General features: G+C 41.8%; 2 protein-coding genes across 9 annotated transcripts; one reads left to right on the forward strand and one right to left on the reverse strand.

Annotated features, from left to right (window-relative positions):
• Positions 1–47,963: 47,963 nt before the first annotated feature.
• DROSHA (drosha ribonuclease III) lies at positions 47,964–187,154 on the reverse strand. Of its 7 annotated transcripts, none has more exons than XM_066244140.1 (36): positions 187,058–187,150; positions 186,714–186,851; positions 185,873–185,997; positions 184,106–184,173; positions 179,954–180,787; positions 175,668–175,760; positions 169,802–169,912; positions 169,338–169,569; positions 165,675–165,816; positions 163,801–163,955; positions 161,063–161,143; positions 153,764–153,850; positions 151,099–151,185; positions 143,833–143,904; positions 141,777–141,858; positions 140,390–140,464; positions 130,407–130,576; positions 125,274–125,398; positions 123,550–123,649; positions 121,658–121,765; positions 114,891–114,998; positions 113,982–114,120; positions 113,567–113,627; positions 95,209–95,268; positions 93,781–93,880; positions 90,278–90,380; positions 87,854–87,924; positions 82,183–82,227; positions 80,557–80,714; positions 76,365–76,470; positions 58,132–58,273; positions 56,760–56,842; positions 56,565–56,668; positions 54,034–54,126; positions 53,164–53,210; positions 47,964–48,980 (listed from the first exon to the last, which is right to left on the reverse strand). In XM_066244140.1, exons 4-36 carry the CDS (start codon positions 184,123–184,125, stop codon positions 48,850–48,852), a joined length of 4,125 nt encoding a protein of 1,374 aa, XP_066100237.1. In that variant the 5' UTR covers positions 184,126–184,173; positions 185,873–185,997; positions 186,714–186,851; positions 187,058–187,150; the 3' UTR covers positions 47,964–48,849. The 7 variants fall into 7 exon arrangements, with proteins under 7 accessions (XP_066100237.1, XP_066100240.1, XP_066100243.1 ...); XM_066244143.1 differs by having other exon boundaries at positions 187,062–187,144; XM_066244146.1 differs by lacking the exon at positions 186,714–186,851 and having other exon boundaries at positions 179,969–180,787; positions 187,058–187,154.
• A 211-nt stretch (positions 187,155–187,365) lies between these two features.
• On the forward strand, positions 187,366–206,234 carry C1H5orf22 (chromosome 1 C5orf22 homolog). Of its 2 annotated transcripts, XM_066244160.1 has the most exons (10): positions 187,366–187,539; positions 189,018–189,163; positions 191,766–191,915; positions 194,282–194,433; positions 194,503–194,711; positions 195,748–195,810; positions 196,052–196,173; positions 198,424–198,490; positions 201,398–201,537; positions 204,186–206,234. In XM_066244160.1, the coding sequence occupies exons 1-10, from the start codon at positions 187,459–187,461 to the stop codon at positions 204,316–204,318; spliced, it is 1,263 nt and encodes a 420-aa protein (XP_066100257.1). In that variant the 5' UTR covers positions 187,366–187,458; the 3' UTR covers positions 204,319–206,234. The 2 variants fall into 2 exon arrangements, with proteins under 2 accessions (XP_066100257.1, XP_066100254.1); XM_066244157.1 differs by having other exon boundaries at positions 194,282–194,711.
• The last annotated feature ends 883 nt before the right edge of the window (positions 206,235–207,117 follow it).

Genomic DNA, 207,117 nt, shown 5'->3' on the forward strand with positions numbered 1-207,117 from the left:
ATTTGGAAATAAGCCACTTATTCATTCTTTTCATAAATTTAATTTTTTATTAAATTAATATATATATTATCTAAAATGCCAAATAATTCTACAAAACTTAGCAAAATCTTCCCATCCCCCCCCCCCATTCACACACCCAGAGTTAATGCCCTTCAACTATTCCAGATAGTTCTTCTTGTATTTATTTCCATATTTCTAAGTAATGCTGATCTTAGGTTGGATCATAAGAAAGTTTCATTGTTGTGGGTAAAAAGTGGTCAGTATCAATAATTTCAGATGGTTCAACTTAATACTACTGTTTCTTAGGTTTACAGTTTTGAACATTACTATTGACTTTCCACTATAGAGAGTAAGGATTTAGATTTACTACACCACCAACACACACACACACACACACACACACACACACTCATTTCACCCTCATCCTTCTAATATAGTTATAGCACAATTGGTAATTGAGAGTTTACATTATTATCCTATGCATATATTGCTCATAGTTGAGCAATATTTTGCTTCCTTTCTTATTCAGCTGTTTTTTCCTGAAATTAATAATTGCTTAGTGTTTTTTTAACTTGCTTATTTTCCTATATATCTATCATAATTCAGCCACGGATTTCCCAACAAGCTTCTTAAATTCTTCTCTACCGTATAGGTAATCTCTATCAGTTTTCTTTTGCTTGCAAAGCACTTTAGAAACGCTCCATCTCTCTGATGTCATGAATAATTTTTTAAAACATTTTCTTCTCTCCACAGTGCTTATCATTATTTTTTTTCTTAATTTCTTTTCTCTGTTTGCTTTGGTCTTTGTCACATTAGAAGTCTTCCTTGCCTGACCAGGAGGTGGCGCAGTGGATAGAGCGTCGGACTGGGATGTGGAGGACCCAGGTTCAAGACTCCGAGGTTGCCAGCATGAGTGCGGGCTCATCTGGTTTGAGCAAAGCTCACCAGCTTGGACCCAAGGTCGCTGGGCTCCAGCAAGGGGTTACTCGTCTGCTGAAGGCCCACAGCCAAGGCACATATGAGAAAGCAATCACTGAACAACTAAGGTGTCGTAACGAAAAACTGATGATTGATGCTTCTCATCTCTCTCCGTTCCTGTCTGGTCTGTCTCTATCCCTCTCTCTGACTCTCTCTCTCTGTCTCTGTAAAAAAAAAACAAAAAATAAAAATAAAAAAGGAAGAAGAAGAAGAAATCTTCCTCAAATGTCTGGCGACCATTAGCTGTCTATTCATAGTTCACAGTGAGGTCCTGAAAAGCCAAGAAGCTCTATGTGTCAGCTAATGGGCCTCACCATAGGGTGGTTGAAGAAAACTGATGTTTTCACTGGAGCACCCAAATGTCGGAATTTATAAATCTTTTGTCCTGCATCAATCAGTTTCCACCAGGAGGACTCCTCCAGTCTCCTCCAGGTAGCATTAAGGTCCAAGTTTGTGTTCAAGACCATGAATTTGTAGTAGCTCCAATCACTAGCCAGATGGATTAAGGTTTGAATTATCTCCTTTTATTTCCAAATGCTAAAGGATGTAACGTAATATGAAGCCATGCACCTTTCCATCAATCTTGTAAACTACATAGAAAATTTAGGGAAAAGAGTAATACTGTACTTTATAGAACAATTCAGTGACATAATTCAGCAGTGTTAAAATTTCATTCTCTTGACAACTTAGCTCACAATTTGAAAGGTCATGTTTCTTTGTTAAAAAAAGAAAGAAAGAAAGAAAAGAAAACTTTTAAATGATTCTCTTAAGCAACCCACTGGATTATTGTTGCTCCCTTTGTTTTGAAGGCTATTCATTAGGGGCTTAGAGAATGAGTAGCTCCAACATACAAAATCTCCCCTCCTAATCATGGGGTCTCAATGACACATTGCATTAACACCTTTTGCTTTAAATCTGTATAATTAGCTCAGAAAATATGACCCTTATAATTAAATCAGGCTGATTTCATTTTACTTAGAAATTTTTTAAGCCATTGATGTTCAGGTTATCTGTCCTCTATCAAATATAGTCTAAATCCACTTCTTTCATACAAGAGTCTTTTTAAAATTCTCCTTGATTATTGGTAATATATAATGTATCTTTGACGGGACAAAGTTGTTAAGCTTTGCCTGGTCATGCTGCTACTATACACAAAGAATAACTTCCAACATCATTTACAGTAATCAGTCCTCTTTATTTCTGCTTTGTTGGTAAAACCCTCTAGGAAATGATACACACACGGACCATATAATACGTTTCACATGTTTGCTATCCATTAGTGTACCTGCTGCGTTATGTACACAACAGGTTCTCAATGAATATTTACTGAATACCTAAATGAGTGAATTTTCATATCTTTGAAGAAGACTTACTCTTTAATATTTATTCTTCAGGAATGTCAAGCTGTGTCTAACATAATCAAATGTGACAATTGTAATATTTTCCTAAGCTTTTGTACCTTCAATTTTACATGCTTCCACATTCACTTTCAGACAGCAAGTACAGAAAAGCATCTTTTTCATGCTTGCAATGATCCCACATAGTCAAGATTCTCAGTGTGGAGCTATCACACACATTGTCCTTAAAATCCCCAGGTACAATATTGGATGGTGACTCAGGAAAAGACATTAATTTTTTTTTTTTTTTTTTTAGTGTTGCACATTGCAGCTGAGCTTCTTAATCAGGAGAAAAGAGGCTAATACCTGGGGGAAAGCATTGAACACACATTGAAAGGCAATGCTCGTCTGTTCTGAATACATGATAACGGAGAGGGGGCGCGCTGCTGAGCGAGCAGCGTGTTCAGGATAATAGTGTGGACCAGAGGCAAAGCCTCCACAATCAAAACCGAGGAGAAAATGTTTCACCCAGCAGCTTTGGAAATGTGTTTGCTTGTTTGTTTGTTTTTTAATTTTAAAAGTTAGGTAATTTTTAAGAGTCTGGATTAAGACTGCATTCTAAAAATTTGGCTCTTTTTAGGAAGAAAACATTGTTTTCTGAATTTGGCTACTTATATCGATTGGTCTATTGTTGGAGTGAGGCTATTACAAGGTGAGATAACTGAGGCATAGCACCAGAAACTTCAGGCCAGGAAAAAAATGTCAAATCACTGGTTTAAACAAAAATAATGATTTCCCAAATGAGGGCCAATGAAATAGATGACTTTTCTTTCGCATATAAAAGCTATTTTTTAAAGTTTACTCACAATGTCCCAACCATTCAAGACATTTTTTGTGGGTTTTGCTTTCAGCACAGTCTTGTCCAACTTTGTTCCTGCAACCATTTATTCAACTGTTACTAACCATCGTGCACCTACACCACGCAAAGTTCTCTGCAAAGCCATGTTAGAGATAAAAAGAAAGACGGCCTCTTATTTATCCTGGAAGAGTTGTTAAATATTTTCATGCTGAGCATGGCTCAGCGTTGTTCATTAAAAATGGTTGCATATACTCTCACCAGTTAGAAGAAAAAAATTACTTGATTTCTCTAGCTATTTTACCTCTAATGGATGTTTTTCTAACTGTGATGTGGCTTGAAATTAATAGGCTTCCTTTCCATTTGCAGAATTAGATCCATTGAATGATGCTTCCAAAGTATTTCAAAGTCTTCTACTTTGCATTATTTTACATAGAATGAGGAAAGAAAAACGGTTTACAAAAAGTATTTTTTCTAAATGAGGGTGATAAATAGTGACAGAAGGAGACCTGACTTGGGGTGGTGAACACACAATACAATATACTGATCATGTGTTATAGAACAGTACACCTGAAACCTATATAATTTTATTCAGTGTCACCTCAATAAATTCAGTAAATAAATTTTAATAAAATAAATAAATGTTCTATACATTATGATTAAGAAGATAACAACAATTTCTAATACTATTACCGTTGTTGTTTTGCCCCCACTGGAGCTCATAGCCCTTCTGGCATTCGCTTTTAGGGCTTACTAACAGGTGAGTGGGCTAGCTATGTAGTGACTTAGTTATTTGTTCTTTTTCTACCCACTTGAGAAATCTGAGGGGGAAAGTATTTCCCCATTTGTAGGAAAACTTTAAAACTAGAATAATAGTTCAAATGACCAGTATCGTTCCTTTATCATATGTCATAAAGTTAGAAGGAAAATTATTATAAAAATGAAATAGTCAAGCACTTTATTGATGTAAAATAGTGTTTGATATAGCTAATATGTATAATATAATCATTTGATGTGTATTTCTGATTATTAGCTTATTTCTATATTTCCTATGGAGAAAGACCTTATGTGGTATTTTTAGATAATTTTCAAATTTGGAACAAAACAATATACCTTAAATGTGTCAACAGAGCAGGTTTTTATTATAACTTTCATAGTATTCATTTGATTAGACAAAATTATGTTACCAACAGATCTGCCTCAAATATTTTTCTCAAGTATCAAAATAACTTGTAATTAAGGAGCATACTTAATTATTACAGTTCATCAATCTTTGAGAATGCAGGTTATATCTGTAAAACCAAGTATGATAAAACATATGAACAAAAATACAGTATACAAAACCCTGAATTTTTAAAAATTAGTTTGCTATTTTTGAATTGCCTATTTTGAGTCAGATACTCCCTGGAAATAGATAAAGTGAATGACTTAATGAGGTGGTGAACACACAATACAGTGTACAGATGAGTGTTGTAGAACTGTGCACCTGAAACCTGTATGATTTTGTTAAACAGTGTCACCACAACAAATTCAGTAAAAAGGAAAAAAAAAAGAAAAAACTGAATGACTATAAGATGTGTACTAGCTGGTTGGAGAAACAAACAGGTAAACCAGTGAATACAGTACAGCCATCTTGTCATCACCTTCGAGACATCTGCTTAGCCCTGATTACCTGAGAACTGACAGTCCCACCCCAGCACCACTGGAGTCTCCTGGCCATAGCTGGTTAGACAAATGCTTTTGGTAGTTCAAGTTTTGTTTCTGTTACTTACCCAAATAAAATGGTACTAAGAAAACTACGAAAGTAGTAGTTTGTGGTTTAACGGTCAGGTCCCAGAGTTCCTTATTCAAACATCAACATGCTGGTGGCAGAGGGAAGTCCACCCTACTGTGGCACCTCCAACCTAGAGGAGATGCTGTGATGGAGAAGTAGAGCTGGCTCTGGAGGATCATGTCCAAAGCACCACAGGTGGACAAAGACCCTAAGCTACAAGCCACCAGAGCAATAATAGTCCCACAAGGGGGCCTGCCCACTGCAGCACGTTCTCTGAGAAGGACACCTCTTTCCACTTCCTCCCTTAGCCACTTGCACCGGTGAAAGGCTGCTACTTCAGGCGCAGGTGAAATGAGTTCTGGTGTCTGTCACCTCATAGTCTACAGAGGGCAGATAACTTTAGGCAGCAGTGAAAAATAATTGCTTTAACAACCTAAATGCCCGTCAGTAGAGGAGTGGATAAAAAAGAAATAGAACATATATACAATGGAATATTACTCAACCATAAAAAAGAATGAGATCTTACCATTTGTGACAACATGGATGGACCTAGAAAGCATTATGCTCAGTGAAATGAGTCAGACAGAGAAAGAATAGTACCATATGATTTCACTTATGTGCAGAATGTAAAGAAGAAAATAAATGAACAAACAAAACAGAAACAGACTCACAGATACAGAGAACAGACTGATGGTTGCCAGAGGGGAGGGTTGGGGGACTGGGTGAAACAGATAAAGGGATTAAGAAGCACAAATCGGCAGATACAAAATAGCCACAGGGATGTAAAATGCAGGAAAGGGAATACAGTCAATAATATTGTAATAATATGGATGGTGTCAGTTGGGTACTAGACTTATGGGGGGATCACATCATAGATTATATGATTGTCTAACCACTATGCTGTACACATGAAACTAATATAAAATACTATTGAATGTCAAATGTAATTGAAAAAGAAAAAGCATTGCTTCAGGATGAAGAACGCTTCTTGGAGTAAAAAATACCAGGGATGGTTGCAGCAGCTGACTGTCGTGCCTTATGCTAAGTGCCCTGCTCCTCGGCGCTTGTGAGGGTGTTCTTCAGGGGAAGGTGGTCCATTTCACATACCAAGGCAGGCCATGCTGTTCCAGGCCTGAGACACCAGCCCTTTCCATTCCCAAATAACCGCATCTCAGGGCAAGAGCAGACTCCAGATTAACCAGATCAAGGCCATTTCAGTAGCGGCTAATAGTCTAGAACCATCATCCTGTTGCCTTAACCTTCTACATCTCTCTCTGGACTGAAACTAGTGTTTTATGAAAAGCCTGTTGTCCTTCCCTATCATTAGACATTCATTGGGTCAAGCCTGTAAACCCCAAGTTCATCCAAAACCCAGGTTTCAGAAGAGATAGAAGAATGATTAACCATCTTTCTCAGACAACTCTATGCAAATTGCCCAATCTCTGCACCAAAGCTGGTCATACACTAAAATAACAATAAAGATTGAGTTATACATTTGAACCTGAACTAGGCCCTGTCTAATGCACATCTGCATGACCTTGGTCTAAGTCTAGGGTTTCTGCCTGCTGGGAAAGTGGTTATCAGGGTCTGTTAATGATGAAGGGAAGAAAGCCTCTATTAAGGCACCCAGCTATCTAAGTATGAAGAGGGCTGTGTGCAAGAAGTGTCCGTATCTAACTTATAAAACACTTTCTGGAAGGCATGATGTTTGGATTGAGTTTTAAGGATGGATAGCAATTTTCCAGATGGAATTGGAAGTAGCCTTTCAAGCACAAAGTGATAAAAAAAAATGCTTTATTATAGCAAAGGCAAGGAATTTAATATGAATAGAGCCAATAATGTGAGAGAATTTCAAGCTGGAAATACTATGCCAGCGAGTTTGAATTTTCTGCTGAAGTCTAGCGGATGTCCTTGAAGGCGCTGAAATAAAAGAGTGACATAATCAAATTAGGGATTCAGAAACTTCAGAGCAAGAGCAATGTAAAGAATTGAGTAAAGCCCTGAGTTAGGAGGCTATTACACTAATTTAATCAAGAAAGTAACGAAGTTTTCTAAATCAGACGATTCAGTGAGAATAAGAAATAGGAGAGACATTTTGGATGGCCATGTAACAGAATGCGTTGACTAACTGAAGGTAAGGAACAGAGAAAAGTGGAGGCAAGGGTGGACACCAGCTCTTTCTATGACTGCAAGGACAACTGGCAGGTATGGAGGAAAAGTCAACACACTATTTTGGTTTATCTGCTCTTTGCAAAAGTGTAGTAATATTCTCTAGCCTCTTCCATCCACAATTGATCATCAGCTATTTCTCTGGACACTAAGCTAGTGAACAATGTTTGTGTATTAGTTTTTTAGTGCTGTGTAAAAATTACTGCAGCCTTGGTGACTTAACACCCACTTATTAGCTCAGAGTTCTATAGGTCAGAAGCCTGCCATGGCACGTCTACTTGCTCTCTGCCCAGGACTTTACAAGACTGAAATCAGCTGTCAACTGGGTTGGGCTCCTTTATGGAGGCTCTGGGGGATAACCTGCTTCCATTTTCATTTGTTGGCAGAATCCAGTTCCTTGCGGCTGTAGGACTGAAGCCCCGATTATGTGCTGGCTGTCCGCCAAAGGCTTCTAGAAACCACCTGCCTTCCTGACATATGGCCCCTTCCATCTTCAGTCCTCATGCTTTGAATCTCTCTGACTTCCCACTTCTGCCACCAACCAGAGAAAAGTCTACTTTCAAAGTGCTCATGTGATTAGGCATATCGAGATAATGTCCCATTTGGCATATAACATAACACAAACATGACTGTAATACAAGGGGACAAAGGTCATGGGAGCCATTTTAAAAATCTGCTTACACATCTTATAAGAATGGAACTAAAAGAAGTGATTCTCCTCTAAGATCACGGTAGTACAAAGAGGAGTTTTAAGATTGGAGTAGAGAGTTGAATAAAAAGCCAAAATCAGAGAGTCAAATGGAGAAGTCAAAGGGTCCCCAAGGAGAATGTCTAAAACCAGAACGTGATACAAGGATATGAACCCAGAAAAATAAGTGCCAAGAATATAAGAATCCAATGAGTCGAGAGAAAATGAAAAATGGAACTCTAGATAAAATACAAAGATGTCTAACCTTCCTCCTGGAAACTTGTTACAATGACACAATGCTTTTAAAAATCATGAAAAATTTATCCCAACACTTGATCTAGGGACACTTCCTCCACATGGCTTAACTTTAAAGAGACACAGTAGAGATGAAACCAAATGAACATAAGTAAAGGAAGTTTGAAGCCTGGGTGCTGAAGAAAAGAATGAACCATAGAGCAAGCAGGAAATACGTTACAAGGAACCAGAATCATTTGGAAGCAAATGTTCTGGGAGCCGAAGAGCATGGGCCAACCAGCCCCACAGAGAGTTGGACAGCAGGTGGGCTGGAGAACAAGATGAGTAGAAGGAACAGGAAAGGCACAACTCCTTGGCTTGTGCCAAAAGTACAGGTCTGATTACACCAAAAACTAGGTATATGTATTTGGCTCCTGAAAGACAGCAGAGATATAGATAAATGGAATTTATATAGACATAGAATTTCTGAAAGAAAGACTAGAACAAATGGAATACAAACAAGGCTCAAAACAATAGCACAATAGCTAGTATGTACTGAGAAGTTAGGTACTGTGTTCCAGGTACTATGCTGAGCACTGAACATATGCCATCACTACTTGTTCATGTTTCATTGTGCTTGGGGACTATCACAACCTTGTTGATGACTCAGCCAAAATTCTGCCTTCTCAGTTCTTCAGTAGTTCACTTCTCTGGGCTGTCATTACTAGTAATCTTGGGTGGTAACATTTTTTTTGCATTTGCCTTGGTTTGTTGTGGGGTTAGCGTGGGAGTGGAAGGTTTCACCCCTTTAATTTTCAACCTTGCTGGGGCACTTTGTTTGAGATATGTCTCTTCTATACTTCATCTTGTGAAATTATGTTTCTAAACAATAGGAAATATGGGGAGTTTTTTTCTTTTTCTCTCAACAGATTGCTTACTTCACTTACATTTATTAATCTTATCATTACTTTAGTCTAAGTTTTATATTTTATGTTTTTAATACTTCCATTGTTCTCTATTTTTCTATGTAATCTGGGTTTCCCTATTTTGTTTTTGTGTGATTTTATGTTTGTAATAAATTTTTAGTGCTTAGGTTTTATGCCTTTGAAAAATACATTTAAACAACTTTTAAAATTTATTCATCAATCTTAAGCAGTATCTACAAACTTCCTCTGAGGAAGATGAGGAAATTGTCATACATCTCTCTCCTCCCAAATTTACATACTCCTCCCCACACTGATTTGGTTGGTTATGTTGCTTTTTCAAAATATTCTGGTGTTATCTTTATGCATTGATACACTCAAACCTTCAAAATTTTAATTATCGGCATTGGTTAGAATTTCTTGGCCCTGGCAACTCAATGGTACAGCAGTTGGCTCAGCAGTAGAGTGTCAGCCAGAAGTGTGGAAGCCCTGGGTCCAATTCCTGGTCAGGGCACACAGGAGAAGAGACCATCTGTGTCTCCACCCCTCTCCTATTTCTCTCTCTCTCTTCTCCTCCCACAGCCATAGCTCAAATGATTCAAGCAAAGTTGGCCCAGGCACTGAGGATGGCTCCATGGCCTCACCTCAGGTGCTAAAATAGCTTGGTTGCTGAGCAACAGAGCAGTGGCCCAGCCAGGCAGAGCATCACCTGGTAGGGGGCTTGCCTGGTGGATCTCGGTCAGTAGGGAGAGCATATGTGGAAATATGTCTCTGCCTCCCTGCCTCTCTTTTAACAATAAAAAAAAAAGAATTTCTTAAGCTCCATAATGAAATAAGAGGAAATGATATGAACATGTTCTCCCATCTCTACTTCCTTCTGACTTTCTGATTATTGTCCTGAGACCATCATTTCTGTGCTGTTACAATGTATAACCTTTACATTCTCTTCTAACACTTTCCTTCCCAGGTGTTTAGTCTTGGTGCTATATTTAAATAGTGTCAGTCTTCACATCAATATTCTTAATCTTCTATAAGTGAACTCTTTATTTTTATTCATCTCATCTCTCCACTAGATTTTATAATCAAGTACTTTATTTTTTGCCAACAAAAGCCAAAGAGAATTATATTTCCTGTGTTCTTCTGTGTGTCAAAATAATGTTTGTTTTTTGTATACTTGAATGATATAACTGAATATAAAAATCTTGGAACAGACTTTCTTTCCCTGAAGACTCTGTAGTAATTGCCTCACCATTTCTCAGTACTTTTACTGTGAAATTTAATGCCAACTTGGTTTTCCCTTGATATAGGTAAATTACTTTATTTTCTGGCTTGGTTTTATTCATTAGTTCCACAAGTATTTGTTGAATATCTACTGTGTAATAGGCACTATTTTAACTACTAGGTTTATATCAACTTTACCTACTATAACTGTCCTAAGACATAGGACATAGGTGCACCTTCAATCCACAGAATCGAGTCTTCTTTCAGGCTGTGAGTTGTTGTTGTTTTTTTTTCTTTTTAACCTTGAAATCTGTTCTTATCTATGTGGAAAAGTATTTGAAATTTTATTCAATTCATGATTTAATTTATCTTCTGACATGTATTATCCATCTGCTTGTTTAATGCTTATTTCTCCACTCACCCAACTTTTTTTCTCTTTCCAATATTTATACAGTAGTCTATGCTTGTTTCTTTCTAATTATGGCTGATTTTTAAATGAGGGCAGACCCACCTTGTTGAGCTTTTTGCTCAAGTGTCACATGAAAAAGGAAAGGGGAACAGAGCCAAAGTCAGCAGCCAAGGTCAGAGCCAAGGAGCCCAGTTTCAGCAGCGTTGTCTCAGATGACCTTCTCATCAGCTCCGTTATGCCTTTGCTCCAAGCACAGGTCTCCTCCCACTGACCCACATCCCTTCCGGAAGTAAGCAGAAGTCTCTGTGGCTCACAGTGAAGCCCCACAGGCTCATGTTCTCTGTGGGAGGACTTGCCATTTATTGTCACTCTCCTCAACTTGACAATGAGTCACTGATCAAAGCCGACTGCACGCACACCACAGAAGTGCAGGAGGGCATGGAGGTTAAGCGTACAGGGTCTACAACTGACTAGTAAAATTGGGATAAGGATAGTAGTCTCATCATAGGAATACTGTGAGGGTTACCTGGGTTGCTACACGTAAACCATTTAAAGCAGTGCTTAGCACATAGCAAGCCTTCAATAAATATTGGCCATTGTGATTGTCAATACTGTTATTAATAGCATTATTGTCACCATTATATGCCTCCAGGATGTTTCCTGCAAAGTTTCTGGATTTTTCACCGTCCAATACCATCTGCTCTGCAGTTCTTCAGCGTGGAATGTGGAATGAATGGTTTCCAGTAAGGGATAAACTGGTGCAGCCCTTCCAAGTGTCCCACCTACTACCGGAAAACTGAGTGTGTGTGTAGACAGTCGAGTATGAATCTCCTTTTGCATCCTTCTGGAATTTGGGCCAAATGTCTCTATATTTAGAAGCAATTCTTCATAGTTTGGGGTTGTGTCTGCCTCCTGGTTTCATTAAAGATGGTCTCTTTTGTTAGAATTTGTGTTGCTTTCAGTCGATATTAGAGAGTGGAGCTTAATACAATTATCTTTATGCTGCCATCTTCAAGCAGAGCTCTTAATATTTTTAAATCCAGAAATATTTTTAAATAAATGAGAGAATGGTGAGCTTCTCTCTCCACTGAAGCTTAAATACGAAGATATTATAAGAAGGATTTAAGAGTTAATACAGTGTTCATAAAAGGACAGTTTAAACCTTAAAATAAGTTTCTAAGGGAGATTATTAAATCTTATTCCAAGTCTGTACTTGTGACTAAATATTTTTTATTTAGAAAATAGTTTTGCTTTAGAAATGAAAGTATAGTTATAAAATCTTGGTAAATACATTTCAAGCTGTTATTTAAAACTTCTGTGACATTACAACTGAGTATAAATGGATATATTTTTATATTTCTATATAAGTATCTATGTATGTGTCTGTATATATATATGTTCATATGTATGGATATATATGAATATAAATATTCAAAAGATATTTTCAAAATTATATGAATCTGATTTCAATCCATTTTTCCCAGGACACAGTTTGAATTTTCTGGATTTCACTTTCCCTTTGAGTCTAAGACTTAGTTAATATATTAAAAGAAGTAAAATAACTACACTAGTTAATGGTTATTTGTTATTTTCTATCATGATGATGACCATCATCAATGATCTCACATTTATGGTATGCTAGGCACTTGCTTGCAAATTATTTCATTTTTTTTTTCAAACAACTCCATGAAAAAAGAGCAATTATTATGCCTACTTCACAGATAAGGAAACTGAGGCTCAGGGGGTTAAGTCACATACCCAGCATCATCCAACCAGCAAGTAACAGATTTACCAAGCAACTGGCTCAAAACCATGCTCCTAAATAAATAATATGCTAAACTACCTCCCATCTTTCTCTAACACCGCCTACTTAGTAACATGAACATCACAATACTCACTTTACGAGGGAAAAGAGTACATTTCAATTCAATAATTTGCTCAAGGTCAATCAATTCAAAACAGAGAAAAGATGCTTTTTTTCACTATAGCTCTTAAAAATTACATAATTGAGGTATGTGTTCCAGAACACAGAGCAAGTGAGAAACTATTAATCAATATTTTTAAATTTATTTAAAATTCTTAAGACCTTTTATGCATGAACTAAGGTGTGGTGAGAAAAGTACTCTCAAGAGTGTTCTTTTTCATTGGTGGCCAAATCTTTCAGAGCATGAACGCATCTCCAAAACAAATGACCACCTGGCTACTAAATGTATGGAGAAAGAAATTGCTCTGAACAGTGGTGCATATAAACTGAATTTCTGAGGTATAATAAATATGACTCCCCTTGAAGTGATTTTTTAAAAATTCAGATAGCCGAAGTAAGTCGAAAGAGACAAATATAGCTCTTTGCTTCTATATGCCGAGGTTAATCAGAGAATGCATCTTTGTTTTAAAATTCGTGAATGGCAGAAGAGGAAACCATGCAGTGTCAGTTCATAAATGGACCATTCTGTTAGAAACCTTGACAAATGACTCCCTGGCTTTGCTTCTCTTGGCTGAAGAGGGAGGCAGTGGCCTTCTGGGGCAGCTCCTTAAAGATATTTCTCTGAGATTTATGTGGCACAAAGCGCTCTCAAAGACAAATCAATATATCCAAGTTGAGCATCCTAATATAATCACACTGATCAAGAAAAGTGCTTCATTGCCTCAGATCTGTCATTTCTTCCTTTTGCTGTGTGGAAACACCTAAAGGTTTGATGTCCCAGAAACAAAGGTCTGAATGACTACCTACAGTCACGTTGGATTTTAACAGAATTTCATAAAATCAAGCTACTACCCCAGATGCCTAATTTCCCTTCAGAAAACCATTTGAGCTCAAACTTGGTGGGCGAAATCTCAAACAACAAAACTAGTGAAGAAGCACAGGCCTGCATTGCAGCCTTATAATTAGTTGTGAACCTAAAAACATGCACAATGTTGACCTCAGAAATTTTGGCAAATTGCTCCTTTCATAGGGTTGGAGAAATGATGCTCGCATTGGTCCCCACTGCTTCTGAGGGAAGGCTTGAGACATGATGACTGTCAGGGGGCCAGGTTCTCACCAGGCCCTGTCTTGAGAACTCTCCAGGCTCGGATGATGCATAGGCTGGCAAGCCTGCCCCTCCTGGGCTCCAGCCTCCGAGTGTCACTGCCCTGCTTTTTCTTTAATGAAACTAAACTGTGCCCTCATTAAAATCTTTCTGGTTCTTGGCATTGAAATAAACAGAGGGAAGAAAAAATCTGTCTCAAATTTGTATAGGAAATTGAATTTTAGAAAGAAGACAGGACAGGGGCTGTTGCTAGTTTTAGAGGATCAGTATGTACCATTCTCTCTGTTACAAGCTGAATATGACCCTCCCAAATTCATATGTTGAAGCCCTAACCCACAGTAACTCAAAATGTATTTATTTAATCACCCTTTAATCATCCTTTAAAGGGGCGATTAAAATAAAATTAGTCAGTGGGCCCTAATCCAATATGACTGGTGCTCTTATAAGAAGAGGAAATTTGGTCACAGGCAGCTATAGAAGGAAGACCCTTGGAAGACACAAGGAGAAGGTGGCCATCTATAAACCAAGGAGAAAGGCCTCAGAAGAAACCAATCCTGCCAATGCCTTGATCTTGGATTCTAGTCTAGACCGTGAGAAAATAAATCTGTGTTGTTTAAGCCATCCAGTCTTTGATACTTTGCTTTAACAGCCCTAGTAAACTAATACACTCTGATAAATACAAGAAAGAAACCGAGAAATAGGAGCAAAGTGTCAGCCATACTTGTGATCAAACCAATTTGAAGATGTGGTGTTAGATCAGAAATCAAGAGGACTCTCAGGGACATCAGAGAGCAGCCCGTCCCTGGAAGCACAGCAGAGTGGGGAGCTAAGGACGCACTCTGGGCGGGCAGATGTACCTGAACCAAAGAACGCCCAGGCCAGCGGGGAGTGCAGGAGTGAGAGGGTGGAGAGAGGCTGGGAGAGTTCTTCCCGCCCTTTGTCCTCATGGGGTGGAGGAGCCCCTCCCCTCCATGAAAATGTGAGAATCGAGAATCAAGTGTCTCCATGCTCCCATCCCCCTGATCTCAAGCTTTATTTTGTCCTGTGCTTCGCAGACAGGTCATCTGTGGTCATCTTTACTTGGAAATGCCATACGCAACTAAAGCGCCAGAAAATGAAATCCCGCGTTGCCCCTCCATGTGCTCACCTTTCTCCGGTTCTTTTCTCGGAGGAAAGATATCCTTGTCCAACCATGGACCCAAGGCTAGTTTTCCCTTTCTGTCCACTTGTAGTCTTGTATGTTTTTCTCTTAAATGGCTTGACAACCTGTCACCCCACTCCAGCCCCCTGCCAATGGTTTACAACCCCTCACTGGCCCCCCCTCATGCCAGCTCCATCTTCCTAAGTGGCCTCACCTTCTGACGTTAGCCACATTGTCACGGAAGTGAACTTCCTCAAACCCCAAGCTGACCAGTGTGTTCAAGCCCCTTGTGTGCACAACCAGGAACCTGCCTGACCTGGATTCCTCTACTGCTCTGTCTTGCCAGAGCCATGGACAGACAGGGTTCAGAGGTCAGCCTAAGTCCAGGACACCAGGCTTTGAGGGAACAGAAGACAAGTTCAGCACAAGGCCAGGGGTGAGTCCCCGTTCTTAGTGAGGAACCAAACCTCAGCCCATCTCTGCCTTCCTGGGAGAAGAGGAAGGATCTTACTGGTAAATGAAAGAAAGGGGCCACTATGTTCCTATTCTCTCTGGTACCAGCCTGGCCATAGAGGACTGTCATCCTTTTGGGATGCAGTGTAAGCTGTCATTTGAAGGCTCTGTCCCTGCCGGAGAAAATCTGCATCCCGAGCACTGACCGTAAATCAGTAAATTGTTTTAATTCTCAGGGGCAATCTAAGTCCATCTGATGCTCACAGTAAGCCTCATTCTCCTACGGTTGTATCAGCACTAAAGGTAATATTTTGATCTCCATCTACCTGTCTCTAGAGTTTCAATTATGAGCCTACTTAAGGGGAAATGGATGTCTTTCTAACCCACTCAGACCCCAACACTTTGGAAGGCTCATGATTCTGCCCCTGGGTTATGACTCTGAGATATTAAGAGCTAATGAACTGACACAGTAAAAAAAGGTCACAGCTAACTACTTTTGCTCATACAAGAGGTGAATTATAGATGAGGGGCCCCTTTGCTTTTCCAGCAACTAAAGAGCAGCTGCCACGGAGGCAGGCAGTCGCTACTGCTCCCTGCCTGTGGAGTTTGTCGTTCTGCAAAACACCTGTGTCTCTGAGTTCTCCATGTTCACGAATGATACACCTTCTTACTAACAGTGGTAACATCAGAGCTCTATGTCACCCTGATCTGCCTGCTTTAACCCTTTATAACTAATTTATTAGCAATCCATGAAGAGTCCACCATCTTAAGCCCCTCACACCCATCATCCCCCTTGTTTGCTGCTACCCTAATTCATTGCTTTTTTGTCCGAACACTACAATAGCTCCCTAACTGGTCTCCCTGAATTGTGTCCCTCTCTGCTGCAATGCATCCAATTCATTGCTGGCAGATTAACATTTCCAACGGCCCTATTTGGTGACATCTTTCCCCTATTCAAACCATGTCAATGGCTTCCCACTGGTTTCTAAATTAAATATGACTTCTGCTGGAATTCCAGGTAAGCCCTTCAACAGTAAGGTTCCAACTTCCCTTTTCAGCTCTGTCCTCCAACATTTTGTATTGCAGTCATGCTACATGAATTAGTGTCACCACGCCACCACACTAGTTTTATGCCTCCTTGATTTTTCTCTAGCCTATGTTGAAGGATGTCTTTTGCCTTCTCCAAGATGAACCTTTGGAGGATAAGAAGGAAATAGGCAAACCAGAAGTAGTTAACACAATCTTTTCTTGTCTCTGCAACCCTGATGAAAGGTTGAGCCTTTCTTTTCTGACACTACAGCACCATAGTACTTGATGCTTATCTTTCTGCATTCATTTTACTCTAGTATTGTAGACATGTATTGATTCCCTTGTCTCCACAACAGCACCCAAATCTTCCATTAGACGGACAATTTCGCCTTTCCTTTTCTCAGCCATGTGATTTGGGTGCGATTTAGTCCCCTTCTGTTTTCATGTAGAACACAAACCAATCCACTACCTTACCTTCTCCCCACCCCTATCCCTGAGTCTTGATATTTTGTTTAGGGAAGAAGATATGATTTATTTAAGACCCATGAAGCATGAAAGATACATACTAGGGCTTGAAGAATAGGCGTCTTCCTTATCTTCCCAAGGAATTCCAGGAAGGCAAGTTCTCACGTCTCAGAGGGGGGAGGGTGTCAGGGCTGGATTCGTGGAAGTCATTGCTAACTGAGAGGACCAGCCGGAAGATAAATCCAGCCCGAAGAGGAGGGGACAGCTAGAACAATCGTGGGAAAATGTAGTCTCTTGAACTTCTGGGTAAGACAGCACTTGGAGCCAGGCCTGATTTTGTACTTTTCAGCTGTCAATTAATGCCCATAGTTATGATGCTGTATCGTGCTTTCGAAAGCTGCTGAACCAGTGGGTCTAAGTTCTCATCACAAGGAAAAGTACTTTTTGGAGGTTAACTAAATTTGTGGCAATCATTGCACAATACATGGCTATGTCACATCATTAGGTTGCATATCTAAAACTAATACAAGGTTATAGGTCAATTATATCACAATTAAAAATAAAACATTCAGTGAATCACAAAACCAAGTGATAAATGCTGATGTCAGCCAAAGATAAGAAACTGTACAGAAAAAAAGGGTCCGCACAGACTCACATCTCACTAACGGACTGTCAAATCAACTAGTTTGCCATTCTGGCTCTTAAAAAATAAACTTTTCAATGACTCTTTACAAAACGAATGACTTGTATTAGTTTCCTTTTGCTCCTGTAACAAATGATCACAGACGTACGGCTTTAAACAACACAAATGTATTACCTAACAATTTTCGAGATGAGAAGTCTAAAATGGAACAGCAGGACTATGCTCCTTAAGGGGCTCCAGGGGAGAATCCATTTCCCGGCCTGTTCGGCTCGAGAGCCCGTCTGTGCGCATGCTTGCCCCGTGGTTTCCTCCCAGCATCCCGCTGACCTCGGCTACCACCCTCACGGGGCTCTCTCCTGCCCTCCTGCCTCTGGATTACCCTGGGCCCACCCCAGAAACCAGAACAACCCTCTCCTCTGAAGGTCCTTCACTCAATCACATCTGCAAAGTCTCTTTTGCCATATAAAGTGACACAGCCCCTGGTTTGGGGGATTAGGACACGGGCATCTTTGTGGGGGGAGGGGGGACGTTGTTCTGCCTACCACTCCTTTTCGTCAGTATGATGACTTTTGTATGCCAACACATATTAAGTAAATGAGCTATGAGAAGTGATATTCTGAAATTATACTTTCAGGCAAAGACACACTCACCAATTTTCAGGCCGACAGCTTCTAGTTAGCGAACATCAGCTGGAACAAATTGAACCGTGCGCACATTGGGATGTTTTGCTTTGCGCACCTACACTGAGCAAGAACAAGGAAAGGCGGCCTCTTCTCCTAACCCTCGCTCCGTTGTACCTTGCCCCGTCGCCGTGTCCTTCAAAGTGCTCTCACGTTAGCCCTCATTTTTCCTGAAAAACATTTGCCTGTACTTCAATTTATTTTTAAATACAATTTGCATGCAAGATAGCTATGAGGCCTAAGATAGTTGAAAAACTGATAAAGAAAATGGTGCAGAGACCAAAAAAAGGATAATATACCTTCATTATACTTTATATACAAATTCTATGTGTTTTACAATTATTGTTTATTAACTATTTAATCTCGTTTTCATTATCCAATTGATATAGTTCTCTCTGAGATATTTGAGAGAGCCTTCATATTTGAGAACGAAATTCATTACAACTAATGGGACTGTTTTTCATGGAACAGCTTTTCACTAAATGGCAGGGGTTTCAGGGAAGAATTCAAATGATAGAAGAGGGTTAGGTGTATCTGCCTTTAGTTGACTAAGCGGCCCATCCAGGTATTTCACCCAGAACAAAAGGATCATCTTGTTCAGAAAATAGTCCAGAGCCCCCACTGAACTAGACAACTGCGGGTAGCTTTTAAATGACAGGTTTCCAACTCCTACCTATCAAGACGTCAAAAATCCGAGTGTTGAATTTCACCCCAATCACCCTGTTGTGGGTATAAAATATGTGTATGGAGCTTGATTTTTATTAAACCTCTTTCTGTATTGTCAGCTGAGCTGTGAGCAAGCCCACTCCCAGCTGGCCAGACAGATGGACAGGAAGCAAAGGCCAGTTTTCAGCACCGCGTTCCAGCAAAAGCAATCTACCTACTCACAGTGCCTCCCGGTCGCTGCTGTTGGGAAAGCCAAAGGGCACGGTAAGAGGTCAGAAGCTCCCCTCACCTCTCTGTGGCCACGAGAACGGACTTTGTCTTTGGTGGAACCAGAATGGAGTAGTGAACAGCATGATTATACCCTGGGTGTCATGGGTTGGAATCAATGTTGACAAATAAATCTCAATTTGTTTTCTGATTTTTTTCAAGAGTTTCTGAAATAATTTCAGGAAATTTGTCAGACGGAAAATTTTAACTAAACCCACTGATTGTTGTTACCAGTCATAAACCAACTTGAATTGATTTGGGATCAAGAATATATACAACACTTTATTGACTCTGCAGACTCTGTGAGAATGAACCTGGTAACGTACAGAAATGTTATTTTGCTCGGGTTGCCTGAAGAAGCAATTAGAGAATGCAAATCCATATCACTAATTCACCTGGCCAGAATGTCTCTCTCCTGCTACAGTCCATCAGCCCAAGAAGATAATGAAAACTGTGCCAGAGTTAGTGCAAGAATGCTTCAGACTAAAAACAAAACAAGTGGTCTCAGTGTTACTACTGCACGGGGGTCATGGGCCTGACAACTTTACAAACATTCGCTGAGCTGTTTCCTGGACCCACGTGAAATCAGAGTCAAATGACCACCCATTTCAGTCATAAGTCCTCTACCTCCTGTCTGTCAGCCTCTGCCTATGAGAGAGGACATGAGCAAGGTAGGGAGATCACAGTGTCACCGACTGTTACTGCTGGGGCCTCTAATTAGACTCTGGAGACTCGAGAGCTAAATAGGAAAAAATGATGATTAGTGGGGTAGGGTGCAAGCTAAACCCAACGTGTGTGTATGTGTGTGTGTGTGTGTGTGTGTGTGTGTTTAAACTCCTGGTACATTTCACAAAAGATGATATAAATGTTACATTATTCATCCCACAGCCCCAACTGCTGTGCCACAGCCTTTCACACAATCTCTCCCACAATAACTACTTTGAAAAGTCTCCCTATATAAGCTTCCTGGGTTATTTGCCCTCTGGTCTGCCTCTTCCCCCATAGTTTCCGTTTCCTGTGGGTCTGGCAGTTGCCACAGTTGCCCGTAAAGTCCAGGAATTCTTGCAGAGCTCTGCAAAGCCACTCTCTAGGGTATGGTATTCCATATTCTTAGAACACTTAGTTGTGCTTTTATCTTTAGTGTGTATATTCTCTTAGCATATACAGCTGCAGCACTCAGCACACACATACACACAGAGGCTGCTGATGACTCTCTTTCTAGTGTAATTTATATCAAAGTAACACCAGTATGTTGTGAGAAGAAAATTAAATAGTGAAGAAGAATTTATGATGAAAAGAAACGATCTCCTGACTGACCAGGCAGTGGCGCAGTGGATAGAGCATCAACCTGGGAGGCTGAGGACCCCGGTTTGTAACCCAGAGGTCACCAGCTTGAGCACAGGCTCACCAGCTTACGCATGGGATCATAGACATGATCCTGTGGTGCCTGCCTGGCTTGAGCCCAAGGTCACTGGGTTGACCAAGGGGTCACTGGTTCAGCTGGAGCCCCAAGTCAAGGCATGTATGAGAAAGCAATCAATGAACAACTAAGGTGCCGCAACTATGAGTTGATGCTTCTCATGTCTCTTTTTCTCTCTCGTTAAAACATAAAATTAAAGTGTCCTATCTACATCTAGTTCCTTTCCCAAACAACAAACTCTTATCTGTTTTTTAATTCTTATACTTATTACCTTCACAATACTAAATAACATGAGAATGAGATTTCTGAATTATCAAATTTTATATTTAGCTTATTGTCTTCTAGAAATGAAAAATGAAGATTTAATTAACTTTTATAACCATCCTCTCCTCTCCTACCTCTTCCTCCTTATGGTATATATTTAATGTATCATCATCTTTATTTCTTTGCTTATTTATATTCAATTACTTTAAATAATATACTTATGCCTCAGTTTCTTATGTAGCATGTTGTTGGGCATAGAAAGGATTAACTTATTTATTTTCTGTACCTAAATGACCCATTTAGAAGCAGGCAGCAACTTTATCATTGTCAATAGGAAAAACTTGGCCACTTTACATTTAAACTATAGTCAGATGTAATCCCTCCATTCTCACCCACTTTTCATGGGAGGGCAGGTCGTTTCCAGGAGTTATGTGGTGCTAGAGAATTGGGGATACGTAGGCTTCAATCTATGGTTAACCTCTGTCCTCCTCAGCATCTCCCCATCTCTGGTCATCAGCCTCTCTGTTGACATCCAATAAGCTGATCAAGATGCAGCATAATCTGGTTACTGCTTGTAAGGCCAGTAGCCAGGGCCACCATCACAACCGCCTAGCCCATGTAAGTTCACATTGGATTTGGACAGTCGGTAAAGAAACAACGGAGCCAAAAACTGATGGGCCATCATTTTTAATCCTAGCTTGCACCCAGCGGGCAAGTAAAAACACACACTGGGCTCCAAAACCCACTCACATTCAGTGCTCACAAAGCTACTGACTTATCCGAGTTTCCTAGAATCAAAGGTTTCTAGCTCACCAGACTTATTCACCTCTGTTCCCCATCTCCTTCCTTCTCACAAACTCTGCACAAACTGGCTTCTCACTCAACACTCCGCCATCTTGGCTGCTTCGCCTGGCCTCTTTCACGTGGCCTTTCTCTGCTCTTTGCTCTCTAACACTAATCTCAGGAACCAAGAGAGCAAGCTCCCGTTCTGCCCCCATTTTATAGTATAGATTCAATACCTTTAATCCAATATACAAAATAGGAAAGTCTCTAATACAAAGTCACCTATCTGGGGCATGATGGGATTGCACCACCCCACATCAAAAAGGGTGGGAAAGGCTTAATCCCAAAACCAAGCCCCAGGCTACAAGGATCCTGCCTGCCCACAGCCCGCCCCCAACACACATTAATATCACTTGGACGACGGGTTCCATGTGGGCAGCGCCATCTTTAACAAAGTGAGCATAATATATTTTATCTGCCCAACAATCCACCCCTATGCTCACTTTACTACCCACAATCTATACCACCAGCATCCCTGTGCAAGGAAATTAGGCACATTACACAAATTACAACAGCACAAATCATACAGTTTCAACAATTACAAAGGTACATTTCACGAGTCTATGAGCACTTTGCCAAAAGCGCAAAATGTCCTCGGCCTTCTTTCTAGCCTCCCTGGAAAAGTTTCCCAGGGCAGGGGAGTGCTTCCAGCAAAGCCGCCCCCACCCCCATCAGGGTATTTCACATTGTCCAAAATTCGTAGGTCCATCCAACAAAGGAGCCAATGCCCACTCCAGTCGTAGTCCAGGAAATCAATCCATGCACATGAGACCTCAGCCACCCCCCTCATCTCTGCCGTCCTGGCAGGTCTTACACTGTCTCAAAGAGGAGCACGTGGCAATGGCAGTCAGCATTTCCATCTCTGCTCTGAAGAGCATGATGATGTCCAGCCCTGTGTCCCAAAATTGCAGACCTACCAGGGCCATAGTAGGTTCTCCTTACAGCTGGGCTCTCATCTTCTGGAGACTGCGGATTGCAACTCCAGCCCGATTCTCCTCATCCTCCAAAGAGGAACTGAAAACACCAGCTCCTGCTGCCGGTCTCGAGCCCCAGGCTGCTACAGACTTCTGCTCCACAGACCTTGCAGCTCCAGACCCGATCTCAGCTTCAGCCTCAGCCTCAGCCTCAGCCTCAGCCCCGGCATCCCCCCGCTGCTGGGTCTCCACAATGTCAGGGCAATCTGCAACTCACGAACCTGTGAATCCTCCTCCAGCAGCTGCTCCATTTCCAGGTGAATCTCGCAAACCTGGTCAGCCTCCTCCTCCAGCGCTTCCTCCAGCTCCAGGGTCAGCATCTGTTTCTCCCACGTTTGCTCCAGCTCCTTCCACTGCTCGGTTTGCAGGTCCCGGGCAGCCTCTTCCACAGAGCTCTCAGTTTCCTCACACATGGCTGTAAAAGTCAGCCAGCCTACGATCCCCAAAAGGACAGCCATGGGAAACCATAACAGCTGCCAGTCCTCAACTCCACCACTCAAAGGTGGTGGTGGCTCCATACTGATCTGTATCGAATCCTGCCACAGACTACGCCAAATGTAAGGCCAGTAGCCATGGCCACCATCACAGCCGCCTGGCCCATGCAGGTTTGCTTTGGATTCAGATAGTCGGCAAAGAAACAACGGAGCCAAAAACTGATGGGCCATCATTTTTAATCCTAGCTTGCACCCGGCGGGCAAGTAAAAACACACACTGGGCTCCAAAACCCACTCACATTCAGTGCTCACAAAGCTACCGACTTATCCAAGTTTCCTAGAATCAAAGGTTTCTAGCTCACCAGACTTATTCACCTCTGTTCCCCATCTCCTTCCTTCTCACAAACTCTGCACAAACTGGCTTCTCACTCAACACTCCGCCATCTTGGCTGCTTCTCCTGGCCTCTTTCACGTGGCCTTTCTCTGCTCTCTGCTCTCTAACGCTAATCTCAGGAACCAAGAGAGCAAGCTCCCGTTCTGCCCCCATTTTATAGTATAGATTCAAAACCTTTAATCCAATATACAAAATAGGAAAGTCTCTAATACAAAGTCACCTATCTGGGGCATGATGGGATTACACCACCCCACATCAAAAAGGGTGGGAAAGGCTTAATCCCAAAACCAAGCCCCAGGCTACAAGGATCCTGCCTGCCCACAGCCCGCCCCCAACACACATTAATATCACCTTGGCAACAGCTTCCATGTGGGCAGCGCCATCTTTAACAAAGTGAGCATAATATATTTTATCTGCCAACACTGCTCCACATGGTTTGTACCTCCATATTCTGTAAGCACTCTCTTCAGATCCACCAGGCATCTCAACCATTCTGAGGCTCTCTCAGCAGCACAGGAACTGTTTCCTGACTCTCCTCTATGACTGTGGGGATACAGGAAACTCAGCAGGGCTGTCTTGGGCCCTCTTTGCCTCGGCCTGCTCTGCTACAATTCCCGATTCATGGCGATGGCACCATTCCGCCAAGCACTGAGGGGGTATGTGAGGCCCGCTGCTCAGCTTGCTGCCATCCAGGGGCAGGGCGCGGGGAGGAGGGCACTGCGCCTTTCTCCGCCCTCACTTTGCACCCCACCCCCACCCCTGCCATCCCAGGGCTGGTGGGCAGAGCACAGGCCCATGCCCCAGTACTGGGTTTCTCTATGAACCACCAATGTCTTTCCTTACTTCAGAGAACCTACTGTTATGCGCTGATTCCTTCAGAAATTTTAGTTTTGAATGCTCAGATCAAGTGTTTGAAATTCAATGATATAGCCTTTCTCAGAAGGCTGGTTCTTGCAAATTAAGTCTTTGAATTTCAAGACAATGAATTTCAAAAGCATGCTTAGAATCTCAAAAGCCTAGACCTTGATTGTGTGTGTGGGTAGGCCAGACCTCCTCTATGCAATCAGTCCACAGGTCCCGGCCTAATAGAGCATATTTGGTAGAGGAAAGATCAGGGGACTAAAACCAAACAAAACAAGAGTGAGGGCAGGTGGGGATTGTCAGACATTACTGGAGACCAGGCGGCTAGGGCAAAGGTCACAATCTCAGTTGTACTCATTGTACTATTGGCATCCCTAACCTTCATTCCACCTTTCTCCCTTCAAGCTACCTTCTTTATGTTATTGATCAGTTGCTGTTCAGTTTCAAATGAAAGAATACCTGACTTATAATGACTCAAATACTTGATGTTGGGCAGATAAAATATATTATGCTCACTTTGTTAAAGATGGCGCTGCCCACATGGAAGCTGTCACCAAGGTGATATTAATGTGTGTTGGGGGCGGGCTGTGGGCAGGCAGAATCCTTGTAGCCTGGGGCTTGGTTTTGGGATTAAGCCTTTCCCACCCTTTCTTATGTGGGTGGTGCAATCCCATCATGCCTCTGATAAGTGACTTTGTATTAGAGACTTCCCAACTTTGTATATTGGATTAAAGTTTTGATTTCTACACTATAAAATGGGAGCAGAATGGGAGCTTGCTCTCTTGGTTCCTGAGATTAATATTAGAGGAGAGAGCAGAGAGGAGAGCAGAGTAAGACCATGTGGAGGAGGCCAGGAGAAGCAGCCAAGATGGCAGAGTATTGAGTGAGAAGCCAGTTAGTGCAGAGTTTGTGCAGGGAGAAGGAGATGGGGGACAGAGGTGAATAAGTCTGGTGAGCTAGAAACCTTTGATTCTAGGAAACTCGGATAAGTTGGTAGCTTTGTGAGCACTGAATGTGAGTGGGTTTTGGAGCCCAGTATGTGTTTTTACTTGCCCGCCGGGTGCAAGCTATGATTAAAGATAATGGCCTATCAGTTTTTGGCTCTGTTGTTTCTTTGTCAACTGTCTGAATCCAATGTGAACCTGCATGGGCCAGGCGGCTGTGATGGTAGCCCTGGCTACTGGCCATACACTTGACTTATAAATTACTCAATTATTGGTAACTGCAGAGACAGACACAAGAACTGATGCAGTGAATCACGAGGTTCTAGAAGACCCAGAATCTGTTTTCCCACTGTGTCACCCTTAGTATGTCGGCCAGGTCCCAGAAGACGTGTGCTTCCTTCTCCCTGCAAGAAAGGCCAGAAAGTGGCAGCTGCCCCGGTGGCAGCAGCAGCCAGCTGTTCTAGTCATAGCACCGCTGGCTTCAGCCACCGCAGTGGGAAGCCCTGAGCTCTGCGGCTGTCTTCCCTGCAGAAACCTAGCATCTCTGGCCACTTCTGCGCTTCATACCCTGCAGGAAACATGCCCAGTGGGAAAACCATTTCATGTTCACTTTCTTGCATCTATAAACACCCACATATATTCATTGTAAGTCGAGTTTTAACCAAACTCCTTTGAGAACTGTGTAGATGCAATAGTACTAAATAGGTTGGGTTTTTTTTTTTCTTTTTAACCAACCTTTTAAAATGGTTCCAGCGTGGACATATTTTAAAGCTCTCCAGGTGAGAGAGCAACTACTTATTTGCTGGGTTGTGCTGGGCACTTACTCCCCTGTAGTCTCTTGATGGCATCTAGTTATCTCATTACTCTAAAAGAGAAGAGATCACGTGGGGGGAAATTCTGCATGAGATTGTCACAAAGCAACCTAGGCGGAAAATAACAGACTATTAGTGAAATGCTAAACTGGAAAAGAAGTACCTGAATACCATATTTGCAACGTAGCATGGATAGAGAACAACACTGAACTGTTTAAGCTCTAATCAGTCTAAAAGGAGCACCAAAAATATCCAAAAACAAGCCTGGAGACCCATTAGAGTCTTTAAAAAGTTGTTTGCTTTCAATTAAGTGGGGAATTTTCCACTCAGGCTTAGTTTTCTTGGGTTCTTTTTTTGTTGTTGTTCTTTTTTTTTTTTTTTTTTCAGATTCTCATCGTAAGGCAGTTTTCAGTGACCTGAAATTCTTAAACAAATTTTCTGCCCGCGCATGTGTGTATGCATGCACGCATGAGTGTGTGGTTTCTGCAAAGTGAAGAGCTTGTTGTAGTTCATGACCCTGCTAACACATGGTCAGGATGACAACGGTACATTCCTGGAAGGTCTGTGCTAACTATTGCTTCAGTTGCCTTTTCACACCCATGATTCAAACTGTTCAGTCAGCTAAAATGTATAACAAGTGACCTGGTGCAAATTACAGGAATTTGCAGGACAAGCTCCAGAAAGCAATGGGCCAAATGCCTGGGCAGTTCTATTAGACAACCCACAAATTCTTCTGGGAACAGTCCAGGGGCCCCTTTGACAAGAGCATCTGTGATTCAGGGCACCGTTAAGCCGATCTGCAAGTGAAGGGAGAGCATTACTTTGAGAAGTGAGTCACTTCCGGGGCTGAAGACTGTGTTTTTAATTTATCTATTGAACTGCAGTCACAATGAGTGATAATCCTATCAGTTCTTCACAGGAATGTCAATACCTGGAGTAGAGTGTTTTGTGGGCTTCCTCATAGGACTCAGAAACACCGGATCGTAAATGGCAAATGCAAAATGCCCAGAGACCCTTTCCAGTTATGATAATACAACAGAACATTGAGGTTTGGTACCTGGGTTTTGTGCTTGTTCTTTTTATTTTCACTGGTAAGCCCGCTAAAGCATAACTCATAAAATATATTCTTGATTTATAAAAGCAAGGAAAATTGAGTGCTCCTTGACTGCATTTCTTCACCCATAATTGAATTTCTGTTTGTGATGCTTCTCACAGGACAGGGAGGGAGGGATCTGAATTCCCCTGAACACTTAACTCTGTCCTATCATACGTTCAGGATTCACATATTTTATCTCATTTAACTTGTATGCCACCCTAGGATGTACCTGGTGTTGGTCAAATAAGTTTGTAAATATGATATATATGTTTGCTCGCTTGTGACTTATATTGGGTGTGGGGGACAGGCTATAAGCAGGCCAGGTCGTTGTTGCCTAAAGGTTTGGTTTTGGGACTAAGCTTTTCCCCACACCCTTGACTGATTGTATGATCTGGGTGGTGCACTCTCATGAGGAATCCAATTATGCCTTGGATAAGTGACTTTGTATCGGAGACTTCCTTGTTTGTATATTGGATTAAGGGATTTTGGTTTTCTACACTATAAAGTGGGACAGACCAGGAGCTTGGACACACAGTTCCTGCTATCACAATTGCAGGGGCTTCCCCGATCCCTTGCCCTTCATGGGAAGAGCTGGCTTTCTGCTTTTCCCTTGTCTTCTTTTGTGGTTTGCCTGTCTTGGTGAGACACCAATAAATAGGATGGCCCCCCATCCTCTGACTCCGCCATTTCTTTATCGTCTGCCCGAATCCAATGGGAACCTGCATGTGAATGGCCACGATGGTGGCTCCTGGCCTTACACCTGGCATTGCCTTCAATTGTATAGACAAAGGGGCTGAGATTAGCTTTCCAAGGTCACAAAATTAGGACATTTTATATAATCTGACTTAAAAGACCACACTCCTTCAATGACCTTATTTCCTTGAACTAAAAATGGTGAGATGGTGATTTTTCTTCTTGCTCTACCTTAGAGATGAAACCAACATTGATTGTGCTCTTGTAGATGACACTATTACATTGAGCCACAAAAAAAGCAAAGAAACTCATTGTCCCTATTCTTTTATTTTATTTTTAGTAGGTGCAGTGTGCCTCTTTGTTTCATAGATTGAATTCAAGATTAATTCTCAGTGTACTTCTAAAATAACCCAAAGTAACTTATAAGCTGAAACACGATATAAAATATGACATTTATATCAGAAATAGAACTGAGTTGGTCCAAAGGAACCAACCATTCTTTCCGTAATACAGCAAGCGCATATTAAAACCAGGTAGATCTCTAAAAGTCATCTTACCAGGACAGACGTGAATACATTATTATAATTAAGTACTGAGTAAAGCTCTGGTAATAAGGGGGAATGGGAAATGCATGATATAGTACAAAGTTTGCATTTTCTAATAAGTTAAAACTCTAAATTTCACACTAAAAATAAAATATCCTCAAAACAAAAATCAAGTAGATGAGTCATGTGAAGTCCTTATAGAAAGGGCCCTGAGAAACCTAGTGGTAAAAATCAAAACTGCCGTTTTCCAACCGACACGACACGCTGTTCTAATGGACAACTCTTGAATCAATCTCCCTTTTAGTGACGCTTTATAGGAAGTAAAGGTTTCCTCATCAAACAGCATAGATCAATAACTGGCACCTAGAAGGAAATCTTTTCCTGTACAACAGCATGAGTGGACCTGGCGAGCATTACGCTAAGTGAAATAAGCCAGTCACATGATCTCACTCATATCTGGGATCTAATCAACAAAGCAAACCAACATTTTATTTTTTAAAAAATGGTACCAATAAGCATTTCTGAACTATCAGACAACAGTACAAGTTTCTAGTGCCCCCACTAGGCAAAAACATATCTATATCTTTACCCTAGAAAATTTGTTTCAAAAGTGAATTCAATAAAGATTAATACCAATCATCTACTTTTTTTAAAAAAAGCTGCTATGATATGCTTTCAAAAGCAGATATGCATTAGGCCTAAAATATTTAACATAACATGTATTAGGTATTGTTAATTTTTTGTGTTGTGGGGTTAGGATGACAACTTGTCAAGCTACAGAAAGGGGGAAAATGTCCACACATACAAAGAGCACTGCTCATTTCTTTGTGATGGACCCTGATTCTTCCAGCCTCCTTCCTGGTTCCGTCCACTTTCTCCTGCCTTAGAGGTGGGGAGCTGAATGTAGTACGCTGCTCTTCCTGGAAGTGTAGGGAGGAGCCAAACCCAGAGGAAACGGACTGGTAAGGTGGAGTCTGTCAAACGATTTCTTTCGTCTTGAAGTACAGCTATCTTCCTCAGACCTCTCCCAGGATACTCTGCAAGCGCTGTGCATTTTTGACAAAGCCACTATTTCTTAAGCCCTATACTCATTGCCTTTAGGATGTAAGCGCCTCAGTGATGACCTCCTTTTTGCCGCTCATACCCCTCAACAGTGTGCCCGCCCTGTCACTCCCAGCGCCTCCGCCTCCTGAGGGAAATGTCTTCCTTCCTATTGCCACTGTTTCCCCCTCACCCTCTCCGTGAAAAAGCTCTCTCACAGAGGGGCAGCCCCCCCGCCCCGGGGTCCCCGAGCTCTTGGCTTGCTCAGGAGCTGTTCAACGGCTCTCTCACCAGCATCTAAAACACATCTGGCAGGGACAGGCATATTCTTTTTTTTTTAATGTTTATTATTGATTTTAGAGAGAGGAAGGGAGAGAGAAAGAGGAAAGAGGAGAGAGACAGGAACATTGATCTGTTCCTGTATGTGCCCTGACCAGGGATCGAACTGTCAACCTCTGTGCTTCTGGATGATGATCTAACCAACTAAGGTATCTAGCCAGGGGGAGGCACATTCTCTTTGCTGTGTCTCCTCCTGCACATTCTGTATTGGATGATGGCCCGATTTGGGGAAATGCATTACAGTCCAAAGTTTGCATTTTATAATAAGTTAAAACTCTAAATTTCACACTAGATATAAATATCCCCAAAACAAAAATCAAGTAGATGAATCATGTGGGTTCTCATACAAAGGGCTCACCATTTTCCCAGATATGCAGAAAATTGTTTGCATATGTTGTTAGTTTTACCTTAAAAATCTCTATGAAGGTAATGCTTTAACCCTGTTTTGGTCATGAGCCTATATGGAATACGATAAAGACCAGGTGCCCTGGAGGGGTCTTGGGAGTAAGCCTCTCTGATCTCCAGCTGCAGGGGAGGGGTGTCACTGACCGAGGGCCCCAGCTGTTGTGCTCACAGATAGTGCTGCACGTGTGCCACAGCCACAGCACAGACAGGCTGTTCCCACAGAAGGCTACACCCAGCAGGGGTACCAAGGCTCTATGACAGTAGGCACTCCTTTAGTCATAATGTGGCTGGAGAATTCCCCTCGTCTTCACTGCACCTTCCTTAGGTGGCAGGGCATTCCAAAAGGCTTCCACCAAAATGTCCTTCACTCTCTCCCGGCCTCTCCCAACTCCCTCCCCTTCCCCTCCCACAGCATTTCCTCCAAGAAGTTCTTCAATGTTTGATACCATCTTGGCATCTGCTTGCTGGGGGCGGTGGGCTAACAGAGTCCTCTCTCCAGTGAAGTCACACTTGCACATCCATGAGTACATCCCCGGGAGCCCCTCGGCCACGATGTGAAGCACTCTGCCGGCCACCTGCTCCTTTCTCTCTACTCCTAACACCTTCCCTCCAACCTCCAGTTCAGACTTTTCCTCGCCTTTCACACAATATGTAACACAGTTTATACTTTATATCGCTACTCCTCTTCAATGTCTTCTTCATTCATTTTAATGATTCTCTAACTTTTTTTATTAATAGAAATAAAATCTATTGGCATCACTTGCTTATTCACAAACCACCATTACTTACAGCAGGCGTTCCCAAACTATGGCCCGCGGGCCACAATGTGGCCCTCTGAGGCCATTTATCCAGCCCCCACTGCATTTCTGGAAGGGGCACCTCTTTCATTGGTGGTCAGTGAGAGGACCACTGTATTTGGCAGCCCTCCAATGGTCTGAAGGACAGTGAACTGGCCCCCTGTGTAAAAAGTTTGGAGACCCCTGACAGGATAGCCCAATGACCAAGGCCGTCTCTGCATCTCTGCTCCACCCAACCTTTCCCCTTCCCATACTCATCGCCCCTCTTCAGGCACAGAGGATTTTTTGTTTTGTTTTTGTTTATTTGTTTGTTTGTTTGTTTGTTTTGCCATCCCTTATGTTGCACCCCTATCCTGAAATGGCCTTTCCCCTAGTTCAGCCAGGTAAAAATTGTCGCACTCCTTTTAGGCCCAGCTTAAAGGCCACATCCTCCCTGAAGTCTACATTCTCCACAGAGAGTGCTTATTAGCACTTTCCTCCCCAGCAGAGCCCTTCCCACGCATGTGCTCAGTGCATATCAGGTGGCCAGGACCACATGCAAATACCTACATGCAGAATAAACTCAGTACTCATCACACTGGCATTTAAGACCCTCCGGAATCATGCTCCACACAGCACTTTCTCAGCAAGTGTGTTCTCAAGAAGCCTTACACAATGATGACTTCGTGCCAGCGAGCTGGCTGCCCTCCGGGGTCTGGTGGTCAGCCGCAGACACCAAACGTGGTCTTTCCTCTTAGCCAAACTCGTGAGTATGGCTAAGAAGAAAACCAGAAGACCAGTTTATTATTTTACATGATAAAATTCTTGTTGTAGAGGCTAGCATACTTAAGATAGTCATGACCGGTAATTGTTTCTCTCTGCAGGCAAATCTAAAAGAAATGCTAAGTTACAATCAAAAGAATACTTGGTGAGTATAGAAAGAGAAGAAGCAGATTGAGTATTTAGCAAGATCAGTTATCTCTTCATCTAAGCAAATATCAACCGAAGCCCCTGATCTGGGCATCTCCCCACACCATGCTCTTACCAATGAGAGCAGAATTTATCCCTTTTTGACAGGGTGGGACAGGGTTGGTCAAATTTCATTGGCTAGGCTTCTAAGACTGGCCTAGCCCTACTTTTTCTGATTGCTTTCTTCACACGTGTTAGTTTTATAAATTCTATCTTGTTACAATGAAACCCTTTACACAGTCTGATGTTTAAGCGGACCTGACCTACCTGAGCTCTGGCCCACTGTTACCGACAGCCTTCTTCCCTCCATGCTCTCGGGTTACATCACTGTGGCCTCCTCGCGATCCTCCAAGCATTCTTCACTTGTCCCCTTCATAGAGTTTCCCTCGTGGCCAGCCCCACATTATATGCCTCACCCAACTCCGCCATGATGCGTTCTCCCTACCTACCCCCCACCCGCCTCTCCACAGCCTGCCCCACACTTCGAGATTCAGCTCAGATTCCAGCTTCTATAATGTTGTCTGCTCCAATCACTCTGCCTCATTTGTTACTTCTCCTGCATTAGAACACCCACTCATTCTGGATATCACTTATTAGGGTTTTTTTGTTTTGTTTTGTTCTGGTTTTTAGTGAGAAGCAGGGAGGCGGTCAGACAGACTCTTGCATGTGCCCGACCAGGATCCATCTGACATGCCCACTAGGGGGCCATGCTCTGCCCATCTCATCTGGGGCTGTTGCTCTATTGCAACCAGAGCCATTTTTTAGTGCCTGAGGCAGAGGTCATTCTCAGCACTCGGGGCCAGCTTCGCTCTAATTGAGCCCTGGCTGCAGGAAGGAAGGGGAAGAGAGAGATAAAGAAAGAACAAGAAAGAGAGAAGTGATAGAGGGAGGGGTGGAGAAGCAGATGGTTGCTTCTCCTGTGTGTGCCCTGGCTGAGAATTGAACCCAGGACATCCACACACCAGACTGATGCTCTACCACTGAGCCCATCAGCCAAGACCATATTAGATCCTTTAGTGAGTGAATTTGTCATCAGCTAAATTGTAATATCTCTGGAAACAAGAATTTTACCTTAGAAAGCAACAGTTCAGATGGCTATCATGCACTCACAGAGAGAGGGGAGGCATCCCCAACAGCCCCTCCTGGGACCTCCTGCCATCACGACATTGCCACCTCCAGACGACTTTCCAGGCCAAGTCCCCCCTCTGGCCCTGACGTTCCTCCCTCTCACACTGGGCCTTTCTGCCATTGTCCAGGCCCCCTTCCTGCCTCCTGCCCCCACTTCTGCCTTCCCCCCATCCTCTAGAGCCTCTCTAGCCACCGTGGAAGTCCCCATAGCTCCTCCTGTCTGTCTCCTGCCCCCAGCTGGCTCCTTGGAGCACCTGGGCCCCCCACCTGGGAACCGCAGTCCCAGGCACCTCATCCTCTTCCCCATCTGTGCTTCTATCCAAAACGAGACTCTGTGCTGTGGCTGAATGTGCTGCCCTCACAGGCCCTACCCCCCACTCTCCCTCCCTGACCTCAGCTAAGGTAGGGTCACCTCTGCAGACCCCAGAAGCACAGTGAAAACTGTGCCTACCAAGCAGCTGGCGCTCATGGGACATCCAGTCAGGACAAGGTGCCCAGCTCCATTCCCTTGCAGGAACTTTTTTGTGGGAAGACCTCTGGGTTCTCACTCCCAAGTGATCAGCACCTCGGCCAGCACCAAAAGAGCCACTGGCTAAGTCCTGGGACAACAGGGATTTTCCCAGGCCAGGGCCACGGTTCGGACCAGGAGTGACTGGGTCATAAGATGTGGGTCCAGGACCTGAACAGAGTCACAGTGAACTAGCCAGTGCTCTCCAGGAACAAGTGGCCTGCCGTGCAGAGGAAGAAGAGGCTCTAGGCAGCCCTGATTCTCACCTGTGCATCCTCTTGCAGGAGCTAATGACTGCGCACAACCAGGTCTGCTGCTGGTTCGGGCAGCAGCAGTCAAGGTTATGGGCAAGCAACAGACAGAGGAACTTAAAGAAGACAGAGGCAGGTGGGAAAGAGAAAGCTCTCCAGAACCCATCCGGGAGGAAGAGAGGCAAAGGAAGAGGCTGCCCACCTCAGCCTTACTTTCCCCAAGACACACCCTCAGCCAGGTCTATTCTCTATACAGCTCTACTCTGCAAACCCAGATATGCTGAATCAATAGGAAACCTACAGGAAGTGGCCCTATTTCTCATGCAACCCTGGGCCAGTCCTTCTGAGCATAACTCTTAAACTTCCTTACCTTTTCCTTAGAGAAAGTCAGACTGAGAGAGGGTGAGACTTCTATCACAACCAGAAAATAATAATAAAATTGCTAGCCCTGGCCGGTTGGCTCAGTGGTAGAGCGTCGGCCTGGCATGCAGGAGTCCTGGGTTCGATTCCCTGCCAGGGCACACAGGAGAAGCGCCCATCTGTTTCTCCACCCCTCCCCCTCTCCTTCCTCTCTGTCTCTCTCTTCCCCTCCTGCAGCCAAGGCTCCACTGGAGCAAAGTTGGCCCAGGCACTGAGGATGGCTCTATGGCCTCTGCCTCAGGCACTAGAATGGCTCCGGTTGCAACAGAGCAACGCCCCAGATGGGCACAGCATCGTCCCCTAGTGGGCATGCCAGGTGGATCCCAGTCAGGCACATATGGGAATCTGTGTCTCTGCGTCCCCACTTCTCACTTTATAAAAATACAAAAAATAATAATAATAAAATTGCTTTGTAAAGGTGTTCACATGCCACAGCTGAAGAGCTCTTCGGCAGCCTCTATAAATTCTCATTCGCTAGGTGGGACGCTGCTATGACTGTACCTGGGGACCATCCTCTAACCCCTTTTCCCCAGAAGTCAGATGAGCACTGGGAGGACTTGACACCCACCCAGCATAGGCCGTTGGAGTCAAGGAGGTCGGCAGACAGCGGGGTAGAGAAGCCCATCAGATGGAACACAGACATTCTCAGGCACACCTTTGCCAATGGCATTCATGGTTTCAAAATGGTCTGTCATTTTCTTTTATTTAAAAGAAAAAAAAAAAGGATAAAGTATTTAAAACTTGCCTGGAGTCACACAGCTAGTAAAAGGCAAAGCCAGGTCTTGACCTTGTTTTGTCAGACACACAACCTCTGCACAGCATCACCATGGAAAAGCTCAAAGATGCTTTTTGATTGTATTATTTTAAATATATTTTAATAAAAATCTTCCAGAGATGGATCGTATACATCCCAAAATTCAAAAACAGAGAAAACTAAGCAGGGCCAGCACCTCCTTACTTCCGCTCCTTAGTCACTGAACAGAATCGGTGCTGGTTTGGTGTGATCGCAGCGGAACTTCCCAGGTGCTCCCCAGACCTGGCTGATGGGCGAGCACGAGGGGAGAGAGAGGAACCTTCGTCTGCCTGCATTGCTTCCTTTACACTGGCTCGGTTCCGGCCAAATGTTCAGAAGGCACATGCCTGGGCTTTATGTATTCATACAGCTAGTTTCCATACAGCACACCAGAGCCACCTGGACCACCCCGGGAGTCCCACGGTGCTGTCGCTTCGGGGCCCACATCTCCCTCCGGCAAGTTCCTCCTCGCAAGAACACGTCTCCCCTAGAGCACCGCGTGTCCTGAGCTTCCGGGCTTGTTGCCTGGCAGCTCCCACGTGATGGAAACCCTCATTCCAGTGGTTTCTTCTGAGTCACGTGGGCAAACTCGCCGAGCTTCTGCGATGCAGATTTTGTGAGAAGCCAGATGTTTACTTCCAGTGACATCCTGTGAAAGGTAGCTGTTGTTAAACTAACGTTTTTCATTTTTTTCTTTCTTTAATTTTTATCTGTCTTTGGTGTAAATCTGGTGTGTTTTTTTTTTGTCCATATGATATCTACTACCTGCTGAAATATTTTATTTTGAGGTTACAAATATATTTTTATGGTCAGTTTTAACACATTATTTCATGCCCTGGAAAACAAGCCTTTTTTCTTTGCCAGTTCTTGATTCAGAATTATCATGAATACACAATATTTGATTCTTATACAAAATATGATTCCACGTCTAGAATTGGATTTTCATTTGACTCTGCACTTAACACGTCCCTGGCTCTGACCGTGTCTGGCTGGCACCAAGTCATTCTCCTTCTCCTCCGTCTCATCGGAAACCGGATGCGCATAGTAAAGCAGCCTGGTCCAGGAGGGCCAGTGAATCTGACAACTAAGGAAGTAAACTGGAGGCTTTGCACGGGCAGAGTTTCTTAAGGGAGGCTTTTTAATACTTCTGAGTCAGAGCTGTATTTTGGACAATTGAACATGTGAGGCAGGTAAGTGGGATAGGACAGTCCTTGGGTAACCTACAGCATCCCACAGCACAGAGATGACCTTTTCTTTATTGACAACAGACTGGGACTCCGGAAGGCCCTCATCTGTCTGCGGCCTTTCCTTGAAAGCACTTGCATTTTGGGTTATGCTACTGGTACCCTGACAGAGCAAAAAAAGTACAAATAAAAGACCAGAAATATGTCGTATTTCCCCATGTATAAGATGCTCCCATGTATAAGACACACCTTAATTTTGGGGCCCAAATTTTGAAAAAAAAAATGTATTACATAAAATTATTGAACTCAAGTTTTATTCATCATAAAATTTATACAACTCCTCATCACTGTCAAACTCCCAACCATTAGCTTGTCCTCACCTGTGTCTGATGAGGACATCACTGTCTTCATATATTGCTTCGTCCTCAGTTCCATCTATGGCATCTGAAAGGCCACCCTTCTTAAATGACTTGACCAAACTTACGTTCAGCAGCACGATTTCCATTCACTTTTGCAAACTGGATCACTTTTAACTTGAATTGAGCACTGTATAAAAATCTTTTCTGGGCCCTGGCTGGTTGGCTCAGCGGTAGAGCATCGGCCTGGAGTGCGGGGGACCCGGGTTCGATTCCCGGCCAGGGCACACAGGAGAAGCGCCCATTTGCTTCTCCACCCCCACCCCCTCCTTCCTCTCTGTCTCTCTCTTCCCCTCCTGCAGCCAAGGCTCCATTGGAGCATGGATGGCCTGGGCGCTGGGGATGGCTCCTTGGCCTCTGCCCCAGGCGCTAGAGTGGCTCTGGTCACGCAGAGCGATGCCCCGAGGGGCAGAGCGTCGCCCTTGGTGGGCGTGCCGGGTGGATCCCGGTCGGGCTTATGCAGGAGTCTGTCTGACTGTCTCTCCCCGTTTCCAGCTTCAGAAAAAAAAAAAAAAAAAAATCTTTTCTGAGCCATTTCTGGGCAGAATGTGGCAAAACATAACCTACCGTAATACACCGGTAACAAGTGCGAAACAATGAACACAAAGACAACAAGTGCGAAAAAACAGGAAATGCAAGTAAAATGATCTACAACGATGAGCGCAAAAACAAGCATGAAAAAGTGGGAAATGTAAGTAAAGAAATCTAAAACCACTGTATAAGACACACACAGTTTTTAGACCCCAAATTTATTGGAAAAGGATGCATCTTATACACGGAGAAATACGGTAATATGCAGCCATTACAAATTCACTCCCAAAACTAGACTGTGCTTTGCAGAGGGATTACAGATTTGCTTGTGAAGTGCAGGGGCTTCTTACTTACTAACACGGTATTCCAATTCATCCGGGCAATGCTGGGCCTGGGAAATGTTCCCTCACATTTTTTTTTTTTTGTCTTGGTCATCTTATATTTTGACTTTCTTCACTGGCCCTATTCTGTGAATGCTTGTCATTCAAACTAGAGGCAAGGATTCCACTTGGGCCGTCTCTAAAATACCATGACTAAAGTTGAATGATCCTCACAGACAGGGATTTATGGCCCAAATTCCTCCAAATTACATTTGATAACAAGCAAACCCTTCTGATTCAGAGGACTTCCAGCTAATTAATTATAGGGCCCAACTAAAATCATTTTTGGCAGATGTCTCCCAAAATGTAATTGGTTCATATCCAATTATCTCATAAAACAGATACATTTATTTAAAACTAAAACAAGCATGTCTTTCAATTAATGCATCCTGGAAGTTTCATCAGAACATGGCTTTGATCAAGACCGTGTCATCTGCCGGCACATTATCCAGGTTTTATGTGGTCATTGAAGGGAACCAGTAACAACTGCTCTAACATTTTATAGGCCCAAAGCTTCTCGTCATGCTCTGCAGTGTTAAATTTTCAAGACTTCATCATTTTTTTTCAAGTATCAGAAAAGCCCCAGAACTATTTCCTAAGAACAACTTCTAGTCCACTGCCCCGTGCAGTGGTCGAATGGCTATGAATCCAAGTAGACGGCATATTTTGCCTCCTCCCATGTCATAAAATAGTGTCAAATTTCCATCTGTTTATCCATTATTACCAGAGGATATTGTTCTATCCTCAATTGACATACTATCCAAAAACATAACACCAAACTGTCGACGGTCCGATTTTTATGAAAAGCTCAGGTTTAGAAAAGCGATGTTGATGGACAGTTATTTTAAAGATGTGGTGTATACAAGCCAATGTGGCACAAGTCTATCCTGTCAGCAAATTCGACAGCAGAAAACATGGAACTGAGCTATGAGGTCTCAGCCTGTGCAGATCTGCCTTCCCTGAGCTATACTGTCAGTGTCAAGCCCTTGGCTTTGACAAGAAACAGTAGAAGAAAAAGGCTTAGGAGACTGGATGCCACACGTGCTGCAGGCAAATAAATGGCTTGAAGACACTGCAGTCTCAGTCACTCAGTGCCTCTCTGATGAGCCTACTGAGGAACGCGTTCTGGAATCCATGCTAACACAATCGATAGCCAAGCGAAGAGACATAAACCTTGCTGCAATCCAGGGGCCACTTACTGCGGGCTGCATTGATGGGAAGGCTCCTCTAGACCCGATATCAATATGATGGTGCCTGAAGGAGCTCCTTAACTCAGGACTTTATGGATCTATTAACAAGGCCAGTGGGAACTATGTACCTCACTTAGTTATGATGCCCGGGAATGATGGACAATGGAGTGGTGGTATCAGTTACTGGACCCGAAGAAGAAGTTGGCTGGTTGGTACTTGAAGAACCGTTTTGTCTTCCTCCTCTTCTTGCCTGTCCCATTCAGCTGATGGATATGCTCTCCACTGCTCCTTCCTGTTTCAGGGCACTTCCTATGAGATTCTGCTGTGCCCACAGCAATCGTTGGCTGAGGACACCCCTGCAGGTGCCCTCTGCTAAGTTCATTCATGAGCCCAAGGACAGTCAACTGCCTTTCTTTCCTCGGTGTCCCAAGAAGACGCCCTCCGTGAAGGCTGGCTCTTCTTGCCCAGCACTGAGCCAATAAGAGGGTTCACCTCTCTTCTTTGGTCTTGAAAAGTGATTTTCTGCTGAATCACATGTTGGGCTGAGAGTTGGGGCACCATAACAGTTCCCCGCTAACTCTCTAGAAAACAGCTTCCCCACTGCTGCAGCCCAGGAAGGCTCCCGTTGAACAATTTTATTGAGGAGTAAAGGTTTTGGGTACCCTAGGAATTGAATTTGAATCCCAGCCTTGCCTTCTATTAGTTGTGTGACCTCAGGCAAGCTAGCGATCTCTCTGAGCCTTAGTTTCTTCATCTACTTACTTTGGCAAGGTTGTAGTAAGGGTTGCAAACTAATGTTTCCCTTGAAAAATGAAGAGGGGGAGGAAATGAAGGAAGGAGAGGAAAGCAGAAGGGGAAGAGAGGGCAAGATAAAAGTGTAAATGTTTTTCAAAACAAATTAAAAAAATCACATCTCCCTGTTTTTCCTTTGACTCTCAAGAAAACTAAGTGATAAATTATTCAGTTTGAACAGTAGACAAAATCTCCTGACCCACAATTTTAATGTTTCTTTCTCCTAGATCTTTTGTTCCTACTTTTACCTATTCCCGAGTCCTGAATTTTAAATCATATTTATAGTCCATTATTTTGTGTGCGTGTTTATTTATGTGGGTGGATTCTTCTCATGTATTGAGCTTTGTTTGAGGTTTAAAGACTACCTCAAATCTTTTAACACATGAGATGCGGTGCACATATAAATATGTATATATTGCTGTGTTTAGCAATATATAATAGAACACTTCTGTGGCACGATGTAATAATACAATATAGCCAGCAACCTCGCACCATCTTACTTAGTCCTCCTAGTGACCTTGTGAAGTAGATGTTATTATCTTCATTTCTAAGAGGAGACCACTCAGGCTCTGAGAGCGGCTTGCCTCAGCTTACTTAACCTTTTCCCAAGGGTCAGAATTTGACGTGCAGCCCAAGTCTTTTGAATCCCAGCCCAACGCTTTTCCTTCTGCCATCAAGCTGCCTCTCCAGAGTCATGAGCCATTCCAGGTTTGCCACTGGGCTTGATTAACAACACCCATAACCACAGGGCACATGCATTGTGCTCCTGCGATGTGCCAGGCAGCTTACATGCACTAACTTGTTTAGTGCTCCGCATGAGCTGACGATACAGTGACTACATCACCCTCCCCTATACTCTATGCACTCTGGGAAGGCAGGCTCCCCAAGGTCAAGGCCGGGAAGGGGAGGACTTGGGATGTGAGCCCCAGTTAGTGTGACTCCAGAGCTCGCTTGCTCTAAACCGCTACCCTTGAGTGTATCAGTTCTGTCACCAAGCGGCACTTCCTGAGGGCAGTGTTCAAAGTGCTCTGGGCTTGTGTGATGTCACCGAGAGGCTGTGATAGAAGCAGGCAGCAGCAGCAGGCTGTCCCGGCTTCCCTGACCTCTCCTCAGAAGGAAGCTAGCCCCACACAGACGGTCGGGTGGCCTCGCCACTCACCTGCCGCCGCTCATAAAGGCAGCGGGCCTCTGTGATCTCACTCAGATCTGTGTGGGTCACCGTTGCTGCCTCTGTGTCTTTCCTTCAGGTCAACCTGTGACTGTGATTTTCTTAATATTCTCTTTGCTGCCTGCTTTAAGACCTTAACGCAGATGGTAACGACAAAGCATGGATCCTAGGCACTGGCCGTAGAAGCATCCTGGGACTGTTTTTGGAAGTATAATTATTACCTTGAAGTCTGTTCTTTTTATCTTTTGGATATATTCAGACTTTGGAGCCGTTTACCTTAAGATATGCTTTTAGGTTACAATAAACAAAGCTAAATATTTATGGAAACATTCAAAGAGGGAATGTTTTTTTTTCATCTCCATACATGAACCCAATTCCTTTCATTTGAGCGGGATTACTTTATTCTCTGGGCTGTCGCTCCTCTCCACTGAGCCTGCGGTGCCGCCTTTGTTGCTGCACCCCCAGCCCCGAGCCGCCCGAGGTCCCATCTCTACCCACGACCAGAGGCCTGATCTCAGACAGCGCCATGACTTCTTGAATCCTTGATTTTGTTTAGGTCCTTTTCAATCATAAAATGAGGATAATAATTACCCTTTCAACCTCTCTGGTTGTTAAGAAAATCAAATGATACTCAATGTTAAAACACTTCAAAAATCGTCTGTGGTCATGAAAATGGAAGGTCACCGCTGTGGTCCCGGGTGCAGACTTCAGACAAAGGGCACATGCTGAAGGCTACGCCAGCATTCATTACAGAGGCATTTGGGCCCGCAGCCTAATTATTTGGAAGAGGAGTAGAAAATTCTATATTTCTTCCATTGTCCCTACCTGCCCCAAATCACAGGCACTGACTCTGGGACTAAGGTTTTAATGAGATCACTATGACCGAGTCTGCAGAGCTACAGGAAGAACGGACGCTGTGAGTGCAACTGCATTTACAGAGACATTTTCATTTTCTTAAAACAGAGGTGGTGGCAAACGACAGCCCGGGGCCAAACCCAGCCCACCACATGATCAACACCCCCCAGCTAAGAAAAGGTTTTACCACTTTAAATAACTGGGGGGGGGGGAGATCAAAAGAAGATAATTTTGTGGCATGTAAAAGTTATATGAAATCCAAGTTTTGGTGTCTACAAAGCTTTGAATGTTACCAATAAAAATTCTGTGAAAATTTGTTTTCTCTCTCGTTCTCGAGGTATCTACATAATATTCTCAGTTTTCTTTGTTGGCCCACGGCGCCTAAAATACACACTATCAGGCCCTTTACACGAAAAGGTTGCTGAGCCCCGTAGTAAAGCATTCATTCTGCACTTGAATCCAAGGCATCTGGAGGATCTCATCAATTTGAATGCTGCCATGACCCCCAGGGACTTAATTTGGGCAAAACCCTAAGGGATAGGTGTCCTCTATACAGAGAAGGCTGATGCTTGGGGACGGAAGGGCAGAGGGCTGGTGTAGGGCTCAGTCAGGAGGAGAATGACCCAAAAAAGCAATGTGACAGAGGAGGAGAGATGTAAACGACTCGCAGTGGGAAGCCCAGTCCCCCTGGCGATGTGATATGATGAGGCCCAGTGGTCTGCTTTCTCCCCGTGGGCAGTCTGGGCGTTGGACTCAGCGCTGTTGATCCTGTTGCTGTCTTCCATCACTGAGAAGTGAGTGTTATGCAGATGCTCTCTCCAAGGAGACAGAAAAAGGGATTTTGTGATGCTCACCACACAGCTATGTGCCCCTGAAGCTGCACTGAACTTTTCTCCGTGTCCAGCCCAGACCCCTCCCTGTGCCTCTTCTGCTCTGCTGCCCAGCCCCCTTGCTCACCGCCCTGGCTGTGCCCAGATGCTGAGAACCGGCAAGCCACTTCATCCTGCTCTCCTACCTTCTCCCCTCCAGGCCTTTGGTTTTTCTCTCTTCCTGAGTGATTTAGCTTTGTCCGGGCCAATCTCACACCCCACACTCACCACCTAACTCTGCCTTGAGGGCTACCAGCAAGTGCCCTTCTCGGGGAGCCGTCCACAAGCACCCAGCTGAGCTTCCCAGCCCACGAGCACTACGGCAGGAGCAGGTGCCCAGGCCACGGAGCGCTGCGGCGGGAGCCGGCGCCCGGGCCACGGAGCGCTGCGGCGGGAGCCGGCGCCCGGGCCACGGAGCGCTGTGGTGTGAGCTGGTGCCCAGCACCTCCGTCGTGGTTTGGAGGGATTGGCGACGGCTGCTGTCTCTACGGGTTTCTCGCACAGGGAAGGACAGAGATGGGGCTGAGGAAAATGGAGCCAGGTCCCTGCCAGCGGAGATGAGAGATCAAAGTAAAAGGGAGATCTTTCTGGCACTTGCCAACACCCAGTGCGTGGGGCTGAGCTCTGGGAAATCTGAAACGGCGACCTCAGAAGTAACTGTGACAGTGTCAGGCTAGATGAAAACAAAATTGCTCTGGTTCTGAGAGGTGTTTGCACACCAAGGTTGCCCTGCCACTGTCAGGGACTTATCCGGTCTGCAGTTTGCATTTGCTAGGTATGTTGTGCGATGTGGCAACATCAATTAAGCTACTTAATGTAGCTTTGCTCAGAGCTCCGGACCCGGGAGAACAGAAGGGCGAGTGGTGCTCAAACCACCAAAGCCCCACACAGTTAATGACCTGGGTAAATCCACAGAATAACGCTTTGATTAAGGAGGGACGCATTCCTGGGGGACCTTGGAGAACAACTGAGCCACCTGTGGACCCAAGGACAGAATGTCACTGACGAATCTCCGACAAGTGCCCTTTCCTGGGAATACTCAATTGTAAGAAAATGAAAGCCTATTTCCACCAGCAGCTCCTTTCAGCAGGACTGAAATATCCGTGAGTGGAATAACCCTGATTAGCGCAGCCCACAGACGCCCCCAGGGTCTGATTTCACGGCCCCTCTAGACCTTCTCCGCAGCAGTTAAGCGTTCACGAGAAAATCCCTTCTCTTTATGTGGCGTCTTCGGCTGCATCATTTTGAGAAACAATTTTTAAGAGGCGAAGCACAATAAACCCCCACATTTTTATTTCTCTTATCTGAGATAGCTCTTGAAGTTTCCAACTAATCTTTAAAACGGTTCATTTCTCCCCACTTCCAAGCCTAAACCAATACATTTTTTAAAAAAAGAGGGAGAGGAAAGGGGGAAAACAGACCTCCCCTGAGCTACTGGGCAAAAGGGTGTGATTTGTAAGTTTCTAAAAACCCTCCCAGCCCTCCTTATTTTGACAAAGCTACTTAACACTTCAAGCAATGAACTACAGGGCATAAAAGTATAATCTGCAGAGAAAACCTTAATCCTCTGTAGTAACCTATTTGAATCTCCTCAAACACATTGCGGTGTATGGGCCTGGAGAATTAAGTCAATTGTTTGATCTGAGAAGAAAGGCAATTAGGGCTCTCTCTTGATCTTTCTGGTTGAATTCTAGTCAGGGGCAGCCACTGTTCTCAACAGCTTCATTTGAGACCCCTATTATTATAATAATAGAGGTGAGCTACATTGAAGGGCCCTTTTCATTACGAGTTGTTTTATCTGAGAGCTTCCAATCGTGATGGGCTACTATTACACATACAAACGATCAGCTAGCTGTATGGGTGTTTTTTTTTCTTAAAGTTCAGTTAAAACTTCTTCCTTAACCTGACAAATATTCCAGCTGATATGGAAAAAAACCAAACAAACCTTTCAGAAGCAACTATCTGGGTGATGGGACTGCCGTGTTCATTCACCGCTCGGTTATTAGCAGAGATCCGATGGGGGTGTCTCTGGGGCCACTGACAGACAATGGGCAAGACAGCAACGGAGAATCTCGCTGGGCTGGTCTTGGAAGAACACTGAGCCTTCTGTCCTTATTTGCTAACAGCAACTCCCGAATTTCTAAACAGAAGCAGCAATCTAGTTGGAGGTGGCAACTCGGAACTGTGCTTCCATTAAACGATTATACGAAACTGAATGATCATTTGTCCACAGCAAGGAATATTGGAAAGGGACTTGCGGCTGGAGATTATGGGGGTCAAATGACTAAAGCCCGTCCCAAGCCACTCATTGGTGACGTCACTGATGACCGAGCCCTCCCTTGGGCTTCTGTGGCCGGATCTCATCATCTGTATAGAATGAAGCTCCTGAAGCTGGCCCGCTTGTCCATTTATGTGAGCTCCTGCGGAGAGGTCTGAGAGCCAGTGCTGGGGGAGACGAGAGGACAAGCTCCTCTGCTCCTGGCTGGGTCCCCTGGACTCATGCTGTCCTGCCCTAGCATCTTGTTCCTCACCAAGTCCAAGTGCAGACCAGAGAGGGTGCAGAAGTCCTGGCCTCCGTGGGGCAAGCTCCTCGCCACAGCCTCAGAGTTCGGCAGGAAGGCTGGTCGGAGCAAGCTGTTCTGCTCCAAGGTCACTGAGGCTTGTGGCAGGATGGCAAGGGGCAGCCTGGTTACTTTTATTCAGCCAACAGTTGAGAGCCCACAGTGCCAAGGCAGATCAGGGCTAGTCCTGTGCACCAGGAGCTTGTGGTCCTAGTGAGTGGAGCTGGGGGAGGCAAGAGATTGTAACAATATGGTGAGACAAAAGTGACTTGGGAAAGAACCCAAGATTATATATTTGACCTCAATTTAAGTCCAAGGAAAGGCTTGCTAAGTCCAAGGAGAAGGTTCTGAGCTGAGACCCTAAACATGAGTAATAGATCGTTAGCAAGGAGGTGGCCAATTTCAAGCAGTATGAAGTCTTAGACTAAGAAAAAGCAGAATGTTTAAATATCTGCCACCTGCTCTGTAAGGTGGCACATAGTGTGAGGGGGTGGGGGCCAGAGGAGAGATGGATGTCTGATCCTGAGGGAGTTTCATGCTTTATCGGACAGGCAATGGGGAACTCATGAAACATTTTAAACAGAATAACCTGAAGGGATCAATTGTTTAGAGAAAGAACAGGAATGTATTTGTTTTATGTTGCTGCATAACAAATGACCACAAATGTAGCTAGCTACTTAGAATAGCATCTCTTCCAGCTAGGTTGGCACATACAGTTAACCATCCAAAAGAATGCGAGTACTGGCACTGTTGAAATAATTGTTGGGGTGAGGGTGAGGGGAGAAACACTACCATATACATTTGCCACAAGTTTTGAACCTAAATCTAAAACCCAACCTTCATATGTAATACAGAGGATAAAGGAAGAAAGTACAGGAATACCCCACATCTGGAATGTGGGAAGCCTAGGGGGCAGCTGAATGGATTTCCTCGATTAGAAAAAAAGGAGAGCAGAGAAATGTTTTAGATATAAAGAGATGTGACATAAAAATCAAAGGAAATGCATGGATAATAATTGCCTGGACAAACCAGCAGTCCATGTGAAGACAGATTGATGATTAGAAGTTATTAAGAAGTTTTTAATCATTTTGTTAGGTATCATAATGATACTGTGGTTAAACAATAAAGTAGCATGGTTGGCCTGAAAAAGGTCTCTTTGCATGAGGAATAGAATCAACAGCCGAGTAGAGTGACATCCTCTCTCACGGAGGTCTGACCTCCTGACTTCCACCCTTCCTTTGGAAGGAATGATCCTTCCTATGGTACTTTATGTACATGAGTGTACTTCCTTTTTTAAACAGTAAGCTCCTTGAAGACAAAGACTCCTCTAATCTTCCATGGCCAAAATATAAGATGCTATAAATACTAATAAATCTTAGAATGTTCCCCAAACCCTTAATTCCTAAGGATTTGCTTTATTTCATGATGGTTATATTTTAACAGCTGACCTAAACTAGGGGATATCAACCAGGGGTGATTTTGTCCTTAGGGGATATTTGGCAATATCTGGAGATACTTTCAGCTGTCACAACTGGGGGAAGGGATGCTCCTGAATTAGTGGGTAGAGGCCAGGAATGCAACTGAACACCCTACAAGCACAGGATAGTCCCTCCTGCCCCAACAAAGTCAACAGTGCCAGGTTGAGATACCTTGTCCTGCTCAGTGTCCTGTAGGGTCTACCTTAGGCATGGCCAACATATGGCCCGTGGGCCGGATTAAATTTTTAATATTCTCTGCTACTTTAAAATCTCAGCTACTCAGAAATGGAAGTGTCTTTGATTATTGGATATCGAGATATTTAAGAAGATAGTGATACGCAGAAAAGAATTCCACGTGACTAATCTAGGATTAACTTCCAATAATTGGTCTAATGGATTCACGATACTTCTTTATTTTTTTAAAAAATTCCATTATAAAGATTTACAACTTTTGTACTAGTCTGTACTCGATATGAACTGTTTGATGTTTAGTAGTGATGTGAAACCCACATTCTTCTAGGCAGAGTTTGCCAGTGCGCACCCAAGGTCAAACAATTCATTATTTTTGTGGTCAAGTGTATTGAATCAAGTGGCATTATAGCATAGAAAATAGCTGCAGTTGATAACTGAAAACGTGTCCAGGCTGTTTGTAAAACAAAATAATTGTTTTATTTGCGATATAACTTCTTCAAGCTCATTCTATTAATTAAATATTGTTTCGATTGATTGCGATAGTTTGAATATTTATGATATGTAATTATATTATCAAAATATTGTATATTAAAATTTTTTCACTCACATCTATTCATAAACAAATTACATAATAAAATTTTGTTTACTTAAATGAATCATTTTTGTATTTAACATTTTTTAATTTTAATATTTCGTCCGGCCCATGAAGAAAGTTTTCTAATCTGTCCCGGGCGCAAAAACTGTTGGCCACGCCTGGTCTACCTCCTCTGTAGCCTCCAGATCTGTTCTACCCCAGCTCCCCAAGCCCAGTGCGACTCAGGCCTTCATCACAGACAGTTCCCATGGAATAACACAGGTTCCTAACCCACATTCCTCCCACCTAATCCTGCTGCTCCCTTGGAAGGAAATGTCTTCCCCCATCACACAAGCTACCTCACCTTCAAAGTTCAGTGACCTCAGGCAGTAACTGCTCTGTGAAGCTGTGCCTGTCTGGCCTCCTTTCCCTCCCTCCCAGTCTCATTCAGGGGCACTTTGTCTGTAGAGGCACCACAATTTGATGCTGGCTTTGGCATTTTGATGCACATGAAAGGGTAGTAAAAGTTCTTGTTTTAAAAAAAAAAGGTTCAAAATTTTCCCTTGCTTTTTTGCTTTTGCTCATAACATTTTCAAGAACACTCAATGAAACCAGGATTCTTCCCCTTCCAGTTCTGCTATCTGTGGGGAAAGGTGGACACCAGGGCTGTCTTTTCTTATAAGTACCGTCTCATATTTTTATAATTAACAAATGTAAAACCCTTAGAGAGTTCTCTCTACCTCGGAATTCCCTCTAACGTGTATGCAACATGCATAGGTGCATGTGTTTTGTTCACTGCTGTAGCCCCAGAGCCTAGAACAGTTCCTGAAATATAGTAGGCACTCATTATATATATGCTAAAATAACAAATGAAGGCACATTTTTAAAAACGTTTTGCTTTTATTAATAAGAAACCAGGAGTGTTCAGTTTAAAACAACATTTTTTTTTCAATGTCATGTCTTTTAATGTAACATTAGCCCTTTGCTGCAGGGACCACTTTGAACTGATGCAAGCTATGAACCCTGTCTTCCAGTGCCCCCTCAAACCCAAATACACACATAACATTTCAGAAGGTTCTGAGCCTTCCCTAAAATCCATTAATAAACTTCTTAAAGGGTCTGCTGACCCCAGGGTGAGAGAGTGTGGCTTAATGTGTCATTTGGCTTAGAATCATGATTTCGCCCCTATTCTAATGATTCAAAGAATATATGTGACTCAAATACGTCTTTCCCCCTCCCATCGGCTAGTTAAATGTTAAGAGATTCTATCTACAAAGGATTCACTGCTTAGAGAAGTTTAAATTCAATATTTGCAGCTGAGAACTTGTAAACATTGAGATGAAGGCTAAAAAATCTAGTTAATAATCCAAATTTCAGAAAAGGATGTTAGTAGAGAACAGTCCAAATATCTGGTAAAGGGAATTTTCCACGTGTTAGCTAAAAGTCTAGAGTAACAATCTCAGACAGAGATAGAAAAACAGGATCTATTCCACATAGAATAAACTTCTTAAATTTTATTGTTTAAAGAAAAAAATAAAAGAGAATATGCATATTCACTAAAGTGAAGCTTTCCATTAAAAAGAAGAGAAATCAAATACTTGGTAATAAAAACTATCCAGCTAAAAACAGAATATAATATCAGTAAAACAACAATAGTGATTTCACTTTGGGTTTTATTTCAACGGTCACACTTGATTCATTGAATGTAGGAAAACTAGGCTAACTCTCAATGGGCAACAGTCACAGTTATTAAGCAAGTAAATACTCCAGCACTTCCGTGTCCTCCTTTATTTCTTTATGTCTTCGGTCTCATCTGGTTCCTTCTCTTGATGTTCTCTTTCCCACCTCATTTCTTTTAACTCTTGTCTGTATTTCCGTTCAATGAACCGCTTCTGATGGGCCATCTGGGGAAAGTTATCTGACACGAGGAGATATATTTTATATTTAATAAAGGATAGCCACTAGTGCAAAGAATGATGCAAACTAAACACATGCAAACACATATTCATATCAATACAGACAGCTGTATTTTGTAAGGCAGGGAGAAAAGAAAACATTGCACATTTTCTTCTCTTATTCTTTTCTCACTCAGAAACACCTGGATATGTGGCTCAGCACCCCTGATCCTAGACTGCAGTGTATGACGTAACCTTGAGTTTTGAAGGCACCAAGACGTACTGAAATGTTAGAACACGTACATGCAGTGTCTGACTGAGTCCAGGCAGACATTTTAACACAGTTCTCTAAGCAAGAAGTGATTTTCAGTGAGATAGTAAAGAATATAGTAAAATGTAGTAGTATGTTTTCACAAAGCTCAAATCAAAAAGTTCAAGAAAGTAAGAATATCACACCGTTATTTACAAAGAATTAAAGTTTCTGAAAAAAGCAAAAAAAACGATATTGTGGACTAAAGGAGGCTATATTCTAAGTCACTATTTCTGATCATTTTATTTCTAAAGTTTACCATGAGAAGCCCAGAATTATATCAGCAACAACTCAAGTAAAGGAAACACGTCACATAATGTTACTTTGATTTTTAACCCTGTGCGAGAGTGTTGACACAAGTAAAAATCCTGATTTAAGATTTTTTACATTTACTACTTTGTAATATAATACATTATATGTAATATAACTCAGTTTGTGATATAAACCGAGTATAGCAATACAGTAAGAAATCAAGTATGGAACGAGAAATAGTCATTTCACAGTCTCTTGGTCAACAAACACATACTTCAACAACAAACTCACAACAGGATGCAAGCATGAATAAGAGCAACACAAGTTATTCGGTCACGTGGGGAAAATGACACGGTCCTGCCCAGCCAGGTAAGGGCCTGTTACATATAAGAGGTTCTACTTCGTATTTAAAACACAAAGCAGCAGAGATGTGGAGAACACAGACTGCCTGGCGAAAAGCAATGTTGTTCTTTGTGAAGGATGAAGCATAATAAAAGTGGATATAAGTATAAACCATATTCCTAACACCCCCCCTTTATACAGCATCTTACCCTCCCCTAGATGAGGGCGGGGACGGGGACAAGGGGGACAGGAAAAGCAACTGAAAGGCAGATGGGTGAGTCAGGAAAGACCTTGAACATCTGAGAGTCAGTGATTATTTTAAACAAAAGGGAAACATAATGACATCTGTGTTTTAGAAATAAAGCAGTAATAAAATTCTAACCCCCAAATGATATTAAACTGAATCCTCTTATACTGTATAAAACATAGGTTTCAAGTATTCTATGTATTTTTAAAATTATAAGTCAAACAAATCCCAAAAAGTTAGCCGTGGAGCAAGTTTCTACAAATAAGCCTTATTTCCTCAGTAGCTTCTACCGTAAAACTAACAAATCCCACCACTCAGAGCTAGTCAGTGATAACCTTTTAGGATATATCCTCATAGCCCTTTTCCCACGAAGTCGTTATACTCCACACTGTAGATGTGTACATGTATTATTATTACACATACACACAAATACTTAAAATCATTCCCCCTCCACCCTTACACTGTGACAGTACACAATAGGTTTTATGGGTATACTTATTTTCACTTATTCTAGCATATGCATTTTCTCATATCATTAACCTTCAAATATACAGGGTGGAGCAAAAGTAGGCTTACAGTTGTTTGTATGGAAAATAATACAATAATTAATAAATAATAAAAAAAGAATAAACTGTTTTGTGTACTCATAATTGTAAACCTACTTTTGCCACACCCTATATTATTTTAATGGCTGTAAAATATTACATGTGAATAAAGGAAAAGTTGGTGAACTGCTGCCTGCAGGCCAAATACAGCCCCCACCCATTTAGGTAACTAAGGTGTTAATGGAACCAACACCCAACATTTGCATGCTCTCCAGGCCTGTGGGCCACAATGGCAAAGTCCAGGCAGGGTGACAGCCCACCTGGCCTGCAAAGCCTAACTATTTACTCTGAATCATTACAGAAAATGTGTGCCAACCCCAACAATATCCTATAGTTTATTTAGACACGCAGTCTGATTTATATATTTCTGTTTATTGACTATTATATATCAAGTTGTCACGATTATCATGGTACGATTACTGGTTGACTCCAAAAAATTAAATCTCTGGACCAAAGGGTATGAAACTTCTTTACGAATCAGATACATAGAGCCAAAGTGCTTCCCAGCAGTTTAAACAATTCACTCCTACCAGTTCAGGTGTGGGGGTAAGACTCCGAACAGGTTCTCTCTCCAGTACTGTTTTATCATTGAAAGCAAACAAAAAAAGAAAACTCTAAAAATAACCTTTAACAACCTTAGAGTGGAAAATGGAATCTCACTTCTATTTCGGTATGTGCTTGTGCATTTATATATAATAAATGAGCAAGTTCGCCCACAGGGTCAGGAGAAGTGTCAGTGAGGAGTCCTTGGACAGTGGCCCTGAGAACGCTAGCTTCTCCCCCATGGACACCCCCCCACCTATGCCCAGGATCAATGCGGTGCTGACTGCACATGGCTGCTGGCCCTCTGTCCTTCCTGGAACCTCTCCCACGGCCGAGACTCGAGGACCTTCACTCGCAGCCTTTGCACTGTGCTCTCTCCCGATGTAGCTGGCACTTGAAGCAATCGGACTTGCTTTGTCATGCTTTGCCCCCTGGTGCTGCTGTGCAGCACAGTACAGACACCTCAGAAGGAAAGTTCCTTGCACTAAACCAGGGGTCTCCAAAATTTTTACACAGGGGGCCAGTTCACTGTCCCTCAGACCGTTGGAGGGCCAGACTATAAAAAAAACTATGAACAAATCCCTATGCACACTGCACAAATCTTATTTTATTTATTTTTTATTTTATTTTATTTTGTATTTTTATGAAGTTAGAAACGGGGAGGCAGTCAGACAGACTCCCACATGCGTCCGACCAGGATCCACCTGGCATGCCCACCAGGGGGAGATGCTCTGCCCATCTGGGGCGTTGCTCTGTTGCAACCAGAGCAATTCTAGCACCTGAGGCAGAGGCCATAGAGCCATCCTCAGCGCCCGGGTCAACTTTGCTCCAATGGAGCCTGGGCTGCGGGAGGAGAAGAGAGAGACAGAGAGGAAGGAGAGGGGGAGGGGCAGAGAAGCAGATGGGCGCTGGGGAGGGGCGGAGAAGCAAATGGGCGCTTCTCCTGTGTGCCCTGGCCAGGAATCGAACCCAGACTCCTGCATGCCAGGCTGACGCTCTACCACTGACCCAACCGGCCAGGGCCACATATCTTATTTTAAAGTAAAAAAACAAAATGGGAACAAATACAATATTTAAAATAAAGAACAAGTAAATTTAAATCAACAAACTGACCATTATTTCAATGGGATCTATGCTCCTCTCACTGGCCACCAATGAAAGAGGTGCCCCTTCCAAAGTGTGGCGGGGGCAGGATAAATGGCCTCAGGGGGCCGCAGTTTGGGGACCTCTGCACTAAACCTTCCATTTACAAAGGCTAGGGCCCTCCGTGGTCAATCATGGAATGAAGTTTCTTCTCCCCAGCCATCTCACTCTTGGGTACCTCCCTCACAGAACTCAAAGCATCAATATATAGATACTTATTGTCAATAGTGATAAAGAACAAAAATCAAAGTGTCCACCCATAATAATAATAAAACCAGAATAAACTAAGGCACATTCTCGGCATGAGCGTAACGCAGATGTTAAGCGAGAATGAACTAAAGTCACCATAACCTGCAAGGCTGCCCAAAATGAGCAGAAGTAGATGAGTAAGAAAAGAAAGATGAATAGAAGTATGTAAATATCATCCCATTTTAATAAAACAATGGCCAAAAACGAAAGAGAAAGACTCTTTGCATGTGTAAGACCTTAGAAATACTTGGAAAGAAACACGTTGGGCGCTCACCTGGGCTGAGTGCGACTGTGCAGAAAAGGAACATGAACATCAGAGGCAACCAGAATCACTTTCTAAAATTATAAGCCCAATTTATACATACCTCACATTCTACTACACTCTCCGTGAAGACTTCAATGAAGAAAAGATCACATTTTATCAGTACTTACCATTTTTCTATTTTCCCATTTTCTTTCCATAAAACACTCATTACATTATGAACGTATAATTAGAGAAAAAGAGATAGGCTTACATTTTTCAAGTGCATCCATCGCTGCTCCCATTTCCGCTTGCTGAATACTATTAAGTAAAATATAGGTAAGATACACTTTAATTCAAAGTTGTTTTTTTTTTCAAAAACAAATGGTATGGGTACAAATTATTCAGGCTGATTTTCATGTTTGGTACATAAAATTTCATCTGATTACTTCTGCTGTCACACACCGAATTGCACAGATAGGAACAGACACAGGGGCACGCAGAAATGTCATTTATATGCACAAAGCCTGTTTGAGTTATTCATTCCACACTCTTAATACTGCAATAAAATGCCTTCCATTTACATTACGTTTGAAGTATTTCCTACTTAAATTTTCACACCCTCTGTGGAAAGCTTAAAAAGGCAGAGCAAACAAATATATGGATAGACAGACTTCTAATCATTTCTCAGTTTAACATATAGATTAGAGGGTTCAAAGAAAGGTGATAATACACATAATTCTTGCACCTGAAGATGTTAGCATTTCCACAAAGCTCGAATAGCTCTAAGAGGTCAAATGTTTAATGACTGTGTCACACAGGACGTGTTTCCTACAACGCTTGCGGCCATGTCGGGTTCTCTACTGGGCAAATGAAACAGGACAGGCCTTACCTGTGCACTAGGTAATGCGGTTTTCTCTAGGCAGCCAAAGCCCCCTAGGCAATGGTATTCCCACTGTCCCAGGCAGACTCTCAAGTTTGGGGCTGGGCTTGGTGGGGACATAGGATTTACTTCTTTACCCTCGGACATTCTATACCCTAACTTTAACAAGTCAGCACAGATTGAAAACACCAAGCAGGGACTTGTCAGACACACAGGATGTTCATCTGAAGGAGTTAAAGCGTTGTCATCGTCATCGCATACCTTGGTCCCTTCCCACAGCCTATCCTTTCTCCCTTGAAGTAAACAGCCACCGTGTAGGTTCTCGCGTGGGAGGGCCCCACCGTTTGCAGGGTCCTGAGAGTGAAAAGGAAAAAGATGATTAGTTGCTCTTGCTAATCTATAACTACAAGAAAAATCATGTCCTTATTGCTTAGACAGAGAAAGGTAAAAATAACAAGACAATTAAAGGTGCAAGATTTTTATTTGCTAAGCCTGACAAATATAGAGAGCTTGAAATAGGAAATTTTAAAAATTCTAACACTGGATTTACATATATTTCCCCCGAAAGTATAAATAGCATAAATTATAAATAGCATCTGAAGGCTACCAGTGAAGTATAAAGTGTTTTTAAGTAGTTTCAAAGAGTTCATATTCCAAATGTCATAAAAGGAACAAACTTTTATCAGTGAAAAGTTAACAACTGCAGTCTATTCATTGTTCTTCAGTGCTAATCATGGCTAAAAACAATAAGTATCTAGTCTGACCAGGCGGTGGCGCAGTGGCTAGAGCATTGGACTGGGATGCAGAAAGATCCAGGTTCAAGACCCTGAGGTTGCCAGCTTGAGCACGGGCTCATCTGGCTTGAGCAAAAAGCTCACCAGCTTGGATCCAAGGTCGCTGGCTTGAGCAAGGGGTTACTCGGTCTGCTGAAGGCCCGCGGTCAAGGCACATATGAGAAAGCAATCAATGAACAACTAAGGTGTCGCAATGAAAAACTGATGATTGATGCTTCTCATCTCTCTTCGTTCCTGTCTGTCTGTCCCTATCTATCGCTCTCTCTGACTCTCTCTCTGTCCCTGTAAAAAAACAAACAAACAAACAATAAGTATCTGGGCAATACACCTAAAAGCCATGTCTGAATGGCTCCACATCCTTTATAGACTCTTTCTGATGCCCGTTATCTTATCTGAAAGATCACAAAACCTGTTTAATTTCTGAGACATCTGAGATCATTTCAAAGGTACTCCATTGTGCTGAGGACACAACACAACTGCTGAAAAACAAAACTCCAGGTCCTCTGGACTTTAATGCCACTGTGCAGATCTGAAATGCGGGGAAACTGATAACTCCACAGGAAAGGGAAATTAAAAGTAGCCCACAAAAGATAACGGAATAAACACGTTCATCGTGGAAAAATTATGTAAAACAAGCCTTCATCTCGATGAGAAAGAACAAACTCCGTCCCTCCATCTGGGGCTTTATGAGACGGGAGCAGTCATTTCCTCTGGGAGTGTGCTCTCCTGGGATGGAAGCCCCCGGGGGCTGCTTCAAGGCAGCACTTACACGGAAATCATCCTGCGCCCGGAGAAGTTGTCCATCCTCATTTTATTTATTGAACCTTAATATCACTTTGATGAGAAAATACTGTGAGCCTTATATGTAATACAGTTGGGATATTCATTATTAGGCACATATTAAAGTACTCTTTCTAAACATTTGGAGTTTTTTTGCAATAAAGGAAGTATTGTTTAGCGGTGATGGCTTCTTGGGACAATTTATAGTAGCTTGCTGTGGGTTGACACACATTTCTCTTGGCCTCTTTTTCTTTTAGCAAAAAAGCCTATATCATGTTGTGGCCATTAAATAAAAACATAAAAACATAATGAAATCCCCTGCTGCCCCTCGGTGTGTTCCCTTGAGAGTTCTGAAGTTGGAGAAAGTCCACAGGGAACACTCAATATTCCCAGACGCGCATGCCTATGACCCTGTGTGCGCAGACAAGGGGCAAATGGCTGTGGTAACAGAATTTTAACCATCCTCAAACATGCACATCCAGGTAATGCCTTGGGAGGCACCTCACCTATTTTGATAACTCTTCCTTTTTGTAATTCCTCTTTGAAACCATTTCTGAATCAACGGACGAGTGCCTCAAGATAATTACTTCAGAGTCAAACCTCCTGTTTTCATCAAAGGTGGTATTTTATGTGGAGTGACCTGCATTCCTTTTGAATATCTGGCTAACACTCAAAGAATACAGATCTGTCGCTAAACGTATTCAAAAGTACTCCGCAGCTTTTGATACACACTCTGAGAAGGAAAGTTCCGAATATCTGAATAACACAGCAGCCTGCAGCCGGAAGCGGCCACTGGGCCCCCCAGAGGGGAGGGACACCCAGGTCCCGTCACAAATTAAGCAGATACAATCTTCTGATCAAATGAACAGCAGAGGTTACAGGAAATAAGAAGACAAATATAAAAATGTATATAAAAACAACCTTATCTAAATTGTTCTTATCTTGGGTCCCCTAATCTTAGTATGTCTTCCTCAGAGGAAGTAGTTCAAACAGCATTTTAGAGATGAAAAAAAAGCTTAGATACTCAAATGTGACCCATTTACTTAAAGCTAAAAGGCTGAGAAGCCCAAGGAGTTTCAGGGTGGGGTGAATCGGAGTTGAAAGTCTCAAGGTAGACCTTCGTCAGGGTCACCCCTCGTGATTAGCTTTCCTCCAAACAACCTGAGCATCAACTCTGAGCTCATGGGATCCCATGGCCTGTGGGCAGGCAACACTCACTTGTACAGAGGAATGTCTGGCTCCTTTCCTTCCGTCCTAAGTGTCAAGCAACACTGCTGAAGCTGGGATTTGGGGTCATTCCAATCCTGATTCAAAATGAACTCCTGTAACAAGTCCCCAAAAAGCATTTAGTAATGGCTTCTGAGACCATCGAGCGTAAAGCGTACAACCAATTTAAATTTTATATGAGCTTACTTTTAATCGTGGAAAGAAACAAACATTCATGAAAGTATGAACATATTCCAAGTCCTTGTCAATGTACAGAGCTGCAATAAATGCTGAAAAAGAGAACATTTAAAAATAAACCACGACTCACTGCCATTTACCAGAAGGAGTAAGAGACCTAGAGGTTTAAGGAACATTTTAATAAGGTTTTCAACTTCTAGGCCCTCTGTATTCTTCAGCATTACCATTTCATCTTTCTTGAGACAAGAACTACTCTTTACCGCTAATATTAGAAGCAATAATATAGATGTGTGATTAAGATGCAAAGTCACAGAGTACAAAGACTAAATTACGTTTGGCAAAGGGCTAAATGAATAGTTAGTTAAAATGATAGGCTAAATGCTATTGTACAGCAGGGGAAGAATGATGTCTGGGAACACAGCCATGTTAACACCAAATGAATCAAAATGAAACGTGAAGATCAGATAGGACACCAGAATGAGCACACCCTCGGGACTGCCATACTCAACACCGATCTTGAGGAAGTCACCGTTTACAAGGGTCTGTGTTACATTCCATGAACAGAAATAATACAATTTATAATTCAATCTACCAAAACACAGAAAAATATAATCCTAGGCCTGATAACTGTAACAGTGTAGCTAACTTCCCATTAATAAATGGCGACCTCAAAAAGCACTTTCTTAAAAGATACCTTAACCACGTAAAAAATAGCAAGTTTAAAAGAATAAAAATAGCTTTCATTGAGCTAAAAAAAAAAAGCCAATGAGAAGGATCACTAAACTTAATTTTTTAAATAATTTTTATCTTTAAGATACTTTTCTTTTATAGAAAAAGATGCTTTTTCAGGTTCTTAGATTGCCTTTGCACTTTGTAAATGAGCTGCTTTTGAATGGTAGACTTCCATATCTGCATATAATTCCATTGTCAAAAATACCCTAACACTGAAAAGTTCCAAGGCCCAGTGCACGGCCCACTCATTTTAAAGTAATATCAGAAACAATCAATTCCGTGTATAATCCTTTAGTTAGCTGTAATAGGATTATTCATCATGCTAACAGACCGTATCAGAAAGTGTAAAAGATGACTTTATCCACAGAGCTTTGAGCCCAGACAAAACAATGGTTAATAGTTTTAGTACTCAGTGAGTAAATTATCTTTCTTTCTTCTATGTCCCTATATAAAGGCAGCTTGGTGGCAAAATAAATAAATAAATAAATAAATAAATAAATAAATATCTAAGATTCACTACTAGCAATCTTTATATTCTGTTAGTGTTTCCACAAAGGGATGTGATGCCCGAGAAGGATAAATGTTGGTCCTTTTGATTTAAACCCTGAATTTGCAGGTTAAGAGAAAAGCTTCATGCTATAGGACTCACATTCCAGAAGGTCTGCCAACGTCTTGGTCCTGAGGGCCACAGGCCTCTTGGTCTTGTCGTTGGTGATGGCGTATTCCTGCATGCCCAGCTCCTCTGCGACCTTGGCTTGAGTTCTGTTATTCACCAAAGAGCTTCGCAGTAACTGGCCAAAAGGAATCAAGGTGCATTTAGAAACTATTTCACTGTTGGGGTCTCCTTTGCTTCTGGTGCTGGGACCAGCCGGCGTGAGACCACTTCCCTGAGAGGGGCACAGGGGAACAGACCGCTTATACCCTGACCCACTCCCTCCAGGCGGCAGGGACAAGCTGCGTACGCTTCTAGCTTCTCCTTACGAACTTCCTCTGCTCCTGGGTTTTACCTGACATTTAAATAGTTCACTTCATTGTTTAGTTGCAGTGACCAATGTTGCAGGGGATGTACTATTTAAAGGTCAAGGTTTCCATTAACTTTAATGCTATTAAATGAAGGAGCATTAAAATTTTTTTTAAATCAACTTTACAGAAGTATAATTCACATAATAAAATGTGCCCATTTAAGTAAGCTAGATGAGTTCTGACAACCTTCTAAGTTTCTGTTACCCCAAACAAGTTCCCTGTGGCCCTTTGGAAGCAACTAATACATACAATCCCTCTCGCATAACATACTTGACTTGTTTTCCAACACAACCATTAGTTTTAAAAGTATTTTTAAAAAGTCTAAAGTAAGCTTCAAGTTTCACGGCACTGATGCTAATTCTGATATTATACGATTTGGGGAAGTGATGCTTTAGTAAGTATTATTTAAAATACTTAAATGACTTACTACATTTTTGCTTGTATTATTTTAAAGATTTCTACTACATAACCTGAGTTGCAGTTTTTCAAACAGAGACCCTTTATCTTTAATCAAATGAAAACATAATTTTCATACTTCAACTTCAGAAATTCAAAATAAAAATTTCTACTAGGAATTTCAGTCAGATAAGAGTCCTCCAAGAACTATCCAAGTAGTGACACTAATCAGTGAATGAAAATTAGGCAACTGACCCACGGAAGAGGTGCCCATGCAGCAGGCACGCCTGGTTAAGGTTCAGAATAGTAACTAGCTACTTATCCACACAGGGGCAGCGGGGAGGCAGGCGCGTGGAGGCAGGCGGGTGGAGGCAGGCGGGTGGAGGCAGGCGCGTGGAGGCAGGCGGGTGGAGGCAGGCACGTGGAGGCAGGCGCGTGGAGGCAGGCGGGTGGAGGGAGGCGCGTGGAGGCAGGCGGGTGGAGGCAGGCGGGTGGAGGCAGGCGGGTGGAGGCAGGCGGGTGGAGGGAGGCGCGTGGAGGGAGGCGCGTGGAGGCAGGCGGGTGGAGGCAGGCGCGTGGAGGCAGGCGCGTGGAGGCAGGCGGGTGGAGGGAGGCGCGTGGAGGCAGGCGGGTGGAGGCAGGCGCGTAAAGGCAGGCGCGTAAAGGCAGGCGCGTAAAGGCAGGCGCGTAAAGGCAGGCGCGTAAAGGCAGGCGCGTAAAGGCAGGCGCGTGGAGGCAGGCGCGTAAAGGCAGGCGCGTAAAGGCAGGCGCGTAAAGGCAGGTGCCTGGCGGGAGGGGTGGGATCAAAGATGGGAACCCACCAAACAAAAGCTGAAAACTGTCACCAATCTCGAAGATTTGGGGGAATAATGGACCAATAACAAGAACTTTTCTCACAACAGACATAACAAATTCTTAGTCTATCACAATTCCTCACTACTGCTCGCTCGTGGACCCCAGGACCCCGGGGCAGGAAGTGGCTGCGAGCTGGCGGGTTTTATGCCCCTCCCGCTCCTCAGCGCACTCTGTTTATTAGATGCAAGTTTTATGCTCTGTGGCATCACAGTGTCAACTGAGCTTATGAAAACCAAGATTTATTCTCAACGCTTGAGATTGCATCCTTGACAATAGATAAATAAGAAACAATATGTTCTTAATTTGTCTGACAATGATTCATGAAGCAGAATTACAACTTGATCCTCGTAAGCCACGCTTGCCATGGAGTTACAGGCTGCTGTTCTCTGTTTGTCTCTGCTCCCTTCCTCCTCCTATTTCCCCCAACTCTATCTTTTCTTCAATATAGCGTTTCATTGAAATTAATATCCACAGAGAAGCTCAAAATTAAAAAGACCTGGTATATAACATTAATAGAAGACCCAACCAATAGGGAGCCCACCAGCCTAATATCTTGTAATTACAGAATAATTGAGCTGGAGATATCTTTTCTGGTTTGGATTTCTAATGGGAGAGGTAGGGTTCTCAAAGTAGAGGCCATGGGAGAATAGGAGGGCCATTTTGAGAATCTGGCTATGCTGAGCAAGGTGGATTCTCTTTCAATATATGCTTTTGGTGAGAGGAGAACACTAATTCAGGCCGCATATATGGAGATTTCAGGCTTCAGAACCAGCAAGCCTGAAGTGCACATGAGCATATGGGAACCACAACACACCACTGGGTACCCGCCCAGCGGACACCTTCCAGCGTAAGGGCCCCTTACGTAGCACTGTGGAGAAACGCTGTCTGGGGGTGGGAGGGGAGAAAGCAATGAAGATAGAAACAGAAATGCTTCCACTTTTATTTAAAATACACTCTGACAGGTCTTAAAGCAGCAGAATGGCCAGCAGAAACTGAAATCGCTAAATTCTTACCAAACCCAGCGCCTGAACTGAAAGTAAGAAAAAAAGGAAGCTAAAAAATCACCCATATTTTTAGCGTCAGTGCAAATTTAGAAGATGAGTTGAAAAGAGGTAAGACCTTGCTCTTTCCCTAAACAAAAAAGTCTGAATGACAATTCTTTCATTGACAACTTCCATCCTTGGCCTTTGTGGAGCTCTGGTTCAGAAGGAATCGTACTGCTGGGCAGCCTGAGGACCAAAGGGCATCACAAGGCGAACAGCCCCGAGGTGAGGGCAGTCCAGTGGAACAGTTGTGGAGGCTGGTTGGTTCTATTTGACGCCCTGCGCTGAAGGCTGAGATCAAAGGCTGGTCAACAACCTGCTGCTGCCCTGGCGCTGTTAACTCCGAGGAATCACCACACAACCTGGCCACCGCACCGCACTCTGGTGGCCATAGAGACGGCAGAATCCACGGTACACACAGGTGCTCCTCTCCCTCCCAGCCTCCTAAAGACCTTCTCGGAGGCTCACAGACCTAGCAGTTGTATCAGAATCATTAAGTACTTTTCAGATATAGTGCTTAGGCCTCTTCCAAGAACCAAAGAATTAGAATTTCTGTGATGCCACCTGGACAAATGCATTTTTAAAAAAATTCATGTTGGCGGATGCTGGTTAACATTTGAGTCAGAATTGAAAAAGAATGAGTTTGCCAGAAGAAGGGTGGGTGCTAGGGTCTGAATGTTTGTGTCCCCACAAAATGCATATGTTAAAATCCTAACCCCCCCGGCCGGTTGGCTCAGTGGTAGAGCGTTGGCCTGGCGTGCAGAAGTCCCGGGTTCGATTCCTGGCCAGGGCACACAGGAGAGGCGTCCATCTGCCTCTCCACCCCTCCCCCTCTCCTTCCTCTCTGTCTCTCTCTTCCCCTCCCGCAGCGAGGCTCCATTGGAGCAAAGATGGTCTGGGCACTGGGGATGGCTCCTTGGCCTCTGCCCCAGGCGCTAGAGTGGCTCTGGTCGCAACAGAGCAATGCCCCGGAGGGGCAGAGCATCGCCCCCTGGTGGGCGTGCCGGGTGGATCCCGGTTGGGCACATGTCTGACTGTCTCTCCCCGTTTCCAGCTTCAGAAAAATACAAAAGAAAAAAAAAATCCTAACCCCTACAGATGATGGTGTTAGGATGTGGGCCTGTGGGAGGTGATTAGGTCATGAGGGTACAGCCCTCATGAATGGGATTAGTGCCCCTGTAAAAGAAGCCCCAGAGAAATCTCTAGCCCCTTCCCCACATTAGGGTACAGTGGAAAAGTCTGCACTCAGAAGAGGGCCCTCACCTGATCATGCTGGTACTATATGACCTTGGACTTCCAGCCTCTAGAACTCTGAGCAATGAATTGCTGTTCATAAGCCACCTGATCTGAGATATTTTGTTACTGCAGCCTGAATGAACTGAGACCATGAGAAAGTGTTTTCAGGAAGAGAGAACAGCTCTGGCAGAAGCAGGGGATCATGGCACAGCAAGATGACTGCTCGGTAGAAGTGGAGGAGAAATCAGAGCCAAGCGGAGGAGAGCTGACACAGGTGGGGCTGGCCAGCCTCAGGGCAGAGAGGGTCCTGCAAGTTGATGTAAAGAAGTTTGTATTTGCCTGTTGGGGGTGGGAGAGATCCCAAAAGGTGTCAAAAGAAAACAGTGGCAAAGTGATTTTTTTTATTTCAAAAAGACCATTTGGGTGGATGAATTTGAAGGGAGCAAGACATGACGTTGGGAAAGCCTGCAAATGTTGATGCTATAAATGTCTGCTTTTTATTTTTTAGTTGAAGTCTAGAAAACAACACTAAACATACAACCGGGCAAAAATAGTTATCAGACTATTTACAAAATTGGCTCAAGTTAGGTATATAATGAAATGTGAAAGATTTGGTGCCAAGCTGCCTGGGTTTAAACTGTGGCCCTACCATTTCTTTGCTAAGTGACCCTGTATAAGTTACTAAATCTCTCTAAGGCTTAGTTGCTGCATTGATAAAATGGAGAAAGTAGCACCTGCCACATAGGATGGTAATGAGAATTAGAGCGAATGAATCTACAATCTAAGTACGATGACCACCACATAATAAACACACAGGTAACATTCGCTGATGTTATCCATAATGGCCTCCATCCTTAGACAAGACACACTTCCTCTCTGGTTACAAGGAAAAGGTTATAGAAAGTTCTAGGAATTCCTCCAAATTTGTCTTCAATGCAGAATGTTCTGTATACCTGCCCACTCGTCTTCAAAGCTCTACATTTTACCAAATGCCAGGCTGTCTTTCTTTTAATCCTCCCCCCAAAACAAAAAGTTTCATTGGGAATCACCGGAAAAAGTGACGAAAGTTGTAGTTAAGGGCTCTCTGTCAGCCTCAGAAAAAAATCGCCGAGTTCCCAAGGCGATGGCAGGGACCCAAGAACGTATCATAAATCTCAAATTCTGACTCTGAGAGTTCAGGATGTTTTCCATTATCTCAGCACAGCAGTTTTTTATAATTAGTTTAAACTTAAATTTTAATGAGAAAAAGGTTTATTGTTTTAAAACAAATTAAAAAAAAAACACTGGCATTCTCCCTTCAACCACTCTCTCCATTCTTGATTCTAAAGAGGAAACCGCAGCTGTGGGAAATGAGCTACCAAAGGGGGCCACCTAGTGTGAAATAAGTAGACTGATTATTATTTGGAAGACTTTAATGTAAGAGCATGGGGTGAAAGCAGAATATATTATTAAGAGTGACAGTGATGTGCCACACAGACCTATTTTACCAAGAGTGGTAGCCAGATGGTCCCCATTTCCCGTGATAACTAAAGAAAAGGTACACAAATCCTAGCAGGCAGAATGCAAAAGCCAAATTATACCAGTGACAGAGAAATTTCCAACCGGGAGGCGGTGGGACCCATCCTCTCAGAGAGATGTTGTAGATGAGACACTTTGAATGATTTATGCTTTGTGATGTAGGAATGAGGCAGGAAGGGCCTGGATCCCTAGTTTTCAAACTTTTTATTTGTAGTCCTTGCTCTCATTATCCCAAATCATTCCACTAAGAAGAAAAATGCATGCAAGTTCATCTTGCCAGTGCACGCCACGGCTGCACAGAGTGCCTTGCACACAGAGGGCATGGGGTTAGCAACAATTCTAGCTCAGTAACTTGTAGTAAAGGCTAAGAGAGAAGAACAAGAGTTAAAACTTGAAAAGTTAAAATTTGAAAATGTGGCAAGGCAGGCATCCTGGTCACAGTAAATGCTCTTTTGAGACTCTCTTACTCCCTTCCCTGACTCTACTGGGTAGGTTCCACCCTAAAAAGACTTCACTCTGTGAACTAGAACCTCTTCCTTCTACATTCCAATTCAGATTTGGTCATCCTAGAGTTAGAACAACTAGAGAAGCCTGACATTCCTTACCAAGCAGACCTTTCTGAACACTCAACTTGTAAAGCACTAGGTTTTCTGCATCAGCATTCAAACGTGACACCATGATTCCATCTGCTCTCCGGTCCTCATTCACCAACAACCAGGGTGCAAGGGAAGAGCTCAGAGCTAACGCCTCAGGGTGGACGACCAGGCGGTGTGACTTTAGTCACAATCATGAATCATTTGCCATCACCTTCCAACAAATGCAACTGTAACAAGTAATCCTCTACAATTTTTAAGTTCACTTTAATCTTTAGACGTTCATGAATAAGTTTTCAGCTCCTTTCCCATACATGAGACAGCCGCTCCCTCCAGTACCACTTCCTCTCTGTAAGACTTAGCTGCCTGCAACACTCACGTTCACTTACGTGTTTACAAATGTGCACAGGGAGCCTACCATATGCCATGCACTGCTGGACATGCAGTAATAAATAAAAACATGCTCCCTCAGAACTCCCAGGTTAGTGGGATGGGTAACTGAAACGAGGAAGGAAAAGAACATCGCATTTTGACTGGGGGGCCATCAGCAAACACTTTCCTAGTACCCAGAAGTCACGTCATAAGTGACATCTAACAGAACCATAGGAGGAACCAGGTAACTGAGTGCAAGGGCTGGAAGAAGAATAGGCTCTAGACAGAACGGCATGTGCATAGCCCGATGGCAGGAGGGGACTAGGAGCACAAAGCAGGCCAGTGCAAAGGTGCAGCGTGAAAAGAACACAAGCCACGAGGCCAGGCAGGTGGGCAGGCCAGGCCACGCGGGGCCTAGCTTGTTCTTCAGTCACAACTGAATGGTTGCTATACGCTCATTCAGAGCGTATCTGCTGACCATGGATAGCCAGGAACTCTCCAATGACCCAGGAATCAGGAATGAAGAAAACAGACAAGAGACCTCGCTCTCCAGGAAGTTTCCACTCTGATGAGAGAAAACAGACAGCAAATGAGTAAAATATATAGTATGTGCTAAGGACAAGATGGAGATGAGACACCAGGCTTGTTATGGGGCTGAGACGAGGGTACCATTTAAGCAGGTAGGTTAAAGAAGTTCTCATTGATGTTTGGGCAGCAAGATGGCGATGGAGTAGGTGGATGTACCAACCTCCACCTCCCAGAACCAAAGTGGATTACAACTTAATTTTAAGAACCATCATCTGGAAAAACCAACGTTGGACTAAACTAAATGGACTCTTCAACCAAGAAACACTGAAGAAGCCACATGAGACTGGTAGGAAAAGTGAAAACGTGAAGAGGGCTGCCCAGCTCCCGGGAGCGAGCAGCCTGAAGAGACTCACATGGCGGGAAGAGAGGTTAGTGGAGAAGGGAGGGTACTGGGCCTCAGGAACAAATCCCCAGCCTGCAACCCCAGAGCCTAGAAGAAGCAAATGGACAGTATTTAGTTGCAAAACAAGTCAGGATACTGTTTGTGAGAAAGAGACAGATTTCTCAGACCCAAGATTCTTCTTAAAGGGACCGTGCAGAAAACCTCTCTAACAACCACCCACCTGGGGCTCCAGGGGACGGGAGAGAGGAGAGGACCGGAGTAGCAGGAAGAGAGTGTAATCTAGGAGGCACAGGGAGAAACATTTTAAAGCAGAGCCACCCTAGTCCCTGGGCTGAGTCACCCCATAAATCTGAAGTGAATATTTCCTCCGGAAACAGCAATACCAGCAAAGGGAAGTGGGACACTAGTCAAACAAACTCTCCTACGGCACTCAGAGCAGAGTAGCTTAGAAGGAGGGAGCTTTCGGGACTATAATATTGAGTGTTAGGGTCTGAGCTGCAGCACCCCCACCCACACGGCTGAGGGCTCACCTGAGGGTGGGTGGCGGCAGGACATGGAAGCACGGTCCCGTCCACTGGGGCGGAAGCCAGCTGGCCATGACTGAGGCCTGGCATTAGCTCAGTCTTGCCCGGCTGGGGCAGAAGGGACGCACTAAAGCGGTCCGACCTGGCTGCAGGCCAGGCAAGCAAGAGCAAGAGCAGCCACACCTGCAAACCAGCCTGCAGGGGAAAGGCGAAAGCCTGGTAACTGCAGAGACCCGTGGGTGAGTGCAGGCATGCAGCCCCACCCGGCGTGGAGCTGGGGCTTGAGGCTGATGCACTAGCGCGGCTCCGCCAGCCAGCGTCAGCAATGCTCATACCCAAACAGCCGAGGCAGTGGGTGGCGGGCCTCCAGCAGACCACACCTAGGAACACAGAGGCCACATCCATTGGACTCCAGTGGCCATACCTTTCTTATACACAAAAAAATAGGAAGGCAGAGAAATGCAACACAAATGAATCAAGAGAAATCCCCACAAAAAAACTTGAACGAGTCAGATATAACCCCAAATTACTGGATGCAAAGTTTAAAATAATAATTGTTAGGATGCTCCAAGATCTTAAAACAACAACAGATGGTCATACCAAACAACTAAATAAAGAGATAGCAAATATGAAAAAGGACATTGAAATAATAAAAAAGAATCACTCAGAAATGACAAATACAATATCAGAAATGAAGACCACAATGGAAGGAATTAAAAGCAGGATAGATGAAGCTGAGGATTGAATCAGCGAGTTAAAGGACAAGATAAACGAAGGCATGGAAGCAGAGCAGCAAAAAGAAAAAGACTCAAAAAGTCTGAGGAAACTCTAAGAGAGCTCTGTGACAACATGAAGAGAAATAACATCTGCATTATAGGGGTTCCTGAAGAAGAGAAAGAACAAAGAATAGAGACTTTGTTAAATCAAATCATAGCTGAAAACTTCCCTAAATTGATGCAGGAAAAAGTGTCACACAAGTCCAAGAAGCACAGAGAATTCCATTAAAGAGAAACCCAAAGAAACCTACACCAAGACACATCATGATTAAAATACCAAAGCTAACTGATAAAGAGAAAATATTAAAAGCTGCCAGAGAAAAAAAGGCTATCACCTACAAAGGAGCCCCCATAAGGATGACATCCGACTTCTCAACAGAAACACTTGAGGCCAGAAGGGAATGGCAAGAAATATTCAAAGTAACGCAGAACAAGAGCCTATAACCAAGACTACTTTATCTACCAAGGTTATCATTTAAAATTGAAAGAGAAATAAAAAAACTTCCCAGACAAAAAAAATTCAAGAAATTCATTACAACCAAACCAATGCTACAAGAAAAGTTAAGGGGCCTGTTGTAAACATACCAAAGGGGGAAAAGAATACAGCAAAAGAGGAATACAGCTTTAAAGAATAAAATGTCAATATACAACTACATATCAATAATAACCTTAAATGTAAATGTTAAATGATCCAATCAAAAGACATAGGGTAGCTGTGTAGATAAAAAAACAGGACCCATACATATGCTGTCTACAAGAGACACTCCTTAAAACAGAAGGTGCACATAGACTGAAGGTAAAAGGATGGAAAAAACATATTTCATGCAAATGGAAATGAAAAAAAAGCTGGGGTAGCAATACTTAGACAAAATGGACTTTAAAACAAAGGCTATAGTAAGAGATAAAGGTCTCTACATAATGATAAAGGAGCAATCCAACAGAAAGATATAACCATTATAAATATCTACGCACCTAATATAGGAGCACCTAAATATATAGAGCAGACTTTGATGGATATAAAGGGAAAGATCAACAGCAATACTATAATAGTAGGGGATTTCAATACCCCACCAACATCACTAGATAGATCCTCAAGAAAGAAAATAAACAAAGAAACAGCAAATTTAAAGGATCCACTAGATCAACTGCATTTAATAGGTATCTTCAGAACCTTTCACGCTAACGCAGTAGAATATACATTCTTTTCAAGTGCTCATGGTATATTCTCTAGGATAGACCACATGTTAGGGTACAAAAACGGTCTCAACAAATTTAAGAAGACTGAAATCATATCAAGCATTTTCTCTGATCACAATGGCATGAAACTAGAAATCAACCACAACAGAAAAACTGAAAAATACTCAAACACTTGGAAACTAAATAGCATGTTATTATTAACGAATGGGCTAACACTGACATCAAAGAAGAAACAAAAAAATTCCTAGAAACGAATGATAATGAGCACACATCAACTCAAAATTTATGGGACACAGCAAAAACAGTCCTGAGAGGGAAGTTCATAGCATTAGAGGCATACCATAAGAAGCTAAAAAAAGCTCAAATAAACAACTTGACTCTGCATCTAAAAGAACTAGAAAAAGAACAGCAAGTAAAGCCCAAAGGTAGTAGAAGGGAAAAAAATAATAAAGATCAGAGTGGAAATAAATGACATAGAGGCTAAAGAAACAATACAGATGATTAATGAAACCTGGTTTTTTGAAAACGTAACAAGATTGATGAACCTTTAACCACACTCACCAAAAAGAAAAGAGAGAGGACTCAAATAAAATTAGAAATGAGAGTGGAGAAATAACAACTGACACACAGAAATAAAAAGGATTGTAAGAAAATACTATGAAGAACTGTATTCCAAAAAATTAGATAACCTAGATGAAACATACAAATTCCTTGAAACATATAATATTTTAGAAATCAATCTGGAAGAATCAGAAAACCTAAACACACTGATTACAACAAATGAGATAGAAACAGTGATTAAAAACACTCCCAACAAACAAAAGCCCTGGGCCAGATAGCTTTACAAGTGAATTCTACCAAATATTCAAAGAAGAACTAACTCCTATCCTTCTCAACCTATTTCAAAAAAAGTCAAGAGGAAGGATGACTTCCAAGCTCCTTTGATGAGGCGAGCATAATTCTGATTCCAAAACCAGGCAAAGACAACACAAAAAAAGAAAATTATAGGCCAATATCCCTGATGAATTTAGATGCTAAAATCCTCAACAAAATATTAGCAAACCAGATTCAGCAATATATGGAAAAAATTATACATCATGATTAAGTGGGATTTATTCTGGGGAGGCAAGGCTGGTACAATATTTGCAAATCAATCAATGTGATTCATCACATAAATGAAAGGAAGGAGAAAAACCATATGATAATTTCAATAGATACAGAAAAAGCATTTGATAAAATCCAGCACCCATTCATGATCAAAACTCTCAGGAAAGTGGGAATACAGGGAACATACCTCAACATGATAAAGGCCATCCATGACAAACTCACAGCCAACATCATACTCAATGGGCAAAAATTAAAAGCGATTCCCCTTAAGATCAGGAACAAGGCAGGGGTGCCCCCTTTCACCATTCTTATTCAACATAGTACTGGAAGTCCTAGCCAAAGCAATCAGACAAGAAGAAGAAATAAAATGCATCGAAATTGGAAAAGAAGAAGTAAAACTATCATTATTTGAAAGATAATATGATATTGTATATAGAAAACCATAAAGTCTCAGTCAAAAAACTACTGGACCTGATAAATGAATTCAGCAAGGTGGGAGGATATAAAATTAATACTCAGAAATCAGAGGCATTTTTATACACCAACAATGAACTCTCAGAAAGAGAAATTAAGGAAACAATTCCCTTGCAACAAAAAAAAAATAAAGTACCTAGGAGTAAATTTAACCAAGGTGATTAAAGACTTGTACTTGGAAAATTATAAAACATTAATAAAAGAAATCAAGGAAGATATAAACAAGTGGAAGCAGATACCGTGCTTATGGTTAGGAAGAATAAACATTATTAAAATGTCTATATTACTCAAAGCAATTTATAAAATTCAATGCAATACCAATTAAAATACCAATGACATACTTCAAAGATATAGAACACATATTCCAAAAATTTTTATGGAACCAAAAGAGAACACGAGTAGTCTCAGCAATCTTGAAAAGGAAGAATAAAGTGGGAGGTATCACACTTCCGGATATCAAGTTATACTAAAAGGCTACTGCACTCAAAACAATTTGGTACTGGCATAAGAACAGGCATATAGATTAATGGAACAGAATAGAGAACCCAGAAATAAACCCACACCATTATGGACAACTGATATTTGACAAAGGAGGTAAGAGTATACAATAGAGTAAAGACAGTCTCTTTAACAAATGGTATTGGGAAAATTGGATAGCTACCTGCAAAAAGTGAAACTAGACCACCAACTTACACCATGCACAAAAATAAACTCAAAGTGGATAAAAGACTTAAATGTAAGCTGTGAAACCATAAGCATCTTAGAAGAAAACATAGGCAGTAAGCTCTCCAACATCTCTCGCAGCAATATATTTGCTGATTTATCGCCACAGGTAAGTTAAATAAGATAGAATAAACAAATGGGAATATATCAAATTTAAAAGCTTTGCACAGCTAAAGACAACAAGAACAGAAAAAAAGACAAACCACACAACGAGAGAACATATTCGATAATACATCTGATAAGGGGTTAATAACCAAAATTTATAAAGAACTTGTAAAACTCAACACCAGGAAAACAAACAATCGAAGAAAAAAATAGGCAAAAGAAATGAATAGACATTTCTCCAAACAGGACATACAGATGGCCAATAGACAGATGAAAAAGTGTTCAACATCACTAATCATTAGAGAAATGCAAATTAAAACCACAATGAGATTTCACCTCACACCTGTCAGAATGGTGCTCATTAGCAAAACAACACAGGACAAGTGCTGGTGAGGATGTGGAGAAAGGGGAACCCTCCTGCACTGCTGGTGGGAATGCAGACTGGTGCAGCCACTGTGGGAAACAATGTGGAGATTCCACAAAAAATTAAAAATGGATCTGCCTTTTGACCCAGCCATCCCACTTTTAGGAATATATTCCAAGAATACCGTATCACCAACTGAAAAAAAGAAATGCACCCACATGTTTATGGCAGCATTGTTCACAATAGCGAAGACCTTGAAACAGCCCAAGTGTCCGTTAGTGGATGAGTGGATTAAAAAGCTGTGGTACATATATCCAATGGAACACTATGGGGCCATGATAAGAAGGAAATCTTACCTTTTGCGTCAACATGGATGGACATGGAAACTATTATGTTAAGTGAAATAAGCCAGGCAGAGAAAGAAAAATATCATATGAGCCCACTCATTTGAGGAATCCAATAAACAATGTGAACTGAGGAACGAATTTGAGACAGAGGAGAGATCAAAGGGACCAGAGGAAAAGAGGACAGAGGGAAAGGGGATGATAGGATGGGATAAACCTGAAGGGAAGGGGGGAGGGCACTAAGGGGAGAGGGACAAGGGAGATGTTGAGGGGAATACAGGGGAGGGGAGATGCACTCAGGGCAACACTAGAATCTATGTAAACACAAAAAATTAAAATCAATAATAATAAAAAAAGTTCTCATTGATAACTGGCATTAGAACAGAGACCTGATATATGTGCAAAGGCCCCAAGGCAAAGGCTTGCTTAGCATCCTGAGGAATCACACAGAGGCCAACACAAGGTCAGACACAGCAGCAAGAAAGCAGGTCAAACAGTGTCTTGCAGGTTAAAAAAAAAAACTTTTTTACTCTTGAGATGGGAAATCTTTGGATGGTTTTACAGAGAAAAGGGTTGTAATCTGACTTCTCTTTAAAAATGATTGCTCTAAGCCTTTTCAGGTAGCTCAGTTGGTTAGAGCTTCATCCCAATATGCCAAGGTTGTAGGTTCAATCCCTGGGCAGGGCACATACATATAAGAATCAACCAATGAATGAATAAATAAATAGAACAACAAATCTATGTTTCTCTCTTTCTTCCTCCCCCCCCCCTCTCTTCCTTCCTCTAAAATCAGTAATTTAAAATAAAATAAAAATGATTCCTCTATATCAGGGCTAGTCAACCTTTTTATACCTACCGCCCACTTTTGTATCTCTGTTAGTAATGTAACTTTATAAAATTTATAAAGCAGAGCTACAGCAAGTTAAAGCATATAATAATAATTACTTACCAAGTACTTTATGTTGAATTTTTGCTAAGTTTGGCAGAATAAATCTTTATAAAACAACTTACTATAGTTAAATCTATATTTTTATTTATACTTTGGTTGCTCCGCTACCACCCACCATGAAAGCTGGAACGCCCACTAGTAGGCGGTAGGGACCAGGTTGACTACCACTGCTCTATATAATGTGCTAGAAGGCTGTGGAGGAGTGGAGGGTAGGAATGAACCAGTTGGAAGACTATAGCTATAATTTAGGGGAAAGATAACAGTGGAGCCAGTCAAACATTACAGAAAAACTTTTCAGGTACAATCAACAGGATATACTAATGGCTGGGAGGTGCAGTAAGAGAGAAAGAGAAGATTTAAGGATGACCCTAAGGGTTTTAGCCCAAGCAATTAGAAGATTGTATCAATCCTTACTGATAGAACACCTAGAGAAATGCAGGTTTGGGCTGAAAATTAGTTTTGTTCTGGATATGTTAGGTTTAAGATGCCTAACAGAAATCAACTAGGGATTCCAGTATAAGATTATACATAGATATATGAGTCTGAGTTAGAGGTAGAAGTAAAGGCCAAAGACACAAATTAGGGAGTAGTGTACAGATGCAATCAAAGCCATGAGACCACTCACGGGAGGAAGTCGGAAGAAAGGAGAGGTCTGAGAACTGGACACTCCAATATTAAGAGGCTGGGCAAAGAGGAACAATCAACTGGACTGAAGATGAATGGCCTGTGTGGTCAAAGGAGATGGGTCATGAAAAACTGCCCGGTGCAGCATAGACTGGACTGGATGGGAGCAAGAGCGGACACAGGAAGACCAGTGCAGGATGCTGCAACAGTCACACAGGCCTGCGGCCTGGGCCAACTGAAGGGTTTCTGCCTGATACAATGTCCCCCAAGGGAGAGTACAAAAATGCCCACAAGACTGACAAAGACTGGCATTCAAAAAGGAGCCTGCATCTCAAAGGGATATCTGAGCCTGCTATACTGCCTAGTGCTTTGTATAAACACAATCTTTACGATTTCATAAATGCCACCGCTTCTAACTGGGTCTCTTGTTGATCAAATCCCCATAACATCTGACAGTTATGCAGAAACCAGGACAGCAGCACAGGTGACATAAGCTGGCAGAGAGGATCTGGGTGACCAAGATGAGGCAGTTACTCAAGGGGTAGCAATGCCAGGATCTGTGAATGGTCTAACTAAGGGGAAGGGCAGTAGAGGGAGGAATCAAACATTAACTCCCAGGTTTCTCTGTCTTACAACAGGTGATGCTACCAGTCAATTACTCAGAGGACCCAGGTGGGAGAAGCTTGTAAAAGTTCAGTCTTAAACTTGCAGAGAGGCTGAGAAGGCAGCTGCTACTGGAGCTCAGAAAAGAATCGGACTGATGAGATCTGTCATCTGCTATGGAGTGAAACTGGTCACATACACAGGAAAAGGTTACCTAAGAAAGACTCGAGCAAGAAAGAAAATAGCCTCAGAGTGAGCCTTTTGGGCACCAGAATAGTCATCAGCTATACAGGATAAAGTAAGCCTTCAGAGGAGGGAGAGGAGCTCAAGAGGAGAGAGAAAACCCGAGAAGGTGCAGCATGACAAGCTCGCACAAGACGGTGTTCAAGGAGAAAGGAGGCAACCACACTCATCACTGAGGTCACATCTTTTTAAACACATATAATATTTAACTGAAGATAGGTCATCTTTGTTTTGCCAGCAGAATTGGTAGTCCTGTTGATTATTACCACAGCTTTCTGTGAATACAGTTAATAAAAACTACTCTAGTATGATTTTGTCATTTGTTAACATCTTTCTAATAAGCCATCCAAAATTGTGTAATTTTAAGACAGCAAGGCTGATGAACATATTTTGGATACAACTACAGTTAAGGCATTGAAACGACTTTGGAAAGAACACAAAACTAGAGTCTGTCAGTCCTGCTTTTACCTTTACCTAGACCAGGGGTCCCCAAATTACGGCCCGTGGGCTACATGCGGCCCCCTGAGGCCATTTATCCGGCCCCCGCAGCACTTCATGAAGGGGCACCTCTTTCATTGGTGGTCAGTGAGAGGAGCATGGCTCCCATTGAAATACTGGTCATTTTGTTGGTTTAAATTTACTTGTTCTTTATTTTAAATATTGTATTTATTCCCGTTTTGTTTTTTTACTTTAAAATAAGATATGTGCAGTGTGCATAGGGATTTGTTCATAGTTTTTTATAGTCTGGCCTTCCAACGGTCTGAGGGACAGTGAACTAGCCCCCTGTGTAAAAAGTTTGGGGACCCCTGACCTAGACCTTGGACAGAGCTTAATAAGCTTTGGTTTCATCATGTGCTCAACGCTGGGGATACGATGTGTGTGAGTGTGTGTGAGTGTGTGTGAGTGTGTGTGTGTGTGTGTGTGCAGTGACTAAGACAGGAAGCCGTAACCCTGTTGATCTATATAACATCCCACCTCCATAAAATCTGAGAGTCCATTAATAATTTTGTGTGTGTTTAAGTCACTCCAATTTCAGCAGTGGCCTCTATATGGCCAAAAAATGAATTACTACTTCAAACCATTTGGTTTGGTTTGGCCATTTCTCAGATCAACCAGATTGTCTGACAGCTACAAAGTCTATTCCCTAGTGGAGGATCCTGAAAAAGCATTTACTGATTCCCCAACACAGAGAAAGAGTCAAGAGATGCTAGTTTATTTCTGGTGCATGCTTATATGTTCTTAAGGATCTAATATTAATTCAAGAAGAAAGCACTTTCTTTTCCATCCAAAAGCAGTTAACTTTAAATGGCAATCAAACTAATTTAAACTTAGAGTACTGCTGATTTCCCATATAATGACACATGGGGTTTGGTAGAAGCACAATAAATATTCATTGAGTGGGTAAATGAAAGGACTGTATTTGGTTGGGCTCAGAAATTCTGCTGAAAAATTACATTTAAACATAGCCAAATCACCATATTCTCCCTAATTCTAATATTTGTATCTCATATAAACTATTTCCAGGGTTGATAGTTGCAGATATAAGATCCAATTCTATTCAAAGCAAAGCAAGCATAAAATTTGTAGAAATGCAAAGTACAAAAGACTTACCATTCACTGCTTCAAGCATAACAAAAAAGAGTCTACACTAATAAACCATAATATAGTGTTCTACTACCGTAGCCCTCCCACTTCCAAAGGGAATACTTTCCAAGATCCCCAATGGATGCCTCAAACTGCAAAAGGTACCAAAACCTATACATACTATGTTTGTCTATACATACATATCTATGATAGAGTCTAGTTTATAAATTAGGCACAGTAAGAGATTAACAATAATAAAATAGAAAAATTATAACAATATACTGTAATAAAAGTTTTATGAATGTGTTCTCTCTCTCTCTCTTAAAATATACTATTGTACTGTACTCACCTTCCCACTCGAAGGAAGCACTTTCTGGCTTTTCTTTGGCATTTCCGAATTGCCAGCATCACTACTCCTGCACTCTGGGGCCATTAGTAAGTAAAATAAGGGTAACTTGAACACCGCATTTATTGATTCCCTAAAATGAAGTCAGTCTACTGAGTGACTAGTGAGTGAGGAGGTAACCTATACGACAGGATACACTAGACAAAGGGATGACTCACATCCTGGGCAGGAGCAGAACGGCACATTTCATCACACTACTCAGAACTGTATGCAATTTAAAACTTATGAATTGTTTACTGGAATTTTCCATTAAATATTTTCAGACCATGGTTGATCACAGGTAACTGAAACCGCAGAAAGCAAAACCGCAGATAAGGTGAGATGACTGTATTTTTCCCTTGCCCTGTAACATACTGGCCTTCTCAATGCCCAACTCTAGAGGTACTGCTCAAAGGTTATTCCTTATGGCTTGGGAGACCATCATGACCGGCTTCCAATGTTTTGTTCACCACTCCAGTTATATTATTGATCAATAATAAGCTCAATAAAGTTTTATACAATGAGACAAAAGTGAGAGGAATGGGGACTTTCACTTTGTCCATAAATCAAACCTGGTCTCTGTAAGTCTCTTTCAACTCCACTGTATTCTACAAACTGTTGAGTAACCCTATGGCCTATCTTCTAATTTTTCATGTTTAATATTTGCTCCCCCCATGAAGCCTAGCTCAATGTCTTGAACAAAGCAATCATTAAGTGAAAAAGTATGAGTTCTTAACAGTATTCTTTTGCCTTGTACACAATTTGCATAATGAAATAAAAAAAAATCAATACGCTATGCATGCTAAAGTCACCAAGAACTAACTCATCGATTCTATAAATAGATACTTGACTCTTCTGACCTTCACTCTCTATTTTACAGCAATCTAATTGGAGGGAATTAAGATAAACTCACAGTTAAGTGTCCTTCATGATGATCTGGGAAATGAATGAATAAGTACTCTGTGGCGACCAGTTGCATTATGGAGTCACCTAGGAATTCCATTCTCTGGTTGTGGCCTCTGAGTAAAGAAGCATCAGTGTAAAGGGGTCAATAAGTACTTATTCAAAAAAAAAACACACCAGAATTTTTTAAAACACATTTTAAAAGGTAACATATCTATTCATCTTGCTTTAAAGCAGGGGTTGGGAACCTTTTTGGCTGAGAGAGCCATGAACGCCACATATTTTAAAATGTAATTCCGTGAGAGCCATACAATATGTTTAACACTAAATACAAGTAAATGTGTGCATTTTATGTAAGACCAACACTTTTAAAGTACAATAAGTCTCTGAATTCTTTTTAATAACGTTGTTATGCTGATGCTAACCAATAATGAATAAAGTACTTCCTACCATTAATGCGACTTCTGGTGCTGCATGGTTTTGCTGATGGCTATGTAGTCTGGTTTATAGGTGGTGAGGTTAAGCTTCAGGCAGGCACTGAGACTTCCATCCATTAAATGTGATCGTAGGTTGGTCTTAATGTTCTTTAGATGTGAGAAAGACTGCTAACATGTATATGTAGAGCCAAACATTGTCAGTACAGCAATACTCACACACTGCAATATGTGATATGTGACAGGAAGTGCGTTCCAAGTTTTGACAATCAGCTGGTCCACAGGTTGAAGTTTTTTCATTTCTCCCCACCTGTGTTTGCTTGCCAACTCTGCTTGCTGTCCTGCAAGTCTTTCCAAATCTTCATTCAGTGACTTGAACTTATTCACCCACATGTCTGAGGCCTTCAGGTCAGCAGCTTGTAGCTCAAAATCTCTGACGGAAACACCAGGGATTTAACTCAGGTTGGCACTGTCCACTGCACACTCGTGTGGATGGGTGATGAACTTAAAAAGATGAGTGCGCTCACAAAATTTTCCAAAGTGTGCTTTGAATGACTGCAGGAGATTAGATGTGAAGCCCGCTAGCTGCTGGAGATCAAGATGTTGAGCAGGGTCATTCGCTGTGCACGCATCTTTAAACTCTCCCAGTTTTTCAAAGTGTAGTAAACCAGTGGTCCCCAACCCCCGGGTCACGGACCGGTACCGGTCCGTGGGCCATTTGGTACTGGTCTACAGAGAAAGAATAAATAACTTACATTATTTCTGTTTTATTTATATTTAAGTCTAAACAATGTTTTATTTTTAAAAAATGACCAGATTCCCTCTGTTACATCTGTCTAAGACTCACTCTTGATGCTTGTCTCGGTCACGTGATACATTTTTCCGTCTCATCCTAAAGCGGGTCCATGAAAATATTTTCTGACATTAAACTGGTCCGTGGCCCAAAAAAGTAAATGTAGTAAATGACCTGTTTCAATGCTGGCGATGAAGAGTTCCAGCTTGTTTTCAAATGCAAACACTGCTTGTTGAAGGGATAAGACTGTATTTCCAACGCCTTGCATTTTCACACTAAGCTGGTTCAGATGTTCAGTCATGTCCACGAGGTAGTAGAACTTCAGGAGCCACTCAGTGTTAGCTAACTCAGGATGCTCGACGTTTTTCATTTCAAGAAAAGTCCAGATTTCACTCACACAAGCCGTGAAACGGCTGAGCACCTTCCTTCTTGACAACCAACACACACTGCTGTGCAGAAGCAGACCAGGATAATTATTCCCAACTTCATCCAGCAGTGTTTTAAACTGGCGATCATTTAAAGCTCGGGCAACAATAAAGGTGACCACCAGAATGACCAGCGACATCACTTCACCAAGCTGCTTGCCACACATCTGAGCATAAAACGCCTCCTGATGTAGGATGCAGTGAAAACTTAGGATGGGTCTCTTTTCATGTTCACGAAGAAGCGCTACGAATCCTCTGTTTTTCATCACCATGCACGGAGCACCATCAGTACACACCAAAATAAGTTTATCCATCGGTAGATGTTTTTCTTTAGTGAACTCAGTGAAAGACTTGAATAAATCTTCCCCTCTTGTTGTCTCTTTCATAGGCAAAACAGCAAGACTTTCCTCACATAGTGTGTCACCAAGAGCATACCCTGCAATCACGCTGAACTAGGATAAATGGCTTACTTCTGTTGACTCATCCAAAGCGAGAGAAAAGAATGGTGCTGCATTTATGTCCTTCACTTGTGTTGCCTCAATTTGATTTGCCATCATGATGGTATGATCATGAACAGTTCTTGCTGACAGAGGCATGTCTTTTATTCGTTTGATTATCTTGTCTTTATCTGAAAAGTCATCAAAAAGTTCACTGGCAACATCAAGCATGAATGTTTTGGCATACCCCCATTGTGAATGGCTTTCTGTTTCTCACAATTGCTAAAGCACCAGCAAAGCTAGCCGAGTTCCAGTCACCTTGTTGGGTCCAAACACAGAGTTGCTGCTGACTAGCTTGCACTCTGCACAGTAGCTCTTGACATGCTCTCTTCCTGCTGTCCCCCGCTGGATATTTCGATGCAAATGTAGTATGGCATGTATCGAAGTGCCGCTTTATATTTGACCGTTTCATCAATGCAATTTTATCATTGCATATTAGACACACTGCAGAACCTGCTCTCTCCACAAAGGCGAATTCCTCTGGCCATTCCTGCTGAAAAGTACGATACTCCTCATCTTTTTTTCTTTTTAGTCATCTTCTTTGTCAAAAGGGTTTCTGCAATTAGCTAGCTAACTACTTGATTAAAAAGGAGGAAAGTTTACTTCCTGACCTCACAATGACCCATGTACGTTATACATTATCCAATAAAAATTTGGTGTTGTCCCAGAGGACAGCTGTGATTGGCTCCAGTCACTCACAACCATGAACATAAGCGGTAGGAAATGAGTAGATTGTAATAAAGAATGTTTTATATTTTTAGTGTTATTTTTTTTATTAAGGATTTTTCTGCGAGCCAGATGCAGCCATCAAAAGAGCCACATCTGGCTTGTGAGCCATAGGTTCCCGACCCCTGCTTTAAAGCATAAAACAAAATACAATTACCTAAGATCCCTCAACTGAGAAGAGCTCTATGTCAACACAGGTTGAGTTTCAAAAAAGAGTAAAGTGAGTACTATCTAAGGATTAAACAACTGCTCCAGTAAAGAATGGTATATACTGCCAAACCAGAACCCAAGGAGTATCAAGTGAAAGATAAAGTAGACAACAATCTTGTACAGACAATCTCTAATAGACAAAACAAGTAAAAAGTCCAAGAATTTCCTCTGCTTTAACTTTTTATTGAAATAAAGGGGTGGGCAAAAGTAGGTTTATAGTCGTGAGGACACGAAACAGTTTATTCGTGTGTTATTTTTATTAATTTGTACTTTGCCATATGAACAACTGTAAACCTACTTTTACCCAGCCCTGTATACACTCCATTAATCAAATCTGGAATCTAGGATAAGAACACTGAAAAAACTATGATAAGGTTCTTTAATCTTTACAGTTTAAAGAACATTTGATTTGAAGAAGAGAGCCAAAAATTGAATAAAAAACAGCAAGCAAAGAAATAACATTTTGGTTATTTTATTTATTATTATACTAGCCCATCTTCAAATAACTGATTGAGCAAGGGTTGGAGGGCCACACTCAGCCCATGGCCTGTTTCTGTCAATACATTTAACTGGGACCCAGCCATGTTCACTCTTATACTTTTTCTGTGGCTGCCTTTATGCTACTACGGTAGAATCACACCTCATGGCCTATACAGACCAAAATATTTAATATCAGCCCCTTCACAGAACAAGTTCTTACTTCCTTCACACTTCTCTTACACTTTATGAAGAAATGTGATGAGTGACAATAGAACCGAACATAACTGATTGGAGCCTATCTCCTTGTCCATGCCAGTGTCTGGCTATTTATCCATCTCACAATTTCCTAGAAATATGTTTGAAATCCCATTTGTTTTAAAGGGTACACAGCAACGGTTTGGGATTGCTTATTTAAATGGTCCCAATGGAACTACATGGGTACTTTTTTTTTTTTTAATAAATTTTTATTAATGGTAATGGGATGACATTAATAAATCAGGGTACATATATTCAAAGAAAACATGTCTAGGTTATTTTGTCATTAAATTATGTTGCGTACCCCTCACCCAAAGTCAGATTGTCCTCCGCCACCCTCTATCTAGTTCTCTGTGCCCCTACATGGGTACTTTTAACTCACAGGGTCAGATGGTTAAATCCCACAGTTCTCAATGTGAATGCTCTTGCCAGAAGTCGAACATGGGTAAAAATTACTCCAATTGCTTCTTCAAACTCAGTAAGTTTCTGTAGCACTGGAGAAGTCTCAATAAGTTGTCGATCAGTATTTGGCTCTTGTAGCTACAGGAAAAGAGAAATAAATAAAAATCACATACAGTTTTTGGTTACAAGAGTAATTATCAATTCTAGGATAGTGTCTTGTAAATTCTTTCTTTCATAGGCAGAAATTTTTGAAAGGCCAATAAAACATGGAAGCTTCTCTCTCATCCCTTAGAATGGCAAACAAACCTAATATTTAAAGAAGTTTCAAGTAATATTTTCCAATCTTCTATCAAATTTCAAGGCCAAGTACTGTACACAGTTCAAACTCCAAAGTATTCTACTAACTCTCCTAGGAAAGGGTGAGCCAAGGAACTGCCAATGGACAAGACACACAGTGGTTCTCAAACTCAGAGGTCATCAGAACCCTTGTAGGGCTTATTACATACACATGGCCAGCACTCCCCCCCTCGCCCCCTTGAGTTTCTGATTCAGCATGTTTGGGGTAAGGACCAAAATAGGCCTTCCTGGTAAGGTCCCTGGTAACAGAGATGCTGCTGGCTGGGGGCTGCCCTTTGAGAACCACTGCATTAGAGTAACTTGACTACTGTGTGTCTTCTAGGGACCAACCTATTTTGGCAAATGAGCATCATCTCTAGAACTGTTTCACCTTACAATAGAGAGTATTATATCAGTAGGCAGGTGCTCAACATAATAATGAGCCTTTAACAACTGGCAGAGAGCAAATAGAAAAGTGTAACTGAAAATTTCCAACAACTCTGGGCAATTTCACATTAATAAAATATTTCTAAAGTACTTTGAATTAATGCCATTTATTACTGTAAAGGCTCCCATGAGAGAGGTCGGTCACTAGTAATTATTCTTATTATATATAATATACATATATCCATATATAACAATATGGATATATAAGGATAGATACATCTATCTCCAAAGTAAAATAGAAAAAAAGCAAAGAATAGCAAAAATTTTTAAACCAACTGGGGAAGAGGATGTCACCACATATAGATCTTTTAAATTCTAAAATCCTGAGTAAAAAGTTATCATACTGTAGTAAAGTTTTAACTTATAATATGTTTTCTGTAATCTGAGTCTAAGCCTGCAATTTCTAAGGTTCAAATCAGGTGACACTTGTGCAATGTTAATTTAGTATTTGTTCTTCTTTGCAATAAGCCCAGACTTGCTTCTATATCTTGTCTCCAACAGCAGGCATGTAGATATACAGGCATCAACATATACTTTGAGTATTACTCTTGGGGGGAGGGGAGAGGCCAAACCACAACCACAGAAATAGTTCTTCCTGCCTCGTAAGGGAAGGTGTCCCAGGCCCCACGCCATCCAGACCACATAAATGCAATGTATGGGATCATTTTGGTATTTGTTCTGAAGTTTTCCACTTCTGACACCCAGCTTAAAGTCATAATGCCACTGAAGGGAAGCTAAGGATAAAAGCAGGAGGGGAAAAAGCAAACTGAAGTAAGACGATTACCGAGAGTCACAAAGCTCTCTGCAGACCAGGCGCACTTACCTGGAGTGGGTGCAGAGGATAATTGAGCCAGACTTCGCGCAGGTCCTGGAAAATGGAGTGGGGCCTTTAGTGCTCAAGGGAGCCATTTACCACCTCTAGAGTACTAAATAAAATGCCATTATGTGAAATACCGAACTATTTCAGATGCTGACTCCACTTACTGCAAATTCAATAGTGCTAGCAAACTAATTTTTATCTAAAGTGTAGTCACCACTCAAACCGCCTGTAGTGACTCTAATTAGCCTATTAAGCTGGGTAGGAAAAGAGCCACCCCATCCCCAGGAGTCAAAGACACCTCTGAAAACTAAGTTACACATTTGCTTAACCTAATACACTGGATTAAGTTGCTATTTTAATCATATTTTTTTAGTTTACCATTCCCCAGAACTGTGCATCAGCTGTGCCTTTTGTAATGAAAACCCATCTCAAATGTCCTTTATTTCAGGTACTTATTCATTATCATAGGAGCTGTCTGAGACGGAGTGAAAAACATCCTGTACCCAGTCCATAAAGTCTTAGATCGATAAGACCACACTTTTACTGTGAGTCACGGCACACGTTTACGTAAAAAAAGGGAAAGAGTGACTTTTATGGAGAAGCCCAGTACGTTATTTCCTCAGGATTAAAGTGTTTTTCCTTCAGTTTCAGACTCTAGGGAGCATCTGACTGAATCTACTTTCTGGCCTTATGATAGGTTTTTGAAATAAATGAGAGGGAAAAAATATTTTTTTAAATCTAGGGATTGGGAAGAAGTACAGGAAAATTTGCTATCGCTTGTGACACACATGATGACAAAGTGAAATAAAACATCTGACACTTCTGTACAACTGGAATCATAATAAAATATACCTAGGACTTTTTTTTGCCAATATTAAAAAATGCTTAAATATCAAACTGTTCTTTTAAAGCATTTTTAAAAACTTCTCTTAACCAAATCAATAACGTTTCCCTTGAATTCTCTGTGGCATGAATCACACTGAATGTCACTCCCTTGCGACTTGCCCGTTTTCTGGGTGCTTTATTTTCTCCTCCTATACCCAAAGGAGCCTTTCCTGGACCTCTGCCTTCCTCCCAACCTCCCCATCACCAGCTCCGCTGCCGAGCTCCACACCCCCACTACTGCAGCTACGGCCTCAGTGTGCATCACTTGTTCATCTCTGCTGCCTCATCCAAGCCACCAGTCCGTAACTCTACATGACTTAGTGAGCATCTTTGACCTCACACCCAAACGGCCAAATAATAACTTTACGCCTTTCCTTAAACTGGGGAGTGTGGTGATAGGAAAGGCCGCAGGCTTAGGAGTCAGGCAACCCGGGTGCACTTGAGTCCATGCTGGCAAACACATAACTGCTCAAAATACCCCTTTCCTCAAGTGTAAGACAAGGACAATCACAGCACCTATTGCAAAGTGCTTTCAGACACCCCAAAGTACTAAACCAGGGCTGGCACACAGAACACGCTACTATCAGTAATGAGGATATTAACAGTAGTGACAAACACCTATCTCTTCCAACCAACTCTAATCTTCAACGCTCAAAGTTCTCAGATTTCTTGATTCACCTTTCTCCTGTGTGTTTCTCACTCAAAAACCCCAATTTCTGCTTTAAGATCTGCTGCCAGACATCATGGTATAACAGCTTAACTCCTCCCTCACAACACACTATTTCTTTTCTTTAAATAAGAGAGGGAGATAGTGGGACAGACTCACACATATACCCCAACCAGAATCCAGTCAGCAACCCCTGATGCTCCAATCAACCAAGTTATTTTTAGTGCCTGAGGCTGATGCACTCAGACCAACTGAGCTATCCTCAGCACCCAGGGCCGATGCTCGAACCAACTGAGCCACTGGCTGCGAGAGGTGAAGAGGGAGAGAAGGGGGAGAGAAGCAAAGAGTTGCTTCTCATATGTGCCCTGACTGGGAATCGAACTTGGGACCTCCATATGCCAGGCTGATGTTCTAACCACTAAGCAAACCAGCCAGGGCTACAACACACTATTTCAACTGCACCCACCACCTTAATCCACCCTGCACACAGAGATGAGGTTCTTCTGTACCTCGAGGTCAGAGAAAAATTCCTAGAAAAGATCTAGATTGGAATCCCAGTTCTACCCTTTCCTAGCTTTTAGGTAAAGTCTCCACCTTCAGTTTGCACTTCTGGAAAATGTTCGATGACTCTTGGGACACTTGTTCATGCGTATATTTTTAGTGAATACCTCTTATGTCTCAGCTTACTCAGATGAATAAGACACTATCCCTGTCCTCAAAGAAGCCTAGTGGGGAAGAATAAAGGTAAATAAGTATAATTTAGTAAACTTAGTTCAGCTCTATAATAGAGATACACGTTACGTGCTAGGACAATGATGCCTGCAGGTGCCAGATAAAACTACAAAGAGAAGGTGACTCTTCAGATGTATCCCGAAGAACTAAGTGAACAGCAGCGGGAGATAACTAAAAACAGGGCACCATCAATGCACAAATAAGCCTTGCCGTGTGCAGGCACAAAGGGTAGTCTAATAGGCAGAGCACAGGGCAGTGAAAATACTCTCTATGACATGATGCTGGATACTTGTATTGATACATCTGCCCAAACCTACAGGATGTAGAGTAGCAAGAGTGAATCCTCACTGTGGAGTATGTGGAATCCTCACTGAATCCTCTGTGGAGCTTGTGGAATTCTATGTGTCAATGTTCACTGAGTGTAATGAATGCACCACTCTGGGCAGGGAGCTTGATAGAATGGAGGAGGCTATGCCCATGTGAGGCAAAGACTATATGGTCAATTTCAGTGCCTTCTGCTCAATTGTGAACATAAACCGCTCTTTGAAAAAATTTTTAATTAAAAGAAGGTAAATCCTAGAATGGCACAGAGGGAGTAAAAAGAAAGGAGACTGAAAAACTAGGTGGGCATTGAATTATGAAAACTATTAAATGCCATGTTGTATAGTACACAGACTGGCAGGCAGTACAGAAATCAAGGATTTGAAACTGGAAAGACTGTAATCAAATCTGTGCCTTAAAAAGAAGATGACACTAAATGTAGAATGAAGGATGCACTGGAAGTGAGGAATGGCGACCAGTGAAATATCCCGGTGGCGACGAGGAGGACAAACATTACAGCAGCTGAACGGCCAAGAGCAAACCAAGTCGAGAGATAATGGGAACAGAACCGACAGGAGTTCGCAACTGAATGGATACAGAGAGAAAAAAGTGTATGGATAAAAGATCCTCAGATTTCTAGTTTAGATCATAAGAGTAAAAGAAGAGAAGGATGTTTAGGGTGAAGGTGATGAACTCGAACACTGAAACTGTTGAAATGAGGTGCCTATGAAACACCTATGAGAATCTACCCAGCGGCAATTTGAGGACACTTCTTCCAGTTTCTAGACACCGGTACAGATATGTAAAGACAAAAATAGATGGGGGTGTAGGAGACAAGGAAAGTCTACCCAGTAACTGCTCCCATCTTTCTAAGAGGGTCACTGGGACGACCAAATTGCAACAACGGCTCTGACTGTACTGGGTAAACCGTGAAGGGACACACAAACCAGAAAACACAGAAATGACAAAAACTATCTGGGGTTGAAGGGTGAACATCAACCCAGGCGGAGAAAGAGGAAAAAGCCCCACTATTACAGGGCAGAGAGGACGACACAAATACACCAGCTGCAAGGTTTGGGAGCCACGTTTCCCTCAGGGCCTGGGAGCAGCTGTAAAACTCCAGGGCCACTGCTTTCCTGCCAGCGCTGCCCTCTGACCTGCTTTGCCACGTCTTATCCCCTAAATAAAGATTACTGGCAACATTCAAACTGCCCTTGGCTCCTGACAGCACCCAATCCCAAAGTAATCCCTTGCCTCTTCTAATCCAGCCTCAGATAAGGCAACCAATCAGGAATGGACCCTTGCTTCCCTGGCCCTCCTTAGCACCGGTCAGCACTAGCCCGGGTTCAGCCAGGACAAGGATGCCCACTTCCCTCTCATGAGTGCCCCCCCCCCCCCCACGGAATCAGTAATTCTGACTTTGTCAGCCTACAGAGCTGTCCCTGGCTGTCTTGGGCTGATTAGGCTTTCACAATGCCATTACTTAAAAAAATGTACAAAGGTTTGCCAACATCTCTCACAGATAGTACTACAACAACAAATGTAAACATATATGCAGATGTCAAATGAGTTAGAATGTCTGGGTGTGCGCACCTGACCCTGCTGAAGTGGGAAGACCATCTATTACTAAGCCCTGTTCTATTTCATGAAGGGCACACTAAAATGACTTCTGAATCTCAGCCGTGCCATTTGTAAGATAATGTTCAAGATTCGGCTTCTTCATTTAGTCATTTATTCATTTCGTTCCTTTAACAAATATTTATTAAACACTGCACATGCCAGCCTTGCACTTGGTACTGGAAATAGAAGATAAGCCTGCTAAGGAGACAAGTGGGAGAGAAGCAATTTAAAGAGAGAAAAGAATCCCAACAAAAACTCATGCAATTAAGAACACAAGGTGTAAAGCTGCATGACTTCAGAGAAACAGGAGCGCGTGGATGGCGCGTGCAGATAAGACGGGAGAAAAAGCCGTGCGTGGGTGGGGGAGGCCGGTGGGTGTGCCCGCGAGGGGGCACACAGGAGCAGCACTGGCAGGAGGAAACGACACAAAGAGCTCACTACAACTGCCAGCAGAAGAGAAAGGCAGAACAAAGATATCTGCAGGCTGGAGAAAAGGACTTCAAATACATGCCATCTGCCACGGACATAAATCAAGATCCACACTTGTTTATGGTGTAGGACAAAGTGGGGGACAGGGAACATCTGTAGATAATTTTCCCATCAGGGAAGAAATTCAAACATATAAAATCATCACATATCTATAAAAACAGATTTAAAAAAAAATCATATCCTCAGATACAAACATCGTCCAGGTCCCATATTTCAAAACTATTGATTCTTTTTTTTCAACTACCCTAAGTAATACGGTAATAACATCTGACAGTCACTTAAGCTGAAGGTTGCACAACAGCTTAAAACACTGGCTCCCAATGTTCTTTATTACTCCATGAGGGCTATTTCATTCAATTATAATGACATTTCAATTTGGAATACAAAGCTGCCTCTCCCTTTAAATGTTAAATTGACTTGTTTTGGTACAAAAAGCATCCAGTATGCTCTATTACATGCAGGATTAAAAAAGGTAGCTCTAGCAATATTCATAGCTTAAAACTTTAGTAACAACAGAAACTGTTTCAAAATCCATTTTTTCTTAAACTATAATTTGCTTTAAAAAAACATATTGCCGTAGTCTTTATTAATAGCCCTATCAGAAACTCCCTATGAACTGAATTCCTGAAGTATGCATTTATCTAGTCTACATAACATAGAAACAAATCATAAACAGAAGAGCCAAAGGCAGAGATTCAACTAAGCCTGCAAGGGGTCGGTACCCAACGACGATAAAACAGAAAATCATAATTAACTCCAAGATACTTCAAAATAAAGCAAAATCCTGCTATATTAATATTCACATTTCATTTACAAATGACCAGGAGGGAAGAGAGAACTGAATAAGCTATTTCTGGTACATTCGCCTCTCCTACACTCTCTTTAAAACACAAAGACTGATATAAAAATCTTCTGTAATGATATGTAACTGAGAAAAATCAAATGGGTAGAGATAAATACCGGATCATTAAAGAGTAAGCGTCCAAATAGCTGCTTGGCTTCCTCCAGGCTTCCCTCCAAGTAAACAGCCCCTAGATAGAAGAGAGTACCCGGAGGAAGGCTGCATTAATACGCAAAGAAAATTACATATCCCGAGAAAAAGCAAACCGGCAAGCCAGAACCCACTCCAGAAGTAACTGACAAGATCAGAAGCAATTGTTTTAAAGGCAGTACTTTTCCTCTCCTGGCTATCCTTTGTATCATAAATATGAGACTGAAATACGAAATTCAATTTACTAAAATCTAAATTGAATAGTGTAAGTAGAAAAGGACAAATGTGAGCTATAAGGTATAGGTATGAATCTTACTACACTGCACACAAACACCTAACTTTACAAAAATGCTGTTTTATTTCATATATTTATAGTTTGTTTCAGACCACAGAGGAAACCTGAGTTCAGATCAATGAGGGCTTCTGCAAATCAAAATCAAGACAACCTTTACCTTCAATTTGAAATAATTATTTTAAAATAATTAAGCACTGTACACACATTTACCATTAATCATAACCAGTAAGTACTACAGTAACATTTTAACTGCATATCAAATAACTTTGGAGTAAGGTAATCATATATTCTTATGTCTGTCTTCACAAAGGTCATTTTTCATATAAAATATTAAAGACACTTAGCCACTGGAGCTTTTGATGACTAAACACCTGTATTCTCCATCAACATTTGTAGAAATAACAACAGTAATAATAATAGGCCTGACCTTGAGTGCTTGATCTCTGATCTGAAGGAGCAGATGGAGGAACAGGGAAGATGGGGATTGGATCTCAGTGACCCCACCAACGAGCGAGACAGGACTGAAGCCAACATTTTTGGAGACCTGGGACTGTCTCTATTTGTATTTTAACAACAGATTTCAACTGAGCATAAGAATCTCTCTCTATCTTCCCTTAACTGAAAGCATACAGAGTATGAAAACCAGATTTGCAAGAATAATAAAGCAAGTTTTTAAAGTCTGTTGAAAAAAAAATATCCGGACTACTAAAGAGTAAGAGTCCAAATAACTGTGTTGTAATGAGAACAGATCTTTTTGTGGTAAGAACTGGGGGCACGAATCACATTTGCCAGGTTCTGAGGCCAATGGTAACACTAACTATCAAAAATATTATGTGTACATGGCTCTGCCCAGTTGGCTCAGCAGTAGAGCATTGGCTTGGAGTATTGAAGTCCCAGGTTCGAATGCCGGCCAGGGCACACAGGAGAAGCGCCCATCTGCTTCTCCACCCCTCCCCCTCTCCTTCCTCTCTGTCTCTCTCTTCCCTTCCCACAGCCAAGGCTCCACTGGAGCAAAGTTGGCCTGGGTGCTGAGGATGGCTCTATGGCCTCTGCCTCAGGTGCTAGAATGGTTCTGGTTGCAACAGAGCAAGGGCCCCAGATGGGCAGAGCATTGCACCCTATTGGGCATGCCGGGTGGATCCAATTTGGGCGCACGCAGGAGCCTGTCTCTCTGTCTCCCTGCTTCTCACTTCAGAAAAATACAAAAAATAAATAAAAAATATTATGTGTACAGAGAACAGTGACTCCATGCGACAAACTCTAAATATAAGACATATTTGTGCAAAAAAAAAAAAATAGCTGTGAAAAGACTGGATAATTATTAAACACTCTTGCTACCATTATCAGCATAAAACTATAAAGGGAAGCTTTTATATTCATTTTCAAAGGAAGAGGGCAAAATTGATAAGGAAGTACAAAAGGCCTTTGAAAAATAAAATGTATTCAATCATTCACCTAAAAAAAAAAATCAAGGGCCTGTCAATCTACTGTAACATTTCATTGTAAAGCATACTTGCAATCACCAGCTAATTAACGCTTCGTCATTTTCCTGCACCTGTATTCTGGGTGCAATAAGAAGAAACTGAGGAAGTACAGTGTCTGCATCAGTCTTGCATCAAGAGAATAAATAATAGCTATATAGACTCAAGCCCTGGGGTTTTAAAAATGCCATGTTTTTAAAAAGTTTAAATCAAAGAATCTTGTAAATAGTTTAAAATGTGATCAAAAGCAGTATTAGGGGCCTCCCCAGTAACCAAATTACTGTTTATTTATGGATGTGATCCTGAATCAAATCTGGAAAGTAATCTGTCTCCATATTAATTCACTTCAATTCAATTCAGTATATATATATATATATATATATATATCCAAGCATGAACATGACATCAGACCATTTCAGGGACCAGGGATATGAGAAAAGCAAGCACAACTCTGCCTGGAAGAACCACAAAAACTTCGGCACAACGAGAGGGCATTATTCTAGGGACCTCACATACTTTGAGAACAAGTCATTCTGTCCCAAGTCTGCAGAATGAATTTTATGTGCTCTCCAGACATTTCAGACATGCAAGAAATAAGATTATAAAAAAGAAATTACCTATTAATGCTTCAAAACAATTAGCCATTGCATGTCGAAGATCTGATTCTCTACAAAGGTCAGGTCCATGGGCATAAAGCATAAATCGATCCAGCTCGAGTTTCTATAAAATTCAAAATGACAAAGACAGAATTTGGCAAAAAATCATAACTATAGTAACTCAAACTCCTAGGGGTAAAGGGTGATGGTTACAAAATAACTGACCTCTGTCAGTATATTAAGAAAGTTCAGTCTACCATTTTCTAGGAGCTCTTACATAGGGTTCAGCACTGACAGACCTTAACTTTCCCCCAAGCAGGCTTCTATAAACTCCATGTTAGGTTCAGACCAAGTACTAGCCAAACTGGAATAAGACTTCACTAAAAGACTGTGGGTTCACCCAATATGTCCGGGGAGACACAAACCCAACCCAAAGTTAACCTCTTTGATTCCAGTTACGTGGCACTGATGATGTTGGTACCATACAGAACAGATTTTCATGTGGTGAGTAAATGGGGACCCCCAGAAGACTTCAAAATGCCTTATATCTCTAAATCTTTTCTTTCAAACTTGGCAAGGAATTGGGGGTTCCTATATCCTTGTACTTGTGCCCCCTTTCTGAGCTCTCCACATTCACATTTTGAAGGCTCAGTAAGATCTTCTCAGCAATGAGTTAGATTTATTTTAACAGCTCTGGGAATATTTTTTGTAATGAATTATGTTTCCTTATTTTATTTGTCCTTAGAAAAATTTAAAACCAAATTTGTGGCCCAGTTCTAGAAATTGTGTAGGACTTATAAATACATCTGTGTATACTGACTTTACCTCTCCCTTCATTTTACCCTTTGAGTAAAGACTATTGACTCTTTTCTCTTTACCTTGAGTTCAGTATCTACTTATCTCTTATCCTATTGTATTATAATACACAAATGATTCAAGTCCCTTTAGAACTAGAAAGAGAATGTACTTCTGAGAATACAACTTCTGAGATTAAATTAAATAGAAATCACAAGTCTTTCCATAAAAGGAGACACAATATTGCATAAGCAGGTACTAAATCTGTTTCCATTACCATGTAATTCAATTCAATAAATACTTACTAAGCAGTAACATGCCGTGCAACATGGAACAAGACACAAGTCAATGAACATCCCCACAATACAAGTCTCAGATAAAAGATACGTAGATTATGTATATTTTAGTATGTGTGTTAAAAATATCCATATCTATTTATACTGGAAAAAGACAGAGACAATAAAAACAAAACATATGCTCTCAGTATTTTGTATTGCTAGGAATTCATGAGTATAAAATATACCCAAATGAGAGTTTTGACTACCACATATGCAACAGTAGATAACATCTCTTAAAAAAGTGATCCCCAAGTACAAGAGTTTATTCTAGAATATGTAAATTTCATCTGTTTCACAACTTCACTGGAAAAATCCAATTGTTTGCTATCTCTGGAGCCCTACTTGAGGGTAGACTGCAAGCCACATTTCATATTATAAACAACTATTTTGGAATACTACGAATTTTCCAACTTCTCATAAACACTGCTGTATATCCTTATTTTTTTATGTATGCATTAGTGAAACTTTTAAAAAGAAGAGTGGTATTCAGTTATGCATGTGGGGTAAAATGTTCATTTGTCTGAATAGTTATCTTAGAGTCACCAGTCAGTTCTCAAAGGGGCCAGCAGGCCTCCATCTGCTTAAGCCCCACTGGTCTAGACCGAAGAGCAAACCAGCACTGCCCTGGGTGGAGCAGACAGGTGCTGCGTGCTACGGCAATGGGGGTGTTGGTGTGGAGGAAAACCAAACAGAAATCCCTGAAGGGAGAAAGTGGCCACCCCTTCTACCTCATGGTCTTGCAAAGCACCCAGCCTGTTACTTAGCAGCTTCTGTTTTCACACTAGGGCAATCCCCCACACTTTGTAAACACATTTTAAAAAAAAACAATTACGCAATTCCATTATATCTAAAACTACAAAGAAAACAATGGCAGAGGGAGATAATCTATTAATGTTATTTCCAATGGACATTCATGTGGACTACTAGGAAGCCGCTTGACAGTTTAATCAACTTCACACTGAAGCAGTTTTACTGAGACTTGTGGAACTGTATTCACTGTGAGGCTGCTAAAACCAAGTTAGCATACGTGTTGCCTACAGTTTCCATTAAGGTATCATTATCTCCACTCTCAAATGCCACTAAAGCTGGGGGAGAGCCTCCTGCTGTAGCTACAACGATGCTGCTACAGAAAAGGAAACAACGCACTCACTAACACAAACACCAGGCGATAAAATGAACATTTTGAATGTAATTAATGCCTTGGCAAGATCAAATTACGGTCAGCCACAAACTAGAATGGGTTTTACATGGTTATTTCTATCAAATTCCAACATTTATATCAAAATGAAGAAAACAATAAAACTTACTTAAGGTAAACACCAAGGACAACTCACAAAAGCCTTTTCAGCAGATCATCAGTGTGCGGGGATTTAAGAGCCACAATCTCCCCTACTACTGAATGAATCCACAGGTCAAGAAAATGCAATGATTTTTAATGAAAACAGTGGTAGCTGCAATAAAAACTACCTCCTTCTAATTCATTTATATGTTTGAGTGATTACCCTGATGACCAGGCACTGTGCCACGCCTTTATAAACCAAATCATTAAACTGAAAAGATAATTCATGTGGTTCCCACAGCTTCTCTGTGTGGCAAGTGCTAACACCGTCTCCATTTACAGATGAGAGAGCAGAGGCTTGGAGAAGAAAAGAACAATTCGTCCATGGTCCCCCACTCTGTCAGAGGGCAGTGCCCGTGTTCTTTCTGTTATGATTTATTATAATAAAGGCACACACAGATAGGAACATCAACTGAGATGACATAAGAAAAACCTAAATCTTAATTGATGAAATCTGTAATTCTAAGGGATCCTTTAAGATCTATAAAGTATCCCCTATGGACATAAATGATATAAATGGTCTGGACAATTATGTCCAAAGCTGTAATTCTGCTTGTTAGAGTACATGAAAAACACATGTAATAAAAAAATATTACACAAAGGGAAAATACAAAAAGTTCATTTCTTTTGTCTGCTCTCATGTTCCTTTTCCCCAAATGTTCATGCACATTTGTCAAAATTTTCCCCTTTTGTTATAGTTTCCTCACCGTGGAGTTCATTAGCTGCTGGTGAAACTCACAAAAGTATTATATCCTTAAAACCCAAACAAAAAAATCCTTCCTGGTCTATAAAATATTAAACCCTAAATATATGCTAAAGCCATGATGGGGAACCTTTTTATAAAAACCGCCCACTTTGCAGTGCTGGTCAACCTGGTCCCTCCCGCCCACTAGTGGGCGTTCCAGTTTTGATGGTGGGCGGTAGTGGAGCAACCAAACTGCGCCATCACGGTGCTAATGGTGCTAAAGGGTTACTTTTTCAAATGAAAAATCATGCACAGACTGAAGGAGAGATGGTCAGGCTTCCCTCCTGTGCTCTCAATGTGGCTGTACCTTCGCTAGCATGGCGAGGTGCTGATTCTGAACAATGGCAGTCCGGTAAGTTGCTAAGCCTCCTTCTTCCAGACTAGGGAACAAATAGTACAGATGGACACTGCAAAAAGAGCCCAGAAATAAATATGCATTAGAACATTTCATCTGTAGCTCTGAGTCACAAAACTAGGCCGGGCATAAAGGCTCAGCGCAAAAGATACCAGCTGAATTGAACCAAACCTAAAGGGTCTGACTAAAGTCTTCAAAAGTTAAATAGAAAGCACTATATACCTGAATGTGCCAAAACCCAAACAGCACATTTCACTCATATTTTCACCTTTTTTTTTTTTCTGTTAAAAAGTGCCTCTGGGCCTTGGCCGGTTGGTTCAGTGGTAGAGTGTTGGCCTGGCAGTGTGGAAGTCCCGGGTTCAATTCCTGGTCAGGGTACTCGGGAGAAGCAACCATATGCTTCTTCATCCTCCCCCTCCTTCTCCTTTTCTCCGGTTGGGCTCTGAGTGGCCCCTGAAGAGAAGCCCAGAAAGCCCTGGGCAGGGCAGCAGTGGAGGCACATTCTTCACAAGGACAGACAGGGACAGGAATAGAACTGAGAGTGGCACTTGTGGCCGGTTGGACTGTAAGAACGAGCCTACAGGAGCTGATCAGGACAGTGTGGGAACGGGAAAAAGGCCCACAGAACACGTTGGGACCACAGGAGCCACTGATGTCCCCTCACTCTCACACCAGCTGTTCAGGTCCACCAAGCTTGTTTAGTCCTATCGTGTCTGGTGAGAGCAGCTTTAGGGAGCAACCCCACTGGCTCATTATGTCCTTCTTGGGAGAAAAAAGGTGACCTAAACAATAAAAATAGCTCAAGACAGTTGTAAGAAAAGCATGTGTTATATATCCTTTAAAGGAAAAATTACGTGAATATGAAAAAACAAAACACACTTTCCTGCCCCTACGTTCAAATTAAGGACCCTAAAATGCATCTGGGGAGAACACACACACATGCACACACATCAAATCTTGTCATTAAAATTACTTGTAAGCTTTACTTCCCTTGAGATCAGAAAGAGTGAGAAAGGGATCAAAGACAAATCCTAGAAAATGAAATGACATTTTAAAATATCATCCCTTTCTTTACAAATTGAATATAAGCTCTGAAGCATCTAGACCAAGGCAGGCTGATCTCTTGTGGCTGTAGCAACTTGAACATAAACTTGACAGGACAGAGACACCAGCCTTTCATCTTGTAATCTTGCTCATTACAGCAACAGTGAGTGCAAGTTATCAGGGCAAGAGCCACAGACATGTGGCTTTTAAGCTCCACAGCAGAGACAAAATACAAGATGTTTCAATGGCTTATTTGACTAATTACAAAGAAGGCAATGTATTAAGTATGTTACTTACAAAATGTAATTACTGGGGAAGAGTAGAAAGCCTCCTTACCTGGTTAGAAATTCAACAACAGCATCACCCAGGAACTCCAACCGTTCATTGTGATTAATCCTAGAGGAAAATTTTAAAAATCACTTAAAATAGCAGGCATTTACATCCCCTCCCTCTCTCCTCAAAGAAAGAACACATGAGGGTTAGCTCCTTTAATTTTTTTTTCTTAGAGAGGAAGTGAGAGAGAAACATAGATTTGTTGTTTCATTTATTTACACATTCATTGATTGATTCTTGTATGTGCCCTGACCAGGAACCAAATCCGCAACCTTAGTGCCTCAGAACAATGTTCTAACCAACTGAACTACCCAGCCAGAGCTTGAGGGTAGCTCCTTTGATAACAAAAACACCTTACCTTGTTCCTTTTAATCAAAAGCACTGAGTGCCATCTTAGCCCCCTGGGAAAGTGAGGGGACATTCCCTCCCACCAAGGGGTGCAGGCTTTCCAACCTAGGGGCTTCCTTCCCCTAGGAATCAGATTTAAAGTGAGGAGGCAGCATCCTAACAATCATGAAGCGTTCTACACAGCTGCAGGTAGACAAGAGAAGGGAGAATGTGTTCTAGTGAGAGTTGGAACTGCACACTGAAAAATCAGTTCAGGGACAATGTTCTGAGGACAGCTTCCCACTGCCCGAACTCTAGCCTGCATGGTGTTTCAGTCCCACTATGCTGTAGTGTCCCAGCTATGTGCTGGGCTCCTGCTTCACAGCTGCCTCATGCCCTCTAAGAAGGGCCCCCCAAACGCTCAGGGCTGATGCTTGGCGGCTCTCTGCCGCCTGCAGCTTTCCGCTCTGTCCTGGGCAAGGACCACGCTGACAACATGCTTGACCTTCCAGGGCCAGCAAAATGCTCACTTCTCTATGCACCTATGAGAGCTGGGATTTGGAAGCTGAGAAAAAGAAAAGAATAAAGGTCAAAGTCTAGACTTCGTCTTAGTAGCTGGGCAAAAACAGCTGCATTTACTGCAAGGGGAAGACCAAAAGCAGAAAAGGTCTGAGGAGAGGCAAGCGCTGCATTCTAGACATGCCTGCTCGAAAAGGCCAGAGTGCCCACACCCAAGTGAAGAGATGTGTTAACGTGCTGTTCCCGGGCATGGACAAAGCTGGTAAGAAGTCTCTTCGAGTGTGGCCACATTCAGACAGGATTTCAGGCGAAGGGGCCAGGCGGCACTGCCTAGGGAGAGATCGCGTCTAGAGGAAAGGGGGCCTCCGCTGGAGCCCGGGGAGGGCACAGCTGAGGTCAAGCAGAAGGGAAGCCGGTGAAGGAGGAGGACAGGCCAGGCAGGTGGAAGGGAGGCCAGCGGCATCCTCTAGCTGAAGGGAGGAACATGTCTCCAGAAAGAAACATACAAGTATGGTGAGAAGCAGCAGCAGACGCCACTGATGGGCAATCTCTTTGGGTCATGGGCACAAACCTGCCTCTGACCGGAGTAGGCTGGGGTCTAGTGAGTTATCTAAAGCCATAAATGAGAAGAATCTGAGTACCTGCTTCAGTGCTAGCTGCAGAAGGAGAAAATACGGGGTTTGGGGCTGAGTAACGAGAGGAAACCAGAAAGAACAGTGACAACGGTAAGGAGGCAAAGAGGGCAGGCCGAGCCCCCGGGCCAGAGCAAGGACAGCAGGGCACAGGCCTGAGAGCAGCTCGCCTCCCGACTCCAGGAGCTTCCTTAAACACCCTGGACACGGACCCTTGGCGCCCCCCAAATTCAGTAACTGACTATCAAGTCTGAACCTGTCTGGCCTTTTAAGCCACTCTTTATCTAGTGCCACTGTACCCACCCATTTTTATCTGCTTGCAACAGCAAGTTAGAACCCTAAGGTGACCAACATGGGCTCTGGCCCTGACACACGCCACCCCTTCTCCCGCACACGTTCCCTCTGCTGTCCCTGCTCGTTCCCAAGGTCAGCTGGGAGGCCTGCCCAGTTACAAGGGCTCTCAGGGCTGCGGGCTCATCCACTCCACCATCCCCACACTTACCACTCAATTTAAGACAAAATTACAAATATTTTTTTGTTGTTGTCTGTTTCGTGGGTTCCAGTTTAGTTTCCCTATTTAAGTCTTCCTACAGTTTCAATATATGTAAAACAGTTTTTTAAATTTGTAGATTAAATGACCATTGTCTACCAAATCATCTACCTGGCATTTTGAGTTCTATTTTATATTTTTGACATATCTCATAAGTTCAATTTTATATTATTTGACATATCTCACACATAAGAGTATGACATATCTCATAGTCCTCTACTGTACCACCCCTACACTTTGGAACTTTAAAGGGAACATCAATGTAAAAGGAGAAAACTATAAAGATCTGAGCAACAAAGAAGCAATTCTGAACACTCATTTCAATGTATGGCCTTTACTTATATGAAAAAGGCATTCTGGAAGACAGTTAATAGCCAATAATGGGAAATGGGGGGGAAAAAGAAAGAAAAATGTATAGCTACTGTTAAGAATTCTTTATCTAAAAGTTTAACAAAAAAGAAAAGAAAACAAGCATTAGGCCATAAAACAGTAGCAAATGTTTTGTTCCTTCTCCCATTATTTATACTTTCCTTGCTCACCGTCATTATAAATACAAGCGAGCTCCAAGATGAGACGTTTACCGAGCAGCAAGCTCTCCATTTGTTTTTGAGAACGGAATCAACAGAGGCATTATGAAATCTAGATTAACTGTAACATTTATATAACACATTTGCTCTGAGGAATTCAAAGCACTTTTATACAAGAATCCTTGTAACAGTAATTACTGTAAGATGTCATTTACTTCATGGAAAACCATTTTGAATTTGAGCAAAGTCCAAGGGTAACTGCTAGAATGACAGTATGGAATACATTTCTCTTTGCCTTCAAAGCCCCAAGCAGTAACTGGTAGAGTAGAGCAAGAAAGGACCTTAGAGCTCAGTTGAATCTTCTACCCAATTCAGAAATCCCTTCTATTTATTATATCCATCTGCCTACACACTTGGGGGAGTGGAGGTCACAGGGTTCTAGATCTGAGACCCACTGGAGCCATGGATCCCAGGTCATACATCTTTGGGATTTAACTTGAAACATTTAAGTCAGTAAATCCACTCAGAGGAATTCACATATTTTAAATGCATACTGTTACTGTGTTTTCAATGCAAAATACTTGTGTATAACTGATTTAAAATACACTTAGCAATTAGCATTTCCTTAAACACACAGACATTAATAAATAGTCTGTAGGTGCCTCTCTGTTGGTCCAATGGATTCTATGTTCTGTCTATCATTGATGCTACCAATCAAAACACAATAAACCAAGGCTGCTTGATTCCCTCATTTTTCCATTACCAGTCTTCTGGCCCCTCTTTCCCAAAGGTCTGACTGATAGTACATGGATTACTTAAATGCCACCAAATGCCTAATCCTTCAGAGAACCTTTCTGTGGTAACATTTCATTGCTATTTGCACGAGTTAAATGTAACTGAAATTTATGAGGTTAAGCTCTCTAACACTTTAAAATTATGGGTGGCATATTCATTTGAGATGATGTCACCATAAAAGTTCATTATTTTGCAGTTTTGATAGGCAGACAGGATTTTATTTATTAAGTTTGTCCTCATGATTTTTGTATATCCTCGCTGATCCCAAATCAGAATAAATAAAATATTAACCAGCCATTTAAACCTCTGCTGATGGCACCTGACCATTGGTGGCATAGTGGATAGAGCATCAACCCAGGACAATGAGGTCCCAGGTTCGAAACCCCAAGGTCCTTGGCTTGAACACAGACTCATCTGGCTGGACTGTGAGGTCACTGACATGATCACATGGTCACTGGCTTGAGTCCAAGGTCGCCGGCTTGAGCCCAAGGTCGCTGGCTTGAGCAAGGAGTCACTGGCTTGGCGGGAGCCCCCCCCCAATCAAGGCACATATGAGAAAGCAATCAATGAACAGCTAAGGTGCTGAAACTACAAGTTGATGCTTCTAATCTCTCTCCCTTACTTCCCCTCTTCCATCGCTCTGGCTTAAAGAAATAACAACAAACCTCTGGTGATGGCTCTGACCATGACACTTCTTTAATGCCCAGTCCCCCTATTGCTAGCCAAGTAAATAACCTTTGATACAAGTAATATCATGAGTAGCATTCCTTCCTTTAATAATCATTTGCTGAGGCCCTGCTCTGTGAAACACACTAGTTGCAATAGGAAAGGACATTTAAAGAGAAAAAATAGAAGAGTAAGACCACTTACAAGAAGAAAATCAGCCCATCACATAATTACAATGCATGGGGGAACTAGAATATGCAGGTAGAGCAGATGCCTGCAGGGCTTGGGCAGGAAGTCACCAGGTTACAGCGCTCCACAGGCAGCTACACATGCCTGGTGGCCTTCGGGGAAGGGGGACAGCACACTCGACAGCACAGTAAATGCTTCTGGTGTCTCACTGGTCTGACTGGTGTGAGCGAGCCACAAGGAAAGACATACCTGGAAAAGCGGCCTAAGGCCAAGTTATGTACGTTGGGACTGCCAGGTGGGGAGGTTCCAACTTACTCAGTAGGTGACAAGACGTCACAGAAAGCTCTCAACTAGAATCAAAGTCCAGAAACAGCAGGTGACTGGTGGCAGTGGGAAGGGGAGCCAGCAGATTTGGGCATTAATTATACTGCAGGTGGGCAGGGTGGGAGAAGCGGCTCTCAGGGGGACTAGGAGGAGTCGATCAAGAGCCCCTCCAGGCCTCTCCTCTGCCCGCCTGCTCGCCCAGCTCCCCTTTGCCATCAGTGCCAAAGACAGGGCTCCCAAACCACTTGCTGGCGCTCTCTCCCGCTCTCCTTTCTGAAGTCTGAAATTCTGAGCAAGCTTGCTTGGGAGAAGACATAACCACCGACACTTGTAATTTGATGGTGTTTGCTTCAAAGATATATAAACACTTCCAAGGAACAGAGACTACTGCATTCCATTTCATAATAGCAAACTAGGAAACCAATAGAGAGGGCAAATCCTTTCAAGTGAACTCCATTATTCAAGTGCATAGGATAAAAATGACCTAGAATCCCTAAACAACCACCAGGGCGATCCTAGCCCCACAGCAGTCTTGTGTGTATACTTTGTTTTTGCCCTTCACTGAAGCACTTAGCAGAGCCCCTCTGACAGCAGGACATTTACCATATTTCCCCATGTGTAAGCACCCTTTTCCGAAAAATTTGGAGTCTAAAAACTGGGTGTGTCTTATACAGTGGTTGTAGATTTTTTTATTGCATTTCCTGCTTTTTCACACTTGTTCTCTTTGTGCTCATTGTTTCATACCTGGGTGAAAAGATCCTGGGATAATATCAAGATTGAGATCATTGTCAAGTCATTTAAGAAGTGTGGCATTTCAAATGCCATAGATGGAATTGAGGACGAGAAAAGATATGAAGAAAGTGATTCATCATCAGACACAGATGGGGACAAGCTAATGGATGGGAGTTTTGACAGTGATAAGGAGTTGTATGAATTTTATGATGAATAAAACTTGAGTTCAATAACTTTATGTAATACATTTTTTTTCAAATTTTGGGTCCCAAAATTAAGGAGCATCTTATACATGGGGAAATACGCTATGTTTACAGCACTCTCACCCTAGTCCAGGTAGTCAGGCCTCCTAGTGACTGGAGCTTTGTCTCACTTGCCCTTGGATCACCTAAAATACCCACCAACTGCCTCAAACAGCAAAAGGCACTGGATACATGTCTGTTCAATTACATTTGCATGAAGCTTCTTAGGTACAGCTCCCAGGGCTGTGCCCAGCTGGGGAAGGCTAGAGAGCAACACCCCAGCAGCTGCAGACCCAGCCAGGGGGCCGGAGGCCAGGACTCTCCCTGAAGAGCCAGAACCCTCCCTGAAGAGAAACTCCAGTCAGCTCCGCAAATAGATCAGAGACAGGACAAGGGACTCTCAAAACCAGCACCAAAGGCCAGAAGTCAAAGGACACAAGAAATTATTTCTTCTCTGTCAACAGTAATCATTTTCAAAATGGGAAATTCAGGAATAACAGTTTTTCAGCTATCATTCCTGTTGCCATTGTAAGTAAGCCATCTCTGGAATAGAGCAAAAGAAAACATAAACCATGGGGTCTGAAAGTGCTATCGAAGACATTAATTTACATACCAGCAAGTGTAGTTGGGGCAGATGAAACAAAGACCATTTAAAGCTGGCCATACCAGCGATTAGGCACCTGATGTCATTCAGTTTTCCGGGGTAATAAGGAGTTTACACAGGCCTAGCCCACTTCCTTCCCGGATTGTTCAGGGGCTCAAGGTCAAACAAAATGAGAATATTAATACAGAAAAGTATCTTTTAAAATCAAGAAATAAAATAAGGAAAGCTAACATATCAACTTTCCAGCCTATTACATAAGGCCAGTATTATTCTCATGATTCCAAACAAAAGCATACAGGAGGCCCTCGCTGGTTGGCCCAGTGGTAGAGCGTCGGCCTGGTGTGTGGAAATCCCGGGTTCGATTCCCAGCCAGGGTACACAGGAGAAGCGCCCATCTGCTTCTCCACCCTTCCCCCTCTCCTTTCTCTCTGTTTCTGCCTTCCCCTCCCACAGTCAAAGCTCCATTGAGCAAAGTTGGCCCGGGCGCTGAGGATGGCTCCATGGCCTCCACCTCAGGCGCTGGAATGGCTCTGGCCACAACGAAGCAATGGCCAGATGGGCAGAGCATCGCCCTCTGGTGGGCATGCCAGGTGGATCCCGGTCGGGCACATGCGGGAGTCTGTCTCTCTGCTTTCCTGCTTCTTCTCACTTCAGAAAAATACCAAAAAAGAAAAAAAAGCATCACAGGAAATTAAAGCTACAGAATTGTTTCTCTTATAGACACAAATCCTCAACACTAACAAATTTGCAGCATATAAAAAGGATTATACATGATGATCAAGTGGGATGTACCCCAAGAAAGCAAGGTTGGTTAAACACCCAAATATCAATTAACTAATACACCATATGAATAGAATAAATGAAAAATAACACACAATCATCTCAATAAATGCAGAAAGGGCATTTGACAAAATTCAACACACGTTCATAATAAAAACATTACGCAATCTAGGAGGAGAAGGAAATGTCTTCAACCTGACAAAGGACATCTAAGAAAAACGCAAAGCCAATACCATACTCAATGATGAAAGACTGAATGCTTTCGCCTTAATATTAGGAAAAAGACAAGCATCTGCTCTCTCCACTTCCACTTAATATTGTATATAGTAAGGCTCTAGCCAGGGCAACAAGGTTAAGAAAAAGAAACAAAAGATATCCATACTGAAAAGGAAAAAGGAAAATTATTTCTATTTGCATGTGATATAATTATATATATAGAATAGCCTAAGGAGAGGAGAGACAAGATGGCGCTGGAGTAGGCGGACGTACCAGCATCTACCTCCCAGAACCAATGTGGATTACAAACTAATTTTATGAACTATCAGCTGGAAAAACCAACTTTGGACTAAACTAAAAGGACTCTTCAACCAAGGAACGCTGAAGAAGCCACACCGAGACTGGTAGGAAAAGTGGAAACGCGGAGAGGGCTGCCCAGCTTCTCGGAGCGAACGGCAGCTGGGAGAGACTCGCGTGGCGGGAAGTGAGTTTAGCAAAGGGGAAAGGGTCCTGAGCCCCAGGAACAAAGCCCCAGCCTGCAGCCCCAGAGCCCAGAAGAAGCGTAAGGACAGTATTTAGCTGGAAACAAGTCAGGATACTGTTTGTGAGAGAGTCTGATTTCTCAGACCCAGGATCCTTCTTAAAGGGACCACGCAGAACATCTCTCTCACAAACACTCACCCGGGGCTCCTGGAGACGGAGGGAGAGGGGAGAGAACCACAGTAACAGGAAGAGAGTGCAATCTAGGAGGCACAGGGAGAAACATTTTGGGAGATAGCCACTCTAACCCCTGGGACGAGGCACTCCCCAAAGCTGAAGTGAATATTTCCCCCGGAAACAGCAATACCAGCAAAGGGAAGCAGGAGAGCAGCCAAACAAGCTCCCCCGCAGCATTCAGAGCAGAGTCGCATAGAAGGAGGGAGCTTTCGGGTCTACAGTAGTGAGTCTTAGGGTCCGAGCTGCAACGCCCCCACCCACGCGGCTGAGGGCGCACCGGAGAGCGGGCGGCAGCGGGAGACAAAAGCGCGGTTCTGCTGGCAGGGGCGGAAGCCGGCTGGCCACCACTGGGCTCAGGTGTGAGCTCAATCTTGCCCGGCTAGGGAGAAGGGGGCGTGCAAAAGCGGCCAAGCTCAGCTGCCGGCAGCCTGTAATCCAGCCTCCGGGAGAAGGGCGGGAAACCCAGAAAGGGTAGAAACCAGCCCCGGGGCAAGGGCAGAGGAGCACATCCCTGCCCCACCCGTGCAACCCAGGCTTGCGGTCTGACTTGGTAGCCTGCTCCTCCCGCGAGGGTGGAGCCAAAAGCCCAGAAGAGGCGGAGTTCCACTACGAAGCTGAGCTTGGGCACGCAGCCCTGCCTGGCGGTAGAGCCAAGGCTAGCAGCTGTTCCTTGAGTGGGATCATCCTGCAAAGGCAGGGCGAAAGCTCGGAAACAGGTGGAGACCCGCAGCAGAGCAAAGGTGCTTGCCAGTGCCCTCAGGACCAAGCATAACGTCACACACAGGAGCGGGGCAAAGGCCAAGGCCACCAACCCTTGTGCACCCGAGCACGTGATCACAGCCACTCTCGTGAAGAGAAAATGCGGAGGCAGAGAAATACAACACAAATAAACCAAGAGAAATCCCCAGAAAAGGACCTAAATGAATCAGATATAACCAAATTACCAGATGCAGAGTTTAAAATAACGATTGTTAGGATGCTCAAAGATATTAGAACCACCATAGATGGCCATTACGAAAACCTAAATAAAGAGATAACAAATATAAAAAAGGACATTGAAATAATAAAAAAGAATCAGACAGAAATGACAAATACAATATCTGAAATAAAGAATCCAATGGAAGGAATTAAAAGCAGGATGGATGAAGCAGAGAATCGAATCAGTGAGTTAGAGGACACAATAAATAAAGGCACGGAAGCAGAGCAGAAAAAAGAAAAGAGACTCAAAAAGTCTGAGGAAACTCTAAGAGAGCTCTGTGACAACATGAAGAGAAATAACATCCGCATCATAGGGGTTCTTGAAGAAGAAGAGAAAGAACAAGGGATAGAGACCTTGTTCAAACATATTGTAGCAGAAAACTTCCCCCAATTAAGGCAGGAAAACATTTCACATGTTCAGGAAGCACAGAGAACTCCATTAAGGAGAAACCCAAAGAAACCAACACCAAGACACATCATAATTAAATTACCAAAGCTAAATGATAAAGAGAAAATATTAAAAGCTGCTAGAGAAAAAAAGACTATCACCTACAAAGGAGCCCCCATAAGGATGACTTCTGACTTCTCAACAGAAACACTTGAGGCCAGAAGGGAATGGCAAGAAATATTCAAAGTAATGCAGAACAAGAACCTACAACCAAGACTACTTTATTAAGCAAGGCTATCATTTAAAATTGAAGGAGAAATAAAAAGCTTTACAGACAAAAAAAAACTCAAGGATTTCACTGCAACCAAACCAAGGCTGCAAGAAATGCTAAGGGACCTCTTGTAAACAGATCAAAGGAAAAAAAAGAATATAGCAAAAGAGAAAAACAGTTTTAAAGAAAAAAAATGGCAACAAACAATTACATATCAGTAATAACCTTAAATGTTAATGGATTAAATGATCCGATCAAGAGACATAGGGTAGCTGTGTGGATAAGAAAACAGGACCCATACATATGCTGTCTACAAGAGACACACCTTAAATCAAAAGATGCACACAGACTGAAGATAAAAGGATGGAAAAAAATATTTCACGCAAATGGAAATGAAAAAAAAGCTGGGGTAGCAATACTTATATCAGACAAAATGGACTTTAGAACAAAGACCATAGTTAGAGATAAAGAAGGTCACTACATAATGATAAAGGGAGCAATACAAAAGGAAGATATAACCATTATAAATATCTACGCACCTAATATAGGAGCACCTAAATATATAAAGCAGACTTTGATAGACTTAAAGGGCGAGATCAACAGCAATACTATAATAGTAGGAGATTTCAATACCCCATTAACATCATTAGACAGATCCTCAAGAAAGAAAATTAACAAAGAAACAGCAGACTTAAAGGACATATTAGATCAACTCGATTTAATAGATATCTTCAGAACCTTTCACCCTAAAACAGCAGAATATACATTCTTTTCAAGCGCTCATGGTACATTCTCTAGAATAGACCACATGTTAGGGCACAAAAGCAGGCTCAACAAATTTAAGAAGATTGAAATCATATCAAGCACTTTCTCTGATCACAATGGCATTAAACTAGAAATCAACCACAATAGAAAAATTGAAAAACATTCAAACACTTGGAAACTAAATAGCACGTTATTAAACAATGAATGGGTTAACATTGAGATCAAAGAAGAAATTAAAAAATTCCTAGAAACAAATGATAATGAGCATACATCAACTCAAAATGTATGGGACACAGCAAAAGCAGTCCTGAGAGGGAAGTTTATAGCATTACAGGCATACCTCAAGAAGCTAGAAAAAGCTCAAATAAACAACTTAATCCTGCATCTAAAAGAACTAGAAAAAGAACAGCAAGTAAAGCCCAGAGCTAGTAAAAGGAAGGAAATAATAAAGATCAGAGCAGAAATAAATGACATAGAGGCTAAAGAAACAATACAGAGGATCAATGAAACCAGGAGCTGGTTCTTTGAAAAGGTAAACAAGATCGATGAACCTTTAACAAGACTCACCAAGAAAAAAAGAGAGAGGACTCAAATAAATAAAATTAGAAACGAGAGTGGAGAAATAACAACTGACACAACAGAAATACAAAATATTGTAAGAAAATACTATGAAGAACTGTACGCCAAAAAACTAGACAACCTAGATGAAATGGACAATTTCCTTGAATCATATAATCTTCCAAAAATCAATCTGGAAGAATCAGAAAACCTAAACAGACCAATTACAACAAATGAGATTGAAACAGCTATCAAAAAACTCCCAAAAAAGAAAAGTCCTGGGCCTGATGGCTTCACAAGTGAATTCTACCAAATATTCAAAGAAGAACTAACTCCTATCCTTCTCAACCTATTTCAAAAAATTCAAGAGGAAGGAAGACTTCCAAACTCCTTTTATGAGGCAAGCATAATTCTGATTCCAAAACCAGGCAAAGACAACACAAAAAAAGAAAATTATAGGCCAATATCCCTGATGAACTTAGATGCAAAAATCCTCAACAAAATATTAGCAAACCGGATCCAGCAATATATGGAAAAAATCATACACCATGATCAAGTAGGATTTATTCTTGGGAGGCAAGGCTGGTACAATATTCGCAAATCAATCAATGTGATTCATCACATAAACAAAAGAAAGGAGAAAAACCACATGATAATTTCAATAGATGCAGAAAAAGCATTTGATAAAGTCCAGCACCCATTCATGATCAAAACTCTCAGCAAAGTGGGAATACAGGGAACATACCTCAACATAAAGGCCATCTATGACAAACCCACGCCAACATCATACTCAATGGGCAAAAATTAAAAGCAATCCCCTTAAGATCAGGAACAAGGCAGGGGTGCCCCCTTTCACCACTCTTATTCAACATAGTTCTGGAAGTCCTAGACACAGCAATCAGACAAGAAAAAGAAATAAAGGGCATCCAAATTGGAAAAGAAGAAGTAAAACTATCATTATTTGCAGATGACATGATATTGTATATAGAAAACCCTAAAGTCTCAGTCAAAAAACTACTAGACCTGATAAAAGAATTTGGCAAGGTGGCAGGATATAAAATCAATACTCAGAAATCAGAGGCATTTTTATACACTAATAATGAACTGTCAGAAAGAGAAATCAGGGAATCAATCCCCTTTACCATTGCAACCAAAAAAATAAAGTACCTAGGAATAAATCTAACCAAGGAGATTAAAGACTTATACTCGGAAAATTATAAAACACTGATAAAAGAAATCAGGGAAGATACGAATAAGTGGAGGCATATACCGTGCTCATGGTTAGGAAGAATAAACATCATTAAAATGTCTATATTACCCAAAGCAATTTATAAATTCAATGCAATACCAATGAAAATACCAATGACTTACTTCAAAGACATAGAACACATATTCCAAAAATTTATATGGAACCAAAAAAGAACACGAATAGCCTCAGCAATCCTGAAAAGGAAGAAAAAAGCGGGAGGTATCACACTTCCAGATATCAAGTTATATTATAAGGCCATTGTACTCAAAACAGCATGGTACTGGCATAAGAACAGGCACATAGATCAATGGAACAGAACAGAGAACCCAGAAATAAACCCACAGCTCTATGGACAACTGGTATTTGACAAAGGAGGTAAGACAATACAATGGAGTAAAGACAGCCTCTTCAACAAATGGTGTTGGGAAAACTGGACAGCTACCTGCAAAAAAATGAAACTAGACCACCAACTTACACCACTCACAAAAATAAACTCAAAATGGATAAAAGACTTGAATATAAGCCGTGAAACCATAAGCATCTTAGAAGAAAACATAGGCAGTAAGCTCTCTGACATCTGTCGCAGCAATATATTTGCTGATTTGTCTCCACAGGCAAGTGAAATAAAAGACAGGATAAACAAATGGGACTTTATCAAACTAAAAAGCTTCTGCACAGCTAAAGACAATAAGAACAGAATAAAAAGACAAACTACGGCCCTGGCCGGTTGGCTCAGCGGTAGAGCGTCGGCCTAGCGTGCGGAGGACCCGGGTTCGATTCCCGGCCAGGGCACACAGGAGAAGCGCCCATTTGCTTCTCCACCCCTCCGCCGCGCTTTCCTCTCTGTCTCTCTCTTCCCCTCCCGCAGCCAAGGCTCCATTGGAGCAAAGATGGCCCGGGCGCTGGGGATGGCTCTGTGGCCTCTGCCTCAGGCGCTAGAGTGGCTCTGGTCGCAACATGGCGACGCCCAGGATGGGCAGAGCATCGCCCCCTGGTGGGCAGAGCATCGTCCCTGGTGGGCGTGCCGGGTGGATCCGGTCGGGCGCATGCGGGAGTCTGTCTGACTGTCTCTCCCTGTTTCCAGCTTCAGAAAAATGAAAAAAAAAAAAGACAAACTACACAATAGGAGAATATATTTGACATAGCATCTGACAAGGGGTTAATAACCAAAATTTATAAAGAACTTGTAAAACTTAATAGCAGGAAGACAAACAATCCAATCTAAAAATGGGCAAAAGAAATGAATAGACACTTCTCCAAAGAGGACACACAGATGGCCAATAGGCATATGAAAAAATGTTCAACATCACTAATGATTAGAGAAATGCAAATTAAAACCACAATGAGATATCACCTCACACCAGTCAGAATGGCGCTCATCAATAAAACAACACAGAATAAGTGCTGGCGAGGATGTGGAGAAAAGGGAACCCTCCTGCACTGCTGGTGGGAATGCAGACTGGTGCAGCCACTGTGGAAAACAGTATGGAGATTCCTCAAGAAATTAAAAATCGAACTGCCTTTTGACCCAGCTATACCACTGTTAGGAATATACCCCAAGAACACCATAGCACTGTTTGAAAAGAAGAAATGCACCCTCATGTTTATGGCAGCATTGTTCACAATAGCAAAGATGTGGAAACAGCCCAAGTGTCCATCAGAGGACGAGTGGATTAAAAAGCTTTGGTATATATATACTATGGAATACTACTCAGCCATAAGAAATGATGACATCGGATCTTTTACAACAACATGGATGGGCCTTGATAACATTATACTGAGTGAAAGAAGTAAATCAGAAAAAACTAAGAACTATATGTTTTCACACATAGGTGGGGCATAAAGATGAGACTCAGAGACATGAACAACAGTGTGGGGGTTACAGGGTGGGGGGAGGAGAGGGAGGGGGTTGGGGGAGGGGAGGGACACAAAGATCATGGCTTTTCAGCATTTGCCATATTCCCCCCTTAATCTATAGACAGACAGCAAATATTTACGTATGGTGTTCCCACTATAAAGACTGCTGTCTTAGGGACAAATGCTGATAAACTATTTCAGCAGTTCCTCCTTCTTCAAAGACTTATATGTAAACATAGAGCTCCATGTTTCATAGGACATACTCAAGCTCACTCCATGCTCCCTGGTGCTTTAGCACAAGGGAATGCCCCCCCCCCTTTTTTTAGTATTTTTTCTTTTATTTATTTATTTTTTGTATATTTCTGAGGATGGCGATGGGGAGGCAGTCAGACAGACTCCTGCATGTGCCTGACTGGGATCCACCTGGCATGCCTACCGGGGGGAATGCTCTGCCCATCTGGGATGTTGCTCTGTTACAACCGGAGCCATTCTAGCAACTGGGGCAGAGGCCATGGGGTCATCCTTAGGGTCCAGGGTGGATTTGCTCCGGTGGAACCTTGGCTGCGGGCGGGAGGAGAGAGACCAAGAGGAAGGAGAGGGGGAGGAGTGGAGAGGTAGATGGGCGCTTCTCCTGTGTGCTCTGGCCAGGAATCGAACCCGGGAATCCTGCACACCAGGCCAATGACTCCGATGGGTCTACCATATCATGCTTTTTACTTAAAAAAAAAAAAAATTTACATTTCTTTTGAATGCTGATGAACAGGAGACACCAAATCTTTTTCGCCTGCAAACTACTACCTTCTTTATTAGATCTAGCTAATAACACTGTTCTGTCTTTTTTCCAAATAGCTCCAGATATATGGAAAAGATTTATATAGGCAGAAGGGGATCCTCAAACCCCTCAGCGAGATCTTCTGAGAATGGCTTTTAAGATACCTAGAGGCAGAAAAAGCCCAATAGAGATCAGGGGAACTACCAGCTTTTAGGATACACCCTTAAAGGCTCCAACACCCCAAAGGGTCTCATAGGATGCCATCTGGGTCCTGCTTCAATAGTGGAAAGGAAGGTCATTGAGCTAAAGCCTGCCAGGCTTACACGCCTCTGCTGTGAGGAAACAGGGACACTGGAAGGTGGGCTTCCCCCTTGCTCCTCTAAGGGAGGGTTCAGTCTCTTCCAGCCCTGCTCCAGTCACCTATGACCTAACCTTGCCCAGAAAGCTGGGGTTTGCCACTGAAGGCTGAAGGAGCCCAGGGCCGTCGGCCCCATCTACGACACTGTGGACGAGCCTAGGGTATTTCTTCCAAGAAGCAGGTAAACTGATCTCATTTGCACAAGGGCCACTTAACTATGTTTTGCCTGAATAGTCAGGTTTTTTATTTTCCCTCAAAAATCTCTGTTGTGGGTGTTGATAGTCCTATTTTCTGCTGCTTTGCTTAATATATAGTGTTTCCTTTATCCCTCCTACCTCAATGCCCACTCATATTTCAGGCTGAGACCTACTCTTAATTTAGAGCTCTCTTTCCTCCTTTTGCCAACTTGTATTATGAATTTACCTTTGCCACCCAGCTTAGTGTATCCCAAGGTTCTCTTTACTAGGCCACAGTCACAGAGCTCCAGGGAAAAGCAACCTGGTCTCAACTCTCCAGGCAGAGGAGAACAGAAGCTCCATATCCACGCATGCTGCAAATGGCTTTTTCCAGTCTGCCTGAATCATTACCAGCTAGAAGCAGCGATCATTGGGACTTGGACATGAGCTGCAAAGTATAGAATGGTGACAACAATTCCAGTGCCATGCGGACTTTTCCTGGGGGGAACTTTCCTGGACTCCTGCTCCCTGTGACAGCTCCTAACAGACTGAACTGTGGTTGGGTTGCATTTTTCAGGGATTTGGCATGGTGATGAGGCCAACTTGGACTTGGGGAACATGTTAAGGACACTACTCATTCATGGATTCTTGCTGTATTGGCCAAGAGTTTGCTTAAAGGCTGTTAATCACTGTAAAAAAAATAGAGGACTGGATGAAGAAGATGGGGCACATATACACCATGGTATATTATTCAGCTAGGAGAAAGGGTGACATCGGATCACTTATAGCGAAATGGTGGAGTCTTCGTAGCATTGTGCGGGGTGAAATAAGCGAATCAGAAAAAAACAGGAACTGCAGGATTCCATACATTGGTGGGACATAAAAGCGAGACTAAGAGGCAGGAACAGGAGTGTGGTGGCTATCGGGGGTGGGGGGAGGGAAGGAGGGAGAGGGGGAGGGGGAGGGGTACAGAGAGAACTGGATGGAGGGTGGCAGAAGACGATCTCTCTTCGGGTGATGGGTATGCAACAGAACTAAATGACAAGATAACCTGGAAATGTTTTCTTTGAATGTATGTACCCTGATTTATTGATGTCACCCCATTAAAATAAAAATTTATTTATAAAAAAAATAATAATAAAAAAATAAAATCTAAAAAAAAAAAAAAAAAGAATAGCCTAAGGAATATACTAAAAACCTATTGGACCTAACAAATGAGCTCAACAAGGTTGCAGGATACACCATCAATATACAAAAATCAACCGTATTTCTATATACTTGCAATAAACAATCTGAAAATGAACTTAAGAAAACAATTCCACTTCTAACAGCATCAAAGAGAATAAAATACCTAGGAATAAATTTAGCAAAAGATATACAAAATGCATACTCTGAAAGCTATAAAACATTTTTGAGAGAAATTTAAAAAGATACCCAATGTTCAAGGATCAATAGATTTATTATATTTCCCCATGTATAAGACACTTCCATGTATAAAATGCATCTTAATTTGGGGCCCAAAACTTGAAAAAATGAATTACATAAAGTTACTGAACTCAAGTTTTATTCATCATAAAATTCATACAACTCCTCATCACTGTCAAAACTCCCATCCATTAGCTTGTCCTCATCTGTGTCTGATGACGATCACTGTCTTCATATACTGTCTCGTCCTGAGTTCCACCTATGACATTTGAAATGCCACAACCACTGTATAAGACACACCAGTTTTTAGATCCCAAATGTTTTGGAAAAGGGTACATCTTATACATGGGGAAGTACAGTAATATTAAGATGGTAACTGTTCACAAATTGATCTACAGATTCAACACAATCCCTACCAAAATCCCAACTGTGACTTTAGATTAGGCAAGGTTTTTCAGACATGACACCAAAAGCACTAACAAAAGAAACAGTAAATTAGACGATGTGCTTTAGTTTAAAGGACATCCTCAACAGAGTGAAAAGATGATCCACAGAATGAGGAAAAATTTTTGCAAATCATATATCTCATAAGGGACTTCTATGGAGAATATATAAAAATGATTATAACTCAGTAATAAAGAATAACCTAATTAAAAATGGGGAAAGGGCCTGACCAGGCATTGGCACAGTGGATAGAGTGTTGGCCTGGGATGCAGAGGACCCAGGTTCCAAATTCCAAGGTTGCCAGCTTGAACACAGGCTCATTAGCTTGAGAGAGGGGTTGCTGGCTTGAGCATGGGATCACAGACATAATCCTAAGGTTGCTGGTTTCAGACCAAGGTCACTGGCTTGAGCAAGGGGTCACTGGCTCAGCTGGAGCCCCCATTCCCCCCAAACAGGCACATATGAGAAAGCAATCAATGAACAGTTAAGGTGCCACAACGAAGAACTGATGCTTCTCATCTCCTCCCTTCCTGTCTGTCTGTCCCTATCTGTCCCTGTCTGTCTCTCTCTGCCTCTGTCACAAAAAAAACCCTAAAAAGCTATACACAGATATTCACAGCAACATCGTTCATGATAATCGAAAATTGGAAACAATGCAAATGCTCATCAATTGATAAATGATTAAATAAAATGTGGTACAATTACACCATGGAATATTAAGAAGAAATAATAGTAATGATACATACTGTAACATGGATAAATCTTGAAAATATGATACTAAGTAAAATAAGCTAGTCACAAAGGATCACAGCATACAATACCACTGATACAAAATGTTCAGAATAGACAGCTCCATAAAGACTGAAAGTGATGGCTGCCCAGGGCTAAGCAGGCTGTGAGAAACGGGGAGTAACTATTAATAGGCACCGAGCTTCTTTTCAGGTTATGAAATGTTCTAAAATTATCATATTTTTTGCTCCATAAGACACACCTGACCATAAGACACATATAGGGTTTTAAGGAGGAAAATAAGAAAAAAAAAATTCTGAACCAAATGGTGTGTTAAAATATTTAATAAAATACCGTATTTTTTTCTCCATAAGACACACAGGCATTTTTCCCTCCACTTTTGGGGATAAAAAGTGCATCTTATGGAGCAAAAAATACGGTAGGTAGTAATCACAGTTGTACAATACTGTGAACATACTAAAAACTACTGAGTTGTATACTTTAAATGGGTGAGTTTGTATGGTGTGTGAATTACACTGCAATAAAGCTGTTATAAAGAAACCTACTTTACCTTGACGGAGTTGGATCATCTTGGCCCAGGCGTGACATTATATTTATTAAGGTGTTAATTCCTATTTTAGAAAGAAATACACAAATGAATACTGTTAGAAGCATTCAAGAGCCACGATATGACATGTACAAAAAAAATTATCTAGAACATCCCAATTTGACTTTAAAAAGTTTTATATAGGCATGTGTACAAGTTTAATTAACTTAGTTACTTAAAACCCTTGACAAATAAATTTTTCTAATAAATACATGAGCCCTTATTACGATGCTCTGCTCAACGTGAATGCTACTATTTATGGGTCAAGAAGCACTAAAGAATGAGAGGATGCAGCAGTCACCAGGGAGCCATTCCTGGTGGCGATTTAACTTACAACTGAGAACACAGGCCAAAGCATGTGAGTGGAACCCCAACGCACCTTTCTTCCGCATGTGCATGTGATGAACTTTTCTATCTCCATATTTGGGTTGCCGAATTCCACAGTTAGACAAAGAATTCCTGGCATGATCAGGATTCATTCCAAAATTTAAGTGGTGACTTGGGTGAGTCATGGCCAGCTAAAATTTCAATGAAATAAGTTCAGTCTTGAACAGAAACAGACTCCTAGATCAGAGAACGTTTTGACAAGTTGCCCAATCAGAGGGGTGTAAAGGAGGGGTGAAAAAGATGAAGAGATTAAGAAGCACAAAATGGTTGTTACAGAATAGTCATGCAGATGTAAAGTACAGCATAGGGAACACAGTCAATAGTCTTCTAATAACTATGTATGGTGTCAGATGGGTGTGAGATTTATCGGAATGATCTCTCATTGAGTTTTATATAATGTCTAATCACTAGGGTGTACACCTGAAAGTAATATAATATTGTATGTCAATTGTAATTGAAAAATAAAAAATGATTTAAAAAAGAACTGTCTTTGTATCATCCCAAATTAATCAGAAAAGAGTCCTTTCCACCTTATCTCCGTCAATATCAAGTTTCCAGAACTCTACTGCAAACCCTCTTCTAAAAATAAATCTAAAAACCCACATCTTACAAGGAGAATTAGAGGGCTCAACACCTAGAAAGAAGAGCCATAAAGAAGGAAAAACTGAGAGAAGGGGCTCAGGTTTGCAGGGCAAATTTTTTCTTTAGTTTCCTTTTTTAGGAAGAGCTTCAAAAAAGGGTGAGAGAAAGGGTTTGCAAGTGGCACCTAGAATAGAGGAGAGAGCTACGTTTCTAAACATCGTCATCATCTTCCAGAATAGAGACTAACACTCCCTTTGAAACCTGCAGGATGAATGACTCCTATCCTGTTTTCATATGAGTGTACAGGAGTAGTTATTACCTGTAACAGACAACGATCTTGGAAAGTATATCCTATCAACTTGTCCAGGTGCATTAGGCATTGGTGGTAGCGAATATGATGGGTCAAAACAGGTAGCATCATTGCATGCTAAGGAAAAAAAATATTTCAATATGTTTAACTCTATAAAAACTTTTAAAAAATGCAACAAACAAACCATTTCACATCTCAAATTCCATGTCACAGTGTCTTGAAATAGTTTACTGGCTGCATGGCATCCTGGCAAATCATCTACCAAGGGTGGTGGACCTTAGTTGCTTAGGGTTTATTCTCTGGAATTAGAATGCCTGGGTCCAAATCCTGCTTTGTCACTCATCCGTTGTTAGGCTTGGGATGAGCTATTTCATTTCTTGGCCTTAGTTCCCTCACCTGTAAAGTGGGGAAATCAGTATAGCTACTTTCAAGGACAGTTAAAAGCAGGGATCCCCAAACTTTTTACACAGGGGGCCAGTTCACTGTCCCTCAGACGGTTGGAGGGCCGGACTATAAAAAAAAACTATGAACAAATTCCTATGCACACTGCACATATCTTATTTTAAAGTAAAAAAACAAAACAGGAACAAATACAATATTTAAAATAAAGAACAAGTAAATTTAAATCAACAAACTGGCCAGTATTTCAATAGGAACTATGGGCCTGCTTTTGGCCAATGAGATGGTCAATGTCCGGTTCCATATTTGTCACTGCTAGCCGTAACAAGTGATATGACGTGCTTCCGGAGCCGTGAGGCGTGTGTCCCGCGTCACCGGAAGCAGTACTGTACATGAGCGTCGCCACACTTATGGCGCCGCCACATACAGTACTACAGTACAGCATCCTCATCCTGTGCTCCTCTCACTGACCACCAATGAAAGAGGTGTCCCTTCCGGAAGTGCGGCGGGTACTGAATAAATGGCCTCAGGGGGCCACATGCGGCCCGCGGGCCGTAGTTTGGGAACCCCTGGTTAAAAGGGTTAAATAAGCAAATACAAAAACACTGCTTACAACAAGGCCCATTAGCCTTCATTCAAATAGGAGGAGCCTTGTTTTCATCACACTCAGCAAGGTGACCTCAAGGAAGTCACAGGACTTTCTGTGCCTCCTTGTGGATCTTAATTGTAAGAGAATGGGTTAGGACTCATCAATTCTGAAAACTTCGTCACGGTCAAAACACTTTTGGAAATCTTTTAAGAAAAATGATTCTTTTCTCTTAAAGCGCCCCTGCACATAAACATGCAAAATTGTAAGTCATTATACGGGTTCACAAACCCCTGAAGCCCATCACTATTCTTTAGGCAAGAACTTCTCAACTAGATGATCTTCAAGGGCTATTCCAAGTTTAACACTTAAGTGATCTAACATCCATGGACAACTTGTGAAAAACCACCAACACAGTTAAGGCACCTGAGAACATGGAACTTTTATTTTTTGTTCAATCGCTTTTCACTTGACTATAGAGTTCTCATTGGAAGATAATTTCATGAATAACATTTCCCTAGAATAAATGCAAGAGAATAAAGGAGTCATTCTTATTCATCAGAACCTGGAGGATGGGCAGAGCCCACCAAATGACTGATATATGCTTTATATTATTTGCCTTTGAAGTATTTTAAGCTGACATTGTTGAAAATACATGAAAATGGATTTGCTTGAAACTATGGAAGTTTCCTGTATTATTAACTTATAAGGAAAGATTAGTTCTCCCAAACAGGATTTCTAATCAACAGAACATCCTTCTTTCCAGTGCAATTTAGTAATACATACTGAGCACTTCCATGTACAAGGCTTACACGAGTGTGGAAGAGAAAAAGATGAAAACATTCTTTTCACCCTCAAGGGCTTCCCAGAGATATGCAATTACGATTTGAATTGTTGGCACTTTTTCCACTTTGTTTTTATAAGTACTGTATTTAAAAATACAATAATATGGAAGTGTGTGGCCAAAGTATAATATGGTTTTACAGACACTCAACTTGCAGGAAGCTCAAAGGAGTTAATGCTAAAAACTCGAGGTGGATAGGTCATAGGTTATGAAGAATACTCAGTGCAACTACCTTTCTGAAGTATGAACTCAAACTGGTGAATTATTTTTTAATACCTCTAGTGACAGATGATTCATTATCTGTCAAGAACATAATAACACCCTCTTTAGAGTACTCTGATTACTAGAAAATTATTACAACCTTAAGCCCAAATCTGTCTCCTTATCCCTTAAAACCTACTTACTCCTGGAGACAAAATAAAACACTACAATGAATAGCATAGTCCCCACACCTTCTCTTCACTAACCGAAGCCTTATTTCCTTGGACCTTTATTCATGTGAAACAGTTTTGGGTACCTTAGCTCTTCTTCAAAACTTGCTCCACATAGAACCAGTTTTTCTTTCCAAATAAGGCTGTTTCTTGTGAATACCATGGGAAGGTAAGTCTCACCCATGCCCATCTTGCATCCTAGACAACCAAGTGTCAATATTACCTACCAGACTGTTGCAATCTCTAGCTCAGTTTTTCAAAATATCAATCTCTGCAATGTTGAAATGCATACAATCACTGGGCATCTTTTTGCCTCACTAATTCATGCCCAGCAACTGCTGTCATTTTTAAAATGTTCCCCTGGAGGATTGTGAGGAAATGGCAGTGTGTAGTTTTAAATCTATTTAAATTCTCCCATAAAAACAGAGCAACTAGAATAGCAAACGAGACCTATGAACTATACATAAAAACTAGACAACACGACAAAGTATCCTCGGGAACGCCTAAGGAAGCATGGATGGGGACAAAGACCTACGTGGTCTTGTCACCCGAGAAAGAAAAGACAGGGAATGTAACAGGGCCTTGCGAATGGAAGAACCCAGAAATCAATATTCACTGAAAATGTGACCAAAACTGAAGAGGGATCTGCAGAATCCAATTCACCAGGTGAGTACAAGAGGACAGTCTTATCAGAAAGAGCTAAGTGAGAAGACGCATCAGAGTCCAGTAACTAGCATGGACAAGAGTAACGGATTTAATCGTTTTCACTGTGGAGCCTATTGCTTTCATAGGCATGTTGGTTAATTACTCCTAATTTTCAGAATCACCACCTTAAAACCACACTGGAACAAGAAAGAGCATAAATAAACAAAAACATTTCTTGTAAAAATACTCATTTTGAGCCCCAAATCAATTAAGTTAATTCACCCTGCTCATTCTAAGTCATTTTTACCTTATTTTAGGTTTGTGCATTTAAATTTCAACTGCGCAATGAATGAGTTGATGAGTAACACCTCCAAATTCTCTAAAGGTGGTATTTCTGTATGTTGATGTTTGAAGCTCAGTGCAAGCAACAGTTTACTTTCACAACTTCAAGAAGATCCATTGATGGTGAAGTAGTATTTGATGTCAGTACGGATAAACATAATCTATTCACCTAAGGCTGTGAGCTACAGAATGCCTCCAAGATGATTTGATTTTGATGCGGAAGGCACTATTGCACCAAAGCACATTGACTTTCTGGTTTTATTGTTTTTAATAGTCCACACCTCCTGCCCCCATCTCCCCATCATTGCCACTGTGCTCAGATTTCTTTCACTTCTCCTTCTATTAACTTCTCAGGTCGCTGGCTGATTCGCATTCATTCATTTATATGCATTTTTTTTTTTACAAACCATAAAGCAATTCCTGTATTCAGTAGACGAACTCACAGCCAGCAATTTATACTTTATCAAGTACTTTATATGCAAGAGCATTTTACTGAAATCTTAAAAAAGATTTCTATTAAGAAGACCAGAGAATGTAATGTGAACCCTGACAAAGAAGACACCTACTAATAAGAAGGGCTCCTGGTGGCTAACTGGGCTCAAATTTTAATAGAATCTAGCAGCCATTTCTACACAGAGGCCTCTCAAAGCAAACTGCACTTTAGGAAAAAGCCTGCACGAATTGCTGCCTGCACTGTGTTTCTGCCATCTGAGCCAGACTTTATAAAGAAGTTCCTGGAATCCCATTTCAACCAATAGGACTGAGGCTTTTCCCATCCAATCAAAGCTACACAGCTCCAATCAACCAGAGCGGCTCTATTATGACCAATCAGGACAGTGCCTTTTGGACTAATCAAACTGTAAGAATCTGGAGTCATCATCTGCATGAGGACAGACCAATCAGGGACCAGGGGTTGGGACTTCTGTCCATATAAGCCAGCTCCCCTCTGGCTCTGAGAGCGCACTTTCCCTTTCCACCAAAGACTGAAGACTGTGTCACCCTGGCTGAGGCTGAAACACTGAAGATGTTTTGCCGGGCAGCATGCAGCAGACAAGTGCAGGCCAGAGACTAGCACAGAACGAAATAGACCAAAGCACAGCAAAGCAGACCAGCAAGGAGCAGAGCAGAGTCGTCTAGCCTGAGAGAGGCCTGGCCCAGGGCTGCCTCACAGCCCTGCTGTACCCTACTGAGCTCTTCTACAGCCAGCCAGCCATTTATACTTTACCAAGTCCTTTATATGCAAGAGCATTTTACTGAAATCTTAAAAAAGATTTCTATTAAGAAGACCAGAGAATGTAATGTGTGCTGTTGTCATAGCCCTGCTGTATCACAACTCAGCTGCTTTGCACTGAACAGTCTCCTTCTTCACACCCCACACTGGGGGTTCCTATCGATGTTGACTTAGCACCAACCATTCCTTGACAGTAAACTCAGCTCAGGTAACAGTTGTCTTGGAAGAATGGGAGTCCTGCAGAGGGAGGAGCTGTTATCAGATCAAGAAGCATTCACCTTCCCATGAATTTTAATCAGGATCCATTTTCTCTGACCAGTTAGTCAAAGAAAGCGATTTGAGTGCTTTTGCCTACCAACCTCAAAACAGAATGAAAAATATAATATATACAGAGAAGATAAACTAGTCCTCAAGCTACTTCTAATCTCACTGAGGAGCCAGAGTAAGATGTCTGTGACACGGCTGAGGAACACAAAACTGCAGTGGAACAGATTAGGATAACCTCTCCATACCTGTCACCCACCAATCAATCTGATGGTTAACGTTTTATCCTTTTACAAATTAGGGCCCCACAGGGTTTTGTTAAAAAAGAAAACGTCAGAGTTAACTGAAAACTCAGATTCAAAAATGACTAAAGTAGATCTCTAAGGTCCTTTCCAGTTCTCAATGCTACACAATTTTAGATCTCTTAAAACAATCTACTCTGACTTGTCACGGAGATACCAGATTTTGAGTAGACTGTTTAACATTCTGCTCCCTGTTCGCATAGTGTCTACCTTAGGATGATGTTCTGTTGGACTTGGAGAAACATCAGCAAACAGGAAAACTGGGTGATATCGCTTCAAATGGCCTCAGAAAGAATAGACAGAGTAAGACAATCACTTCTGAACGTAGCTAAAGAGTGAAAAATAATTGGTCAATTGGCAAAATAATAGAGAACTTGGAAGATGTAGCTGGCTGCCACTGTGGATGATTATTCTCAAACTAACAGTACTGCATCAATAGCAGTTCATCTTAAAACAAAACTATTTAGCTTTGGACATCACAAGGTAAATGGATTGCACAGCAATACCTTTAATTATTGGATTAAATCCCACTGTTCAATATAATAATTAAATGCCAGCATTGACTTAAAAAAAAACACTTATTATAATGAAACGAATACCTAAGAGTGCCTGAACTTATTACAATATATGCTACCATCAAAACAGATAAGTGGGAGCCTGGAAAGAATTCTCCCAAAAGGCTGAACACAGCAAATTACATTACCTGACCCGAGCCTATGTAGTCATTTTCCTTAACTGTAATTCCCATGGAGCACAACCAGCATCAATCATAACAAAAAAATAAGCATGGGTCAAAGAATAGGCTGTGTTTGGGAGATCTCTGATCTGGTATAAATTACATCCACAGGGAAAACAAAAATACTTTCTAGTCAGTATATATATCTGACATGTTCCTCTACTGCAGGGGTCGGGAACCTTTTTGGCTGAGAGAGCCATGAACGTCACATATTTTAAAATGTAATTCCATGAGAGCCATACAACGACCCGTGTACGTTATGCATTATCCAATAAAAATTTGGTGTTGTCCTGGAGGACAGCTGTGATTGGCTCCAGTCACCCGCAACCATGAACATGAGCAGTAGGAAATGAATGGATTGTAATTCATGAGAATGTTTTATATTTTTAACATTATTTTTTTTACTAAAGATTTGTTTGTGAGCCAGATGCAGTCATCAAAAGAGCCACATCTGGCTCACGAGCCATAGGTTCCCGACCCCTGCTCTACTGAGTTCATCTAATGAAAAAGTACTATCACTTGGGTCAAATATGAAATTTGCACTGCTTTTGTTCATTAATGCCTTTAGTTCTCTGCAGCATAGGTTTGAGTCAGGGGTCTGTAGTTTATTCACCTGGCCCTCCGGAGTCTGCCTGCAGAGTTGTTGGAGTGTCCCTTTTGACAAGCACCCACACGTGGGCTGCGAACAGGCAGGTGCATCTGAAGAATAGACTTGCCTTCACTCGATGTACAGAGACAGAACTTCGTGTTACTAAGTGCCCCCACCCTACCACTGTGCACGTGCATGTGCACACACACAGAACTAAACAAGACAATACCAAAACTGACAACAAAAACAAAACTCAAATGATACAAAACAATTTATGGTTGGTGTCCCTATTAGCGACAAGGTAATTTGTTCCATAGAAACTTCTAAGAATTAGGAAAACTGCAGTGCCAGATGACTTTTAAAGGAAGAGGCATGAGGTACGACTGGGTTCTCAGGAGCGTCATTACCTGACAGACATCAGAACGGATGCCAGTTTTCCAGAATCCTTGGCTACTGAGCTCCACCGTTACTTCTCGCCTCATTGTATTCTTCTGTCGGATTTTCTGGAGCGCTTCCTAGAAAAGAACTCATTATGATGAGTAACCTGATGATTGTAATGCAATATTAAGCCGAAAATCAAGCATTAGAAAATAAGCTAAATTTGTTCAATATCACCCTTACATTCAGGTATTCACGCCTCTTCATGCAACTGACAATAATGTACTTAAAATGAAGGCCAGAACGCTCAAAGCCTTGGGTAACCAGGTAAGAAAACAAATCTAAGCTGAATCTAGCATTCTCAAAAGTTCAAATAAAAAATGTCCTTTCATTGATGAAAAAAACAAAATGTAGTGTTTGGGTTTTGAAATCAGCATGAAAAATTATGTCAAGCCTTATGTCAAGCATTTACATCTAAAAAAGACCATCTGTAAATTAACCTGCAACCCACATAATTCTAAAAGTTGCTTTCAAATTTGTCAACCCGTTATCAAAACCCTTACAGCAAGGGTGTATTTTATTTGAAAAAGACAATAATCCAAAACTTCTGCAAGACATAGTCAGAAAATGACTCTTTCCTTTCACTGCCCTCAAATAATGATAAAAATAATTTTATATTTGTATATTAGTCAATAAAAAGCTCAGGATTTCAAATCACCTCTTTGATTAGAAGAACGTTAAATGATTCATTTCAGAAGTCCACACAACCACGTTCTTCTCTGGAGGCACCAACAGAGGGACATTTCAGCCAGCCTCTCTCAGCCCTGCTTTCCTCCTTTATAATGAAGCCAACTGGCTCGAGTGACAGTAAGTGACAAAGCCAGAATTTTACCACTTCCCAGCTTCAAAGCCTTGCTCTTACACCACCAAACAGAATAAAACCTCACTGAGACAAAATCTATTTTGATACTAAATTTATTTACTCTTAAAATTATAACTAAAACATAAATGATCCTGGAATATAGGGATAATACTACCCATCGTAAAGAGATGTGGAATTTAGAATATAAAACTTTACAAAATAAACTCACCCTAATAAACTGACAGACATATGGAAGACAATCTTTTACAACCTCAAAACCAAGAAATTTGTGTGAGACTCAAAGTTGTATTATGTGCACTCTAATTAATGATAAAAAACTGATCCAGAAAGATTAAAACTTTAATTTCTATAAGAAATAATTCATTCCCAAAGGTAGCAATCCATTAATAAACTATCCTTTTTGGCCCTGGCCGGCTGGCTCAGTGATAGAGCATCAGCCCAGTGTGTGGATGTCCCTGGTTCGATTCTCATCCCGGGCACACAGGAGAAGCACCCATCTGCTTCTTTACCCCTCCCCTTCTCGCATCTCTCTCTCTCTCTTTCTCTCTCTCTCTCTCCCTTCCTCCCCTCTTGATTAGAACTCGTTCTATTCAAGACAGGTACTGAAGATGGCTTCATCGCCTCCACCTCAGGTGCTAAAAAATGGCTCCAGTTGCAACAGAGTAGGGGCCCCAGATGGACAGAGCATCACCCCCTAGTGGGCTTGCGGGTGGCTTCCAGTCAGGGCACATGCAAGAGTCTGTCTCTGCCTCCCCTCCTCTCACTAAATAAATAATAATAATAATAAACTATCCTTTCTAAAAAAATAAATAAATAAAAAGAAGAGACTATCCTTTTCAGGGGGAAAAAGGGGTCCTTAGTTACCAACTAATATGATGAAAAAATATCAATCAGCATACTAATGTGAGGAGGGGAGGAAAGTGTAATGTTTCAAAAAGTATTCTTCCACCTTATTCTAGAAGTGTAGTGCCATGCAAAAATCTTTAAATAAACCTCAAGCATATCATCAATCACAGAAGAATAGGGTTCAATACCCACCTCCCTCTGTGCCAGCTTCTGTTTGTCCGTTTGTTTGACTTTGGGACTATTCGCCAGGAGATGACGAAGTTTCACATAACTCTTCCACAGTTTCTGGTACCTAAGGAAAAGGACAAACAGACATCTTAAACTAAGAGAAGGCAAATCTGAACTACAACAAAGCCAGTTGTTTTAATAGGCCTGTTCAACCATAAATTACATTCTTTTGAATATCATAATGGCAGCAAACCCTCACTCCAAGGAAGGATATGGTTTTGGAGGTTGAAGTCAAGATGACCAACAGTCAGCTTGAACCTAGTTATTAAGTTGATTATTGCTTATTTAGGTTAAAAAATGAAGTGTCACTATACGGGAAAATCTCTTTGGAAAGAATTCTAAAGGAAATATACAAAACCAACAGAAAGATATGCCGTTTCTAATTGTTACCTCTCTGAAAGTAACACATTGTATATAAATATGTGCTTTCTGAAGGTTGTTGAAAGAAAGACTCTCACTTAATAAGGACATTGTCAGTCTCTGAACTGCCTACACTGGAAGTAAAAGTTGAGTATTAGAAAGAGAAACCCCAATTGTGCCAATAGCTGTTCCCATTCTTCCACTGGGGCGGAAAAAAGACAAACGGTGTACACCAGTTTGTATATACCATGACAAAAATAAGCACATTTGTAGCCAAACGTGTGATACCCTGGGTCAGTCTGAAAGACACTTTTAAAGCATCCTGGGAATGAAGAGAACATGGAATCCTTCAGCAATTCACACTCCTGCCACCTGAGTCCACGAGAGCCTAATCACATTCTACTAACATTTTTCTGACAAGAAGTGACTTTCAAAGGATTTTCTGTCATCTTGAAACTGTTTCTGTCACTGAAACTGCTCCTTCCTTGGCCTCAGCGGGGTCTCTCCTTTTTGGTAACAATTTCTTAGAGAAAGGAGGAAAGAAAGGAGTACTTACACAGTGCCTGGTTCACTGCTTCATACTTTTATCCAAAGGGGGGAAAGAAAGAACAAAACCCTTTAGCCTCTTCACCAGAATTATATTTATGAATTGAAAATCTCCCATGCCCTTTTCTCCCACTATAATCCTTTAAAAAAATTAAGTCAGGAAACTTTCTGTTTAACGAGGTAGGAAATTCAAACTCTCCTGAAGAAAATAATGGTGCTGTTTCCAATCCCACATAGCCTCATCTCTTCCCAGAAAAACACTAACATGTCAATGAGAAAATCCCAAATGTGGAAAGTAACATCAATTCTAAAAGTCAGAAGTCATGGCTTCTCCTTCCAACATAAACTTTAACTTTGCATGGGATATTGAGCTCTTTTAAGATGCTCCCAAAAATAAAACTCTACATAAATTTAGCAGTGCTAGGAACCAACATGGTGCTACTTTCCTCTGGACGGCACTGACAAAATGAAAATAATAACAATAAGTAATGCAGTGATGAATAAATGGAAGTCCCCTAAAAGTTAAAAACATACAGGACGCTTGTTGATCAAGATTGCCAAGGATAACCTATTGAGTAATAATTTCCTGCAGTCAAATGTAGAGAAAATAACTCTTCAGGAGCTACCAAAACCTGTTCTACTTGGTAACCTAAATTTGGAAACATGGCTCATTTTAGTTCTTAATTTCTAAAGAGGAAAACACCCAATAAAGGGATCCTTTGCTAATTCAGCTGTTAGTAGAAGGTGAAATTGGCTAAGACAAACACCGAGAAATATCTTACTGTGGGTCTCCTGCATAACTCAACTGTGCAGGGCGTATCCCAAAGTGAACGATAATCGGAAAAGTAATCACATCGGGGTTGAATTGTTCACGATCCAGTTGATCGATGCGGACAGAGCTTGGTTTCTACAGAGAAAAATCAAAGCCATTTATTCCCATAAGAAGTCATTAAGTATTGACTTTAACCTGAGTAGGCAAGAAATTAATCGGATTTTTTTTCTAGGAAAGCTTCAACCCCAAAGAGAAAATGTCATTTAAACCCTTTAATCATAGCAGCCCATACTATATAAAAACTATATAATGTCATCCCTGTAAATGAGTCTGTGCCATTTGGCATAATGAACAATAATCTTGTCCTTTATTGCAGGCCACATAGAAACCTTTAAAAGTTAAACTTTTAAAAGGATACCTAGTTAGATGTAACTTTTCCTTAACCTCGTCAAAGGCACAGGGGAAGCAGTCCACACCACAGGCAAGTGATATGCTGGCTTACTCTGCCTGAATTTCACATTGCAAATGAATAGCTTGTTTCTACTCAAGACACACAGACAGATGGCTCTATATAATTTTTCCATTAGCTCTCTGTGTACCTTACATATTCCTTTACTTGCACATTTTAAAATTAGACAGTATGGCAGTACAAAGGCCAAACGGCTAAGCTTCTCTTATTATGTTCATGTAGGCCATTTTTAGTTTTAATAGAGAGCCCCATTATTTTTCAAGTCTAATAAAAAGGTGAACAGCTAGTTCCTTCTTGAGTTATTAAATTATGAGGAACCACTTGTAAAAAAAAAAAAATACCTTTCATCCTGAAAGCTTAAGTTTGTAAAGAGATGAGTATAACCATCTTGCTTATACCCAACTCTGAGGGTAGTCCCTTATTAGAAACAAAATTCTGACCAAGAGACTGTGGGACCTTTGGCTCAACTACTATAGAGCTGAAGGCTACAAAACTGATTGATCCACACAGAGGCCAATAAGCTTCACTCTGTGGCACAGAAATGACCAACAACTGGAGTCTGGTTGGTGGCCTGCACTGTCCAGGACAGGGGTTTCAATGCTAAAAGCCGAAAGCCCCCAGCTACTGGGAAAAGCTGGTAGCCCCCATCAGCCATCTGACAAATCCAAGTAGGTGACAAAGTGAATAGATTTGTGTAAATTCATTCACATTAATTTAAAGATAACCTACACTTAAGTTTTTAAGGAATATTTAAATGTTATTTAACAATCAAAATTCCACTGGTATCTTAAAAAGTTGAACCCCACTCTCAAAATTAATAACTAGAGAAGAGTTTGTTCACAGGTAACCTAATATAATATTATTTAAATGCTTATCAACAATAGCAACATGTTATTTAGGTCTAAGAATTGTTTCCAATATTTTGGGAATCAAAGCAGCAGGATTACTTTTTAAAAGAACTGCACAACTGAAAAATGCTAGTGAATTATTCATGTTTCCATGATTTTAAAGACCATGCTATGGTATCAACAAGGGCATAATGATTTAAAATATCTATAGTACCTCTAAATTTATATGGGTGGAGAAGGGGAATGAAGTAAGTTCTAGAATTTGGCCACACCCAACAAGATCTATCATGCCATCTCCGTAGAGGAATAAAAACATTCTTGCTAATGATCAAAGTGTTCTCTGGCAAAGGCAAAGTGCCGAGAGAGGGAGATTAATTCTTTTAAGTTCCGCAGCAATAAAGTACTTAATGTGATCATAATGGCTTGAAAATTTAATAAATTCCCCAATATTCTTACCACTGGGCCATCTTTCAAAGCAAGCACTGCGGAGGATGAAATGTGGTGCCATGCATACTCTGCCCTATTCTCAAAAGGATATGATGAGAGATGTTTGAATGGTGCTGAATTTTCAGAATATTTTCCTCCTTTAAACATAGCTTTAGGTAAATACAAAAAGAAAATTAACTTCAACATGTCCCTGGCATCCAAATTTACCTTTCTTAATTTATTTCTGATTACTTTCCAACATAAATCTTTCATCCTGACTAATCTGGTTTCCTCATTATCTTCATACTGGCCATACACCATGCCAACCATGTACATGTAAACACACCAATAATTTATACAATTTCTCAATTCCTTAAGAACCTCACTGTGGTGTATATGAAACATCCCTGGAAGCCCAGTTGAGTGACCTCACCTAAAACTACGGGCTTTCCTGGCTGGCTATTTGACTGACTGATCCATTGATTCAATGATTCATCACAGACTCCTTTTACAGGGATATGCTGTGAGACTGCACCTGGAGAAACATCCTACAATCTCTAGACTTCACGAGCACCTGGCTCATGTCCCTCAACAATGAGCTGAACGATGATCACGGTCACGAAGTCAAGGACCTCTGTGCCACTGGCTCAATCACAAGCAATGAGTGAATCAGAAGCACCTGGGATTTTTTTTTTTTTTTAACTACAGATCCTTGGGCTCCTGGAGTATACGGGGTGGGGGTCAATCATGGCATTCTTGTGTTTTTAAAAGCTCTCCAACTGATGCTATAATTTAAGAAATTTGAAGCATGCCATGAAAGAAAGCCTCCAGGCTGACAGTACTTCCAGTGTCCCCACAAATCGTGGGATGCCTGAAGCAGGCCCACCAAGATGAAAAGATAATGTCTGCCGCCACCACCACACCAACCCATCTTCTGACCCAGCTATAAACCTGGCAGAAGAAATGTAAATTAGTGCAACTGTTTAAAGAAGAAAAATTAAATTCACAGTCATACTCTCATACTGCTATGACTCGTATATTTCTTTTAAAGTTACTCTAACATTTATGTGGCTTAATATAACAGTAAAAGCTGTATGGTTTTTTTAGTTTTAAGTAAGTTTTATGTTTGAAAACATTTTTATTAAACTTTCATTTTCGAGATTTGTTTATAATAATCAGCATTAGCTGGAATGTTTAACTTGCAAATAACAACATTCTGTTTGTGCAGATGTTACTGTCATGCTACAAAAAGTGGATCTACAGTTTTATTTTTATGAATCATGGCTATTAAACAATTTGGCAGCCTTTTTAAAACAACTTTGTTTAAATAGATCACTCTGTTTCTTTACATAAAAATATTTTAATTCTCCATTTTTGGAAAACCTTATCCTGATAAGATGCCAACATATAACTATTTTATAAAACAATAACATAGTTTGAAAAAAATTTTTAATTAGTATATAAAACAGAATTTTCTTCATAAGATAAAGCTAGTTATCTTTTAATTCTCTTTAGTTTTTATATTTCTATTTCAACAATTAACATTAGATGTTAATTTTAAAACAAAGTAATAACAAAAGAAATGGGAAATATTTGTAATAATTATGGCAAAAGATGAATAAAAAAGGACAAAACCACAAAAGAAAATTAGACAAAGGATATTAATAGGCCATTATCAAAAGAAAACATAAAAGGCCAAAAAACATTTAATTTCTTCATTGATTTTTTTTTCTTTAGAGAGAAGGAGGGAGAGAGAGAGACACTGATTTGTTATTCCATTTATTCATGCATTCATTGGTTGATCCTCGTATGTGCGCTGACCTGGGATCGAACCTACAACCTTGGCATATCAGGACAATGCTCTAACAGAGATACCCAGCCAGGCCCCAGTAAACATTTAAAATATTGATTTTTGAGCCCTATTCAGATAGCTCAGTTGGTTAGAGCATTATTCCAATATGCCAAGGTTGCAGGTTCGATCCCTGGTCAAGGCACATACAAGAATCAACTACTAAATGAGTGGAACAACAAATCAAAGTTCCTCTCTGTCTCTCTTTCTCGCTCTCTCTCCTTCTCTCTCTAAAATAATTGTTTTAATTTTTAAGAAATATCTATTTTTTTAGAAACCAAAATAAATATAAAACTGAAGTAAATAATATTTTTCCCTATCAACATGACAAAGTTTTTTTAAAAAACAATATAACCAATATGAAGAACTGGCACTCTATATTATCCTAGTCAGGGTGCAAATTTTACAACCCTTCTGGAAGGTATTTGCCACATGTATCAAAAGCTTTATGATGCACATACATTCAGACGGCTAATTTCACTACAGGACCTCTTCCTAAGGAATTAAACGGACAAATATTCAAAGATACAGACATATACCTATATACACACATACACAAATTCAATATAGTATTATTTGTTACAGCAAAAATCTGGAAGCAGCTTAGGTACCCAACAATAAGAAGCTTGTTTTTTTATACTCCTAAAGAAATTTAAAACTATGGAAAAATGATAGTTTTGGAAGGGAATGAGAAAAAAAGGTGTCAATATTTAATATTTAATATAATAATATTTAATACTATGATGCTAACTTTGTTTCAAAATAATATGAAATACACTGCTCAAAAAAAATTAGGGGATCAGGGAACATGCAGATACTCCAGTACTTTCAGCTTTTGTATAGTGCCTTTTCACCAAAGAAATAAAAGTTGGGTTTGCATCTTATTTGCATAATCGAACAACTATGACTTGTCATTTGCTTTTCTGATGTTCTTGTTTAATAAAAAAAAAAATCTTTTTTTTATCGCTTCATATTCATTTTGAAATATCCCTTAATTTTTGTGAGCAGTATATATTTATCCTAGAGACCAGAAAACTAAATGGTATCATCTCTGCAGAATGGAATTATGGGGTCATTTTTATTGGATTCTTTGGGCTGCTTTTCTTCTTTCTTTCTTTCTTTCTTTCTTTCTTCCTTTATCTTTCTTTCTTTCTTTCTCTTTTTTTCTTTCTTTAACAGAGATATCCAAATATCTTTTATTTTTATTTATTTTTTAACTGAATTTATTGGGGTGGAACTGCTATTCTATTTTCCTGATTTCCTATGGTGAAAATATATTACTTATATACCTAGAAAAAAATCAGACTTGAACTTATCTAAACACATTAAAATTCTCCATAATGAGCAGAATAAATTTACCAATAAGATGAGCTTACTACCAAATATGCCTACATTGTAATATATTTTGTATTTACTAAATATTGAAAATTTTACTCAAGTATAAGAAACAATGAGTACCTAAACCTTTGACAATGTTGTCACTGTTTTTCTGAAACATTCAAACCTGGAAAGAAGGTGACTCGGTCCCCCAAATGTGTGAGCAGAACGTACCGTTCCGGGGTTGGTGACAATCATGCCTTTGCATTCTTCTGCATATTTCTGCCATTCCAGCTCTTCCCACTGGAGCATGTTGGCGATCTCCTCTTCGGGAACCAGCGCCTTGCTACAGCGCAGTAAGTAGAGGAGAATCTGGTGCATGGACAGCACTTCCTTACCTCCGTCTTGGGTGGGAGCAGGGGAGAAAGGAGAAAGATACGGCTACTCAGTCAACAGCCAATCGTCAGCCAAGTAAGAAAAAACAAGGCAGGGGGGAAAAGAGCATTCATATAAATGTAATTTAGAATTTACATTGTTTAACCAGGTACCAAATAATGCAAAAGCCGTTTGTTTCATTGACGAACAGTGCTTGTAAACCATCTCATTTACTAAAATGGGAATAGCAACAACACTATAAATGATGAAAGGTTCCATTTGTGAGGTGTGAATATAAAAATGGTGTCTACCTAAATAGATTTAAAACCACCTAGAATAAAGAACCACAGTTTATAATATACAGAACTTAAATATTTTATCATTCTTTCTAGGGTAACAGATGAGAAAGCTCTTTAGAAGTAATGTTATTGTCTTAAGGAAATTCTAAGCTTCTTAGATATTTATGGATGTTTTCAATAAGCTATTGTTGTGCAATGGTCTAATTTTTTGGTACTAATGTGCTGCACCTGCCGTGATGAACGGAACTAAAGAGCCTGTACTAATATCATAAGATCATCATCAAGTAAGTACATGGAAAAATACCAAGTATTCTGAGGCTTACAGAACACATATGACCAAATATGGAAGATAAAAACAACAAAGGACATAAAGTACCTTGGAAAAAGACAATTCACCTGGTACTTGATGAACCAAAGACTCATTTAATGTGGGCAGCTTCTTGACCTATACCTCATACTGTTTTTCTTTGCTTAGGCCCACCCAAAGGAAGGACAAGAGGACAATGACTACCCTCCCCAGGTCACAAGATATGCTGGGAACAAGCAGTACAGGACCAAACGCTTCATGGAGAAATGAGGGACCCAAGATGGTGGGGATGGGTGGACACAAGTTAGAGTGTCCTGTTTGTGCTGGAGGAGTAAATGACACCCAAGGGATTTGGGGTACCAAGAAATGGAAAAGGATGAAAGATTTTAACACAAGTTGCTATGGGCTAAGAACTTGAACAGGCCTACACATCTGAGAAAGAATAAATATCAAGATTTCTTTTTGATTTTTTTTTAAATCTCAGATGCTACTCTGAAAGTAGATGGCATTGCTGCTACAGAGCTACTATATATGTAGGCATGGACTCATTTACTAATCTAAATACTTGTTCATTCACTGAAAAAATATTTACTGAGCACCTATTATGTAGCAGATGCTCTTCTTGATGCTCTAAACAGTCAAAGCCTCTTATGTTCCAGTGAAGAAAAAGAGACAATAAACAACTACATAACAGATCAGAGTGCTGTGAAAAAGAACCAAACTGGGCAGGGATGGCAGCCGTGTGTAAGTGCATGGTCAAGAGCAGTGTTTGTGAGGCGGTGCCATGGGAGCAAAGACTTGAAAGCAGCAGATGTGGGAGGAAACTGTCTTGGTTAAAAGGCAGAAGTCCGGGTTCGATTCCCGGCCAGGGCACACAGGAGAATCGCCCATTTGCTTCTCCACCCCTCCGCCGCGCTTTCCTCTCTGTCTCTCTCTTCCCCTCCCGCAGCCAAGGCTCCATTGGAGCAGAGATGGCCCGGGCGCTGGGCATGGCTCTGTGGCCTCTGCCTCAGGCGCTAGAGTGGCTCTGGTCGCAATATGGCGACGCCCAGGATGGGCAGAGCATCGCCCCCTGGGGGGCAGAGCACCGCCCCTGGTGGGCGTGCCAGGTGGATCCCGGTCGGGCACATGCGGGAGTCTGTCTGACTGTCTCTCCCTGTTTCCAGCTTCAGAAAAATGAAAAAAAATAAAAAATAAAAAAAAAAAGCAGAAGTCCAGGGTGCAGTGAGACTGATGTGTTCCAGACCCTGCAGAGGCCAGTGCGGACGGAGTGGGGCGAGGAGAGTGTGAGGGAGGCAGCAGGGAAGTCCAGCCACGCAAAGCTCTAGGAGCACAGAAAGACCTCTGGATTTTATGCTCAGGTGGGGGCGTGTTTCCCAGTACGTGCTACTATGAGTGGGTCCATGTCACAACCATGGGAGGAAATACAAACAAAAACATAAAGGTCTAGGCCCTAAGGAAGCACATATGTCAATAATGATTAATCACTATTCCTAGAGGAATCTTTGTAGAAAGCATTCTGAAAACAGAGTTCTCTTAACCAAAGACACTGAACCTCTCTAAAAAAAAACTGTCTAAAGAGTGACTAGAATGCAAAACATAAAACCCACATGAGAACATGTTGTCTACTGACTCATATTGTTCACAGCCGTGAAATTTTTTATGCCTTATTACAAAACATCTGCCTCAGACTCAGGAATCACCTTTGATTAACACACTTCCATAGTTAAGTACCCATTTCTCAGAGTTTGTCTCAAAAGAGAATTCAACCCGCCTGCATGTGATATGCCTTTCTCAATGAAGTTGTCCCCTTCACAAAGGAGCCCAGCAAACCCATAATGCCGGGGGCACGAGAGAACTCCGAAGCGGACCAGCTGACTTGCACCCAGGGCAGCAGGGATAGAGGAAGCCCGCAGAGGCCAAGAAGACCTGCTGCTCCAGCTAGATTCACAAGGCACCAAAGAAAGAAAGAGCAAAATAGTCTTTGGCTCATAATCTTTTACTTGGTAAGATTACTAAAGAGTACTTTGGGCCTATCAGGATACGTCAGAGTGTAGGACACCATAAGAAGGAGCAGAGGGCATCTGCTATAAGGATCAGAAAAAAGACTGAGATTTTATTTGGAGAGGTTGGTGTGTGGTGGATGGAGCAAATATATGCAGCTCCAAGTATACAAAATAGCACTCAACTCTCGCCACCAGCAGTTACAGATGGCTGACTTCATAGCACTTCACATAAAAGTGAAATAGAGTAGGGGCACTGGATTTAAAGCAAAAAGGCTAAAAAAAAAAAAAACTAAAAGAATTATCCAAGAGAAGAAAATACTTAAGCCTACAAACCAAGGGTATTGCTCAATTTAGGGGAGTATTCGCAAGATAAAGAAAGAAGACTACCAAATGCTTATAAAAATGCTTCCATCTAGTCCTGGCTGGGTAGCTCAGTTGGTTAGAGCATCATCTCCTTATGCTAAGGTTACAGGTTCAAGCCCCGGTCAAGAAACATACAAGAATCAAGCAATGAATGCATAAATAAGTGGGACAACAAATCAATATTTCTTGCTCCCTTCCTCTCTCTCAAAACTCAATCAATAAAAAAAAAAAAAAAGAATGCTCCTACCTAGTCTTGGCGCAAAGCTACCAACAAGAGAGTTTTACCACAGCATAAAAATGAGAAACACTTTTTAAAAAAGTACACACATCAGGTGCAAAGTTGATAATGCTGAAGGAGAAAGTGTAAATCCCTGTTGAAATCTGCTAAATATTTAAAATAGCCACTAAAGCCTAAAAAGATAGAAATTTACCACTGTGAAAATGTAGAACCTTAGGACAGATACGCTAAGTAGAGGGACTGAGGCACTGCCCCGGGTTCAATAACGGGGTGCAGTCCTTATGGAAAATAAGAAAATAAGAAAGGGTAAACCAGGCTAGAGAGTCCTGCCAGAGCCCCTGCAAGGGCTGTATCCCTCATACTCAGCCCAGCAAAAAAGACTCTCATAAATATTTGGGGAATGACTTTCTGAAGCAGATAAATGACGTGGCCACTTGCTCGCAGACTGCCATGAATTTACTAATGTTAATGAATTGGCTCTTTTGGTTTGTCTGTTTTGCTACATGTTTATGTTGGGGATTTATGGAACCATGTCACCGAGGGCTAAGAAGTAATTTTTATCTCATTGGCTGAGATAAATAGGACATGATATAAATGAGAAATTAGAGTGGGTAAGCTAAGGTTAGCAGGAATGGTGCCAACTCTGGGCCTGGAACCGTGACAACGGCTCATTATTCAGGAAGAGCTGGAGTTTGTGTTTCAGGGAATGAATCTGGACAGTCATTAATGAACTGACAGACTTTATAAACTGTTTCTTAGAGACCCAATTCTCTCCATTTATATTGCTTGGTTATTTCTACGGTTATTTGCAGGGGAGGGCAATTTTTTAGGGAATTTGTGTTAAGAATATGGCTGGTTACACAAATATTTTTCAACAGTTGAACACTCAATTTTAACAAACACAAACAAGCCTTCCTCTTTCCCTACACTGAGTCTAGCTGTGTAACTGCATGTCCCCTCTCTGTTCCCACTAAGATGCCTTTTATAATCTTCATGTTTGAAAATTTGTATCCACAAAATGCATTTTCTAAAATTTCCAAATATACTGCTCACAAAAATTAGGGAATATTTCAAAATGAATATGAAGCAATAAAAAAAAGCATTTGATATTTTTTATTAAACAAGAACATCAAAAAAGCAAATGACAAGTCAAAGAAAGTTGTTTGATTATGCAAATGAGATGCAAAACCAACTTTTATTTCATTGGTGAAAATGCACTATACAAAAGGCTGAAAGTACTGAAGTATATGCATGCTCCCTGATCCCCTAATTTTTGTGCGCAGTGTATAAAGTTTTATCACTTTTATTTTTCAAATAACATTTACCTCCCTGGGAATTCATTCAGTTAGGTTTCTGGGCTTCTGTTACCACACCTGAAACCTAATTCTTTAGAACAAGGCAGCTTCCAACAATCAATCTGCCAGATAATCGATTTACAAAATTGATTCAGGATTTCCAAAGTTTACTGCAACAATGGCATAAGCAATGAACAGGCTTTCACACAGATGCAGCCTTCCTATCTTGAATTATACCATGCCCCAGCCCTAACAACAGTCAAAATAAAACCTTAAACTGGCTCTAGGAGAGTTCATTTCAACTGACTGACTACTAAAGGTAGAGGCGGGAGAGAAAAAAAGAACAGATTTGAAAAAGTTCCTAAAATCTCAATAATCTGGGCCTGACCTGTGGTGGTGCAGTGGATAAAGCGTTGACCTGGAAATGCTGAGGTCGCAGGTTTGAAACCCTGGTCAAGGCACATATGGGAGTTGATGCTTCCAGCTCCTCCCCCCCCCCCTTCTCTCTCTCTGTCTCTCTCCTCTCTCTCCCTCTCTGTCTCTCTCCTCTCTAAAAATGAATAAATAAATTTTAAAAATCTCAATAATCTGGGCCCTGGCCAGTTGGCTCAGCAGTAGAGTGTCAGCCCAGCATACAGAAGTCCCAGGTTCAATTCCTGGTCAGGGCACACAGGAGAACCAACCATCTGCTTCTCCACCCTTCCCCCACCTTCTCCTCCTGTAACCATGACTCGAATGGTTCAAGTAAAGTTGGCCCTGGACACTGAGGATGGCTCCATGGCCTCGCCTCATGTGCTAAAATAGCTCATTTGCTGAGCAACAGAGCAACAGCCTCAGCTGGGCAGAGCATCGCCCCATAGGGGGCTTGCCAAGTGGATCCTGGTGGGGGTGATTGCAAGAGTCTGTCTCTGCCTCACCGTCTCCTACTAAAAAAAAAACAAAAAACAAAAAAACTCAATAAACTGGTTGTTCTATGGTTTGACTTCAGGTAAAATGACTTTCATTGTATAATCTTTGGTTTACACTCTAAGCTTAATACTGGATAAATGTGTACACAGCAATTGCAATAGCTGTCTTCAGAACAGGTAAACTGAAGAAGTGAAGAAAAAATATGACTGACAGACTTTCAATTAGTTGTAATAAACTGATATAAATGCAAAGCAGATGAGAATGAAAGGGACATGAAATACTGAAATATATACAAACTGCTCGTTCTCACAGGAGTGCAAGTAAGATGCAAACAGTTACAATGAGACTACCTTTTGCCTATTAGGCAAAACGACAGAAGACGAGTAATGTTCAGTGTTGGCAGATGCACAGAACATGGGTACTGTTACAAATGCTGGTTACAACTACAAATTATGTCCTTTTTAGAGAGAACTCGGCCAGTATCTTTCCAAATTTAAAATGTGCATACTGTCGTAAAAAATAATTTCACTTCTAGGACTCCATCTTATAGAAACATCAACAGAAATGCAAAAGGACACATGTACAAGAATATCCCTAAGTATTTATGAAATGGGTAATAAATAAGAGATCTTCAAAATACTCTTCACTAGAGGAATCGTCAAAAAAGTCAATGTCCATTCATACTATGGAATTCCATCTAGGTTTTAAAGAATGAGGCAATATATTTATATAGAAGATGTCTGAAATAGTTGAGTACAAAGGCAAGCTGTGTAACATATTAAGGGTTGGCCTACTGAAAGAAAAACCATTCACTCTTCTCATACAGGTTAAAACAAATACAAATCAAAATACTTATAGCACCTACTCATTTCCACATGTCTAGAAAGGGGTGTGAATTTTTTACTTTATACACCTTTGTATTGTTTATCACATACACACACCCAGTCAACCCAATTAAGGGCAGAGATAACACTTTAATTCTGTGACAATAAAATGGTCTTTTTATCTTTTTTTCTTTTGTGACAGAGACACAGAGAGTCAGAGAGAGGGACAGATAGAAACAGACAGACAGGAAGGGAGAGAGATGAGAAGCATCAATTCTTCGTTGTGGCACCTTAGTTGTTCATTGATTGCTTTCTCATATGTGCCTTGACCGGGGACGTGAGGTGGGGAGGGAGCTATAGCAGACCGAGTGACCCCTTGCTCGAGCCAGTGACCTTGGGCTCAAGCTGGTGAGCCTTGCTCAAACCAGATGAGCCTGTGCTCAACCTGGCAACCTCAGGACCTCGAACCTGGGTCCTCCGCATCCCAGTCCGATGTTCTATCCCCTATGCCACTGCCTGGTCAGGCTGGTCTTTTCAATAAATGGTGCTGGGTCAAGTGAATATGCATACTGAAATCTCCAAGGTTTCCTAAGTCTGTATATTTTTAAAGGAAAGTCTAATGAAAAAGTATACTGTGTTTAAAAAATAATAACCTTTTTTTTAATGACAACATAAATGTTATCCCTAAATAGTTATGAAAAACATTTTGTGAGAGTTAAAATCCCACAAAGTAAATATCTAACACAAGATTTTTCTTTGAGGTGATTTTAAAACTGTCCACTTTCTTATACAGATTTGTTTGGAAATGCCTAAAGGCAGATACATACCGAAAGAAAAGACTTTTCAACAAACTCACTCTAACACTATTTTCTAATAAGTTCACTGCTAAAGCTCCATTATAAATATCAAAGATGCATTCAACTGAAAAGAAAAAAAGACTTTTCAATAAAATAAAACCAGATGTACAAAGAAGAAAAGCTTTTGAATACATTTTCTAGACAAAATAAACATTAACAATAATACTAAGAATCTGAGTAACACTATTGTAAAATAAAAAGTCACAGAGAGTGAGTGGAGTGAGGCAAGAACGAACCCTGAGGAAAATTTAAGCTCAAGTGAAGACACAAGGAACAGAGGCCATGAAGGGATACATCCGAGCCAGGAGCAGAGCGGGGAGAGCTCAGCAGACAGACAAGGTCAAGGGCCCAGGCACCACATCAGGAAGGAGACTGAAACAGAAGCATGTCTCCCAGATTAGGTCTTTTGGAGCAGTGGTCCCCAACCCCCAGGCCGCGGACCGGTACCGGTCCGTGGGCCATTTGGTACCAGTCCGCAGAGAAAGAATACATAACTTACTTACATTATTTCCATTTTATTTATATTTAAGTCTGAACAATGTTTTATTTTTAAAAAATGACCAGATTCCCTCTGTTACATCCATCTAAGACTCACTCTTGACACTTGTCTCGGTCACATGATACATTTATCCATCCCACCCTAAAGGCTGGTCCGTGAAAATATTTTCTGACATTAAATCGGTCCGTGAGCCCTGGCCGGTCGGCCTAGCGTGCGGAGGACCCGGGTTCGATTCCCGGCCAGGGCACACAGGAGAAGCGCCCATTTGCTTCTCCACCCCTCCGCTGCGCCTTCCTCTCTGTCTCTCTCTTCCCCTCCCGCAGCCGAGGCTCCATTGGAGCAGAGATGGCCCGGGCGCTGGGGATGGCTCTGTGGCCTCTGCCTCAGGCGCTAGAGTGGCTCTGGTCGCAACATGGCGACGCCCAGGATGGGCAGAGCATCGCCCCCTGGTGGGCAGAGCATCGCCCCTGGTGGGCGTGCCGGGTGGATCCCGGTCGGGCGCATGCGGGAGTCTGTCTGACTGTCTCTCCCTGTTTCCAGCTTCAGAAAAAATGCAAAAAAAAAACCGGTCCGTGGCCCAAAAAAGGTTGGGGCCCACTGTTTTGGAGGCTGGTTTTGACATCAGCTTTGACCTGCGGCAGCAGCAGTGGGGCGGGGAAAAGGTTAGAGGGGCGGGGCACCAAGCACAGAGGACTGTGGATGCACTGGAATCCGACAGGCTCTCCGGTGAGTTCCGAAGCCTGGGGAGGAAGGCTTCCTGTGCCCAGGAAGAGTCGACATGAGGAAAACATGGGCATGAGGCTCAATTTCTGAAACTGTTGATATGCATTCATGGGCAGAAAGCTTAAGACGCTGAAATTATAGATCACAGGTTTATCACAGCAGCTACATTTTTTTGTCTGCAGTATGTCTGAGTGGCTGGCATATAGAAGAAAGGCAAATGGTTGAACTGACATTTCCATGGAAGGTGGTGGTTAGTATGAGGTGCTGAGGCTGCTAGAGCTGAGAGACAGAAATTGAAGCAAAGCACTTAGGCAAGAAGGCAAAGAAAGTGGGCTATGCAGGGAGAAGAGGAAGGTTTAAGTAGAAGCAAAGACAAGCAGGGCATGAGCGTCGGGACACACAGGAATAGCTAGGATTCCCGAAGCACGTGCGATCAGAATGAGACCCTGGGGTGGACTCACTGAGGGTGGTGAAGAATGCACCCAAAAAAAATCCCACGGTCTCATTACAAACCCAAGTATTTTAAAAAACACTAAATATATTGCCGTATCTCACAGCTAGACTCTTGAAAAATATTTTAAACCAATTAAAACATTACTTAAAAATGTTCTAAAGTTACTTATATTTTTTAACTTAGTCAGAAAAGATTTTTTTTCACTGTAAAATAAAATATGTCAAAAAAATAGGGAAAAAACTTCTAACACTACCATCTTAATACAACTATTAATGCAGTCATTTTTAAGTTATAACCATATTGTATGTAAAATTTTATTTATTTTTTTTGTTTTTTGGTTTTTTGGTTTTGTTTTTTTTTTTGTATTTTTCTGAAGCTGGAAACGGGGAGAGACAGTCAGACAGACTCCCGCATGCGCCCGACCGGGATCCACCCGGCACGCCCACCAGGGGCAACACTCTGCCCACCAGGGGGCGATGCTCTGCCCATCCTGGGCGTCGCCATGTTGCGACCAGAGCCACTCTAGCGCCTGAGGCAGAGGCCACAGAGCCATCCCCAGCGCCCGGGCCATCTCTGCTCCAATGGAGCCTTGGCTGCGGGAGGGGAAAAGAGAGAGAGAGAGAGGAAAGCGCGGCGGAGGGGTGGAGAAGCAAATGGGCGCTTCTCCTGTGTGCCCTGGCTGGGAATCGAACCCGGGTCCCCCGCACACCAGGCTGATGCTCTACCGCTGAGCCAACCAGCCAGGGCTGTATGTAAAATTTTATAATCATTGTTTCCCAATTAACTCTAAGCATTTTTAAGGCACATGCATTTTTTTCATATGAATTTTAATACTTGCATGATATTTTATCAATCCATTTTTTAGTTGCTCATCTAATTTGGGGCTACCATAAATTATGCAGGGGTACTAATCAGCGTGGATAATTTTACATTTTTATGTCTGTCATGAGAAGTAAATAATCACCCGTGTCTCTGGAGCAAAAGTTGTCCCTAAGGATAAAAGGAGAACTGCAGGCATATTTTCAGGCGCACTTTACCTCAACGAGTCACTGACTAGCCAAGATTTACCTGGAAGGAATCTGACAAAACGTGGCATGAAATGAAATCTCGGGCAGCAGGGAGGGCTGTCTTCAAACAAAGGACCTAAAGAGAACAAGTGAAAAGAAAATAAATAAAACAGCCTTAGAAAGCAAACACTGCAACTTAATTCCTAAGATTCATTATAATGACAAACACCACCAGAAGTGGGAGTTTAAAAAAAAACAAACCCTGGCCGGTTGTCTCAGTGGTAGAGCGTCGGCCTGGCATGCAGAAGTCCCAGGTTCGATTCCCGGCCAGGGCACACAGGAGAGGCGCCCGTCTGCTTCTCCACCCCTCCCCCTCTCCTTCCTCTCTGTCTCTCTCTTCCCCTCCCGCACCTGAGGCTCCATTGGAGCAAAGATGGCCCGGGCGCTGGGGATGGCTCCTTGGCCTCTGCCTCAGGCGCTAGAGTGGCTCTGGTCACGACAGAGCGTCGCCCCCTGGTGGGCGTGCCGGGTGGATCCCGGTCGGTGCATGCGGGACTCTGTCTGACTGTCTCTCCCCGTTTCCAGCTTCAGAAAAATACAAAAAAAACCAAAAAACCAAAAACCTACTCTTCTTCTCAAGAGGTGAATCAGTCCTGCAGTAAGAGCGTCCCCTCCCGTCCCCTCCCGCCCCGTCCCATCCTGTGAAGACCGAAGTGAGGAGACCACCCAAGGTAAGAAGAGAATGAAAACCCTAGTAATTTATCCTGTGTAGTAGATAAAGCAAAACTATTTTGGAAACTCAAAAAATATAAAGATTTTTGTTACAACTGAACTACTGCATGATATCATATGCATGTATTTTTATTCCTTTCTATTTTAGTCAACAAGAAAAAAGAGATAGAAATATTACAAAATACTTGGTTTGAAAAGCCATTCATCAATATACACTGTCCTGAAAATAAGTAACTGTCTTCTGGAATACAGACACTCCAAGAGTAAACTGGTAACTAAGACCCCTGTCCCAAGTTCTGAATCGATGTGGCTCACAGTGTGTGAATTGTGTTTTGAGGGCTAACCAAAGTTCTGTTTTTATCAACTGTTATCTTAGAAGTTTATTACAGTAAAGTTCAATAGATTTAAAATATTAACTAATAAGATTTTCCCCAGTACACATAAATCTAGGTTAACTCATAATAACTGATACCATCTTCTTACGTATAAATTAGGTCATGGATAATGGTTATCTTAGGTAACAGACACTATCAAATTGTATTAAAATGAAACCCATAAGAATTTATTCATGCCAGATGATAGCAAGCATTCCTATGAACCACACTTTTCCTTGGGTATTTCAAAAAATAATAGAAATTTCAACTGTGTTCCCCACCCCTACCATATGCCACAATGTTCTATAAGCATCACACTCTCCTTTAAATCCTATTATTTACCTTTAAGATTCCAGTCATACAATTCCAAAATATCTCTGAATAGGAATAATGAAAAGAGTTCAAGTCCCCTGACACAGAAATTCTGAAAAATAAACCAAAATCAAATTACTATAGTACTGCAAATATATATTGACTGAAGGTTCAACTTGTTCTAGTCAAGTGTCTTTTAAAAATCTATGTACTCTAGCTGACCAATGTCACCCCATTAAAATTAATTGTCTAAATTAAAAAAAAAATAGCGTCTATTGAAACTATACTAAAACCATGTAATTTCCTAAAAGGTCTGACCGCTGTCCTACAAATAATAGCTCATTGGCTTGAGACACAAATGAAGCAGGCAATAGTGGCATTAGGATTCCTAAGAAAATGTGAATTCAGTCCTTCTCAATGTTTAAGTAAATGTAAAATGTTAAATTTAAAGTCTTCTTTATGTCATAGTTTTCTAACTGAATTATAAAATTGGAATCTCCTCAGGATTTTTATTAATTCAAATTACACATACACACCAGCAGGTGCTCATAGGTTTATCCCCCTCACGCCACCCCTGCTCCCTGCCATCCCCAAACACACAGAATCACTGTCACAGAGTTACGTAAACTGAGGCCCTTTGTACCAAAAAAGTTCAAATTCTTAATGAAGGCGTATAAAGGGCTGCAACAAACTACAAAACTTGGTACCAAAATTTCTCCAGTAAACAAGCTTAACAGATGATATATTTGCAAGTAAGACTTGTCTCATAATTCTTCCTCCTATTTGTTTTGCTCGGGGTTCATAAATCACCCTGTGTGAGATAACTCCAGAGCCATAAACCTTTACAATAGCAAATGAAGGCTTATGACCTTAAAACTCAAAAGGAAGCAAAAAACCCTTTTAAGCTAGAGAATAAAGGGGTGGCCCTTTCCCTTTAATTCCTTCTGAAAGACAGGTAAATTACCGGGACTTGCTGCAAATGAAACAGGTGCAAACTAAGCACGTGTGTCATGCTTATCAATCCCCCCCTCCACTCACCGCCCGCCTGTGACAGCTACACTATTCAACAAGGTTCACAGAAGAGCCGGGGGCTCAGGAAATCGACCCCAGCTCCAACACAAGGTTAAGTGCACAAGCTTGTTTGCTGTCTAGTTGTTATTTCTTAGTGTGATTTGTTGACATCACTAAATTCAAGATCAGGCGATGAATCATTCTGAGATTCACATTAATCTTGCTTTGGAATTTTAAACCTCTCGCATATATTTAGATAAATCTGCTGCTGAGCATCCGCAATGAAAAACAATTAGGAAAAATATGTAAATATATGGGAAGAAAAATGAGCCGAGCATTGATCTTGTCATTGGAGATAATGAATAAGATTATTCCGACAGCTATCAGATTCAGTTTCACTATTCTAATTTCCTCTGATAACAACCAGTAATCAAAATCTGTCCCCTATCCAAAACAAACTAGAAACTAATGTAAAGTTACTATCAGTAGATGAAAAACAAGGAGAAATGGGTTCAAAAGTTGAAAAATGACCCATATTTTAACCTTGTTTCTAGAGCTCCATATCATTGACATGATATAACAGTGGACATGATACTTTAGGGCAGGGGTCCCCAAACTACGGCCCGCGAGCCACATGCGGCCCCCTGAGGCCATTTATCCGGCCCCCGCTGCACTTCCGGAAGGGGCACCTCTTTCATTGGTGGTCAATGAAAGGAGCACATTGACCATCTCATTAGCCAAAAGCAGGCCCATAGTTCCCATTGAAATACTTGTCAGTTTCTTGATTTAAATTTACTTGTTTTTTATTTTAAATACTGTATTTGTTCCCATTTTATTTTTTTACTTTAAAATAAGATATGTGCAGTGTGCATAGGGATTTGTTCATAGTTTTTTTTATAGTCCGGCCCTCCAATGGTCTGAGGGACAGTGAACTGGCCCCCTGTGTAAAAATTTTGGGGACCCCTGCTTTAGGGTATTCCTATGGCCAAAGCCAGAGCTGTCCAAGTCCGATGCTTTCAAGATACAAGTGCAGAATAAACAAAAGAGCAAAGCTGATAGTAATCTTCTGCCTTACCTCAGGCATCATCTCTTCGATGAAGTGAATCGTGTAGTCTATGTTGAATCTGATTACTTTACACAATGGAATCTGCAATAATAAGGAGAGGTTCAGTTCCCAAGTACCATCCTGCCGGCTCATGCTGCACCGGGTTTGCTACCTGACCCAGAAGGCCATGAACCAAGTGAGAAAGTCTCACTTAGTCTAAGCTGCTAGCAATGCTGCACACGAAGCCTGAGCACTCTGCTGGATTTTAATGGCAAGGACCCAGCTGGCCCGGCCATGACAGGAAACCTGCATAATGTTGGTGTTTAATTAACTGTATGAGCAACAACACAAACATGGCAAGAACCCATTAAAACTAAACAAATCGCGGCCCTGGCCGGTTGGCTCAGCGGTAGAGCGTCAGCCTAGCGTGCGGAGGACCCGGGTTCGATTCCCGGCCAGGGCACATAGGAGAAGCGCCCATTTGCTTCTCCACCCCTCCGCCGCGCCTTCCTCTCTGTCTCTCTCTTCCCCTCCCGCAGCCAAGGCTCCATTGGAGCAAAGATGGCCCGGGCGCTGGGGATGGCTCTGTGGCCTCTGCCCCAGGCGCTAGAGTGGCTCTGGTCGCAACATGGCGACACCCAGGAGGGTCGCAACATGGCGACGCCCAGGATGGGCAGAGCACCCTCCCTGGTGGGCAGAGCGTCGCCCCTGGTGGGTGTGCCGGGTGGATCCCGGTCGGGCGCATGCGGGAGTCTGTCTGACTGTCTCTCCCTGTTTCCAGCTTCAGAAAAATGCAAAAAAAAAAAAAAAAAAATATGCAAAACTAAACAAATCGCTTCTAAAGAACAAAACCATACTTAAATTCTCTCTCTCTCTCTTTTTTTTTTGGCTTGGATTTTTAAAAACCTTTCAGAACTTGGGCTCTTTGGGCAGACAGATCAGGAATAGCTGGATGACAGGTCGTTAGTTTCAGAGTCATGAGTCAGTGAGGTGCACACAAGTCATGCTGCCTGTTTAGCTCTGGAGCAAAAGCAACTGAGGTAATAATAATAAGCTAAAATAAAGATAATAATAGTTAGCCCTTGGTGAGCCAGGGACTGTTGTAATGCTCCACATACTGCACTCATGCAAACCCCCTGAGACAGGAGTAACTGCTGTCTGCCTTAGGCAGAGAGTCACCGGGTACCTAGCCTAAGGGAACCGGAAGCTGCTGAGTTCAAAAATCTTGCTCTAGACCCCAGCACTAAGCCACTGGAGTATATACCTCTCAGTACCTGTTCTAATACTCAGAGTCCATGTGAAAATGAAGGAAGGCTCATGTTAAATAAATCCACACCTGTCTTGCTTCACCAATGTATCATCAGACACTAGCCTAGTGTCTCTAGACATAATGGGTTTCCCCTAAGTATACTTTTGAATGAAGGAAGGAATGAGATAGGGAGGATGTGAAGCTACCGCAGTGGCTGGGCTGGCTGGCTGGGGAAATAAAAGACTCGGAAGACCTAGAGATGCGTTAAGTAGACTTTTTTGGCCGCTCAAACTGTCCATGAGATAATCTGACATAAACGTAATCATTTTTACAAATCACAGCAATCAGAAAGAGACAAATTTTAATTCCACCAGTTAAAGAAATGGTAAGAAAAACAAAAATAGTCTTACAATGCCATCTACTGGAAACCTTTTTCTCAGAAATTAAATTTAGGTGCTTTTTCTTTTTTTTTAAAGGATAATGGCTAATTTGAGTAAAATTCATAATTAACTTTTAATAAGAGACCGGTATTCAACCCTCTTGTGATAATAAATGAGTTCTAAAACACCTGAAGCAATATGCTAAAGTCATTACCATTTTTAAGTTCTTTTTATTCCTATATTTAAATGATTTGAGAGCTACAAATTTTTGGTCATTATTCCTATTTTTTAAAAAAATATCTTTGCTAAAAAAATGTTAGGTTCAAAATTACTTTAAAATAAGTTACAGCCCCTACTTTTTTAAGAAGGTGGGGATCTAACAGAGGAAGAAAGAGAAGAAAGCAAGTGAGAACAGAATATGATACAATGTAACTTACAAGTACAATCAATAGAGCAAACACCCAAATAGAGTATGAAGTCAAAAGAACCAAAGGAGCCCTGGCCAGTTGGCTCAGCGGTAGAGCGTCGGCCTAGCGTGCGGAGGACCCGGGTTCGATTCCCGGCCAGGGCACACAGGAGAAGCGCCCATTTGCTTCTCCACCCCTCCGCCGCGCTTTCCTCTCTGTCTCTCTCTTCCCCTCCCGCAGCCAAGGCTCCATTGGAGCAAAGATGGCCTGGGCACTGGGGATGGCTCTGTGGCCTCTGCCTCAGGTGCTAGAGTGGCTCTGGTCGCAACATGGCGACGCCCAGGATAGGCAGAGCATCGCCCCTGGTGGGCATGCCGGGTGGATCCCGGTCGGGCGCATGCGGGAGTCTGTCGGACTGTCTCTCTCTGTTTCCAGCTTCAGAAAAATGAAAAAAAAAAAAAGAACCAAAGGAGGTAACATTTGAGTTGAGTCTTCATAGACGGATGGGGAGGGGTTTTCCAGGTCATCCAGAAAATTTAAGTTGGGAAAGAGCAGCAATTTAGTTCGTAGCAAGACAGAGAGCAGGGAGCTGGGGGAATACCAAGTGATTTAGCTGTTCAACAGTAATGTTGAGTTGACAGTGAGAAGCAAGGTGATTATAGGTTGGAAAGTATGACCTATATTATGCAAATTTTATAAACAAAATTGAGGATTCAGGGCTTATCCTATGGCAGTGAGAAGTCATTCAAGTACTTTAAGTGAGAGACTATCATAGTTTACATTTTGGATGAGTTGCTATGCTACAGTGTAAGAATGTGAGCAGAGGTTTTCAACTGGTAGCGGTGTGTGCCAGAGATGTCGTGCAGGTCCACGGAAGACTGACGGCCCTGATGTTGTATGAGGATCATCAGGGTGGTTAACTCTTTCGTACACCAGCACGAAATTTCTGGTGGACCAGCAGTGGTCTGCAGACCTGCGGTTGAAAAACACTGGTTTAAAGGGGACCAAAGCTGGAAACCAGATGACCAGACTACACAGTTTAAAGAAACAGGCCAGGAGCCCCAAAAAAAGAAAAGCGGGGAAAATTTTAAACATCAGAGATGTTACTGAAATACACAGTGACCGTTCTGATGTGGAAGTGAGAGATGAATAGGGAATAATTTCCAGTATTTTGGCCTAACTAACCAGACACATCACAATGACACTAATACAAAGAAATTCATTGGGTATCCCCTAAGTACTCAAACCCAATATGCGGAAAAGATGATGTTCGGCTTAGCACAGGTTGGGGATGAGGTACTTGAGGGCACGCTACGGTGGGTATGCCAGCAGGAATCTGAAGTAGGAGTGTGAAACGTATGTCACAGCTATAAACATCAGAATATGCATAGGAGGAAAAACTGTGGGTGAGTCTACATCGCTCAAGAGACTATACCAGAGAAAAGGACCAGAGCCCTTGGGAATAGTAAGCAGGCAGGCAGAGAAAAAACAAAAGTGTAAACTTAACTTCTTTACCATATGCAAAAGTAATTCTGAGGGGTAAGTCATACAAGTACAATCATTTCTACTTAAATATTGCTTTTTGGAATTCTTTCTTTGACCTCTTCTTTTACACTTTATTTTCTTTTGGACTCTCACCCACGTCACTAGAGCCCTTCTCAGACACACACATTGGAAATGCAGGATCTCCTTTTCTAATCAAGCTTTCATTTCTCTCTGAGATGCAGACAGAACTTATCATTATCCTACACAGTGGAAGCTCAACTGATAGGGAGCTTAACTGGTCAATCAAATAATATAAATATCTACCACCATTTCTTAAAACATCTTTGGATACTAACCCATATTAACTCCTTTAACATCATACCAAAAACAAGAAAAAAAAAACCCTCCCTAAATTTCTACATTCCAACTCGACTCTTTCCAGACACTAAATGATCCAATCCAGGGCAGGGAAAGCCAATAGAGGCAGGAGGGAAATGATTGTGCAGCTTTTCCTGAGGATGGGATAAGGTGTAATGCATCTAATACAGACATCCTTATAATTTTAGTTCCGTTGTCAAAGCCCTTAGTAACATCAGGTATGATAAAGGACTGAATTCTCCCAGAAAGCTCTGTACTTAGCCAATAAGACTTTCAATCCACTTCAATTCAAGCAGACCTTAAAAGAACTTGTTGAAACTAGATTTGGTGGAGATTCTAACATTATAATCATTTGCATGCCATTCTTCCTGATGTGCTTTCTGTAGCAAGAAAATGAAGATCAGTAAAGTGATTTAATAATTCCTTTTCTTCGGAGGCTATTTCAAATTCAAGAGGCCTTTGATGGATCTAAGTTCTATGAACTGTACAACATTTAGCTTAAAACTTGATTTATTTTATCAACATCTCTAACATAAATGATGGGACTTATCTTCTCATTACAGAGTGAAATTCTCAAATTTGGAGAATTTAAATATTTTTATATAAAATATATGTAAAGCCAGTAATTTTCCAGTCTATATTTTATTTCATAAAAACAGTAACAATTGCAATTGATTTAGTATTAACAGGCTCTCAGCGCCTAACCTGAGAAATTTTAATAAAGCTCAAAGAATCACATGTCCAAGGTCATGTAAATAATTAAGAATAAGTTAAAAACAATACAAAGAATTAGAAGATGCAAACTCAGGTCTGACATCTTTTCCAAAATAAGAAGTGCATTTTTCTGCCTGACCAGGTGATGGCGCAGTGGACAGTGTCAGACTGGGACACAGAGGACGCAGGTTCAAAACCCCAAGGTCGCCCAGCTTGAGTATGGGCTCAGGCTCGTCCGGCTTGAGCACAGATTCACCAGCTTGAGCACAAGGTCGCTGGCTTGAGCATGACGTGACCCCCTTCCTGCTCACTGGCTTGAGCCCAGAGGTCACTGGCTGGAAGCCCAAGATCGCTGGCTTGAGCAAGGGGTCAGTCACTCTGCTGTATCCCCTGGTCAAGGCACATATGAAAAATCAATCAATGAACAACTAAGGTACTACACCAAAGAATTGATGCTTCTCATCTTTCTCCCTTCCTGTCTGTCTGTCCCTATCTGTCCCTCTTTCTGTCTCTCTGTCTCTGTCACAAAAAAAAAAAAAAAATGCATTTTTTCAAGCAAGAGAGAGGGAGAGATGAGAAAAATCAACTCATAGTTGTGGCACCTTAGCTGTTCCTTGATTGCTTCTCATACATGCCTTGACCAGGAGGCTCCAGCTGAGCCAGAGACCCCTTGCTCAAGCCAGTGGCCTTAGGCTCAGGCCAGCTACCTTGGGCTTCCAGCCAGAGACCTTTGGACTCAACATGATCCCATGTGCAAACCAGATGAGCCCATGTTCAAGCCAGTAACCTTGGGGTTTCAACCCTAGAACCTCAGCGTCCCAAGTTGACGCTCTATCTACTGCGCCACCGCCAGTCAGGCAAGAAGTGAAATATTTACTGTATGCCAAGCTCTGTAAGATAAATACTTCCCATATGTCATCTCATACTTATGTATAAAAGCCTACTGCTAAAACGAATATTTCTATCTTAAGATAAGAAAAATGAAGACTTATAAAGACTGAAATGTCAACTCAAACAGTAAGTAGAATTAACTAATGTTTAAAACCTGTTCTCTCTTAAGCCAAATTGCTTTTCTTCTTTGAGTAAGCTGATCCTAAAGTTAAAATGAGATCTACAGTACTTCTAGAGAATTAAAAAATAAGATGATTGATATTTTTAAGTATTTTCATGGTAACTAAATTATTTGTATTTGCAAGTTCTCTGAAAGAGAAAAAAGAGGAAATGCATTAGGGAGGAGAAAGTTGGACAACAGGACTACTAAAAGTCTTTCTTACTCTAAGATTAAAAGGTTGGCTCTAACCAAGAGTCTGAGTGCCTGAGGCATTTTAAAAAAGACGACAAAACCATCAAAATTCAAAAAAATTTTAGTGTCTTTTTATATAGTTTGTTTAAGAATAGTCCAATATAAAATTCTGTAACTATGTAAGGTAATGAATGTTGACTAGACTTACTGTGATTATTTCACAATATATACAAACACTGAATCATTATGTTGTACCCCCCAAATTAATACAATGTTATTTATCAATTATACCTAAAAAAAAAAAAAAAGTGGTCCAATATTCTACCCTTTTCTGTATTATGGTCTACCCTGGACTAAATGTGGTATGTATTAACAAATGATTCTATTTTTATGTTTACAATGTAATCATCTCATAGAAAACTCTCTCCTATAAAATATACTGTGGGATAAAAAAAATCTCATTAAGAAAACAATTTGTTTTAAATTATTATTACTACTATGGAATCATATCCACATATAAAGTAAAAAATAATAAAGAAAGGGACATGGCTGGGCAAAGATTTGAATCTTTATACTCTCCAAACAAAGAGAATTTTGAGTTTTAAGTAAATAGTACTAAAATAACCTTTTCAAATTTCTTATGTTATTTTCTGCAACCAAACCAGAAAGGGTTAAAGAACACTGTATTTTGATGGAGACGCACCAGCGTCTCATAATTCAGTGAGTTCTATAACAATATCTAGCCTGGCTGAAGTGTACTGCTCCTCTCTCTTACTGAGCGACCGCAAATTCAACTACGTCCACCTGGAGCAGAGTCAGAAAGACAGCTCCCAAGATTGCCAGCTTTGAGACAAAGATTGTGACGCATAGATACAGAACTTCCATTTGAACTATTACTAACAGAGCAGCCTTATTATCTGCAGAAGAAATATCATAGATCTGTATGTCAGAAAAAGTCTCTTAAAGAAGACAATCCTGGGATTCAAAAGTGGAAACTTGTATGAAATTAATTCAACCTCCAGATGTCCTAACCCAGCTCTATTTCTTTCTCTTCTGCTCAGAGACTAAATAGTAGCTTCCTCTTGAAACTTTCCAACTTTTCTTTGAAGGACGCCCTACCCAAAATAGCTTTGACACATTACTCTGCAGTTTATCCTTCTTTTTCAATCGTTCACACTCTCAAAATGTTTTTCTGACACATTTACTTACACCATTTAATATGGACCACACCTGTGACTCACTAGCACAGATGTCCCCCTCCCACCTGCCACACCCTGCCACAGACCGCCTGCAGCTCACGCAGAAGGACACGAGGTAAATGTTACTTAGAAGTCAGATGAAAGGAAATTTATTTTGACTTTTAGAAAGAAAGCATGAAGGGAAGGCAAGGAAGGAAGGGCTACAGGGACGGAGAAAGCCAGCCAATGAGCACATACTTACATTGGTCAGGGGGGCGTGTGCAAACATAGAAAATCCTTCAAAGATGTACTCATGATCATCATATTCTATAACAGTTGGCCTGTCAGTCTGAAAGTGACAGAAACATAAAGCTTGAATTAAATACCGGCATGGTTTGCATGTGCAGAAATCCATCAGGACACAAAGCAACCACCAGAAAAATGTAAGGACTCCACAAACTTTGATAATGTTTTTGCAAACACCAGGGAGAACTTTATACAAAACTATAAATTTAGGTGGAATTCTCCAGCTTCAGTAATATTTATATACTGAGGTAATCAAAAATTATTATGGAAGCCATAAAAGAAAAAAAGGCTATATGGCTTCATTTTTTAGGAGCTCTATTTAATCTCACAATACTACCAGTCCTCCTCTTCCTGAACTATATTTCTGAACTAAAAGAAGTTCTATAAGAACAAGATAATTACACATTGACTCAAACTTCAAAGTGAAAAAAAGACTCACCATCAAGGCGGTTAAGACTAACAACCACCGGAAGCCTCCGAAAGGCCTCAGGGTGCCCAAGCTCAACTCCTCACAGCTCTACTCCCAGAACCTCCAGGAGAAGCCAACCCACCAAATGCGGTAACAAACCAATTCCTGCATAATGCCAAAGACCTTCACTATCTGAAAACTGAATCTGTAATTAAAACATAAAAATGTTTATGCATAAGAGGCTCTCTTCCTTACACCATTCTTATACTCCACAATTTTTAATCCTAAATATAGAACTAATTATCAAGATGGATAACCCAGGCCCTGGTAAGTTGGCTCAGAGGGAGAGAGTGTCTGCCCAGCATGTGAAGTCCGAGGTTCGATTCCGGGTCAAGGCACACAGGAGAAGCGACCATCTGCTTCTCCACCCCTATCCCTCCCCTGCTCTCTCTCTCTTTCCCTTTCTCTCTTTCTCTTCACCTCCCACAGCCATGGCTCAAATGGCCCCAGGCACTGAGAATGGCTCTATGGCCTCTGCCTCAGGTGCTGAAATAGCTCAGTTGCCAAGCAATGGAGCAGAGGCTCTAGATGGGCAGAGCATTGCCCTGTAAGGGGCTTGCCGATTGGATCCTAATTGGGGTGCATATGGGAGTCTGTCTCTCTGACTCCCCACATCTCCACCTCTCAATTAAAAAATAAGATTGATAAGCCAAAAGGTATATTTTGTACGTAAGTACTGCACATTATTCTTTTAAGCATTTTACACATACACACACACACATACATGAAGAACTTGGCGAGGAGAGGACTAAAGAATATCCACACGTACATTATTTGTCTTGTTAATATTACTGTTACTTCTATTTAAACAATTCAACAAAGTTGGTGTAAACTAAATATAATAAAAAAAAAACTTCTAACAAAATAACATGGCACAACCGCTCCAGAAAAGTTTGGTAGTTCCTCAAAATATTAAACATAAAGTTACCAAACAGTCCAGCAACTCCAGTCCTCAGTTTATACCCAAGAGAAATAAAAACATATATCCACACAAAACCTGTCCACAAACATTCACAGCAACATTGTTCATAATAGCCAAAAAGTGCAGACCACCAAAACGTTCATCAACTGGTGAATGGATAAATAAAATATAGTATATCCATATAACAGCATATTATTTGGCCATAAAAAGAAATATAGTCACATGTTACAAGATCAGTGAATCTTGAAAACATTATGCTAAGTGAAATCACATATTCTGTGATTCCATTCATATGCAATACCTAGAATAGGCAAGTGATAGAAAGCATCGTAGCTCTTGCTGAAGGCTGGGGTAGGAAACAGCTGACTGCTACTAAGTTTCTTTAGAGATGATGAAAATGTTCTAAAATTAGATTGTGATGATAGTTTCATGATTCTGTAAGAAAACTAAATATAAAATACACTTTAAATGGGTAAATTCCAAGGTATATGAATTATACTGACAAAGTTGTTAAAATATATAATTATTAATATCTAATTTTGAAATTAAAATCGCTTGATGATACTAGTAATCAGAGCCAATAAATTTTGTACTGTGAAGGGCAAAATAGCATAGTTAAATAGCTCACAGCCACGCACAATGGAGTCAGACTGCCTGGGTTCAAATCCTCTCTCTGCCATTTACTACCTGAATAATCTTGAGCAAGCTACTTAACCTCGTCTGTAAAATATGGACTGCTGCCCCACTTGCACAGTGGGGATAATAATATCTGCTTCGTAAGTTTATTATGAGAAATAAGTTAATACATGTCAAATACTTAGAATGGTGCACAATACCATAGTCAAGAAATATTAAGTATTATCATTGTCATAACTACAATAGGTTTTCTTGTTTGGGTCACCAGATAACATGTAAGATATCCACTGATTTTAAGAAATGTAAAAAAGTGTTCTACGCATTCTCCCACCTCTGCAGTTCTGGTATTCTTTGGCTATTATGTGGTACCAACAAAATAAATAAATAAAGGTATGGCAAGCAGCATAGTAAAAAAGTAATAAATAAAAATCATGATAAAGGCCAACATGCTCAACATAAAAATAGGTTATTTTAAGAAAAATAACATTTAAAAACTGAACCGGTATTTAGTCTATTCATACTTTAACCTATTTAGACACATGCAACTTATTTACATTCTAAAATAAATAAAATCCGATTCTGTTAGGAACTTACTAAAAAGTTTGTGGGAGGGGAGACTGTAATCCGATAGTGGAAAAGCCGGCCAGCATTGTTGGTCATAGGACGACAGGGCTTGATGGCCTGAGGGAGGAAACAAGCAAGTAACAGTAAATGAGCCAAGTGTTTTTATTTAAACATAGACTGTATTTTCTAGCTTCGCATCTGACACAAGGTTTCCGAGTGTTCCTTCCCAGGCTGGTGGGAAAGAACAGCACTCGCTTCACCACTAAGGGGCTGGTCCCCAGTATCCAGCTCACTTCTTCGTGTGCAATAGGACAGGTTCAGACAACGCCAAGATCTTTCTAGATCTACTTTGTCATGACTATCTTTCTGTCTTCGTAAAATAATACAATAATTGAGCTTTGGCTAAACTCCCAATAAACTGGAAAAAAAAAAAAGACAGGAAAAGTCATCTCAGAAAGATTAGCAATAGGTTTTGATTGGGGAATGGGGGCAGTGGAAAGATTAAAGATGCTGAGCACAAACAGAAGGGACCAGAAATGAAAAGAGGATGAGAGGTGGCGGGAGAGAAGAAGGAGCTTAAGTCAGGAAAAGGGAACCTGAAAGGGGCCCAGAGAGCACCAGTGGAACCATGGCAGCTGCGACAGACACAGAAGGTGCCCAGACCTTTCCAGGAAGGACCTGCTGCCGACGGAGGAGCGGACAGCAGTCTCCTGGCGAGGCAGACATTTGAAGGCCCAGCCATCGAGCCCAATTCAAATGGGCAAACACTCCTTGGTTCATGGGGCTTTGTTGGGGCTGACTCATAGTTTGGTTAATCCCTCTGTCCAATCCTGCTTACACCCTCCTCTTTTCACAGGTGAAGACCCCAAAGAAACACCACACACCCCAAACAGCAACTGAGCATCTGCTTCTGGAAAATCCAACGCGGGACAATTGGTACCAACAAAGTGAAGCCATATAGATGGGGTTTGGAGATAAACCACTACCACCCAACCAGCAGCAAGGGTGGCAACAAGGGCCCATCGTGGTGGAAGGCGGAGCGCATGGCCCCTGGCAGCAGATGGCGCACCAACTGAAACTTTCAAAGGAGGGGAACTGGGAAGCTGTGCCAGTGGAAGCAGGTGCTTAAGAAATGGTAGCTATGAGGATAAGGGGATGAATATCTAGTGCTAAGCACCACTGACACTTTACCATGTTCCTCAAACTTCAGTGGGCCTTTCAATCACCGGCAGGGCTTGCTGAAACTCAGACTGCTTGCTCCCCACCTCCAGAGTTTGAGTCAGCAGCTGAAGCAGGCTGAGAATCCGCATTTATAACCGGCTCCCAGTGACACAGATACCAGGCAGGAGACCGCAGTTGGAGAACCACTCCTCTATAGAAATGAACAGCAGAGGAGGAGTAACGGCAGCTGAGAGCCAAATGTAAAAGCCAGAGGGTCTGCTGGCGGCAGAAAGAAGCTCTGGTTGCCTGCAGTGAGGTCAGAGCAAACCAGGACCAAGCCCAGAGCTCAGCTGGGTCAGAGTGGGTGGGCCTTCAAGACAAGTAACAACAACCAACCAAGATAGGTCTGTTATGCTAAGATCAGGGACCTACAACATTCCCACCCCTCACCTCCACCCCAGTCAGTACCCAATCAGTCTCCCCTCCTGACCAACAGACCTATGATTAGGGTCATTTCACACCATAACCCAGCTGGGAAGCTGCTGGGAGAGATTATGCCCCAAAGGAGCTTTAAGAACTGGCCAGCATGTGCCAGCAGGTCCGCACAGGACTGGATGCTGAGAGTGATTGATCAAAGGGCCAGAACATGAAATTGGATAAGGAAGACTTAATTGACTTGAAAGCATTCAGGATTCAAGGATGCCAGGACATGCTAGCAACTCCCTACTAGGACGTCTTTTAAAAAGCATGGAAAAGTGATGACCCAGGCGAGTCAAGTTTAAATACTGAAACTGTTGTGACGGGCAGAGGAAGGAATTCAAAGACTCAAGAAATTGGACAGACTGGGACATATATAGTCTCTATGACTGAAGATAATCATATTACAAGGGAAGGCCCAGAGGACCCAACGGCTACCAAGACAGAAAGGAACGTGCTGGGGCTGGGGCACCGCGTCACTGGGCAGATCGGGACGGCCTTCTCTGCGGGGCAGGGCATGGCAGGGCTGACTGTGAGAGAGGCTGTCACAGAGCACAGCTTGCTGACAGCAACCAGTATCACAAGCTCTGAAACAAGAGGCCAGAGAGGACGGGGCTGTCAGAAGCCAGGGCACACAACTATCATGACAAGCAGGATGGAAGTGGCAGTCAAGGGAGTTGGACACACAGAGTCTGGAAATAGTCAACAGAACATGGTGACCCTGGGTACAAAATAAATGGAGAGCTGACCCACGTATTACTTACTTAGTTTGTACCAAGAGAAGAAATCAAGAGTGATGACTAAGTGGCTGAAGGTAGGCTGCTCCAATAAAGTCAGGATCCCTTCACCAGTTCCAGAGGAGATCAAGTTTTTAGACTGATATCCACCATTGACTGAAGAGGTGGTCAGTTCCCAAAAGGCCCTGCAGCACCATTACAAGCAAAAATGTTCACGACAACCCTAACCCTCCCCAAAGGGGCCTATCGTCATTCACTGGGGTAATAATACAGTGGGGAAAGAGGAAATCCAGACAGTTCAAGGAGTGTTGGACACAGCATTTGAATCAACACTAATTCTCAGAGACTGGCTGCACTGTCCTGGTGCCCCCAGCAGGGTGGGGACATGAAGCCAAGGTAGTGAACAAAATCTTCATCAAGATCCAGCTTATGCCTGACCAGGTGATAGTGCAGTGTGAATAGAGCATCAACAAGGGACCCTGAGGACCCAGGTTCAAAACCCCAAGGTTACCGGCTTGAACATGAACTCACCAACTTGAGCATGGGGTCACCGGCTTGAGCGTGGGATCACAGACATGACCCCATGGTCACTGGTTTCAGCCCAAAGGTCACTGGCTCGAAGCCCATGGTCATTGGCTTGAGCAAGGGGTCACTTCGACTGCTTAGCCCCCCAGTCAAGGCACATAGGAAAAGCAATCAATAACAACTAAGGTGCCACTAAGGTGCCACAACTATGAGTTGATGCTTCTCATCTCTCCCTTTCCGTCTCTTTCTCTCTCAAAATATAAAATAAAATAAAAAGATTCAGCTTACAGTAAGTCCACTTAGTCTACAAATGTGCCCCGTGGTCATTTCCCTGGCCCCCAAATGTATCATTGGAATTGATTAAATTGACTGGTGGCGCCCCCCAACACTAGGTCACTGATCTGTGGAGTAAGAGCCATCATAATGGGAAAGGTCAGCAGAAGCACTGAAATTACCACCAGCCTCAACCTGGGCACCACCCCCAACAGTATCGCTCTAGAGCAGTGGTTTTCAAAGTGTACACCAGGGCGCACTAGTGCGTCCTAAAAGATTTCCAGGTGCGCCCTATGGTATTCCAAAGAAATATGTGCCTATTGAGGACCAAAAAACCAACAGGATTTTTAGAGTTTAGATATTTCAGGGACATAGGTATGGGGAATGGGCTGTAAGCTGACAGTCTGCCCAACCCCCCACCTCACTTGCCTGATTAGGTTGCAAAATAGTCTTTGCAACCTACTAATGGTGCTGTGGTGCTGGATTGTTTACACTACCCTCCATGTTTCCCAGAAAGACTGGAGGCAAGTTTCTTCTATCCTTTCTTTGGTGAACAGTTAAGATGATATGTATGGTGGGGGGTTTCTGCACTCAACACAATTGAGAGTAAAGAGAGAAGAATTCTTCAATGTACTGATGAGGAAATGAGAGTTTGCCTTTCAAATATATGCCCAAACATTGAAGAAATTGCTAGGACCTATCAGGCTCATGTTTCTCATAAACACAAGAATGAAAAAACTTAACATATTCACACCAGGACCTACCAAATTTACTAAATCTTACTAAGAATGTATCTATATGTATAAAAAGATAACATTTTTGTTGTTTTTTTATTATTTTTAACCCCTTTTTTAGAAATTCTAAAAAGCATAACTCAAAAAATGTTTTAACATAAAAATGTTTTTTAATGTCAAAATAAATTTAATTTTGTCATATTTATTTTGTTTAATTACCATAAAGGCACTCTTGGACTTTATATTTTTTTCTTTAATATTTGACTTAATTATTATAACATATTTCTCAGAAATTTGTATATAGTGCACCTACAATTATTTGTAAGATTTTAAATGCGCCCGACTTCAAAATGTTTGAGAACCACTGCTCTAGGAGGTTAGTGGTTAGTGGTTAGTGCCACCCATAAGGATCTGAACCACACAGGGGTAACGATCCCTCTTATAGCTCTGATCATTCACCAATCGGGCTCCTGAAGAAACTAAACAGACCCTGGAAGATGACTACATACTACCATAAACTCAACCAAGTAGCAGCTCTGGGTACACCTGCCGTAACACGTGTTGTAGCTTAGTTAGAGCAGATTAAAACAACCCCAGGTACAAAATATCTGGCAACTGATTTGCTGAATGTATTCTTTTCCATCCCAAAGTAAGGACCAGAAATGGTTCACACGCACAGGGTACAGACATTTACAGTTTTGCCACTGGACTATGTTAACTCTCCCACTCACTGTTAGAACACATTCAAAAGCTCTTGACCTTCTGGACAGACTACAGAATATTACATCTCTGACGTCACTGTGCTGATCAAGCTAAAAGCCTACATGAAACACACATGCTCCTCTGGGTGAGATAAACTGTACAGAGAATCAGGAGCCTACCACAGCCACCCTGTCTCAGTGGTCAGCTGTATGGGGAGTGCCAAGAAACCCACCCAGAGTGAAAGACAAATTAATTCAGCTTCCACCCAATGGGCCTCTTCAGGTTCAGTGGGCAGCGTACTCCCCACCGAGGAATACCACTCTGGCCCATTTAAGGAGTGGTGCGCCAGGCTGCCGGCTGTGTGTGGCTCAGCCGAGAGGCCTCCAGTTCTACGCTGCAGAGCCACACAAGCCCATCGTGCTCAGAGCAGTCTGTGGCCACACTGGGGGAATCATACAGCTGGTCTCGGGGCCCTGGAGCAAAGCCATGCCATCTTGTGTAAAGAACTACACGCCTTTGAAAAGCAACTCCTGATGTGCCCTGGTAGATTCAGAAGGTGAAGCCAAGGGACAGCAAACAGACATGTGGCTGGAACTGCCCATCGCAAGGCGTGAGTTTGGGTAAGACCAGAAACGATCCATCATGGGACGAGGGTGCCACATCCGGAATCAAGCACATGAGGAGCAGCGGGCCGTCAAGCTGCAGAAGCAGGCGGCCCACTGCTGTGCACCAGCACGCCTCTCCTCCCTCGGCTGATGACCGAGGATGGAAGGGTGGAAGCAGAGGGGCAAGCCCAAGCTTGGGTTGCAAACGCATAAGTCGGGAAGGGGTGCAAGCTAAGAACGGCCTGTGCTGCAGCCTCATTCAGGAATGGATCCAAAAGACAGTGATCAGGGAAAATCTCCCCAGTGGGCAGTTTCAGGTGCTACACCTGGTCATCCACTTTGTGTGGAAAGAGAAGTAGCCTGAGGTCAGACTACAGATGGACTCATGGCAGAAGCACATGGCCATGCCACCTGGTCAGAGGCCTAGGAGGAGAAAGAGGGGAAGATCAGGGATAAGAAGGTCTTGGGGAGAGACCTGAGGGTGGACCACTGGGAGTGAGCAGAGCGATCTCCAGAGCACCTGTGGCTGCGCATCGGAAGGCACCCGCTATGGAACAGGTTCCAAACCCCAGAGTCGGCAGATCGACTCGGCCAGATGGTGTCAGCATCCTCAGTCATTGGCCCCAGCCACCACGGTTGGCAGGAAGGGCACGTGAATGAAGTGGCCACAGTAGTGCAGAGGGAGGCTTCACATCACTCAACGGCACGGACACACTTACCAAGGAAAAGCTGGTTAAGCTAACTGCCACTGCAGAACGTCCCACCAGCCGCTGACAACGACCAGTGCTAGGCCCCGAAACGGCACCATTCCTTGAGGAAACCCACCTGACACTTGGTAGGAAGCTGACTACATAGGCCCCAGCCACCTTAAAAGGCCAAAGTTTGCTCTCATAGGAATAAACAAGCACTGTGTGGGTTTGCCTGCCCACAGATACTCAGCCAGCACCCCCGTCCACCCAGATCTCCCTTCAAAGAGCCTGCTATCCACTTGGGGGGACAGCAGCAGGGAGCCTGCCGCCATTGGCTCCTTCAGAGTCAGCCTCCGCTGCAGAGCCCCCTTCCCCAAAGCATGCCCTTCCTGGGGCAGCCTGCTCTGGGGACAGAGGGAGTGGGCGGGGGGTGGGGGTGGGGGAGATGAAGGTCAGTCCAGCTCAATGCAAGGCAATTCTTTCCGACAAGCCAGGCTTTCTCAGCCCGTCAGAGGCGCACTGCTCCCTCTGCTCCATCCCGCCCCCACTCTCCTGCCTGATTCCACCTTGCCCCCAAGCTCCACTACAGCATCTGCCTCCAGAGAGCCAACCCGAGGCACGCATGCGCACTGACTGACAGGGTGCAGATCTTGTTCACTGCTCCTTGCTACCCTTGCCAACTGTCAAAGACAAATGCGGTGAAAGTGAGGCAAGCAGTTCAAGTATCTGTAATGACTCACCCTCTTTATTCGAATTATTGCCATGACCTCAAACAAATTTTAAATAGAAATTAAGGACTTACATATACTATGTTTAAACATAAAATGCTCAATAATAAAGTGGCAATCCTAGGATCAATAAGAATAACTTACAAAAATAAAAGATGATGAAGGAAAACAGCTGAAAGGGAGTCATTAAATGTAACTCTATTATGTACAAGTATTCAGCTCAATCAGTCAAACATGTTAGGACTGTCCCTGACGAACCAGGAACTGGGGTAAAACCAACGAGACGAGGAAAGGAAACTGATCAAGACAACAGCACACCCCAGGTCCTCCAAAAGAGGACGCATGCCTTATTATAGCACCTGAGGGAGATCATTTCTCCAGGTTAATTCATAACCAATTGTAATAAAAATATGAAAAAAAATACTGCAATACATACAGTTTTAAAATAATAAAAGTCAACTCAAAGACACCTTGACTATTCTAAATAATGAAACTTCCAAAACTTTTTACGGTTTGCTGATCACATTCCCCACTCGAAACCTGAACCCAAGTACTTTCTTCTCCAATTATCATTAGTGGAGACTATTAGGGAATATGAAAAAAATGTTTTCAATGGTATTCTGAGAAAAGAATAGCAACAGCATCTGTCTACTTCTGGCTTGTCAGTGCGTACAAATATAAGAGCCCAAACCAGTTACCTCTTCTCCGGGATAAATGCTGTGTCTAATTCCTGTGCGCCTGGCTTTTGCGCTGCACTTGCAAAGTGGGCCATCATTCATCTGTCAGAAACAAAAGGGGATTCGTTTTTAGTGGTGGAAACTCCACACTCTGCACAATGATGCTTCGGAAACCGTGTGGGTTTTAATGTCATGAGGACTGAAGCTCTGAAGAGACTTCACGGTTAGAAGGTTAAACGGATGTTCCAAAACCAATAAAGCTGCGAACTGTCCCCACTGCCTGATAAAAGGACACTGTATGCTGGGTTCCCAAGTTCTTTGTGCAGCCAAGCAGGAAATAGCAGTGTCGGCGGGCTGTGGGCCCCCACCTTTTCCCACCACTTTTCAGTAGGTTTCTCCTATTTCTTATTTCAGGAAAAAAGACTCTTTCACAAAAGAAAAGCATATTTTATATACTGAAGGAACACACAGAATGCTTTGAGGGTAACCAGCAGATTAAATGTTTATAAAAGACAAACCTAAAAGTATCTGAAGCAGAGAGAAAAAAATGTCTACCAGACCCAGGAAGACCTTTCAGCACTGATCAGGTACAATCTATGTCTGGTTTCTCACCTGAATTCATTTGACTGCCCTGAGCTCCACCACACGATTCAGTAAGGGAGTGATTCCTCAATGCCTCTTGGGCAGAAGGATGACTGCTAAGCATTGGGGGGGTGGGGGGGGTGCTAAATAGCTCAGGGTCCATATACTCGAGGAATATTTACTTATTCTAGATAGGAGTAGTAATATACGATATGCTTAGTAATTTTAAGGAAACAGAAAAAAAGTCAGTCCAGATGGAGATACCACTGGCTTCAAAGAGATGAAATCTGTGAATGGCTGAACAGGACAGGAAAATAAGATGGTTATTCTATAAGAGGTGCCAGCGTGAGGGGAAAAAGAAGAGGAGGAAGCCCAGTGTTATGCTCCAGGGACAGGAGAGGCCATCTAAGTGGAATGGACCATTACTGTGAGTAAGATGACCAAACAAGCAGAACTGAGGTCAACATCTTAAAGGGTTGTTTAAGGACTGTCTGCAACATAAATGTCAATATGGAATTAAAAAGACCAAAGCATCAGTTGGGGATGAGTGTAGAATTTCATTTCTCTCTCTGTGTTAATGAGAAATCTATATATACACACATATATATAACATATAACATATATGTTTACACAAACATTTCTTTAAAGTTCTAGGGACTTGTAACTCATTGTGTCCAATGAAAATACCTCAATAAAACTTTGAAAAGAAATATTACAGTGAAAACTAGAACTTTCTCTATTCTTTTGGGAAATCAAAAGCTCCAGGTGGTATAGCAGAGAAATAACATTGCTACCTTAAAAAAAAATCAGGTTAAAATATTATCCAAAGTAACAGCTGGCAAACAGGGCTGTGATGGGAGCTCCTCGAAAGTCAAAGCACACTCCTAATGATGGCCACAACTGGTGATAGGAACGTGGGAAAATCATGTGCTCACCAATTCTCAGGGGAGAGACAGACATCCCACACTCTGGCCTTTACCAGGGCCTGGGCTCTGATGCAGAGCAGCCCTTTCTAAGGCTCAACTGCACAGAGGACACAGAACCAGATACAGTGAACAGATGGTGAGACTACACGGGATACCCTGGGAGGACTAGGACCCACAGAAACCAAGGGGTAGACTTCTGGACAGGAGAACAATCCATTAAAAAAAACCACCCTGGGGGGAGGGGAATGACTACTGACAGACACAGGATTTCTTTAAGGGACACGAAAACGATCGAAAACAAGATTATGATGGTTGTACAATCCTGTGAATACCCTAAACAACACTGAATTGTATGTACACTTTACGTGTGTAAACTGTATGGTATGGAATTAAAACTCCCTAGAGCTGTTTGTGAGATCATATATGATTACTATATCAGAATAATTCATTGACAATTGCAAACATTTCTGCTTAAACCCAAATGTACTTCTGCCCACAAAGTACATTTCTGTCAGGCCTCTAACTGTATTAATTCTATGGAGAAAAAAAATTTAGATAGCTGTCACTTAACAAGAGCCAGAAAAGCATTCAAATTAATATCGAATGGTATGAATTTATTTGCAAAATATAATTTTAAATTTATAGGTATATGTTCAATTATGCTTAATAACTTCATATGCATCAGATACTATTTTTGTTCATGTTGTACATCTATAAAACACCAGTGTCTTTTAAAGATATTATTTTGTATTATGTAATACTTCACAGTAGAAATAAAAACACACCCAGTTATGCCATCATTAGCTCAAACAAGGAAAAGAACTTATATGGAATTGTGACTATTACCAACTAAGAAATAGGAAGTCTCATAGGACTGAAACACTGTTTATTCAATTGCTGCAAAATACCTCTCAGACAACTGCTTTTCAAAAGACCTGCGCCTCTCTCCCTCATCCTACCATTTGTCTCCTTCCCTTTATGGCAAGTTTAACGAGGCAGTGCCATTATCCGGTTCCCTGACACAGGATTTACCAACATCGTCAAAGGTGATTCAAGGGACGGTTGCCCTGGTGCTTATGCTCTGGAGCTAAACTCTGAAGCTGAAAATAAATGAGATGTGAAGAGTGACGCACAGCCCTCAGAGTAAAATTCAGCTTTGATACCAGTCAACACGCACTTCCGAGCCTGGAGTCATAAAGGTGATGTGTGAGTTTGCAACCCTCAGAGCAATAACATAAAGCATGTGCGCACCTGGCCTGGGTCGTTGTACCAGAGTTCATCGTGAAGTCGGTCGGGATGGGCCTTTTTGCGTTTGATTTCTGCAATGACGTCAAAAACTTCAGAGTCTGAGCTGCTAGAACAGGTGCTATCCTCATCGGACTCACACTCGGATTCACTGGAACTTTCTAACGGAGGTGAGGGAGAAACACGGAGAGAGGTTGGAGAAATTCACAAGGTGGCTGTATGTGGACACTTCCAAGTAACCCAAACCTCTTAATGTAAGGAGAGCTGTTTATTCTTTCAGCAAGTACATATCTGAGCCCCGCTCTGCCCCAAGCACGCTACTCAGCAGTATCGTGAAAATAACACAGCCCATAGTGCTAAGTCACGACCTCTCTGGGAAAGCAAACAAGGACTTTCACAGAGAAAGACTCAGTGAGCGATGCCAGAGAAAATACAAACCACAGTAGTGTAGGCTTTCGCATTTTACAAGGTGTGGCAATTCAGAAAAGCACAAGTCCCCCTGACCTGGAAGGGCCACCAACGATGTCCTGGCGGGGGTGCACGGATCCAGGCGGGGAGGTGGGGGGGGGGAGGGAAGGAACACAGAGGGCACAGCGCAGGCAAGGGCATGCGGGCGAGAGCACGCTGGACTCTGGCGGGAGTGAAGGTCCCACTGGTAAATACCGGGACATGAGGGACTGAGGGTAATGACACCAGACCGGGGGCTCTGAATGCCAGATTCAAGAGTTGACATTTTTTTCTCAATAGTAACAACAAAAGATTTAGATATTGGAAGTGACTGGACAAAAACAAACAGAATTACACTAAGTGAAGTGAGCCAGTCCAAAAAGACAAATAATGTGTGATTCTACTTATATGTGGCATCTCGAGTAGTCAGACTCAGAGAAAGAAAGCAAAATGTGGGTGCCAGAGTCTAGTGGAGGGGGGTTGGGAGCTGCTGCTTATGGGAAGAGTTTCAGATTAGCAGGAAGCAGAGAGTCTGGAGATTGTACAACTCTGAATGCACTTAACACTACTGAACTGTACACTTAAACATGACTGTGTTATGTGTATTTTAGAACAATTTAAACAAACAAACAAACAAACAAAACACCAGGCCTAGACCTGAATTACCCCTGCAAGAGACTGATGTGGTAGAGCACAGTAATAGACCCCGACCCTCACACAGGGTGTTCTCGAGTGTGCCGTGGGAGATGCTCCTGTCACCTCACTTGCAAAGATGACCGAAGGGCGGCACAGAGATTAATCAGGCTGACTGGCTCCGCCAGGCTCCACCCACATGGGCTCGCCTCTCAGCACCTGACACGGTGCAGGCAGGCAGGGGAGAGCCAGAGGACACAAAGGAAAACGCACACAGAACATCTCATCCACACAGCCTCAGAGACCTCTGCATCTACCGGAACCTCAGACACGAGAGAATAGTCCACCATGTGAGAAAGTTATGGAAACTGTCTCTGCAAGTCGAGCAAAACCTTCAAACAGGCCTGGGCTATTGCTGCATATCCTCATCAAACTAACAGCACCCTGACAGTGGACAGGGCCATGGGGGATGGACGCCTGCCTGTCAGAACCACGAGGAAGGGGAATACGTCCCTGCTTTTGGCCAGAGGCTGGCTATGGTCCCTCTGATTCAAAGGGGCGAGATAACTCTATAAGGACACAATTGTTCGCAAATGAGATCTCTTATGCATTTTGCCGAATGTGACTGACAGAAACTAACATCAAACAGGAAGTTCCATTGCATGTATTTTGCTGGACATAATTAAGGAAAAAAGAAAAATAAGAGCATTTCAATTTGGGATTCCCAAGGACATAGCCCAGAACCTAGGATTAAGCAATAATGAAGGCACAGGGTCGTGTTCTAGAAACTTCTGACGCACCCAGGTCTTCATCCAGCTTCGTCTTGGGCGGCTCCCATGGGGGTCGAGCAGCTTTGGCCTTTTCTTGCCGGCTCCCCAACTCTTCCTCGAACTTGTCATATAAGTCGCGGAGCCTACTGGTTCCAACTACAGTGGAATCGCCCTTTGAAAAATAAAGACTCAGCATTAAAAATTATACCAAAAAAACTTCCCAAAGAAACCTCACAAGTAATCAAAGATTTGCAACAACAAGGAGCTATTTTCAAAATGCCCGTTGCTGGGAATTATGCTGTCAATCAAATACACATCTATAGCTGACAGTGCTCAGGGAGGTGCAGTTTGCCAACATTAAAAAACATTAGAATTGCTTATCTTTGCTTTTTTTATGACAAAAAAAAATCATAACCCCCTGAGAAGTCATTATACCTGACACCCTCCTAGAACACATACACCCCCCTCACTGCAAAACACCGACAGTCTATCTTCTACATTAACCCAATAATCAAAGAAATGTACCCCATACACACAAGGATACACACCCACATACACCATAAACACAGGGCACACACATGCCCTCCACAAACCGCTAACATAGGCTTCTGCAATGCATTCCTAGAGGAATCGCTTCCCAGGATGAAAACAGTCTTAAATGACCATAGTCTGACATAATTTTTAAAATGTAAGAACCAGACCTTTCAGGCATAAAAAGAAAATTAAAACAAATCATAAAATCTGCAGTATCCCCAAAAGGGGACACTGTTGTTCCTCAGCACCCCCTCATTACTGACGCTGGTGATGCCGGGATCACACTGCCATTCTCAACAGCTCAGCGCCCCGATGACAGAACCAGGACACGGAGGCCAAAGCTAGGCTTCTGGTTCAGCAGCCTTCCTTCCCCGCTGGAGCTTTCACGCATTCATAAACATGTAAGGAAAACATAAAAGTTCTGCCTGTCGGAACTCTCTGAATCTCGGTGTCTTCAACTCTGTTGTTTCCAGAATAACACCTATGGCAGCCCAGCCACTGTCCCCTTCTTCCTTGCTAACAGAACCATGATTTTCTTTAATTTGAGGCAGAGAACTCCTCACTTCAGGGTAGGGGTCTGAGCCACAATGCCCCAACCCCTAAAGATGTCCCCATTCTAATCCCCGAAACTGAACACTACCTTTCATGGCAGAAAAGAGACTGCAGATGCGATTAAGGTTACAGAACTTGAGGTGGGGAGACTATCCTGGATTAGCTGGGTGGGCCCAATGGAATACAGGCCTTTAAAAGCAGAGTACCTTTCCCAATGGGAGTAGTCAGAGGTGCAACTGAAGAGACAGGAGATATTCAAAGCACAACCAGAACTTGACCCACGTTGCTGGTTTTGAGAGGAAAGAAGGGGTACGTGACCTCTAGATATTGGAAACCACCCTTACCTGCCAGCCAGCAAGGAAACAAGGACTTCAAACTACAGCCACAAGAAACTGAACTCTGCCCACTACATGAATGAGCAAGAAAACAGGTTCTCCCCAGAAAGGAACACAGCCCTGCTGACACCTTGAGGTGGCTGGTGAGACCCAAGTTTGACCTCCAGAACTGTGAGGCCATAAATGTGTGCTGCTTTAAGCCATAGTTCACGGAAATTTGTTATGGCAGTGATGGAAAACGAATCCCTGAGGAAGACAGAAGACAGGATGAAAGACACAATCTGTGGACAAATTACTAGAGGAAGGCTCCACCCAGCACTGCCCGCTGCATCCTGTGTCCGGTGTGCAAGGACATGGTGCCTGGAACCCTGCGGTTGTCCGTGGAACCAGACACAACACATGTCAAACTACAGCCCAGCGGCACCGAGCCACTGAACCAACCAGGCTCGTTTAGGTCATGATTAGTCAAGTGTTGTTTCAGTCATGCCCAACACAATGATGGGGGTACACTCTGAGAAATGCAGCATTAGATGATTTTGTCATGTGCAAACATCAAGAGCACTTGCACAAACCTAGGTGGTCCAGTCCACTGCACACCGGCACACGTGGGAGAGCCTATTGCTCCTAAGCTGCAGGCCTGCACAGCATGCTACTTGACAAAAGAACCCAGCATTAAATCAAGCTCAAGAGAAAATGATGCAATAATACACAGAGTAAACTCAAGACACAGGGCAGCTGCCAGGGTAACATGGTATACTGTTTACAGCACTTTTTTATATAAAGAGTGCATTCTAAAACGGTAAAAAGGATAGCATTATAATAACATGGTAAAAAGAATAGCATTATGAACATATAAACTAGTAACACAGTTATTACCATTATCAAGTATTATGCACTATATATAACTGTACACTACACCTTTATACACCAGGCAGCGCAGGTTTGGTTACACCAGCATCACACACACATGTGAACAATGCATTGCGCTGTGGCATGAAGATGGCTACAAAGTCACCAGATGATGGAAAGTCTTCAGCTCCTTATGGGACCACCAGCGTATACACGGTCCATCAGCTACCGAAATGCCATTATGTGGTACATGACTGTACTTACAGCAACATTCTTAAGTGACAAATACCTTCTTTTCAGGGATGTTTTGAGGATTCAATAGGATAATATGAGAAGCACGGAGTTCAAGTTCTGGCACCATAAAAGTGCTCAGTATGTGAACTTTTCCTTCCCTGTATCACATGAGCTATGACTGAAAACCCTGCTCTAATTAATCAAGTAAAATATCACATCACGATGAGAGACTTCTCAAACCCTTTTTTCCAAAGACACAAGAGTCTCCGTAAGTAAGGGTTCAGTCCTAGTAAAAAGCTATTTTCACAAAATTCCAAACAAGAGAATGCTCTTTTATCTGACCCCATGCACTAATTCTAACACCTGCAACCTCACAGGTCCTAAATCTGTGGATAGTCATTCCTTTACTTTCTCATTTAATCAGTGAACATTACTGTGTGTCATCCCTGTGGCAAATAGAATTCAATTAGTGGGATGGAGGCATAACACCCATCCGGAGAAGAGAGAGAGAAATAAGGGGAGAGGACAGAAAATATAATGCAGACAGAAGGAAAGGAGAAGAGAAGAGAAGCACATGGAGGAGGTCGTGGAGTCCCCACAGTGAGGGCGCGGGCTGCCAGCCCCATCTCGAGCAGCTCGTGCACCGAGCCTCTCAATGGCCCCCTAAGAGTGACCAAATCTGCCATCCCACAAACCAGCCCGTATGCATGAGGAACTTTCCATGGTCACCTTCGGTCAAGACGAGACTTAGAAGACAAACTCAAATGTTTGCTTATTTCCCACTTGGAGGAAACACATACACATGCACACCATAAACTGCATAGAGTAGCTACATGATTAAGAGCTTACAAAGCCACCAGGATAAGACTAGCAGCATCATAGAAAATGCAGAACGGACACTTTCACTGACCTGCTGCACCCTTGCCTTTGTAAAACAGCTTTTGTCTGCTGCAGTGGTTCTCCACTGGGGTGGGGGTTCCCCCAGGGGACACTGACAAGGTCTGCAGACAGCTTTGGTTATCACAACCGGGGCGGTGGTGCTACTGGCACCTAGTGCAGAGCCCAAAGATGCTGCTCAAGGTCCTACAATACACAAGGCAGCCCCCTCCCCCACGAATTACCAGCACAAACTGCCAACCGTGCCCGGGTTTAGAAACCAAGTCTGCAGCCTCGCTCCCGTCACACCTACCACCTGGTCCATGGGGTCGCTGGAGTAGTAGTTTTCCGAGTGGGTGCAGCGGATCCACACGGGCTTCAGCAGCTCCTCCTCCTCCTCCTCGGCCTTGTCAGGCAGCGCCTCCTCCAGCTCCTTCTCCTTGATCAACGTGTAATTCTTCTCCTTGCCGGAGCTCTGGCTGTCACTCCATCTGTCCTTCTCTTCCTCCCAGCGAGCTCTCTTCTTCTCCCTGCTTGGGGAGCGACTTCAAAGGGGGGGGGGGGTGCGAGGCAGCTAATTATTAAAAAAGTCCTTCTGTTATAAAATTATATCACTTGTTCAGTTCACTTTTCAACTAAAATTAAAATGCCATGCCAAACCACCAGTTACTTCCATTAAACCAGCCAATCCCAAACACCAGCCTGGTGGCATCAGAATCACCTGAAGTGACTTGTTTAAAAATACAAATTCCCAGGCCCTACCCCAGATCTACTTACTGATTCACAGTCTCCGGGGCTGGGGCCCAAGAATCTGTATTTTTAATAATCTCCCCAGGTAATTCTGGTGAGCATCCAGTAGGTTCAGGAACAGCTGGCAAACCGTAACTCCTAGAAGAAAAAGATACTTGGGAAATTTTTGGAAATCTCTACGTACAGACAAGACAGTTCCACAGTGAGAATACTAGTTTTGATCCTCCACATCTTGCTCTGCCAGGAAAAAAAAAAGGTTTCACAGAACACAGTCTCAACTTGGACATAAATTTAGCCTGAGGACTATAATCTAAGTGATCCAGATACATCACCCTCTCCATCCCTCTGGAATCCCACACCTGGGTATTACTACATCAACCACCACTTTCCTTAATTCTAATCTGTACAATACTAGTACTAACTCAGTTAAAAAGGATAGAAATAACTCTAGCTCTTTGACTTTCTGGGGCCTGAAATTTGCAAAGGCCGATCCTACGGATGTGCTTGAAGGGGAAACCTACAGGACAGATTTTAATTTAGGCCCCAGAAACTCAGGTGGGACCACACAGAGCCTGAGACCCAGGCAGGGGAGTGCCTGCTCTGTCGCACTATGCCGGCCGCTCTGCAGCTGCCCAAAGTTACTGTTACCCAAGAAAGCTTACATCTGCATCGAAGTCACAAATGAACTCTTTCCCTCCACTCTACCACTAACTTCTAATTTTATGACAGGGAAACTGTCAGTGTGTAGGTGTGTATACATTGGGGGAAGGGGTAGGTGATAAGGAAGATTATATACATCCAACTTGTTGACATAATTTCTAAATATTCCAATGTACATCATCTGTCAACAGGAGAAAAAAATTCACTATAAAGTAAAATGTATTCATTCACTGTAGGAAAAAAAATTTAAGCATTAATAAAATTAAAACAAAAATCACCCCAACTATCACACAGATAACCACTATATTTCACAAATGTGTTAAAACATATCAATATACGAATGTATATATATATATATATTATAAGTAAACACAAGCTTTAAAAAAAACTCTATAGCTTGTCCTTCTCACTGAGTGGTTAATTAGGAACACCCTTCTATTTCAATATATGTATATCTGAATCATTTATAAATGAATATTACTCTTTCATATGTCTATACCATAATTTAACAAATCTGATCATAGTTATTTAGGTTGTCACCATTTTTTTTTTTGCCATTATAAACAATGCTGCCATGAACACACCTGTCAGATTATTTGACACAAAGTATGTGTGTGTGCTTTTCCTTAAGGCTTCTCTGCAGACAGGTAGTGCCAGATTAGTGCCAGGTTGGATGATCACTCAAACAGTAGCGGCTTCCCATCTGTCAACGTGATTATTTTTAATCCCTGACATACTGATGAAAACAGTATCTCATTAAATTTAACTTGCTCATTTTCATCACTAATGAAATTATACATTTTAGGTTTGCTTCTTTTTTAAAAATAATTTTATTTATTTATTTTAGGTTTTATTTATTCATTTTAGAGAGAAGGAACAGAGAAAGAGAGAAGGAGGGGAGGAGCAGAAAGCATCAACTCCCATATGTGCCTTGACCAGGGAAGCGTTCCAGGTCGACGCTTTACCCACTGCGCCACCACAGGTCAGGCTTAGGTTTGCTTCTTTTATGAACTTCTAGTCATATGGTATGCCAATATTTTTTAAAGTAAGGATGTAGTCCTTTTATTTATTAATAGACTTTCTTAATAAGATAATCACCCTTCTTCTGTCATATGTAACCTAACCTTTCTCAGTTTTCTGTATTCCTTTTAAATTCTACCTGTTTATTGCTATATGTAACTTGTGTATGGCCAAATTCAGATTTTTACATTTATGCTTCCTCCTCAGTGTTATGCTTACAATCCTTTCGCAGCTCAAGGTTAAATAAATATCTTTTCTTCAGTTAGACATAACACTAAATTTTTTTTACTCTATCTCTCCAAGATGTAAGGCAGAAATTTCTGTTTTCCTTCCAAATGGCTTGCTTGCCAGTTGTCACCACATCAATTTTTACTCTAATTTAAAAATCCAAATTTATGGGGGATGTAGGCATTTATATAGTTTTGACTGCTGCTCAATATTTGTTTCATTGATCTATTTATACCCATATCAAATTGTTTTAATTCTTACGTGTTTTATAGAACATTTTAATACTACTAAAGCTACATTATCTTTTTTTCCCCTTATTCTCATTTTTATTCCAAATAATTTGGTTCATTAAGTTCTAAAGCCCATATTTCAACTGGTGACACTTAAATGATAGACTATTTTGAAGAAAACTAGTACTGTCCCAATGCTGTCTTCACTTCCAGTATCAGAGTGTGGCATGCCCTCTATCTACTTTTATCACCTGCTTTGTCATAAGCTGCATTTATATTTTCTCCCCATTGAGCTATATATTTTTTAAGTTGTATTACGACATTTAATTTTGCCCTGGCTGGGTAGCTCAGTTGGTTAGAACGTTGTCCTGATACACCAAAATTGGAGGTTCAATCCCTGGTCAGGGCATATACAAGAACCAACCAATAAGTGCATAAATAAGTGAAACAACAAATTGATGTCTCTCTCTCTCCATCTCTCTCCCTGCCTCTCTCTCATAAATCAATAAGTAAAAAAAAATTTTGAGATTTAATTTTAATTAATATAAATTTTCTGTAGTGAATCTACATTTTTTTTCCACTACATTTTCTAAATAAGTATTCCTGGTTTATTTAGGAAGGCTATTAATTTCAGTAAGTTTAATTTATAACTGTCAACATCAATGAGTTAATGCTCATTGTTTCTTAGCTGATCCACTCGAATTTTCCTGAAAACTCCATTAGCTAATGATGGCAACTCAGCTCCCAGCGGTGTGGTTTCGTTTGCTTCTGGAGCTCCCCTCAAGCCTGACACTCTGCTAAGCACTGGACTGACACTCCTATTTAATCCTCACAAGAACACTAGGAGGCAGATACAAACACCCCCTACCGAGGGAACAGAATTAGAATTATGCCACTTGTCCAATATCACAAAGCTAGAAAGTGGTAAATGCTAATATAGTTATCTGACACAGACATTTTAACATGTACTAAAAATCCCACCAAAAGTTTATTACTACCAAGAAACACAGGAGAAAGCCAACCTGATGCCCCTCCGGTTAGGCAGGTATAGTGAGTGATGGGTGGTCAAGGTCGACTGTTGTGAACATAATTAGTATTCCTCTTTTCTTTTTTCTAACACTTGGAGAGGGGCATTTTAAAACAGGACATCTTTATTAGTAAGTGTCTCAGGCATTCCAAATTTCAAAATCCGAAACTGCTTCTTAACAATATACTATATTACAAATTATGGTTAACTTTTTCTCCTTTGCAGTATTTTCATCTCTAACTTTTTTCTCATCTACTGATCAGTGAGAACTCACAGGTTCCAAGTCTCTGCCTTCTCCACAAGCTACTGGGCATTGGAAAAGAAGCCAGCAGACTGAAGACTGATTTCCAACCCTTCACCTTAAAAATCACCCACCTCAAATGGGTTCTCAATGGTTTCCACCGTGCACAGTACCTCGGCTGTTTTCTATCTGTATCTCCTCCTTCATCTCGTCCTCCACAGGTCCTCTCACTGAACGAACTCTGTCCAATTAATCTCATCTAATCCAGGGCTTCTCGTTTTTCCATCCAGGATCTCTTCTCTGAATTTTACACCCATTTATCCAATTTACTGCCACACAATTCCATCTGATTGTCTCACAGGTTTTCAGCTACATATGCCCAAAACTGACTCATCCTCTCGCCTTTCTTAGTGTTCCCCACCAGATCTCAGAGGATGAATGTGGAGTCTTGTGCCCTCCCGATCAGTTACAAAGTCCTACTGAGTCTATTTCATAAATATCTCTCAATTAGCTCTACCGTTCCCTATTACTGCTGTCACTGCCTAGGTCTGGGCACTATCATTTCTGTCTGAATTAATTACAAGTGCCTTCTACACTCATTCCCTCCAGACTTGACCTTTGCAGAGCATGTCTCCACACTGCAAGCTTCATACAGACTTTTTTCTCTTCCCCCTTGAGCCCCCTGCCCTAATACATCCCTACACATACTGTAGATATCAGTAACATGTCAATTTCTCTATGACTACTCTAGACTGATTTTTCAGAGAAACATGAACTATATCAAAAGCAATTCTCACATCACTTAACTGTCTTATTCCTGTAAACTGGGGACTGCTGTTAGCAACTATCACTTGCACCAGTACAATAGCTGGGACACACAGTAATGTAATGCACTTATTTGCTTGTTGATTAAGTTACACAAGGTTAGGTGACAGTGATAGGCACTGGAGCCTTGCCTTTTTTCTAATTTGTATGGGAAGGCCTGTAAGGCCTCAACATTAAATTTGATTATTTTGACATGGTAACAATGCTCATCATGAGATAATGTTCTCCATCATATTAAAGAAATCTGCTTATATACCAACTTTGCCGAAGTTTCTACTCATAAATCAATGCTGGTTTTATTTCAAATATCTAATGTGCAGGTACTGAGAAAACCCTATTAATTTTAACACTAGAAATTAGTTACAGATTTCCTAATATTAAGCTATCTATCCAAGCAATCTCAAAATAAATTGTTATTTTATACACTACTAAAAACAACTTGCTAATATACCAATCAGCTTTTCATATCCATATTCATAAGAGATATTTTTTTAGTTTCCTTTTCATTGATTAGGTTTTGCCCTCTGAGTATTTCTAATATCACCTCATGAGCTGAGCTTTCCTGTCATGTTCTTCAGTGTTCTAGAACAGTTTAAAACTTTTTAGGATGTGGTACAAATTCAACTTTTTCAATTTTTTCCCATGGTTATTGACTATTAAAATTTTCTGCTTCTTGTGTGAAGTTTGAAATTTTTGTTTCCGTAGAAATCAACTCATAACATCCAAGTTTCTAAATTTTTAAAATATTTATACTTACATCAACATGCTGTAAATTTTAAATCTTTTTCATTACTCATACCTTTCTCATATCTAATGCAATGTATGTTTCTCTTTCCTTGATCTGCACACTCTTTAAATTGCTGGACCTTTCAAAGCAGGCTTGCATTTATTTTCAAATATTATAGTGCTTTTTATTTCATCAATCTCTTTTCTCTTCACATCCTTTTTTTCTGCTTTTCTTGTACTCTATCAGTTTCTAGAGCCAAATGATCAAGTAATAATTATATATACAGTTACCATTTATTTGGCATTAACTCTGAGCCCAGTTCTAGTGTTTTGCACAAATTATTTCAATGACCCCTCACCACTCAAGGCAAGGATTAAGTGTCCTTATTTTAGACTGACACTGAAGCTTAGAATGGTTAGATAGCTTTATCTAGTAACAAAGTTAGAAGGACTAATAACTGACCCCAAATCTGTCAGACTCCAGAGTGCTATTCTTAATTACCAGTATATAAAACCATAAATTTTACTTCTCAATATAGAATTGGTTACACCTTGTAAGTTTTAGTTTATAACAATCTCTATGTCATTTTTCTAAAGGTGTGTCTGTAGTTTGCTTTCTGAAAGTTTTAAAACAATTATGAATATATGGTTTTATTAATATATAGTTTTACACATATAGTTTTATAGCAATTGACGTCAGAAAAAGCCCATATAATTTCTAATTTTTGGACATTTATCAAGATTTTCCTTGTGCTGCATTATCAATACATCTTGAAAGAAAAGATTTTTAAGTTAGTGGCTGCTTTAGCTTTTCACAAGGCATTTTTGGAAGACTCTCAGGCTATTCAGAAGACGTGGCTGATACTTTGCATAAGCACAAAATATGAATTCATGAGATAATCCTATGACTTCTTCCAGTGTGCACTCCTTGCTTACCTTCCAGATCTCTGGTACTCTTTTTTGTAGGACCTTTCCAGAGATGGTGATCTTCTGCTGTCCCGGTGCCTGTGTCTCTCCCGTTCCCGCTCTCTTAAAGGAATTAATACACAGAGCTGTTTTCAACAGAAAGACTCAAAAACACCGTCTCTTTTCACTGAATTCATCTTCTAAATAAATAGACCTGACCTAAGAATTTTCCAGGCACTATTCTCTACGGGACATTTTTATTCATCCTTTATTTATTAGAGAAGAAGGGAGCTTTTCACTTTACAGAAGTGAACTAACTTGGATATTTTCTGCTGTTTCCTTTAAAAGGAACCTGATGCTAAGCAACAAAGGGAATTTTATTATAATCTTCTCTAGAGACCTCCCACTCAGCCAATTCTTGGTTATGTAACCTAGAGGGAAAACTTTAAAGAATTCTACTGCCTTTGATTTCTAGGACACTCTCAATTTTACCCATAAAGAAATGTAAATTAAAACTTCAATCATAATGATTAGAACCAAGTTCTATAATGAAAGGGTTCTAAACTCCTGTATGTTACAGGCCCGAGTTGTAGTTCTAGCTTCACTAATTGCCATGAGACTCTAAGTCACTTTACTTTAAATGCTATTTTCATCAGCAAAAAAACTCTGAGTTTATTTAATATAGAAACAGAATGGGGAATTTTAAAACCTCCCCATGTAAAACTAGAAAAAGTAATGATAAAAATAATAACTTCTGAGTCTATTTAATAAATGCAATGAAGATCTGGACCAAAAATCATAACTCTAGTGGGTTTGAATCAGAATTAAATCAAAGGGAAATAACCACCTGATCTCAGAAAGAAACCAAAATGCTTATTATCCTGAGTATAGCAAGACTACAAAATGGTATGAACTCAAAAATATCCCCCAACCTATAGTCTAGAAGAAATGCAAATACATTAAAATTAAACTTACAAAAGAGATCTGTCACTGCTTCAATATAAAAAACAAAAAATTGTTTTTTCACTTAAGTATGACCCTTCCTCAAGGAAGACTCCTTTGACTAAACACTTTGGCATAAACATAAGCCTCAGGTATACACCAGCTGTCCAAAACAAAGTCGCAAGACCCTGGGATTCTACAGACTTTATCCAATACGCTTCAAAAATTACAGTTCACTTTTAGTAAGTGGTACCACATGACAAAGATATCATTTGTAGTGGCATGGCTGCTAAAAAGAATAATTTAGATTACCTATATTCCAAATAAATATTCTATGTAACGGATAGTCCTAATTTTTTGTTTGCTTTTTAACATCTAGGCAACAGAATTTTGCATGCAAGAAAAGCACCGCTACCTCTGAGTGGGTATCAACTGAAAAGACCAATGTGGATATAAATCACCTTTGAAACACATTCTGAGGAACCCCTTTAAAGCCAGAAAAACAATGTTTGGGTTACTTTCCCAGAGACTCATCCTTTACTTGCGAGCACTAAGCTATCCCTAGACGTAAGTAACACAAGCCCCCCACCTGCACCCCATGGCTGCGGACCAATGGCTGCGCACCGTGTGCCCCAGGGACCTCCGCGGTAGCACAGGTGACCGAAGGCCCAGCACCATTACCGTCACGCTGCAAACAGCATGGCCAGCGCGCTGTCTCAGCGCTCTCTCTTCTAGAGTAACCTTGATCTCTCACAATAATAAATACATACATCTACTTCCTCACAAACTTTCTCTAGAAACAGTTTGCCTTAAAACATTCCTGTAATTATTCAACTACATTCTGGGAAGGAGAAAAAACAGGAAAATGGAATTTGAAAAAGGATAAATTCTCTAACCCAGAGATGAAAGAGGAGTAGTCGTCAGAGGATAGACTATATAGCATTTGCCTCAGCTTAACACAATCTAGTGGGTAAATGTGTCAAGCTTTGCTTTTCTCCAATATACTTACAGAAGTTACACTAGGACTTTGCTTGCCCCAGGTGTATTTCACAGAAGCACTCTATGTAGACAGATGACAGACACCCTACCTAACTAAGATCCCAAAGGGAGCCGAAGATAATGTGGCTGTGACACTAGGCAGCTCCAGGGCAAACACCCAAACTACAACATCATAAAACAATTCCAACATAAATAAAGGCCATTCAGAAAGATGAGCTGACTACCTAAGCAGGTCCTTCATAGCAAAAAGGCCTTGTGGTTTAGGACCATGGAAATCAAAAGTGATTCTTTTGGCACTGGTTTCATTTTCTATTAGACATTCTCAGTTTACAAGACATCTGAGTTTCTTCAAACACACAACTGCAAGTTTAAGCCGGGATGGAAAAATTTAGGATTTTACAGCAGAGTCCTAAAAACTCAGCTCTAACTTAAACCCCCCAAACAGAAAGACAAATGCAACCTGGAACACATAAATTTGTGCCAAAATGCTTCCCCACAGACAGGATTATTAACAATCATTTTAAAGTCTGAAGCAAACCATTTACAGTTTAGATTTTCATTATAAAACTATCACTACACTACCACAGGCATCTGCTAACCACAAATAATTAAGAATAAACCTGACCGGTGGTGGCACAGTGAATAGAGCATCAACCCAGGATGCTGAGGTCCCTGGTTCAAAACCCTGAGGTCGCCAGCTTGAGCATGGGCTTGCTGGCTTGAGCCCAAGATCACTGGCTAAAGGCCAAGGTTACTGGCTTGAGCAAGGGGTCAGTGGCTCTGCTGGAACCCAAAAGTAAAGCAACTGTGACTTGATGCTTCTCATCACTCTCCTCCCTCTCTTCTCTAAAATAAAAATAAATAAATAAAAATTAAATGGACCAGGCCTTGGCCGGTTGGCTCAGTGGTAGAGCGTCGGCCTGCCGTGCAGAGGTCCCGGGTTCGATTCCCAGCCAGGGCACACAGGAGAAGCGCCCATCTGCTTCTCCACCCCTCCCCCTCTCCTTCCTCTCTGTCTCTCTCTTCCCTTCCCGCAGCGAGGCTCCATTGGAGCAAAGATGGCCCGGGTGCTGGGGATGGCTCCTTGGCCTCTGCCTCAGGCTCTAGAGTGGCTCTGGTCGCAACAGAGCGACGCCCCGGAGGGGCAGAGCATCGACCCCTGGTGGGCGTGCCGGGTGGATCCCGGTCGGGCGCATGTGAGAGTCTGTCTGACTGTCTATCCCCATTTCCAAGAGTGACTATCGCCCTTTACTGGAAAAATGTTCCAACAGAAGCAGACTGACAGCCATGATGAAAACACGGAAACCGGGAAGGGAACTGACTGCACAGGAGCCCAGCTCTCTACAAACCCACACAATGACAGGAACTGATTTAAGGAGCTCAGAGATTCTTAGCACAGAGATCTCATGAGACAATGAAGGTCAATATACCACAGGAGACAGAAAGAGAATCGGCTTGCAAGGGGAAAATCTCAAATCTTTCATCAATATAAAGAGTTCAATGAAAGTACAAATAAACATTAGTACAATCGTTACCTGTGTATTTTTATTTTTCCATCTAAACCAATGGTTCCTAGACTTGGGGTAACAGTCACACCACCCCTTGAGAATCCGGTGTTAGGTACTGATTTACTTATAGAAAAGCATACCTACTTACAAAACTTTACATATACCCACCTATAAACCCTGGTTGAAGAGCACCTGCTGAAAACTTTATTCTCCTGTATATATAGATATTTAGCCTTTTGAAAAAGGAAATGTAATCTGGAATGGAATACTACTTTTTAACTACACTTTCTTCAGTGTGAATTTAAGTGCAACAAAATCAAGTTACAGCTATGTTGAAAACTATAAATTTGATAATGTATAACTAGTATTATTTCATTTTACAAGGAAACAGAACAGAAGGCAACAATGTACAATAAACTCTATTTATCCTAAAAATCAGAAACCAAGTTCTGCTTATTAACTAGTTTGATTCTTAATAGATGACATATGCAGATCATCAATTTCAAAAGAAATCAAGTGCTGTAACCTGATATGATGATGCTCATAATTCAATAGAATGCAAAAAATATGTAAGATCTTTCACTGGATCCTCATTAAAATGTGAGTTGTATTATGCAGAGTAATCAGCTTACATCCATTAAAATGAATCTACATGGATAATTTTGGAATGCTTTTCAAAAGTGCCTTTTTCTGACATCAATTTCGTTACTTGTCAGTTGTCTCTTCCTCTTTAAAACAGCCCAAAACAAGCTTCATCTCCTTTCATACATAGAAATGAACTGCTGGACCATTTTGGTCTGGTTGGCTGATCAACAGAAACGGCCTGTGTAGGGGCCTCTGCATTTCATTAAGAAACACGTGTTTTACCTGCTCCGCTCATACCTCCGGTGGCGAGACGGCGTTCTGCCCCGGTCATAATCTGATCTGTAGCGGCTGTCTTGTCTTCTCCGGTCAGGGCTTCGGCCTCGCTCCCGCCGATCCAGGGACCGATGCCTCTCACCTCGCCCATGACTGTGATCCCGGTGCCTGTGATCGTCATAGTGTTTGAGCCTCTCGGGGGACCTTCTCTCACTGGGAGCCTTTGGCAGTGGGTAAGGAGGGAGATGCCTATAATGAGGACTACTGCTGCTGTTAGCACTGGGTGGGAAAGAACTGGGGCTGTTCTGGAAGCTATTAAAATTGGGGGGTGGGAAATTATGGTGCGAATATCCAGGAGGGTACTGATAATTGACCTGCTGTGGCATGACTGGAGGGGGCGGGGGGTGGGGCATGGAAGGAGGGGGCATCATGAAGGGGAAAGTGCCTTGTCCAGGAGGGGCTCCAGGGACTGGCGGGTTATTCGGACAGGGCATTGGGGGTGGCATGGGAGGAAAACAGGGCGGTACAGGGAAGGGGGGCCTCAGCTGGTGGTTGGGGAAGGGTGGCCGGATTGGGCAGGGGGGGAGAGGGCCTTGTGCTGACGGAGGCATCGGTGGAGGAAAGGGTACGAAATCTGGTCGCGGAGGCAGAAAATTGGGGGCTGGAGAGTTCGAGAACGTGGTGGAAGGAGCACTTGGAGGTTCATATTGATATTGCACAGGAGGCTGCTGAGGGTGAAGCAGTCTCAGATTCTGGGGCCTGAAGGCTGGCGCTGAGGGTCTGGCTCCATGTCCTCCTCGCCCTCGGGGACACCCTCGTCCTGGGTGGAACGACATTCTATGACTTTGTTGTAGGCAAGAAAAAAAGAAAAAATACCACTATAAGACTGGTTTCACAAATGCCTGAATAGTTTTAAAAGCAAATGTAAGACCCTTTGGGCCACTGGAATATGCCACCCATCTAATACCAAGTGCTCTGTAACACGTGCCACTCCTCACGGCTAGGAGGCTCCTCTTTCCCTGCCTCAACCACCCAACCCTCCGCCATGGTCGCTCCCGGACCTTGTCACTCCCTAAAGCCGCTCCACCTCCAAATGTCAACTTCAACATCCCATTGTTCAACCACGTGCTACCATGTCCTTGTCTGAGTTCCATGAAACTCCTGACCTCCCCAGGTACCCCGTCTGCACACCCCGTGTTTTCTATATCTGTACCAGCATCTTCCTGTCTCCACCTTCCTTCCACTCAGCATGGACTCTAAAATCAACATAACATGCCCTAAAAGGAATTAGTCATCTTTGCTCCCAGACACCACCACTTGCTCATTTTTATGCATTTCCTAGCTCAACAGATACCATTTAGGTTCCAGGTACTTTCACCTTTATCATCTTTGCCAGAGACATCTTTGCCACAAACATTTTCACTGCACAACTAATTGGCCTCAAAGTAATTTTTCCATAAAAACGATAACACGTAGTCCAAATTTACCTGAGCTGTGCCTTTCTACAAGCTGGTTCTCCGGATAGTCAGTCCTTCCAAGGAAAAGCTAGAAATCCACTGCAGGCCTAGGACCCTTGCTGCCAGTGGATGTAGCTAGCAGGTGACAGAACTAGTGTTGGCGAGCAAGGTGGCTGCTCCAAAGGTTATTCCTCCAGGGACCATCACACACAGCTTGCACCACTGCCTACAAGGAGTAGCCTCACCATGGCAGGAACAGATGTCCCTTCTCCTCCTGGGACTGCTGCACAGTTTAACACCACAGCTGGTCAAGAGTAAGTCAAGTCAGCCTCCTGCCTGACCACAGCAGGAGCAAGTGTCTCAAGATCTTTGGAGAGCCATTTCAACTTCACATATTATACTTAGCCAAGAACTTGTCTTCATTCCATGAGAAATGTGGGTTCACGTTTTAGGATTGTCCCTCTTCTCTATTTTCCCATTAATGTCCCCAGAAGTGCATCAATAACTGAGTGCTTTTTGACAAAAACAGATTTTAATAACATCCTAGCACAGCTTCCTCAACGTGTGATCAAAACAACTTTACTTGGCCCTGGCCGGTTGGCTCAGTGGTAGAGCGTCGGCCTGGCGTGCAGGAGTCCCGAGTTCGATTCCCAGCCAGGGCACACAGGAGAGGCGCCCATCTGCTTCTCCACCCCTCCACCTCTCCTTCCTCTCTGTCTCTCTCTTCCCCTCTCACAGCCAAGGCTCCACTGGAGCAAAGTTGGCCCAGGTGCTAGGGATGGCTCTATGGCCTCTGCCTCAGGTGCTAGAATGGCTCTGGTTGCAACAGAGCAATGCCCCAGATGGGCAGAGCATCGCCCCTGGTGGGCATGCTGGGTGAATCCCGGTCGGGCGCATGCGGGAGTCTGACTGCCTCCCCGTTTCCAACTTCAGAAAAATACAAAAAAAAACACAACTTTACTTAGGCCATAAACATGGATTGAAATCATAACAAACCAATATGCAACACCTCATGGTGATGGTCTTAATTGCATTTCAGGCACTGGCCACCTGGCTCAGTGGTAGAGCATCAGCCCAATGTGTGGACATCCTAGCTTCAATTCCTGGTCAGGGTACACAGGAGAAGCGATCATCTGCTTCTCCAACCCTCCCCTTCTATCTATCTCTCTCTTCCCCTCCTCTAGCCCTGGCTCAGTTGAAGCAAGTTGGCCCCAGGTGCTGAGGATGGCTCCATGGCCTCGCCTCAGGCACTAAAATAGCTCAACTGCCAAGCAATGGTGCAACAGCCCCAGATGGGCAGAGCATCACCCTGTAGGGGGCTTGCCTAGTGGATCCCGGTCAGGGCACATGCAAGAGTCTATCTCTCTGCTCCCCATTTCTCACTTAAGAAAAATAAAAACATAAATTAAAAAAAAAAAAGAGTTAGCCTTTCATCCAGATGACAATCATTTGTCCCAAAAGTGAGTTTCTTATTTTGAAACACACTACAATGGGAAGAGAAAGAGGCTGAGGGTCCTCTTTTAGGGGCAAAGTTGAACCCACATTTCCCATAGAACAAAGACAAGTGCTTAGGTACAATCCACAAAATAAAATCAGTTATATGTATAGTATCACCATGAACCTACACACTTGAGATGCATTCAAATATTTTGTATTTTTTTTTTTTTTTTTTTGCATTTTTCTTAAGCTGGAAACAGGGAGAGACAGTCAGACAGACTCTCGCATGCGCCCGACCGGGATCCACCCGGCACGCCCACCATGGGGCAACGCTCTGCCCACCAGGGGGCGATGCTCTGCCCATCCTGGGCGTCGCCATGTTGTGACCAGAGCCACTCTAGCGCCTGAGGCAGAGGCCACAGAGCCATCCCCAGCACCCGGGCCATCTTTGCTCCAGAGGAGCCTCCGCTGCGGGAGGGGAAGAGAGAGACAGAGAGGAAGGCGCGGCGGAGGGGTGGAGAAGCAAATAGACGCTTCTCCTGTGTGCCCTGGCCGGGAATCGAACCTGGGTCCTCCGCACGCTAGGCCAACGCTCTACCGCTGAGCCAACCGGCCAGGGCTGATTTCCTTTTTAATGTCCCTCTATTATTTATTGTTACCTTTTTCACAGTAAAATTGCCTTACAGTCAATGAGTCACTCTGCAAACATTTTGCATGCAACCAAGATGTCTATAACAAAGATGCTTATGACAAAAATACCAGACACATATTAGTCCTAAAGTCATACACCAGGGAATTGTCTAACAATTTTTCCTTCTTTACTCTCTTTAACTAAAAATTTATTTTAAAATTCCTACCATTTTTGATTTGTAAATACTTCTTGAGTTCACCCAGTTCACATCATCCTCTCTGACCTGGCTACTACACTAGACTTTATACAATCACTACCACCACCCCTCAAGCGTGTTAGGATTCCTGCTCTGTGCTTCTTCTTAGCAGGTCCTATGAGAATTACAACTCACCAACTAATTACCCAATTCCATCTTTGATGTCAGCCTGCAACTTAGAACCACAAGTTCCTTCATGGCAGGGCCCTGAGTTGTCTCATTAACTGCTCTGGTCCGAGTTGCTAGCCATGTACACAGCCCACATGAACACAGTTCCCCCCCCTTCACATATCTAAGTCCTTCCCATAGTCCATAACCCAGCGCCACTATTTTCTCCTCAAACTGTTCTCCCAAAAGTGCCATCACTACCAAGCACTCACCACGTATTGCCTTGCATCATGACGTACTGTCTTGATCAATGTCACATCTTCCACAGAGAATATAAGCTCTAGAGGACGGAAAAAACAAAATAGACATACAAATGTTTCCTAAACTGATAATGCCAGAAAATATTTCCACAGTTATCTTAACATTAATTTTTGCATTCTCCAATGCATTGAGCATACTAATAAAATTAAGAAGACATTGAACTGAATTATTAAGTTTACAACTAACTTTTAAGATGTCCTTAATACTTGTCCTGCTGACTCAAAACAATCAGTAGCTAAAAAGACTGAAAATTTGGGCATATTCCACTTCTAATTTGCTAAAAGTTTGGGAGGAAATAATCATCTCTTCTCCCTCTACATATTTTAATTTCTCCCAGTGTTCAAACTCAAGCATAACCATAATCTTGTAGAGATAATAGTTATCCTTGATTTTAATTCTCCATTCTTCCCTTAGAATATTGTAAATGTAAATGACTCTCTAAATACTTAAACTTCAGAAAAATGTTATAAAAACTCAAATAAATATTAAATGCAACAACATTAATGTAGAAGCATCTCCCTCAAGTCTTTCTAACTAAAGTTTTACCAATAAGCTTAAGGTAGGTTTTCAAATGGCTCCTGAAAATACTTTCAGGTTATTCAGCTGTTATCAATCACTGGAGTTAATAATACAGAAGACACCAGATAATAGCTAATGATAATTTTTCAGTCCAAGGTCCTCAAGATAAATCTAAGGCCCAGCCAGCTGGTCTTCCCACCACCAGCTACTCACTGCCATCGAGTTCCAACTCCATGCTTGTTATTAAGCCCCTCTGCAATCTGAGCCCGACTTCTGCGGGGCTTACTCTCCATTATCTTCCCCACGAAGCACCTGTCACCCCAGAGTTTCCCAGTTGCCTAACACAGTGGTCAGCAAATTCATTAGTCAACAGAGCCAAATATCAACAGTACAACGATTGAAATTTCTTATGAGAGCCAAATTTTTTAAACTTAAACTATATAGGTAGGTACTTTGTTATTAACTTAATTAGGGTACTCCTAAATTGGCCTTTGCGCCCATACATGGTATTTTGTGGAACAGCCACACTCAAGGGGCCAAAGAGCCGCATGTGGATCGCAAGCCGTGATTTGCCGACCACTGGCCTAACATACCAAATACTATCACCCAGCTTGTTCTTTGCCCTCGCTTTTCTGAAATCTCCTACCCTATGAATTTTCCCACTGAATTCTACCCATCCACCTATGTCAAATGCCACTCCTGTGTAGCCTTTCCTGGTTCCCTTTAAGAAGCAATCCCGCCCTGGCCGGTTGGCTCAGCGGTAGAGCGTCGGCCTAGCGTGCGGAGGACCCGGGTTCAATTCCCGGCCAGGGCACACAGGAGAAGCGCCCATTTGCTTCTCCACCCCTCCGCCGCGCTTTCCTCTCTGTCTCTCTCTTCCCCTCCCGCAGCCAAGGCTCCATTGGAGCAAAGATGGCCTGGGCGCTGGGGATGGCTCTGTGGCCTCTGCCTCAGGCGCTAGAGTGGCTCTGGTCGCAATATGGCGACGCCCAGGAGGGGCAGAGCATCGCCCCCTGGTGGGCAGAGCATCGCCCCCTGGTGGGCGTGCCGGGTGGATCCCGGTCGGGCGCATGTGGGAGTCTGTCTATCTCTCCCTGTTTCCAGCTTCAGAAAAATGAAAAAAAAAAAAAAAAAAAAGAAGCAATCTCATTCCCTCTAGTCTTCCCTTAGTCTGTACTTACTTCTTTTACAGCACTTACCAAAGACTGCCTCCTGTTATAGTCATGTGTGCACATGTCTAACTCCTTCACTAGCTTATTAGCTCCTTGACGACATGGGTTGATTCAGTCATTTCTGAATTCTTCACAGCTCCTGGCAGAGCATCCTGTACATAGTAGGTAGTCAAGAAATGTTTACTGTCTCACCAATAGTATATGTCTCTATGTTGCTACTGTACATTTCCCTTTCACATATATCTACAACAGATTCGCATTACCAAAACCAGACAGAGACCTTTCCACTGATTAATGCACCATGTAATGAGCCAATACAGTGGGGCACTGTCGCAGGCCCTGTGGACTCAAGAATAAGTAAGACATAGAGCCTGCAGGACTCAAGGAGCTCAGAATCAACACACAAATACATTTTTTTTTTAAATTATATAATGCAATAAACACAAGAGAAGAAATCTGTGCAGAATCTAGGGGAACACAAAAGAAAGTGTTGAACCTAGAGGTGGGCTACAGTCAGAATTGCTAACACTCTCCTTCACTGTGAAATCCTCAGGGACACTTTTATAGATAAAATATCTGTAAACACTGATTACAGAAACTGACCTACTAAAGCTATATAGTCAGGCTGTGCTGTGGAATGCAAGCTTTAATTCAAAAGTTAAGGAATTCACTGCGACTGGAAAGTAATCATTTTCTGCATCTGCCTACTCCTAGGTTGATGTTTGGTCGCAGAGAAACAGAGGGAGCTCTTTGGAAAAATTAACACATCCAAGAACATCACTCTATAGAGAGTTGTAAAGTGTGACTACAATTTTATTAAGAATATCCTCTCCCCACCCCACCCCCGTTTACTCCGCAGGCCCATCACCTTCCTCCGGCTGTACTGCGCGTTTCTCCGTTTGCATCTCCCGCCAGACTGCGAGCCCCAACCAGGCAAGCGCGGGGCTCACGATCTACCTCCCGTCCCAGAGGCGGGCGACCCCCGGCCTGGACCGGCGCATGCGCTCTACAAATGAATGAAAGGTCTCATTTGTCACTGCTATGCATGTACCGTCCTTGGGCCGCTTTTCTGCCCTTAGCTGCAGATCTGAAGAGGGGCTGTACTATCCTAACTTCCAGGCGCCTCTCGCCGCAGCCCCGCCAAAAGCCTAATTTAAATCCGGACACTCGGAAATACTCCCTCTTCGAACACCGGCGAAGTGGGCCTTTTACCTACAAAAAGGCTCCTGGGCCGGGAGGTCGCCGTCAGAGCACAGCCAGGTTTATCCTGCCAGCCTCCAGGACCATAGCGCTGCTTGTGTCTCCGGAACAGGAAACGGGGGGAATTAAAAAGCAAACCTTAGAAAGCTGGATGGACCTCGAGGGAAGCTGCTGGACTCGCCGCAGCGCCTCGTGCACGGTGATTGGCGCGTCAATAAAAGCGATGGACATCTAAACCAATTGTCCTCATTGGGCCCTTCCATGCCCGCCTCCTGCCCTGGACGTCCTCCAATCCGGAACCACAACCGGGTGAGCGCGCGTTTCTACCCCGGGAGGCTGGTAGGGCTGGCTCTCCGTCATCGGCGGGTTCCCGGCCCGCGTCTCGGTCTCACTGGGACCCCCGAGAGCGGGACATGAGCGACTCCGCGGGAGAATGCGCTCACCTCCGGCGCTACAGCGAGCTCCCGGTGTGGGTGGTGGAGGACCACCAAGAGGTGAGCGGGCTGCGGCGGAGCCTCCTTCGTTACCTGAGCGAGTCGGAGTGCTGTAGGGGGAACACCTGTCCCCGGGAAGCTAACTTGGAAGAATATGCGCTTATTCTGCCTCGCGCAACTGTAAACTCCTATGGTTTGCCCAAAGTCCCATAGCCAACCAATGGTGGTATCGGGATTCGAGCCCGGGGCACTGTGACTGCAGAGCCCCGTATTCTTAACCTACACCTTATCGCAGCCTCCGGCATCTCCAGCGCAGTCCAACTGTGTAGGTGGGAGGCTTTTTGATAAAATTACGGTTGTCACGTGAAATGGGGACAATCATCGCAGCATTATTGGTGCCAGTAGTGTACACAGACATTTTTTTTTTAACACGGTGCCCTGTTTTTCTAAACGCTAAAGGTATTTTCTATTTTAATGGCAATGCTGTTTTAGAGTAGCGAAAACTGCCTGAATGCACACTTCTGGAAGCCTGCAAAGGAGGACCATGGATCTGAGACTTTTTTTTAAGTCGCATTAATAAACCTTGGGAGTTCTCGATATGAAAGAAGAAAAAAGGCGATTCCCGACTTATGAATAGAGAAAGGAAGTTGGCTTCTCAGGACCTGGGTATAGTGTGTACGGATCTGAAAGAAAGAGCAAGTGTGGGTTAGGTGGTGCTTTCAAATTCACTCCTAAACCTACAGCTGATGAGACTAAATGGACAGAGCCCTCCAGACCACCTCACCTTCCTAAAGGAGGGAAAGGTAGCTGGACACATTTGTCAATGGCAGAACGGGTGTTAACCAGCAGGGGGTTTTTCTGAGCATCAGCCCTTGTCTGTTTCCTCACATTTTTGTTGAATTTGTTGTGGCTGCAAGGTGGCAGCAAGAGATGCCCATTAAAGCCTTTGGAGGCCCTGGCCGGTTGGCTCAGCAGTAGAGCGTCGGCCTGGCGTGCGGGGGACCCGGGTTCGATTCCCGGCCAGGGCACATAGGAGAAGCGCCCATTTGCTTCTTCCCCCCCCCCTCCTTCCTCTCTGTCTCTCTCTTCCCCTCCTGCAGACAGGGCTCCATTGGAGCAAAGATGGCCCGGGCGCTGGGGATGGCTCCTTGGCCTCTGCCCAGGTGCTAGAGTGGCTCTGGTCGCGGCAGAGCAACGCCCTGGAGGGGCAGAGCATCGCCCCCTGGTGGGCGTGCCGGGTGGATCCCGGTCGGGCGCATGCAGGAGTCTGTCTGACTGTCTCTCCCCGTTTCCAGCTTCAGAAAAATACAAAAAAAAAAGCCTTTGGAGGTGCAGGTTGGAAGTTCTGAGGAAAAAAATAAAGCTTGAGATCATTATCTATTCTAAATCATCTATAATAAACATTTCCTACTTGTTAACGACTTAGTGTGCATCCTGTTATGTGCAGTTACATTTGGCATTGTTTTACACTCTGCAGTTAGTTGAGTGTATGTTCATGATTTCAGTGCTAATTCTGAATGTGCATGTGTCTTTTACAGGTCCTGCCTTTCATATACCGGGCCATTGGCTCCAAACATCTTCCTGACAGTAATATAAGCTTTGTGCATTTTGATTCACATCCAGATCTCCTCATTCCTGTGAATATGCCAGCTGACACTGTATTTGATAAGGAAACTCTTTTCGGGTAATGTATAATTTTGCTAATGATCTTTTATGTCCTCGAAATAACATTTGCAGTAGTAGATGATAAGCAGTTAAGGGAAATAGACTTTATTAAGCTCATGAGTTTTTATTTGTTGTTTTTTTCCTTCTTTTCCAAGTGAGAGGAGAGAGAGACAGACTCCCTCATGCTTCTCGAATGGGATCCACCTGGCAACCCCCATCTGGGGTCTATGCTCTGCCCATCTGGGGCCTTGTTCCAAACCTGAGCTATTTTTACCATCTGAGATGGAGGCTCCACAGAGCCATCCTCAGCGCCCAAGGCCAATGCACTCAAACCAATCAAGCAATGTCTACAGGAGAGGAAAAGAGAGAGAAGGGGGAATGGGGAGAAGCAGATGATTGATTGTTTATTCTGTGTGTGCCCTGACCAGAAATCGAACCAAGACATCCACATGCTGGGTGATGCTCTACCACAGCGCCAACTGGCCAGGGCCTTATTTGCCTTCTTTATTTTATTTAGAGCAAGTGTTCACAAATTTTTTTCTTAAAGAGCCAGGTAGTACATATGTGAGGCTAGCTGGCCACATGGTCTCTGTTACAACTACTTATATCTGCCCTTAGAATGTGAAAGCAGCCTGACCTGTGGTGGCGCAGTAGATAAAACGTCGACCTGGAAATGCTGAGGTCGCCGGTTCGAAACCCTGGGCTTGCCTGGTCAAGGCACATATGGGAGTTGGTGCTTCCAGCTCCTCCCCACTTCTCTCTCTCTGTCTCTCCTCTCTAAAAATGAATAAATAAATAAAAATTTAAAAAAAAAAAAAAAAACAAATGCACCACTCTGGTGGGAAATTTAAAAAAAAAAAAAAAAAAATGTGAAAGCAGCCATAGACACTAGGTAAACAAATGCTGTGGTTTTGTTCCAATAACACTTTATTTACAAAAACAGGTAGCCCCACCAATGTTTGCCAACCTCTGCTTTAAAATACAGAATTTGCCTGACCTGTGGTGGCGCAGTGGATAAAGCGTCAACCTGGAAATGCTGAAGTCGCCGGTTCGAAACCCTGGGCTTGCCTGGTCAAGGCACATATGGGAGTTGATGCTTCCAGCTCCTCCCCACCTTCTCTCTCTCTCCCTCCCTCTCCTCTCTAAAATGAATAAATAAAAATAAAAAAAATACAGAATTTTAGAAATAAAGAGACTTAAAGAGTTATCTGAGCCAGTTCTCCCTTCCTCTCTGCTTTAAAATCTGGATGCTGAGGCACAAGAAAATTATCTTAAATACACATAGTTCACTAATTTAATGTGTATTTTTTCCTTCTGGTATTGAGTTTTTTTAACCTTCCGGTTTATTTTCAGGTCACAAATCCTACTGACTTTTAGTTAATAAAGCATCATAGAGATGGAAGTGAAATTGGTAATTTGTACTCCATCCTTCAGGAAGGATCATACCTAATGTATCTGAATAATGACTTCCTAGCCTCTCTTCTGTAAGAAAGTTCCTTGAAGTTCTGTCCCTATCTCATTATGTATATATTTGTTAGAATGTAGTCTACTTGTATAATATAAAAAGTTACAGAGCAGTAATTTTCCTGTTTTAATAAAGAATTAAAAGATAAATGCTGTGAATTAATTTTAGTTTACTTCATTTGACTTTTTCCAAAACCCCAAATCAGACCACTGGTTTCTAAAGAAACATGGTAGCCCTGCCATTGTCCTTACTCCTTTTTATTTAAAGGTTTTATGTTTTAGAAATTGAAAAGAATTATGAAACAGATATGTAGCTTTACAGAGAAAGGAATCTATTGAGAAGAGTTACAATATTTAAATTTTTGTAACTCTTGAATATTTGCCTTTCTAGAAGACAGATGGATCCTCATATCTGCTACTGCAATTCAGTCTGTTGCCATGTGTTTCGGTGGAAGGGTATGAAAAAAATTCAAGAAGAGAAATTCTTGAATTTTTTTCAGACCCTTTACAGATAATTGTGAATATTCTTTAATAGTATACTGACAAGTGGTAGTTCCTTAAAGTTTAGTTAGACTGTAGAATCCAACAATTCAGAATCAAGTCATGGCTTATGAGTCAGTCTTTCAAGAAAAATGGTGTTTAGCTTACAGTTCAATCACAAGCGCTTTTTCTTGAGACAACCATTATACTTCAAAGTATATAACAGAAGTACTTTTGGTTCACTTCCCATTTTGCCACTGGAATATTTTAAAATGTATACTTTAATCAAGGGTTAATCATGAAAGGACATTCTTACATGAAACTGGCTTTGGGGGGTGAGGGGAGAGTTAGTGCTTGGTAGTGAAGAATGCAATGACTACTAGTGGAGTTTGGTTCCATTGCTTGGATTAATCTTAGTGCATCAACCCACCATTGCTTTGTCCCACCTGTGCCAATGTCAATACCATGGAAATGGGAAATAATGCCTTAGTGTTTTAGAAAAATTAGTTTTAACTAGTGGTCACAGGGAGGATCTCAGGAACTGTCCAAGGGTCCCTCAGACCACACTTGGAGACCTTAGATTATGTATTTAATATCTTAAAATATTGTAAATGAAATTACATTTGGAAAAAAAACCACTCACTGATAGTTTTCATTCTTCTCTATTTCTATTCCAGAGAATTAAGTATTGAGAACTGGATTATGCCTGCTGTTTATGCTGGCCATTTTTCTCGTGTAATATGGCTTCATCCCACATGGGCTCAGCAAATCAGTGAGGGAAAACATCACTTTTTAGTAGGCAAAGATACTTCTACCACGACAATCAGGTAATTTCCTTATATTTATGAGTATAAAAGGGGTTGAATGCTTCTGATTTATTTTAGATTCCTATAACAAGTATCTCGGCACACATTAGAGTCAGATTAAGCCTTGGCTCTTCCAAAGAGAATTCTCAAAACACCAAGAACAAGTTTTCAAGTCTCTTCACCTTCTTCACACATTGTTTATAGTTTGTTGCTGGCCAAGATTGTTTTTGAATAATGTGATCTCATCCTCTATTGATGACTAATTTTATTAAATCATTGAAGTACTTTTTAGATTTAAGTATTTAATGATACATTAAATTGGTCTACTGAATAGAACAATTAGCAGTAAAAAAGCAAAATCATCTCAATTTTTCTATATAAATCCAGTAGCTAAAAAGTAGATTTGGGGTTTCAATTATATTAATATGATTAGCTTTAGATAATTTAAATTAAATTATAGAATTCAACTTGGGTTACATATATTACTATTTTTATTACAGCAGCTATGTGACCTATGTTTTGTTTATGTTCTAAATTCTCCTATGATGGGCTGGATATTTTAAGGAATGGAACTAGAACCTTCTATAACCTGAAGGATAGTGGGATTAAATAGTAATACATTGAAAATGAAATCATCTTTTCACTGAAAATGATACATTTTACTTCTGACCCATCCTTAATTGTCATATATTCTTATCAAATACACAAAAAACAATTGTTATACATGAAATTGTATTTATTGAGAACGTAATACTCGGGAACTAGGACTCCGCATATAGTAAATACTGTACATAACACTGGTACATGTGAAAGGGCAGCAGGGTTTTTATTGAGCACATTAGTGACTAGGACTCCTTTAACCTATTGCAGGTTTCTGCAAAATCAAATTATTTTGAACAATCTGAAATGGACCTTTTAAATTCAGTGTATAATAATATTAGGAAGGTTTTAATTACCTCATGATTTTAATCCTGCAAGTAAAAATTTATGGAAGAGACTCACATACACGCAGTCTGAAACGTGTTTGTACTGATGTAAGTAAAGTGAAATATCCATTATGACAGAAGATTACAGATTTAGAATAAGGAAAATAGCCTTCGTCTTTCTTAGGATGATACAGTTTTTTGTTTTGTTGGGTTTTTTTAGGATGGTACAGTTTTTAATAAGCCTGGACATTAGTTTTATTGTGTCAGTAACCTTTTTTGGGGAAATTATATCTTTTTTTATTTAAGACTGTCTATGTTGGCATAGAGTGAGTGGGAAATAAATATTCACCATTTTAGTTGGCTAGCGCCTGCCTCTGGAAAAAGCATTTGGTTTCACTGTTCGTACTACCACCAAGGCATAATATAGTTGAAAAGCTAAGATCATGCCAGTATGTCTGAAATCTCATATCTGCAATTTGTACATTCAGCACGTGTATAAGGTGTTTTTTTTTTAATTAAGTGAGAGCTAGAGAGACAGACTCCGGCTTATGCCCTAACCAGGATCTACCTGGCAAGCTCCTTACTAGCTGATGCTCTGCCCATCTGGAGCTGTTGCTCCGTTGCTCGGCAACCAAGCTATTTTAGTGCCTGAGGTGAGGCCTTGGTGCCATCCTCAGCTCCTGGAGCCAACTTGCTCGAATGAACCATGGCTGCAGAAGGGGGAGAAGAGATAGAGAGAACGGGGAGGGGTGGAGAAGCCAATGGTCACATCTCCTGTGTGCCCTGACCAGGAATCAAACCCAGGACTTTCACATGCCAGGCCAAAGCTCTACCACTGAGCCAACAGGCCAGGGCCAAGATTTTTTTCAAAGTTACTTTTTATATTAAAATATTATGACTATATAACATTTAACAAAGTTTTGAAATATGTGAGAGGGGGCTTCTAATAAGAGAAATTATTTCTAGGTGTAATTTTTCTCTTAAGTGATTTTTTTTTTTTGCATCAAGTTTCAACTAGTATAAGAGAAAGCCAAAGTACTGGCTTAAACAGGATTGTTTATTTCTTTCTCATATTAGAGTTAACTATATACTGTGAGGGCCTATATGGCTTTTCTATAGTTTGGGTAACCTCGGTTCCTTCTATCTTTTTGCTCTACTATACATATATAGAATATTGTCTTTGTCCTCATAGTGCAAGGTGGGCTTGGCCCATGCCGTATGTCAGTCAGTGCAGAGCAAAAGCAAGACGAGAATTTGCACACCTAGCTGCAAGACAGACTATGACTTTGGGCAGTTAAGTTTCCAGCTAAAATCTTGGGGAACACTATTTCAACAAAGAACAGCTCTCAGTTTTTTTCTAATATGTCCTTTCTTATAGTTCTGTAGTGTTGTGGAAATGCTATATGAAATGTGTGCTAATTTGTCCATTCATCTTTAAAATAGTTTTTTCCTCTGATCCAGGGTTACAAGTACAGATCATTACTTCCTAAGTGATGGTCTTTATGTAACTGAAGACCAGCTAGAGAACCAAAAACCATTACAATTGGATGTAATTACAGTAAAACCATATAAACTCTGTAACCACCAAGAAGAAAATGATGCAGTGTCTTCTGGTAAGAAACCAAAGCTAGCACTGGAAGACGCAGAAAACACTGCCTCTACTAACTGTGACTCTTCTTCAGAGGGATTGGAAGAGGACGCAGTGGCACAGAGAAGGGGCCAGACTTGCCTAGAGCCTTCAAGTTCACGTTCTTCTGAAAGCCAGGGATGCCAGACTGCAGTCAGCACTGGAGAAATTCTGGGAGTTTTGAAGAAAGGGGATGCATTTGTTTTAGATATTGACTTAGATTTTTTTTCAGTCAAGAATCCCTTCAAAGAAATGTTCACTCAGGTAAATGCAGTATTGTTAAAACATAGAACTTAGGAATTATATGACATTTTTCTGGATCAGGGTTCAGCAGACTTTCTGCAAACAGCCAAATAATAATGACTATTAGAGGCTCCTTTCGGCCTTTGTCACATATTCTTCTTCTTGTTCTTTCAAACCCTTTAAAATTGTGTATGTCATTTGTAACTCGAGGGCCATGCAAAAACAGATTGTAGGCCATAGGTTGCCGATCCCTGCTCTAGATGGTATATGTTATTTTGCACTTATTAATTAGGGTAATGTGTACATGGATGGTTGAAAAAAAACAAAGTCGTATAGTAGAAGAAAGTATACATTACAGAACGTCACTCTCTTTACCCATTCCCGTTCTCTTCCCCTCAGTTTCTTCCCAGGAACATACACTGTGGCCCAAATTTTTATGGTGTTTTTCCAGAGATAGTCTATATCTATAAAACCCTGTGTGAACAATAAGGTGCCTAATGACACATGTACTATTTGTAGCTAATCGTTGAGGCCTGTGAGCCTTTAGGATACCTCAGCAGATCTTAATGCAAATCACCCAACAGTATAAGTATGCACAGATCTGACATAGAATCATACATTTAAACTGATAAATTCATGATCTAAATGAGCATTCCTAGGTATATTTTATGGACACATGTATCTGCTTACCTTAGCATTCAGAGAGTTGTTCCAGATCTATAGTATTTTGGGAAGATTCAAATTAGCTTTTTTTAAAGTTCAGTATTTGATTTATAATGCTGCACTTTAAAATCCTAGTTCTGTATACATATGGGAAGCCATTGTGGTTTATCTAAATAATCAAAGACTTATACTGGTCATGCCCAGATGGATGGAGTTGTGATAATGATAATATTTACAATGAAATGTAAATGGTACATTTTGCCTGATTTTCCCAGACTGATCTGTAGATGATGACATAAGATGTTCTTGTATCACAGCCATTTTTCACCTAAAGCATATCATTGAAAAAATTAAATTTTTTTCTAATATGTGGATTTTTTGTTTTGTTTTTTAGGAGGAGTACACAATTTTACAAGAGCTGTACCAATTTAAAAAGCCTGGCACCAACCTAACAGAGGTATCCTCCATTTATTTCTTTGGGGTTTTATCTGTTTATCACATTTCTAATAATATCTTACAGTTTATTAGAGTGCTTTCAAACAACTGGCCAGAGGGGGTGTGTGTGTGTCTATTAGGGAAGTTCATGATTAGTGCTTGAAAACCACGTTTTAACTGATTGAACTTGCGATTTTTATTGTAATGTGATTTCACTTGTTTTTTGAAATAACTATAATGTTGGCTTTTCTGTGCATTTAAAGGAAGAATTGGTAGATTGTGTTGATACTCGAATTCACCAATTAGAAGATTTAGAAGCGACCTTTGCTGATTTGTGTGATGGTGATGATGAAGAAACTGTTCAGAAATGGGCTTCAAACCCTGGGTAAGACCCTCAAACAGTGTTTCTCCAACTCTACTAGATTTCAGTCCTAGATATATTGCTAGATTTACTAAATTGCTTTTAAAAATTAGTATTACCTTTCAACGCAAATTTACTAACACTGGTTAGCATTTCCTGAGGATTTTCTATGTGCCCAATATAATTCTAAGATTTTTCCTCACATTATCTCATTTGTTCCTTATAATAATCTATGGTTTTGTTATTACCATTTCTATTTTATAGATGAGGCAGCTAAAGCCCGGAGGTTAAGTTGCCCCGAATCACATAGTAAGTGGGTATGCATTTAGTCCTTGTGAGGCGGCTGCCCCCATATATATAAGGCGCGGTGGTGGGTTTCATGACAGGTTAAGTATGAGTAAGACAGTCCCTGTTCTAACTAGAATAAGAAAAAAATATTAAAAATTAACCTATCATTTAGTAAGTTACTAGACAGGTAAATTACAGGCAAAAACTTGCTTCTTTTAAGGCTAGCCCAGGTACAAGTAGTAGAGTTCATTTTAAAGCTGCCCATAGCATCAGGGAGCAAGATTTGAAAGCTGGGTTTTTCATCGGGTCATTTATTTGGCCAGTTCTCTCAGTGTTGACCGACCTTGAAAACAGGGAGAGAAAAGTTCTTTTAGAGTGGTCGTCTGTTGATGGAGGGGGAAAGGCGAAGAATGCCTTTAGTATTAATGCTAGTTTGAAAGAATAGTGGCATAGATAGTATAGTTACTCTTCTCTAAAATAGTTCTTTAAATGAAAAGGCCAGACAACTAAAATAAAACTGTTAGACATAAACTTTTTGTCCCCGTGAGCATACAAGACCAGTCATAAGGTAGGAGTAAAGTATGGACAGTTAGAATCTAGTACTTCAGTCCTGTAAGATTTATTATGTCCCAGTTATTGAAAATAATCCGTCAGATGTGTGGAAGAATACTGAAGAAACTAGACAAGCAGTCACCTCTGGGGAGAGAATATATCGCTAATGGTGAAGCACACGAGGGAGAGATCTCTTCCTTTGCTGTGTGCTGCGTATTCAAAACATTCAGTGTAAATTTTACTTTAAAATATTTAGAAACATCCTTGAAATATAAATATCTTAAAACTTTATTATCATAAAGGAGAGTCGTGGTTTGGAAGAATAAACTATAATAGTACTAATCACATCAGTAACTATTAACCTGGCACTTTAACATAAGTTAATCCTTTTTCTCTTCAGTGTAGGAAAGTAATTCTAAAAATGATTCCCTCCTTTTTGGAATCATGATGGAATAGGGAGGTATTTTTGAAGAGTCAAGCTGAATTTAAAACTTAAAACCAAATAAGGTAGCCTGATAACCTTGGAATCTGCATCGAGCCGAGAGATGAGGCCACCTTCCACTGAAACCCACTGTACCTGCTGAGCATGCCCAGTAGCTCTCTCACCTGCCGGGAGCTCTGGCACGGACTTGAAGAAACAGGGAGACCTCAGCAGTGGTGAATTTAGACTTGGTTGTAATTGGGAAGGGATGGGGAAGGAGGATAACACAAAAGAAAACTGGTGAGACAGCAAGAAAAGTCTCCCCAAACTTACTGTGCCCCTAAAAGGCCAAACCCTAGAAGAGGTGGTGATCGGGGTCCAGCAGCCCAGAAAGTGTCATTAATGAAAAGGAAGAAATAACAGGATGAGTGCATACACATGCTTTCATGCCTCCTCTTTTCTTTTCTCTTTCCCTCCCAGCAGATGATTGATTGGGTGTTGGTGAAGGAGGCATTAAAATACTAGAAACATTAATTAATCAGGGCTCCAAAGAGTTCCACCTGAATTAAGTAATTTAATTGCAACATTGTAATTATATCAAATAGTATAGAACTTTTCCAGTTATAATTGTGTTTGTCAGTAAATATGACTTTAATTTTTTTAAGCCTTCAGGAAACTCATTTTTCAACATTGTGTGCTAAAAGCACTTAGTTTTCTGGCTTATCCAAATTATTTTTAAAGTCACAGTAGAACTTGCATTTTAAAGAAAAGGAAAACTAGTTTCTTGAGTGCCAATTTTCAACCTTTAACACAATCTGTAGTCCTTTTAGGTAAGAAAGCAGAAGGAAACATTTCTTAATATTTTAAGATGATATTTGAACAGCTTTATCTTTCATTTCCTAAAGATCATATGAAGTGTATTGTTACTGGTGAATGGTAAGGGTAATGAATCATCACTGTTCCAGTTTTGGTTGAGGTTTCATGATGTTTAATTGACAACTGCTCTTTTCCAGAATGGAATCTCTAGTTCCACTGGTACAGAGTTTGAAGAATCGGATGGATGTGCCAGACTATGAAATGGTAACTATTTTATATTGAAATTAAAAATTGGCGCTTTCCAGCCCTGGCCGGTGGCTCAGTCACTTAGAGCAGTGGTCCCCAACCTTTTTTGGGCCACAGCCCGGTTTAATGTCAGAAAATATTTTCACGGACCGGCATTTAGGGTGGGACAGATAAATGTATCACGTGACCAAGACAAGCATCAAGACTGAGTCTTAGATGAATGTAACAGAGGGAATCTGGTCATTTTTTAAAAATAAAATATCATTCAGACTTAAATATAAATGAAACAAATAATGTAAGTTATTTAAGTTATTTATTCTTTCTCTGTAGACCGTTACCAAATGACCCAAGGACCGGTACCGGTCCGCGGCCTAGGGGTTGGGGACCACTGAGTTAGAGCATTGTCCTGAAACAACAAGGCTGTGGGTTTGATCCTTGGTCAGGACACGCACAGGAAGCAACCATTGAATGCACAACTAAGTGGAACAATAAATGAATGCTTCCCTTTCCCCTCCCCTCTCTCTCCCTTCCTCTCTCTGTCTCTAAAAATCAACCAATAAATAAAAAATTAAGCCCTGGCCAGACAGCTCGGTTGTTGGAGCGTCATTCCTAAGCACAGGTTGCCAGTTCTGTCGCCAGTCAGAGAATATACAGCAATAGTTCAATGTTCCTGTCTCTCTCTCTCTCTCTCTCTCTACTTCTCTCTAAAAAGGAAAAAAAAAAAGGGGCCCTTTCCCCGGTTCAATTTTTGTTAAAATGGGTCATTATTTGTATTCCTGGGAAGAGTGAATGAGTAATTTTTTTAAGTGCTAAAAAAAAAATCCCTGCTTTTTAGAAGCAGTTACATTTTCAGTTTCTAGGAAAAGCATACTTTTTCCTAATTTTATCCACGAAGCCAAAGTGCTGAGGTATTTCTGTTTTTTGTTTTTGTTTTTGGTCAGATCTCCTCTTTCCAGAGAAAAGAAAGAATACAATTTTTAAAGTTGTTCATTCTTTATTGATATTTTTACTCCTTCTTTCTTTTCTCAGTAAACTTTTTTCTAGTTATAAACACCAAAGGGAAGAACAACAGAAGGCGCTCTAATAAGTGTGTCTTAGCTGTGAGAAGTGTAACTGACTGTGTGCTGGCACTGATGTGAATTCTGTGCCAAAAGAGAATGCCTGTGTGGTCATTTCTTTTATTTTGGTATCATTCAGCAGTCCTTGAAGCTTAAATGTTCCCATTAGCGGTTCACCTGCCTGTTCTCAGATTTCTGCCGGAGCTGAGACCTGCAGGCCTTCTGTTCATCTTTTATCTCTGGTGCTTCTTGTACTCAGTAACTTGTGGTTTTGCTTTAATATTTTTTTAAGTCATGGAGTATAATCAGACCACCATATTTGAACTGAAATTTACATATTGATTTTAATGCTAACTTTATAAGAATAAAAAATACCAGCGAAAGGCCCTGGTATTTTTGCAGCGGATAGAGCCACACCCCAGAGCTCCGAAGTTGCTGGTTTGATCCCAGGGTCGCCAGCTTAATCCCGAGGTCCCCGGTTCAATTGCTTTTAGAAGCAATCGGAGCACAACTAAGTGGAACAATGAGTTGATGCTTTCTCTCTCTCCCCGTTCTTCCCCCTTCCTTTCTCTCTTACCTCTCTCTCCCTTTTCCCCTCTCCCTTCCTCTTTCTTCCTCTCTCTCAAAAATAAATAAGTAATTTTAACAATAATAATAAAGAAAAAATAACAGCAAAAGAATGTTTTGGTTAAATCATGGCTAATCCAAGACTTGCCCTTTTTTTTTTAATTTTTGTTTTACTTTAAATATTTTGTATTGGTTTTTGGTATACGTCATAGTAGTGAGACAGTCACATACCTTACAAAGTATTTCCTCGATATTTCTAAACCCAGCTTACACCACACATAGTCACCCTTCTTTTTAATGGCAGTTATTAAGAACGAAAGAGAAGACGCTTAGAATTTGAAAATGCTTTGAACTCACACGATATTAATGAATGTGTCATCGTGCTGGCCTGCTGTAATTGTTCCTTGGCACCAGGGTTTTCTGACGGTTGGGAGGGTTTGTACATTGTGGAGAGCAGGGCTGTCATGAGCTGGTTTGCAGATTATGTCATCAATGTGGCGTGCCTGTAGTGCAGGGTTAGAACACTAAGTGTTTTTAGTCATTCTAGTAGAAAAGATCATGCAGAGCCTGTCATTTTACTACACTGACGGATCATTGCCAGTTAAATCTTTGATGTTAATCCAGAGCCTCCATTAAAATAACAGATTAGTGTTCTTTCCATACTCTGCACTTATCTACACTAGGCAAAACTGGGACATATTTGAGATCCAGTTTTCAAAACTTAAAAGCAGAAGCTGTAAACTGTCAGCTCGTGAGCCACTTCCAGCTTTCTGGCATGTCTGGGTCGGTGCCAGCCGTCGGCCCATGTGTAGATGTCAGTGGTGTGTGCTCACAGGTGAACAGTACCCAGGAAACTGGCAGCAGTGGGTTAGGTGAGGTAGGAGAAACGTTCCTTTGTATCCACTTGCAGCTCTGAACGTAGCGCTAAGTGCATGTATTTAAAAAGTAAATAAAATAATATGTTAAAAGAAAAGGTAAAGTGAGAATGTTATAAATAGTTTTATATCAGCTTTAGGATTGAGGTGAAATGAATAATTTGCTAGAAAATGTGAATTGTTGGGAAGACTCAAGTAAAGACAGAAATGTAATGACTCCATAATCATAAAATAAAATTTAAAAGTAAAGAATTATTTCTGGGAAAAACAGGTATATAAGTCAATTCTTTGGTGGCACAGAATTATTAAGGAAAAACATAATCCCAATTCACAAAAATATTGAAAGATTTGTCAGCAAGGCCAGTAATAGTTAAAAAACCTAAAAACAATGAAGCCTCACAGTGTAATGTTTGTCTTTTTTCCAGGTTCACCAGGCTGGTCTAACCTGTGATTATTCAGAACTTCCTCATCATATCAGCACAGAACAAGAAATTGAGTACCTTGTTCAATCTATATATTATTTACTGAAAAATTTACCAAAACCTACCCTTGTGACAATTGCCAGGTGAGTATGATAGTCTGAATAATGACCCATCAAAGGTGTCCACGTCCTAATCCTACAGACTTGTGAAAGTGTTGGCCTATATGGCAGAAGGGACTTGACAGATGTTGATTAATTCAAGGTTCTTAGCATGAGGAAATTGTCCTGGATTATCTGGGTGGACTCGATATCATGACAGGGGATCCTTATGAGGAAGACAGGAGGGTCAGAATCAGACTGGAAGATGCTAGGACACTGGCTTTGTAGGTGAACGGTGGGGCCACGAGCTAAGTGGATGCAATGGACGCAGCCTCCAGAGGCCGGAGCAGCAGGGGACAGAACCTCCCAGAGCCCCGAGGGGCACAGCCTGTGGCCCCTTATTCCAGGGTTTGTGTAAGACGATAAATTTGTGATGCTTAAAGCCTCTGAGTGTGTGGCAGTTTGTTATAGCAGCAGTGGGAAAGGAACAGTCTCCGTAGATGAATCTAAGGATTACTAATACAGTAATTCCTAGCCAATTTATTTTTACTCTCTGCTCAAATTTCAGATGTGTTTTTTTTTCCCATTAGTAATAGTTGGCAACCTGTTGTCTTTGAAGTTGGTGATATTATCCAAATAAACACAAGAATTCCCATTTGTGTGTCCTACAGAAGAATAGTTAGCTGCAGCCATATTTTAAATTTAAACATACTAATGTGCTGAATAGTCATAACTATTTAACAAAACTTCGTTTTCTCTGTTAATCTTCGAGCTAGTTTTATAGAGAACTGTTAGATTCTAAAATAAGTGCTTTAAATACTCAGATAATATTTATACTCTTTATGAAAGCATGTTAGAACATCTTTTACCATCCTGAAATATAACTCATAGATCATCTAACTTACATATAGACATAATTTTAAAATATAGAAATATTACACATAATCTATAGATAATATAATTGTCTTAGTTTGTTCAAGCCGCAGAAACAAAAATATCATAGAACAACAGAAGTTTCCTTCCCAGTCCTGGAGGCTGGGAAGTACAGGAGGAAGGCCCCGCTGGACCAGTGTCATGGTGAGGACCTGGTTTCTGGTTCATAAACAGCCGTCCTCTCCCTGGAAGCTCACATGGACGGGGTGTAGGAGCTCTCTGGGACCTCTGCTGTAAAGGCACTGATCTCATTTATGAGGAGTCTGCCCTCATGACCTAATCACCTCCCAAAGGCCTCACCCCCAGATATGATCACATTGGGAATTAGGTTCAAACACGAATTTCATGGGGGGGAGGGGGACATTTCTTCTATAGCAGTAACCACTTATATGCATAATATAAATACAGGTGTATATATGTATATAAAACAAAATATCTGTAACATAAAGGAGAAATGAGTGTAATTGATAAATTAGTGATTTGATAAAGTAATAAGTATTAAAATGCCACACTAGACTTGCCTCTTTACAAAGAGTCACTAAATGTTAGTTACAAATGCAGACACTGGCATCTTGCATGAGCTGAATACCATCAACAGCACTACCATAGTCAAAACAGCCTCTTGGTAAAGTTCTGAGAACTTAAAATCCAGTCTTCCCTCAGTTAACAGAGTAGTTACTTTCATTTCTGAAAAATTGAATGCATATTGAATCCACTTTCAAAAATACTTTGTTCATATATAGTAGGGTGTTAAATTCTAGATTCAAAAAATTGAAAGCAGGACACAGGTTGCTCACTCAGGTGAGTGCTCTGTGGGCTTTGGGAAGCCTGCAGGACACAGGACAGTTACTCATATTTATGTTGCAGGACTACCTGCGTGCTGCGAGCATTCTTGCACCCCTCCCAGTGTGTGTGATAGGGAGCAGGCGGGGTAACTGACTCCGTTTCTGTCTGTACAAATTTCTGTGCCACTGCTCCCAATCCGTCCCTCCAAATGGCTTCCTCGCCCCTCCTGAGAACCAGGAGACACTGATCACATTTCAGTTCTTAGTCCAGCTGTCTGTGTCAGTGGCATGGTAACTGCTTGGCCATCCAGGCTGTAGTGGGTGTTTCTAGAAAAACTCCCCTTGATTTCTGCGCCATCCCACTTGGCTCTTTTCTCAGTACTTCCCGCCTAGGAAACTGTTCCCTGCAGCAGCACACCCCCACGTTTCATTCTGGACAATCTCGTACACATGTGTAATTAAACTGTTTTTAGACGTGGAACCCTTATATCTGTTGGAAAGCCTCTGCCCTCCTAATTTCTAGCCCTAATGTACACACAAAAGAACTAAAGTGATGCCCCGTCACTAGGACCATGAGCCCCAGTATTTCTAAGCAGCATCTCCCCCCCTCTGGGAAACAGCTGTCTAGTGATTAAGCACTGAGACTTTGAAGGTAGCCCTCTGCTTTCAAAGCCTGCCACCAGCACTCACTTATTAGCCACTAGCTGTGTGACCTGTGCATGTTAATTCTTCTCTGTTTCCGTGTCCTTTAAAGGGAAGGTAAAAGTACCTATTTCTTGAAGTGGCTGAGATTAAAGAGCATCGTTTCTGTCGTGTGCCTGACATGAATAAACGTTTAGTAGCTTTCAGCTATTCAAAATTCAGCACACATCTGTGTCTATTTTACATGGAAATCAATCATTACAGGCTTTTCCTCACTGCACAGTATGATCTTATCCTTTCTTTGTACATTTTTTTTCTTTCTCTTGGTTCCAGGTCAAGTCTGGATGATTACTGTCCTTCTGAGCAAGTTGACACCATTCAGGAAAAAGTCCTCGATGTGCTGCGCGCCCTCTATGGGACTCTGGACGTTCACCTGGTGTATTCAGCAGAGTCTTCTCCATCTTGAAACAAGAAAACACTGGGCTCCTGTTACAACTCAGTGTAGTAACAGGGTTTTCATTAACTTATTTGTGAATGAGTCTTCCAGAGAACACTTTGTTTCTATATTAACTTTGGCTTAGAATCTTTCAGGTACAGTCAGTTGTTGAATGATGGCAATTTTATTAGCATCAGGTCTAACCCTAGTCCTTATCTTTCTTTTCTGCAATTGTCCTCACTTTTGTGAGGGTGTTTTTTTTTTTCCTCTTTTCCCCTTTTTCCACTAGGTGAGTTGAACTGTATGAAATTCCTTTATTTGTTGATGTATTTACTCAACCAGCTGACATTTATTGAGCACTTACATGTGCCAGACATAATTAATGCTGGGATTATGGTAATGAATAGAACAGTCAAGGCCCCTGCCTTTTTGAGGGACACTTAAGAAATCAATTATGGCTTGTAAGAAATGTTAGGGAGGAAAGGACCACCACAGACATGCCTTAGGAGTGCTCGTGGTTCTCAGGGCACCTTGGCCTTATAGGAAAGTTCCATTCTCAGAAGCTACTACCAAAATAATAATAATCGAACTTGCCAGCCCATGAAAATGTTGCGGGAAGTCTACCTCACCGAGACTGGGTCCTGTAGCCAGCTCTTGCTAAAAATGCTCTCAACATTGTTGGTGTTGAGGAGGTCTAGTTGAGAAAACTCAACCACACAAAAATTAACTCTAGTTTGCTAATCAGAAAAGCCCTCCTGGGGTTTTGCACTTCCGTGCAGTCAGTGTGAGCATTGATTATCATTCTAGTTCCTAAGTGCCACTTTATCAGCAGTCTGGGCAGATACTTTTTTCAAATAAACCAGCTTTTTCTGTAAATAGTAGGAAAAATGTTAAATCTTATTCTGGCCTACCATGAATACTGCCTTCCACCAGCCTCCACATGAGTAAGGAGCCCTACCTGACTTGCTCTTTAAAAAAAATAATTATTTATTGGTTTGAGAGAGAAAAAGGCACGGGACAGGAGCAGGAAACATCAACTCACAGTTGCTGCTCACCTGTGCCTCGACTGGGCAAGCCCAAGGTTTCGAACCAGGGGCCTCAGCTTTCCAGGTCAACCCTTTATTCACTGCACCACCACAGATCAGGCCTGACTTGCTCTTAGCTGTGGAACTTTTCATTTATTTAACTGGCCAAAGTGTTACTCCTTTTCAGTATCCCACATATTCAGTATTCATTTTTTTAACTACCTACTTGATTTCTTTTCCTTTTAAAGGTAGGATGGCATTTAAAGAAAAAACATCCCTTATTCCTCAGTCGGTAGTTGTTTTCATTTTGTAACTTCCAGGCCTTGGCCGCATGTTTACCTGCTGAGTTGCATGTAACTCAAGTGCTACCCAAGATCACAGTACCGTTACCACTCACTAGATGGCACCAGATCCCAATTTTCAGTGATTCTATTTTCCAACAAATATTTCTTATCAAGTTATTTCCCAAGGCTGATAGTGTGAATGCTTATTTCTGTTGTGGAAAACGAAGCAAACTGACTTAACTTTCCATTTTGATAGGGCATTATGTGCCCAAAAAAGCTTTATTTCTCTGTAAAGTCAGAATTGTAAAATAGTTATTATTTATTTTTAAATTTCGGAAAAGTTTTATTAGCGTTCTGTAAGTAGCTGTTATTTGTTTGAGTAAATTAATATTGTATGCTAAAAAAAATAAAAAGGTGTGTATTGAGGTCTTAAAGATTTAAAAGCAATCTAAAGCATGAATTAATTGTATATGATTTCAGTATATTCGTAGCATTGTTCTACAGGTCTGGTTTAGTTAGTAGTCGTTTATTACAATCCCATTGTCGTTTATTACAGTTCCCATGAACTATGATGGGATTCATCATTGTTTTAACTCAGAATAAAAGGGCATCGGTTTCCTTTTTAGGAACACTTGGATTGTTTAGTTCTCATGCTCTGTAATTCTCTTAGAAGAATAAAATTCGGATGACGTCAGAGTAATGGCGGAGTAGGAAGCGATACCGATAAATCTCCCCCAAAACTCAACAAGATCTTCAACCAGAAACAGAAAAACCTATACTTGGAGCTTCCAGATTCTTCGCAATACACCCAAAGGTATGATTGAGTGAAAAATTGGCTAAATATATAACCAAACCCCGAAGGAAATAGGGAGTAAGAAATGCTCCGCCTTCCTCACTAACCTAAACAGGGCGGCTTTCTCTGGTAACTGTGAATATAGAAACTGAGGCGGGCAAAGGGGGTGAATAGATCCAGGCCGCCGCAGCAAAAACGGCCGAACCAGGCTGTGGCTCAGAGATCCAAGCCGAGGAAAATCTGATCCTGTGGCAACCCGGGCAATACAAGCTAACACTCGCGCCAAACCCAAACAAAGAAAGACAAGCGGAGCGGCCATTTTACCCGGTCTCCTGGTCGGTGCGCAGTTAGTGGAAGAGAGATTTCTTCCTAAGCCGCGGAAGTGGGTGCCCGTGTTGCCCCACGGAGAGGCAGGGTCAGAGGCCTTTCTGTGGGCTGAGGGCAGAGTCTCTGGGCAGCCCCAGCGCCCTGGGAAAGCCACGCACGGGAGGGAGTGAGAACTACTTCCAACGGTGGAGATTTTCCGTGCTGGTGAGGGTTTTACTCAGAGGGAACCGCGGCCGGCCTCATATCCTGGTGTGCGTGCGCAGATAAGGAGTGAGCGATTCCTCCAAGTGCCTCGGCAGTGCGCGCCCGTGTTATCGCACAGAGGGGCAGAGTCAGGGGCCTTTGTGTGGGCCAAAGCGGAATCTCGGGCCGCCCCAGCGCCTTGCAAAAGCCGCACACG

This window comes from Saccopteryx bilineata, chromosome 1 (genome assembly GCF_036850765.1).
Source record: "Saccopteryx bilineata isolate mSacBil1 chromosome 1, mSacBil1_pri_phased_curated, whole genome shotgun sequence".
Lineage (NCBI taxonomy): Eukaryota > Metazoa > Chordata > Mammalia > Chiroptera > Emballonuridae > Saccopteryx > Saccopteryx bilineata.

What these genes read in the sequence shown, in the direction of transcription:
- DROSHA (XM_066244136.1), bottom strand. Translation starts at nt 184,125, where the DNA reads ATGATGCAAGGCAATACGTG. An exon ending in GCCCCGGAGACTGTGAATCA is followed by an intron (nt 169,570 to 169,801) that starts GTAAGTAGATCT and finishes CCCCCTTTGAAG; the next exon opens with TCGCTCCCCAAGCAGGGAGA. An exon ending in GGCTGTGGGAAGGGACCAAG is followed by an intron (nt 53,211 to 54,033) that starts GTATGCGATGAC and finishes TTTACTTAATAG; the next exon opens with TATTCAGCAAGCGGAAATGG.
- C1H5orf22 (XM_066244157.1), top strand. Translation starts at nt 187,459, where the DNA reads ATGAGCGACTCCGCGGGAGAATGCGCTCACCTCCGGCGCTACAGCGAG. An exon ending in GATAAGGAAACTCTTTTCGG is followed by an intron (nt 189,164 to 191,765) that starts GTAATGTATAAT and finishes TTTCTATTCCAG; the next exon opens with AGAATTAAGTATTGAGAACT. An exon ending in ACCCTTGTGACAATTGCCAG is followed by an intron (nt 201,538 to 204,185) that starts GTGAGTATGATA and finishes TCTTGGTTCCAG; the next exon opens with GTCAAGTCTGGATGATTACT.